This window comes from Choloepus didactylus, chromosome 12 (assembly GCF_015220235.1).
Source record: "Choloepus didactylus isolate mChoDid1 chromosome 12, mChoDid1.pri, whole genome shotgun sequence".
Classification (NCBI taxonomy): domain Eukaryota; kingdom Metazoa; phylum Chordata; class Mammalia; order Pilosa; family Megalonychidae; genus Choloepus; species Choloepus didactylus.
Genome location: NC_051318.1, coordinates 21,341,565 through 21,553,856, shown reverse-complemented (window position 1 = coordinate 21,553,856; position 212,292 = coordinate 21,341,565). Strand labels below are relative to the sequence as shown.

Sequence of the window (212,292 nt, the reverse complement as noted above, 5' to 3'; positions counted from 1 at the left end):
CCTAACACTATGTCCTGAAGATGTTTCCCTATTTTCTTCTGGGAGTTTTATTCTTTGGGTTTTTATATTTAGGTCTTTGCTCCATTTTAAATTAATATTTATATATGCTGTGAGGTAGGATTCCACCTTCATTCTTTTGCACATAGATTTCCAATTCCTAGCATCATTTGTTGAAGAGACTTTTCTTTCCCCATTGAGTGAACTGGACACTGTGTAAAAACTCAAATGGCCATAGATATGAGGATTTATTTTGCACTCTCAATTAGATGCCATTGGTCTATATGTCTGTTCTTGTGCTAGTATCATCGCTATTTTGATTACTATAGCTTTGTAATGATAAATCAGGAATTGTGAGTCCTCCAACTTTGTTCATTTTCAAGATGGTTTTGGCTATTTTGGCCCCTTCCCCTTCCATATAAATCTGATGATTGGCTTTTCCATTTATGCAAAGAAGGCTGTTGGAATTTTTATTGGGATTGTATTGACTCTGTAAATTACTTTAGGTAGAATAGACATCTTAATAATATTTAGCCATCCAACCCATAAACACAGAATGTCCTGCCATTCAGTTAGGTCTTCTTTAATTTCCTTTTTTTTTTTTTCCCCCTTTTTAAGCAATGTTTTGTAGTCATCCAAAACATCCAAAACAACCTTAGTTAAATTTATCCTTAGATATTTCTTTTAGCTGCTATAAAGGGATTTTTTCTTGATTTCCTCCTCAGACAGTTCATTGTTAGTGTATGGAAACACTACTGATTTTTGCATTTTGATCTTTTTCCCTACCACCTTTATTAGTTCTAGTAGCTTTGTTGTAGATTTTTCAGGATTTTCTATATGAAGGATCATGTCATCCGCAAATAGGGAAAGCTTTACTTCTTTCTTTTCAGTTTGGATGCTTTTTATTTCTTTTTCATACCTAACTGTTCTGGCTAGAATGTTCAGTGCAATGTTGAATAGCAATGGTGACAGTGGGCATCCTTGTGTTGTTCCCGGCCTTGGGGGGAAAGCTTTCAGTCTTTAACCATTGAGAATGAAGTTAGCAGTGGTTTTTTTCATATGCGCTCTTTATCATATTGAGGAATGTTCCTTCTATTCCTGGTTTTCTAAGTGTTTTTATCAAGAAGGGGTGCCAGTTTTTGTAAAATGCCTTTTCTATGTCAATTGAGATGATCGTGTGGCATTTTCGTTTTATTATTGTGTTGTATTACGTTAATTAATTTTCTTACATTGAATGACACTTGCATACCGGGAATAATCCCACCTGATCATGGTGTATAACTCTATTGATGTGCTGTTGGATTTGGTTTGCTCATATTTTGTTGAGGATTTTTGCATCTGTATTCATGAAGGATGTTGGTCTGTAATTTTCTTTTATTGTGTTATCTTTATCTGACTTAGGTATGAGGATGATGGTCTCACAGAATGAGTTAGGAAGTGTTCCTTCCTCTTCTATTTTTTGGAAAAGTTTGAGCAAGATTCATGTTAATTATTTTTTTTAACATTTTTTTATTGTGAAATATAACGTATATACAGAAAAGTGATAACTTTCAAAGTACAATTTAACAAGCAGTTCTAGAGCAAATTTCAAAAAATGTTATGGGTTACATTTCCACCATTGGATTTATTTCCTTCTAGCTGTTCTAATACCTTAGAAACTAAAATACATATTTATATAAAGATTCAGCATTCATAATCCTTTATGAAATCCTATCATGTCTGTTGCTAACCTTCTCCCTCTCATTTGATCACTGTCTCAGTCTTCAGGGATATCTGGACAGTGATCACCCTAACTTGTTCATATTGAAAAGGGGTGTTGACATTATGGGGAAAGGGGATGCATCTGGCTGATGTTCTTGAGGAGGCTGTTGCCTCTGGGTTTGGGGACTTATCTGGCATAGGAACACTCTGGAGAAGTTAAGTTTCTGAGAAATGAACTTAGTGAAACTTTTACAGAGTCTCTGATAGGCACCTTGGTATTCTTCAGGATTTTAAGGACTACTGCTGATTTGGGCTTGGCATGCTGTGGCCATTTGGAATATCTAGCTGAAGCTTGCCTAAGAGTAACCTCCAGTATGGCCTCTTAACTGTATTTGAAATCTCTTAGCCATGAAATTTATTTTGTTACCTTTCTTTTCCCCCTTTTGGTCAAGAAGGCACTCTGAATCCCTCAATGCCAGAGTCAGGCTCATTCCTGGGAGTCATATACTACATCACCAGGAAAACTCATTCATCTGGGGGGTCAAGATCAAGGCCTGACTTTTAAGTAGGGGGTTCCCAATTTCACATAGCATATATTCTGTCTAAGATAAACAATGTTTCACCCCATCTTCACTTAGTTGTACAATCATCACTCTTAATTTTAAACAACTATCATAACCCAAAACACCCCAAAGCTCTTTTCACCCCCTAATTATTTATCCCTAATGTTAGTGTGGTACTAATAAGGTATTCCTCTTAAGTGTAGTTCATAGTATGAGATAGGTATTTTTTTTCCATATGCCACTCTGTTGTTAACTCTTTGTACCAGTGTTATACCTTAGAAGTAGATCATGCAAGCTATGCTAACTCTTGCAGTATTTGGTAAAATTCACCAGTAAAGCCATCTGATCCTGAGCTTTTCTTTGTTGGGAGGTTTTTGATGACAGATTCAATCTCTACTTGTTTCCTGGTTTGTTGAGATAGTCTATTCCTTCTTTTTTTAATTTAAAATTTATTTTTTCCTGTAATTTTATTAAGATATAGTCACATACCATACAGTCATCCAAAGTGTGCAATCAATTGTTCACAGTCTATTTCTTCTTGAGTCAATGTAGGTAGTTTGTGTGTTTCTGGGAATTTGTCCATTTCGTCTGGCTTATCTACTCCACTGGCATACATTACTCATAGCATCCTCCTATAATCCTTTGTATTTCTGTGGGGCTGGTAGTAATATCTTCCCTTTCATTTCTGATTTTACTTATTTGCATCCTCTTTCTTTTTTTCTTTGTCAGTCTAGCTAAGTGTTGATTTTATTGACCTTTTCAAAGAACCAACTTTTGGTTTTGTTAGTTCTCTCTATTGTTTTTTTACTCTCTGTTTCATTTATCTCCATTCTAAATTTTGTTATTTCCTTCCTACTGCTTGTCTGGGTTGAGTTTGCTCTTCTTTTCCAAGATCTTCCAGTTGTGAGATAAGAACTCTGATTTGAGATGTTTCTTCTTTTTTAGTGTAGGCATTTAGAGCTATACATTTCCTCTCAGCTAGTCCTTTGCTGCATCTCATAGATTTTGGTATGTTGTGTTTTCATTTTCATTTTCCTGAGGATATTTCCCAAATTCCCTTATGATTTCTTCTTTAACTCAGTGATTCTTTGAAAGTGCATTATTTATCTCCCACATTTTCATGAATTTTCCAGTTCTCCCTTTGTTATTGATTTCTACCTTCATTCCACTGTGGTTGGAGAAGATACACTGTATGATTTCAATATTTTTTAATTTTTTGAGACTTGTGTTGTGACCTAACATATTGTCCATCCTGGAGATTGATCCATGTACCCTCAAGAAGAATGTGTATACTGCTGCTGTTGAATGAAGTGTTTTATATATGTCTGTTAGGGCTAGTTGATTTATATTATTGTACAAATCATCTATGTCCTTATTGGTCTGCTGTCTAGATGCTCCCTCCATTATTGAAAGTGGTGTATTGAAGTCTACTATTAATATAGAACCACCTACTCCTCCCTTCAATTCTGTCAATATTTGTTTCATATATTTTGAGGCTCTGCCATTAAAGTGCATATATATTTATAACTGTTATGTCTTCTTGCTGAATTGACCCCTTTATCAGTATATAGTGACCTTTTTTTGTCCCTCATAACAGTTTTGACTTCAAGTCTATTTTATTTGATATTGCTATAGCTACCCCAGCTCTCTTTTGTTTACTATCTGCATGGTATATATATTTTTCCATCATTTTACTTTCAATCTACTTGTGTCTTTGAATTAAAGGTGAGTTTCTTCTAAGCAGCATATACTTGAGTCATGATTTTTTATCCATTCTCCCAATCCTTGCCCTTTGACTGGAAAGTTTAAACCATTTACATTTAAAGTAACTACTGATAATGCAGGACTTTCTTCTGCTAGTTTGCTATTTGGTCTTTGCAAATCTTATAGCTTTTTTGTCCCTCAATTATTTGATTAATGCCTACTTTCATATTTATCTGATTTTTTATTGTATTGTTTTGAGTTCCCTCTCATTTCTTTCTGTATATATTTTTTATCTATTTCCTTTATGGTCACCATGAAGCTTAAATTTAGCATCCTAAATCTATAACAATCTTACTTGACTTGATACCAACTAAACTTCAACAGCATATGCATACATTGTTCTTATATCCTCCATCCTGCACACCTTTTTGTTGTTCTCCTTACAAATTATATCTTTATACATTGTATGTCAAAAGCCATAGATTAATCATTAATTTTTATGCATTTGCATTTTAGAACCTGTAAGAAGTAAAAATTGGAGTAACGTAACAAAAATACAATGCAATGATTCTTGGCATTCCTACTTACCTGTATGGTTACCCTACCATTGGTTTTTATTTCTTTATGCCACTTTGATCCACTGTCTGGTGCGCTTTCCTTTTAATCTGAAGAACTCCTTTTAGCACTGCTTGTAGGACAGGTCCAGTGGCAATGAACAACCTTAGCCTTTGTTTATCTGGGAATATCTTAACCTCTCTCTCATTTGTGACAGATAGCCTCACCAAATATAAAATTCTTGGTTGGCAATTGCTTTCTTTCAGAACTTTAAATATTTTGTCCCATTACCTTCTTGCTTCCATGGTTTCTAATGAGAAATTGGCACCTAATCCTATTGAGACTTCCTTAGAGATGGCACAATGCTTTTCTCTTGCAGTTTTTAGTGCTCTCTCCTTGTCCTTGGCATTTGACAGTTTGACTACTATGTGTCTGGGCATGGTTCTCTTCAAGTATACCCTGTTTGTGGTTCATTGAGTTTCTCAAATGTGCATATTCATGTCTTTTGTTAAATTTGGGAAGTTTTCTGCCATTATCTCTTTGAATATTCCTTTTGCCCCTTTCTCTCTTCTCATTCTGGGACTCTCATAATGCATATATTGCTACACTTGATGGTGTCTCATGAGTCTGTTAGGATTTTCACAGGAAAAGAACCAAACAGAAATGAGCCTCCATAGATTCTGCAAAGACCATTAGTGTTATGCAAATGTCCGTGGGCTCCTCCATATGTCCAGCCTCCCTGGCAGTAGGGTTGAGTCCATGTGGGAGAACCAATAGGATGTGGGTTTCAGATGTAAGCCTTAAAAAGCTTCCCATGCAGTCCAGCCTTCTCTTCTGCTGCAGCAACCTTGGCAGCCTCACGTCAGAGAAAGACTTTGCATAAGTGAGACATACACCTTTATTCTGTCAAGCCACTGAGATTTCAGGGGTTATTTGTGCCCTCCACCTAGTCTAGCCTACCTAATACAGTTTGTGATGCAAAATCATCAGTCCAGGAGAAGTGATGTCTATGTTTCCCACACATCTGCCTCCACTTCCCTGAATTAGCCATGCAGCCTGAGGAAAGCCTTATCCAGCAGCCACTCCTTGCAAAGGGCAATGCAGAAAGAAGAAAGCACCTCTCAACTTCAGGCTTATTTGTTCTGTGGTCAACAGATAACAGGGGACTTCCAGAAGAGAAGTTATCTCCTGGCAGGCTAAGGAGTTATTCCTCCCAGAGTTATGTGTAGGAAGCCTGCTGTTCAGGTAACCAGGTAGATGCAAGAGATTCACAAGACACAGGCTCTGCCTCCCAAGAGCTTCTAATATTTTGGGGAGTGGAAGAGGGAGGAGGGGTACAAGGCTAAAGACAGGAGAAGCACAGATAACAGAACATTCTGGGATGGAGCCCCCTCTGTGGAGCCCTGTGTGGCCACGTACACCCAGGTATTAAGTGATATCACCTGGGTGATGAGGTCCCCTGAGAGAAAGGACCATTTCAGACTGAGGAACAAACATTAGTGTTTGCAGTGAAAAGACTTGGATTCAAATCCCACATCCACCACAGACAGCCTTGGGCTAATGTTTAACCCTCTCTTTAAACGTCAATTTGTGTTCTGGAAAAAGAAAAAAGATGAGAAAAGTCATACTTGCCTTTTATCATTGTTGTAAGTGTTAAATAAGAGTTAGACATAAACATGTCTGAAAACTATAAAATGAGCATAAAGCAATGCTTTTACCCCTTTTTAGGACAAAAAGTACCCATGCCCACAGCAAGCCCTCACGCTGTATGCTGACTGATGAAGACAAGGGTGCCATGCACCATTCTCTGGGGTTACCAGATTCTGAAACAGGACGGCAAAGGCGAGTGCTGGCCAAAATGACTGTAATCGGAGCCAAGCTGCCTGATCTCACCAAGAGGCCCCACGCTCCAATCGGGAGGCTGGATAAGCAGAAGGACAACAAAGCCACCCTGGGAAGCCCAGAGTGAGCTGAACCTTGCCCCGGGCGGCCTGTCACAGAGGGGGACAGGAGAAGGTGCTCCTCAACCAGACACCATGGCAGGCAGGCTGCACCTCGTCCTGCTCGGCGCCTGGGTGGCTGGCCTGCTGCAGCCCGGGAGAAGTGGTAAGCACCCCGCCCTTCAGGCTTGGCCCGTGTGACTGAGATGTGTCCCCCGACTGGAGGAGTGAAGTGGGGGAGGGGTGGGTGGTGGGTGCCCCCTTTCTCCTGTCAAAAGCTGGGGTGAGACAGCTGGGCTTCCTGTTTTCAAGCCTCGAGTATGCTTTAGAACTAGCTGCTTCCTCCTCTGGGTGAGAGAGTCAGATGAGCAGATCAAAGGACACAAAGAGACAGAAACCGATAGAGACAGAGGAAGAGAGAAAGTGAACAAGAGAGGCAGAGAGAGGGAGAGCCAGAGAGAAGCTCCCCCTTTGACTGCCCGAGAAGCTGAGGAGAAGCAGCAGCCGGGTGGGGATGAGGGGGGCTCAACAGGCAGGGAAGAGAAAAAGTCCAAGAAAGGCGATGCCAGCAGCCTCAGGCCCGCCCAGGCCTGGAGAAGGAGCTGCAAAATGCAGGGCCTCTGAGCCATCCAGGATACCGGGCATCCAAAAAACAAGAGGCCTCAGAAAGGGGAGCAAATGCAAAGCCCAGGGAAGGGATAGAGAGCGAGGTGGCAGGCAGCCCCTCCCTGGGATAGAAAACACTGGGACTTGTTTGTTTGTGGGATAAACTGGAAGCTACAGAGTCCTGAGGAGCAAACAAAGAACATATGCCTCACAGAAGGGGCCCCAAAGCGGTAAGAGGTAAAAGTGAAAAGAAAGAAAAAAAAAACACAAAAACACAGAGTAGGGAAAGGATGAGCAGCAGAAACCCAAAAGAGGCTGGTTACACTTAGACTAATCTGGTAGCAAGGATGCAGGCTAAATGGAAGGGATGAGGGATGAGGGCAGTTGCCAACCTGTGTGCAGTGAGAAGATCTGGGGAGTGTGTTAAAATCTCGATTTCCAGGTCCCATCCTGGAACGCAGGTGGTCTATGGGTCACAATCTGAAAAACACTGGACTGAGGTTCAGAGACCAGGCCTGGGGGTTATTGTGAATATTCCAAGATGAGAGCCAGGAAAAGGGAAGTGCCAAGAAGAACAGGCATGCAGGATAAATAAGCTTTTTGCATTTCAAAGGAAAAACTTACAGAACAAGGCTTGGTAGTAGGTAGATTGAGTACAAAGAGTAATCAGGAGGGGTTAACACCCAACATGTTTGAGTTTTGTATGGTTGGGATAACGTAGGTGTCACTGAAAGAATGGGGCATTTGGAAGGGAGAGTAATTTGAAGAAGGAATGAAGCTAACTTTTATTCAGTGCCAGTGTATACCAAACTCAACACTAGGAGTTTTATGCACTTTTTTAAAAACTCTGAGAAGTAGGGCATTATAATTCTGACTTTCCAATAATAAGTAGTAGGTGACAAAGATGTATTTGAAACTCAAGACTGTGTGATTCTGAAATCCTGTTTTTGAGCTTTGGATACGGGGAGCTCTGAGATGGGGGAGACACTCATCATGATGAGACAGTTGAAAATAAGGAGCTCAGGACGAAGTCTGTACCAGAAATGTCAACTTGGAGGGTTGTCTTTATTATGGTGAGACTCTCTGAATTCTTCAGTGGAAAAAAGGTGGGTTGTGATCAGCATTTAAAAAAAAAATGAACTAGAACAGACCAAATAGACAAAATCAGAGTGATACATGTAGTAAGTGCTGTTTCTTGAAACTTTTATTTTAGTTGAGTCTGTGTGTGTGTATCCTGGGACTTGATATAAAGTACATGGTTTATAGTAGGTTGTGACTTAAAAAAGTATCATAGCCTACCACCGCCAGCTTTACTTCTCCAGAGAAGGGCTGTGGGGTCTAGAACAGGTGCTTTATAATTTAACTCTTGGAGAAGTCATGAGGAAAGATAGCATTCCCCTCCCAGCTTCCTTAATGCAAGAGGAAGGTGCATATTCACCCTTCTGCAGCGTGGGTGGTAGTGGAGGCGGACGTGGACGTGGACGTGAGACTGCAGGTGGTGGGGAAGAGTGGGTAAGCCAAGGAGGCTCCTTTCAACTTTGTGTCCTTCACTGGCTTCTAGTATTCATTAACCGGGAACGTGCCAACAATGTCTTGGAGAGAGTCAGGAGGGCAAATTCATTTTTTGAAGAGATGAAGAAAGGAAATCTTGAAAGAGAGTGTTTGGAAGAGACGTGCTCATTCGAAGAGGCCCGAGAAGTCTTTGAAGACAACGAACAAACGGTAAGGGTTAAGGAGACAGGGATGCCAGCTCCACACCACGCTTGGTCCATTCCTAATGCCCCAAAGGGAGGCCGATCACTTGGCCCTTTGTTTTGCCCATCTAATTAAAATATATCTATTCGAGACTGACAGAATATTCCATGTTGGGCTTCCGACTGAATTGCTCATTCTATTTTATGGTCTCTGCAGGGGGGAGAGAGAAGCTGAGTATAATGGATTCTCTAGGTGGAGAGCTGGTGGAAGAGGTTTAAAGAATAAGAGTTACCTTGATTAGAATTTCTTTTACTATTTGCAAAGGCATTCACACTCTCTCCTCACAAACATGGTGATCCCAAAAGCTCGTTTTATGGATGTGAAAACTGAGGGGAAAATATCAGTAAGGTTTATAAGAACTTTTCAAAGTATTTTAAAATCAATTTTAAAGCATAAAATAAAATGTTTATTTTTAAAATTATTCATAATTTTGGTATTTTTTTAAATTTTTAATGAAATTGTATGTGCATATAATTATATATGTATATATACATATACAATTTTTTAAAAAAATTTACACAGTCTCTTCCCAAAAAACAGAAAAGGAGGAATACTTCTCTACTTTTTTTCATAGGTCAGTATTACCCTGATATCAAAACCAAAAAAAGACAGTTTAAAAAAGAAAAATACAGGGCACTATCTCTATGAACCTAAACATAAAAATTCTCAACAAAATATTAGCAAATCTAATCCAGCAATATATTAAAAAGAACAATATACTACAATCAAGTAGGGTTTATCCCAGGCATGCAGGCTGCTTGAATATTTGAAAAGCAATCAATGTAACACACCATATAAACAGTTTAAAGAAGAAAATCCACATGACCATATCAACTGATCAGAAAAAGCATTTGACAAAATTCAATATCCATTCATGATTAAAAAAAACCATCAGCAGACTATAAATAGAAAGGAACTTCACCAACCTGATAAAGAACATCTACAAGGAACCTACAGCTAACATCATATTTAATGGTGAAAACTGAATGTTTGCCCCCTACTATTGTGAACAAGGCAAGGATGTCCGTTCTCAATACTCTGATTCAACATCATACTGGAAGTTCTAGCCATAAGGAAGGCCTACCAATAAGTCAAGGGGTTAAAAAAAAAAAAAGGCATACAGATTGGAAAGGAAGAAATAAAGCTATCCCTACTACAGGTGGCATGATAATCTACACAAAAAATCCCAAGAAATCTACAAAAACAAAAAAACAAAAAAACATAACTTTAGCAAGGTAATAATACAAGGTCAGCAAATAAAAATGTAATCATATTTCTATGGATAAGCAATTTTTAAAATACCACTTACAATTGTTCCAAAGAAAATGAAGTACTTAGGTATAAATCCAATAAAACATGTATAGGATATATGTGCTAAAATATACAAAATGCTTATGAGAGAAATCAAAGAAGACCAAAAAAGAATTGAGTATTTATGGGTTGAAACACTCAACATAGTAAAGATGTCAAGTCTCCCCAGTCTGATCTATAAATTTAATGCAATGTCAATCAAAATTCCAGCAGGGTTGTTTTTGTTACTATAGACAAGCTGATTCTAAAAGTCACATGGAAAGGCATAGGAACTAGACTAGGAAGGAACCAAAAAATTTTTGAAAAAGGAGAATAAAGTTGAAGAAAGCACATTACCCAATTTTAAGACTTACTATAAAGCTACATTAATCACTGTGGTATGAATGTGTGCTATTGATGAAGGAATAGACACATAGATCAATGCAGCAGAATAGAAAGTCCAGAGATGGACATACACAAATATGGCCAACTGATTTTGGACAAAAGTGGAAAAGCAATTTAACAGGGAAATGGTATTGGAAAAATTGTATATCTGTATGCAAAAAAGGTGACTCTTGACCTAAACTGTACAACTTATACAAAAATTAACTCAAAATGGGTTCAGATCTAAAACATAAAACCCTAAAACTTTTAAGCAAAAAGTTCTTAGACATGACACCAAAGGCACAATCCATAAAAGAAAAATGGATAAACTGGATGTCAGCAAAATTTAAAACTTTTGCTCTTTGAAAAATAAAACAAGAGGATGAAAAGAAAAAGTATCATCTGAAAAAAAATAGCTGACAAAGATTTGTATTCAGAATGTATAAAAGATTCTCACGACTCAACAGAAGAAAATAACTGAATTAAATTTAATGAGTAGAAGACTTGAACAGACACTTCCCCAAAGAGGATATGTGGGATGACAAATAAGCACATGAAGAAATATTTAACATCATTAGTCATTACAGAAATGCAAATTAAAACTATGATGAGATGCCTCTACATACCTATAGAATAAAAAATACTGACAAATACCACGAAGAAGCAAAAGAACTGGAACCCTCATACATTGCTTGTAGGAACAGAAAATGGTACAGCCACCCTGTGAAACAGTGTGACAGTTTCCTATCAAATCACATAAAGTTATCATATGACTCAGCAATCCCATTCCTGTATATTTTCCCTAGACAAGTGAAAAGAAATGTTCACACAAAAATTTGTACATAAATGTTTATAGCAATTCTATTTATGTTCACCAGAAATTGGAAATAACACAATGTCTTTTGCTGGATGAATAGATAAACTGTGGTACATCCATGCAATGGAAGACTACTCAGCAATAAAAGAAACAAACTATTAATATACATATAACTTGGATGAATTTCAAAGGCATTATGCTGAAAGAAAGAAGTCAATCTCACAAGGTTACGTAATGCATGATTCCATTTTTATGACATTCTCGAAGAGTCATATAGAAACAGAGAGCAGATTGTTGGTGACAGGGGTTAAGAGTGGCTGTTACAAGGAACAGGCAGGGTTGGTGGGATAGCAAGAGAAAGTTTTGGGGAGTGATGGAACTATTCTGTTTCCTGATTGTTGTGGTGGTCACATGAGTCTTTATGTGTATAGAAATTCATGGAGTTGCATGCAAAAGGAGTCAATTTACTAAGGACAGTTTTTCAATACAGTTTTATTGAGATATATTCACATACCCTACAATCATCCACAGTATACAATCAATTATTCACATCATATAGTTGTGCTTTCATCACCAGAATCAATTTTTGAACATTTTCCTTACTCCAAAAACAAAAAAATAAAAGTACACGTAAAAAAGAATACCTAAAACATTCCATCCCTCCCATTCCACCACATTTTTCATTTAATTTTTGTCCCCATTTTTCTACTCATCTGTCCATATGCTGGATAAAGGGAGTGTGAGCCATAAGGTTTTCACAATCACATGGTCACACCGTGTAAGCTACATAGTTATACAATCGTCTTCAAGAATCAAGGCCACTGGTTTGCAGTTCTACAGCTTCAGGTATTTCCCTTTAGCCATTATGGACAATTTTTTAATAACAATTTCAAAAGACAGGAAAATATTTTTTGAAAAGCTATGATGAATATAAACTCTCAATGACCTGCTTTAAGCTGATCATTAGTTGATGTTTTTCCAGCTAACATAATAATTATTCACCTAGCATCTGATCCTTCATTGACTCTTTGACTCAGGCATCTTTACTAAAAGTGATTCACTGATAAGAGCAAACAACTTTTGGTCCAATCCATTTTTTGGCAATTACCTTGAAAATGGATTTTCAATATTCAACAAAGGTGGTACATTTAAGATAATGGAAGTCACATCTTTCCAGATGCAGATGATCTGAATAGTTTTTCCTTTTAGATTTAATAGTTCCAGATTAATTTGTTCCAGAAAGTCAGCTCAGTTTGGGAAAATATCCTATTCAGGTTGAGTTACTGGGTTATAATTTTTATTGATGTAAAATGTCTGTTTCCCCTAACATATTTTTAAACCTTTTTTCCCCCTTTTAGAATGAATTCTGGAATAAATACAAAGGTGAGATATGCTTTCTATTTTAATCTGAAGAGAAAAGGGTTCATTAGGATATTTAAATTGGAGTAGATTGTATTTGAATTTTGAAAATATTTCCTGTATATCCTTCCTGCTCTTGTTTAAACCTTAGTCACTTAAGACTTTTCCCCTCTGGGCATTTCCATAATGGTTATTATAAAATAATCTTTTTTATAGTAATTTTACATTAATTCTAGTTTTGTAGTTTACTTAAATATATAAAAATTTAAATCAGTTCATTCTCATTTGATGATATAAAACCCGAGATAAAATTTGAATCCAAGTGTTTTAGATAGGAACAAAATACAGAGTCTGGGAAAATACTGGGTCCCAAAATTAGGTAACCACTTTGATTTAATGCTTATAGCAGCTTAAATGGTTATTCATCTTGACTAGCTTTCATTTCAGTAACAGTATTCAAATTTCTCAAAAGACAACCTGACCTATCTCTAAATTAGATTGTATAATTTCTCCAAGAAATGTGAAGTCTCATGTTCATAATGGACATTAATGCTTGCATTCTCATTTTACCCCAAAATCATGTGGAAAGAGAAATTGAACATCCCCTCTTTCCAAAGCCCAGGCCAGAAATGAGCATAAAGCTCCCACCTATCATTTGTCCTTCCAGCTGGTCTCATGTGGTCACCAACCCAGATTTCCTCAATCTGGCTACAACCACACTTTAAAACATCTCAGCAAAATTTGAAACGCTCAGTCAATGATCCAGTTAGATAAGCAGAATATCGCCAAATACCCAAATAAAGAGCATCACATACACACAGGCACAAAAGGTGGTGATAAAAATGAAGTCCAGATAGGAGAGATTGTTTCCAGGGAAAACAGGAAGCAATTTCAAGTTCTTTCAAGTTATCTGAAAAGTGTGTGCCAAGATCAACCCGGCAAAATAGTTTCCATTATGATGAAAATTGTCTGCAAACTTTGGTTTCCAAATCTTTTCTTTGCAGACGGTGATCAGTGTGAAAGCAATCCTTGTCATAATCAGGGCAAGTGTAAAGATGGGCTTGGGGAGTACACCTGCACCTGCTTGGAGGAATTTGAAGGCAAAAACTGTGAATTATGTAAGTTCTTTTTCTTGTACCTTAAGATGAGAATTACCTAAAGAGTTAAAGGTGGGAAAGAGGGAAGAAACTAAAACCCTAATGAAACAACCTTATATTGTGTTATTTCTAGTTTATAAAGTAAGGCCTCTGCTCTAGTATATTGTGCTGTTATAGCTATAGCAAAAAATAAATAAATAACGGCTCAAAATATGTCCTCCAAATCAGTCAGTTCGGAGGTAAAATGAGAGACACACACTCACTTTGCTATTCCTCTGGAAGTGACTGCAGAACATTCACAAAGTATATGATCCTTTAATAGATGAACAAAAAATTAACTATTTTCCTTGGAGTAAAATGTATTCCTCATTACTGTTTTCATATTCCTTGTGATCATTTGCAGTGAATCCAAAGCACCTTCTTTTAGTTGACTTTGTCAATACAAATGGCAACAATAGTTGGCATTATCCAATTATAAAAATTTGATACATTTAGGTAATTCTATGTGGGAAAAATCACTGTTTTCTCTAATCGTGGTGATTAATTCTTTTCATAAAAATTAAGTTAGTATTGGACTAGTATCCTCTAAGGAGAAAGATTGGCATTTCTTTTAAATTACTTAATTTTATCATCTTTACAACATGTTTTAATTGATTACTTTTCAATTTTCCCCAATGGGAATACCAATTATGTATCATTCCATTAAAAGTCGAAAGTTACCTCTCCTGCACACCATTTGGCTAACTTAAACATAATGTTGACAGATTCCCAGGGCTATTATGAATGTTTTCTAAAATTCCTTTAATATTTGATTTTTGCACTGTAATTATTTTTTAATAAAAACCTAAAGAGAGGAATATAAAGTAAATTGCCATAGGCTTGCATCATTAATATGAGCTTGAAGTTCAATATTCTATATATATATATATATGTATATATGTATATATATGTGTGTGTATATATATATATAGAAAGCATATTGGACGGTTCTGGCTTCCCTCTTTTTGTTGCTACTGAACTGCCAGAAAGAAGCATTTAGCTCGGCCTTGAGGTCCAATCAGTCAGATCCCCCAGAAACCTGGCATTTGTCGAGGGAGCCACAGCTCCATGTCAAGGCACTGAATGAAGAGCTTTATGAAGGTTGTCTTATTTATTCCAACCTTTTGAGGTGGCTTTATTGCCACCATTTTACAAATGAGGAAACTGCGGCCAGAGTCAACACAGCTAGCAAAGGGAAAGGCAGGATTCGAACCTGGGTCAGCCCAACTCTGGGATGCGTGCTGTTAACCACCTCACTGCAGCCCAGTTCTCAGTCTCCATGTTCCACATCTCAGTACCTCCAGGCATTATCCCTTCCCTCCGACTGGATGGGGCTCTCTGCAGTATCCCAGGGCATGTCCCTAGACCCCCCTAAGTTCTGCTTCTTGAGGGAAGGACCCGGGTCTTGTTCATCGGTGCTAATGTGATATCTGGCACATGGTGGGTGCTCATTAATTTTTTTTCTTTTTTTTTTCTTTGGTTGGAAAAATGAGTAAAAAGAGCTGGACTTCAAAGAAAACCCCACCTAATTGCAGGGCACCCAGAGCTAAAGCATGATTTACTTTGCAGAGAATAAGCAAGGCCCCTTTTGGGGCTGTGTGCTGTTGGGCTTGTATGAATTCCAGTGGCCACATAGCTGTTGGGATTTAATTAAAGAAGATAACTTCTCTGAAACAGACTTTTCTGAAGGAAAACATCCTTAAGTATTAGTTCTGTGAATAAGTGTTTGGCAGGATTCACATCCTAGCCGAGGTTTCATGCAAAGGTGAGCGAGCATAGTCTGAAACCAACCACAGAAGAAGCTGAAGATTAAGAAAAGGTTAGTTTAGTCTCCATCCCACCTGCCTGCCGAGAGGAACACTACACCTTGTGTGTCCTGAGTGCCTTTATTCCAAAGAGATTCAAGGAGCCTTGGGATTGGGAGGGGCCTCTGAGGCCACCCTGACCTCACTGTCCGCTCGACCACATTGTCCCCAGAGGACTCTCTTCCCCCGGGCAGGCTGTCCCACAGCTGGACAGCTCTCTGAAGAGAGCCATTGTGACCTTCTTCAAGATACACGCCCTCCCTTCCTTGGCACTTTCTCCTTAGCACATTATTTGCAAGCCTCCTGGCCTTGTGAACCCCCTGACTAAGAATGCCCAGGTTCCTTCAGTCCTTCCCACAGTTCAGTAGCCAGCACAACACTTTGGCCAATACAGAGCTTGGCAGGGCTCTTTCTCCCCTTACGTGCACACCACGTTTCTCTTGTTGCAGTCTGGGGATGCAGTAAGAGTTTTGAAAGCGCTCACTTTGAAGCTGTAGTTACCTCAGCCTCTCAGGTCTGCTCTTGACTGACCTGTCCCATTTGTGCTGGAACACATGATATGGGACCTAGCCCTGCTGAAGTTTCTCCTGTGGTTCCTTACCCTCTGTCCTAGGCCGGTGGCCGGCCTGTGTGGCTGAGGGGCGGGATGGGACACAGGTGCTGTCGGCCTGTCTCCCGCTTCCACTGGTGCTGCTTTCCTTCCTTCTGAGGAAGCCTGCATATCCCCGGCCGGCCTCAGCCTCGGTTTGCCTGGTCAGGGGCTGAAGGCCAATGTGCATCTCTCTTGTGCAGCCACACGGAAACTCTGCAGCGTGGACAACGGGGACTGCGACCAGTTCTGCAGAGAAGAGCAGAACTCCGTGGTGTGTTCCTGTGCCAGTGGGTATACCCTGAGTGACAATGGCAAGTCCTGCGTCTCCACAGGTAGGCAGAGTATCTGAGGCCACAGCACAGACCTGGGGTCAGCTATAAATTTTTTTAGAAATTATTATACAGTGCTACATCATAGTGCCCTTTCTTACGCTTCAGGTTGTTTGCACATACTGTTCCTTCTGTCTAGAACACTCTTTTTATTTTCTCAATGTGCCGTTAGGAAGTTTTTCCAAAATAACAGCAAATATGAATTTTACGCAAGTACCCATATTCCCACTACCTAGATTTGATCATTAACATTCTACTAAACTTGCTTTACCAAGCATTTATCCTCTATTTGTCCCCCATGCACTCATCAAGCCATCTTTTTTTTTTTTTTGATGCATTTCAAAGTAAAATGCTGACATCTGTGCATTTCTCCTTCAATACTTCAGCATATTTATCATGAACTAGAGTTCAATATTTGTTTACAGTGTTTTCATCTGAGGTAATATTCACATACAATGGAATATACAAATCTGAGATGTCTAGTAACTGAGTTTTGACAATTGCATTCATCTGTTGTAACCCAACTCCCAGTACTCCAGAAAGTTCCGTTGTGCCCCTTCCCAGTTACCTATAATACTCTTATCATCATTCTTCATCATCTTCACTTTTCAGATGAGAAAACTGAGGTTCAGCACTATGAAATGTGTTGCTCAAAATTGCACTTCTATTCATAAGGCAAGGCTGGACTTTCTCCCAGGTGCCTTGGACTCCAAAACTCATACCCATTCCACTACACCGCAAATTATTTATGTGGTTTCAGGATATTTTTGTTTTGCTTAAAGACCCAGAGATATTCTTTTTCTTTTAGACTCTTACCCCTGTGGAAAACTTACTCTGGGACGAAGTAGGAGGTCACTGACACAGGCTGATAAAATCAGTGGAAACCTTCCAGAAGTCATCAAGCTGGAGGCCTATGACTCCTTTGACTTGGCTCCTACAGAGTCTGATAACAGCAGTGGAAACCTTCCAGAAGTCATCAAGCTGGAGGCCTATGACTCCTTTGACCTGGCTCCTACAGAGGATCCTTTCATCCTGCTTAACTTCAATCAGACCTATCCAGAGGAGGATGACAGCAGCGTCATCCGGATAGTGGGTGGAAGGGATTGCAAAGATGGGGAGTGTCCTTGGCAGGTAACGACAGCCAAGTCACCTCTGTGACTTAACATCTCCAAGTCAGCCCTTAACTGAATCGCCTGCACCAAAAAACATATATTTAGCATATTAAGTGGCTATAGTACAGATCCTGGCTTAACAAAGGTGAGATATCAGTTGCCAACCCTCTGGGAATCGGCAATGTCAGGCCTGGGCTGCGCTAGGGCAGGGGTGACCTCAGGCACACGTGGGTGTCCCCTCTCTCCCATGCTAATGGAGTCGCAGGAGACTTTCAATTCCAGATTGTGAAGGAGCTTGGAGAGACAGGTCTAGGGGGAGAAAAAGAAGGGACTGGGGGCCTCAGCAACTTCCCCCTCCCCACCACCTCCCCACCCCTTTCCAGTCACAGATTTTTAATTGATTGCCTTCTGTGTGCCCAAGGTTATGCTATGTTCTGTGAAGGACAGAAAAGAAAGACAAGGCTGAGGTAACGCTGCCCCTGCTCTCGAGTATCTTAACACCTCTACTTCAGCATAAGGTGATAGGATGGAAAACCAGTTGATCAGATGCCAGCTCCAGCTGCAGATTCTGGCCAGCAGGGTAGCAAGGATTGATGGGGGTTAAGGGCCTCTGTTTCCTCTCCTATTTCAATTTGGTAAATTGCTTTACCCAGATCTCTAAATCCTAAGGAAGCAGATAGTACCTTAGAGAGAAGCATATTCATTTGTTTTCAAAGGTAAAAATTACTCTATTGATTATCAATTGGGACTAGGGTTGCCAGATTTAGCAAATAAACATACAGGACACACAGTTCAATTAGAATTTGAAATAAACAATGAATTTTTTTAGGACAATCATGCCCCAAATATTGCCTAGAATATTCCTGTACTAAAAATTATTTGTTGTTTATCTGAAATTCAAATTTAACTGGGCATCCTGTATTTTATCTGGCAATCCTAACTTGGTCTTGAATTTTTTAGTGTCCAAAGCCAAAATGGCCTTTCCTATAAGCAAAATTTCCATAGCTGCCAACAACCTTCAGAAATTACTTCAATTCTCCCCCCACCTCCAGGCTATACCAGAGGTGGGCATTTGTCAAAACTATAAAGAGCCCAAGGAAAGGAACTATCAAAATGTACCTGTCATTCATTCATTCAACACATTTATTGAGAACTTATTTAATGTCAGGTATTGACATTAGGGAGCTATATTTAAGATATAAAAATCATTAAAGCTAGCTCTCTGACATAGAAATTTAAAATCTAGGAAGGGAGGTAAAACCTACCCAAATAATCACAATTCAAATTAGTGTGTGACAAGGATCACAAAAGTGGTACCAGTGAAAACATTATTGAAATTCAAATAGGATGAATGGAAAAAATTCCTGTAGAGTTGAGGTGTTGGGTTTGGGTTGTGTTCAGAGTTCCACAGGTGAAGATGATGGGGAAGGGCGCTCCAGTGAGAAGGAAGCATGCACAAAGGCACTGAGGTTGGGTTTTCATCAAGGAACATTCTCATCAAGTCAGTTGTGATTTATGATTCTTGTTTTCCTGGTTAAGACTTGGCAAATTATCTTATCTCCATCTTTAGGAAGAAGAGGTGATGTCCAACTCTTAGAAAGCTTGATATTCCCCTCACTAACAATCCAAGTTGGATTATGAGTTAATAAATTATACCTGTATATGTATATATTTTAAAAGTACTACTTCATTCTGGTCATGAAAGTCCTTAAGAGTTCTTTCAGAACTTGATAGTATAAGTTTTTTCATTGACCTACAAATACCCCCAGCCAATGAATATTACTTAGAGGATGCCAAGTTCCCTAGAGAAAGGAGAATAAAATATACTCTGTCTCCTAATTTGTAAGCCCAGCTCTACGGGGAAAGAAAATGGAAAATAAGAGAATTGTCTCTCTTGCTCTGTCAATGCCCCTTCCCCTGTGGAATATTAATATTTCTCACTCCCATGTCCTTTCAGGTAAGGCCTGCCAGGAAGAAAATCACTTACAAGAGTCTGTACAAGGATTCCAAAGAAATTAACTTTTAATGGCAGCATTTTGCACACTATGGGAGATAGGTTTGCAAAGTTGAACCATTCTAGAGACCACAGAGTCACACCAGTTTAGGCAAATGTTTTTTCTCCAAAGACTGTCATCTGCTGAGTCTGGGCTATAAATCATAGGTGACATCAACAACAAGTTATCATCATAGTGATTTTTTCTTCAAAAGCATTTGAAATATAGCACATCACCTTATAGAGTGTTGTGACATATTCAAAAGAAATAATAGGCAAATTGCTGGCAAAGTAAGTTTATAGTCCAAGTGGAGAAAGTCTATGTAAAACAAGAGAGAACCATTCTCAAGAGACTAGTGCTTGGGACTTTGTTGGACCTTCAGAAATGTTTGCTGAATAACTGAATAAGCCAATCAATGGGATGATCCATGAAGCAAAGGCAAGACAGTATGATGGAGATTCCTAAACTCATGCTATGGAAATTCAAAGAGTTAGGGTGTAGGAGTTGGGGAAGTTTCCATGGAGGTAAATCATAAACTGGTTCTTGGAGAAAGTGTAGAATTTAGATTAGCCAGAGAGTACCAGGTGGGAGCAGCCAATGGGCTACACAGGAAAGGCAAGGTGGTTAAAAGGTCAGGAAGAGGACTGCTGGACTAGAACTATGTTGGGGAGCAGTGAGAGAAGAGTTTGATGGACAATGTGGAATGAATTAGTTTGTGTCTTGCATTCCAAACTAAAGAGCTAAGGTTTGATTCCAGAGGTAAGAGGGAGACAACATGTGTTCTCAAGTAGGGAAAAGGGCAGCAGAGGACAGGATGGAAGGGAGGGAGAAGCTCACTGGTAGCAGACCAGTTGAGGGGCATGGGGGAAGTCCTAACCCAGGCAGGAAGTGAGGAGACCATTGTGAAGGCAGGAGAAAGGGAAAGGAAGGCTTGAGCTGAGAAGACAACGAGGAGTACTACTTGCAAAGGACTGTGGATACAAAGGTTCTCTTTTAAATTCCTCCCCTCAGAAAGTCAAATAAAACCTGGTCTATTGGCTAAACTGTACCCAAACTTTGCCTTGGCTTTGCAAATACAAGCTTGGAACCAACAACTTTCTCATTGCAGGCTCTACTCATAAATGAGGAAAATGAGGGGTTTTGTGGAGGCACTATTCTGAGTGAGTACTACGTCCTCACCGCAGCTCACTGTCTCCACCAAGCCAAAAAATTCAAGGTGAGGGTAGGTAAGTGACTACTCCCCAACACTCTCCTCAGGTACCATGGAAAGAGGTGCCCCTTTGCCACTTTCTTATTAGAAACTTATAAAATGTGTTGGCAACACTAGTTAAAATACTAAAATCCTGTGTGTGCGGTGGAGGTGGGGATGAGGGGCAGGGGCATGAGGTTCATGGAGGAGAGGAAGGTGAGGAGGAGGAAGACTAGGATGGCGGGAAGACGGCGGCTTTCCCTGAGTCGGCTGCTACCTTCTCCCTGTTCAGTTCCTCTCTCGCTGGGCTCCAGGTCTCTGTGGGCAGCATGAGACTCCTTCCATTCTCTGTTAGTTGTCCTTTCCTTGGGGAGCCTTCCAGACCTTCTTGTCTCAGACATCCGTCTCTCTAGCACTCGCTTTCACTTATCTTTGTGGGATTATTTCATTAATGTCTTGTCTTTCTCTACTACACTCCAGAGCCATGCTGTTCAATAAATATATAATGCAAACCACAAATGTGAGCCATATATATAATTTTAAATTTTTTAGTAGCCACATTTAAAAAGATGAAACAGATGAAATTCAGTTTAATAATATATCTTGTTTAACCCAATCATCATCAAACTATTATCATTTCAACAGGTAGTCAGTTTAAAAAAATTAATGAGATATTTTGCATTCTCTTTTCATGCTAAGTCTTTTGAAATTTTACACTTACAGCACTTCTCAATTCAGACTCCTCACACTTCCAGTGCTCAATTGACACACGGGGCTGGTACGACCAGCATATTGGACAGCATAGGTCTAGAATAAAAGATTTTTAGCTGGCCCACAATACATATTCAGGAATATCTGTCAAAAGAATGAATGAACTGAAAGTATCTGAAGTACTAAATAAACAAGCATACAAAAATCATCACGAATAGAAACCCCCAGGCAGTGAAATTGAAGATCATTTTCATTTGCTTCTTTATGCTTTTCTATATTTTCAAATATTCTAAAGTGACCATATTCCACTTTTTAATCAGGAAGAAAAACACTTCTTTTAAAAAGTAACAAGGGCAGAAAGGCAAGTGTGTTAATGGAAAGAACATAGTTTTTTAATCAAGCAATCTTGGGTGTGAATCATGGCTTAACCAGGCTTCTTTCCTATGATCTGGTTTTATCTCCCCCACAAAATAGGGAAGATGAGCCATGCCTCCTGAGATTGTAAATATTAGAAATTTTGATATAAAGCCCTAACCCTGTGCCTGACGAGCACTCAATAAATGCCACATGCACACACACACACGTGCACACACAGGCACACGTTCACCCGTGCATGCACACACGTGCACGTATATGTGTGCACCTGTATGTACATACACACCAAGAAGGTAGTCAGAAGGGGAGAGGATATGGTCAGACCCTACCCTAGTGAAATGGTTCTTTTGGTTCCTTTTCAGAGCTTATGAGCCAGTGGACACAGGCTGGCAAAAAAAAAAAAAAAAAAAGTGCAATATAATTGCTCTCCTAGACCTAAGTACAAGGGAAAAAAAACATATTGTATGTACCATGGTACAAATTGAATACCCTTGTGTTCTTAATCATATCCCAGGTGATCGGAACACTGAAAAGGAAGAGGGCAATGAAATGGCACATGAAGTGGATATTATAATAAAGCACAACAAATTTGTTAGAGAAACCTATGACTTTGACATCGCTGTCATAAAACTGAAGACACCTATCATCTACCGGATGAACGTGGCTCCTGCCTGCTTACCGGAGAAGGACTGGGCCGAGTCAACGCTGATGACTCAGAAAACAGGCATCGTCAGCGGGTTTGGGCGCACCCATGAGAAGGGCCGCCCATCCACCACCCTCAAGATGCTGGAAGTGCCCTACGTGGACCGGAACACATGCAAGCTGTCCAGCAGTTTTACAATCACCCAGAACATGTTCTGTGCAGGCTATGACTCGAATCCTGAAGATGCCTGTCAAGGAGATAGTGGGGGTCCCCACGTCACTAGATTCAAGGACACCTATTTTGTCACTGGGATTGTCAGCTGGGGAGAAGGATGTGCAAGGAAAGGAAAATATGGCATCTATACCAAAGTCACCTCCTTCCTCAAGTGGATCGACAGGTCCATGAAAGCCAGGGGATCCCAGCCGCCACCGCAGCGCCACCCAGCTGAATGAATCATAGCGGTCTTGGACATGGACTCTGCTTGTTTATTCCAGTCACTGCACGGCATTCCCATTAAAGTGATTCCACTCAAAAGAGCTGCTGGAAGCTGGTTGGTGTTTTGCTTTGTTTTGTTTTGTTTTTAATACATACCATCTTTGAATGAGTTTTCCTATCTGCAACGATCAGATCTGGTAAATTCCTTATCCTGATTTTTTTATTTTTTTATTTTTTTTGCTCTATTAAAGTGGAAAAATGAGGACATTTTCATTTGGAACACCAAATTCTGCCTTTCTCTAGCCAGGTTGGGAAATTTTATTCTTTAATAGGATAGGCAGCTGGGCTTTCCCTGGCGATGACTCTGCTCAAAACTGTGATCAAATAATTTCCTGTTCATATAGCATTTTTCTCTTTTTGATTGACCTAAAAAGCCCAGCCTTTGCTAGTTATACTCAGACCTTGAGAATCAATGACCAAGGTTTTAATGAACACAGATGTAAGGACCAATCCCATGATCTGGTGGCATCTGCCCTGTGTAGTATCACTGTTGGGGCCTGGATAGGGAGTTCCCTGTGTGTACCAGCACAGCTTCTCCATAACCTGGGTGCCCCTCATTCACCTCTCCTGTGAATTAGCCCAGTGGAAACTCTTCTTCGGGTGACCTCTTATAAATTGCAAGTGCCCTGGTAAGAAAAGGTCCAGAAAACTTCTCACTGGCATCAATAGTTTCAAATGGCTTTAACTGGTTCTCCATTCTGGTTCAGCATTAGAATCACCTGAGATGCTTTTAAAAGAAAATACCAATGTGCAGACCACATCCCCCAGAAATTCAGGCTTAATTGGCATTTCTTAAAAGCTGCTGAGGGAAGTCTATTGTGCACATCCGAGACACTGGCATTGTCTCCTGGTTAAAATGCTCTTCAGCTGGCAACTGCAACCCTCTAGCACAGTGTTTCTCAAACCTGACTCTACCCTGGAATCATCTGGAAGCTTTAAAAGTCCTGGTGCCCAGGCCACAGGCTAGATCACTTAAATCAGAATCTGTGGGATGGGTCCCAGGCATCAGAAGTTTTTAAAGCTCTCAGGTGATTCCAATGTGCAGCCAGAGCTGAAGATAGAAAACGAGGGCGGTGTGTGCTGCAAGAGAGATGGGATAGAGACTGTTCTCATTTCCCCTATGAGGAAACCTGAACAGATTACTTCCAAAATATCAAGTCCTTGCTCCATCATGGATTTAAAAGATGGCTATAGATTCTAAAGTTAAATGGTAGTGAATACCAAATGTACTTTTAGAAAATAGAAAAGGCTCTGACAAAACAGAATCTATCAATGTTTTCCAAATGTCCCTACACAAGTTTGCATTTTACGCAACTTTGCTAGGCAAAGTTTAAAAGTTCTATTACAAAAACTCCCAAAAAAATCACTACGTAGACAAAGCTTTTTGTAAACAAGGAGAAATTGCAAGATTAAAAGAAATCAATGTGAACATGTATTCAATTTCCCAGAAATGATATGAAGAAATCATTTACTCTCAGTATTCACTGGCTCCAACTCATCTTCAGAAAAAGCTGGTTAGCATTTTAAAACATGGTAACATTCCTTGTCTTGTTTGCTTTGAGTTAGCAGATGGTTGGTTTAAGACCTTAGGAGGCTGCCATGTTTTGTGAGGTTGAGGATTTTTCTGTAATACCAAGTGGCCTCTTCGGCCATCATCCTGGCACCGGAGACTGGACATGGAGTCATGTTTCTGGAGAGCAAAGGTTGTTTTGCAGTCCAGAGAGAACTCTGGAAAAATATATACAAACAAAAAACTACCTTCACTGTTACTACTTTCATCTCTCGTTCTTGGCTACTATTATTGGATGGCCAAATGTTGATCCATGTCTTAGAGATGCAAGAGAAACTGAGGCACAGCAGAGCGTAGAGCAAGAGGAGTCTTCATCATTTTGATGGGTAACTACCAAGAGTCTGCTTGTCATCCCTGTACAGAAAATAGAATCCAATTCAATGGGGCTCTAGAGAAAATGAGGGAAAACAAGAATTAGCAGTCACCAATTCTGCAGTTTGAGGCAATGGGAAGGGCAGTAGCCTTAGACTCAGATAGCTCTGCTAATAACTGTGGCCTTGAACAATTTACCTCCCTCTCTGAGCATCAGTTTCTTCATCTGTAAAACACAGATGATTAAACCCACTTCATATATATGTTAATTTTTTAAATGGGCTAAGTTTTGTACAACAAGGGGACCATTCTATTATCCTACCATCAGAATTTCTTTTGGGGAGGGAACTGTCTTTTGCAGAAAAATAATCTATGGGGCTGCTTGAAGTGCAAGGTGAGAACCTGTGGCCACAGAGGTCAGCAGGAACCCAAAGATGAGGGAAAGACTGTGAGAAAGTAAGAATTTTTTTTCTCCTGAGAGCGGAGAGACTACAATACTACAATAAAAACTCCTATCCTATATCCTCTCCCAACCACTGCTTTTCCCCTGACACAGAAGTATTTTCAATAAAGTCTACTGGCTCCCTTGAGTGGGGGGAGAGAAGGGTATTGAGGGAGGAGTTGGGTGTCACCTCCTGAGGATGAAGGTGAGGAATCCTCTAACGATCAAGAGCCTGGCAGCACAGTTGACCTTAAACATGGAATGAGGGTCAAGACCGTTATGAAGCTTTCAAGGAGCAGGGAAGCCCCACCTGAATCTGAATTAGTATGCAAAGAACAGTGCTGCAAAATCCCAGCCTAAGTGATGGCAGGAACAGCACTGTTAATTTAAAGTTGAAGCAGGCGGGTGATGGGTTAACGAGAATGTGAATCCTGAGACACCGAAGCAATCTTCTATATTCAAATCTTCTCGGGACTTACTGGGGCATTTGTCTAGTCCTTAAGCCCCTGCCTGCAGAAGGATGAGCAGACCCTTAAAGGATTAAAGGTGATTAAAGTTTTGGAGCATAAGGGCTATGAAAAAAGAAAAATAATATATGAAACAATTTAGCCACAATAAATGGAGATGGATGGCAGGCAACAACTATTTATCGGAATTGCATGGTGATAGGGAATAGCTGTCTTCCATCTCCATTGTGGATGGAATGAGCCTTAAAGGGAATTAGAGATGTTTGAATTTTCATGTTAAAAGGACCACTGTTATTACAGCCACCATAGTAATAACCGATTCAGACCAGAATTATCAATCAATACTAAAATCTTTGGTTTAAAAGTTGTTGAGAAACAAGATAGTCACATGGTCTCAGAGTATCACTCCAGAAATGACTTATTAATTACAAAGGGAAAAAAGCACATTTACAATGGTGAAATCTGGTGGATAAAAACTTAAGCAAATGAATTAATATAATATCACCAATAATGGGACAAACTGTCATCATGGGTCTCCTGATGTGATGCACCAGGAAAGATACAATATCACCTATATAGTATTCCTGTCGAAAATGTTTAACCTGAGTCTAATTATGTGGGAACAATCAGACCAGTTCAAATTTAGGAATGCTCTGCAAACTGGCCTAACTCTTCAAGAGTCTCTTGACTCTTCTTGTCAATGTCAAGACAGGCTGAAATAGCTGGCAAATCTAGATTAAATGAGATGATGACAAGAAATCAACAGGATGCAGTGATGCAGAGTAACAGTTGTTTGGGGTGGGGTGGGTGTCCAATCAGATGCTCCCCTAACAGGAGTGAATTCATTTATAAATGGGGGCTCCTGTATGGGAGAGGTATGGGAAGAGGAAGAAAGGGAGAAGAGAGAGAGAATATAAATCCTGGAGGCATTCCTCATGCTGGTCCACTAAATGTGTGTGATCAGTAACATGTCTAGGGTGGGAAGTGTGAATCTGCTGTACCCTCAGACAGGCTCAGGTCCCAGATAGCATAAGTATTTATCTCATGGTGCTGAGCATGATTCTGGGGTTAAAAGATACACTTCTTTCTTATGAAATGGCCCCCAAATGTAAATCAACCACTTTCTGTGGTGCTCAGTGCTGTAGGAAAACCCACATTTGTTGGTCGTCCTGAGAGGCAGTCTGAGGTCTCTGGGGGTGCTTTTAACTGACTGATTTAGAATTGACTCTACCACATTTAGATAGGGAGATCGGGGGGATCTTTCTGATGAGGAGGGATGAGCCATGGGAAGAACATAGGCATGAACTGGGATTAGGGTGTTCCAGACAGATGGAACAGCATGGCAAAGACCCTGAGGTGGGCAAGAGCTTGGCCTGCTTCAGAGATTGAAAAGAGGCCAGTGGCTGGAGCATGGTAGGAAGGGAGGTGGCATAAGATAAAACTGGAGGCATACTTACTCTTTAGATCATTGTCCCATACTAATATGACCCATGCTTGTACGGTAGATTGTCAGAGTTTTCACATCAACCTTCACTCTGCCACAACCTCCCCACACCCTCCTTGCTCATTTTGTTCACTTTTGTATTTCCACTGCCTAGAACAGGGCTTGGCACAGAACAAGTGCTCAGTAATTACTTGTTGAATGAATGAATAAACAATGACCTAGAATACAGAGATGAGAATCAGAGAGGTGATCACTTATAATCATAGCCAGTTAATGACAGAAACTGCACTAGAACTCAGGTCTCTTGACACCCAGGCCAGGGAAAATTCCACTAGCCTTTGCTGACAGGTCAGAAACAGATTATGGTCTCTGGTATTCTTCCTGGCTAGATTTTGTGGCTGTACTGACACCAAGTGGTGTCTCTAATAATAGAGTTTCCTGTCTTCAGCTGATCCAAGAACAAGGTCAGTTGCCTGCACAGGTTCCAAGTTCCAGAAGAAAAATAAACAATATGAATCAAATATTTGTTTGAGCAGGAGCAGCCTATGTATAATCAGAAAATTAACTTGAAAAAAGATAACTAAATCCCAAATGTCAAGTTCTAAAGAGAAGAACTGCATATACCATTGCAGAGTTTCCACACCAGTGGTGGACAGGATGGAGGGTGATTCCAAACCTTCCTTCTGGAGAAATTTCCCTCAGAGCAGATGGCAGCTGTTTATAAGACTGGCCCTCCAGCCTTGATGGATGCAGTGAAGAAGGAAAAGCTCTTGAATAGCTCTCCTACTTGAGAAATCTTCCTGATACGGAAATGAAATCTAGAAGCATGCCAGAAAAGGAGAAAAGTTGTTGTCTGGGTTGTGGCTTCCACATGAAGGCACTGATACTCTCTCAAGCTCTGAAGGAACCCTATTGAGTTCTATAATTTTTCACATGTACACTTGCCCCTGGGTTAGAGGTTCAGAAGCAAGTTTATGGGTTATGTTGTTGCTTCTCTCTCTTGTTTTATTTCTTCTCAGATCTTGGGGAAATTGAGCTCTAGCTCGATCAAAGGGTTATCAATCAATCCTTTATATGGACATCAGAAGAAGCACTGTATTTCATCAAATCTTAGATGTTCCATTTTATGAGGTCTTAAGAAAGAAAAATGTCCAGGATGGGGAGTCTACTAGGAGATCACTGCATAAAGCCGGGACATCAAAGTTTACTCTCTCAATGTGAGAGTTACAACAAACAAACATGCCATAAAAGACGGACACTAAGAAAATGTGTGTCTCAATGTGAGCCTTCAGTATAGGAAGGGGGGAATCTCCTCTTAGAATCTGGACCAGAGGAGGGTCAAGGACTCACCAAGATTATGGTGAATTCACACTACTCATGTGGATCCTAGAACCTCACACAAAGAATTTCACTGAAAGTGATCCCCGTTGGCAATGCACCCAGGGTGACTAGCAAAAAAGACCCACACTTTCAGGAAGAACTTGACCCTATCTAGGCTGACATTAGAATGCGACTGATTGTAAGGAACATCGTAATTACACCGATGTGAAAATGTGAAAAATGTCTTAGAATTAATCAAACATGGTGATTATAAAGGTAATGCAGTAACAGCAAAGTACTTAAATGACTAGATTATACCTAGGTTTAATTGTTTATGACTATTTCTGGACTAAGATGTGGGATCAGTAGAATTAGTTGGGGACACCTCCACAGACAAAAGGACACAACAAAGAAGAGGAGGTCTTGAAGACCTTTTGGAAGGAAGAGAGTATTTGCACAGGTATATAGAATGAGAGAAATAATATTTCATGAGAAAAGAAATCCTTGATATTAGTTGGTTTCTCTTTCTAGAATAGAACCAGGTCCCATGGACTTAACAACCTATATGCTGCTAATACAATAATTTTATCTGTTATCAACCTCAATCTCTATTGTGAACCCCAGAATTTTATATCTAAACTGCTGCATCTCCATTTGGATTTCTAATAGACATCTCAAATTCAACATCTCCAAAACTTTGATTTCCTCTGCTCTTCCTGAAAGCCTGCCCAGCTTAGTAAATGCACTGCTATCCACCCAACTCTTGGGCCAAAACCTTGAAGGCATAATTTACTCCACACAACCAGTTCACAATTCCTATCAATTTTACCTTCACTATCTCTCTAGAATAAAGTCTCTTCTTACCATCTTAGCTATCACCATCATCTCTTACCTGGACTGCTGCAAGAGCTCCCCAATGATTTCCCTGCATCTTAGTTTCCTCTAGAATGTTCTCCACATACCAGCCACAGTGATTCTTTAAGAATACAAATTTTACCATGTCATTCTCCTGCTCAAAAACCTCTAGTACACTTGAAATAAAATTCAAGGGCCCACATCATGGGTCAGCAAACAAAGGCCTGTGTGCTAAATCCCACCACTGCCTGTTTTTATAAATAAAGTTTTATTGAAACACAGCCAGGCCATTCATTTACTGTCTATGGCTGCTTTCAGACTACAACAGCAGAATTGAGTAGTTCAATAGATGATTTGGCCTGCAAAGTCCAAAATATTTACTCTCTGGCCTATTACAGAATAAGTTTGCTGACCTCCGACCTACATGACCTAAATCCTGGTTCTGGCTCTCTGATCTCATAGCCTTCTGCTGCCCTCCTTGTGGATGCCCCACCTGCCACACTGTTTTTCAGACAACCACACTCACTTCCCCCTTAGGGTCCTGAACTTATTGTGCCTCTACCTGGAATGCGCTTCCTGCAGATATGCCTGAGGCTCTCTCTCGCTCTCCCTCTCGCTCTCTCTCTCTATCTCTCTCTCTCTCTCTCAAATGCAATTTTATTGAGATATACTCATACACCATATAATCCATCCAAAGTATACAATCAATGGCACACAGTATCATCTATAGTTGTGCATTCATCACCACAATCAATTTTTGAGCATTTTCATTACTCCAAAAACAAAGAAAAAATATTTAAAAATATAAAAAAGAAAAAAGATAAAAAATACCCAAACCATTCCATATCCCTTTTCCCATTATTGTATTTTTTTGCCATTATTTTATTACTCATCTGCCCATACACTGATTAAAGAGAGTGTCAGTCAACAGGTTTTCACTATTGCATGGTCATATGATAAAAGCTATACAGTTATACAATTATCATCAAGAATCAAGTCTACTGGATTACCATTCAACAGATTCAGGGATTTCCTCCTAGCTATTCTAATTCACTAGAAACCAAAAAGGGATGACTATATAATGCACAAGAATAACCTCCAGAATGACCTCTCAACTCTATTTGAGATCTCTCAGCCACTGAAATTTATTTTGTTTCATTTCTCTCCCCCCTTTTGGTCAAGGTTTTCTCAATCCCATGATGCCAGGGCCAGGCTCATCCCAGGAATCCTGTCCCTCATTGCCAGGGAGACTTACACCCCTGGATGTCAGGTCCCATTTAGTGGGGAGGGTAGTGAGTTTACCTGCAGAGTTGGCTGAAAGAAAGAGGCCACAATTGAGCAACAAAAGAGTTTCTCTGGGAGTGACTCTTAGGCATAATTTTAAGTAGGCTTAGCTTCTCTGCAAGAATAAGTTTCATCAGGGCAAGCCCCAAGATGAAGGGCTTGACTTATTAAATTGGGATTCCCTAATACTTGGGGGAATAACAAGAATTCCCCAGGTAAGGAAGTTTAATATTTCCACATTTTTGATATTCAAGGTTTCCGCTCCTAAAGGGAGCCTTCCTTGACCTTCTTATCTAAAATAGCAACCCATCACTCTGTATTCTCTTACCTGCTCTTCTGTTTAGCGCTCAAGTTGACATTTTCTCTCTCCCTCTCTCGATTCTTTCTTTCTTTCTATCCTCCCCCACCTCATACCACCCTCCCCCCAACCCCACCTCTGCCCAGAATGTAAGCTTCCCATGACTTTATCTGCCTCATCCACTACTGTATGCCCCAAAGAATGCCTGGCACAGTGTGGATGCTTACTTCAGCTTTGTTCAAGCAGGGAATGCATGAATGAATGAATAAATGAATGGGTCTTCTCCCTCTCTCATCCTATAACCTCATTTCACTGTCATTTCCTTGGAATGGATCTCCTTCAACCACTTTTGTAACTAAGAAGTTAGGATTTAGGGGATGATTATGATTACTGAATCATTATATAGATTTTTTTTAAACTTTCTGATATATTAGAACAGACAGGGAAATACCTAAAAATCTCTGAACTGTAAGGCTGCCACCTTGATCTCTGATAATGATTGTATAACCATATAGCCTTTACCTGTGATTGTAAAAACCTTGTGACCTACCCTCACTTGTATCCCCTTATCCAGTTTTTCAACTTTAGAGTCCTAAGGTCACTAAAGACAGCCCCTAATGTTTATTAATAAAAGGCTTTGAGTCAGACTAGAACTAACCCACCCCAATTCCAAAACTATCTTACAAGACCGAACTGGACTTAACCAAAATTGGCCTGCTTGACATGCACAGTAGCTTTAACTTTAACCTATAAGTGACCTATACTTCATTATAATACTAAAAATCATGCCCATCATCCACCATTTTCTTACATACGTTCTGTGACTAAGCACGTAATCAATCTGCGCATGCTCAATAAATAGATTATCTCTCTGACCTCATCATCTCGAGCCATTGTGCACATTATCCTAAGACTTGCCTATCTTTTCTTACTATAAAACTGTCCAAGTTACTGGAATTCGGGGAGACAGATTTTTAGGCTGATAGGTTGTCTGATCTCCTGCTTGGCACTTAGCAATAAGTTCTGTCTCTTTGAAACCCTAGTGTCTCATGAGTTGGCCATCTGAAAGTGTCAGGCAGAGAACCCACTACTTTTGATCACTAACACTTTTTTTTTTTTTTTGCATAAGTGAAAAGAGAATCAGGGGTATTAATGATAGTGACTCAGTGTTGATCAATAGTATTTTTTGTTTGTTTGTTTTTTAATTCATTTTATTGAGATATATTCACATACCATGCAGTCATACAAAACAAATTGTACATTTGATTGTTCACAGTACCTTTACATAGTTGTGCATTCATCACCAAAATCAATCCCTGACACCTTCATTACCACACACACAAAAATAACAAGAATAATAATTAAAGTGAAAAAGAGCAATTAAAGTAAAAAAGAACACTGGGTGCCTTTGTTTGTTTGTTTGTTTCCTTCCCCCATTTTTCTACTCATCCATCCATAAACTAGACAAAGGGGAGTGTGGTCCTTATGGCTTTCCCAATCCCATTGTCACCCCTCATAAGCTACATGTTTATACAATCGTCAAGATTCATGGGTTCTGGGTTGTAGTTTGATAGTTTCAGGTATCTACCGCCAGCTACCCCAATTCATTAGAACCTAGAAAGGGTTGCCTATATTGTGCATAAGAGTGCCCACCAGAGTGACCTCTCGGCTCCTTTTGGAATCTCTCTGCCACTGAAGCTTATTTCATTTCCTTTCATTTCCCCCTTTTGGTCAAGATGATGTTCTCCATCCCACAATGCCGGGTTTACATTCCTCCCTGGAAGTCATATTCCACTTTTCCAGGGAGAGTCACTCCCCTGGGTGTCTGATCCCATGTAGAGGGGAGGGCTGATCACTATCACTTTTATCTTCACTCTCAAGTACTCTATGCACCTCTCTTTCTCCCCAAAATATGTTACCAAGGCCTTTTTTACCTTGAATTTTCCTTTCTCTGCCTTATCTTCCCTTCCTCTGTCTTAAACAGAAAAGTATGGGACTGAAGTATATGGTTTAGAACAATGAATTCATCAAGTTAATTTTTTCATGTTAAAATTGTGTCCTCCCTGCAAAAAGCAGGGTTTTGTTTTCCCTGTGAGGTCATTTTTGCTTCTCCTAATTTCTTCCCACTGATGTTCTTGGATTAGCTCATTTTTTAGAGCATTCACTTGTGCTCACGGAGAGACTGATAACAGACTGTGAGAACAGCTCTGCTCTTCATAGGCGAGCAACGATCCGCTGAGCTTTGAACTTTGACTTGCCCTGTTTGCAGACCTTGCCTGGCACAGTCCTGCTGAGCTGGTGGCAGTGGTGGCAGGGGAACTGCCCAGTGAATTAGAATGGAAGGCTGCTTTCTGGGGCTCCGGGGTCTTTTCTTTGTCCTCTTATTTCATCAGACTGAGCAGTCAGGTAGGTGTCTAACTTTTCATTGCATCAAGTTGTTTTTCTACCCTTTTTGCAATGGTCCACAAGTGGATTTTGTAGATGATGCTTTTTCTAAGAGATGGAATTGGGCACGCGACAGATTTATTGGGGGAAATGTCTGTGAAGGGTAAAGGGGGAGGGAGCAGGATTTGGTAGAGAGAGCCTGCAGATCATGATACAAGTCCAGAGTCTGTGAAAGGAGAAAAGAAGAGAAGGTGGACTGGGCGGAAGAGACTCAAACTGCAGGGTACCTCTGACAAAGTCTTGGGCAAGATGATTAGGAGTCTCCAAGCAAAGATAGCCTGTCAGAGTCCTACCCCACGCAGAAACGGCCTGGCTCAGTACCCCTGCCTGGCCTAGCCATTGACTGGGAGAAGCTCTGGAGGGAATGGCCTCAATGTGACCAAACGCTGAGACAACTCTGAAAGTGGGGCAGCTGGAGGCTGCCTGCCAGTCCACCCTCCTAGCAGTAACTCTTGAAGGGAGACATAACTTCTTCCACAATCATCCATTAAAGCTGCAAATCAAAACACCCATGGTTCAGCATTGGCTCCATAAATGGCAGGAGAGAGATTTTTGTGGTTTGCTTGTCTCCTGGACCTGACAAGTTTGACCTGAGTCTTGCTGTCACTGAACTTTCAGCCAAGACCCAGACCATGGTGAGAAGGTTCTTTCACACTCCTTCAACACATTAACACCTAAAAGACAGTGATGGAGAAGGGCATGTGAAAGAGAAAGAAAAAATGGGAAGAATCTGAAAACTGTGAAAATCAGATAGAGGAAGTGAAAGGGTATCAATTGCTTTAAGATGTGAAACTAGTATTAACAGCTACTTCAAATGAGTCAAGTGGTTTTGTTTGACTTTCTCTTTGTGAGTGAATTATGACCCCTGTTCACGTTTTTAAATTTCTACATCCCATTTTTATCAAGAAGTAAATCTTGTAAATGGATGTGGCATAGAAATTGAGTGCTCTTGGTGCCCAAGCTTGAAAACCATGTTGGCTCCCAGTTACCTTCCTCCTCAAGGCAGCTTGCCTTCCCGTTCTGACCTGAAAGCTGAATCCATGACCTTTTCTCTTCTACTTTCCCCAGCTTCGGAAAGGGGAACACCAACTACCCAGTAGTTTAAGTCAGATACCTGTAATCTTCCTTGACTCCTCCCTCTTTCCCACCCTTCATCCAGTTAATCACTTTTCTCCATCTCCACTGCTGCCACCTGAGTCCCAGCTGCAGCCCCCTTTCTCCTAGGCTGCATTGCCCAGTAGGGTAGACACTGGCCACGTGCAGCTACTGAGCACTTTAAATGTGGCTAGTTCAAACTGAGATGTGCTGTAAATATAAAATACATACCAGATTACAAAGACTTAGTACCAAAATAAGAATGTAACCACTCATTAATATTTGAAATACTGATAAACAAGTTCACTTAATATTTGGGGTCTATTGGGTTAAATAAATTTTACTACAATTAATTTCTATTGAAATTGATATTTATGTTGATGTTTTAAATGCATCTGCTAGAAAATTTAAAATTACATATGGGCTTGCACTGCATTTCTATTTGATAGCTCTCTCCCAATTGCCTTATCTCCCAATTGGTCTACCTGAATCCACTTTTATCTCCATTCTCTACACAATAAATAGAATGGTTTTTAAAAACTAAGATGTCATATCACTCCTTAATACAAAATCCAAGCCCCTAACATATATCAACCAAGATTGTTTGGCTGTGATTAAAAGAGACCCAAAATAACAGTAGTTGAAACAAAACAGGGATTTGTAGAATTTCATTTCTGGAAGTACTCAGACATTCAGAAAAACACTCCCAATAAAACCTGAAAACGTTAATTTAATTCTCAATAAATGAATCACTGAGCTGGCACAAAGGTAAGAATCAAAAGAAACCAAAAAAATAAAGGTAAAGAAAGGATGTAAGCATGAAAGCCAACCTTCATCCTTAGGGTTTCTACTGAAACCTGAAAACCTGAGCTCCCGTTTTGAGGAAAATACAGGGCACAAGATGCAGGAGATGCAATCTAGGGTCTAGCAGGAGACCCCTACATAAAGCCTCAGTGGAAAGGAGATGGGTAAATCAGTCCACACAGAGGAACAATAAATAAATTTCCCCATCTTGATTTTGACTCTGGAAGAAGGAAAAAAGATCTCCCCCAAGAATTAATAGCTACGTTTTGTCCCTCAAGAAAATGGCCACTCAAATTCACACTACCTGGTAGTCTGGGAAAACTTAAGGAAATAATTTTGCTTCACATCCTGGATTGGAATTGCCCAAGCCCCTGAGAGAGAGAAATGCAAATCCATGTAGCAGTTCATGGTGGAAAAAACCACCTCCACCACCACCACCACCACCCACAGAAACAAAACGATCATGAGAGCCCACAGAAAAAATAAAAAAGCAGAATGAGACTCACAAAAACCTCACATATTCAGATACAGAATAAAAAAGGAATATTTACTAGGTCTCAAGAAACATGATAAAAATATGAGAAGGAAAAAGAGCCATTAAAATGATCAAATGTGAAAAAAATAAAACAGAATGACTGGGATGGAAAATACATTATTCACAATTTAAAATAAGTTAAATAACTAAACAAAAAAAAGGGGGGAGAAAGGAAAGTTCTCCTTTACAATAGAATGCCAATTAATAAATGCTCAAGGAATAAGAGTTATAAGTTGGAAAATATTACTATTTTGCAATAATAATAATTGGTTCAGGCACAAAATAGGATGCTAAAACTACTGGAATAAAGATTGTTAGGGAACAAGACATTCACAGTCCCAAATTATCCCCCTAACTGTGAAGAAATTGGTAGACACCATCTTAACCAAGAATCAGAGTTAACATCACCAATAACAGGACAAACTGATATCATAAGCCTCCTGATGTGATACGGTAAGAATCATTTTCTATTCTGTGGCACCACCACCACCACCACCACCACCCCCCACAGAAACAAAACGATATACGAAAAATGCACAGCCTGAAGAAACAATCAGACATAACCAAATTAAGGGGCTTTCTATGAAACAATTGTCTTGTACTATTCCAAAGTGCTAATGTCATGAAAATGAAAGAAAAACTGTTCCACATTAAAAGAGACTAAAGAGACATGACAACTAAATGCAACAGAATCCTTTGATTGGATCCTGGGTTGGAAAAAAATTGTTTTAAAGAAAATTATTGGGACTATTGCTGAAATTTAGCTATAGACTGTATATTAGATAATAGTGTTATGTCAATGTTATATTTTTTGAATTTGGTACTTGTCTTGAAGTTACATAAGAGAATGTCTTTGTTCCTAGGAGAGACATATTGAAATGTATAGGGGTGGAAGGGTTATGATATCTGCTACTTAGTCTCAACTGGTTTTATAAATAAAAAAAAAGAATATATACACATGAAAGAAATAATGTGTCTTCATGTCTCAGCCTAAAAGCCACTCCCTGACCCTGAAGACCAGTGAGTGTTTCCTCTGATAAAGGTTCTCTTAAGTATATATTGTCTTTCATGCTTTGGCTTTTCATACTTCCACACCCTTCACTTTTCATAATCGTAATTATTTGTGTAATTACTTGCTTAACTTCTATCTTCCCTGTTATATTATATCTACATAAGGACTGGGACTTGGTCTTGTCTTGTTTTCTGCTAATTCCTAGCACTTAGCTCAGAATCTGGTGTATATAAGGTGCTCCATAAATACTTGTTGGATAAGTTGAACCTCTTTTCCATCTCCATCTCCCACCACTCTTCTCCTTTTCTCTCCCGATGCACCCAAGATTTTAGCCAAACTTGGATATTCACTACTTCCTCACATCCCTTTGTGGCATAGACCAAAGTATCCTTCCAAATCCAGTCTCAATTCCATAGTAATCAAAAGTTGGGAAGCACCTGTCCAGCTGCAGCTACATTTCTAAACTCCATGTAACTGCATCCCTAGCATCAGTGGCGTGTTAGTGAAAGTCCTGTGTGCCATTTTCAGGCCAAGATTTTAAGATGGGGGTGTGAGTCCTCCCTAGGGGTGGAAAGCCGTAAGATGGAAAGAACCTGGGACCTTGAATCTCATCATGTAGCCCTCCAGGACTGCTCATGAGCAAGAAATAAAATTCTATGTTTGAGTCACTACATTTTGGGATCAGTCATAACACTTCAGACCACCTTAACATATACACTTTGTGTGCTTTTTACATTTTCCTGCCTTTGTATAGTAATTATTATTCTGCTCAGTGAGCCCTTCCTGTTGAAAATATGTTCAATTTGCAATACTCATGTCAAATGTTAACAGCTCTATGGAGCCTTTCTCAATCCTTCTTCCTCCATGTTCTAGGCAGAATTAATCACTTTGCTTTAGTTCTACTAAAGCATTTAATATGTGATACTGTACTTAGTCGTCTGTCTGTCTGTTCTGGATGAAATCATGAAATACATGAGGGCAGAGACTGAGGCTTGCATATTTGTAATAATGCCTAACACCAAGCCTGGTACATACTAGGTGCTAAATAAATTTTAAGCGAATAAATGAATGACCTGATTTCAAATTAATTCTGACACTATACTAACTATGGACACTTGGTTAAGTCACAACCCTTCTGAGCCTTGAGTTATTTATTCACAAAATATTATTGAATATGCCCCACCTAATTCATAAGAACTGTTTGTTCATTCAACAAAACTGAACTGCATACCCGCCATGCATCAATCACTAGGCTTGGCACTAAAGATATAAATGGTGAGAAAAGATACTGCCCTGCTCTCATGGTGTGTAAAGCCTGATGGGGAGAGAAAAACTGGTATCAGGTCAAAGACAAAAAAGCAGGTAGTTAAAGCACTTCATTTTATCCTAGATTCTTTTGGAAAACAGATACCTCACTACTTGGGTAAGTCCAGCAATATTACTAAATCGACATTCTTATCTTACTCTATAGTATTCCTTTCGGCTTCAAAAGCAAATGAAGTTATGGTAAGATGGAAGCGTGCTGGTTCCTATCTTTTGGAAGAGATGTTTGAGGGAAATTTGGAAAAGGAATGTTATGAGGAAATCTGTGTTTATGAAGAAGCAAGAGAAGTATTTGAAAACGACATATTAACTGTATGTACTCCTCATCCCCATCCCATCCTGATGACTTCATGCACTTTTCTACTTATATAAACTTCTGCTGCCTTAGAGAATAGAGTTGTTCTCCAAGAGAACAACTGAGAGACTACGCTACATTATCCTATTTATGTACCTCATGAGACTGACATTCATAATCCTGATTTTACAGATGAGAAAATGGAGATGTAGAGATGTTAAATAATTTAGCCTGGTTCACACATGTAGTAAGTGGTGGACCCGGTATGCTAACTCAATATGTTTCTTCATAGTAAGCAAATTCAGCACATCAATTAGACTTACCCATCACACACATCAATATGCTTGTCATTATTCTGACAGAACTTGAAATTTTTAATTGAGACTTGTTTCAATATACCAGACAATTTTTGAAAGCACAAAAATCCCTCTTGGCATTAGATGCCTAGGCAGTAGTAAGAAACTTACCCATAATCTATAATTTGGATTAAGTATGGAATTTTTTCACCCATGTAGTTACATGTGTACTGTAAATAATATAGGTAGGATTTTTTCATTTTTAATTACCCATCAGCTTATTAGATGAAGGCTAGAGAGAGGTTAGTTAGAACCTGAGGAGTTGAATATTTGCATGTAAATATTTCTAAATAGTAGAATATTTAATAAATATTTTCCAGTTTTATATATAAATGTAGCAATAAAGTTGATTCTGAATAAGTTTGATCTGTTTCTCTGGTATATATTTTAAATGTTTAAAAAATTGTTTCTAAAATGCCCATATATAAAGAACTCTTCTGAAATAGACAATCCTTAATAAGACTAAGAAAAATTCTTAGGTCATGTGAAAGGATTAAAAATTTGAAAAATATTTTGCCTTTAATTTCAGTTTTCAAACTTCCTGATAAAGAGAATTTTGTAATCTTAATTAACTACTTGTGACATCATTCAAATCTTTAGAGGTCTGAGTACATTATGATTTGGGGTGGGGTGGGGGATACAATTTCTTATGTTTTCTTTGTAATTCTAATTTTAGATACCTCCACCCCAAACTGCCCCCCACCCCTTCACACACACATACACACTTTTAAATTTTTAATTGTTTAGTTAGCCTACAAAAAAGAGAAATTGATGTGAATTTTTAATATACACATCATACACTTTTGTAGAGAGTGAGGATATGAATGGAATAATAGTATAGGTTCTGGGTTTTCTTGACCACTTAATATCTGTTCAGCTAAAATGAATAGCTGCCCTAACACCTATGGCAATGAGCCAGTGCTCTTAAGGCCAATCCACTCATGAAAAGGATGAGTGCAGTTCTGACTTCCTTAGAAAAAATTTGAGACATGCATATGTTGATCTGGAGGCAGTTGTGTGAGGCTATTAAATAACAGAGTATGAACTTGATCCTCTTTTTGTATTCCAGAAATTTTGTTTTGGGAGAACTTGAAGTGTCTGCCTGTTGTTCTTTTTCCTTGCCCACGGCCCTGGGACCGCCAGAAAATTAACAAACAAGGCTCAATTGCATCATAGTTAACCCAGGATCTGGGAATCAGAAGCGTAGAAATCACACATTGGGGCAGGATGGAGATTTAATGTTTGCTTATTTTTATTCTGGAATCAAAGAGCTTTTCCAGCTTAGGGTGTGCACTCAGCTCCGGTTTTTACACATCTCTTCAGAGGATGTGGCCCACTGTTTTCCTGGGGTCTTTTCCAGATGGGTGTAGATAAAAATGACGAGGGGAGTGTGCCAAGTTGTTGGGTTGTTTTTGACTCTTAGGCTCTTTTCCTGACTCAATCTCAACTCTTTTGCATGAAGTAGAGGCAGTTAGAAGAGCAGTGACCTGTAGGTGTCTTCTGCCCAGCCCCTTACCTCTCAGCCTCCAGGGAACTGACTAAGAAGGGGCTCATTTCTAAAGACAAGCATTCTGCTACTGTAAAAGGAAGAAAGCCTCAAGCCCCTCAGGTCCTGTTCTAGATGCTAACTCATTACTACATCATTATCACAGTCTTCAAATCTCCTTCAGCAGCTTGGGAAGTGCACAGACTTCACTGCCCCTTGTGGTTTCATCTAAAGCTACCAGTGGTCTCTTCACAACAGAGGCTTTTAACTACATAAAAGTCAGTGAGGTCAGCACCTTCCCCTACTCCTCTGGAACCAATGGTTATTCCTCCTGGGGAATTAAAGGATGACATTTAGGAAGCTGAAGTAGAGCTGTTGGTGCCGATTGCCATAGACTGCTTGCCCTTCATTACAAAAGATAAATACATGATTGAGAGAAGTGAGAAGTATCTAGTTGATAAGATTATGGATAGTTTTTATTTTGTGTTTTTTTCGTGTCTTTAAAAAAATTCTTTAGAAAAATGAACAAAAATTGCTTAGTCAAAGTATAAATATTTTTCCAATCCTGGAGTGCAATTTCCCTCATCTGGGTCAAAAGCCACTCCTGCGACCCATTCGACCCATTCGTTTCCTCTCATTGTGTGGAGTGCCAGGGAGCTCCACCTTGGCCCACCCTGAGGGGCTGGGAGGGGGGTCACTGGCTGCTTCCCTGCTCCTGACCCCACCCCCAGAGTCCCAGGGAGCGTTCTTGGTGAAGCAGGAATCTGCCCAGGCTGCTCGGGGCCTTTAGGAGAAGGTGCAGCCGAGAAGCTTATAAAATACTGCGCTGACATTCTGACACACAGCAAAGAGCTCATGTTTCTTATGCCTGACTCTTTGAGGTGTGGAAGGAGTTGGAGTTGAGGCAACCAGCGTGGAGGAGCCCGGGATAAAGTGGCTGTAAAGGAGCATCTTTCCCTCCCATTCTTAGTTTGGTCTGAGAAATGAAGAGAGAGAGGGTGTAGAGGCAGGAGCTCATGCTGCCCAGTCCGTGAGGCCTCGGCCTAGACCTTTCCCGGCTGCCTTGCTCAGGATCTGGGAAGCTGTAAAAGTGACTTACCTTCTCAGCACGTGGTCACAGTGGGAAATTGGAGTTCTTTTTAGGCTTGACAATATATAGATGAAAAGACAAACACAAGTTGTGTTCATCATGCCCAAACACATGGGTAAATCATGAAAAATTCACCCAACCTCCCTGAAGATTGAATATTCCCTTTGAAGAGCAAAAGGATGCAAAAGAGTACAAGATGACATTTAGGTTATGGTAATGGTGTTTGTGCCCACTGTCACAGACTATTTTTCTTCTTTAAATAGTTTATATTAAATAGGATATAATACACATATACATATATTACCTAATATAGTGCATACATTACATGTATTATAATGAGATTAAATATATATTATGTATATTTCAAAACTTTTCATTCTTTGTTAAGACCAATATTTTTCTACTAGGTGTATAAGATTAGCATTTTCTTATCTTCAAGGCCTTCTAGGGGGGAGAAGATAGAAAAACAAATGCTCCATTTGTAACATTAAAAAAATTTTTTTCTTTTTGTTTCTATTTGTAACATTTTTATGTTTTAAATTTGCAGAATAAATTTTGGAAATGGTATATGGGTAAGTAATTTTCTTTCATTTCTCCTTTGAGATGAAGTAAGGAAGTCAGATTAGGAAATGTTAATAACTTAAGGGCAGTGGATTTCAAATTCTTTAAACTTTTGATGGCTCCTGAAACCACCAGGGCACTGGAACTAATCTGCTTGAGGACGTGAGTGACAAAGCTCCCGCTAGTCCTACACTCCCCCAGGATCTGGGAGGTCCCTCAAATACATACTGACAAAACATTTGGGGCAATAAGTTTTCCAAGCACGCCCCCAGAATCTTAGAAGTTCCTTGGAGCCTCTAGGGCTGCAACAAGAAGACTAATAGGGGTACATGGATTGGGGATGGGGGAGGGAGGGACACCAGAGCTAAGCAACACCCCCCTCCTTGAAATTAGTTACAGGATAGTTTAAGTAATTATCGAACAGTTACAGTGTTAATTAAGCAAAGAAGAAGAAAGATTAAAGAAAGGGGGAAAATTAAAAGGGAGCCTCATAGAGAACAAATCTGCTAAAGAAAGACATTTAGGGGTAATGGCATCTAGACACACAGAAAATAACATCCAGCCAGGCCAGGAGAGAACCTGATAACCTGTGGTCTCCAGTTCAGCTGTGCCCTACAATTTCCTGTCTCCTGGACACCTCAAAATCCCGAAGCACTGCAAACCCCAGGGCAGACTGTCTGTAAGGTCAAGGGATGCGTTAGTGCACCTATTTGTTGGCAGAGGTAAAAATTAATGAGCATTCTGGAGACCATCTCACCTCCATCCCATCACCTGCCATAAGGTTTTCATCTCCCACCTGCTGCTCTTTTGATAGGTGGCAACCAGTGCATCTCCCAGCCATGCTTGAACAACGGGTCATGCCATGACAACATCCGCAGCTACACCTGCAACTGTTCCTATGGCTATGAGGGAAGGAACTGTGCATTCGGTGAGTCCTGGTGCTAGGCAAGTTCACCCCAAACCACCCCGGTCACCTCTGCTTTAGGCCACAGGTTTCCTGGTACCCATGGACCTCATGCTCCCCTTCAACCAGTGCTTTCTCTTCAATCGCGAGGGCCCTTCTGGTGATTTAAGCTCAAGCCCCAGTGTAACCCATGTGAACCATCTTTGATTTTACTCCAAGTGAAATTCTCTTGTTCACAATTAGATTCTCCACTGAAAAAACACGTGCTAGCAGTCATCCTTTGAAATGCCCTCTAACCCCACAAATACTGCCTCTCTGGTATTTTCCATGTCTTAGGGCTCTTTTCTCTTCCTCCCAGATCCATTCCCACCTACTCCATTCATAATCTATTCGTGTGAATTCCTGGAACACATTTTTTCATAAGCTGGAGTGATACCGATTGTGGAGAGTAAATTTATAAGGGGGTGGGAGTGGGGCCACAAGCAGGCACTCTCAGAGCCAAGCCATGACAATGTGAGACTCCACACAGATAAAATGTAAAGCTTCATAAAATTAATATTCTTTATCTCTGCAACATTTGTTTAGTGAGGTTGGGGAGAAACCAATTTCCTATTAATCATCAGATACAGAAATAAATTTACTTAATTGTTTCAATACCTCTGGTCAAAGAAGAGTCAATTTTCTGGGGAGAAAAAGATTATTTCCAGCCCAGACTGCTCCTATGAAGTCCAGATTTCTATTTCCATGCCTTCATGAGAGGTCCAGTTGGATGTGTCACAAACATCTCAAATTTAACATGTGCCAAAGTGATATTTGATTCTCATTCCCATAAAGGTTTGTTTCTTAATCTTCTCCATCTCAGTAGAAAGTAACCCCATTCCCAGCTGCTCCAGCCCTCTACATGGGAGTCCTGCTAGACTCCTCCTTCTCCCGCAGACCCACCCCCTCAGACCCAATTGAAAAGTCCTGTGGTTTTTACTTCCAAGCTATATGTTGAACTCATGACATCATTCTCTACTGGCACCACCCAAACCACGCCACCAGCCCCTCTCACCTGGACTACTTTAATGGCCTGTGTCCTCCCTTCTGCTCCCAGGGTTTCCTCCCCTGTTCACATAAAAGCAGAGTAATCTTTTTAGTACATAAATTAGACCATGTTAACTCCCTTGCTCCAAAGTCTTCTATGGCTTCTCATTACAATGTGCAAAATATCCAAACTGTGAAGAAGGTAGGGGCCCAATCTGACCTCTATCTCCAGTATTATCTCTAGCCCTCTCCCTTGCTGGCCTCCAGCCCAATCGGAAGGGAAGTCTTCCTCTCAGCCACACCTTAGGGCCTTCACAACTCTGCTCCTTCTGCCCAGGACCCTTGGCTCACTCTCTTCATGGACGGCTCCATGCACATTCCCGAAATACGGAAGTACAGGAAAGGCTTATAGGAAGAGCTAACAATCTCAAAAGAAGGAGAACATTTGGACTGAAAAAGCAGAGCCCCAATGCACAAGGAGATTATAAAAACAACTATTTTCATGATAACATTTCTGTAATTTTTTAAATGTTTCCAGCTAAAAATGAATGTCACCCAGAGAGAACAGATGGCTGTCAACACTTCTGCCATCCAGGACAGGACTCCTTTATGTGCAGTTGTGCTAAGGGGTATAAACTTGGTGAGGATCACAAATCGTGCATTCCAAATGGTAAGTTCTCAAATCGAAAAAGTAGTATCATTCTTACAATTGTGGACTCTCATTCCACATCGTACTTCCCTCTTATGCAATAAAATTTAAAAGACCATTTCTTCTTTCTGTAATGAAAAATAGCTATAATTCAACCAGCGATCCCTGTGTCCATGTTGGAGCAACAAAAATGCCAAGAAAAAGGTGCTATTTAAATTACAAGGCTTGCCCAGACTATTATATTATCTGAGTTAAACCGTAAAGACCTAGAGTAGGTCATTTAATTTCACTATGCTCTACATATGTATGAATTATCACAAAATAATAAGCATTAAGAAATAATATTTTAATAGTTACATCATGAATAAAATCTGATGTTTGACTTGGAAGGCACTGACTTTTCTTCTCATTTTGTCATCACAAATGAAGAGAAGTGTGCATGTGGAATCCTGAGTTCTGATTGCATCATAATACTAAGGGAAAGCAAACAGAGTCTTCAGAATTTTCCATGGCAGGTAACAGAAAAAATTTTTTAAATGTGTTTTAATTTTATGTTACAAATTTCACCTTGTTTGTCATTTCTACCCTCTTTGCCAAACAGAAATGCAATGACTAAGTGAAACAGGCATCATGATTTAGGTAAACTAATTACTAACACTCTATATCACATTTTCAAAGTGCTTTCTAATGCTAAATTCACAACGTCAGAAGTCTTCACTATTTGCTATACACAAGAATTTAAAGCATTATTTACGGCCTTCACCCAGGGCCATTCGTAGGTACTTCAAAAAGCTGTTACCAATATCATTTTTCTTAGAATATAAGCATCTTTAAGTCATAGCTTATATTAGCACTTCAGTTTATAAACCACTCTGACACAGTGTGACACGCTTGGCATCACTGCCATGCCACTGCTGGAAGGCAGAAGATCCCAATGGTTTAGGGCACAGGCTCTCCACTCTAACCACTTAGTTTGAATTTCCACTCCATTATTTTGTTCACTTAATTTCTCTTCTTTGGCATTAGGTTTTGTTATTTTCCTTTTCCCCCTTAACTGGCATAGAAAGTAAATACTCTATTACTGTTTATTTAATGGTTACTCTTGACATTTTAGCATGCACATTTAACTTAGCAATATATAGCATTTTTAGCCTCCTCCCAAATAATTTCAAGCACCTCACTCTAAGCTCACCTGCTATTTTGACCAGTATTTTATTCTTTTCTTTTTAAAACTCTCCCAAATAGGTATTATTATTATAATTATGGTTTATACCACAAATATGGGTTTAGATTTACCCATGTTCTCTATTTTCTTTGCTTCTCGGGCCTCTAGCAAATCATTTCCTTCTGCCTGAAATACATCCTTTTAAGGATGGACATCCAATAGAAATATAATGTGAGTCACATATGTACTTCAAAACTTTCCAGTAGTCACATTAATACAAATAAGAGATGAAATTAGCTTTGGTAATACATCTTATTTAACCCAAAATATCCAAATATTCCAACATGCAATGAATATAAAGAATTGTTGAGATTTTATATATATATATATTTTTCATACTAAATCTTCAAATCTGCTGTGCATTTTACACTTATAGTACATCTCAATTTGGTCCAGTCACATTTCAAATGCTCATTAACATGCAGCTAATGACTACCATATTGGGCAGCACAGGTTAGGAAGTTTTTTTAATAAGGGTCTGTAGCTAATAAATTCTCTAAGTTTTTGATTTTGTGAAAATGTCTTTATTTTACTCTGATTTTGCTAAGCATATAGCTCTCATGTGATCTATTTCCTGTTAACCCTTAAAGATATTTCAATGTCTTAGGACTTCCATTCACAAGAAGTTGGTTGTCAAATTACCCTTTCTTTCTAGGTACAGTCTTTTCCGGATGCTTTTAAGATCTTCTCTTTGTCCTCAATTTTGCTATGCAATATGACCAGGTGGCAATTTCCTTTTATCTATAGTGGATTTTGTTCTGCTTCTCAAATCTGTGAATTCCTGTCTCTTCACGAAAAATGTTCTCACATGATAACGTAGTGGCTCACAGCAGTGCTCTGGAGTAAGACTACCTGGATTCGAACCCCAGCTCTATCGTTTGTTAGCTGTGGGACCTTGGACCCTTGGAAAATCATGTAATCTCTCTGTCTTGTTTTCTTCATATGTAAAATAAAGAAAATAATAGTATTAAATAGTCAGGATAAAGGCTACATGTTAAATAGTCAGGATAAAGTCTACATGTATGAAACAAAAAGATTCTCAGTTGACTGGTCCAGTCTTACAGGGCAGCTCGACTTTACATAGTTATTTTGGGACCCAGGTACCTTCCATTTTGCTGCTCTCCCAGCACCTAAGGGTTTATCTTCATCAGCATGACTGAAGCTGGGTCACTGCCATGCCCGTGTTCTAGTTTACGGAAAGAGGGAAAGAAGTCCAAGGTAACCAATTTTGTCCATGCAAATGACAGGGGAGTTGCACGTACCACCGGTGATCACATTCCATTGCTAAGAACTTATTCACATGAACTAACTTGGCTGCAAGGAAGGCTGGGATAGTTTCTAGGTAGGCATTCATATGTCCAGTTAAAAAAACCCTATTACAGTGGAAGAAAAGGGGTTCTCAGCAGTCTGCCACAGTTTCTATGTCATAAGATTGTTAAGAGTGTAAATGAGAAAAAAAGAAGACTATTAAAGCACTTCAAACACTGCCTCCACTGAAAGCTTTTAATAATTCTGGCAACAGTGTGCAGGACTGGCTAGAGAACAGACTATAGCTCAAAGACAGGAAATGAAAAGAGACTGAAGTAAGGCAGAGTAGACAGAATGATGGACAGGAAGGGACAAAGGCCAGAATGCTAATTATTAGCTTAATTAGTTAAAATTTTCTTTTATTGCTTTTCCTCAAGCTTTCCAAGACCCATTATTCATATTACTATTCTTATTGTCTGACCAATCATGGGCTCAGGCAAGCCTTATCATATGTTGGGATAAATGGATAACTGGCTTAACGTACACAATCAATCCTTTAACAAATGATGATGATGGTCCAACTCTTAACAATTACATCCTATTATCAGTTGCCCTATCTACTTGAAGGAGTATTAGTTATCATTTTAATCTACAGAAGAAGCATTAGTATCAGTAAGCTGAGGGCTATAACCTATGAGATGAGCATTCTTTAAAAAAAAAAGCCAAGTGTATTTGGAGAAACACTGACCTAGGCAAGCTAAATATTATCAGATTTTTACTCAAGCACTATAAATAGTTCTGAAGTTAGTTAACTGAATTAATATCTGGTATTTTCAAAGAAACCTTTGAAGAAGAGAATAATTGACTTAGTAGGATACAGAGTTGAAAATTATCTTTAGAAGTTATTTGTTTCTTATATTCTAGGTAAGAAATTGGTCACCAAGTTCCATTACATTTTACCAAAAGTCTAGCAGACTAATGCTAATGTTATAAATGCTATTATTTCTCAAATTTGGTTTAATCTACTTATAAAATGAGGATAATACCATCCACATTGTAGTGAGGGTAAAAGATAATGTATATAGATTAAAGACAATGAACCTAATATATGGTAGGTATTCAATAAATGGTAACTATTACTAACAAACACAAGATTTCTAAAAATGAGGCTGCATTAAATTTGTAAACCTTAAAAAATTTTTTTTTCTCAGCAATTTCCATTTTGTCAGATGATGTGAAATTAGAATATTAACATTTCTTGAGCCAGTACATGTGCCATATGGGTAATGCTTTATTTCATTTTTTCATTTTATTATCCCTGGTATTTATCCTCTACTCTGAAATCTGCTTTGACTGGTATTAATATAGACACTTCAGGCTTCTTTTGGTTAGCATTTGCATGGTATAACTTTTTCCTGTATTATACTTTTAAATTATTTGTGTTTTCACATTTTTTGTTTACTAAAAAAGATTTGGTCTTTTATTTTCATCCAACCTGAAATATCACTTCCTTTTTTTTTTAGAAATTAGAACTTTATTATAAACATTTCCAGAATATAAACAGATTCTGTATTAGGACTCTTTAATAACCTTTAAAACTATATGTAATCTAAGCTTAATATTATAATGTATCTCATTTTCCACTTTCTAATCTAAAATATGTACCACAAGTTAGATCTAACAAAGAGAAAAAAATAACCTACATTGCTTCATAGAGAAAACCAACAAACATAAAAATACCCCACCCAAACTAAAACAAACCCAATCAAGAAACAGATTCTGCAAAGCCTATTAATCCTCTAATTTATAATAAATGACCTCCCAAGGGAAAACAATTCCACTGTCATAGCAATTTGATGAATAAAAGTGGAGCCACTCTCATTAAGGGAAATTACATTATATGTAAAAAAAAATAATAATAAAGCTTTTAGAAAATAAGGAAAGTAATTTCTGTGTTGGGGAGCACATACACTAAATACTTTCCATTCACCTGGCCTTTGTTAGAGGTTAAAGTACCTGGTCACATAAGAAAAAAGTGACATGAACACAAACTTCATGAAACCAACTCCCTGAACTACTTTTTTTTTTTTTTAATTCAATTTTACTGAGATATATTCACATACCATACAATCATCCATAGTGTACAACAATTCACAGTACCATCATATAGTTGTGCATTTATCACCCCAATCTATTTTTGAACATTTTCCTTATACTAGAAAGAATCAGAACAAGAATAAAAAATAAAAGTAAAAAAGAACACTCACATCATCCCCCCCACCCCACCCTAGTTTTCATTTAGTTTTTGTCCCCATTTTTCTACTCATCCATCCATATACTGGATAAAGGGAGTGTGACCAACAAGGTTTTCACAATCACACTGTCACCCCTTGTAAGCTACATTGTTATACAATCATCTTCAAGAGTCAAGGCTACTGGGTTGGAGTTTGGTAGTTTCAGGTATTTACTTCTAGCTTTTCCAATATATTAAAACCTAAAAAGTGTTATCTATATAATGTGTAAGAATGTCCACCAGAGTGACCTCTCAACTCCATTTGAAATCTCTCAGCCACTGAAGCTTTATCTCATTTCATTTCGCATCCCCCTTTTGTTCAAGATGTTCTCAATCCCACAATGCCGGGTCCAGATTCATCCCCAGGAGTCATATCCTGCATTATCAGGGAGATTTACACCCCTGGGAGTCAGGTCCCAAGTAGCAGGGCAGGCAGTGAGTTCACCTGCTGAGGTGGCTTAGTTAGAGAGAGAGGGCCACATCTGAGCAACAAAAAGGCACTCAGGGGGAGACTCTTAGGCACAATTATAAGCAGGTTTAGCCTCTCCTTTGCAGTAACAAGCCTCATGGGGCAGGCCCCAAGACAGAGGGCTCGGCATACCAAACTGTCAGTCCCCAATGTTTGTGAGAACATCAGCAACAATCCAGGTGAGGAAGTACAACACCTCCGCATCCTCCCCCAGCTCCTCAGGGGGGCCCCGAATATATCTTTTTATTCTCTGCCCAAATTACTTTGGGATATCCTCAACTACTTTTTCAATTGAACTTTGGGAGAACCAAATAAATAGCTTCAAAATCTGAAGATAGTCTGGTCCCAAAGCATTTCCTTCTGTCTTTCTTGACCTGTTCCTTTTCTCTTTTCTACATTTTTGTTCCTCTTTCTTAGAGGTTACATCTTGGATTTTTGTCTTCTTTCGATTCTTAAGCTTTTCTGTACTGACACTGTTTCCATCTCTGCTTTCTTTCTTTGGATGCTCTTGTGTTTGTCTAGATCTGTTTCCTCATAACTATTTTTCCTCTTATGCTTGGGGCTGCTTCTCCTCTGGTTCTTCTCTGTCTTCCTCTTGGTGCCTTTTTCTCTTCTGATGTGTCTGTTTATGACTAGCTTGATGGGAACTGGTACTGTTTTCTAAGGAGAGGTGCTTGTAAACTCCAGATTTTACACTGTAGAAGCCACAATTATATTCTTGCTGGCTAACGTTCAGGGGTACTGGTTTTTCTCAGTAGTCCCTGGGGAGTTGACAGTAGCTCAGAGTGTCTGGTCTCATTCTGCTGTCATGAGGTACCTGGTTTTCCACTGTTTGTGAAATATTGTATGACTGACAGTCAGTAAGTTTGGACAGTTCATTCAGATGGGACTCTCTGCTCAAAAATTCTATATCTGGTCTGGAGTTAACCTCTTCTTTGTACACATAGGTTTCTAAACAGTCCTTTGTCATCTTTCAGAAACAAGTCTTTGGCTCTAAGCCTCTGGCTTTCTGCACTTTGATATAACCTTCAAGTTCATCTTGAAAAGAGTCTTGTTTTCTTTAAATGCTCCATTAGATTGATAACAAGGAATTCTCAAGTGTTGGTGAGGATGTGGAGCAACTGGAACTGTCACACACTGATGTGGTAGTGTAGAATGGTACGATCACTTGGAAAACAGTTGGGCTGATTCCTTATTAGGCTGAGAACTTGGTGAAGAAATATAATCATATTTGCCCATTAAGTGCTTCAATTTTTTAGCATGAACTTCTCCACATAGCAAGACTGTGCCACAAATAGGGAGCCAAAAATCATGATGCAGAGATTACAAAATCTATTACTGTCTAATACTCCACACCCATTCACCTCATAATGTGAAATCCTTTGTGATTCAAACTGTAGCACTAGTTTACATACGTTACAAAAGCATCTATAAAAAGTTCAATCTTGGTTCAGTCAACGTGGATCTTCTCCAAGGCAAGGGAGGGCATCTACAAACTACTGTCCTCCTCCCCACCAACACCACTGGCTGGACAGCAAGCCGGGATGGAGGTGGCTGAGAGGCAGGGACAACCACTGCCACTGCTGCCACCTCTGCTGCCGAGCAGGCAGAGCAGGACCATCCCTGCCTTTTAATCGGTCTTTAGACCATACACATTTATTGTGACTATCGGTACGCTTAGATTTAAATCTATCACCTTGCTAGTTGTCTTCTATTTTTCTCATCTGTTCTTTTTCCACCTTCTGAATTAATTGAATCTTTTATTCTATTTTATTTTGTTGGCTTATTAGCTGTAATTGTTTTGTTTAGTGGTTTCTTTAGGGTTTATAGCACACTTCTTTAATTTATCATGTTCTATGCTACCTTAAACTGCTATTACACTCCCCCACTCTAGCATAGGAACCTTAAAACAGTACACTCCTATTTTTCCCCTCCTGACTTGTGTGCTTTTATTGTCATTCATTTTACTTCTATATGTTATAAATCCTATATTACATTTTTATTACATTTGTTTAAGCAGTAAATTATCCTGTAAAAAAGCTAATATACTGGAGTGTAGTTATATATTTAAAGGAATGTATTTACCATTTTTACTCCTCTTGCTTTTCATTCCTTTTTGTAGATTCATAGTTCTGTTATCTGTTATCACTATGTTATCACCATCTGTTATCACTTTCCTTCTGCCTGAAGGACTTCCTTTAATATTTCTTGTAGTGCAAGATTACTGGTGATGAATTCTTTCAGATCTTGTATGTCTGAAAAAGTCTCTATTTCATCTTCATCTTTGAAAGATATCTTATAAGGGTACAGAATTCTAGGTTTACAGTTTTTCCTTTCAATACTTTATAGTATTTCACTGTCTTCTGAATTTATTTCCAAAGAGAAATCTGTCATCCTTATCTTTGTTCTCCTATGCATGTACTTTTTTCTCTGGTTGCTTTTAAGGTTTTTCTCTTATGATGTGCCCTACCATAGTTTTCTTTGTGTTTTTTTGTACTGAAGGTTTGGTGAGATTCTTGGATTTGTGGGTTTAGTTTTCAACAAACTTGGGAACATTTTCACTACTAGTTTTTTCAAATATTTTTTTCTGTCCCCCCTCTTCTTCTCTAGGAATACAAATTACATGTACATTAAGCTGCTTGAAGTCCCACAGTTCAGTAATGGTCTGTTCATTTTTTTTTTTAATTTCTCCTTCATTTTGGATAGTTTCTATTGCTTGTCTTAAGGACACTGATCTTTTCTTTTCAAATAACTAATCAGCCATTAATTCCATACAGTACATTTTTAATGTCACACATCATAGTTTTCATCTCTAGAAGTTTAATATGGTTCTTTTTTAAACTGTATCTTCTTTTAACTTTTTCAATATTTGTAATTCAGATATAACTGTTGCATTGTCTTTTCTACTAATTCTAACATCTTTATCAGTTTTAGTCAATTTGAAAGATTTTTTTCCTCATCAAGGTCATGTTTTCCTGCTTCTTTACATGTCTAGTGATCTTTAATTGGTTGCCAGACATTGCAAATTCTGTCTTTTTTTTGGTTGCTGGATATTTTTGTTTTCTATAAATATTCTTGAGTTTTGTTCTGGGATACAATTAAGATACTTGGCAATAGACTGATCATTTGGGATACTGAGCTAAAAATTTGGGGGTAGAACCAGAGCAGGGCTTAGTCTAGGGCTAGATATTCTCCACTCCTGATGTAAGACCCTTCTGTGTGCTCTACTCAAGGCCCATGAAGCATAACATTTTCCAACACAGTTGGCAGGAACAGGCACTATTCTCAGCCCCGTGTGAGTGCTGAGCATTGTTTCCTCTAATCTTCAGGTGGCTCTTCCCCTGACCTTAAGTAGTTTCCTCACATGCATGTGTGAATCACTACTCAGCTGAAAACTGAAGGAGGTCTTCTGCAGATCTACAGAGTTTCTGTCAAGTTCACTCCTCTCCATTAACTTTGTCCTACAAACTCAGTCCCCTTTGGTCTTCCTGGGCTCTCAGCTCTATTCCCTCAATTCAGGGAGTGAACTGAGCTCCACCTGGTTAACCCCTTCCTGCCCTGTGTCATGGGCAATGTCTGATGTCCAGTGTCCTGAAAACTGTGGTTTCATATATTTTGTCCATTTTTTAAAATTGTTTCAGGAGGGAAGGCAAATCTAATCCTTGTTATTCCACCTTGGCAAGAAGGGGAAGTTTAGGCTTCATTTGATAACAGAGCACACAAAAGCTTAGATTGTCAGGGACTTGTTAAATAACTTGTAGCCTTTAAATGGTAGGGTGGGAGGTAAACATCAGCCCTATGTCTTTGGAGAGCATACTCTTTAATCACTATACTATACTGCTCCCTAAAATCTTGCAAATTGTCACTAGTTTCTGTCTGTTTTGCTTTTTAAAGGTAAAATTAACAAATTCTGAAGAAGAAGACTTCTGTGGTGGTGTTATAATTAAGGAAAATTTTGTACTGACAACAGCAAAATGTTCACTAATACACAGAAATATTAGTGTGAAAACAAGTAAGTATTTTAGCACTAATTTGTGTAAGATCATATTGAAAATAAGAACTATCTTGTGTAGGAATGAAAATATGAAACCTGAAATTTCATGTCTAATGCAAGACAGAACTGAATTGTGATACTATAAAATCAGAAAGCATTTGCAAAATATGTAACAGAATGTCTCAGCACTGTGAACAGGCAAATGTTAATTAATATTTATTATAAGGAAGAAAACACAATCCATAAAAATATAACTTCATTTAAGATTGAAATAGAGCAGTTGTGGTATGAGATACACAACTACCTGAAAATCAAAAGAGCTGGGTTCAAATTCCCCCACTATCATGTGAACTTGGGCCTTTTATCTGACTCAACTCTGCCTATTTTCTCATCTATTAAAAATGGGCAATAATATCTATCCCATAGGGACACTGTAAATATTAAATAATAAATTGTGAAAGTAATCTACAAAATACAAATCATTATGAATGCTAGCTTACAAATCTAAAGCTCCTATAAATAAATTTATATCTACTCACCCCTCCTAAATTTTAAATCAACAAAATGTCAGCCTAAAAACTATTTCTGAATAGCTAAATCCTGGTAAGCTTGGAATTAGGACAAATTCTTCATAATTTCTTCCTACTTTTTGACCGTTTCACCAAACACCACTGTATTCACACACAGCCCACCCCACCCCCCAAAAAAGACTCTACAGAACTTATTTTCATATTATTTAAAGGACACGTGAGAAGAGGTCATGGACATTAGTTGAAATGCTTCACTCTTGTTTTAAATCCACAGAAGAATACTAAAGAGATCAGTGCAGTTAGCCACGGCATGTTCACTCATGCCTCACATCATGACTTGCTGAGAAACTAGTTTCTGATTATTTCACCCTTGAAAATCAGATATTAAAAAGACTTGTGATTGTTCTTTATTTCAGACTTTAACAGACCGAGTAATGACCCACTGACAATCAAGATAAAGAAAATTTATGTGCACATGAGGTACAATGAAGAAACTGGGGAAAATAATATTTCGCTGTTGGAGCTGGAAGAGCCCATTCAGTGCCTCAGCACTGGGCTCCCCATCTGCATGCCTGAAAAGGACTTTGCAGAACACATTCTGATTCCAGGGAAGGTGGGCCTTGTCAGTGGCTGGACAGTCAATGGGACTGAATTAGGCAACACACTAATAGAGTTGCCAGTTACACATTTTGATGGTGAGGAATGTGGAAAAGTACTTAATGTGACGGTCACAACGAGGATGTACTGTGAGAAGAGCACATCGGTGGCTGGACAGTGGTTGGAGGGAAGCACTGTTGCAAGAGAACACAGAGGCACTTGGTTTTTAACAGGGATTATGCACTCATCACCAACAGGAGAGTATGGGCAAGTATTTCTTTTCACAAAGATTTCAAGATACTCACTCTGGTTTACACAAATAATGAAATAATTACAACTCAGCAAATCAGAAAGAATAAAATATATAGTGAAATTCCAAATTGTAACTGCAACCACGGGGATAAACTGAAATTATTACAACAAAATATCTGTAAAGCTATTACAGCTTCAGAAAAGCCTGGTCAGCATACAAACTATGAGTTATTGCTTGCTAGATCATTACTAAATGCTGTGATAGTTCTTTCTTTAGAACTTTGCATCTGAACAGGGACTTTAAAGGAGGAATGGATATATTAAATAATAAAATATGTCCGTAATAAAACTGTTTTCTAAAATTGTCTACTTTTTCACATCTAATGCCTTTCTGAAGACAACTGGTTAATGAACATTGTGCCAGTTTGAGTGTATTGTGTTCCCCAAATGCCATTATCTTTGTGGTCTTGTGTGGGGCAGAAGTTTTGGTGCTGGCTGGATTTGCTTGGAGTGTGCCACACCCAGCTGTGGGAGATGATTCTGATGAGATGTTACCACGGAGGCGTGGCCCCGCCCATTCAGGGTGGGCCTTGATTAGTGGGGCTATATAAATGAGCTGACTCAGAGAGAGGGAAGGGAGTGCCGCTGGGAGTGATGTTTTGAAGAGGAGCAAGCTTGCTAGAGAGGAACGTCCTGGGAGAAAGCCGTTTTGAGGCCAGAGCTTTGGAGCAGACGCCAGCTGCCTTCCTAGCTAGCAGAGGTTTTCCGGACGCCATTGGCCATCCTCTGGTGAAGGTACCCAATTGCTGGGGTGTTACCTTGGACGCTTTGTGGCCTTAAGACTGTAACTGTGTAGCGAAATAAACCCCCGTTTTATAAAAGCCTATCCATCTCTGGTGTTTTGCATTCTGCAGCATTAGCAAACTAGAACATAGCTTAGTCTAATAATAAACATCCTACACATAAGAATATGTCTTTTGTATGGAAGCTTATAATAATTGATAGTCAGATAACTTCCTAATTCTCTTAGGTTTACCTGCTAACAATATGAGTGAAATGGTTGCTAAATGTTGGAAGGGGCAACTAGAAGAGGATTAGCAATACCAAAATAATAGTAAAATAAACTAATACTAAAGGAGAATAGTGTATAGAAAGTTCTAGAAAAAAGGATCAGGAAGTGTAAGAGATTGAGAAGAAACACAGAAAACTTTGGGCCTTTCAACCAGGGTTGAGCACCAGAAAAGGTACTTACTAAGGGAGTGCAATGCCATAGACAAATTCCAAAGAAACCCCTGATTCAGGATTTGAATGCCTGAATCTCTCAACTCTGCTACAGAACTAGTTATGTAACCGTTGGACAATTACTTAACCTCTCTTGCCTCAGTTCCCTCATCTCTAAATGGGAATAATAACAGCATCTACCAAGCAGGGTTCAGTTAAAGCTAGACCAGTATTTTTAGCATTTTTGTTGAATAATAACGAAAATCTATTGTCATCATGAAATGAAGGTTGCAGTTTCAACCAAGAAGAGAAAAGATAGATACAGAGTCCAGAACAAAAAAATTGTGCTTCCTTGGAGACTAGAAGAACTACAAGTGGGGGTTCTGATTTGTACTGAAATGAAAAGATGAAAGCAAATGGATAGAAATGATGTAAAGGTTTAGTTTTTAAGTTAATCAAAAGGAGTACCAAAACTGCTCCTCAACTGAATGTACATAATTTCCAGTCTAAGAGTTTCCTTAAGGGCAGGCAACAAAAGAGCTTTTAAAGGTTAACTGGCTCTTTGTGTTCTATGGCAAAAGACAAGTGGAGAAAGGACAAGTGAGAGAAATGCTGTAAGTCCAAAAACAGTGCTTGGGTGAGGATGGTCCGCCTGGGGCCTCATGCTGCAAGAGAGCTGCTGAAAAGAGAGGAATTTTTTTTTAAGGGACTAAAATGTAAGCTGATTTAAATATTCATTTGAGTTAAAAAACAGGGAGTTGAAACATAAGTCAAATATTTAAAGTCTTACTTTTTTAAATACACCAAGCATCTTTCAATTTTTTATATTACATATATACATTTTTTTTGAGGGGGCACTCTGCAGATGAATTGGTCTATTTCTCAGAAAGGACCTTGGCAAAATTAAATATGCTATTTTAACTCAGACTAAGGTGGGGAGACCATGGGGGAACTAGGTTGAATTTGAAAGTCTAAACAAAATTTGGTTGTATTATTTTCAAACTACCGTAAGTAAATAGGTCACTGGGTTAAATGCCTACTGACGATTTTAAAAACCTAATGTAAACTATGGACTGTGGTTAATGGTATAATTATAGTGATGCTGTGTCATCAGTTGTAACAGGAGTGCCACACTGGTATGACATGTTGGTGATGGGGAGAACAGTCTATGTGTTTATGGAGCTCTGTATTTTCTGCATGAATTTTCTATAAACCTACAACTTCTCTAATAAAAAATTAAATTAAAAAATAATAAAGAATCTTCTTTTAGAGATATAAATTGAAACATTTATGGCTAAAATGTTGTGATATCTGGGTTTTGTTTCAAAATAATACAAGAGGGAGAAATGGATAGGGATCTAGGTCTAGATAAAACAAGATTGGCAATGAGCTGATAATTGTTGAAACTGGGTGATGGGTATATGGGGGTTCATAATACTATCTTGTTTAATTTTGTATAAGTATGAAAGAATAACAATAAAGTAAAACAATAATAAAAGTTTAAAAATATATATCATAAAAATAAAATATTCTCATGTCAAACAATACTGAAATTAAATTAAATCAAATAAAAAGAAAACAAACAATCACTGCAATTTTAAGTAAATAATGCTGCAGAAATACCTGTCATCTTGGGTTTTTTGTTTTTTTTTTGCCACCAAAAACCCCTTTATTCTGCAGGTAGTGCTTGTGTGTGTGAGACAGTGGGAAGTGGGTTTAGTTTTAAGTTCAGTCCATTAGAGGCCTTTCTAAAGGAACATATCTCTGATCGTAAAATGTAAGTCATTGAGGAAATAAGGATTCTATATACAAAATCTCAGCTTACATTCAACTTTAATTTTCACAGTTTTTTCTCTTTTTTTAAATGGCAAGAAAGCTATGTTTTAACCAAATCTAAAAGGTTAACTACTGCAATTTCAGTACTTTCTAATAATCTTTAGGTCAAAAAACTAATCACAGAAGCGTTTTAAGCTATATTATGTTTTCAGAAACAGCCAAAAGACTCCTGATCCTTGAGCATTTCAGCTTCTTCTTTATCAAGAATGCCTTTCTCCATATAAGCATCAGCTTGTCGGTTGATGAAGTCCCTCATCTTTGAAAGGTCATAATCTTTCCCTTTTTTATCATGTTTCTTCAACCATTCAATATTTTTTCTGATGGCTTTCAAATAGGCTTCTGTTTTCTCTTTTGGCTCATCTGTCTTTCATCCTGGGTTGGCATTATCATCTTTTGTGGAATCCTTCAAGGTTCCACACTCCTTTTCCATTTTAGCTGCTTCTTCCTTCGTACTTTCTGTTTCTTCATGACTGGTGCTGATAAAACAAGCTTTTATTGTCAGTAGCATTTTTTTTTCTAGCGTGTTCATGGTCTGAAAAGCAATCATCTCATCCAAGTTTTCAAGATAGGAAACACCTTCTTCTTGAGAAAATTGTGCCATATTTTACCATCATCTTCACAACGTCAGTCAACATTTCCATGATGGTAATCAGTGTTTCTTTCTCTTTTGCCTCTTTCTGAATCAATACTTTTCAATAGTGCATAGAAGTTTGGGAAATATTGGAGTTCCTCAAAGTTGTCTTCACTGTAGGTTTGAGTTCTCCTTTCCAAGCCATCTGTCAAGGTTAAGGTGTTAGATACTGTTTCATCATTTTCTCCATTAGTAAAACCATCTGAATTGCTGTCATTGGAGTCACTTTCTCTGGAATTTTCCCGCCTGGCTCTCAGTCCTGCTTGTGGGTTTATTTAGCTTCTACTCATAATTGTTAGCTTCCTTTGAGATTAATTTTTGTAAAACCTCTGCTACTTCATCTTCCAGTGCATATGCCTGGCTTTCTGTTATTAGGCCAAGATTCAGCAGTTTAGAAACAATCTTGTCAAACACTCCCCTGTCATTTTCCTCATAAATTCTGGTAGCAATTTTCTGGACACTATCTTAAGCAGTAAAAGAAGTTCCATCTAGTTGATGAAGACCATTTGGATCATCTTGAAATTTATGATCCAGCCCACTCTTAGCAGAATCATAATCATCAATCAGTCTTTGATTCTTGGTTGAATCAATATCTTCCACATTCAATTTATAATCATATGGGGAGCTTCTTATAGATTGTCTGTCTTTCTCAACTTCTCCATTTTCTGTTATTCTGCAATCTTGTTTTATGGTATTAATTTACACTACAAGTTAGGATTTGTGAAACTAGAGTAGAAGCCCTATTTGAAAATTATTACAACATAGCATAAGCAGAAGTAAAGCTAATGAAGAATTTTGTTTCAGTAATTATGGGCTGTATTAAACCAAAAGCTATTACAGAGAAAGCTAAATGAACTGCCAACCAAGATATTAAGAGCCATTCAAAATGGAAAGAATTGTTCTACTGGCAAAAAAAAAATTAATAAAAAGTTAGAAACTATGTGAAATAAACAAATCAAAAGAGGAACTCAAGATAAGGGAACTTAGTTCTGATGACATTTTAGAAGGCCAAACCAATTTACACTTGGACAGAGATTAACTGATTATTTTGTCAATGACAAACAACCACAATTGATAATTATCTTTGTGTATGTCTCTGCACTTGAACTAGGCCACTCTGTACACAGATACCAAGAATGTATAGACAAAGGCACTTATACAGGGGGGTTCTGTTTCCTTCACTGGCAAGTATAACCTTAAACTGCCAGTCACTGATAACAGTTGTGAATATTTACTGCTGAATAAATTACCTGAAAAGGTTGACGAATTTTAGCTTTCTACTTCTATTAAACCCAGAATCATGAAATGCAGGTATACTTACCAAAATTTGAACATTCAAACTACTGTGAAAACATTTTATTGGAAGTTGAAAGATGTCTAAGGCCCCCTTTTGTGTAGTAGAAAGATTAGATTTCCTCAAGCAAAGCTGTAAGCGAACAGTGCCCACTGGAGATAAGCATGGTAAAGAAAACATAGAGAGTAAGTATACAAAGCCCAATAACTTTTCTTGCCAGTGTGAAGTCCCTCTGTGCCTGCCCCAGTGGCCATACTTTTCTGCTAATGGGAAGTGAATACTCAGTTTATCTTGTTATTGGATAGGGAGAGTGACAGCCCTACAGTTCAAGAACCTGCTGGCATGAAATCTACTTGCCTATACTCCATTCTGCATTTTGCTTGAATCTGGATGTGACCCAGGCAGAAGAGACACTATGTGACTTGTAAGACTAGATCATAAAAGATGATATAACTTCCATCTGGTTCTTCTGGGACACTCACTCTTGGAACCCAGCTACCATGCCATGAAAAAGTCCAAGCGGCATTTGGAGAGGCCTGTATGAAGAGGCCCATAGTAACAGCTCAGCACCAACGTGCCTGCCACATGAGTGAGCCATTTTGAAAGTGGATCATTGGTGCCCCCATCAAAGCCACCCCAACTGATACTATTTGGAGCAGAGGCAAACTGTCTTCACTGAGCCTCTGAGCAAATCAAAGATTTATGAGCAAAATAAATGAGTGCTGTTATTTTAAGCCACCAAGTTTTGGTAGGGTTTCTTGGGGAGTAAGAGGAGTCTGATACAGGAACCATACACAAAAAGGAAAGTTTAGAGCTATGTACCCCTACAGAATAAAAGAGTATTCAAACTTTCTAGAATGACTTTTCTTTGTACAAAAGGGATAAGAAGCCTTCAAATTTGGTAACTTTGCCAAGATGATCTAAAATAGTTTCTTATCACAATTTCTTCTTTAGTAATTTTTTTCATAAATAAAGGAAATGTGCATACTCTGAAAGAGCTGAAAATAGCAGGCTATAAATTTTGGAAATTTTAAATCAAGTTAAATTTGGGTTTTAAAAAAAGCTTTAAGCTAACCAACCATTTTGATCACCTAAAATGTTCAAATTTAATATTGAAAAACAGATATATCACAGAGACTATAATAAAGAATGTCATTTGTCTAAATTCAGAATGCCTTTTTTATAGAAACAGTTACAAAAAGTTACAAAGATAGCCTTTATGAACATTTATGAAAAGTAAATTGTGTAGCTGCCTTCAAGACAAGCATTCTTTGTGTAATTTCACAAATACTTCAGAGCCAACTGAGGTTTCTTTTTCATCCCCTGAAAAAGAAATTTAGAATCTTCACGAAGATAACATTAGTTCATAATGATAAAGGAACATTTCAAGTTATCTGTATAAGCTGGCAAACTCACAGTCTCAGGATCCCTGAGAAAGGTGCCTTGAAGAGTTTTCCTGCTTCAGAGAATAATGTAACAATATCAACTGATGTCATCATGACTGAAAGCAAAAGTACAAATTGTTGTTCTATCCACAGGATTATATATTCAACACACTGTAGATAATGGAGGGAATGGGTTTTGCTTGCTAACAACCAACTTCTGATGCTGATGTGATATGTAGCCTTTAATATGACCCTGTAGGAGAAAAAAAAAGTGGAATTGGCTTTTTGTTTCTGAGTCACATCAAAGATGCTGGGTGATTTAATTAATTCATCCCTTAGCATAAGCATTCTTTCCCAATAATTCACTGGGATGATAATGAAAAATATATATGGTGGAGAATATAGAATTATATATTATAGCCACCCATCCACCCACATTTCCTATACAGTCCTTTGAATATTATGCTATTTCCTGAAGTAAAATTAGTCCTATTAAAAAGAATCTTCACAAAAGCAAAGGACTTTTAACAATTTAAATACTACTACAATAAAGCTCCAAATTCTAGATGAAATTCTATTGTGAATAGCCGTTTAAGTTAAAACAAAGAGATCACATACCATGTATATTAGATTAGCCAAAATACACTGGACTTCATCAATATCCACATCCTCCACTTGCATGAATTTTAAGGCAATTAGAAAAGCATCAAGAGACAACTGATGTGTTTTGAGTAACAAATACCTGAAAGAAGAAAACAGAAGTCTACCTTAGTTAACAATAGGATACAGCACTTCAAAGGTCAGGAAAAGGTACCTTGCTTAAGTCAATGGAAAAAAAAAATATCTTTTAACAAATCGTTCAGTAAGAATGAAATAAAATTTCCAACACATTAGATAAACTCTAAAACACACTCTGAAAATAAGAGCTATTAAATATTATTTTGACTTTTCAATTTAAGGAAGCCACCAGCACAAATACAATGTTTTATATTTACTGAGTATTTCATTGAGTCAAAGATGAATATTTTTTATATTTTAACATCTCAGAAAGAGAGATGCATCTTACAATGGATATATTGTCTTGTAAAACACTATTCAATGAAATATGGTCATTACTATTTTTGATTTACTACACATAGCTATATAAAAAGCCTGATTTTGTTGGAAGCTTAATTAACTTATATCCTATTGGAACTAAGTTTCAGAGAAGAGTCGACTCCCTATATAATATGTAGGAAAAGGAACAATTATATAAAGATTTAACTTTCTGAAAAATAGGGATGGTAAGAGGAGGTTTAGTTGATTATACATAAAGTAAATGAGCAATTAGTCCCAAACACTCTGGAAAATAGGAAGTATTTGATTCTTAGGGCCAACATTAAAAAACATTTGCTAATTTAAGTTCTCGAGTCCAGAGCTTAGTGAGTGGACAAATGTTGGAGAGATGAGAAGAAATGCAAATTTCTCTAGATAAGAAGTAATGAAAAACTACATTAAGGTAGAAAGGAAGAAAGAAGTAATAGATGTTAAAATCTTGACACATTTAGGTTGTTTTTCTTATTCCTTTGTTTTGGTTTTGTTTGAAATGGTTTTTTATCATTTGTTTTTTAATTAAAAATTTTAAAAAAATAAAAAATAAAATCTTGAAAAAAAACAAAAACAAAAACAAAAAACATTTGCTACAAAATTCGCTTACCCCATATAATCTTGTGTTATATCTAATAAGCGTAAACTCCCTTTCCCAAAAGTGTAGACAGAGCACTTTCTTAGTCCTGTCTCAGTACCAAGGCTATTAAGAGGCAATAGGCAGGCTTGGATATTTTATTTTATTCCACACAATTTAAGGAAAATTTATGGGACATCAGCCCACACAGATAATCATCTCTACCTCTGAAGAACACATATCTCCTCTAATTGTAACATTTTCCATAATTTGACAACTCTATTCTATGAGTCATACTATGAGTTAAGAGAGAAACATTTTACTTACACTTTCTTAAAAAGATTCCTGTAGGTGATGATCTTCAGTTTTTCAAGGATAAGGAAAATACCACAGCGAATAAAAAATGTTTCATGCTTTGTTAGAGCCTCATTCAGTAGTAAGAGATTGCCTTCACTAGAGTTGAAAAAAATAATAATTGAGTTGAGAATAATAATAATTGCAAGAATAATTATAAAACATATTCCCAGGAAAAGACAACATCAAAAAGCTATTATTTTTTACCCAAGATGAGTGAAATTTTAATTAAGTTCATATTTTAAAAACTCCCAAATGGTAAAAGATAAATACTCTACCTTACAGCTTTGGTTACTTCAGCAAACTGCATAAGATGATACTTTTTCAAAAGCTCAATAGTTGGCATATGACCCTAAGACAAAGAGTTAATTTTCCAGAATAAAAATGCTTTCGTTTTTTAACAGAATTTCCTTTGACAAAATTCGTATCAGGGAATTAGGTTTTAAAAAATTGTAACCTGTGTTTTCTTAGAATTTCTTAAAAAACACAGGTCTAGAAATCAGAAAACCTAGGTGCAAGTCCAGTTTTATCATTCAAATGACATGTGACCTTGACCTTACTTACTCTGGGCCTCAAGAAAATAGAGGCATAGCCTTTCTAAAAGGAGCTGAAAGTATTAATCACGGAGATATGGTTCAAGCTACATGCCCAAGTTTATTCTCTCTTTTTGGGGTAAGCTGACATACATTTCAGATTGTGACCAACTACACACCACCTGCTACATTCTTAAAAAGTCTATCAACTTCTTGAAAGCAACATAATCTATAAACACTGAATAACAGTCACTTACCAATAGCATTTTCACTGGGAGTAGATATATCAGAATCATTCTTTTGTTCTTCTGACTTGAGCGGTGACAATGCTCAAATGCAAATGACAGATATTCCTCAGCTGCAGAAACACAGTCCAGTGTCCCCCAATCAAATGTTATATCAAAATCATGTAAGTAGTCATCAATACTCTATAATAGTAAAACCACATTTCCCTTCCTGTTCCTCATTTTCATTTTATCCTTACAAAAAAAGCAAAAGCTGAAGCTTCCCTTTATCATTACAAAAAGTAGCAGCCTAATTTTATTTTGGTGATCAGTGATTTTGCTTAGGCAAAATCTACAGCATCCAATTAGAAAAGAAGTGCCTGGGAAGTCCTATTTAATAGAGGAAAACACTAAAAAAAAATTAACTTCCTTTGAGAATCTGATTTGCCTAAGGTCATCTGCCAAGCCATTATGATTAGCATCTAAGCCTACTCAAATGATATCCACATTCATGGAAAAAATAAAGACACAGAAATGAAGCTCTGAAACATGCGTTAAAGCATATATCATAAAGTATAAAAATAACCAAGAAAAATACTTACCATCCTCCAGCTCAGCATATAATTCAATGGATCATGTATCTTCCACTTAATATAAAATGACTACATACTCACAAAATCATCTTATTAACCTGTAATATATTAATCCTGTCCTCAAAAAAGAGATTCCATTTAATATAAAATAGGTTTGAATGTAATATATTTCCAAAGACAAAATAGAGGCAATTTATCATGCTCAAATTTATAAGCTGCATAGCATAGATCTGTGAAGAGATTAACATGTGCTAATTATGAACTTAATTAGAACAAGATTGATAGGAAGTCTTTTTCCATGATGCTGGACAGATGTTCTCTCAGAAAGAAGACAGTTTAGAAGCACAGGCAACAATTTTCAGTGTAGTTCCCTTGGCCACAAATCCCAGGAAGAGGAGTGTTGCTCCTGATGATACTGTCTGCATAAGACAGGGTCTCGGTAGTTCTGAAAATCTCAATTCTTGCTTTCCAACATCCTTTTTATATTTTTGACTTAATATCACTATTCAGGAAGAACTTACATAAATACCTAACATCAATATCAAGAAATCATTTCTGGCCACGTTAGGTATTCAAAAACATCACTCAGTGAATCCTCAGAGGAAAAATGTATCAATATCTTAATAGAATTCCACAAAATGCAATTTAAAATCTTCTATTCCTAAGCTTCATATTTTAAGGAAAAAAAAAACAAAAAACTAAGGGAGGAATAACCACAGAAAGCCCCTCTTGAAAAACCCTAAGTCTACTAAAAATTTTAAGAAAATAGAAAGTTGGGTCTATAAGCCCCTATAATAAAAAACTAGAGCAAAAAACTCTTATTTCAAAAAGAGCTGTTATTTTTATGTCATTAGAGAATTCATGACTATGACAGCACAGGGAGAAAAGTTATTTTATTTAAAGTTATGTAGAGCTTCAGGTATTTGGGAGAGTGTGCTCAACAAATATTTGTTGAATGAGTGAGTTTTTAAAAGTCTGATTTGAATACTATAAAATAGATGACAAAGAACAATCTTATGCTTGCTAATCAAAAAATCTGAAAAGAAAAAAACTGAGTTTGATGTTCTTGAGAAAGTTAATGATATAAACTAATTTAATGAAATTAATTAATGAAATTGCAGCAATGATACAATAATGATGACTTCATACATAACTATTGTTTAAAACCATTAAAAAATATGATAGTAGGTCCAATGAAATATCCTCACTGTTTGGTAACTCATTTCCAAGCATGATTTTTAGGTAGTAAATCAACAGCTGAAGCTAAGTGTTGCCCTTGATCTCCATTTCCTAGGTCAATATAGCAAAAGTACTGAGGTCAAAAGGCAAAGACAGAAAATCATTACTTATATTCAATTCAAAGAACAGTAATATTTAATCACCTCAGCAAGAAAAGGACATCCATGATAGACTGTAAGACTCTGACATGTAATTCAGAAACCCAGCATGGATTATTTAATCAGTAATTGTGTTCTTTGAAACTATCTATATCACCTAAGTTGTTCAGAATGCAATGTCTTGTTGAAAATACTAGAAAAAAAGATTAACATACCTTGCTTAAAGTCACTATCAAACATAGCCTTGCGTCCAACATAGTATTTGTATGTAACTCTCTGTGCAGTGCTGTAATCATCTTTCAGATTTGAGCTGTCAATTGCTCTAATTAGGGGTTTACACAAATGGAGTTTGTTGATCTATAATGAATAACAATCCATTTAAAATTTTCATTAAAGGAAAAAACCCAGGCAGGTGGCAGAATAAATATAAACTTCTATTTTACTAAGCATGTCTCCTTAAAATGGGGGTTATAAGACTTATTACATCCATCAAAATTAATAATTTAATAATAAAAATTAAAACTACATGGCATATAATTACATTCACTTTGGAAGGCCCTAAGCAGCACTCCAAAGAGAGACTTGCCCTTCAAGGCAGCTAAACTGGTGTTCAATGACGACCCTATGGGACTGTCAGCCAAGACATGCCGTATAGGTTAAAGCAAGATGGTCACAGAAAACACGTCAAATATGTGGTGTGAATTTAAAGTTCCAAGGTTCCAAATCCCAGATGTTGACCTGTGATGAACCTGCTCATCACCTGGTCAACTTTATGTAGCAAAGGATAATTTATTTCTCCCTCCATCCATCCATACACCCATCTATTTTCAAATAGTTAATTACTACAATACGTGGTAGAAGGCTCTAAAGTGAAACCACCTGCATTTAAAGGCCAGTCCCACCACAAGGGGAAAGTTACTTATTTATTGGTGCATTAATTTCCCCTGAAGATAATATTAACGCAGTCCAGAGTTGAGATTTAAATAAGAACATATATGTAAAGCATTTAGAATAGTGTCTTGTACTTAGTAAGCACTCAATACATGTTAGTTATCATTATTATGAATATGATTATGATAATTTCCCAAGCAATGTCAGGGAGACTAGCAAATACTTAATAGAAATGGTATTAGGAAAGGTAAGGAGAAAGAAAATTTATAAAGCTATATTAGAAAATACTCAAACAAAGCATACCTTAAAGTAGATTTTAAATAATTGATTCACCAGAAACAGCATCCCCCACTTCTTAGAATCCTCTATACCAGCACGACTATGGGAAAATAATTTTTAAAAAATTACATAGGAAATAAATTTTTATTTATAAATCACAAAATAAACTTCCCAAGCAAACTAGCATCTTGAAAAAAAAATCTCACAGCTCAAGACATACTCATCAAAAAAAAAAAAATAACATTATGAAAGAAGATATATAATAGGTAAAATTAAAAAGAGAGCAAACCAGGAATTCTAATCCCCATTAAATATTTAGGTAATATCTTTCCTTCGCTGTACAAGTTGTTTCATCAGCTGAAAACTGCTTAGCTTGCAGCAGTATTATGTAAAAGCCAATTACTATAAAGCATTTTTTTAAAAAGGAAAAAGTATTTTATCATTACAATAAAATAAAGTACTGAAATATACAACAACATGGATGAATCGCAAAAAGAGCAAAATACGAAAATATATGAATCCATTTATATTAAGTTACAGAACTGGCAAAACTAATCTATGGTAGAAAAAAATCAGAAGAGAGGTCGTTTCTGGGTGGGGATGAGGGAACTTTCCAGGGTGAGAATAATGTTCTATACCTCAGTAGAGGTCTGGATAATACAGGCATTTGTCAAAATCAGCAAATACACAGTTAAGATTTGCGTTCATTATATGTAAATTTTACCTCAAAAGACAAAGAAGAAATTGAAGCAAGTACAGGAAAGTTTACTGATACAAGCAGTAGTATTTAGGGGAAAGTGTACTAATGACTGTAATTTACTTAGAAATGCATTAAAAAAAAAAAGATAAACTGATGGTTGGCATTGAGGATTGAATCATATCCCCCATAAAGAAATACTCAAGTCCTAACCCCTGGTCCTGTGGGAATGAGCTCATTTGTAAATAGACTCTTTGGAGATCCTTTTAAGATGAGACCAAACTGAATCAGGGTGGGCCTTAATCCTACATGACCGGAGTCCTTATAAGCAAAGGAAATTTGGATACAGAAGAAGTCATAGAAAGAGCTCACCATGTGACAGAGACAGCTACCATCAGAACACTACAGACTTTGGAGAAAGCAAGGCCTGCAGGTATCTTGATTTTGGAATTCTAGCCTCCAAAACTGTGAGACAATAAATTCCTGTTTTATGAGCCAACCAGTTTGTGGTATTTGTCACAGCAGCCCTGGCAATCTAAGGTAGTTGGATAGAGGGAAAGATGAATGAATAGGTATGATAAAGCCAGTATAGTAAAATGTTAATGGTAGAAATGGTGGGTATATAGGTATTTACTGTAAATTCTTTCAACTTTGCTGAATGTTTGAAAGTTTTCATTATAAAATGTTGATTGAAAAAAAAACAAAAACCAGGTTGGTTGATTCTGCCATGTATTTTTATTCTGCAAATGGTTGTTCTTCCAAAAAGCATGCAGACTTTCACAGAAGTTAGTGCCAAAAAAAAGAGAAGGCCCAATGGCAGGTTGCCTGGAAACACTAAATCCAAGAGCAGGAAGCCAATGCACATAAAAATAAAAGTGCCCAGTATGGAAAACAATCAGACTTTTCACAAGCCATGGAAAATTAAATTGTTCCTCAAGACCAAAATGTGCCTGTATAGAAACATTTAAAATAGAGTAAAATGCAATTCAGTTTTAAAGTATCAAAGTCTCTTTTATGATAATTGCTTCATTAGCTTCTATAATCAGCTCTTTTATATGATTTTTATCACTAGCTAGTTGTATTATCTTGAGCAAGACACACTCTCTCTTTCTATGCTTCATTTTCCTCATCCATAAAATCTACACAAATAATACTGTTCTACCTTGAAGGGTTATGGTAAAAAAAGAATGTATAGCCAAGTACATTGTAATTTATACAAAATACTACATTATGTTTATGGTAATATTCTTGCCAGTTTGGCACCCTTTTTAAGTGTAAAATTCAGCGGTTTTTAATATATTCTCAAATTTGTGGAAGCATCACCACCATCTAATCCCCAAATATTTCATCACTGCAGAAAGAACCCCTGTACCCATCAGCAGATATTCCTCATTCCCTCTTCCTTCCAGCTGCTGGCAACCACTAACCTATTTGCTCTCTATGGATTTGTCTATTCTGGACATTTATATAAATGGTATCATACAAATGTGGCCTATTGTGTCCAGATTCTTTCATGTTTTCAAGGTTGGACTGGGTTGTATAAATGTATATCAGTACATCACTCCTTTTCTTGGCTTAGTATTCCATTGGACAAATATATCAAATTGGTTTAACCATTTAACAGCTGATGAACATTTGAGTCGTTTCCACTTTTTGGTTATTATGTATAATGCTGCTATGAAAATTCCTGTAAAGATTTTTGTGTGGACATACTTTTTCAATTCTCTTGGGTATATACCTATGAATGGAACTTTTGGGTCATATGATAACCCTGTGTTTAACTTCTTGAGTAACTGTCAACCTTTTTTCCAAAGCAGCTGCAACATTTTACATTCCCACCAATGCACAGGATTCCAATTTCTCCACATCCTTGTCAATACTTTTTATCACCAGTCTTTTTTTATTATAGTCATCCTAGAGCATATGAAATGGTATCTCACTGAAGTTTTGATTAGCATTTCCCTATTAACTAATCCTGTTAAGCATCTGATCATGTGCTTACTGGCCATTAGTATATTTTCTTTCAAGAAATGTCCACTCAAATCCTTTGCCCATTTTTAAATTGGATTGTCTTTTTATTGTTGAATTGTAATAGGATTTATACTCTGGAAAATAGACCCTTATCAGATATATGGTTTGAAAGTATTTTCCCTTATTCTGTGATTGTTTTTCATGTTCTTTCTTTCTTTCCTCTTCTTTAGTCATGTAATATTTTACTTGCTAACCTCATTGAAATATTCCAAAATTCATAATGGTTAATGGAATTTTTCCATGTTAAACTGTTGTTCAACATGACAGCTTTCTAACAAAAATATTTTAATGTATAGTGCCTTCATTTTACTCTTGAGGAATCAACATGTGAAAATTACCTTTAGGTAGTAAAACTCAGGTTACAAATACAAGATAAATATCAATTAATATCATATTTCTGGCTTACTGGAAAACATAACAGTTGTGACAGTCACGCTTAATACCTTGGTTAAGAGAAAACGGGCAGGGGTGCCACAGAGGTATCCTAAGATTTAACAGTTCAAACAATCCTTGCCCTTCTGAGAAATTAGACATAAGATATATGTAGTAAATATTTCTGTAATCAGTTCATGTGTTCAAAGTAACTGCAGTTATTTTTGATCACTGAAAACTAGATTCAAATAAGTTATAGCTCAGTGAGCTAAGGATACCACAAATCCTTTACATTAAAAAACCTAGTTTAAATCTGGAAAGTTTAAGACAAAGGAATACTTGTTAATCGTAATTACTTTTAGACATAATTGAGACCACACTACTATACTTAATTAGGTGTACTACTATGCATAGTTAATCCCAGTTATCATATTATATATTCACTGGTCATCAAAAGCACAAATTTTTATGCTCCAAAAGAATTATCAATCTGGTTAAATGGCTACACTTAATTTTTTTTTAAAGACAGTTGAACCAAAATGAAGGAAGATGGGTTTCTCTTGATACCTTATTCAAATTACTGATACAAGCTTACCAAAGAAATAATTACATATTTTGCCTAACATCAAATAATCTGCAAAAAGTTTCCAAGATAAATGAATTTTTGTTCAGTTTCCAGCAATAAACAGAGGCTTTCTAACTGAAAGCATTTATATTCCTAGTTCTCTAAAGTAAACATTAAAGAACAAAGTACAGAAAATGATCTCTTGGTTTTTGTGTAGCCCATTTAGTTACATAATTTTCTATCCCAACACTTCCTCAAATTCAAGAGATATTTATCTACTTCCTAAGAACATGACAATCTTCATCTCTAAATATTCAGGCGGTTTCCATGGCAACACCGCAGGATTACTTGGCTACCATAACCCACATTAGTTGACTGTGGAATTTCTCAATCTTCTTTACATCTTGGGCTTGGTCTGTTTGATACACCAAACAAACAAAGTCATCTGTCTGTTACTTCAATACTCAAACTCCCATCAAAATGCCTATATTTGAGAACCACAGGTGCCTTCGTAGGATCCTCGAGGTAGAGCTTCTCGGCTGAACGCCTCCCAGGTTTGGTACCGAGGTACCATGAGTTAGGGATGGAAAGAGAACAGGCATCGGGATGCTGGGGTGCAGCGGGGGCAGGCAAGGCGATCCGGCCCACCTACTTACGTACGTCCTTCAGGAAGGCAGTTTTTCACTTTCTTGATAGTGTCCTTTGAAGCCCAAAAGTTTTTAATTTTGATGAAGGGCAATTTATCTTTTGTTCTTTCGTTGCTTGTGTTTTTAGTTTCATATCTAAGAAACTATTGCCTTAATTCAAAAGCATGAAAATTTACCCCTATGTTTTCTCCTAAGAGTTTTATAGTTTTAGCTCTTTAGGTCTTTGATCCACCTTTGGTTAATTTTTGTACATTCACAGAAGTAGAGGTCCGAATTCATTCTCTTGCATGTGGATATTCAGTTGTCCCAGTACTTTTCTTTCCCCACTGAATTGTCTTAAAAATGTCTAGCTTTTGATCTCATCTGTTTTTTTTCACAGTGTAATTTTTTTAATTTTTATTGTATTAAATATAATGTAAAATTTTCCATTTTAACCATTTTCAAGTGTACAATTCAGAGGCATTAATTAAATTCACAATTCTGTACAATCATCACCACTATCTAGTTCCAAAACTTTTTCATAACCCCAAACAGAAACTCTGTACCCACTGAGCAATAACTCCCCATTCTACCCTCTCCTGAACCTCTAGTAACGTCTAATATACTTTCTGTCCATATGAATTTGCCTAGCCTAGATATTTCATGTAAGTGGAATCATACAATACTTGTCTTTTTGCTTATTTCACTTAATATAGTGTTTTCAGACACATCAAACTTCATTCCTTTTTTAAAAACATTTTTATTGTGAAATTTAACATATATACATAACAGTGATAACTTTCAAAGTATGATTTAACAAGTAGTTAGAGGGCAAATTTCAAAGAATGCTATGGATTACGGTTCCACAATTTCAGTTATTTCCTTATTGTGAAATATAACATATATACAAAGAGGTGATAACCATCACAGTACAATTTAACAAGTAGTTACATAGGTAATTTCAAAGAATGTTATGGGTTACAGTTCCACAGTTCCCCTCTATGTTAATAGAAATAAGATAAAACTGTCTAATAATGTTTTTTAAAAATGTAATAACATAGAATGAACATTTTGTTATTAAATATTCTTTCACAGTGTGAGAGGAAAAATATGATACCACTTCACACCCATAGAATGGCTGTTATTTAAAAACAGAAAATTACACGTGTTGGGGAGAATACAAAGAAATAGGAATCCTTGTACATTGTTGGTGGGAATGTAAAATGGTACCAACACTATGGAAAACAGTTTGGAGTTCCTCGGGAAATTAAACATAAAACTATTTATGACCTGGCAATCCCACTTCTAGGTATTCAATTGCAAAATAAATGAAAGCAGGGACTCAAGCTGATATTTGTATACCAAAGTTCATAGCATCATTATTCACAATTGTGAGAAGATGAAATCTACCCAAGTATCCAACAACAGATGGAATGGATAAACAAAATGTAGTATATCCATACAATGGACTATTATTCAGCTGTAAAAATGAAGTTCTAGTACATGTTACAATGTGGATGACTTTAAAGATATCAGGTTGAGCAAAATAAGCTAGACACAAAAGTACAAATATTGCTTGATTTCTTTTCTATGAAATACTTAGAATAAACAATTTCATAGAGACAGAAAGTCATTACAGATTGCCAGGGACTAAGGGATGGAAAGAGGGAATTATTGCTTAATAGTACAGAGTTTCTGTTTGGAGTGATGGAAAAAATTTGGCAACTGTTGGTGTTCATGGTACCACAAAATTGTGAATAAAGTTAATACCATTGAATTGTATATTTGCAAGTGGTTAAAATGGGAAATTTTATGTTGTATGTATCTTACCACAAGTATTTTTTAAAACCCAAGAACCATACAACACAAAGAGTGAAAACTGAAGTTTACTACGTACTTTAGCTAATAATAAGATTCTAATAATATAGATCCATCAAATTTACCACATTATTGCAAAATGTTAATAATAGGGAAAAATATGAGGGAGGGGAGTATATTCAAACTGCAAACTTTCTGTGTAATTTTTCTGTAAACCTGGAATTGCTTAAAATATAAAGTCTATTAGGAAAAAGAAAAAAAGAGATAGTTGAAGAAAAAATATAAAAAATTAAAATTTTTAATCTAATAAAAACTTACAAATCCAAAAAAGCTCAATGAATCCTAGGCAACCCTATAAAAAAAACTATGATTCTGTGTACGGGGCTAGTATTGTTTTTGCAACTATTCATGTAACTTTGAATTTATTTCAAAATTAAAAAAAAAAATAACTATGAACATCAGACTCAAGTTACTAAAAGTCAAAAATAAAGGAAAAAATCAGCCAGAGGAAAAAGGACCCATTTTTTATATCAAGGAATAAGAATGAAACTGACATCACAAACAAAGGAAACCAAATGGAATGATGTTTTTAAGGTGCTAAACAACAACAACAACAAAACACAAAAAACTGTCAATCTAGAATTCTCTATCCAGCAACATAATTTTCCAAAAATGAAGACAAAATAAAGACATTTTCAGCACAATGAAAGATTGGAGAATTCATTGTCAGTAGACCTCTGCACCATTTAAACAAACAATAAACAAACAAACAAACAAAAAAGATAAAGGAAGTTCTTCAGTTTAAACGAAATGATGCCAGATTGAAACTCAAATCTACAGGAAGGAAACTCTCTAGAAATAGTAAACATGTGGGTAAATGCAAAAGACTATTTTTTCTCTTTTATTTCAAAACAGTTGACTCTTTAAGGCAAAAATAATAACAATAATTGTGGGGTTTATAAGGTATGTATAAGTAAAATACACAACCACAATAGAAAGGATGGGAAGAGGCAAATGAAGAAGAGAATACTATTGTAATACAAAGTTGATAATATCTTGTAGTTTTCCAAATCCTTACTTACGTATCACTGGCACAGACGCGGAAACAGCTCATTAATAATTCTGCTGCTTTTTCCAACATGTCGCCAACTTTGCTTTTTCCTTTCTTTACCAACTGTTGATCTGCCTAACAGAATATAAAAGCATTTATTTTTAATTTTCTCTGGATTCCCTAATTAAAAAAGAAAATCTCAGCACAGCTGAAACAAAAATGGTTACAATGAATAGTCAACAGCCCAAATGGTTCTGGAAAAATCATCTAATCTATATTATAAAATTTTTTAAAACTGAGATATCTACAGATTATCTCACAACTCTTCCACAAATCAAATCTCTCCTCAACCAAATCAAGCTAATAAGTTACTCACAATTTTTTCAAACCTACATTGTATGCTATGGCATTGTGCAACTAAGGAGCTTTTCCTTACCTAAGTTACTGAACTTTTTATCTCCTTATGAAAGGCTAGTGAAAATCCTGGAAATAAAAACTTCTCATGGATTATTAAACTCAGTACTAAATTTGAGCATTCCTTTGTTTGTAGGAGGATAGTCTTAGTTAAAGAAGAAAGAACCTCTGTTTTCTCCCACTCATATTCTCTGTTATAGTGATTCTCAGAGCACGGTCCATGAATACCTGGTTGTCTTCGAGATGCTTACAGAGGATCCACAAGGCACCAGTTGAACCAGCAGTCATTGTATCCTTAACTGCCATGGACTTCAATAAATAATACATAAATAAACAAAGCCAGTTCCACTTTTAAAATGTCCTTGGTGATGCAGTAAATATGACATTAAGTATTGAAACTTGAGTACAAATATTTTTAAATTCTTTGTGACAAAATGGGAAGTATGTATAAAGGACTTTTGCTGCATACTGAAATATGATGGTTATTTTAAGGAAAAGCACTTGGGCAACTGTTGGAGAGGCAAGCTGAACCAGCTGATGGTTTCAGGGAACAAACAACTGACACACAAACATGGTTATTCAGACTTGAACATTTTCTTAAAAATAAATGAAACAAGACTTTTGCTTCCAGGCAAATAACTGACAGTATTCATTGTCAATGGTAACATTTGAGTTTCAAGCAAAAAATTACAATTTTGTCAAACTTGTATCCTTCACCATGAGCTTGGCAACTTCCCAGTACTTCTTCAAGACTTTCAGATGAAGTCGTTGGAGATATCAATGAACGTGTGTTGGTTGTTGTGCCAATTTGAGTGTATTATGTCCCCCCAAATGCCATTATCTTTGATGTAATCTTGTGTGGGCAGACCTATCAGGGTTAATTAGATTGTAATTAATTTGAGTGTTTCCATGGAGATGAGTCCCACCCAACTGTGGGTGATGATTCTGATTGGATAATTTCCATGGAGGTGCTGGCCCGCCCATTGGGTGGATCTGAATTAAATTATGGGCGCACTATATAAGATCAGACAGAAGGAGCAAGCTTGCTACAGCCAAGAGCTATACTTTGAAGAAAGCACAGGAGCTGCATATAAGAGACATTTTGAAGACGGCTGTTGAAAGCAGACTCTTGCTCCGGAGAAGCTGAGAGAGGACAAATATCCCAAGTGCAACTAAGAGTGACGTGTTTGAGGAACTGCAGCCTAGAGAGGAACGTCCTGGGAAAAAGCCATTTTGAAACCAAACTTTGGAGCAGACACCAGCCATGTGCCCTTCCAGCTACAGAGGTTTTCCGGACACCATTGGCCATCCTCCAGTGAAGGTACCTGATTGCTGATGTGTTACCTTGGACACTTTATGGCCTTAAGACTGTAACTGTGTAACCAAATAAACCCCCTTTAATAAAAGCCAATCCATCTCTGGTGTTTTGCATTGCAGGAGCATTAGCAAACTAGAACAGTTGTTTTTTTTTTAAACATAATGAAATGTGTCAACATTTGGAAGATCTACATAACCCTGTAAACCAGTATTGTCCAAATGATCAATGTATGATATTACAAAATCATGCATGGGTAAAAGGTCCATTCAAAGCACCAGAAAGAAAACAGGTTTTAATGTAACAGAACAAAAAGTTCAATGATACACTGTTAAGAGTTCACATTTTAACTAACCTTTAACAAACCACCTCCTGGAGTTTTGGTATAGTATAAGAGAAGAATATCTGCAATTATTTGGAAAGGCTATTAAAATCCTCCTCCCTTTTCTAACTACATCTGTGTGAGGTCAGACTGTCTTCATATATACTTCAATCAAAACATATTGCAACAGAATGAATGCAGAAGCAAATATGACAATCCAAAAGGCTTTTATTAAGCTAGACATTAAAGAGTTTAAAACATAAAATATCGCCACTCTCCTTAGTATATATTGCTTTGGAAATACAGTGTTTATTAAAAATGTTCCTTATGTTAACACATAAAAGGTTTACTATTGTTATTTTAAACGAATAAGTATTTAAAAATTTTCCCAGGTAAAATTTCTAAGATGATAAATATAATAAATATATTATACATAAATATATAAATATAAGTAAATATAACCCATATAAACAAAAGCTTTTTGGGGTCCTCAATTTTTATTTTGGTTATCATATTTTTCATTTAGTTCTTTATCTCTTCTGCTGAGACTTTTTATATTTTCATTTATTTCAAGTGTGTAATTGCTAACTGAAGCATTTATATGATGGCTGTTTTAAAACTGCTGTCAGATAATTCCAACATCTGTGTCATTTCAGCATTGACATCTATTGATTGTCTTTTCTCACTCAAAATCTCAAACACTTGAGATTTTCCTGGTCCTTGGTGAGATGACTGACTTTTCTTGCATCCCAGACATTTTGGGTATTATGAGACTCTGGATCTTTTTTATCTTCTGCTGTGACAGGCCTCTGCTGACACCACACTAGTGGGGAAGGGGGGAGCACCACTTCTTTGCCACTGGATGAGGGTGGAGACCAGGCTCCCCACTCAGTCTTTGCTCACACCATTCCAGAGAAGGAGGGAAGGGTCTCCTCTTTACTGCTGGATGGGAATGGAAGTTCAAGCTCCCCACTCAGCCTTCTCTGACCCCAAGCCAGCAGGGAGTGGGAAGGACTCCTCATTACCACCAGGGGAGGCTGGAAATCTAGGCTCTCCACTTGACTCTGCTGACGGGAGTGGGGGTGGGGGAACCTGTACTTTTTCCTGTGATGTTTGTCTAGAGTAGGATAGTTATTGTCAGAAAGATAACTGTCTTGATAGGCTGCCTTGCCCCTTTCCTGGTCCTTTAATAAGAGAGAATAGACTTCTAGTGGGGCTTTTAGTGTGTGTGCCTGCTGGCGTTTTCAGGTTCAGGCTTCTTCAGTCACCAGACCAGAACATAAAGAAGGCCAAAAGGAAATGCAGGGAAGTCACTGCCATGTCATTCCTTGAGTCTGAGACCACTTTCTTCTCTGCATTCTTCAGAGTCGTGTTTGTTTTAAAACTTCCAGAGTTTTTACTGCATTTAATGTGAGGGAAATGAAGAACTGTGTCTAGTCCATCTTGCCCAGAATAAAAAATTACGAATTTTTTTAAAAACTGTAAAGGGGTCCTAAAACCAACATGTTGAGAACTGCTGTTCTATAACTGGCTTATGCTGACTCCCAAGGAAAAAGAAACGCTACAAAATCCAGGATCATTATCTCATCATACCAGAGAAACCCTTAGCTACTGCGTGAATCTACACATTAAGCTGGAATTCTATAATAAAGGGTCAGGTCACATCTTTAAGAGAAAAGAGAATGAAGACTAATTCATCTGTTATTGCTCCACCTCTTTTTTTAAAATTACATGCCATAAAAGGTTAATCATATACAGAAACATCTTCCTTTACACATACAGTTGAAAACCTGAGCAAGTGTTTGTTTATATTTATTCACAACAACCCAAAAAGAATTAGCTAAGCCATCCCTTATTCTTTTGCTCTCTACATCCCAACCCCACTCATTCCTCAAAACTTTTGGAAATAAATTAATTAATAAAATTAATCATTAATAAATACTCATAGAATTTTAGTTTCAAAATAATAGTGATAGGAAATTATACTTACATTATTGGCAAATATTCGAAGGTCAAGTGCTACTGCATACATAATAGGCAAAGCCCTGTAGGGTCAAAAAAAAGCAAATATTTTTGAAAAGGTTATGAAGTCAGAAAGTTCATCGCCCGGGGAAACCATCCCAGAATGGGAGTTCCCTACCTCCTCCAAAAATCCGATAGCTGCTGTTTCCTTCCTTACTTTCCATTCAAGGCAGGTTGCAGCTCCTGGGCTTCTTAATAACACTGAGACCAAGCACTGAAGTGCTCCACTCCCAAATCCCCAAATGATCCTCCTATGAGAGCACTGACCCTCCTCAAAGGCCTAGACCTGGTCCATCTAGGAGTCCTAAACTTGAGATAGTATTACCTTATGCTGTTTTCAGTACATCCTCCCTCCCCTCCAACCCACCATTATCCAAATATCTCTTTTTTTAAAAAATTGGTTTAATAAGATTTCCTAATAAGAAACAGAGTGTGCAATACATAAAATGTCACAAAACAATTTTTTCTTAAAAAATCCAGCTGGCATATTGGTGCAACATGACTTAAAAGGGGGAAAAGTTTTGTTTTTTTTTAATAGTAAAAGGTATAACAAGCCTTCATTTATATTGGTATAAACTATAGTTTGTTATTAAAACATAAATTATAAAATTAAGAATTAATTTGGCAAGAAATTTAAAACAACCAAATAATTATGGATTTTAACACCCCAAAAGAATTGTAGTTTATCTATGTCTTTTATTCCAAATTTAAAGCCAAAACTAAGCTCAAAAGTGATACTTAAAGAGAGGATTGTAGGAAGATGGCAGAGTAGGAAGCTCCAGGAATCAGCTGCCACACCAAAACAACTAATGAAGTGGCAAGAACTGTCTGAAACAACTATACTGAAACTCGGAAGTCTAGTGGAACACTGTGCTGCATCTAAGCACAAGAGGCTGATAAATTGCAAAAAAAAATACTGATGAATTTCATGCGGCACTGACCATCCTCTATCCCACAGCCATAGGGCAGCCAACAGTGGGGTCTGCTGCCCTGATTCTTGGTACACTTGCAGGTGCCAGGATGGGATATAGAGGCAAAGACCTCCAAAATCCAAGGGTGTGCGGTATGACCACAGACTGCTGCTTTTAATCAGCTACTTCAGATGGCTAGGGGCCAGCTTTGAGGACAGCCAGTGTTCTTAATCACCGCCCCCACTCCATGAAAAGGTGGCAGAAGAGTATTAAAGACAGTTCCCTTACTCAAATCTATGGAAAACCATTAAAGGAGTGCAGTGCTAAATTTTGAAAACACAGCTTTAAAGGTCTTAGGAGAAGTTCCTGGCACCCTTGCTGGCCTGCCCCCAACCCCCTCCCTGGAGGGGTATATGCCATCCTATACTCCCATTGTGGGAAACCTATGTCATAATATGAACTGGATACAAACTCAAAGAACAGACAGCCTAGGGTCTAAATCCCAAAGTTAAGACTTAAAATATTATACTATACAGTATGCAACAAGAATTACAAGACAAACAAAGAAACAGGATAAAAATCCAGAAACATCAATGAAGACCAGACTATACTGAACAAAGACACTTAAAAAAAATTGATCCTCAATATGCTCAAGGGATAAAGAAAAATACAGAAAAAGAATTAAAGGATATCAAGAAAATAATGAATGAACAATACGATAACCTCAATTAAAAAAAAAAAAAATTTTAAAAAGGAACCAAACAGAAATAAAGGAATTGAAGACCACAATAACTGAAATGAAAAATTCCCAGGAGGTTTTCAAAAGCAGAGTGGAGATGGCAGAAGAATAAGTGAATTCTACAACAATATATTCAAAGTGAGTCATGCTGACAACAGAAAGAAAAATGTAAAAAAAAGCAAAAACACCCTAAGAGACCTGTGGGACACCATCAAGTGTACCAATATATGCATCCCAGAATGATAAGAGAAAAGGGGCAAGAGGAATATTCCAAGAAATAATGGTAAAAAAACTTCCCAAACATATCAAAAGAAATGAACATGCACATTCAAGAATCCCAAAGAACCCCAACAGGATAAACTCGAAGAGTAACATAACAAACACAAAGAAGTCAAAATGTTGAAGGGAGAGATATAATATAGAAATGTTTCTACATTAATAGTGGGAGAGACTCTAATACACAACTTTCAACAACAGAACATATGGACAGAAGATCAATAAGGAAATAGAAAACTTGAATGATATTCTAAACCAACCAGACCTAACAGATATATGTAGAAGAGAACACTTCACCTAACAACAACAGAATACACATTCTTCTCGAGTGCACATTGATCATTCTCCAAGATAGACTACATGTTAGGTCACAAAAAAGTCTCAATAAACTACTGAAAGCATACTGATAATTCACTGATCACAACAGATTGAAGGTAGAAATCAATAACAAAGGGAGAATGGAAAATTCACAAATATGTGAAAATGAAACAATGCACTCTCAAGCGACCAATGGTCAAAAAAGAAATTACAAAGGAAATAACAAAGTATCTTGCGGCAAATGAAAACAAAAAGCACAACATACCAAAACTAATGGGATGGAGCAATGGCAGTGCTGAGAGGAAATCTGCAGCTCTAAATGCTTATATTAGAAAAGAAGAAAGATCTCAAATTAGAGACCTAACCACACAACTGAAGGATCTAGAAAAATAAGAGCAAACTAAACTCAAAGTGAGCAGAAGAAATGAAATAATAGAGGTTACAGCTGAGTTAAATGAAAGAATTTTTAAAAAATAGAGAATTGATGAAATCAAAAGTTGGTTATTTGAAAAAAAAAAATCAATAAAATTGACAAACCCTTAGCTAGACCAATAAAGAAAGAAAGGAAGAAAACCAAAAATAACTGAAATAAAAAGGACCATAACAGGATATTATGAACAACTGTATGCCAACAAATATAGAACCTAGATGAAGTGGAGAAATTCTTAAAAACACTCCAACTACCTACACTGACTCAAGAAGAAATAGAGCATCTCAACAATCTAGTAACAAGTAGAGAGATTGAATCAGTCATCAAAAACCTGTCAACACTCCTGGGGATGAATCTGGACCCAACATTGTGGGATTGAAAATATCTTGTTGACCAAAAGGGGGATGCAAAATGAAAGGAAATAAAGTTTCAGTGGCTGAGAGATTTCAAATGGAGTCGAGAGGTCACTCTGGTGGACATTCTTATGCACTATACTGATAACACCTCTTAGGTTTTGATGCATTGGAATGGCTAGAAGTAAATACCTGAAAATATCAAACTCCAACCCAGTGGTCTGGACTCCTGAGGACAACTGTATAACAATGTAGATTACAAGGACCTTGTGGACCATGCTCCCTTTGTCTAGTGTGTGGATGGATGAGTGGAGGGATTGGGACAGAAACTGAATGAAAAATAAGGTGGGATGGGGGGGATGATTTGGGTGTTCTTTTTTACTTTTATTTTTAATTCTTATTCTGATTCTTTCTGATGTAAGGAAGGTATTCAGAGATGGATTGGGGTGATGGGTGCATAGCTGTATGATGGTGCTGTAGGCAGTTGATTGTGCACCATGGAAGATTGTATGGTATGTGAATATATTTCAATAAAATTGAAATTAAAAAAAACAAACAAACCTGTCAACAAAGAAAAGCTCAGGACAAGATGGCTCAATGGTGAAGAATTAACATTAAACCTGCTAAACTTCTCCAAGAAAATGAAGAGAAGGGAACATTTCTAAATTTATTTTATAAGGCCAATATAACCTTCATACCAAAGCCAGATAGATATAGATACCGCAAGAAAAGAAAATTACAGGCCAATATCACTTACGAATACACATGCAAAAATCCTCAAATAAATACTAGCAAACCGAACCCAAAAGCACATTAAAAGAATTATACACCATGATCAAGTGAGATATAGCCCAGGTAAGCAGGGGTGGTTTAACATAAGAAAATCAATTAATGTAAAACACCACAATAACAGAACAAAGGAAAAAAATCATTTGATATCTCAATTGACAAAGAAAAGATATTTGTCAAAATCCAGCACTCCTTCCTGATAAAAACACTTAGAAAACTAGGAATAGAAGGAAAGTTCCTCAACATGATAAAAGACATAAATGAAAACCCCACAGCTAACATCATATTCAATGGTAAAAGACTGAAAGCTCTCCCTTTAAGATCAGGAACAAACAAGGATGTCCACTGTCACCACTGTTTTTCATCATTGAACTGGAAGTTCTGACCAGAGTAGCTACACATGGAAAAGAAAAGAGATCCCAATTGGAAAGGAAGAAGTAAAAACTTTCCCTATTTGTAGATGACATGATCCTATATATAGAAAATCCTGAAAAAGCCATAACAAAGCTACTAAATCTAGTGAACAAATTCTCAAAGTGGTAGGGTACAAGATCAACAGCAAAAATCAGTATACCAGTGATGACAATCTGAAGAAGAAATCAAGAAAAAAAAATCCCTGTACAATAGCAACTAAAAGAATCAAATATCTAGGAATAAATTTAACTAAGGATGCAAATTTATACATGGAAAACTACAAAACACCACTAAAAGAAATCAAAGAAGATCTAAATAAATGGAAGGACATACACGCTCATGGATTGGGAGACTTAAGTATTGTCAAGATGTCAATTCTACTGAAAGCAATTTCGAGATTCAACACAATCCCAATCAAAATTCAAAAAGCCTTCTTTGCAGAAATGGAAAAGCCAATCATCAAATTTTTATGGACGGGTAAGGGATCCCACAGCAAAAGTCATCTTTAAAAAGAACAAAGTTGGAGGACTCACAGTTTCTTTTTAAAACTTATTACAAAGCTACAGTAATCAGAACAGCATGATATGGCACAAAGACAACCATAGAGACCAATGGAACTGAAATGAGCATTCAGAAATAGACCCTCATATCTATGGCCAGTTTATTTTTGACAAGGGTGCCAAGTTTACTCAACGGGGAGAGAAGAGTTTCTTGAACAAATGTGCTGGGAAAACTGGATATTTGTATGCAAAAGAATGCAGAGTGAACCCTATCTCACACCATATACAAAAATTAACTCAAAGTGGATCAAAAACCTAAATAAGGAACCATGACTATAAAACTCCTAGAATAAAACATAGGGAAGCATCTTCAGGACCTTGTGTTAGGCAATGGTTTCTTAGACTTTACACCAAAAGCACAAGCAAAAAAAGAGAAAATAGATAAATGGGATTCCATCAAAATTAAAAACTTTTGTGCATCAAAAGACTTCATCATGAAAGTAAAAAGAAAACCTGCAGTTCCTATTGCAAACTATGGACTATAGTTAACCGACGATAGTTAATATTCCCAGTAGAATATTTTAATACTCTTTCATCAATAGCAACAAATGTGCCACACCAATACTATGGGTCAATAATGGGGGGGCGGATAAAGGGTATGGGAGGATTTGGGTTTTTTTTATTTTTATTTCTTTTCTGAAGGAATGAAAATGTAATAAAATTGATCATGGGAATGTATGCACAACTATGTGATGATACTGTGAGCCAGTGATTGTATACTTCGGATGGTTCGTATGGTATGTGAACATATCTCAATTAAAAATTGCATTAAAGACTGCATTAAAAAATAAAAGACAAACTGCAAAATGGATGAAAATATTTAGAAACGATGTATCTGATAAGGGTTTAATATCCAGAATTCATAAAGAAATCCTACAACTCAACAACCAAAAGACAATCTACTTTAACAATGGACAAAAGACTTGAATACATTTCTCCAAAGAAGATATATAAATGGCCAAAACTCACATGAAAAGATGCTGCACATCATTAGCCATTAGGAAATGCAAATGAAAGCCATAATGAGATATTATTTCAAATCTACTATTAAAAAAAAATACAGATGTTAGAGAGGATGTGGAGAAAAAAGCAAGTCTCATTCATTATTAGTGAGAATGTAAAATGGTACAGCTGCTGTGGAAAACAGCTTGGCAGTTTCTCAGAAAATTAAGTATAGAATTACCATATGACTTGGCAATCTCACTTCTAAATATTTACCCAAAAGAACTGAAACTAGGTACTTGAACAGATATTTGTACACCGATGTTCATAGCAGCATTATTCACATACCAAAAGATGGAAGCAACCCAAGTGTCCATCAACAGACGAATGGATAAATGTGGTATGTGCATACAATGCAATATTATTCAGCTGTGAAAGGGAATGAAGTTCCGACACATGCCACAACATGGGAACCTTGAATACATCACAATGAATGAAAGAAGCCAGACACAAAAAGACAAATAGTGTATGATCTCACTGATATAAAAGAATTAGGATAAATAAATTCATACAGTCAAAAAACCAGACTATCAGGGGCCAGGGTCGGGGTAGAGAATGGGGAGTTAATGCTTAATTGGTACAGAATTTCTATCTGGGGTTGCAGAGAAGTTTTGATTAATGGATGGGATGATGGTAGCACAACATTGTGAATATAATTAACACCACTGAATTATACATTTTAGGTTGTACATGTGTTACTAGAATTTTTTTTAATTGATAAAGGAAAAAATTGTACTCAATAAATATTTGGGGTCATGGAAGGGCTGAAGTAGAAATCATACCTTATATTTATAAAAACACACTACAAATAATCTTACTGATCTTATATTTAAGTTTGCATTGACTATTTTAACTCCATTATCCATGTTGATATTATCATATGTCAACATATTGATATTAAATATCCACATAGAAAAATCAATAGGTATTTAAAACAGTTTTTTAAAAGCTTCTGCTAAAAATAAATTGCCATTTGTTAGTTTCTAGCTATTTCTGTTCATACTTACCAGTTTTCTTCTTTGTGGGCCTGAAATGCTCGCAAGAATGATGTACTATATTAAGGAAGATACGACATAAAAATTCATTAATGCTACACATGATTAAAATAAAGAATAAGAAGGATTTAAAATTTTAAAGGGTATAGCTCATCCTTTAGAAGACTATGTGTCCAGCATTAATAATTTCTTTTAGAAAAAAATGCATAAGCCTACATTACAATTATCTGAGTATCATTAGGTACAAGGATAAGGATACTGAAAATAATTAATTCATAAATACTTAGTAAGAAAAAAGTAAGAAAGAAAAAAATACCTCATAAGGTTTTCAAACATCAGCAACTTCAGACGTTTTACTTCTTTCTCTAATCACAAGTTATACATAATGCAAGTGCTTTAGAAGTCCATAATATAAAATTTATTTAATCAATACAGAATTCTTGAATTCAAAGGAGATTTCGCTATCTAGTGGCCCACTGTTTTCTGTGTATATTTAAACAGCTTAGTTAAAAAAATAAACTGAAGTCTAGCAATATATATAAATACTTAGAACACTCATTGATTAGAATCTTGGCTATATCTTAAATGATTTCAGTAAGAAATTGGCTTGATTAAGGTGTTCAGCAAACATCTTTAAATGACAATGTAAGTCTGATTTCATTCTTGCATATCTATACCTGAATTTCAGAGTTCTGATATTTCACCAATGGGACTTAACTGGTCCATATAACTATAGTTGATGCCTTAAAAGATACAAAACATTATTCTCCACAGTATAATTAAATAAAGTCCTTAATCATAGTCAATGTTCTTTCTTGCTAGGTAATTAGCCTTAAGATACGTGCTAACCGTGGGATAGAGAACATCTTGAGCAAAAGGGGGATGTGAAAGGAAATGAAATAAGCTTCAGTGGCTGAGAGATTCCAAAAGGAGCCGAGAGGTCACTCTGGTGGGCACTCTTACGCACAATATAGACAACCCTTTTTAGGTTCTGATGAATTGGAATTGTTAGCAGTAAATACCTGAAACTATCAAACTACAACTCAGAACCCTTGAATCCTGAAGACGATTGTATAAAAATGTAGCTTATGAGGGGTGACAATGGGATTGGGAAAGCCATAAGGACCACACTCCACTTTGTTGAGCGTATGGATGGATGAGTAGAAAAATGGGGGCAAAAAAAAAAAAAAAGGGCACCAAGTGTTCTTTTTTACTTTAATTGTTCTTTTTCACTTTAATCTTTATGCTTATTATTTTTGTGCATGTGGTAATGAAAATGTTCAAAAATTAATTTTGGTGATGAACGCACAACTATATAATGGTACTGTGAACAACTGAATGTATGCTTTGTATGACTGCATGGTATGTGAATATATCTCAATAAAATGAATATTTAAAAAAAAAAAAGATACGTGCTAAATTTGAGTACCCAGATGAAATAGCCAAAACATTTTCTCTTCAATAGATTTAATTCCTTAGTCATGAAAAACTGGCCTAATGGTTCAAGATTTTAAAACCCAAATAATGCACTGTATCTTTTATAAATTAAACAGCTAAAACAAACAAAAAAAGATATTGGACTATCACAGTCTGGCATTTGTATGCCTCTATGAAATCATGGTTTCCTACTGCATAAGTACACCTGCAAAAGAAATGCCAGAGAATTAGGTACAGTTATGTCAGAAAGTACATTCATATAACAAAAATGTAGAACTAGTTAAACCATATAGCTTACTTCTGTCACAAAATACCCTAGTACTCCAACTGATCATGGAGTAAAAATCGAATTCCCTGCTTGACATGTAACAAAAGGTTGAAAGAGGATAAGAAACACACAAATGAATATTTAAACTAAAATGAGTTGATGTAAGACAAAATCCCACACAAAGTTTTGAAACCTTTCAAGTCTCAAAAGGGAAAACCTGGTTGCAAGAAGTTTTATTAATAATATATATTGATAATGCACTATGGGCCTTCTACTACATAAATAGGTTGGCAATGAAGCTTTAACTAGATTCATGGCGGGGCTAAGCCCTATTAGTCAATTTCTTCATCAAACCCACAAACCCACCAAACACTGAGCAGTGCTAGAAAAATCACTGGTTGCCTTCTTGCTGGAATGAATATAGTGGTGTCCCAACTCTTCCAAAGATCTTAAAGGCTTTAGGGCTTCCCTGCTTACAAATTCTACCTTGTACCATCCTCACCCCAAACTGCTCTGAAATACTATAGGCATTTAGGAAGGGGGCTAATCAAATTTCACACTGCTTTGGAACAAAGTTTTGGGTGAATTAATGCTTTAGAGATGAAAATAGTAAAAAAGATATATAAAAAGCAGTATTTTGTTCATTTAGCTCAGCTCATATTTCCATGAAATAAAGCAAGTCAAGGGTTGGGCTCCACATCCCACTAAATAAAAGACTACTATGATAACTATTAAGTGATATTTTTATAATACTAAACAATAGATATATAAAGATACACAATCATAATTAAAAAAAAAAAACTTTAAACACATGCATGGTCCTTGTAATGAAAATAAAATGTTTAATAAAATTTTAAAGCATTTATAACTCTGCAAAATTTTCACAGGCTTTACCAAAGTGAAATTATAAATGTACTCTTCTACTTTGTCAAAGTAAGTAATTCACGTCTACAATTATAAGATGATATAAGATAAAATCCCTAGACAATCAGCAATTTCCAGTTTTTCTTCCTCACCAACATATTACCTTAAATGAGCTGCAAACATTTCATCATAAGGAGGTTCTAAAACTTGTTGACACTTCTCTTCTGGAGAGGGCAACTAATTTAAAAGAAGAAAAATAGCAAAAACAAAATTAATAAGCCAAGAATGAAAGCAATGTGTAGAAAGAGGTTTAGATAAACCTGTCTCAAAAAACTTCATACTTTTCAGTTAAAAGTAACAGTTTAAACTTTAGCATCTCTAAATAAATGCTTCATTACTTCAACACATATTTATCAAGCACTACTTACGCATAAGGCACTAAAAACCCATGAACACAATTCAGTTTTGCCTACCAAAAGCCAAGTAATATTCTAGGCACTTATTAAATATATATAGTCAGTTAGTGAAGAAATATTTATTAAATAACTACTGTGTGCCATGCTAGATATAAATAAAATGAGTTAGAGACAAAACCACTTTTAAGAGTCATTTCTTCAAAGCTACCTTCTCAGTTTTCTGAAATTTATTTCTAACTCTCCCTTTCCTCCCAGTGGCCAAATTTTAGATAACCTGGGCATCACAATGGATTACAGTACATTGAATTTTAAAAAGAAATCCCTGAATCCATACTGATACAATAAATAAATGCAGATATACATATATAAATGTGAAAGGGAAAAGGACAGTATCGGGAAAATCAACACTCTACAATGCCAATGAAAGAATTGATTCAGACAATGGTCATCAATGGATGAAACCATGAGAGCAAAGGCCAATGGGGAATTGTTCAATGAAGGGATCAATCTTAAGATTAAAATTGGGACAAAAAGACACGCGTGTTTCTGATGTGACGCTATATGAAGCACACAGCACCATCTCTAAAGTATTCTGGCCAAATGAGTTGAACCTGAATCTACTCAAGTGTCTGGCACTAACTTCTATTTAGAGCAGTGGTTTTCAATTTGGCTGCACATTAAAAATTAAAAAATATATTAAAAAAAAAGGCCCCTTTCCACCTCGAGAATTGATCCCAGGAGCAGCCTATACATCAAATATAATCAACAATATATAACCCCCCCCAAAAAAATTTTACTCCCCAAAAGGAACACACTCCAATATTATGAGAAACAATGAGGGAATAGAACTTTACAAAATTTCAACATTTTCTATAGAAAATATTGCTTGCATATCATTCATCCTCTAAATCAAGGGTACTCATATTCTAGAGCAGGGGTCAGCAAATGTTTTCCAGAAAAGGCCAGGTAGAAAATATTTTAGGCTTTGTGGGCCATAAGATCTCTGTTGCACTACTCAACTATGCTATTGCAGCACAATAACAGCCATAAACAATACATAAACAAATGAGCATGGCTATGTTCCGATAAAACTTTATTTAAAACAACAGGCTGGGGTTTAGTTTGCTGGCCTGTTTCAGAGAGTAACTGTTGTACAGTGGAGATAGCATGGCCTTTAGGGACAGACAAGCCTGGATTACAGTCTAAGCTCAACCACTTCTTAGCTGTATGACCTTAGATATGTTAATCTACTTGATACATTCACCTACTTGAAGCCGTGGGTTTGCAACATGAGGATGCTTAAAAGACACCAACTCTGCACAAGATGTTCCGTCTCTGGTGTCAATTGCTTCATATACCTAAAACATTAGGGAAAAGAAAACCTAAATAGAAAAATAAAACATTCTATTCTAATCTAACTTATACAATTCATTGTATACCATTAGAATTCATTCTATCTTTCTTTGATAACAGTAATAATAATCAAAATATAGGAAGTCAGTACTCTCTTAGGCAGTAAACAATAACTACATTTAAAAATGGGATCTTCTGGAGGAAAGAAAACAGGTTATTTACTGTCAAAATCAATGAAAAAGTAGAATCAGCCAGTGGTTTATTATTTGGTTAGTAATGGAGGTGAATTACTCTAGTTTTAAACTAGAATAGTTATTTTCTAGTTTTTTTACTTGCACAGACCAACAGATATTTGACAATTCACTTGCCCTAAATATGAAATAAAAGGGAAATGGAAAATGCTAAATAAATTATGTCACATTCATACAATGGGATACTTGGCTGCTGTTAGAATGAATAAGGTAAAAAGCTGATCCTCATTTTCATATGGAACTGCAAAAGGCCCCAAACAGCCAAAATAATTATGAAAAAGAAAAGCAAATTTGGAGGACTCACACTTCCCAATTTCAAATTGTACTACCTAGCTACAGTAATCAAAACAGTGTGGTACTGGCATAAAGACAGACAATAGAATGGAATTGAAAGTCGAGAAATAGACCCACGCATCTATGACCAATTAATTTTGAAAAGGTTGCTAAGTACATACAAAAAGAAAAGTATAGTCTCTTCAACAAACAGTTTGGGAAAACTGGATAAGCATAAGCAAAATAATAAAATTAGGTCCCTTCCTTATATTATATACAAAAATAACTCCAAATGGATCAAGGACTTAAACATAAGAGCTGAAACTATTAAATTCTTTGAAGGTAACATAGGTGCAAATCTTCATAACATGCAATTTGGTAATGGATTCTTAGATATGACACCAAAAGCAGAAGCAACAAAAGAAACAAATTCCGTTTCTTCAAAATTAAAAAACTTTTGTTCAAAAAAGTAAAAAGACAGCTTTCAGAATAGGAGAAAATAGTTGCAAACCATAAATCATATAAGGGCTTAATATTAAGGATGTATATGAACTTTTACAACACAATAACAAAAAGACAAGCATTCCAATTTAAAAACGAGTAAAGGACTTAGACATTTTTCCAAAGAAGATATACAAAGGGCCAATAAACATATAAAAAGATGTTAAACATCATTAGACATAAGGGAAATACAAATCAAAACCACAATTAGAGACCACTTCACACCCACAAGGATGGTTATTATTGAAAAAGCAGGAAATAACAAGTGTTGGAGAGGATGAGAGGAAATTGGAACTCTAGAACCTTTTGGTGGGAATATAAAATTTTGCAGCCACTGTGGAAGGCAATATGCTGGTTCCTCAAAAAGTTAAATAGAGACTTACCATATGACACAGCAATTCTAGGTTAATGTACAATTAACTTCAATAAAATTAGACATATAATTTTTATGCACACACAAAAAACTGCAATTAGGGATTTTATAAAGAGGATATCCAAATGGCCAAAAACATATATACATAAAGTCCTCAATGTCATCACCTTTCAGGGAAATGATATGAGACACCTCTACACACCCACCAGAATAGCTAAAATTAGAACACATACATTCCTAGTGGTAGTATAAATTGATAAAGACACTTTTGAAAATTGTTTGGCATTACTACTAAAACTAGCATATGCCTAGTCTATAAGCCAGTAATCCTACTCCTAGCTATACACATCCAAAAGAATTAGTTGCATATACCCAGCAAACACATGTACAAGAACCCAATTCATCACCTGTTATTAGATCTTAGGGTATGTACTGATTTAGAAAGTTTACATCATCTTATCTAAGACTAATTTATATAATAAAGAATTTGCCACTTGTTTATTCAATAAGCCCATGTTTACATTTACATTTTGCATCAGCAATCTCACTTCTGGGGATGCACCTTCAAGATACACACCTAGACTAAGATGGTGGCATAGAGAGGAGAGGAAGCTAGTTAGTCCCCCTGGAACAACTAATAAACAACCAGGAACAACTAGTAAATAATCCAGAATAACCACAGGGGGACAAACGTGACCATCCACTCATCATACACCAATCTGAATTGGGAGGAATGCCTGAGATCACAGCATAAAATCTGTTAAGAAAAAACTGCAAAAAAAAAAAAAGAAAAAAAAAGAAAAAAAAAAAAAAAGAAAAAACTGCACATCCAAGCTGGGAGCCCCCTCCCCCCACGATCCAAGCTGCAAAGCCTCAAAGTGCCAGAGAGCAGCTCTCTCCAAGCAAGTGAATACAGCTCAGCTGAGCTCCAACTAAGGTTTTACACGGACTGCTTGATACAAGCTACGAATCCCCAACAAGTAGACAGAGGCTTTGGGTGACAACTGACTTTGGAGAGCTGGAGGGTGGCCGCGGACTGGCCCTGAAGGAGGCTTTCTGCCCCCGTTTCATCTCAGTGGAGAATGCCTCAGCCATTTTCAGTTCCCAGCGCTCTGACCCAGGCAAGGGTGGAGATAGCACAGGCAGAGAGAGACCATTCAAATGCTAATGACCTCTCCCTAAGGGGTTTATCTTTCCTAAGAGGAAAGAGGTGGGGCCCAGCTCTACTACCCGCCTTCCATTCAGAACCAGACCCCAGAGCCTGGGGGGGAAACAGCCACAGGCCACACCTGCTTACACCAGTCTGGAGTTACAGGCTGACAGGCACCGCCTGCTGGGCAGAAAAGCACAGTGACTTGCGGCCTCACATGGTGTACCAATTTTCTAACACACCCTCAGGGAAACTGGATACTGAATATTTCTTCCTTCTGAGACCTGAGCCTGTTTTGGTCTGGGGAAACTTGATTGGGGTAACCAAGGAAACCATGCCTAGACAACAGAAAACTACAACATACACAAAGAAAAACAAAGTTATGGCCCAGTCAAAGGAACAACCTTACACTTCAACTGAGATACAGGAATTGAAACAACTAATACTAAACTGATTCAAAAAGTTTAGGGAGGCGGGGCAAGATGGCGGAGTGGTGAGGAGCAGAAATTCGTCTCTCCCCTAGAGCAGCTGGCAATTACCCAAGAACTATATGAAACAGTGTTTTCGGGGTCTCCAGTAACCAGTCACACATTGGACACAAGTTTGGAATTGGAGGAAAAGCTGAGATCGCAGCGAACATTGTAAGCTCCCCGGACCAGGGGTCTGGCGCCCCTCCCCACCCAGACCTCACAGACTGTCTTGCTGCCAGCTCCCTGAAAGGGGGGGAAAAAAAAACCCAAAAAACAGCAATCTGCTGAGGGAAAGAAGGGAGGCTCAACCCAGCCTCAACTGAAGAATTAATTAACAAATTAATTAACTAACTTTGGGAGCTGGGGTGCTAAAGAAGGGCTGGGCTCCAAGAAGTGGGGGCACGTAAAAGCGGGCACCCATTCCCAGACTCCAAAAAAGCCATTTTTTTTTTCCCTTACATTTTGTCCCTTCTGGCTTCTCACGGATCCCTTATCTTTTTGCATTTCAATAGCCCCCAGCAAGGGTGGAACTGAAGCGGTTGGAGAGTAATTATCAGACAATAGCCCAAAGCGGTTGGAGAGTAATTATCAGACAATAGCCCAAAGCATATCTTTAAAAGCTCTATTCTGACACTGACAAAACTTCCAGGCTGGGGAAAGACGTTTAAAATATACTCTTTTTTTTTTTTTTTTTTCCTTTCCTTTTTTCTTTTTCTTGATTTCTTTTCTACTTTTTTTTTTTTTTTTTTTTTTTTAAATCTAAAAGTAATATATGTGGTTATTTTCTATCGGAAAGCCCAGGTTGAGGGACTAGGCTGGGCTTGAGGGGAGACAGAGTACCCACAGTGTCTTTGAATTCCGTATTCACTACTGAAGGCCTCCACCCCCGTCTTTAATTGGCAACTCAGGCTGACCAAGGAATCTACCTGAAGAAGCCCCAAAGAGAAGAGAGGAGAAGGGAATAGTGCCCCTGAGAGACAACTGGAGGTCTGAGGATTGGGAGAGTGGAGGGAGGCCCAGCTCAACTGGCAGTCCTCCTTCTGGGAATTCAGACCCCAGGGGCTGGAATTCAGATTCCAGCTTCAGTCAACCATGCCCCTGACAGGATCAGAGTCACCAGGAGAACTAAAGGCTCCATACCTCCTTACACTGGTGGGGGAGCTGCGGGCTGGCCAGCGCCACCTGCTGGACAGGAGAGGAAAAGCACCAATTCTAAAGGCCTCATAGGAGGGTCTCATTCTCAGGAAAACTCCATACCCTCCCAATGAGACCTGGGCCTCACTAGACTGGGAAAATCTGACCAGGGTCGACCATATGTGAGGAGACCCACTCACAAAAAGGTTACATAGAGGCAGAGCAAGAAACAGAAAAAACAAGAGGGGAAAAATTCTGATCAACTAAATAGAACCTAAGTTAGAGGTCTAGAATAAGTTGAACTGAATAACAGAGGCCAGAAAACAAAGCCAACCAACAAGAAAACCACTAGGTAAAAGACAGAAAACAAGCTCCAAAATAAACTAATCAAGAGAATCAGATGCCTAGACAACTTAAGATAACAAGCCATACCAGGAAACACGAAAACATGGACCAGCCAAAGGAACAAACTAATAGCTCAGCTGAGACACAGGAGTGGAGGCAACTAATGCTAAATAAATTTGATGAAATGAAGGAAGATATAGCAAAAGAGCTGAAGGATATAAAGAAGACACTGGCTGACCATAAAGAAGAATTCATAAACTTAAAAAAACAAATGGCAGAACTCATGGGAATGAAGGCCACAATGGAGGAGATGAAAAACACAATGGAGGGACACAACAGTAGATTTGAACAGGCAGAAGAAAGGATCAGTGAACTGGAAGACAGGTCATTCAAATTCACACACACAAAAGAACAGATGGTGAAAAAAATGGAAAAATATGAGCAGGGTCTTAGGGAGCTGAGTGACAACATGAAACGTACAAATATACGTGTTATGGGTATCCCAGAAGGACAAGAGAGGGGAAAGGGGGCAGAAAGAGTAATAGAAGACATATTTACTGAAAATTTCCCAACTCTTATAAAAGACAGAAAATTAGAGATTCAAGAAGTACAATGTACCCCAAATAGAATAGATCCCAATAGACCTACTCCAAGACACTTACTGGTCAGATTGTCCAATGTCAAAGACAAAGAGAGGATTCTGAAAGCAGCAAGAGAAAAGCAATCCATCACGTACAAGGGAAAGTCAATAAGGCTATGTACAGATTTCTCTGCAGAAACCATGGAGGCAAGAAGACAGTGGCATGATATATTTAAGATACTGAAAGAGAAAAACTGCCAACCAAGAATTCTATATCCAGCAAAACTTACCTTCAAAAATGAGGGAGAGATTAAAACATTTTCAGACAAACAGACACTGAGAGAGTTTGTGAATAAGAGACCGGCACTACAAGAAATACTAAAGGGAGTGCTACAGGCTGATAGGAAAAGTTTAGGGAAGATATGGCAAAAGAGATGAACCGTATAATGAAAACAATGGGCATACATAAGGTAGAAATTGAAAGTTCAAAAAACCAGCTGGCAGAATCTTTGGAAATGAAAGGGACAACACAAGAGATGAAAGACACAATGGAAACATACAACAGTAGATCTCAAGAGGCACAAGAAAACACTCAGGAACTGGAGAACAAGGTACCTGAAAGCCTACACACAAAAGAACAAATAGAGAAAAGAATGGAAAAATAGGAGCAACATCTCTGGGAACTTAAGGACAAAATGAAAAGCAGGAACGTACATGTCAAAGGTGTCCCAGAAGAAGAAAAGGGAAAAGGGGCAGAAGCAGTATATAGAGGAAATGATCAATGAAAACTTCCCATCTCTTATGAAAGACATAAAATTGCAGATCCAAGAAGCACAGCATACCCCAAACAGAAGCAATCTGAATAGGCCTATGCCAAGAAACTTAATAATCAGACTATCAAACTTCAAAGATAAAGAGAGAATCCTGAAAGCAGCAAGAGAAAAGCGATCCACCACAGACAAAGGAAGCTTGATAAGACTATGTGTGGATTTCTCAATAGAAACCATGGATGCAAGAAGGAAGTGGGGTGATATATTTAAGATACTGAAAGAGAAAAACCACCAACCAAGAATCCTATATCCGGCAAAACTGTCCTTCAAATATGAGGGAGAGCTTAAAATACTCTCAAATAGACAATGACAGAGTTTGTGAACATGATACCTGCTCTACAGGAAACACTAAAGGGAGCACTACAGACAGAAAGGAAAAGGCAGGAGTGAGAGGTTTGGAAAACAATTTTGGGAGATAGTAGCACAGCAATGTAAGTACACTGAACAAAGAAGACTGTGAATATGGTTGAAAGAGGAAGGTTATGACCACGTGGGACACCAGAACAAAAGAAGAAAGATAAAGACTGGGACTGTATATCTCAGGGAAACCTAGGGTGCTCAATGATTGCAATAAAAGGTACAAATATGTTTTTACATGAGGTAGAACAAATGAATGTCAACATTTCAAGGTGTTAAAAATAGGGTGGGAATGGGGGGAAAATACAATCAATGCAAACTAGAGACTATAATTAACAGAAACATTGTATTATGCTTCCTTTAGTATAACAAAGGCAATATACCAAATGCATATGGGGTGGCGGTGGGGGGGGTTAGGGGAAGGGTATGGGACTCTCGGCATCGGTAATGTTGTTTGACTATTTTACTTTAGGTTAACGCTCTTTCCTTTTGTTGCTTTCTAGCTGCCATTTTTTTCTCTCTCTTTTTTCTATTTCTTTTGTGTCTGTCTTCTTTGACTCTTCCTCCTTCTTTGTGGAACAAATGGAGATGTCCTTATATAGATAGTGGCGATGGTGTTGAATACATAAATACATGACTATACAGAGAACACTTAGGACTGAACATATGGTATGTGAATAAAACCGTCTTAAAAAATGGGTTGATGAAGAAACCTTGAGAGCACTATATTGAGTGAAATAAGACAGACATGTAAAGACAAATATTGCAGGGTCTCACTGATATGAATTAATTATAATATATAAACTCATAGACATGAAATATAAGTTACCAGGATATAGAATGAGGCTAAAGAAGGGGGAGCGGTTGCTTATTATGAGCAGAATGTTCAACCAGGGTGAACTTAAACATTTGGAAATGGACAGAGGTGATGGTAGCATGTTGTGAGAATTACTAACAGTGCTGAAAGGTGTGTGAAGATGGTGGAAAGGGTAAGCTCAGGGTCAAATATGTCTCCAGAAGGAAAGTTGGAGGTTAAAAGGTGGGAATGTATAAAACAGTGAATCTTGTGGTAGATCATGTCCATGATTAACTGTGCAGATATTAGAAATCTCTCTCATGAACTAGAACAAATGTATGACACTATAACTAGAAGTTAATAATACAGAGGCACATAGAGAAAAAATATATACCTATTGCAAACTATATACTACAGTTAGTAGTATTTTAACATTCTTTCATCAACAGTAACAAATGTACTATACTAAAACTATGAATCAATAATGGGGAGGGGTGGTTAGGGGATTTGAGTTTTCTTTTTTTTTTTGGTCTTTATTTCTTTTCTGGAGTAATGAAGATGTTCTAAAATTGAAAAAAAAATTAATTGTGGTGTATGTTGATACCATGGGCAACTGACTGTATACTTTGGATCTTTGGATAATTGTATGTTATGTGAACAATCTCAATAAAATATATATATATATATATATATATATATATATATATATATAAATAAAGATACACACCTATAAACATGAAACATTTGTACAGGGATATTGATTGAGGGGTTACTTGTAGTCACAAAATATTAAAACAATCTAAATGTCTACCCACAGAAGATTGGTTGAATAAACTGTGAAACATTTACTGAAAGGCACCTTTGCAAAAATTTTTTAAAAAAAGAGGAAGATTTCTATAAACTGATATGGAAGAATTATCAGGATATATAGTTAAGTAAAAAAACTCAAGTTTTAAAAGTGTATTTATAGAATGCTACCTCCTGCATAAGAATGAAGGAGAAATAAGAAAAAAAAATGTGTGTGTCACATCCTCAGTCTCTCAAAAAAAAAAAAAAAAATGCAGTAAGGAGAAACCAGAATCTAATGAAAATGGTTATCTACAGAGGGTGGGTGGGAAAAGGGTGCAAGGGATAGGGATGGAAGAGAAGATTCTAAGTATATTTTTTATGATAATATTTACGAAAATATTATAAGACACACAGTAAAAAAAGGAAAAGTAAACCCTAAAATTAAATGCAAGCAGAAGTGTATGTACCAAAATAGATATCAATTGATAACTGTACAGAAAAAGGATGAATAAAATAACTTTTCAACACAGTACTTTGTGGGATTTATTCTAAAAAAAAAAAAAGAACTGCAAAAAACTTGAACTTTAGCAGATTTGTTGTTCATAGTAGTATTGGCATAGTAATTTTGAAACTATTTTGTGAGTACTCTAGGATACAGCAAAATAAGTAAATATATTGATATAGTTGGAAACCATGGTTCACAGTGTGGGGGAAAAGGACATAAACAAAATAGAATGGGGGGCCTCCCACCCTGATCAAATTGGCAGAGTAAAATACTTCAGCGCTCCATCCCCCCCACAGAAGCTTTGAACAACCAGCAAGAACTAACCAAAACATTTCCCTCAAAGCTCCAGAAAACAGTTAAAGTTTTGCTGTAGCAGGGCAAGTGCCAAATCAAGAAAAAGGCCACTTAAAAGTGGTAGGATCTTGTGGCACCCTGGCTGGTCCCTCCCTCATCACCTCACCAGCTCCATGCAGAGCTGGCCTGGGCTCACCCTCCTACTTAGGATCCCTGGTCCATTTCCAGAGAAAGCAGAGGAACCCTATGCACATACTGGGAGCATGTATGTTTGGCCAAACTGTCTGGTGGTGGCCTGAGGGACTGCTATCCCAGACCTTGCCCTGCGTATAGAAGGTGGCTCACCAAGCTCTCCTACAGACTGCTGTGGGGGAGTAGTCATGAAATGCTGCCTGGGACAAGGCATTGCTGGCTGTAGGACATCCATGCTGTGCCCAGGATGGTGAAGAAACCATTTCCTAGGAGATATTTGTATCCACGTAAACAGGGGAATTCCTGGGGCCACACATGCATGTCCAAGATAAGAAGCATGCACAGAAAGATCAGGGAAGCCTCTATGCTTTGGCCCAGAGCTATTCTCCAAACTATTTGTATGGAAAAGCTCTGAAGTAGAGCACTCACTCAGGTTAATCTGCAAGGCTGGGAAAGATGTTTTCTTTTTTGTTGTTGGCTTCTGGCATTCAAGGAAAGCTGTCATAACACTAGCTGTATACAAGTTTAGGAACAGATACCTCAGAGTCTAAATTCCAATATTAACACACTAAAATATCAAAATGGTTCCGACAAAAGATTTCAAAACATACAAAGAAACAGGAAGTGATGGCCCATGCAAATTAAAGCATTACAAACTCTCCATGAGTAGGATCAGATCTGGGACACTTCAAACAAAGACATAAAAAATGGTCCTAAATATGCTCAAGGAGCTAAAGGAACACATGGACAAAGAACTAAAGGAAATCAGGAAAAATAACAGATAAACACAAACAGAATATCAAGAGAGAAATGGGAATTATGATAAAAAGAAACAAAACAGACCTAAAAATCTACAGAATATTACAGAAACTGAAAATTCCCTAAAACAGTTCAACAGCAGATGGAGCTGGCAGAATAAAGAACCAGCAAACTTGAAGATAAGACAACTGAAGTCATCCAGTCTGCAGAGTGGAAAGGAATGAAGAAACATGAACAGAGTCTAAGGAACCCATGAGGCACCATGAAGTGTACCAATATATGCATTGTGGGAGTCCCAGAAGAAGAAGAAAGAGTAGAGAGAATACTCAAAGAAACAATGGCTGTAGACTTCTCAATTTTAATGAAAGATACAAATAAACACATTCAGGAAGCTCAGTGAACTCCAAGCAGTATAAACCCAAATACATGATACAATCAAACACCTTATAATGAAATGACATCATAATTAAACTGCCACATGCCAAAGATAAAGGGAGAATTTTGAAAGCCGCAGGAGAAGCAACGTGTCACATGCAAGGGAGCCTCAATAAGTTTAAGTTCTGATTTCTCATCAAAAATCATGAAGGCAAGAAGACAGTGGGAAGACATATTTAAAGTGCTGAAAGCAAAAAATTGCCATCCAAGAATTCTGTATCCAGCAAAACTGTCTTTCAAAATTGAGGGAGGAATTAAGACATTCTCAGATAGACAAAAGCTGAGGACTTTATTAAAAGATTGGCCCTATAAGAAACGCTAAAGGGAACTGTGCAGGTTGAAAGAAAAGGACACTAGACAACTGACTGAACCACATAAAAAAAGGGAATTGTGCAGGTTGAAAGAAAAGGACACTAGACAACTGACTGAACCACATAAAAAATAAAGATCTCCGTTTGATGGGTTGAGCCCTCTACCATAAGTTTTACCCTTGGGAAGACGGTTGCTGCAAAGGAGAGGCTAGGCCTCCCTATAATTGTGCCTAAGAGCCTCCTCCCGAATGCCTCTCTGTTGCTCAGATGTGGCCCTCTCTCTCTAGCTAAGCCAACTTGAAAAGTGAAATCACTGCCCTCCCCACTACGTGGGATCAGACACCCAGGGGAGTGAATCTCCCTGGCAACGTGGAATATGACTCCCAGGGAGGAATGTAGATCTGGCATTGTGGGACGGAGAACATCTTCTTGACCAAAAGGGGGATGTGAAAGGAAATGAAATAAGCTTCAGTGGCAGAGAGATTCCAAAAGGAGCCAAGAGGTCACTCTGGTGGGCACTCTTACGCACAATTTAGACAACCCTTTTTAGGTTCTAAAGAATTAGGGTAGCTGGTGGTGGATACCTGAAACTATCAACTACAACCCAGAACCCATGAATCTTGAAGACAATTGTATAAAAATGTAGCTTATGAGGGGTGACAATGGGATTGGGACAGCCATAAGGACCACACTCTACTTTGTCTAGTTTATGGATGGATGAGTAGAAAAATAGGGGAAGGAAACAAACAAACAAACAGACAAAGGCACCCAGTGTTCTTTTTTACTTTAATTGCTCTTTTTCACTTTAATTATTATTCTTGTTATTTTTGTGTGTGTGCTAATGAAGGTGTCAGGGATTGATTTAGGTGATGAATGTACAAATATGTAATGGTACTGTGAACAATCGAATGTGTGATTTGTTTTGTATGACTGCGTGGTATGTGAATATATCTCAATAAAATGAAGATTAAAAAAAATAAATAAATAAAAATAAAGATCTCCAGTAAAGACAATGACATGGTAAATAAAAATACCAGTACTACTGTAGTTTTTGGAGTTACTATTTGTAACTCCACTTTTTATTTCCTACAGGCTCTAAAAGGCAAATGCATAAAATGTAATGATAATCAATGGTTTTGGACTCATCATGTATATATATATATATATATATATATATATATATATATGCAATTTGTGACAGAAATTACACAAAGGTGGGGGGCACATAGGAAGAGAGTTTATGTATGCTATTCAAATTGTTAGGGTGGTATCAAAGCAAATGTAATTGTTATAGATTTAGGATGCTAAATTTAAACCCCATGGTAACCACAAAGAAAATATCAGAGAATAAGCAAACTCACCGAAACAGAAAGTAGAGTACAGATTACCAGAGTAGGAGGCAGGGGCAGTGGGGAGTTAATGCAAAATGAGCATAGGGTTTCTATTTGGAGTGAAGAGAAAGTTATAGTAATGGGTGGTGGTGAGGGTATTGCAACATAGTGAATGTGATTAATTCCACTGAATGGCATGCTTGGGAGGTGATAGGATAAGAAGATTTATGTTTTATGTATGTTTCCAAAATTTAAAAAGCAAAGAAAGAGAAAGTAAAGAGATAATGACAATTAAATGCATGCAAACATTCAAAGAATTACAATCTAATCAACACTGATACATCTGCCCACACAAGATTATATCCAAGATAATGGCATTCTGGGGACATAATGCATAATACATTCAAACTGGCACAAATGGCTTCCTCCTTCTTAATTTAATGAGGGGTAGGAGATGGAAAATGGGCAAAGTGATGAAGAAATCTGGCCTTGGGGAGAAGATATATTCAAACTGACCGTTTTCTAAGTAGAAAATCAATTTTCAAAAGTACAAAATATGGAAAAATGTAAATTAATTCAGCCTGTCCTCTCTGAATAAAAAACTAAATTAGATGCCCACTGCAGCAGACTGAATCATGACTCCCACAAAGACATGTTCAAGTTCTAATCACCTTCTCTCCACCCCCTCACCCTCCCTTCCTGTGGATGTGAACTCATTTGTAAATAAGATCTTGGAAGTTCCTATTAAGATAAGGCCAAACTGAATCAGAATAGGCCATAATCCTGTAAGACTATAGTCCTTAAAAGCAAAGGAAGTTTGGACATGGAAGTAAAGCCACAGGGGAGACTGGAGGAGATAGGTCGCCATGTGACACAGGCAGAAGTTGATTGCCAGCAAGCCACAAGCAGAAAGCTATACACTATGGAGAAGGCATGGCCTGTAAATACCTTAATTTTGGACTACTAGCCTCCAAGCAGTGAGCCAATAAATTCCTGTTTATTATAGCAGCCCTGGAAAACTAATACAACTGTTCATGGATTGGCTTTTATAAAAGGGGGTTTATTTGATTACACAGTTACAGTCTTAAGGCCATATAGTGTCCAAGGTAACACATCAGCAATGGAGTACCTTCACTGGAGGATGGCCAATGGTGTCTGGAAAACCTCTGTTAGCTGGGAAGGCATGTGGCTGGTGTCTGCTCCAAAGTTTTGGTTTCAAAATGGCTTTCTCCCAGGATGTTCCTCTCTAGGCTGCAGTTCCTCAAAATGTCACTCTTAGTTGCTCTTGGGGCATACGTCCTCTCTTAGCTTCTCCAGAGCGAAAGTCTGCTTTCAAGGGCTGTCTCCAAAATGTCTCTGTAAGCTGCAGCTCCTCTCTCAGCTCCTGTGCATTCTTCAAAGTGTCCCTCTTGGCTGTAGCAAGCTCACTCCTTCTGTCTGAGCTTATATTGTGCTCTGATAAACTAACGAAGGCCCAGGCTGAATGGGCAGGGTCACACCTGCATGGAAATTATCTAATCAGAGTTATCACCTACAGTTAGGTGTGTCGCATCTCCATGGAAACACTCAATCAAAGAATCACAATCTAATCAACACTAATACATCTGCCCACACAAGACTGCATCAAAGATAATGGCATTTTGGGGGACATAATACATTCAAACCGGCACAACATGCTATAACATGGATGAATATGAAGTAAATATGAAACAATATGGATGAACCTTCAAAACATTATGCTAAGTAAAAGAAGCCAGACACAAATGGCCACAAATTGTAGATTCCATTTATTAGAAATATCCAGAAGAGGCAGATCCATAGAGACAGAAGCAGATGAGTGATTGCCAAGGGATGGAGTGAGGAAGGAAGGCGGAGTGACTGCTTAATGGGTACAAGATTTCCATTTGGAGTAACAGAAGGTTCTGGAACTAGTTAGTGATGATGGCTGTACAACACTGTGAATGTACTTAATGCCTCTCAACTGGTAAATTATAAGTTATGTGTATTGAAGGAAGGAAGGAAGGATAGAGGGAAGAAGGGGAAAAGACAAGACAAGACTGACAGTGGTATATTTCACAAGGATCAAGTAAATCTTTATGGTTACAGTATCAAATAGATGAAGCAGTATTAAAAGATAAAGCTAAACAACTAAGTACAGACCAGATAATATGCTAAGATATTTGCAACTTTTCCTATAGGAAATAGAGAGCCAATGAAGTTTTAAGTAATAGAGGCAGATGCTCAAATCTTCTAACAAAATAACAAAACTGTCATTTACTGACTACATATGGTATTCTAAGCCCTGTACATTTCTGGCCTCATTTAATTCTCACAACTCATATGAATTCTATTTATATACGGAGATTCAGATGAGTTAGATAACTTGTCGAAAGTCTCAGAATTAGTAAAAATAGTTTAGCCAGATTTGAGCTGAAGTCTAAGCCTTTAAAGCCTATCCTTTCCTCTTTGCTCTGCTTCACTGAGACGACCAGTGTAGCAGAATCAGATAAGAACCAGGGAAATTAGATAAAAAGCTACAATAGTCTAGACAAGCAAAGAAGGGATGGGTACAAGAGAGACTTAGGAGCTACACCTAAGAAGACTAGGTAAAGAACTATTTGCAGGTCTGAAGATTAGAAGATAGAAGGTTTCTTCGTTTAGGTTTTTAAATATAAATTCTCTGTGCCTTTGTTTCCTACCCTAAAAAACAGACAGAGTAAAATGAGCTTATGCATATATCTGAAAGAAAAAAAAAGAACTATTTGCAGGGTGCTCGTAGGAAGATGACAGAGTAGGAAGCTCTGGAATTCAGTCCTTCCACCAGAACAACTATTATACAGGCAGGACAAAGGCAGCAGAGGAGAAGACTTAAAGACACTTAAGGATACTGTGGGAGTCAGTTAGTGGAAGGCTACATTTGCTGGGCAAGCCAAAAAAGCTCAGCATTGAGGAGCCAGGGAAGAAGTTGCTGGTGCTCTTCCTGATCCCGTCCCCAAGGCACTTTAGAGAAGGTCTCTGCCCCCTTCGTGGGTCCCTGGCTCTCCTTTGGCTGGGACAGACTGACTTGGGAAACTGCTGTCCAGCATGCCTTCACCCTCTCCTAGAATATGCCCTCCGGGCAAAGTAGCTTGAGACAATGAAAGGCGTATAAGAAACTATAGAGGCAGGCAGTCTGGAGCAAAGGGCCTACCTGCTTTAAACATCCAGGAGAGGGAGGTCTGTCTTCTGGGAAACACAGGGGCATTCAAACTCATATAAATAAGAAAACTCAAAAAAAACTGTTCTAGTTAGCTAATACTGCAGAATGCAAAACACCAGAGATGGATTGGCTTTTATAAAAAGGGGGTTTATTTGGCTACACAGTTACAGTCTTAAGGCCATAAAGTGTCCAAGGTAACACATCAGTAATCGGGTACCTTCACTGGAGGATGGCCAATGGCATCCAGAAAACCTCTGTTAGCTGGGAAGGCACGTGGCTGGCGTCTGCTCCAAAGTTCTGGTTTCAAAATGGCTTTCTCCCAGGACGTTCCTCTCTAGCAAGCTTGCTCCCCTTCAAAACGTCACTCACAGCTGCACTTGGGATATCTGTCCTCTCTTAGCTTCTCTGGAGCAAGAGTCTGCTTTCAACGGCCATCTTCAAACTGTCTCTCATCTGCAGCTCCTGTGCTTTCTTCAAAGTGTCCCTCTTGGCTGTAGCTCCTATTCAAAACATCACTCACAGCTGCACTGAGTTCCCTTTCTTTGAGTCAGCTCATTTATATGGCTCCACTGATCAAGTCCCACCCTGAATGGGTGGGGCCATGCCTCCATGGGAATATCTCATCAGAGTCATCACCCACAGCTGGGTGGGGCACATTCCAAGCAAATCTAATCAGCACCAAAACGTTTGTCCCACAAGACTACATCAAAGATAATGGCATTTGGGGGACACAATACATTCCAACCGGCACAATAACTAACAAGCACAAAGCCCAGAACAAGTCACAGGCCCAAAAAGACAGGGAGGACTGACCCTACACACTGCATTTGCCTTGGGCAGACCTTCCTGAAAGCAGAGTTGAAACACAAGATAACTCTGTCTTATCACCAGCTGGTTACAAAATCAAGAAACAGACATCTCAGGGAATAAATCCCAGAATTAACATTTTAAAATATTAAAATGAACAGTGTACAAAATATTACAAGACAAATAAACAAGAAATGATGGCCTATCCAAAAGAAGGGGATAAAAATCCAGAACACACCAACAAGGAAGATCAAAATGTGGACATATCAAAGACTTTAAAAAATGATCATAAAACCACTAAAGGAGAGAAGGAAAACACAGAGAAAGAACTAAAGGATATCAAGAAAACAATGATTGAGCAATATGAGAATTTTAGTAAAGAGATTGAAATTTTAAAAAAGAACCAAACAGAATAACTGAAGCTGAAGACTACAACAACTGAAATGAAAAATTCTGGAAGGTTTTCAACAGTAGATTGGGGCTGGTAAAACAAAGAATCACCAAACTCGAACACAAGACAATTGAAATGAGTCAGGCTGAGGAACAGAAAAAAAAAAGGATTATAAAAAGCAAAAATACCCTAAGAAATGATGACAGAGAACTCTCTAAACTTATCAAAAGGCATGAACATACACATCCAAGAAGCCTAGAGAACACCAAACAGGATAAACATGAAGAAAATATACTCTGTCATATATTGATCACATTATTGAATGCAAAGGACAAGGAGAGAGTTCTGAAAGCTGCAAGAGGAAAAGCAATATGTTATGTACAAGGGAGTCCAACAGATTGAGCAATGATTTCTCATCAGAAACCCTGGAGGCAAGAAGGCAGTGGGTTGAAATATTTAAAGAACAGAAAAATAAACAACTGCCAACCAAGAATTTTATATCCAGCAAGACTTTTTTTCAGAAATGAGTGTGATATTAAGACATTCCCAGATAAGCAAAAGCTGGAGGAGTATATCACCACTAGACCTACCCTACAAGAAATGCTGAGGGAGTTCATCAGACTGAAAGAAAAGGACACTAGACAGTGGTTAAAAGCTGCAAACAATTAAAGACCTCCAGTAAAAGGAACCATGCAGGTAACTATAAATGCCAGTAATATTGTATTATATTCTTTAGTGTTTAACTCCACCTCTAACTTCCTACAGGTGCTTTAAGACAAATTCATAAAGAATAATGATAAATAAATGTTGTTGTTGGACACATAATGTACAAAGACATAAGGGGTAACAAATATAAAAAAAAAGTGGGGGGATTGAGAGGGTTTCGATTTGCTAAGCTGCAAGAATGCAATATACCAGAAATGGGTTGGCTTTTTCAATGGGGATTTATTAGGTTGTAAATTTACAGTTTTAAGGCCATGAAAATGTCCAAATTAAGGCATCAAGAGATAGATACCTTCTCTGAGGAAAGGCTGATGGCATCCAGGGTTCCTGTCACATGGGGAGGCACATGGCAATGTCTGTTGGTCCTTCTTCTCCTGGGTTCTAGTTTCAAGATGCCTTTCTCCAAAATGCCTCTGAGCTTCTGTCAGTGTTTTTCTCTCTCTTAGCTTCTCTGAGCTCACTCTCCAAAATGTCTCTGTCTTTTATCCTCTCATAGAGGACTGGAGCAAGGGGATTAAGACCCATCTTGAATGGGCAGAATCACATCGAAACAACCTAATCAAAAGGTCCCACCTACAATAGGTCTGCACCCACAAAACTGGATTAAGAGGACATAGGGTTTTCTGGGGTACATAACAGATTCAAACCAGCACAGAAGGGTATATGAAAAGTATATGTGCATGCTATTGAAGTTAAGTTGGCATCAAACCACATATGACTGTAATATATTTAGGATGTTAAATTTTAAACATACGGCAACCACAAGGAAAACAGATGAAAAATATATCCAGATTGAAAAGAAAAAGCACTCAAAATGGTACAACACAAAAAATCAAATATATATAAAAGTAGGCATTAACAGAAGAATTGCGGGACAAAAAACATACAACACTTATAAAGGCTAAATAGCAAAATGGCAAAGAAGCCCTGTATCATCAATAGTGACTTTAAATGTAAATGGATTAAAAACTTCAGTCAAAAGGCAGAGATTGGCAGAATGGATAAAAAAGCATGACCCTACCTATATGTTGTCTGTAAGAGATTCACCTTAAATTCAAAGATACAAGTAGGTTCAAAGTGAAAGAATGAAAAAAAATATATTCCATACAAGTAGTAAACAAAAAGAGAGATAAAATAGCCATAATAATATCAGATAAAATAAACTTAAACTCAAAAACAGTTACAAGGGACAAGGTCGGTAATTATATACTGATAAAGGGGTCAATTCGATAAGAAGAGGTAACAATTATAAATATATATGCACCAAAATATATGAAGCAGTTACTGACAGATTTGAAGGAAGAAACTGATGGTTCTACATTAATAGTAGGAGACTTTAATACATCACTTTCCACAATGGATAGACATTGAGTCAGAAGATCAATAAGGAAATACAAGCCTTCAATAATACTCTAAACCAACTAGACCTAACAGACATATATAGAACACTTCACCCAACAATAGAATACACATTATTCTTAAGTGCATATGGATCATTCACCAGGATAGACCATATCTTACATCATGAAACAAGTCTCAATAAATTAAAAAATACTGAAATTATGCAATGTATATTCTCCAACCACAATGGAATGAAGCTGGAAATCAATAACAGAGGGAGAAAAGGGAAATTCACAAACATGTGAAAATTAAACAACATACTATAAAACACCTATGGTTTAAAGAGTAAATCACAGGAGAAAACAGGAAATATCTTGAGGTTAATGAAAATGAAAGTAAACATACCAAAACGTATGGGATGCTGCAAAGGCAGTCTGAGAGAGAAATTTATAACTCTAAATTCTTACATTATAAAAGAAGAAAGACTTCACACATCAGAGACCTAACCTAAAAATTGGAAGAACTAGAACAAGAAGAGAAAACTAAACCCAAAGGGAACAGAAAGAAGGAAATAGAAAGATTAGAGTGGAGATCAATGAAATTCAGAGGTTAAAAAAAAAAAAAAAAAAAAGACAATAGAGATAATCTACAAAACCAAGTCAGTTAATTGAAAAGATCAATAAAATCGAGACTCTCTTAGCTAGACTGACAAAGAAAAAAAGAGAAAGGATAGAAATAACAAAAATCAGAAATGAAAAGGGAGGTATTACTACCGCCCTGTTGAAATAAAAAAGACTATTAGATGATACATACTACAAACAACTGTACTCCAATAAATTAGATAAACTAGATGAAATAGACAAATTCTTAGAAACATACAAACTACCTAAGCTGACTCAAGAAGAAATAGAAGAAAATACAGAATATAGGTCAACCAGGATATAGAATGAGGCTAAAGAATGGGGAGCAGTTGCTTAAATACCTGCAGAATATTTAACTAGGGTGAACTTAAATGTTTGGAAACAGACAGAGGTGACGGTAGTATGTTATTGTGAGAATAATTAACAGTGCTGAATGATGTCTGGTGGAAAGAGGAAATTTAGAGTCATGTATGTCTCCAGAAGGAACGCTGAAGGTTAAAACACAAGAATGTATAACACAGGGAATCTTGTGGTAGACAATATCCACGATTAACTATACAAATATAAAAAAGTTATTTCATGAACTAGAGTAGATGTATGCCACTATTATAAGGAGTTAATAATAGAGGATATAAGGGGGGTAAGTGTACCTATTGCAAACTATGGGTTATAATTAACAATAATATTTTAATACTCTCATCAACAGCACCAAATGTACCACACCAGTATTATGGGTCAATAAATAATAAGGGGGATAAGGAATATGGGAGGATTAATGTTTTCTTTTTTATTTCTTTTCTGAAGTAATGAAAATGTTCTATATTTGATCATGGGGTTGTATGCACAACTATGTGATGATACTGTGAACCAGTAATTGTATACTTTGGATGGTGTGCCAGTCTGAATACATTGTGTCCCCCAAAATGCCATTATCTTTGATGTAGTCTTGTGTGGGCAGACATATCAGTGTTGATTAGATTGTAATTCTTTGAGGGTTTCCATAGAGATGCGACCCACCCAGCCATGGGTGATGACTCTGATTGGATAGTTCCATGGAGGTGTGGCCCCACCCATTCAGCATGGGCCTTGATTGGTTTACTAGAGCACTATATAAGCTCAGACAGAAGAGGCAAGCTTGCTACAGCCAAGAGGGACACTTTGAAGAATGCACAGGAGCTGAGAGAGGAGCTGCAGTTTGAAGATGGCCATTGAAAGCAGACTTTTGCTCCAGAGAAGCTAAGAGAGGAAAAATGCCCCAAGAGCAACTAAGAGTGACATTTTTGAGGACCTGCAGCCTAGAGAGGAATGTCCTGGGAGAAAGTCATTTTGAAACCAGAACTCTGGAGCAGTTGCCAACCACATGCCTTCCCAGCTAACAGAGGTTTTCTGGACACCATTGGCCATCCTTCAATGAAGGTACCCGATTGCTGATGACTTACCTTGGACACTTTATGGCCTTAAGACTATAACTTTGTAACCAAATAAACCCTCTTTATAAAAGCCAATCCATTTCTGGTGTTTTGCATTCCGGCAGCATTAGCAAACTAGAACAGATGGTTTTTTATGCTGTGTAAATATATTGCAACAAAATTGCATTTAAAAAGAAGAGGAAATAGAAGATCTCAACAAACCAATTACTAAAAAAGAGACTGAATGCATAAGCAAAACCCTCCCAACAAAGAAAAGCACCAAATGGCTTCACAGGGTAATTTTATCAAATATTATAAGAAGACTTAATTCCAATTCTGCTCAAAATCTTCCAAAAAACTGAAGGAGAGAGAACTCTCCCTAATTCATTTTATGAGGCCTACATCACCAAAGCCTGATAAAAATACCACAAGAAAAGAAAATCACAAACATCTCTGATGAATATAGATGCAAAAATCCTCAACAAAACACTAGCAAATCAAATCCAGCAACACATTAAAAGAATTATACATTATGGTCAAGTGAGATTTATCCCTGGTATGGAAGGATGGTTCAACAGAAGAAAATCAATTAATATATGTACTGGTTTGAATCTATTATGTCCCCCACAAAAGCCATGTTCTTTGGTGCACTCTTGTGGAGTCAGACTTACTAGTCATTTGATTAGGGTAGGACATTTGATTAGGTTTTGTTTCCATGGAGATGTGACCCAACTGTAGATGAGACTTTTTGATTAGATCACTTCCATGGAGGTGTGACCCCACCCACTCTGGGCAGGTCTTAATTACATCACTGGAGTCCTTTAAGAGAGCTTAAGGAGAGAAGGAGCTCAGAGAAGTTGAGAGAGACATTTTGGAAGAAGCTAAGATATGTAATCCCCCAGGAGAAGAGCCAAAACAGATCCAGATGCTTGGAGACACTGGGAGATGCAGAAAGAAGGATGTTTAGAGATGCTAAGCTAAGAGATGAAGCCCAGAGTTTGCCCTGGAGAAGTTAACAGAGAATTCCAAAATGCTTAGAGAGAAACACCCAGGAGAACCAAGCAGAGAGCTGAGAGAAACTAACAGAGACAGAAGCCCAGAGACATTTTGGAGAAAGCCATTTTAAAACACACTCCGGGGACAAAGGACCAGAAGACACTAGCTACATGCCTTCCCAGCTGACAGAGGTGTTCCGGACGCCATTAGCCTTTCATCAGCCAAAGTACTTTTTATTGATGCCTTAGTTTGGACAGTTTCATGGCCTTACAACTGTAAATTTGTAGCCTAATAAATCCTATTTATAAAAGCCAATCCATTTCTGATATTTTGCAAAATGGCAGCTCTAGCAAACCAAGAACAGTGTAATACACCACATTAACAGAATGAAGAGGAAAAAACCACAAGTTCAACTCAATTGATGCAGAAAAGGCATCTGACAAAATCCAGCACCTCTTCCTGATAAAAATACTTTGAATACTAGGAATAGAAGGAAATTTCCTCAAAATGATAAGGGGCACATATGAAAAGCCCACAGTGAACATCCTAATTAATGGTGAAAAACTGAAAGCTTTCTCTCTAAGATCAGGAACAAGACAAGGATGCCCAGAGTCATCACTGTTATTAAACATTGTACTGGAAGCTCTAGCCAGAGTAATTAGGCAAGAAAAAGAAATAAAAGTTACCCATACAGGAAAAGAAGAAGTAAAACTTTCCCTATTTGCACATCTGCTATCTTCTTGTCTTCTATATAGAAAATCCTAAAAATCCACAACAAAGCTCCTAGAGCAAAGAAATGAATTAGGCAAAGTGGCAGGGTACAAGGCTAACCCTCCAAAATGAGTATTTCTATAGACAAGCAAAAACCATCAGAAGAAAAAAACAAGAAAAAATTCCATTTACAATAGCAACTAAAAGAATCAAATATCTAGGAATAAATCTAATCAAGGATATAAAAGACTTGCACACAGAAAATTACAAAATATTGCTAAAAGAAATCAAAGAACTAAATAAATGGAAGGACATCCTTCATGGACATGTTCATGGATTGGAAGATTAAATATTGTTAAGATGTCAATACTACCCAAAGTGATTTATACTTTCAATACAATCCCATTTAAAACTCCAACAACCTTCTTTGCTGAACTGTAAAAGCCAATCATCAAATTGATATGGAAGGGTAAAAGGCCCCAAATAGCCAACGCCTTGTTGAAAATGGCTGTAGGACTCACACTCCTGATCTTAAAACTTATTACAAAGCCACAGTAATCAAAACAGCATGGTACTAGCACAAGGACAGACATACAGACCAATGGAATCAAAATGAGCGCTCAAAAATCAACTCTTATTTTTATGGCCCAACTGATTTTTGATAAGGGGGAAAGACCATTCAATTGGGAAAGAATAGTCTCTTCAACAAATGGGGCTGGGAAAAGTAAATTTCTATTTGTATTAAAAAAAAAGGAGGACCCCCTACCTTATACTTTATACAAAAATCAATTCAAAATGGGTCAAAGACCCAAATATAAGAACCAGGACTTTAAAACTTCTAGAAGAAGGCAATGACAACTAAATGCCAAGGACAATCCTGGATGGGATCTGAGGATGGAAGAGAAGAGGCTCAAAGGGACACCGTTGGGACATAAGAAAAAAAAAAAAAAAGGAAATATAGAATGTAAGCTTTGTATCAATGTTGAATTTCTTGAACTTCTTAGCTGCGCTTAATGGGATTGCATAAAAGAATGTTCTTGTTCATGGGAATTGTATATGTGAATTATATTGTTTGTTCAAGGATGTGTGCAGCTAGCTCTCATGTGTTCAGAAGACAGAGCAATAGATGATGGATGATAGATAGGGAGGGAGGGAAAGAAAGAAATGATGGTGTGACAGGATGTTAAAGTTGGTGGATCGGGGTATCGGGGGAGGGGGGAGGGGTATGCTGCAGTTCTGTGTATGGGTTTTGTATTGTTTTTGCAATTGTTCCTGTAAGTTTGAATTTATTTCAAAATGAAATTTAAAAAAAAACTTCTAAAAGAAAACATAGGAAAGCATCTTCAGGACCTTGTGTTAGGCAATGGCTTCTTAGACTTTACACCCAAAGCAAAGCAACAAAAGAAAAAATAGATAAAATGGGACCTCATCAAAATTAAAACTTTTGTGATCCAAAGGATTATAATGAAATGAAAAGGATTATAATGAAAGTAAAATGACAACCTACACAAAGGGAGCTTTGTGTAGCTACTATTTAAAAAATGGAAAATTACAAGTGTTGGAGAGGATACAGAGAAATAGGAATAGTCATCCATTGCTGGTGTAGATGTAAAATGGTATAGCTGCTATGAAAGACAGTTTGGCAGTTTCTCAGAAAGTTAAGCATAAAATTATCATATGGCCAGGCAATCCCACTACTAGATATATACCCAAAAGACCTGAAAGCAGGGACTCAGATCGATATTTGACCACCAATGTTCATAGCGGCATTATTCACAATTGCCAAAAAATGGAAGCAACCCAAGTGTCCATCAACAGATAAATGGATAAACAAAGTATGGTATGTGTGTGTGTGTGTGTATGTGTGTGTATAATGGAATACTCTTCAGCCATAAAATGGGATGAAGTTCTGATACATGTGACAACATGGATGAACCTTGAAGACATCTTGTTGACTGAAATAAGCCAGACACAAAAGGACAAACATTGTATGAGCTCATGAATATGAAATCATTCAAATAAGCAAACTCATAGAGTCATATTCTAGAATACAGTTGCCAAGGGATGGGGTGGAGATAGGGAATGGAAAGTTAAGGCTTAAAATGTACCTGATTCCTATTTGTAACAATGGAAATGTTTTGGTAATAGATGGTGGTAATGGTAGCACAACATTGTGAATGTAATTAACAGCACTGAAACATATATGTGAGTACTGTTAAAAAAGAAATATTAGGTTGTATATATGTTAAAAAATATTTTTTTTAAATATCCATGGGACTGTACTACACATAGTGAACCCTAAATTAAACCACGGCCTACAGTTAACAGTACAATTATAAAAATATGCTTTCACCAATTTTAACAAATGTTCCATACAAATGAAAGGTGTTCCATACAAATAGCCCAGTGTGGTGGTATGAAGCTGTATATACCCCAGAAAAACATGTTCTTAAATTTAATCCATTCCTGTGGATATAAACCCATTGTAAGTAAGACCTTTTGATGAGGTTACTTCAGTTAAAAAGGTGTTGCCCGGAGAAGGATCTAAAATGGTGGCATAGAAAGGAGTGGAAGCCAAGTAGTCCCCCTGGAACAACTAGTAAATAAGCCAGAATAACTGCAGGGGGACAAACGTGACCATCCACTCATCATACACCAACCTGAATTGGGAGGAATGCCCAAGATCACAGCATAAAATCTGTAAGTAAAAACTGTGGATCCGGACCTCCGGAAGATGGAAGTTAGGAGAGACAGGGCAAGGGAACACCTCTGTGAGGGATACTAGATAAAAGCCAGAGGGTCACCCAGAGCACCAGATCCAGCGATGCACCAGCTGGACGGGGTCTGCTGGATCCACAGGGGCAGTGCACTTGGTGAAACCAGGAGTCTGCGTTCTGAAGCAAGTAGGTGGGCCTGCTGAGTATCCGGTGGCCATGCTGCAGTGTGGGGAAACCATGGGTTGGCGTTTGGAGTCGGACTAGTTCTTTCTAAAAACCCAAAAGCAGCTGCGGATACGGCAGCGAGAACCGCACAGGGAAGTGAGGCAGGAAGGGCGTCTCCACAACCGGTGAGTACGCCTCAGTATCTGGCATGGACAATAGCCTTTCATGCACCTGCTGCTAACTGTCTCGGAGCAAGGCACGCAGAGGTTAGCCAAAAGGGGAAAAAAACCACGCCCCTTATAGCCATCTTCCCAGTGGGCTGGGAACGCTCCTGCCTGTGCTGGTGCCGCAGCCCAGAGCTGTGCCAAAAAACCCTAGTGCGACGAGAAGTGTTTCCAAAAACACATGCACATGCTACAGTGTCTGGCATGGACGGCAGCCTTTTGTGCACCCACAGCTGGTTGTCCAAGAGCTGGGAAGGCAGAGCGGTGTGAGGAGGGGAAAATTAACACACACCATTCAGCCATCCTTCAGCAGGCTGGGAGCGCCCCTACATGGCCCGGCAGACCAGAACTTCCCTTGAGGGTCGGCGCTCACTTGTGACGTAACACAGCCTTCCCTCATCAGAGGCCCTAGAAAGGCACGGCTTGGAAGAGAGAGCCACTTGGAAATCCCAGGGACCATACGCCAATACCAAGGACTCGCGGGTCAGCAACAGAGACAAACTGTGGCGAGGCTGAACTGAAGGTCTGGATTCTTGGGAAGGCCTTGGATCTCTGGGAATACCTGGGAGGTTTGACTGTTGGAGTCGCCCTCGCTCCCTAGCTGCTCAGACACACACCCCACATTCAGGGCGGACAGCACCAACAACATATGCAAAACTGGTGCACCAATTAGACCCCACAAGAATCAGACCCCCACACACCACAAAGACAAAGTTGGGGAGAACCAGATTGAGGGGAATAGGTGGCTCGCAGACACTACCTGCTGGTTAGTTAGAGAAAGTGTACGTCACCAAGCTGTAGATCTGACAAATTAAAGAGAAGTCTTTGAATTAGCATACATATCCTAAAAGAACCCTATCAAGTTAAGCAAATGCCAAGAGGCCAAAAACAACAGAAAATTTTAAAGCACGTGAAAAAAACAGATGATATGGATAACCCAAACACAAACACCCAAATCAAAAGATCAGAGGAGATGCAGTACTTGGAGCAATTAATCAAAGAACTAAAGACAAACAATGAGACCATGGCACAGGGTATAATGGACATGAAGAAGAGCATGGCACAGAATATAAAAGACATGAAGAAGAGCAAAAAAAAAGAAATTGCAAGAGTATATTAAAAAATAGAAGATCTTATGGAAATAAAAGAAACTGTTGACCAAATTAAAAAGAGTCTGGATACTCAAAGTACAAGACTAGAGGAAGCTGAACAATGAATCAGTGACCTGGAGTACGACAAAACGGAAAACGAAAAAGCAAAAGAAAGAATGGGGAAAAAAATCAAAAAAATCAAAATGGACCTCAGGGATATGATAGATAAAATTAAACATCCAAATATAAGACTCATTGATGTCCCAGAAGGGGAAGAGAAGGGTAAAGGTCTAGAAAGAGTTTTCAAAGACACTGTTGGGGAAAATTTCCCAAACCTTCTATACAATATAAATACACAAAGCATAAATACCCAGTGAGCTCCAAATAGAATAAATCCAAATAAACCCACTCCAAGACATATTCTGATCAGACTCTCAAATACTGAAGAGAAGGAGCAAGTTCTGAAAGCAGCAAGAGAAAAGCAGTTCACCACATACAAAGGAAACAACATAAGACTAAGTAGTAACTACTCAGTGGCCACCATGGAGGTGAGAAGGCAGTGGCATGACATATTTAAAATTCTGAGAGAGAAAAATTTCCAACCAAGAATACTTTATCCAGCAAAACTCTCCTTCAAATTTGAGGGAGAGCTTAAATTTTTCACAGACAAACAAACGCTGAGAGATTTTGCCAATAAAAGACCTGCCCTACTTGAGATACTAAAGGGAGCCCTACTGACAGAGAAACAAAGAAAGGAGAGAGAGATATGGAGAAAGATTCCATAATATTAGATGAAGATGCATTTTTTAAGCCATATAGTGACCACTGAATATGAGTTTGGTTTTATTATCATCATAGTCATCATAAGACACAACCCTATACTAAATTATTTTTAATTCCATATTTCAGAGAGGAATAAACAGACATTGCAGAATGGTGACACTATGAAGGAGAAAACATACTTGGTATCACATCCTATTCCATGCTACCATTTCTTTCACTCTATTTCAAATGGATAACTCAGGTTTATGGCATGGCATTCTTTCTGAAACACTAGAAGTCAGAAGATAAAGATACTTGCCTCACTTTTCTGACTTGCTGATTGTAAATGTGGTCACCTCACTTAACTTGTAAGATGACTCTTAATTTCCTAATTGATAAAACAGGAATTAGACTAAGAATAAATAAAAACTATTAAATTAAAGTCTGAAAATAAAGACTTCTTTTGAAAATCCAAAGGAATACTCTTATACTTTTTGAGACCATTGAAAAATGTGTATTGTCAATTGTTTTATTGGTTGGTGTAGATTAGATGCCATTGTCTGGAAATAGGCATGGGATATATAGAGCAAAGGCACATAGGGAGCAGTGTTGGTGAAAATGTCTATTTATATATGGGGAGACATCTGTTTTTGTAGTCATTGAACCACTAAATTTAAGTGGCAATTATTAACTTCTATTTCATACACTGAAACAAAAGAACATTAATTGTGGACCCAAGATTGGCTATTTATTGCATAGTTAATGGAAAATACTGAACCAGTTTAGCTTCTGGGTTCAGATAGAGGGTTTGGCAAAAAACAAAAAAAAAAACAAAAAAAAAACTATTTACTCTCTTGTATAGTTTACATTGAGAATTCCTCTAAATAAAACAAAATTGTCTCAATGCATTTAGTTCCTTGGTTCAGATAAAAATAATTTCAATAGCAAGGGTTACGTGTAGGCATGTTTGGAAACATGCAAAGGAGGAAGAAGGGGAAGTATTGATCTGTATTCAGATTTATTCTGCACCCTAGATATGGTGAAAACAGTGCAACAATATCCTCATCTGTAAAACTTATAACAGCCACTATTTTGTGATATCAAATAAGATGACTATAAATACCTGAAAATTAAATAATATTCTGAAACTTTAAAAAAAATAATAGAGGGGCATATAGGGAAAAAATATACCTATTGCAAACTAATTACAGTTAGTAGTATTTTAACATTCTTTCATCAACAGTAACAAATGTACTATACCAATACTATAAGTCAACAATGGAGGGGGGTAATTAGGAGTATGGGAGGATTTGAGTTTCCTTTTTTTTGTCTGTATTTCTTTTCTGAAGTAATGAAAATGTTCTAAACATTGAAAAAAAAATTGTGGAGATGGATGCACAGCTGTATGATGATACCAGGGGCAAATGATTGATTGAGTGTACACTTTGGATTTTTGGATAATTGTATGGTATGTGAACAGTCTCAATAAATAAAAAACTTTAAAATTAAAAAAAAAAGAGAAAAAAAGGTGTTGCCCACCTCAATCTGGATGGTCTTAATCCTATCACTGGAGTCCCTTACAAATGGAGCAAAATTCAGACAAAGAAAGAGAAAGCACAGGAAGCAAGAGGCTGGACATCAATGGAACCCAGAAGAGAAGGGAGGGACCAGGAGATGCCACTATGTGCCTTGCCATGTGACAGAGAAGCCAAGAATTGCCAGCCCCAGAACAAAACAGTCTTCAGGGAGAAAAGCACTGCCTTGATGATGCCTGATTTTCACTAGCCTCAAAACCATAAGCTAATAAAATCACATTGTTTACACCAACCATTTTATTATTTTCTTGAGTGGCCTAGGGAACTAAAACAGGTAGCAAACCTGTATTTCATGTATGATTGTTCTGCAAACCCACAACTTCTCTAATAAGGGGAGAAAAAAAAGACCACTGATTATAACTATATAAATTAAAGTACTACTTGCAGTGAGTAAAGAAGGAGTTAATGGTTTCCCCCAAATTCCTGGCTTGGATGAATGGTTAAAAGATAGTGTGATTTATGTATAGATACAGTTCCACTGGCACCTATGTTTCTAAACAACAAATCAAACATATACTGTTACAATGTATGGGTACAAGAGTTTGCCACTCTGTTTCACAGTTAACTGATACTGATCAAAGCATGGGTACACTGCCCAATGCACACAATGACCAATCCTGTGACACCAGGGTTTCAAAGGGAGAAAGAACTCTATTGCCAAGCACAGAGCAAGGAGAACAGGAAGCTTATGGGCCCCAGATCTGTCTCTCTGAACTGCAGTAACTCGTAGTTGTACAGTATTCAAAAACAGGAAGGCTCAGCATAATGAGTATAATGGCTCAAGATAACCAAGATAGAGATAGCCTCATTATTGGGCATGCACAGATTGATTGCATGCTTAGTCACAGAACATTTGTAAGAAAATGGTCGCCTTAACATGATGATTGGTGTAATTTTTAGTATTATAATGAGGAATAGGTCTCCTATAGGTTAAGGTTTAAGCTACTACACATGTCAGGTGGGCCAATTCTGGTTAGAACTAACTTTGTCTAGTAAGATGGCCTAGGAATTGGGGTGGGTTAGTTCTCAGCCGACTCAAGTTCATTAATAAACATTAAGGGACTGTCTATGTGATCACAAGACTTCAAAGTTATAAAATAAGGGGTACAAGCGGGGCCAGTTATGAGTTATGATGAGGTTTTACAGTTACAAGTTAAAGACTATATAGCTACATGATAAAGCATTGTCATCAAAGATCAAGGCATCTGGCTTACAGTTCAGTGAGTTTCAGTTGTTTCAGGTACTTACTTTTGGCTATTCTACAATATACTAAAAAGTGAGAAAGCATTTATATAACAATTCAGTAACTACAATCATTTCTTAACTCTCGATTACAAAATGGTACCTATTTTTTTTAAATATGGAAGAATATGTTAACACATATACTTTAAGTAACAGGCCAGTTCAACCAAAAATACTTTTCTCCATCAAAATTAGGAGGAAGAGGATTTTTCAAGGTCTCACACTGGTAGCTACTCTGCCTTTGGTAAACCAATTAGGGCATGAGCATCTTCATTGAATTCTATCCTGGACCCATTTCCCTATCCACATTCCACTTTTTTCCTGGGTCATCCCATTCTTTCTCACAGTTTTTCTACCAATTGTACATCAAGAATTTTCTGATTTATATCTTTAACCCAAACTTGCCTATTGAACTCTAGACTCCAATACAGTAGAATCTCTCTTACCAGCTTCACCTTAACTGACTTACTGGAATAAGCGACTTTCTCCAAACCCTCTGTAAAATACATTGGCTGATGCCCAGAGCAAGATAAAGGCTTATACCTAGGAGGCTTCACTCTAATAAACACCCAAACTTTTGCCAGGTAATATGCATGCATATCCATATCCAGATGTGTTTATCCTCAAATCTTTTTTGCTACTTGTGTTACTGTAAATCATGTATTTTAATGACACCAATGAAATATGAATGCAAAATGGGAGTTTCTCACAAACTATGCTGCATGCTTTAAAAAGGCTCTTTAAAGGTGATCTTTAAAAAAAAGGAATTAGGTGTAGGCAAGAAAACTGAAAAAGATATAGAAATACATAAAATTCTAGAGTGATTCTATATTCAAATTTCTTTGCAATAGCCTATGTCCTCCTTGCTCATCTTTAAATAAACTGACATTGAAAAATGTTAACTTTGCAAAGACAAGACAAATGTAGACCTATCCTTAAAGTAAAGGTCATAAACCTATATCAAAAGATTGGCAAATGAATGCACAATTGTAGGTTTTAAATTCAGATGAAATTATGTATCTGTTTTTTTCATGATTCCCATTTTTAGCCAACTTTTTCAATTAACTAAGTAACTATTGGTCCCAATCATGTCAGACTGTATTCAACTGCCAGCTAGATATTTTTATCTGCTTGTTAACAGACACATCAAACTCAACACATCCAAAACTAAATTTATTTTTCCCTCCAAATCTGTTCTCATCCATTCCCCAAGCTAGAAACCTCCCTGTCCCTCAATCTACACATTCTTAATCCCAAGTCTTGGTGACGTTTCCTTCAAATATTTCTTCAATCCTTTACCTCTCTTCTCCATCCTTATTACAACTATTATAGTTCTGGCAATTAGTATAGTTTAGCGGAAAGAATTCAATGTGCTTCTGCCACTCTACAGGCTGTAAGGACAAAACTCCTGTGAGATACATTTACCAAACGATATAAAGTATGCAAAGTGCTAACACAGAGAAGGAGCATACTAAAGGACAGGTATGACTAAATAGTGGCTCGCATCAGAACTACAGTAATAGTGCAGTACTTGTTAGCTCCATCTCCTATTTGAGTTGCCTAAAATTCATCCTTCAAACTTCCACCAGTATTCATCAGAAACAAAAATCTGATTAAATCAAGTCCTTGGTTAAAACCCCTCAATGGCTAACTTTGAAGTTCTTAGTGTAGCTTACAGACCCATCATGTCCACTAGAACCGATCCACTCATACACAGGCCCTCTACACACACACACACACACACGTCCCTAAACTGAAGGCAACGAGAATCAGTAAATACAATAAGCGTATTTGCTTAAGTCATTAATTTCCATTTGCAAAGAAGAACTCAGGAATATTCACCAAACTAATTGACTTGCCTACGGTGACAGCGTAGCAGGATGTCCTGACCCCCAGTCCCGTCCTTTTCACGCTAAAGCTTGAAAGACTCTATAATGTCAAGACTTGCTTCAAATCCTCTTACCGTTCAGAAGACCCAATCAGTGGAAGGAGCAACAGACAAAGGAAGAAATAACAGACCTCAAGAGCAGAGAAAAAGATGGCACATAACGGTGACACCAGCCGAGGGACCAACGATCAAAGCAGTATCCTGTATTCTCTCCCAGCCAGGAAGTTACCTGCTGCAAGTACTGGTTAATGGTGATGTGCGCCATAGAAGCGGACCGCGGGGTCAACAGCAAGAGCGAGCTACGATCACCGTCCCTTGCTGGGTCTCCAGAAACACAAGTCGAGCTCCCACTTCCGCTGGCGCGCTGGCGCCACTTCCGGCCTGTGATCCAACCCCCATCCCAAGCGCTCCCAGGTGGTTTGGTCATTCCTTCCCCTAGCTGTTCGCTCCTAAGGGAGAATTCCCGCCGGAGCCGGAGCCGGAGCCAGAGCTGGCTTGTCAATGCGTAGAAGTTTTCGAGCCCTAGCCGGGTAGGACAGCGGGAAAAACGGGCTGAGGAAGACTGAGACGTCTCCTTGGGTCCTCATTTCTCATTTGGTCCCACCGGGACAAATTGGATCAGAGATGAAGGGATAGGTAATGGAGTGTCATGGGAAGTCCCCTGGGAGCTGAGAGGGTTTGGAATTTCGTGGCGGAGGACAACCTCACATGGCGTAGATGCCTTTCGACTCCGCTCTACTCCACGATTGTTTACATGTTGAAAAAGAAAAAAAAAAATCCGCTGTGTTAAACCCTCGGATTTCCCTGTCCACTCCCAGGCCCCGGTGCCTGGAGTCCCCCGGCGCGCAAGCGCGGAGTGAGCGGCAGTTGGCCCTCACGCCGGTAAGCCCGCAACGCGGGGGCTCAGGAGGTCACGGGTGTTTGACCTCCCCAGAACCCGCCATCCTCTCACGGCATCAAAGCTTCCGCGTGCAAAATGCAAACCAATTACACAGATCAAGATGGAGACTGATTAAAAGTCGGCCCCGAGTTGAGGGCACCTGAGCCATGGAGACGGGGGACAGGAGAGAAGGGACTTGAGAACAATGGCAAGGGCATGGGAGGTTTGGCGGTTGGGAGGAAGCTCGTGGAAGACCGGGCTGAGCCACGGAGGGCGGCAGTCACTGCGGCTCGCGCGGCCACGCGCGGGACCGGCCCCTTTTAGTCGCGGACTCTCCCTTCCCGAGGCGGAGTCCCGAGGAGCCGGGCCGAGGGGAGGGGGCGGGCCTAGGAAAGTTGAGGCCGCCGGTGGGGGCGGAGAGGAGGCCGGGTTCCGGCTCCGGCCGGCGGCAGTGTTTACACCACAGGGGCGCAGGTTTCCAGCCAAGCCAGCCGTGTGGGCGCTGAGATTACTTTTATCTGGGGAAGAAGGAAGGGCTGACGAGGGCCGAGAGGAGCTGCTCCCCTCCGTCACAGCATAGACTCCTCCGGAGCGCGCTCCCGGAGGAGACTCCGCGTAGCTTCCTCCGTTCCTCACCCAGCCGGCGGGGCCTAGCTCTCACCTCCGGAGGGGGCCGGGGCACCGGGCGGGGGCGGAGAAGGAGGCGGGGAGACCAAGCCGCGGGGGAAAGAGGAGGAGGAAGCGCGGCCCGGGCCGCGACTGGAGGAGGGGACAGGCCAAGGGTGGGGGCGGGGCGGAGCGGCCGCCACCGGTTTGTTTTCTCGGCAGTAGACATGGCAGACGAGACCCCCAAGAAGGGGAACTTCTCGGCTCTCGTTGGACACACCAATGGCCTCACGAAACCTGCTTCCCTCGCGGCAGCCGCCGCAGTCTCCACGAAACCTGGGGGCGGCAGCGGCTCAAAGAAATTAGTGATCAAAAATTTCCGAGGTAGGTACAGGAGGGCGATCGCGCCTCGTCGTGGGGGGAGGGGAAGCGAAGCCGAAACGGTCTCCGGCCAGACCGGCCCCGCGCGGCATCCCGAGACCCTGGGGAACCCCACAGCCAGGCCGGTGCGCCCCACTGAGGCTGCCAGGGGCGCTCGTCCGGGGAGGAAGGGGCGGCGAGAGTGGCTTCCTGCGCCCCCCGCGGGCGAGGCCGGCGTGTTCGACCGCGCGGCGGAGACGTCGGGGCGGGGACGGCCAATGGGGAAGGGGCGCGGGCTGCGCGCCCCGCGCACGCGCCGGGCTGACCTGCGCCGACCTCGCCTGCTCTGGGCAGCGCGGGGCTCTGCGGTGAAGGGCTGGGGGGAATGCCGTCGCGGTGCTTCGGGGTCTGCCCCGGGCCACCCTCTACCTCCTGGTGTGCTTGCAGGCCAATCCCTCAGCTTTCCGTCGCTTACTCGCTAGGATTCTGTGCAAGCTCTCTGTGGCTGTTCATCGAGTCGCTTTCAAACTTGAACATCACTTTTGTCCAGCCACTAGGCGGTTTTGGACCCTGGACACCTTTCAGGGTACGAAATGAAGGAAGGTTTTAAATCTTATGCAACGATTATAGGACAATACATATTTTCTTCTAAGGTAGTAAAAGGCCCAATGAGTCGGCATTTTAACCTCCTAATCCTGCAGGCCACATATCCACAATTCTGCCGTAGTTCCCAGCATTATTGTCCGCCTCAGGACTAAACACCCTTCCGAGAAAAGGATTATCCTTCTTAAAATGTGTAAAACACGGGCTTTTAAAACTTTACCTTCTTGCTCTACATATGATTTTTGTGATTTATTCTGTAATTTACAGTGTCAAGTTTTATTTGTACCAGTTTTTCTCACTACTCTGTAGTTGATAGAAAATCGTAAATTAGACTGAACCAAAATAAATAGCAACTACTGAAACTCTTCCCTCTACTTTTTGTTACTTCCACTTTTTACCAGCTCTGTCTAGGATATGTCAAAGTAAGCGTTTTTGATCAGATATATACAATTATAAGCTTATTCTTCACCTTCCTCCCAGCATTGAATGATTTAAATCTATGTAAAGTATTGTGTAGAGCATAAGTCGTCCGTTTTTACGTTTCTAAAGTCAACTTAAGTAAAAAAAACCTAAGATTTATAAATTGTCTTTTGTATATTTATCCTAAGTGTCAATACTAAATATATTTAGCAAAACAAAAATATTGGTTGCTTAGTTCGAAACCCAAGAAATTTATAAATGCAATATTTTGTGTTTAGAAATTTCGATTCCTGTGTTCCTACCTATGTGTCTTTTAAACACTTGGCTTGTAGACCATTTTAAGAGACCATTAGCATGGAGATCTTTCTCCACTGACTCTGTATTTGGATTTACAGACAGACCTAAATTGCCTGATAATTACACTCAAGATACATGGCAGAAGCTTCATGAGGCAGTGAAAGCCATACAAAGTAGTACTTCCATTAAATACAACCTGGAAGAGCTCTACCAGGTAAGGGTTCAAATATGGTAAAAAGTAGAATTTGCTAGAATTTTCATTGAGACATAAATGCAGAATTTTCTTAGACATGGAAAACTTCAAAACTTGATTTAGGGTGGTATTTAATCTCTCCAATTACTTCATTGTTTTTATAGTTTAAGTAAGTTATCCAATTCCTATGAAGTATGATACAGATATAGATTATGTAGTTCACTCAGTATTGTTTTCAGAGAGTCGATAATGAAGGAAATAATATAAATCCAAATATCTCATCATGTTTGCCTCAAACAATAACAACAGGAGTCCTATAAAAGTGTATCCCAGTGTCAACAGGTATTTATGTTTATTGGTTGTTGGATTTTAATTTTGTTTTCAGGCTCAAATTACCTAGAAAGATATTTAAGTTATCCAGTTTCCTAGGAAACAGGATGGATATTTCTAAAAGCTGCTTAACTCTTAACATTTTCCAATTATGTAGCAAAATTATAGTTCCATGTTATAAAATTCTTACTACTGTTTAACTTGCTGGTGAGGTATTTTTTCCTCTTTGTAGTTTTGTGATTATCACGTTAAGTTATGCAAACAAAGTTTGTTACATTTAATTTGAAGTAATGATATTCCATTTGTAAAGTAAGAAAAAAATGGTTAAAGTAACAGTTTGCTGTTTGTATATTTCATTTACAAGCAGACTAGTTTTTCTGGTGTCTTATGTTTGAAGACTAATGTTCATTAACCAGACTAATATTGTCTACATTTCAGGTAACAATGTCATATCACACAATTATTTCCATAAAAAGGGCTTGAATTTTTTGAGATTCTTTGGTTGTATAAATGATTACATTATTACAATTGCAGAAAATACAAGAGTACAAAGAAAAGAATTTAAATCACCTGTGCTCCCTTTACCCAGAGGAATGTACTGTTGACATATTGATGTACAAATGTCCATTTTTTTTTTCAAAAATCAGCTGTCCCTATATGTATGAGTCTTAAAAAGTTGTGAAATCAGATAGTGTTGCTTGTCCAACTGTATTCATTTTCTAAGTTGTTTTGGCAATCCATGTGAAATTTAGAATCTGTCTACAAATAAGCCTGCTGGGATTTTGCTAGATCTATAGATCATTGTGGAGAGCATTCATGTCTTAATATTGAGTTTTCCAATCTGTGAACAAGGTTTATCTCTCCATTTATTTAGGCCTTCATTAATTTCTGTCAGCAGTGTTTTCTAGTTTCAATGTGCAGATTTTATACATCTTTTTGTGAAGTTTATTCCTAAGTAATATTTTTGGCGGTATTATAACTTTAACTTCTGATTGTTTGTTGTTAGTATATAGAAATACAGTTGATTTTTGTGTATCAGATTTTCTGCATAGATGATCATGTTGTCTGTGAATAAATATAGTGTTATTTCTCTTTTCCAATGTGGATATCTTTTATTTCCTTTTCTTGCCTTATTGCACTGTCTAGAATCTCCAGTGCAGTGTTGAATAGAAATGATAGAATGAGAATCCTTGTCTTATTTCTGATCTTAAGTGGGAAGCATTCAGATTTTTCCATTAAGTATTAGGTTAGCTGCAGTTTTGGTCAGTGGTTTTTATTGAGTTGAGGAAGTTTCCTACTATTCTTAATTAACTGAGAAGTGTTTTCTGTTTGTTTGTTTGTTTGTTTTGGCTTTTATAAAGGGGATTTATTTGGTTACAAAGTTTCAGTCCTAAAGCCATAAAAGTGTCCAAACTAAGGCATAAACAACAGGGTACCTTCACTGAAGGATGGCCGATGGCATCCGGAAAACCTCTGTCAGCTGGGAAGGCACGTGGCTGGCATCTGCTCCAGGGTTCTGGTTTCAAAATGGCTTTTTCCCAGGACGTTTCTCTCTAAGTGTCTGGGGGTATTCTCTTAGTTTATCCCGGGGCAAACTCTGGACTTCAACTCTTAGCTAAACATCCTTCTATCTGTATCTCCAGGCGTGTAACTATGTAACTGAGAGTTTTTAACAGAAATAGATGTTAGATTTTGTCAGGTGCTTTTTCTATATCTATTGAGGTGATCATGTAATTTTGTTTTTTATTTTAAGAAGGTAAAATTGATTTTTCACCATTCTTGCATCCCTAGAATAAATCCTACTTGATCATTATGTATTTTTTTTATAGTTGAATGTATTTTGCTAAAAATTTTGTTCATTTTGTATTTATGATCATGAGGGATGTTCTATAATTTTATTCTCTTGTAATATCTTTGGTTTTGGTATCAGAGTAAAATAAGTTGGAAAGTATTTTCTCCTCTTAGTTTTCTAGAAGAGTTCGTATAGGATTAGTATTATTTCTTCCTTAAATGTTTGGTAGAATTTACCAGTAAAACCATGTTGGCTTTCTTAGTGGGAAGGTTTTAAAACTGAATTAAAATTTTTTTTTTAGCATCTGGAGGGCTATTCAGGTTATCTGTTTCTTCAAGTTTGCTAATCTGCCATGTCAAATCTGCCATTAATGTCATCTGGTGTAATTATTATCTCAAAGTGTTTTCCTCCCTAGGTGTTTAATCTAAGTCTTTTCTGTATTTGCCCTATCTCTACTTAAGCTTTTTTTGGGGATAGTTTTTCCTGGAAAGCTTTTTTTCCCCCCTTTTTATGAGAGAAGTTATAGGTTTACAGCAAAATCATGCATAAAATACAATTCCCATATGCCACCCTACTACTAATACTTTGCATTAGTGTGGTACATGCATTATAATTGATGAAAGAACATTTTTATAATTATGCAATTAACTATAGTCCATGGTTTACATTGGGGTTCACTGTGTTGTACAGACCTATGGTTTTTTAAAAATTTTTATTCTAGTAACATATACAACCTAAAATTTCCCCTTTAAACCACATTCAAATACATAATTCAGTGCTATTAATTATGTTCATTGTTGTGCTACTATCACCATCATCCATTACCAAAACTTTTCCATCAACCCATATAGAAACTGTACAGTTGAAGCATTAATTGGTTCTAACTGTGCCAATTCAGGCTCTGTTTTGACTGATTGATTTTTTTTCATTGTGGCTGTATTATCCTATTTATTTGCCTGTCTGATAATCTTTGATTGAATACGAGGTGTGAATTTTGCCTTTTTATGTGCTGAATATTTTGGTGTTCCTATCAATATTCTTGAGCTCTTTTCTAGACATGGTCAAGTTATTTGGAAACAGTTTGATCCTTTTGAGTTTTGCTTTTAAGATTTATTAAGTAGGACTAGGGCAGTGTTTTGTCCAGGGCTAATGATCTCCTACTACTGAGGCAAAACTTTCCTGAATACTCTACCCAGTCTGGCTGGTGGTAAGATGCTGTTATCTCAAAACTTTTTGAAAGGTTATTTCCCCGGCCTTGGGTAATTTCCTCAAACAAATGCACTGCTCATTACTCTGTTGAGTACTCAACGGGGATCCCTGGGATTCTGCCCTCGTCTCTCCTCTCTGGGCCTTTGTCTTGTAGGTTCTAACCACCTTCATCTCCTCTGGAAACTCAGTGCAGTAAGCTGGAGTAATCAGAGGAATTAGTGAGCTAAAGCAATCATAGTAATTGTTTGTTTCTCATCTCTCATATTTTATTGCCAAATATGCAGTGCCTTGAAGACTGCTTCATATATATTGCTTGTGTTTTTGGTTATTTCAGGGAGAAAGGTAAATCCAGACCCTTTACTTCATCTCACCCAAAAGCAGAAGTCCCACTAAGAACCTGAACTCTCATAGGTTTTTAATTTAAGAAAATATTACATCTGTATCTTATAACTAGGGTTTATTTATTTTTTATGTCTCATATTTCTTTTTCCCTGGAGATTTGGCTATTCAGTATTAGTTGTCCTTTTTTTTTTTTTCCTTAAAATAAAATTACTTTGTCATGCCTTCTTTTTTTTACCCAGTGATATATCTCATAAGATAGCTACAGATTAGTGTTATTTTAAACAACATTTGCAAATGCTCTAGGGTGTCTGTGTGCATATATTGTAATCCTGAGGTCCATGGATGCTTACACCAAAAATGGCAGTCACTGGATTCCTCAGTGATGAGACAGCACATTTCCAGTAGACATTGCAGGAGACCCTACTCCACAAGGTTAAATTTGGGAATAAATGACTGTTACTCATCTCTTCTTGTACAAGCAGATTGCTGACCCATTTATAGAGCAGTACTAGTGAATCTAAATAGGCAGTTAAAGAATAAGCTGCTTCACATAGTTAGGGAGCAAATGGGGTAGAAATAATAAAGTAATTGTGAAATTTCTGACCTCTTGCCTTATCATGATCACTGATGAAGTAGTGAGGCAGTGCATTTATTTGACTTGGTGTTTCAAAATAAACTTTTTTTCTGAGGTGGTATGGTATATGCTTTGTCAAAGAATCTTATGTGAAAGTACCAATTCCTCACCAAACTTTATAACGGTATTTTTGTTGTTCTGAGAAAGCTTTCATGATGATTTAAGGGAGAACCTCTTATGTTTTGGTGTTGCTCAGATTCCCCAAAGAGAGGTCTCGTATCTTCCTAGGAAGCCTTTTTCCACCCCATATATGCATTTTAGGAGGCCTGTATGGAAGAAATTAATTATAGCATGTCTGCCTTCAGGCTACATATTACTTTTTGTTTGTAACTGTTTTTATTTGGTCAATAGGGATATTTGGGGTATGATAATGAAAACATCTTCATGCACACACACCACCCAAAGTTAAATTTCTTCCTATCGCAAGGAAGAGAATATTTTGAATGCATGGATCTTTTTCTGTTTGTTTTTCAAGACCTGAGTTTATATGTATAATAACTAATTGCTGATGAAATTGTATCTAGTGTGCCTTATGTCTATGTTTTAGTACTACTTGTCAGCTTAATATGACAACAAAAAACTGAAGACTACGTTTTCTAGAAGGGTTTCAGAGAAAGGCTAAGGGTTGATTTCAGGTTGATTTTGATGCGCAAAAACAAACCTATCAGAGATCTTTGAGTTCTAAGAAAAACCATGCTATTTTTCTTGAGTCACATAGTAATGGCTCTGCAAAGTCCTTGTACCAATTGGTAAGTTTTAGTGAAGGAGAATAATAAGAGTTGAGTGTTGAATGTATTGAAGGGCTGTTAAAATTCATTAGAAAAAGTGAAAAAGAGGAACAGAAAATGGTAGACAAATAGACATGTTTTTTGGAGAAATTTGAGCAAGTTATAAATTAATCAAGAGTGAATTCAATACATAAGTTAATTGGAAAAGAGAGGGGAAAATATCCAATCCATAATAGGAAGGATTTCATAGTTCAATGACTTTTATCACTAATAAAATTAGTCATTTGTATTAGATGGTTTGCTTTTAACATCTGGATCCGGACATCAATTTTGCAGTCAATGTTTTTTAAATAGTATCACTGGTTTATATAAAGCTGTTGTCTCTAGAAAACTTCCCTCTCATTTTTCCTTTCACCCAGATTTAGGGTCCTGATTTAATTTTACATTGTTATTTATGTATTTCTTGTAGGTAGGAACTAGAATGTAAGAGTACTGTTAGTATCTCTCACTGAATGTGAGTTGATTACAGTTTAAATATGCCTACATTAAATAAAGGTTCATGGGTTACAAAGACATGTATATTTGCATGACAGATTATGACTGATGAAGGAAATTTAATCAATCCCACACTAATATCAACAATAAGAACACTGTGCTGGCCTTTTAACATGTACTGTAAAATGATAATAGCCTGTTTAAAAACCAAATGGATTGGAATTTTGCTTGCCTTATACTCACAGCTTTTACAACAGCTCAACCATGCCCTGTGTTTAATGCAGCTTTGTTTGCTTTGTTATTCCGAAATTTTCTTTTCTTTTTCGGTCTTCATTTTTCCTCCTTCGTCTATGTAGATAACTCCTAGTGCTTGCATGCATTTTTCCTTTATGATTTTTTACTCTATGATGTGTGTTTTTTCTTTTTCTATCTAATCTCAGTTTCAGACCTAAGGATCTTTCCATGAAATAGATAATTTTCCAGAATAGGTATACTCTAATTTAATATATACTATATAGTTCTTTTTATCCCACAACTTGCTTTTTAATTTCTTATTTTGATATTCCATGCATGAGAGGAATGATTACCCTTGTCCAGAGGAAATATTTTGTTTAAATAGCAATGAATACACTCTGGGGGGTGATGGGATAGTTATCTGACACGAATATGCTTGTCTATTTTATTTTTAAATGCATGTCTATGTTAATACATACAACCTGAAAGGCAAGAGCAGATAGTTAAGAAAACCAGAACTTCGTGATACAGTGGAGTGTGAAATCCACTGATTAAAAAGCAGCAGTGATATACTGAGAGACTACATTGGGGAAAAATACAAACAAATAATACTTTTCTGTTTGGCTAAGCTTACGCAAGGGAAAAAGCCTGTATCATAACACAAGTAGAATTCAAATGCTGCTGCTTCTCCACCTCCAAATATTGGGTTAGATAAATTCCTTTTCTCTGGGATGATTCTGAAAAATGTTAGTGGCCATGGCACCCTGACACCTAGTATTGGCACAGCACATTGTACCGGTAATAAGCTAATTAGTACTTTCTACATCTGGAGAACGTGTTTCTCAATCTCAAAAGGGGATGAATCCACAAATTTCTAAATCTCAGAAATTAACCAGGAGGGGGGAGTCCTATGATGTGCTACTTCCATAATAATATGTAAAAGTTTGTCAGGGTCCCTGCCCATAAGGAACTAACAGAATGAGTAGAGAAACAAAGATGTTTGGTCTTGTAAGGTACAGCTGGCTGTAACATGAAGAAACAAATGGTGACTCAGCAAAAGACACTAGGAAAATGATTTAACCTGTGTGTTATCCCAGGGTTTGGCTGATCATTTTGAAATGTCCACAGATTCTCAATTTTGAAACAAAAGAAATCTTACTGTGTTTCTTATAAGTGGTAATAATATGCCACATAAAACATAAGGAGAAAGAGTTGGTTATAAAATTAAGCAATAACATGTCATACTGGGAAAAGATAGTTTTAAGGACTTAAACTCCTAATTCATGAACTAAAGCATTCAGAAAATTGTTCTAGTATGTGCTGTTTTATGAAGGACACATACCACTAAGATTATCTTGCTTTTTGCAAGGAAAATCTGTTTCTTCACATATTATGTAAAAAATTTATTTTGTAATATATTTGTTTATGAAATCATTAATGATTAACTAACTGGAGCAGAAGCCTTTATTATGAGGTTATCCTAGGTTTTTTAAGAGAGAAAAGAATGGTACATTTATTGACTAAATTATAAGGACATGAATATGAAATGTGAAGGAACTAAAGAGTTAGAGAAAGGAATTAAAGGCTGTAAGTGCAGAATACGGGTATGAATTCCTTATATCTATAGTAAGAAGATAAAATATAAGAGGAGCTCTTTTTTAATGCTGGTAATAAACTTGCTAGGAAGCAAGTTACAATTTTTAAATTATTGTCATGTTCTCTTTTGATCTTTGTAAATATGCAGGCATGTGTTTTATATGGTACTTAATCATATACCATATAATCGTTATATCTGTTTAGTTTAGGTTAATATAACATGTAACGGTTCCCCTAATTTTAAGTGTTTGGATTATTTCCCTATTTTCTTACAAGTATTGTAAGAAATATCTTTACAAAACTATCTTTACAAAAATTTAAATTACTTTTTTTTCCTAGGGGAATAGCATATTTAAGTTAAATTCAGATTCTTGAGCTAATGTGCTTCCGTTTTGTATATCCCCACATTATTTCCAATGATTCAAATGGTTTCAATGTAGGAAAATCACATTTCTGTTTATATTTTGTATTTGGCTTGGATGAGATCCTGGTTTTGTACATGAAATTTGAAAGGAAATTTTATTAGAACTGGTAAGAATGTACAAACATTTTGTTTCTTTTTCATGAATAGAAAAAATTTTAAGAAAAACATTTTCTACCTTAAAAACTTGTTTCTTCATTAATTTAAGACAGAGCTTAAATAAATTCTGCATCTAACCTGCAGAAAAAATAAAATAGGAAACAATATAACTTGGCCTGTGTTTTCTGGGCATTCATTATCTTTTTTCTTTCAGCTCATTATGGAGAGAATTATTATACTTATTAGGGTGAAGAAAACTGGAATTGCACTCATATTGCTATCCCACATTTTTGGAGGTGGCCACTGAGGGGAAAGATAGTCTTCATTCTAGAGCAGTGATATCCTACTGCAATTTCACATTATCAGGGGAAACATAAATATGCACATACACATACACACATTTGTCCAGGTCCCTACCTCATATTTAATAAGTTGGAATATCCAGAAATGGGGCTATGGGAATGAAATATGTTTCGAAGTTACCTTAGTGATTGTGATGTGTAGCCAGGTTTAAAAATTATTGTACTAGGAAAAAGAATATTTTGAGATGCTTCAAAATGATGCAGGCAAATTACATGGGATCCTAGGTATCATTGGTATGCAGTTGAAAATGTTTCAATATTAATTGTTGTTATGTGCCAATTTTGCCAAACTGTTACCAAATTTGTGTTCTAACAATAACTGCCCTGAACTTAAACATAGTAAATAATTTATCTGTAGCCTATATAAGTACTTTTTTTGGCTTTTTTACTATGATGATAGCCTCATATACCAATAGGATTTTCAAAGACCTAATTTGTTATTCATACTGAATAATTTATTCCTTTTGTTTTTAGGCTGTTGAAAATCTTTGTTCTCACAAAGTTTCCCCAACACTCTACAAACAGCTACGTCAGGTTTGTGAAGATCATGTCCAAGCACAAATCCTTCAATTTAGAGAATATCCTTTTTTTTTTTGGCTCATGAAGTTTCTATTCATTACCTAAATCTTTTGAAACTAAAACAGAAATAGTGTAAAGTACTAATGAGTATCCTGAAATTAAAACAACAGCTTCTTAAATTTCCTTTTGTTTGTAGAACAAAAAGCTTGAATTTGTTACTTTGCTGATCAGAATTAAAGTGAAGCAATGTCCATTTCTTAGATTGGATTGAAGTACTTAGGAAAAGTTCTGGAAAACATCCTAACATTTGAGTTCTGCTGTCCTTTATTATTCTTTTTTTTAAGCCATCTCCGTTAATTTTCTATGGTGTTTGACAAATTACCACAAATTTAGAGGCTTAAAACAACACACATTTATTCCTACCTCACAGTTCTGTAGGCGAGAGGTCTAGGCATAGCTCATCTGGGTGATCTGCTCAGGGTCTCATGAGGCAAAAATTAGATTGTCAGCCAGGTTTGTGATCTCATCTGATGCTCAAAGTTCTCTTCCAAGCTCATTCAGGTGTTAGCAGAATTCAGTTCCTTATGGTTGTGAGACTGAGGTCCTGTTTTCTTTCTGCCTGTAACTTAAAGGTCACTCAGCTCCTAGATGCCACCCTTAGATTTTTGCCATGCAACCACTCTCACATGGCTATTTGCTTTCTTCTGGGCCAGTAGGAGAAATCTCCCTCTGGTCTGCTAATTTGGAGTATTATATAAATAAACCTAATCAAGTAAATAACTCTTCTATCATTTATAGCCCCATCTACACTCAAGGGGAGGGAATTATTGTATAAAATGTGTATGGGGGTGGATCTTGGGGGTCATCTTAGAACTTTTTCCTACCACACCACCTATTGGCTCACATGACTACAAGGGAAAAGCTATGCTCCCTAGCATCCTGTACAAAATCCTTTATAGTCTGGCCTCTGTCTTTCTCCAGCCTCCTCCCATTTCTATAGCTACCCACACATCTCACTGTGTAGGAATTATAAAGTGGATTTTATCATTGCAGAAGATCTATTTGTGACTGAACTGTTTTGGGCCTTAGTTTCTTCATTTACAATTAGGTGATTGAGAACTGCTCATTTCTAAGGAATCTTTTTCCACCATCTCTTTCACTTTCAGAAACTTGAACATTCAAACTTCATGGAAATGAAACATTGCAACTGACACGGCAGTTCATACTGCCTAGCACTGAGGTTCTTGATTAGTCACATGACAACGAAGCCCAAGTGGTCCAGAGTAAGATGTCTCAGTTTAGCACAGTATTTGCAAAATTCCTCATAAATGGATGAAAGAAGACAGTTCTAGTTTTGTTATGTTGGTATCAGTAAATACACCTCTACAGTATTTTCTGGCAAACCTCTGTGCTAAAGATTATGAGGTGATTCAAGATGACAGTAACCACACTTGGCATTTTTAGAAACTGGTAAATGTGCAGTATGTCTCAAGGAGGCACCTTGTAAAAGGCACACAGAAGCTTCCACTAATAACTTCAGTGAAACAGCACAGTAATCCCCTGGGAAGGAACTGTGTTACAATTCCAGGATTCCACGTCCAAGGTGTTCGTATCTTAAAAGTAGCCTGTTAGGCTTATAGGAAGTTATCAACAGATTCCCAAACCTTCTCTCCAAGATTTAAGAGCTTGTAAGAGTGAACTGGTGTTATTTTATCCTAACCTAGATTCCCCAGTTTTCTATTTATAGTACACAAACACTGGAAAATAGAAAAATAGTTAAGACATGCATGATTTCTACCCTCCATGAAGTCACCAGTCTGTGATAGAGACAAAGAATTTATCGTATCTCTTTGATGCTATGAAGAAACCATGATTATAAAAATTACCATTTATTTAATAAAAGAGAAAAAAAGAAACACTACCATATTAAACATCCTTAGGAGTTGTGAGGCTTTTGAGTTCAAATTTTTTTTTTAATATTAAAGTAAAGAAACCGAAACTGCAATATATAAAATATTTGGGACAAAGTTTCACAGAGAAAGTGAAATTTGAATTGTGTCTTGAAGGATGAGCAGGCTATAGCCAGATAAAAACAATGAATGGGGATGTTTGGGGATATCAGAAAGCAAAGTGTGCAAGAAGTGTTTGTGAAAGCATTGAGTAGTTTGACATGACTAGAACTTGGGAGGACTGATGTAATACGAGGCTGTAATTCTAAATTAAGGTTTGAATTTGAATCTTGTGTACACTATTAAGGAATTGGACTTAAATATTGGGAGTATCTGAGAGTTTGTAGATTTTTAAAGCAAGAACACAATATAATTAGATTTGTATTTTAGTAAGATAACTTTGGCAGAATGGTGAGATAAGTTATCAAGTGCAGAGACTAAAGATAGCTCGACCTGTTCATTTAATTGACACACATTTATTAAGTAGTGACAGTGTCCCAAGTGTAATGCTAGGCCCTAGGAAAAATAAACATGAAAAAAAGTGGATTCTGGCCCTTTAGAGCTTAAAGTCTAATGGGAATGATGGAAACAAGGATAGACATTTTTTAAACAATATAGTAAGAATTTTAAAAGATTCAAATAAGCTACTTTGATGTAAAAGAAAGTGCAGCCAACTCTGCCTAGGCAAGTAAGTGTGTTCCACCGAAGAAGTGATGTTTGAACTATGTAGTCAAGGATAAATTGAGATGGCCTGGTGCTATAGGAGACAGAAGTGTTACAGGCAAAGGAAACAGCATGTGCAAAATCATGACAATGACCAAGGGGAGAGTGAGAAGTTTATTGGGCAGAAAAATAAGGTATGTTCTTGTGAGTGAGGAGGGTTTGCCACTGATAGGCACCTCTAAAGGGGAAACTACAAAAGTTTGATGAGGAAGTGTGAAGAGGCCTTCCTTAAACTAAAATTTTGGGATTTTTTCTAACAATGGAAAGTCAGATGAGGTGTTTAGGTAGCAGAACACCTGAGTTTTGTTTTTTAGCAAAACAGCATTGCATGTTTGTGTGCATCGTGGCATGTGGGCTACAGTGGACAATAACTGGGCAGTGACACCAATTAGTACACTACTGAATTAGAATAAGAGCATGCTCATGACATGATGAGGGTCGAACTAGGGCACTAGAAAGGGAGGTGGAGAAAATGGACAAACTAAAAAGAGTATTCAGAGTTTAGAGGAAGAGGATTTGATTGTGGTGTATGTTAGCGAAAGTGGATGAAGGTGTAGGCATAAAGTCATGGTAAATGGTTATGATTACTATCCAGATAAGGAAAGAACAAAAACAAAAGGATTGGAGAAAGGGGAAGAAAAAGTTAGTTTAGTTTTGATCAGGTCAAGTTAGAAGTGGATGAGGAAACATGTTTTGCAATTGAAGCTCGAAATACAGATCAAATGGTCATAGACCTGGTTGAAATTTCCCAGGAAAAAATGAGTAAGGCAGTAAGACAAGATGGCAGAGGACACTGAGTCCTGGTGACTTTAAGATGTAAGGGACAGGAAAGAGAGAGGGACAGATGTCAGAGAGGTAGAATGAGAAATGAGAATAAAATGTGGAAATTGAGGGGAAGAGTTTAAAGAAGGAAGTTTAAGATGGAAAATGGATTTATAACTAGTAAGTAATGTATAAATGGGATAATAAGATTGGGGAAAGGATAAATTGATTGTGACTAAGGCATTTTTGGTGTATTTATACATTCATTCAGTAAATACTGAATGAATGTTTGTGTCAGGCTTTGTGCTGTGCACTGGGGATATAAGATGAATGATGAATGACACAGTTCCTATCCTCAAAGAGTTTGTTTTTGCTGATGAAGAGAGTTGTAATCTAGCCCAGTTTTATAATGGCAGTGTTAATGCTTTTGCAGATGCCCAAATACTCAGTTGGCAGGGGATGTTCCAGGGCAAGCATATTCAGATTTCTTTTGCCTCTGAGATATTCCAGTACTTCACATAACTCTACTTTCTAAGATTCGAGGAATGCTGTCTACTGTATTTTGATAGTATCCTGATGTTTAGGCCAATAGATGAAGAGCTCAAGACGACTTCAGGAAGTCTTTTGTAGATTAAACAGAGCTGGTATCCAAGTAGAAAAAGGACTTATGTGAAATTGACTAATCTACTGTCATCTTCTTAGATTACCATATCCATTCACGTGTCCATTTATTCAATAAACTCTGCATTCATCTGACCTTTTCAAAATAAGTTACCTATATTGATAGGCTTTTTTTGAAAATTAAGGAGATTCCTATACATACGCACACATATAATCCCAGGCAAAAGGAGCCATTGCTAAACCAGTCATCGCATCCTAAAGAAACAAAATATGCTATGTAGCTAGATTCAGTTGCTTGAGTTTTTCTAAAATTTCAAACCAAATTAATCTTCAGAATCTAAACCTATAAATATAGCAGTAGGCAAAACTCACTCTTTCACCTGATTCAGCTTTTTGGTATTGAAGCTTTATTTACCCACAGAAATGCTAGGAAGTATTGAGGCATCAGTTAATCACACATAAAAATAATACAGTCTACAGAATGGCATTATGCATAAGTAAACAAGTCTTTGTTATTATGGAAATCATGAAGTTCCATAGTTACCACAGTGAACTTACCTTTATATTTTGTACTGTTGACAGCACACTTAGGGCTTCTTTATTAAGAACCTGTACCATTAATCTGGGACCAAATGTGCAATAAGCAGGTACAGAACCCTTGTCTGTGAAGTAGGCTAAGCTTTGTACTTTCATTAATTCATTATCTTCTCACAACACTGTGAATTATGGGTACCTATATTAGCCATATTTTCTACAAGAAGAAACTAAAGCCCAAGACAGCACAGTAACTGCCCTGTACTAGTGCTAGGGATTCAGTGGTAAGCAAATGGATATAGTTTCTGCCTTCATGGATTTTGTAGATTGAGAAAGATAGTAATAAAAGAGTCACCAGAAGAAATATGTAAATTTTGGTTAGTGTTATGAAAGAAAATGCTATTAGTGACTATAAAGAGGGTACATGCCCTGATTTAGTTTGGGGGTGTCAGATGTTAAGTGACATGTGGAATGAACAATACATAATTATTATCTCATGGTCTGTTCACAACTGTAGGGTCCAGCTTATATTGCACTATCTTCACTAGAATTACAAAAAACAAGATAACCCAATTTAGAAAGTAGGCAAAAGTATTGCCTATCACTTTTCTATCCCAGTATTAGCACTTTTCTTTTTTGATTCCCACCCCCCGCCTCTGCCCCTTTCTTAATCCTTTGTATCTGATTCTTAAATCACTACAATCACAGATATAGTAGGCAATTTTTTTTATGTTATAAGCATTTTTAACTTTGGGGTTTTTTGTTGTTATTTGGAGACCTAATTAACTGACCTTGCTAGACTGCTTCAGTACTTTTAACTAGGATTGACCGTTCTCTGAAATTAAGAAAAGGATTGTCATTTGGAAATCTGAAATTAGGAAAGGATGGCTGTTGGAGAACATATCTGAAGAGTAAGCTATTGGCAAGCTTTCAGTATATCCTGAAGGCAGCATATACCATGTCTTACATCCTGTAACTACTTGTGTGCAACACTGGCTACACATTGTATCTTACGATCTGGGAGTGGTTTTGATATTTGTAAGACTGGAGCTTATTGAGTGCCAAACTATTTAGTATTAGTTTGCCATTTCCTGCTTTTTTAATGAGAAATAGCAAAAATGATTGGTTGAATATTATATTGCTTTTACAGAGCTATTTAAGGAGAAACATTTATTTTATGAATTCTTCAAATTGGGCATCTCCATCTTAATGAAACACTGCATCACATAGAGCTCTGCATTGTTTATTTGCGACATCCAGATTACCCACAGATGTCATATTTATTGGTGTTAGTTTGACCCAGTTAGTTTAAAGGACTTGTACAGCCTTACCTTCAAATGAAGCTTGGTCTTAAAAGCTGCTGTGGTCTCCTTAATTGAAACTTGTCAGGATTTTCATCACATGGTGTATATAGTTCTTATTCAACATTAGAGACAGAACCTTTACTATTATGGTGACTTCTCAAGATTAAACATTAGATGTAGCTTTGTCTAAATCTGTTCTAAACTGATTTGTTTTGTTTTGTTTTGTTTTCCAGAATGTTCATTCGAAGTTCCTAATATAGTTTGCCATTATAATTTTGAACAATTATAGAAAAAGTTCTTCTAGAATAACCATTGAATTATTAGGTCTTTCCTATAACTGATTATCTAGTTTTAATTTACTGGCAGTGCTTCCTGAGGATTCAACAAAGTATCAAAGATAAAATGTTTTGGCCAGGAGAACTGTAGTTATGGTGATTTACACTTATTAGTATGATAAAGGATACAAATTTGCCCTTTATTCACTCAACTAGTCTCCTAAATTTCTTTTGTTCCCTTCTTAAAATCCTTCTCTCTGGTTTCCTGCTGTCTCTTATCTGCTGCCTCTGTCAGATGACTTTTTTTTTTTTTTAATTAAATTCAGTTTTATTGAAATACATTCACACACCATACAATCATCCATGGTATACAATCCACTGTCCACAGTATGATAACATAGTTATGCGTTCATCACCACAATCTATCTCTGAACATTTTCCTTACATCAGAAAGAACCAGAACAAGAATAAAAAATAAAAGTGAAAAAAAGAACACCCAAATCATCCCCCCATCCCACCCCATTTGTCCTTTAGTTTTTATCCCCATTTTTCTACTCATCCGTACACTAGATAAAGGGGGTGTGATCCATAAGGTCTTCACAATCACACTGTCACCCCTTGTAATCTACATTATTATATAATTGTCTTCAGGAGTCCAGACTGCTGGGTTGGAGTTTGGTAGTTTCAGGTATTTGCTTCTAGCTATTCCAATACATTAAAACCTAAGAGGTGTTATCTATATGGTGCATAAGAATGTCCACCAGAATGACCTCTCAACTCTATTTGAAATCTCTCAGCCACTGAAACCATTTCGTCTCATTTTGCATCCCCCTTTTGGTCAAGAAGATACTCTCAGTTCCACGATGCCGGGTCCGCATTCATCCCTGGGAGTCATATTCTGCATTGCCAGGGAGATTTACACCCCTGGGAGTCGGGTCCCACGTAGGGGGGAGAGCAGCGAGTTCACCTGTCGAGACGGCTCAGTTAGAGAGAGAGAGGGCCACATCTGAGCAACAAAGAGGTACTCAGGGGGAGACTCTTAGGCACCATTTCATGCAACTTTAGACTCTGCTTTGTGGTAATGAGCTTCATAAGGGCAAGTCCCATGATTGAGGGCTCAGCACATCAAACCACCAGTCCCAATGTTTGTGACAACATCAACACCAGTCCAGGTGAGGATGTCCAACACATCCGCACCTTCCCCCAGATCCTCGGGGCTGAGGAGGGGGAGGCTGTAAATATATTTTTTATTATCTGCCCAAATTTCTCTGGGATGTGTCGCTATTTCACTCCAGCCTATACTAACCTACTGTATCTCACTTCCTATTCAAAGTTCCATGCAATTGCGGTGTTTGAACAAATCAACTGTAGAGTTGTACCGTTCAGAAAATTTAGATCCTGTACCAAATAGATATCTCTTCCCTTGGTCTCATATGGAAGCTGAAGTTTTAAAACACAATCAGTTTCAACCTTTACCCTTTGGCCTGACTTGCCCTGGTATTAACCAGACCTGCTTCATTCATATCACTAATTGAAGTCTGGGCTTTTTTTCAGCTTTTTTTTTTTTTTTTTTTGACAGTGGCTGTATGCGCTAATACTGACATTCATATCTGCTGAGCTCTATCTCTGAGTTTCAGGTGTCTCAGAGATATGCATTGTTCCAGAGACCAATCAGGTTATACGCTAGGGGATCAGCATCTCAAAGTTTAGAGATAGGCATTACAATTCAGGGATAGAGTTAACTGCTGTAAGAGCTTACAATCTAGGGACTATTACAATTATTATATCCACGTTAGGCTATGTTCTAAGATTCAATTTTGAGTTTACACATTGTAGTTAGTCCGTATTGGTGAGGCATCACCCCTCTCACCATGTTTTCTCTAACACTTTATCCACAGTGTCCAATCAGTTGTTCATGGTATCATCATAAAGTTGTACATTTATCACCACAATCAGCACTTGAACATATTGATTACTACAAGAAAAATTGTTTTGTTTTTTTTTTTAGCAATAAGAAAAAGATGATAAAAAGAAAAATAACATGTCATAGAATACAATATACTAGTAAGGACAGCAAATAACACCACTACCAAGAATCCCATATTCCTCCCCTATATCCCCCTCTCATATACATTTAGCATTGGCATATTGCCTTTGTTACATTTATTGGAGGTATATTACAATGTTACTGTTGACCATAGACTCCAGTTTGCTTTGATTATGTTTTTTCCTGAATACCATCCCCTTTTCAACTCTCTGCATGGTTGACATTCATTTGCTTTCCCACATGCAAAAACATTTTTATATTTGTATATTTAGTAACAGTCATTGGCCACTCCAGTTTTTGCCACGTTATACAGTCCCAGTCTTTATCATCTATCTTTACCTCTGATGTCATACATTCTCCTGTCCCACCTCTTTCAGCTTTACTCACAGACATCTTTGTTCAGTGTACTTACAATACCGTGCTACCATCACACAGTATTATGCTGTCTATTTCTGGATCTATGCAATCAATCCTAAACATTCTGTAGTTCTTCAGCATCAAATGGCTGGTCTCTGCCCTCTTTCTGTCTCCTGGTCGCCTGTGTTGTCAGCTTTTAACTCCCAAAGTTTGTTCATTAATGTCTGTTCACATTAGTGAGACCATACAGAATCTGTCCTTTTATTTCTGGCTAACTTCACTCAGCATAATGTCCTCAAGGTTCATCCACATTATTACATGATCCATGTCTTTGTTCTGTCTTACAGCTGCATAATATTCCATCATGTGTATATACCACAGTTTGTTTATCCACTTATTCTTTGATGGACATTTGGGCTGTTTCCATCTCTTGGCAATTGTGAATAATGCCGCAGTAAACATCGGTTTACAAATGTCTGTCTGTGTCTTAAGTTTCAGTTCCTCTGAGTATATACCTAGCAATGGAATAGCTGGGTCATATGGCAAATCTATATTTAGCTTCCTGAGGAACCTCCATACTGTCTTCCAGAGTGGTTGCACCATTTTACATTCCCACCAACAATGAATAAGTGTGCCTCTTTCTCCACATCCTCTCCAGCACTTGTCATTTTCTGTTTTTTGGATAATGGCCATTCTGGTAGGTGTGAAATGATACCTCATTGTGGTTTTGATTTGCATTTCCTTAATAGCCAGTGAAGTTGAGCATTTTTTCATAATGTTTTTGAGCCATTTGTATTTCCTCTTCAGAAAAATGTCTTTTCATGTCTTTTTCCCATTTTTTAATTCGATTGTTTGTGTCGGACTTCTTTTTGCCAGTCAAAAACTATAGCATTTGTACAGATTTGTACACGTAAGACGCTTGACACTTTTTATCCTCTCCCAGCGCAAAGAATTTTTCATATAACCCCACAACAGCTCTGAGGTGTAGTGACATTCTGCAACAACAGGAAAAAACTGTTGCCTGGGAAAGTGAATTAACTTGTCCAGTGTCACATAGCTAAGCAGTGACAGAACCAGGATTTACAGAACTTAAACCTAGGAAATCCCATGTTCTTTCTACTTCAACAAACTGTTTCTTCTATAAAAAGGGAATGATGTCTACTCCATGAGGTTGGGAAGATTAAATGAGAATGAATGTGAAAAGTACTTTGTAAACCATAAAGCAGCTTATAGAAATTCATGATGATTCAACTTTTTATAAACATGATGGGATATAGTACTCAAGGCACTGTGCCTCATTTTGCTGTAGGAGTCCAAATTCTGGTTTCTTTCCTATAAACTACATCTAGAGACTTTCTGTAAAACTATATTCTAATAGTCAACCTTAAGAGCCCCCTTGAGGAGCTGGTGGAGAATGCAGGGGTGTTGGGCTTCCCCACCTCGATGGTTGCTGGTGTGCTCACAGACACAGGGGACTGGTGGTTTGATGGGCTGAGCCCTCTACCACGGGACTTGCCCTTGGGAAGACTGTTGCTGCAAAGGAGAGGCTAGGCCTCCCTGTAATTGTGCCTAAGAGCCTCCTCCCAAATGCCTTTTGTTGTTCAGATGTGGTCCTCTCTCTCCAGCTAAGCCAACTTGGCAGGTGAAATCACTGCCCTCCCCCCTACATGGGATCTGACACCCAGGGGAGTGACTCTCCCTGGCAATGTGGAATATAACTCCCGGGGAGGAATGTAGACGCGGCATCGTCAGATGCAGAACATCTTCTTGACCAAAAGGGGGATGTGAACGGAAGTGAAATAAGCTTCAGTGGCAGAGAGATTCCAAAAGGAGCCGAGAGGTCACTCTGGTGGACACTCTTACGCACAATATAGACAACTCTTTTTAGGTTCTAATGAATTGGAATAGCCAGCAGTAAATACTTGAAGCTATCAAACTAAAGCCCAGAACCCATGAATCTTGAAGACGATTATATAAAAATGTGGCTTATGATGGGTGACGGTATGATTGGGAAAGCCATATGGACCACATTCCCCTTTGTCCAGTGTATGGATGGATGAGTAGAAAAATGGGGGAAGGAAAAAAAAAAGGCACCCAGTGTTCTTTTTTACTTTAATTGTTCTTTTTCACTTTAATTTTTATTCTTGTTATTTTGTGTGTGTGGTAATGAAAATGTCAAAAATTAATTTTGGTGATGAATGCACAACTATATAATGGTACTGTAAACAATTGAGTGTATGCTTTGTTTTGTATGACTGCATGGTATGTGAATATATCTCAATAAAAATGAATTATAAAAAAATAGTCAAGCTTAGAGTCTTCGTAATTTGGTATATGAATGAAATTTTACCTCCTTTCTGTAGAACCTCAGTTTTCATCTGGGCTACAACTTACAGTTAAATCTCAGCCATTTTTCCCTCTGTAACCTAGCCTTCTGCTGCCAGTCCCCCAGTACTATTAATAGTCAATCTGCTTACTGACCACTGAGACAAGCGCTAGGCTATTTACAGTTGCTGGGGACTCAGATATGGGATTATGTTGAGTATCTACTCTTTGTGGAGTAGGGCCTATGGTCCAGCTACCCAGCTGCACAGAGCTTAGTGACCAGGTTGTTAGTTTCAGCTGGCGGGGATCTGAAAGTAATCTGACAGTGAAGTAAATAATAAGAAAGGGTAACCAGAAAGGGAGTGATAAGAAATGTAAGACAATTACAGTTGAAAGAATAAACAATGAGTACAGGTAGGGCTAATTATAATTCAGTAATGAGATGTGGAGATTAAATCATATTTATGGCTTTTGAGCTCCTTGTCTTTGAATATCCTGATTACTAAATGATTTCTAGTATTCTATGGCACAAAGAGAGCTGAAATTAAGGGTTTAAAATTGCAATAATTAAATTGGCCAGTGTTTTTAAAGTTTCCTTAGCAGGTTCTGCACAGACTCACTAGATAGTGTTTTATTTTTAAAGAAGATTAACACATGCTGGCAAGATCATTGCAGACAAATGGTAAGCTGATCAGCTTTTTCTTTAATATTGATTTTGTATATGTGCACTCTCCTTGAATTTTAATCAATACTGCTTTTATTTCTGTTCTCATTTACATACTTCTTTTATCTTATTAAGCCTCTAGTTTAGCTAGACACAAGATTTAAGAAATTGGAAGTATTTGCCTCTTTTAATCCAGCCTTTCTTTTTTCTTTTTTTTTTTTTTTTTTAAATTAAAACAATGCATCTACCTTCCTTTACCCACCTAAGAAAGGTGTGAGCCAGATTAAGCAGATAGTCAGGGAGTTAATATATGGTGACACTCAAGCACGGTCTTTACTTAATAGTATTCCTGAATGAGTCTCTCTAAATTTTTCCATAATTCTAGTTTACTCCTGTTAATCAAGCCTGAATTCCAAGACTTTTTTGCAACTAGATAACCAATGTCTTAAACTTTGTTAGATGTATTGAATCTAATTTGATTGTATGCGTATGAATTTTTAGTGTGGTCCAGCTGTTAATTATTTAAGTGAGAGAAAAGATGTTATTGATAACTTTCTTAAGTAGCTTGAGTATGCTGAGTTATTCTTTTTTTACAAGTGAGGTAAATAGGAGACAATGAATGTGTCTCTGTTCTGATCAGGCCCCTTGGTAGATGCTGGAAATACATACATGTATGCCTGTGATCCAGTTGTTGAAAGTCTTGTTGAAAATGTTTTAGTTAATATGTATAAGAAAATTTACTCAATAAGATATAGCAAGTTTGACGATAGAAGTATTACAGAGTTATAGGGTGCTATGGTAGCATAGTAAAGGGAGCAGCTAATTATCTTGCATCCTCCTCACTTTTTAATACAAATAAAAACAACCTTGCAAAGTAAATTTTTATATATACAAGTGGTTGAGAATCTCATGGTAATGTAATGAGCTAATTTTTAATTTTAGAGCATACCCCCCAATTTAGTAAGATTACCATATCAGTCAGGAAATAACCAAATATACTTTAGGCTAAGAACTTTTAAATCCCTACTGTCAGATTTACTGGCTAAAAGACATGAAAATTAAATTTTAAAAAGATTCCAAGATGAGGGCCTTGGTAGGCAACATCTTTCCATCAAGATGCAAGTATTGTTAGGTTTGAGATACTAGCATAGTTATAGTCAAAAAGTTCTGATCTTTTAAATAAACTTTTTTCTCCTCTAATTTGCAGATCATGATTAGAAGTATTTTCTTGTTTTTGGATCGTACTTATGTACTTCAAAATTCCATGCTTCCTTCTATATGGTGAGTCTAGTATAGCCGCCTCTGATACTGCAACTAAAAGTGTAAATCTGATCTGTATTTTCAGCTGGTTAATTTGGTCAAGTGTATATAATCATTTGTCTTATTTTTCGTTGGATTTTATGTCAGCCAAAATCATTAACGAAGATGTTCAGGTCTGAGATGATTCTCTTAGACATGAAGCGCCCATGTTTCCAATCAGCCAATGCAGGATAAAGGGATGGAGTGGGGGGGGGCAGGCAGAGTGCACAGGAAATAGCAAGTCTTTTACTTTCTCCGGTTTAAATTGACTTTCGCAGCTCAGGTATCAGGGGAAGGGGATCGTGAGGAGTCCCAAACTGTGGAAGCTGTCAGAATCCACATTTCTACAGCTAGGGTCTAGACTTCAGGAAAATGTGGAACTAATGACATACTGCTTATGTCTATTGTTAGGGACTAATTTAATCCTTCTGACTACTTGAGTTTGAACCTGAAACATCTCTTTTCAGTGTTTCTGTTTGAAACTCTGAGAAAAACTGACAGCTGCTCGTGAAGTCACAGACTCATGAGGTCACAGAAGCCCTAACACAACCTGCAGTCACAGGTGCTTAGCCTCCACACCTCAGTCAGGCCCCCTTGGCCAGCAGTAGACACGGGGCCTTGGCTCCTGGGTACAGAAACTAATTTGTGTCTCATCATTTGTCATCTCTTAAGGGCTTTATAAATTGTAAACCCCTTCAGTCCATAAATCCTCTTTAGGCCATTCCTCCCCACATTACTCTGTGTCTCCCACTATGAACTTTGGAGTCTTTAGTTACCTACTTCTTCAATCCTTTGCTGAGCCACCTGCATGTCTTTGCTGTGACTAAGAGCTAACTTCCCCCAGGAGACTCCACCATTCTTGCCTTTTGTCCTACATGTGTAGGTGCTTGTTGGTCTGCTCAGGCTTAGAAGACTTGATGTTCCCTTCCCCATCAGTCTTCCCTCTGTGCCTACTAAAAGCCTGTTTGTTTTGAAACAAAATCTTATATCTTACGTCTTCCTCTCTAGTTATTCTTGGACCCTGTTTATGTAGAAGTTTATTCTCCATTTAAACATAAAAGTGATTGTGCTCTCTAATTACCTTTAAACCTAAGTTCATTACCTTTAAACCAAAGTTCTTAAAAAGTCATTGCCTTTTTTTTTTCATTCAGTCTAACCCTACGAAATATGATTTCTGCTGCTTTTAGTACATGGAAACTGCTCTTGCCTAGATAATAAAACTGCCCTTTATTCGGTTATGACACTCCTTTTTGAAACTCCTTGCTAATACCATTTTCCCCTTTTGTTCCTTTTACTTCTCTCAGTGCTTCTTCTAACTCCTAGACATTTCATACTAGATACCACAAATGTTTACAGTACAGCAGGCACTGTACAGAAAAGATAACACACCTCTATTCAGAGAAACAATAAGAGTGATACAAATAGTGATAATAGCAGATTGTATAGAGTTTACTCTTCATGCAGCTCTCAGTCCTTTAACATCTGCTAACTTATTGAATCCTTAGAATAGCTCTATAAGGGAGGATCATTAAAGATGACAAAAATTATGATTCAAGTGTACATGAGTAATGCACTGTGAAAAAGCCCTTAACTCATCTTTGGGACAAGGGTGAGAACTGAGAGAGGAAGAAGGGGTGAGGGTGAAACTTGACGTAAGTTTTGAATAAACAGGAATACTTAAGTAGTGAAAAAGAAAGAGATATATAAAGAAAAGGAAGCAATATCTTCAGAGGCAAAGCATCATCTGCTACGGAAAATGCAGGGACCACAGTATGACTACAGTGTGCCCTGTTTGTGGGAGAGCCGAAAGAAATGAAGCTGATGAGATAATCCTGAATGTTGTTGCTGGGTAACCACTGAAAGATTTTAAACTGAAAGTGCCATGATGAGATTTATATTTTAGGAAGATCATTCTGTTGGCAATGTAGAGAGTAGAGTAGCACAGGACTGCTGGCAGAGAACCAAATTTAAAAGTTATTGCAATTGTCTAGGCAAAAATTAAAGAGATTTTCAGTAAGGATAAAGAAAAGAATATTTAAAACAATAATTAGAAGTAAGGAGTCTTGGTGTGTAATTGAATGTAAAACTTGGGAGTAGGAGCCTACTCCTAAGATTTTTAATTTGACATCTGGTTGGACAGTGGTGGTATTCATAGACACAGAATGCATAGGAGGATGTGGGGTATATTTTGGGGGTGAAGATAATAAATTGAGTTTGAACTTGATGAAATTGAAATATTTCAGAAAAGAGATCTGGCCCACAGGGACGGTTGTGGGCATCATTAGTGATGTGTTCCTGGGTGTAGAAGGAGTCACTTAGAAGAGTACACATAGCCATGATTTTCAACTTGCCGGTACTGCCCCCAGGGGCATTTAGAAGTTAATAGGGCAGTTTTGGGGTTGCCACAATGATTGAAGTAAAACAATTAGTATTTAGAATTTAGAACCAGTGATGGTGAATGTACTACAATACATGCAATAGTCCTACACAGCGAAGAATTGCCTTGCCCCAAATGCCAATAACATTGAAAACAATGATGAAGAGTGAAAACGAGATGGGGGCAGGATGAAATTCTGTGGGACACCAGCACGTACAGGGCAGGCTAGGAAAGCCCGTAAGAAATACTAAAAAGGAGCAGTCAGAAAAATGGAATGGAAAAATATAGAGAAGACAAGTGTCATTAAGCAAAAAGAGAGTTTCAAGAAGGGAGCAGTCACCTATGTGAAATGAGATACATTTCACATGCAGTGCAGGCCCAAGAAGGTCCTTACAGGTTGTAGGACTAAGAGGTTATTAAGGACCTTAGTGAAAGCAATTTCAGTAACATAGTAGAAAAGAATCAGAGAAGGGAGAACAGGGGTAGAAGTTAAAGAGAGTTAAGATAGGGCATTTATGTTTGTTTTTATTTTTGAGTGAGAGACTTAATCATGTTTATGTTCAGAGAAGGAAAAGCCTCTTGGAGAAGAAGCGGTCAAAGACATCCTTGCAGTCAGATAACTGATGGAAGGAGGTTTCTGATGAGGTGAAAAAAGAGGAGGCAATCTAAATAACAAGTGGAGGAAGAATGGGAGAAATTGCAGGAAGTTAAAGGAGTTTCCATATGATGACTTCCCTATTGTCTATGAGTGAAGGAGGAAGTGGTAGAGGACATGAGGAAAGAAGTAAAAATTGGGCATGACTGGAATGGAAGGGGCACTGCCAGGCATGTGAGTGAACCTTGGCAATGGAGTTCAGCAGAGGATGGAACCTAGGCCACGCAGTTGTATGATGTTCATTTAGAACATAGAAGGGGGAAAGCAGGTGATTGGGTTAAACCATGGTTAGGCTTTGCTGGCGTAAGGATGGGAGTTTATGGCAGAAGGCCAAGGGGGCGGGGGAATTGGGGGCGTTAGTGTGAGAATGCTTGAAGTGATGGATCTTGATCTAAACTGTAAGTATGGATGGAATTGAAGCCAGGGAGACTGAGGGATTGGGGAAAACTGCAGCAGTCAGTGAACTGAAGGTCCATGGGGTAGAACGGTAACATTTACCAAACATTGATTACCTGCCTGCCAGTGTTTTAAAGTGTTTTACAGGTATGAATTAATATATTTAATCCCATTTTACACGTTTACCTTGATACCCCATTTTACACTTAAGAAACTGGAGGTACAGAGAGGTTAAGTTCCATGCACCAAGCCATGCAGCTAGCAAGTAGGAGATCCAAGATTCAAACCCAGGCTTGCCTGGCTCCGGAGCCTGCACGTTTTACCACTATAATTTTGTTCTGGTTTGCTAATGCTGCCGTTATGCAAAATACCAGAAATGGAGTGACTTTTATAAAGGGGATTTATTAGGTTACAGATTTACAGTTCTAAGGCCATAAAAGTGTTCAAACTGAGGCATCAACAAGAGGAAACCTTTGCTGAAGAAAGGCCAGTGGCTTCCAGAACACCTCTGTTAGCTGGGAAAGTAGATGGCTAGCATCTGCTTGTCCTTTGCTCCTGGGTTCTGATTTCAAAATGGCTTTCTCCAAAATGTCTCTGGGCTTCTGTCTCTCTCAGCTCCTGTGCATCCTTGCTTGTTCTCCCAGGGTGTTTCTCTCTAAGCATCTCGGGGTCCTCTCTTGGCTTCTCCAGGGCAAACTCTGGGCTTCATCTCTTAGCTTAGCATCTCCAAATGTCCTTCTTTCTGCACCTCCAAGCATCTCTAAGCATCAGTGTCTGTGTCATCTTCTCTACCAAATGTCTCTCTCAGCTTCTCTTGGGGCATTTTGTCCTCTCTGCTCTCTTTAAAGGACTCCAGTGATCTAATTAAGACCCACCCTGAAGGGGTGGGGCCACACCTCCATGGAAATAATATAATCAGTTCTCACCCACAGTTGAGTGGGTCACATTTCCATGGAAGCATTCAATCAAAATGTCACACCTTAATCAAAAAGATTAATAAGTCTGCCCCCAAAAGATTGTATTAAAGAACATGGCTTTTCTAGGGGACATAATAGATCCAAACCGGCACAACATTATCTCTGTATTATGATTTATAGATTGTATTTGAAGTACATGGAAGATCATGAATTGTGGCATGTTGAGGGAACATAAGGTTCATTGTGGTTGCAGTGTACAGTATATAGGAAATTAGCAAGTTAACATATTTTGATGATATGAAATAATGTAGCTGGAGCTTCACCTAAAACTTCTAAAAACTGAAACTAAAATATAGTTTTGTTTTTTATTGTTTATGCAGGGATACAGGATTGGAACTATTTAGAAACCATATTGTTAGTGATAAAATGGTTCAGAGTAAAACTATTGATGGAATTCTTCTATTAATTGAACGAGAGAGAAATGGTGAAGCTGTGGACAGAAGCTTATTGCGAAGTCTACTGAGTATGCTCTCTGATCTTCAGGTAAATATCTTATCATTCTAAATGGACCAACAGTTTTTTCCTATGAGGAAAATGAAAGTTGTTTGTTAGAAATGTGGGAATTTTGTTGTTGTTTTTTTAAATCTCTGAGAAGTTAACACTAAACCAGAAGCCACAAAAGAAAATTGATAAATATGACTACATGAAAATGCAGACTTTTTCATGGAAAAAAATATCATAAAAAGGAAAAATATAGATTACAATCTGGAAAAAAGTATTTGTAACACATATAAAAGAAAAAGGGCCAAATTCTTTAATACATAAAGATCCGCTACAGACATAAACCCAACACTCCATAGGAATCTGCCAGAGGACCTGAAGCAACAGTTTCACAGAAAGGGAAATACAAATGGATGGTGGGGCTGCCACATTGTTCAGCTAAATCTGGCTATAGAGGTATTACCAATTGAATGGTTGTTTCTGGCATCTTGTCTATACTGGTAACTGCAGAGACATGCCCTCAAAAAAAATGGATACCTTAGCACCTCAAAAGATATGTTTCCTTACTGTGACTGGTAAATAACTCTGCTCATTTCTTAGGTATATAAAGATTCATTTGAGCTGAAATTTTTGGAAGAGACTAATTGTTTATATGCTGCAGAAGGCCAAAGATTAATGCAAGAAAGAGAGGTAAGATTATGAAATGTTTGAATTGCCTTATTTTTCATTTCCATAGATGTGCATCTACATATTAATTTCTAAATATTTGTCTTTTCAAACACATACAGACGTTTTATTGAAAATCTTCTGAAGGCTGCATCTTCTTGAGATCCTCAATAAAGAGCTTCATTCTTATTATAAATAAGTTTATTTCTTTCCTTTAACATTGAAACTATTTTATTGTCTCCCTCATCTTATTCCATAAAAAGCCAGTAAGATAGTTTCTGAAATATGTAAAGGAATTCAAGTTCAAGAAGAGGACAAAACATAAATTCTAAATATGGAAGATAAATCCAACACATCAAATATTTTCACCTATGAAATGCATTGAAAAAACTTACCCAAAAAATGCTGTGTGAAATAATGTATGTAGTAATAATAATTTTTAAAAAAATTAATGACCAGTTTCCTTTAGCAGGAAGGAAGCCCCTATGTTTTTGTCACCCAAATGTCACTTGTTACTGCACAGGATGGGCCCCAACCATTTGTTCCTTAATCCTGATTTTGGAAGGGGAGTTTTATATCAGATACTTAGCATGGCTTTTGTCATCCAGATCAAGACCTTTAAAGTCTTGTGTCATATAAAGTTTCCTGTGTTGTCTTGTAACAGCAGGAAGTGTGAAGTGTATTTTAAGGTCTCCTGAAGTCACATTGTATAGAGACCACAAATGAACAGCCCATCTTCTGGTTAGCTTTTCTTGCTGACCCCATCTGTTGCATGGGAGAGGAATTGCCTTTAAGGTTCTATAGAGTCCAGACCAGATGCTGATTGCTCACCTGCTCTTGGAGCTTCGTTGATGAAAGGGGACTATTGGTAACAACCTACTTCCTTGTGAACATTCACAATAATGAAGTGCTAGCTTTGTATTAATTCTGGAGGTTAATTTTAATCTCTAAAATTAAATTTAAGGAAATGTTCTGTGTATTTCTCTTCCCAAATTAATCTGTGTTAATATTTGGCTTGAACATATATTCTGCTTTTTTTGTTTTGTTTTGTTTTATAAGTAAAACCTGATATTCCAGCTCTTTTTAGTAACTTCAGGAATCTTTTTTTTTAATTATGTGTTTAAATGTTTTATTTAAAAGGTTCCAGAATATCTTAACCATGTAAGTAAACGTTTAGAAGAAGAAGGAGACCGAGTAATCACCTATTTAGACCACAGTACACAGTAAGTGCTGTTTATTTAGTTTTGGAAATTTCACCATGGGTAAAATCTTTTCCTAGCTGGTTATTGAAATAAATGGTATCTTAGTAGATTCATTCTGAACTAAGAGTATTTTTGCTCCTAAAATATTTTACTTATATGGTTTGTCATTATTCGGCAATTATAAATTGTGCTTCTACTCTTACCAACAGCCATGTCATGAGTCACTTGTCCAAAGAAAGTAATTCAGGCTGAGACATTTGGATATTTGGATCTTTGGATTCTTAAACAAAAGGAATTCTATTTATATTAATGGGATATGATTGAATATTAGATGATTTTGAACTTTTTATTAGGCATACTGTAGCTAGAATTTTTATTTGTGGTACTCAATCACATTTTCTCTTATCATTTTATATTTTTTTCTCTAAATCTGGCATAGGGAAAAGAAAACAGGAGAAATTATGTGAGCATCTCTATTCTAATATATCATACTTATTCAAATAAGAGATTTTCCTATTTTATTAAATAGGAAATTAAAAAAAGAAGGGATATTTTACAGAGAGATTAAAGAGATAGCATGTGCAGAACACAGTTCATTGGTTTGGTTGGGGAAGGTAGCAGAAAGGATAGAATAACAGGAGACAAAAGTAGAGAGGACATGAGCGAAAAGATGAATTCATTTTTAAACTGTTTTGAGTTTGATCAGAAATCCAAGATTGCCAGATAAGTGAGAGTTGAGCTGAAGCCATGACAAGATTACTCAGGGATTATATGGGGAATTCTTAAATTTAACTGGGGAGTGGAAGAAGAGGGACCCACAGAAGAAACTTGGAATAAATAGCCAGAGAGATACAGGAAGAAATATAGGAGAGAATGGAGCATAAAAGCTAAGGAAGTGGTATTTTCAAGGAGGAAACAATAAGCAGTGTCAGATATTGCTAATAAGTCAATTCAAATACGGGTAAAAGCTTGCTGATTTTGTAACTATGGATAACCTTTATGAAAATGCCTACAGGTCTTGAATAACCTTTCTGAGATTTTTATCCCCATGAAAATTAACAATAAATTTGAGTGTCAACTATGCTTTTCTATAATGATATTTTCCATACATAGTTATGAAGTTCAAAAACAGGCCAAATTAGACAACGTATACATTAGGGAGGGAGGAAGGGAGGAAGGGATGGATGGATGAATAGATATAGATGGTGAACAGAGGTTCGTTGCATTACTCTTTCATGTATGTTCACATAGTCATTTGTATAAATGCTGTATTTTAAGTATCTAGCCCCCCCCCCTTTTTTTTAAATGAATGGCTTTAGAAGTGTATATAAAATTTTTTAAGCAAAGGAATAACAAAGTTTGTTTACCTCTGAGGTTAGGTATAGGTGGATGGGAGGATTGTGAGGAATATTGAGGTGGTTTCTAGGACATTGGGTGGTAAACATTCATTTTATTTCCTTTCATAATGTGTGTATGTTCTTGCATATGCTTCAATTATCACAAAATGAAAAATATTTTTAAAAAGACTGGAAAAGGAAACCAAAGTGAAATGATTATACAAATCTTAAGACACAGGCTAGGATTTGAATGCTGGACTTTTTCAATTTCAAATCCCATATGTTTCTTAATGTGTCTTAATTTAGAGCACAAAAGACGACAGTACAGTGATTGCTAATAACCACTAAAGATTAGATTTAAAACGTGCTTTAGAGCAACAGTGTATTACTATATATTGTATATATTGTGACTTCTCCCAGTTACTGAGCCAGTTTAATCTTAACATTGGAAAACACAGCAGACAGGGTTAACTTAATTCAGATGTCATTTGACAAATCCTATTCTTATGACTAGTTCCCTGTTCACCAATTTTCAAATCTCAAGTTTGGTCTTCTGAAAAGACCTATTCACCTGTTGCTTAAAATCAACAAATACTGAGGCAGGAATTCTTCTATGTACATCTGTAAACTGTCACTGTAGTCCATATATAAACTTCTGGGGATTTGGATGCTATGAACAATTCCTCAGAACTTTGTGCAACTCTTACATACAAGGAGTTTATATTTTTTTTTTCTTTTAACTCATGACCTGTCACATTAGTTAGGTTATACTACATCCCCCATGAACTGTTTAAATGAAGAAATGTGATATAGTTTCTCACCTTGGAGAATTGAAGCTAGTTATGAACTGCCAAGAAATGAATCCTATAAGCCCATGAAAAGCTGTTCAGTATCATTAGCCATTCGGGAAATGCAAATCAAAACTATGAGATACCATTTCACACCCACTAGAATGGCTGCTATTAATAGAAATGGAAAATAACAAGTGTTGGAGAATTTGGAGAATTAACAGTCATGCATTGTTGGCCAGAAGGTAAAATGGTGTAGCTGCTGTGGAAAACAATTTGGTGATTCCTCAGAAAGTTAAGTACAGAATTATTGTATGACCTAGCAATTTCACTTCTAAATATTTACCCAGAAGAATTGAACCCAGGTCCTTGAACAGATATTTATACACCAATGTTCATAGACGCGTTGTTCACAATTGCCAAAAGATGGAAGCAACCCAAGCATCCATCCACAGAGGAATGAATAAATATGATGATACATGCACACAATGGGAAGTTATTCAGCTATGAAAAGGAATGACTCTGATACATGCACCAACATGGATGAACATTGGAGATATCATGTTGAGTGAAATAAGCTAGACACAAAAGGACAAATACTGTATTGTCTTATATGAAATAATTTGAATATACAAATTCATAGTCAGAAACTAGAATACAGGTTACCAGGGTGTGGGTAGGATTGGGAAATAAGGAGTTAATGCTTAATTGGTATAAAGTTTAGGGAAAAGTTTTGGTAGGGGGTGGTGGTGATTGTGACCCAACATTGTGAATGTAATTAACACCACTGAATTGCGTAATTCAAATTGGATAAAATGGGAAATTTTAGGTTTTATAGATGTTAACAGAGTAAAAATTTTAAACAAAACATACTAAGAACTCTACAACACAAAAAAGTAGACCCTAACATAAGCTGTGACTATAGTTAGTAGTATAATTACAATAATATTGTTTCATCACTTGGAACAAAAGTACTGCATTAATGCAAAATGTTACCATAGGGAAAACTGTGTGTATGACAAGCAAGGGTATATGGGAACTCTGTACTTTCTGCATGAACTCTCTGTAAATCTACAACTGCTCTAATAAAAAAGAGAAAGGGGAAAAAAAGGAATGAAGTATTGATAAATGCTTCCACATGAATGAACCTCGAAAACATTATGCTAAGTAAAAGAAAGGCACAAAAGATCACACTTCGTATGGTTCCATTTATATGAAGTGTTCAGAACAGGCAAAAGTAGGCTAGTAGCTGCCTAGGGCCTGGTGAAGGATCGGTGGCGGGAATGTCATGTGTACAAAGTTTCTTTTGGGGGGTGATGAAAATGTTCTAAACTTAGATTGTGGTGATAGTTCTATAACTCTGAATATACTAAAACCATTGCATTGTACACTCTAAATTGGTGGATTTTATGATATGTAAATTATATCTTAAAGCTGTTGTTAAAAAAGAGATAGTGATTCCTACCCTTCTGTTCTAATTACCTCCATTAATTGTGCCCCCTTTGTATTGCTTTCTTCTATGCACTCCTTGTTCCCTTCAAGTGGCTCATTTGTTCCTTTCCTGGAGTCAAAGTGGAAAAGTTCCTGGACCTAAATTCTAGTGTCAGCTTTGCTATTCACTGTCATGCACTCAGACTCTCAGACATCTGTTTTCTCATATGTGGAATAGAGACCAAAATATCTGCCCTTTCTCCATGGTATTTGCTGTGAGATTTAAATAAGGTGATGCATTAAAAAGTTTCTTATAAACTACAAAATTAAAACTTGGGAAAAATTGTTAAAATTAATAATCCTTAGAATAAGCAGATGCTCTGCTCTTCTAAAAAAAAAAAAATAGAATTAAATGAAAGTGGAAACAAGGAAGAATAATTTGCGTGTACCCTATGAATATGGTAGTCATACCCTTCTGAATTTTCAGATTTTCAAGTGTTTTGTTCTAACACTTCTGCATCTCGGACCTCACAAAGGAGTTTCTATGATAAGTAGGATTTTGACAAATGATAATGGGAGAAAGCAATCAGAAAGAATAGCAGAAAAGTGGACGGACAGTGCTATAGAAGTATGTGAGGTGGTTTTATAGGACCCGCTACAGGGAAAATATTGGAGTGGAAAAGTATGTTGAGCCAAATCATGGAGGTCCGTAAATGCCAATTTGAATGTGACTCAGTCTACCTGTATTTTAAACAGTGACTGGTAGTGGAACATAGAATAAATTTAAAAGCCACATTAACGACAGAAAGATCTTAGGAGGTGACCAAAGTAACCAAGGCATTGAGCGCTAAGGAGACAGAGTAGTTCATAACAGAAAATCTTCAAAGTCTTTCAAACCCCTGGATCATACAGGTACTACATTGTTGTAATAAATGTACCTTAGCAATTAATATAATAATCAACACTAGAGTCAGCTTGAATTGTTTAGCGTGCTTTTTAGGGTCTCTAGAATCTGCTCTGAAGTTTATACTTGCAGTTCAGATAGCAATCTGCAAATGATAGTAGTGCTTTTTTATGGAGGGCAAATCTTAAATTCAAAAAATGAAATAGAACTTAAGTGCCAACTAATAAAACTTGAGGGTCTACTCCTATTTTAAGGTGTGCTTACCTTGTCAGCTGATGTCCCTTTTTTCCTGGATCTGTTGACCTATTTATGTTATTCAGTTTGCAAAGAGTCATTTGTTTTTAGAAGGACCTTTAGAGTCATTATCAATAATAGTTGTCATCATCCATTTGTGAGTGGAATTACTTAACCCTTTGGTTTCTGGTTGATTATGTACTATATCCATTTTAGACATTAAAATCTCCCATCTTTTATACCTAATCAAATTCTTTTCTTTAAACTTTGTTATTCCTGATGCTTATTCTTTTTGCCTATATTATAAAGGAAACCGCTGATTGCCTGTGTGGAAAAACAGCTATTAGGAGAACATTTAACAGCAATTCTGCAGAAAGGTAAATTCTCCTAGCTCTTGTGTAAACTAAACTCAATGGTAGTTCTTAGTTTATTAAGAAACTAAGTGAAATACGGTAGATAGCAATGAAAGGACATTTGTTATTTTAATAAGAGAATTACTAAAAATCTTCTAATGAACGTATTAGCTGTTGAGGGGGATAAACGTTAAGAGTTTTTAGTTTAAAAAACATAATGAAATGAGTCTGGTAGAACTATGGTTTACTCCTAAAGTCACAATAAATATTAGCTGGGCCAAAAGGTCCCAAGAGATCCTCTAGACTACAAGCAGATTTTGAAATGTAGGTGCCAAGCTAAAGGGCATAATAACACCCTTATAATGGAAGCAGCTTTCCAGCTTACATATGTATAATAATACTTATTTTCCTTTATTGTGTCATTTTCATGTAAGTTTTGGCAATACAGGTAATGATCAAAGAGCTTTCACAAGTATGAATAAACAGTTATACAAAGCGATTACATTTTTGTGAGAATTTATTCAACTGTGATAAATGGTATAATACTTTGTAAGTTTTAGTGTCGGATGAATTACAAGATATGTGGTCTGTTTTCTACCCTGAACATAGAAAAGAGAACATATAATATATTGATAATTGTACAGTTTCAATTTTCACTTTTTATTAATTGAGGGTGATGATAAAACTTATTGAAGATCAATTCAGATTGCTGCTTTGCAGCACCAGAAAGACTCCTTCCTGTATCGTATACTTTTAAAGTTAGTAGTGATATGCTCAACTCAATCTTCTATCCTTTTTTATTTCTAGCCTTCAAAGTATGCTTAATTCTCTGAAAATTATAGTCATTAATGTTACTTTTGTAACCCTTAAGTATTTAATGCTACCATTTGAAAGTCATTTTAAATATATTTGGAAACTACAGGATCTCTTTCAGGCTGCTGGAAAACTTAGTTTAATTTTGGATGGACTTAAATCATGCCTAAATGTATCCAGACTACTTTATTACAAACTACTATAATCCGTGTAAATATTTTTAAATCTTGTACCAATCATTATCCTCACATGAAAAAACTGAAGTTCAAAAAAGCTGATACCAGTGTCCCAAATCACGTAGCTTATAAGTGGCAGAGCCTTGATTCAAATAGGGATATGTTTTTCTACTGTACCATGCTGAACCTTACACAACTGGTATGTTTTCACACACATAAAGTCTTAATTTATTGTCCACCATTAAAATAGATGTGTTCAGAATTTGTAAGAAAAAAGATTTCAAGTAAATAGTAGAAGGTTGCATAAACTGCTTTCAGGCATACTTTGATAAGTAAAATTCTTTCAAAAAAAATAGTATGTAAAAGTTTATTCTAGGTTGTTTTAGAAGCATTAAAAAGTGAAAAACTATGATATTTTAATTCTTAAAGACAGTATTTAGGGTTTCAGTAAGATAAACTATAAAATAAAGTTATTTTTGTCAGTATATCAAAATGTAATTTAGAAAAAATAACCATTATTTGGAACTCTAGCTAAGAATTTGTAATTATGTTACCACTGTGTATTTATATGCATTTTAAAATCACTGTAAATGTATAAGCATTATTCCCATTTTACAGACTGAAATTCTATGAAGTAACATAACTAGCTCACAGCCTTTCTACTGTAACTCAGCTGCCTCTCCATAGTTACAATAAAGCAAATATGTAGAAAATATTCTATAAAAGCTCTCTTGATTGTGGGCTGGTTTTAGAAAATGGGTAAATTTAAATGGGTAAATTTAAAAGTTAAATACCTAAAGAGTAAAATTTTGAAAATGCTGTATGTCGATATTTATGATAAACAAATATTTTTCTCTCACAGTTTATTATATATGTGAATAAATTTAATCAGCTGAAAATAGATTGGATAGTTTTTCCTTTGACAAAGACATTTGATGGACTAAATCATGAGCTTTCCAGGCTAAATAGTTGTATGAGCATTTTTTCAGGCCATCAGTTTTTGCCTTCGTGAAAGAGCACTTTTAAGTGACTTGAAGAATTAAGTAATACATTTCCAATAGTATCTGTCTCAGGTATTGAACTACATTAACTTGCCTGTATAGAAATAAGTGAAGTATTCTATATATATATATAAATACTCCCTGCATTTCTAAATTATGTATTTACTTTTGAGGGGGACATATTTTGTTGTGATTTAGTTTTTACTAGTGTCAACTTACCAATGTAATATATTAACATTTTCTGTATAATTTTAGGGCTTGATCACTTACTCGATGAGAATAGAGTACCTGATCTCACACAGATGTACCAGTTGTTCAGTCGAGTAAAAGGCGGCCAGCAGATATTACTGCAGCACTGGAGTGAATACATCAAGGTATGTGAGATTTTTGTCTCAAAGATAGTACTACTTATCCTTTATTCAAAGTTTTTAGATGCCCCATCTTCAAAATATTTCAATAGCCTGGCAAAGTGAATTGAACTATTTTGAAGTACCTTTTGTTCTTTGATCACCGATAATACGGTGGACAATAATCTTCTGTTTCCTTCCAGATCACTTGTATAAATATTTAAGTTTTCTTTTTTTAGGGTAACACCAACAGTGTTGATCACCATCCAGTTTTAAACTTATGACTTAAAGGACAACTATTTGGCTATTCATCATTTGTGTAAATACAAGTTTAATTGTACAATCATGATTTTCAAAAACTAATGTTTTTTAATCTGCTTTTTAAATATATAATCTTCTCATGCCTTTGCTCAGTGAGAACTATTACACATTTTGATATATCAGGTTGCTCTATATACTACATTATTTCTTAGCAGTCCATATCTAAGATAGCCTATTTAAACTTATGCTTTCATGTTTCTTAAGCATTTTTTTCTGTGTACCTAGTAGCCCAGTTCGGTCTGTTATACATGTCTTCTTAGGTATTAGCTTTTACTTTTCACTGTCCTGCCCAGCAGAATTGAATGACACTTAGCACTACCACAGTGCTAATATAGGATCTTACTTGTGACCAGTAGTTCTCAACTGGAGGCAGTTTTTGTATCACCTCCACCCCAGAGGAGACATTGGGCAATGGAGGTATTTTGGGTTGTCACAGCTGAGAAGATGCTACTGGCATCTAATAGGTAGAGGCCAGGGGTGCTGTTTCAATGCCCTGGATGCCTCCACAACACAGAAATATCTGGTCCAAAATGTCAATAGTGCCAATGTTGAGAAACCCCACTGATTACCAGTTTTGCCATTTGGTGATGTTTTTCTTCAGAAGATACTGATGGAAATGGGAAGGATCAAATTTTAAATCAACACCCCTTTATAGACAGCTAGTGTTTTCGTACATCTCCAGCTATGTAGAAAGACTTTTTCATCTTAAACTATGAACATCTAACAAAAGCCTTTATGTTTCTTCTTGCTGGTGACTGTATTCATAGAGCCTAGAGTAAAAAAATAAACGAAATCTCCAGGAAATTACAGTGAGTGGAAAACACAATCCAAAAGTTTGCGTATTGGATGATTCCATTTATATAACAGTTTCAAAATGACAAAAATTAGAAATGGAGAACAGATTAATAGTTATCAGGGTTTAGGGATGGGGCTGGGGGAGAGAGAATTGGGTGAGGTTATAAAAGGGCAACACAAGGGATCTTGTTCAGTATCTTGACCTTAGAAGTGATACATGAACCTACACAAGAGATAAAATTTTTTAGAACTTAATACACACTAAAGGAGTACAAGTAAAACTGAAAAAATCTGGAAAAGATTGGTGGTTGTATTGTTGTCAGTCTTCTAGTTGTGATATATCTTGGTTTTGCAAAATGTTACCATTGGGAGAAACTGGGTAAAATGTAGAGAGGGGATCTCTATGTTGTTTCTTATAATAATCTATAATTTATCTCAATAAAAATCTCATTTAAATATAAAAAGATAAATGAAAGATTACATGCTGCTTTATGGAATAATAATAGTGAGCTGAAAAGCATAACCACATTATATTAGATCTTAAAGTAAAGCTTTACATTAAGAACAAGCTAATAAAGATTTAGAAGTTTTTTTGCCAGCAAAAGTCTTCATCGAATGTTAACAGGTCCTGAACACAAGGAGTTCACCTTTACAGTTTTCAATCTGAATAGCGAAAATCAGAGTTGGTGTGTGACCATCGCTCCTGAGTGTCAATTAACTAAAAGCGGTGATACCATGACAAAATAGAAAATTACATCCAACACAGTATGTCATTATCAAAATAAAATTGACACTTCTAGTTGAAAATAGCCTGTGAAATGGTCAGTAAACATGACATTATTCATTAAGATAAGATTTTTGCTTACTGTTTTTTCAAATAATATGGGTACATTATTTTTAAAATGTAATCAGTTCAGAGGGGTTCAGTTCAAAATGACTGCACCTTTTTACATTCCCACCAAACATGCACTAGAGTTCCAATTTCTCTATGTCCTCTCCAACACTTATTTCCTGTCTTTTTAGTTACAGCTATCCTTATGGATGTGAAGTGGTATCTCATTGTGGCTTTGATTGCATTTTCCTAATGACTAACAATGTTCAGCATCTTTTCATATGCTTATTGGCCCTTTGTAGAACTCCTTTGGAGAAATGTCTTCTAGTCCTTTGCCCATTTTTTAATTAGGTTACAAAACTTTTAATGATGTTTAATAGAGCATTTTTAAATTAAAAATAGAGGGTAAAAACTGGGCTGTTCATGATTAGAAGTGAAGGAAAAAGGAAACTATAGCCAGAAAGTCCAAATAGCTGCAAAATAGGCACTTTCTTGGTGTGTATTAGATAGGATGTATTTTTCAGGGCTAAATAAGTGTACTCTAGATCTTTGCTTACTAAAAAATATTCTACGAAACACTACTCAAGTAAGATGATCTTTCATAGTCAGATCTACTATATACCATATCTTTCTCCCAGAGGTTCACAATACATAGTCACAAATAAAGTTCTTCCTGCATTTAAGAAATCGACGTGCCTTATTTCATTCCCAAGATTTTTTGAAATGTACTTGACCACTGAACTCCTTTTTCATGGCACATTTATTAATAGGAATTAATTTCTGCTTGGGAAATCCATTAGTAAAAGTTATTTTAAATGGGAATGAATCTTTTCCCAGTAATTTATAAATTCTTTCACAAAGAACATTTTAACACTAAAGCATTAATTGTATATTAACTTAATTTTTAAAATGTGGATTGAATTTGTGACGCTTTTAAAATTATTTGGCATGTAATACCATGAATAATTAATTTATATTTAAATATAGTTGTTTGACAGCAGGAGAAAGTAATTTTTGATATCATAGATTTGTCAATGACTTGGTATTTATTTGTTTTTGTAGACTTTTGGAACAACAATAGTTATCAATCCTGAAAAAGATAAAGATATGGTGCAAGACCTACTAGATTTTAAAGATAAAGTGGACCACATCATAGAAGTGTGCTTTCAGAAAAATGAAAAATTTATCAACTTGATGAAGGAATCCTTTGAAACATTTATCAACAAGAGACCAAATAAGCCTGCAGAATTGATCGGTAGAAATAATATTTCTGTAATTTTTTTAATATGAAAAATAAGGCAAAACTCAAGCAAATTAATTCCCAAAATGTTCAAACTCCTCATGGGGAGGTAGAAGGCAGGATCAAGCCGTATTAGGACACACGTTTTCAAGGAAAACCGTACACACACAACACGTGTGCTTTTTTTTTTAATAACTATAAATGTTATTTCCAGAGGGTGAATGTTGTAGTAATCTTGTAAAATTATGAAGCTTTACTTCACACAAAAAGGAAGGTACTTATCTATACTTTATGCCTTAGCGATATGAATTTTCATTATTCAACCATCAGTATCAGAGCTATGTTATGTAACGTCAACTATAATTCTCCATTTTGGTTTACAAGCAGTAATTTTTAATCAGAAATTGGGTTTGAGAAGATTTGTTAATATATGAATGACTCTGCATATGACTATAAATGTTACCTGTCTCTGGATAATATTTAACATGAGATATACTTCATTCACATGAGATATACTTAATTACCATCTTTGTGTCTGCTAATCAGTATTAAATGAGGATAAAATTGGATGAGATCTAAAAGATGGCTTATTTTTATTGGGCAGAGAAACTAATTTTTAACTACTTGAAGGGAAACAAGTGTCCTAGAAAATTCATAGATCCATAAGAAAACAAAGTGAAAACACTTTATTCACATATTTCGTGATAGTTTTAAAATATACTTCAGCATTCATAGAGTTTTACCAGAGTACAAGGGCAAAGAGAGGTATATAAGTGTGGTACAAGATAGGCCTTATGTTGATTACTGTTGAAAATGTATTGTTGAAAATGTATGATGGAAATGTAGAGTTCATTATACAATTGTCAGCTTTTGCATAGGTTCAGAATTTCCATAATGAAAAGCTTAAAAAGGAAAAAAACTAAAAATCAACAATAAAAGAAATCCACAAGGTATTTCAGTTGGCTTTTGGATCACTTTATTGACTGTATGGTTTCTCTAAAGAAGCCTAATGTTTCGCTTTTATGAACTTGGGCTTCTGTGGGTCTTAGGTTGTATAATTATGTAGATATTTTTATTCTCCCCTCCTTAAGCCACTCCTCTTAGTTGGTTTGTGTCGACTCAGAAACAAGAATCTGTAAGTAGAATTACTGTCAATCTACATTCAGGGATAAGACATTGTCACCTTGGTTTTAACCCACTTGAAGCCCCAAGAGAAATTCTTTCTCTCTGAGAAAATCTGGTCCAATTTTATTATAACACAATTTGAAGACAGAGCATTCCAGTATCAGGAACAATAATTTGTATGATGAAAACCCAAGCATTTAATTACTTAATAAATTCTTTTAATCTAAGATTAGAAAAGATATTTAAGCTCATGTTAAAAAAAATCAGTCCCTGGCTTTGTTGAAGTTTTAGAAAGTATTTATTCTTACATGATTTGGAAGCAATTATATTTAAAAATAAGATTTTGCCTTTTTTGTCATATGATAATGTCATTTTGGAAAGATTCCAGAGTGTTTCTGGTCAGTTATCTTATAGAAATTAAAGATATTCTTTTTCTAATTTAGAAAATGTATTATATAATGAATGCTTATTTTTCAAATAATTTAAACTCTTATTCTCACAGCAAAGCATGTTGATTCAAAGTTAAGAGCGGGTAATAAAGAAGCAACTGATGAAGAACTAGAAAGAATCCTTGACCAAAATCATGATAATATTCAGGTTTATTCATGGTAAGAAATTTTTTAATTATTTTTATTAAAATTCGGCACTCAGAATAGCTAGAAGGAAATACCTGAAACTGTTGAACTGCAATCCAGTATTCTTGATCCTTGAAGACAATCATATAACTGTAGAACTTATATTGTGTGACCATGTGTTTGTGAAAACCTTGTGTCTCACACTCCTTTTATCCAGTGTGTGAACAGATGAGTAGAAAAATGGGGATAAAAAGTAAACGAATAATGGGCGGAGGTAGGGTATGGGATGTTTTGGAGTGTCCTTTTTTACTTTTATTTTTATTCTTATTTTTATTTTTTGGAGTAATGAAAATGTTCCAAAAATTGTGAATTAAGGTATGAATGTACAACTATATAATGATACTGTGAACAATTGTCTACTTGGATAATTGTATGGTATGTGAATGTATTTCAATAAAATTGCATTTTAAAAAGTTGGCACTCAGAAAATGCTATATAAAATATATTTGGGCCCTATTTTTTCATGAGGTAAGTTGACAGAAATGTTTTTCATTTTCATATCAATACAGGAAGTAGAGTGATAGCAGCCACTGATTAAATTGAAAGTATTCTTTGTGGAAGTTTAACAGCAATTTCACTATCATTAAGCTTGGTTTACATCAGCAATTAACACTAATTTGGGTTTTCTAGCAGTTGAATTGTAGCATTTTCATACTAACTATCCAATGTCTTTTGTTATTCTTATTGATTATAAATAGGTAAAGATGTTTTTGAAGCATTTTATAAAAAGACTTGGCAAAAAGACTTCTTGTTGGAAAAAGTGCCTCAGTAGATGCTGAAAAGTCTATGTTGTCAAAACTAAAACATGGTAAGCTTATGTAAACCTGGGATTTTTTCCTACCTTTAATTTTGAGAATTTATTGTAATTGTAAATGTTGCTTCTGGTGATTTATTTATTTATTTATTTTTTTAACAACTTTACTTTTGTAACAGAATGTGGTGCTGCGTTCACCAGCAAACTGGAAGGCATGTTCAAGGACATGGAACTTTCAAAAGACATCATGGTTCATTTTAAGCAGGTGAATTTTGTTTTTCAAGTAAAACAGGTTCTTTGGTTGTTTTTTAAATTATCCCACTTTAAATTATGTGACATAAAAAACTTCATTCTTAGAAATTACGTTATTAATGTTTTACATATTGAAATAACATAAATTCAAAATGAAAAAGAAAAGGAATCCCTAAAAATGCATAAGAAAAATTTCGTTTATTTGAGTATGTTATATTGGTGGTGGCATAACAAAGGAAGAAAAACCTATTTCAGGTGACTCTGGAACAAATTATTTGGCTATATATACATCTTAAGTAAAATATATTCAAAGGACTAAATTAAATGCTAACAAATATTAAACTTTAATTCAAAATTATATCTTTTTATAAATGAATTTTTGATGATTTTCTAAAATAATTATTTTATCTTGGATTTCTTCATTTGTTTTAGTATATGCAGAATCAAAGTGATCCAGGATCTATCGATCTAACAGTAAATATACTTACAATGGGATACTGGCCAACATACACACCTATGGAAGTACATTTAACTCCAGAAGTAAGTGTTGTAAAGAAAATTTTGTTCTTTATTTTTAATACTGGTGCTGCCAAAATAGTTTTAGACAGTTCCCATCTTATGTTATACCCATACCATGCACAAACATGTTATCTTTCAGGGAGTATATTTAGAGTTTTTTAAAATCACACCACTAAAAATCAATACTCCAAAATAATCTTGGCATAGTCTCTGAAAAGCAAAATTTCAGAGTATCTTCTATCACAGTCTTTCTTTGGCTCCTTTTGACTGAACTCGATTTTAGCTTGCTAACTATTAACAGGTCATCAGATTCTCAGTCATCAACACAAACATTATATTTATTTGCTTATAGGTTGAGAGTTCTGCATATGTGAGTATTGTTTCCTTCCGTTATAGACAATACTGAAGCTTGTGAATGGCATTATTTAGGGCCTTTTATTGTCAGCCATGAATATAGTTACCATGGGAGATTCACAGATATGAGATAGAATCTTGTGCTCAATGAACTTAAAAATTAAGCAGGGAAAACAGGCAATTGCACTATCAATTATACTATAGGGTAAGGTGTGAAAGGGCTTCAACAGAAGGATAAAGTGCTATAAGAGTAAAAAAGTTTGATTACAATTTGGAATCAGGGAAGGCTTCATGGAAAAAGTGACACTTCAGCCTGACGAGTGATACCTTCATAGGCAGAAAAGGATCAGAGCCTTCTAATTAGGGGAGCAGGAAGAGCAAAGAAAGGCATGTAGTTGTGAAAATGCAGAGCCTGAATCAGAAATGACAAGGCTGGGTTCTTAGAAGACCTGTCTCACACCTGACATTGGCTACTCCCTCTCATGAAATCCTGTTCTTTTAATAGCTAAGACAATGTATTGTCTTTTGTTTCCGACCCTACTGGTCAGTTGAACTGCTTGCAATTCCCAAACCCCTCCGTTTATCTAATTCTTTCATGCCTCTGTGTTTTCCCCTCTAAATGGAATTTCCTTGTCCAGGTATCCTATTCCTAGCAACTTGACTTGCTCCTACTAGTTAAGATTTAAGACTTATTAGTCACCTTTACCTGAAAACCCTTCCTATTTCCTTACCCCACTTCATTTTGGGTTAAGTGCGTAAATCTGAGTGCCCATTCCACCCTGTGCTCGACTCTGTCATAGCACTTAACGTACTGCACATTTTTTAACTTTTTCTTTTGAAATAATTCAAACTTAGCAGAAAATTTGCAAGAATAATTCTAAGAATTCACAAGTATTACCCATTTTTTAGTATTTTGCCACGTTTTTTATCATATTTTTTCTCTATATTTTTTTTTCCTGAACTATTTTGAGAAGGCTGCTTCATGCCCCTTTACCTTTAATACCTTAGTACTTCCTAAGACCATAACTAGTACAGTTGTCAAATTCAGGTTATTAATATCAATGCAATATTGTTATCCAGTATATAGTCCACATTCCAGTTTTGTTGGTTGTATTAGTAATGTCCTCTGTAGCTTTATTTTTATCGGGTTCAAGATCCAGTCCAGGATCACATAATGTATTTAGTTGAAATGTCTTTAGTCTCCTTTAATCTGGAACAGCTGCTCAGCCTTTTCTTGCATGATACTGGCATATTTTAAAAATACAGATTGCCCCTCATTTTGAATTTGTTTGATGATCCTTCATGATTAGATTCAGATTATCCATACCCAGCCATAATACTGTATGAAAGAGATGTATCCTTCTCAGGGTATCAGGTAAAGAGGGACATAATATTCATTTGTCCCTATTGATATTAAATATGATCTTTTGGTTAAGGTATTAGTTCTACTGCTGTATTGTTAGTATTTTTCCTTAACAATTAACTAATTTGTAAAGAGATTTTTTTTTTTTAGCTGTGTAAACGTTATATTCCTCCCTCATCATGCTTGACGGTTGCAAAATGGTGACTTTGTTGCTTCTGACTCCTTCATTCTTTCCGTATTTAGTGGTTGGCATTATACTCTAAGGAAGAGCTTTTCCTTCTACCCTGTTTATTTACTTATTGCTCTCTATTTTTATCATGTAAACTCAGATTCTTTATTTTTTTTCTAAATGTGGTAAAAATACACATAGCATATAGTTTACCATTTTAACCATTTTTAAGTGTACAGTTCAGTGGCATTAAGTACATTTACAAAGATCTGTAACTGTCATCACTGTTTCCAGAAGTTTTTTGTCATCCTAAGCAATGTTCATACCCATTGAACAATAATTCCCCATTCCACCACCTCCCCAGTCCCTGATAACTTCTAATCTACTTGCTATGAATTTGCTTATTCTAGACACCTCAAATATGTGGAATCATACAATATCTGTCCTTTTGTGTCTGACTTGCTTCACTGAGCATTATATTTTCAGGGTTCATCCTTATTGTAGCATGTCTCAGAACTTCATTCCTTTTTATGGCTGTATAATATTCCATGGTATGTATATACCACATTTTATTTATCAGTCATCTGTTGATGGACACTTGGGTCATTTCCACCTTTTGGCTATTGTAAATATTAATGCTGCTATGAACATTTCTGTACAGTTCTTTGTTTGAACACCTGTTTCAGTTCTTTTGGATCTGTACCTAGGAGTGGAATTGCTAGATTATATGGTAGTTCTATGTTTAACTTATTGAGGATCTGCCAGATTGTTTCCTAAAGCAGCTGCACCATTTCACATTCCCAGCAGCATGTTATGTGTTCCAATTTCTGCATATCCTCAACAATACTTTTTATTATCTACTTCTTTGGAATAGCCATCTTTGTTGGTGTGAAGTGGTATCTCACGGCTTTGATTTTCATTTCCCTGGTAACTAATGATGTTGAGCATCTTCTCATGTGTTTATTGGTTATTTGTATTTCTTCTTTGGAGAGTTGTCTGCTAAGTCCTTTGCCCATTTTTTATTTGGGTAGTCTTTTTGTTATTGAGTTGTAAGAATTCCTTTTTTATTTTAGATAACAAGTTTTATCAGGTATATGATTTGCAGCTATTTTCTCCATTCTCTGCATTGTCTTTTCACTTCCTTGATACTGTCCCCTGATGCACAAAAGTTTTAAATTTTGATGAAATCCCGTTTACCTATTTTTTTCCTTAGTTGTTTGTGCTTTTGATGTCATATGTAAGAATCCTTTGCTAAATACAAGGTCATGAAGATTTACCCCTTTATTTTCTTCTAAGAGCTTTATAGGTTTCGTTTTTACATTTAGGTCTTCTATCCATTTTGAGTTCATTTTTGCTATGGTGTGAGGTTAAGATGTAACTTCATTCTTTAGCGGTTGGCTATCCAATCATCCAGGATCATTTGTTGAAAAAACTCTGCTTTCTCCATTGAATGGTCTTGGCACCTTTGTGACAATTTTTATCAATTGACTATTGTTCCAGTTGCTAAGGCTGCTATTTGCAAAACACCACATATGAGTTGGCTTTTATAAAGGGGGTTTATTTGGTTACACAGTTACAGTCTTAAGGCCATAAAGTGTCCAAGGTAGGGCATCAACAATAGGGTACCTTCACTGGAGAAAGGCTATTGGCATCCGGAAAACCTCTGTTAGCTGGGAAGGCTCGTGGCTGGCGTCTGCTTACTCCCAGTTTGCATTTCAAAATGGCATTCTCCAAAACATCTCTGTATCAGTCTCTTGGGGCAAACTCAGGGCTAGTACCTCCAAAGCATCAGCAATACTCTGCTTTCAACAGCTGTCTTCAAAATGTCTGTAAGTTGCAACAGCAAGCTCCTTCTGTCTGAGCTCTTAAATAGGGCTCTAGTAAACTATTCAAGGCCCACTCTGAATGGATGGGGCCACACCTCCATGGAAATTATCTAATCAGTTATCACCTACATTTGGGTGGGTCCCATCTCCATGGAAACAACCTAATCCAAATGTTCCAACTTAATCAGCACTAATGCATCTGCCCCCACAAGATTGCATCAAAGAACATGGCGTTTTGGGGGACATAATACATCCAAACCGGCACAGCTATGGATGTATGGGTTTACATCTGGACTCTCAATTCTATTCCAATTTATGCCAGTACCACACCATTTTGATTACTGTAACTTCCTATTAAGTTTTACAGTCAGGAAGTATGAGTCCTCTAATTTGGTTCTTTTTTCGGGATTATTTTGGCCATTTGGGGTCCCTTGCAAATTGCATATGAATTTTAAGATAAGCTTTTTCACTTCTGCAGAGATGGTCATTGGGATTTTGATAGGGATTGTTTTGAACCTGTATATCACTTTGAGGAATATTGCCATCTTACCCATATGAAGTCTTCTAGTCCATGAACACAGAATGTCTTTCCTGCTATTCTGTATTTTAATTATATATTAAAAACCTTATGTATCTCAGTAGATTGAGAGCACCTTAAAGGCAGGGATTCAGAATATTAACACTGATTCGTTCAACAGTATCTGGGAAATTAGGTGCTCAAGTAAATGTTTCCTAAAGAATATATACTTTATTGTTTGAAACATAGGAAGATGAAGAAATATAAAGTGAGCCTAAAAAGATAGATTACTGTCTAAGGTAGTTCTTGAATGGTACATTAAGGAATTTTTACTTCTGTCTATAGGGAATGGGGAACATCAAAAGTGGGTTTTGATATGTTTTGTCCAAAACAGAATCTTCAGTCTTGTAAATAAATCTCATAGGTATCCTTCCTCTTGACTTCCTTTTCTTTTTGTTCATTATCATAACCATAATGCCCTAAAATGTAAACAATTTCTTAATAGCACAATATATCCCAGTTTCCCAAATATATACCTGCTTTACCCTAATAATCTGAGTGTAATTATTAATGGTGTCTCCTTTCACTCTCAAAAGTGTTTTGGTTTGGGTGCATTTATATGCAATAATATTCATATTTATATCCATAGTCATATGTTCCCAGTTGCCTCAAAATTACTTTTTTGAGTCTTTCAAAAGTGTTTTCTTAATAAAATGATACTGTCAGATGCTGGCTAGGGTGCAGTCAGCACACCCAAACACATGCAAAGCTGAAACAACCCTTTCAGAAAACAACTTGGAAACATAAGGTGTAAGTAGGAAAATGTTTACATCTTTTGAATCAACATCAGAGTTGTTAGGGCTATAGGAGTTAATATATATAAAAGACCTGGAATAGTAGCTAGCCCATGGTTAGCACTCAAATAATACTTGATATTTCTGTTGTTATTATTATTATTATTATTAATCCCACTCTTAGGAATTAACCCCAAGGAAATATTTCTTTGGGAACAAAAGAAAGTGATACATAAAGAGGTTGATCACATTATTGAATTAATTTTTTTAGGTGTGATAATGATGTAGTGGATATGTATTTTTAAAAGAGTTCTTATCTTTTGGAGATACATACTGAAATATTTACAAATGAAATGATATAATACCTGGGATCTGATGCTATTGAATTTAGGTGTTGGGTACATAAGAGTGACTGTGCTACTCTTTCTGCTTCTGTATGTTTGAGAAATTCCATAACTAAAAGTTGGAGAACAAAACAAGAAAGTTGCCACATTATATGTAGCTGTGGATTATCCTGATACATAGACCTAAACTTATGCAAATTGGATTATTTTGTTCAACAGAACTATGAAACAGAATAATAAGCTATCTTATGATGATTAGCTCCATGATTTAGGAAAGCAGTTATATTGAGTTTTGAAAAATGAATTGAAAATAAGAGAATACCATTTAAGAGATAATTGTAGGAATACAGTTCAGAAATAACAAATTCTAACAGCTACTTGTACAGTGTTAATTCACTCCAAATTGTTAGCAAGGTGGGTTGCTGGGTCTGGTAGTGGGAACAACATATGTAGAAACCTGAGGTGAGAATGAGAAGGTCCATTCAATAAAATGAAAGATTAGACTACAGAGAGCTGGGGTCAGAGAGGAACAGAACAGGCCAGTGAGGTCAGAAGTTCCAGAAGAAAAAGGTCCTCACTCTTTTTTTTTTTTTACTCCAAAACATCCCTCCTTCCCCTCTCCCCCAAACATCCTCTAATGACCATTAACCTATTTTCTGTCTCTACAAGTTTGCAATTTCTAGTTATCTCTTTTAAATTATATCATACAATATTTATGTGTCTTGCTTATTTCACTGAGCATGTTTTTAAGATTGCAAACTTCATTGCAGCATGTCTCAGAACTTCATTCTTTCTTATGGTCAAATAATAGTCCATTGACTGTATACACCACATTTTGTTTGTCCATTCATCTGTCAATGGATACTTGGGTTGTTTCTACCTTTTCGCTGTTGTGAATAATGCTGTTATGAACATTGGTTTACAAGTATCTGTTTGAGACCCTGTTGTCACTTTATTTGGATATATACCTATTAGTGGAATTGCCAGGTCATATGGTAATTCTACATTTAACTTTTTGAGGAAATGCCATTATTACTTTACACAGTGGCTGCACATTTTATTTTCCCACCAAAAATGCTCTAGAGTTGCAATTTTCTACATCTTCTCTAACACTTGTTATTTTCTATTTTATTTAATAATAACTATCCTTGTGAGTATAAAGTGATATCTCCTTGTGGTTTTGAGTTGCATTTCCCTAATGGCTAATGATGCTCAGCATTGCTTCATCTATTTATTGGCTATTTGTATATCTTCTTTTAAGAGATGTCTGTTCAAGTCCTTTGCCCATTTTTAAACTGGGTTTTCTTCTTGGTTTGCATTGTAAAAGTTATTGATATATCCTGGATATTAAGCCCTTATCCAAAATATGGTTTACAACTATTTTCTCCCATTTTGTAGATTGTCTTTTCCCTTTCTTGATTATTTCCTTTGATGTACAAAAGGTTTTAATTTTGAAGAAGTCAAGTTTATCCCATTTCTTTTGTTACTTGGGCTTTTGGTGTCATATCTAAGAATCTATTGCCAAATTCCAGATCATGAAGATTTGCCCATTGTCTTCCACAAGTTTTACAGTTTTAGCTCTTATATTTAGGTCCTTGAGTTGATTTTTGTATGTAGATACCCAGTTTTCTCAGCACAATGTGTTGAAGACACTGTTTTTCCCCATTGCATGTACTTGGTACTCTTGTTGAAAATCAGTTGGCCATAGATGTATGAGTCTATATGGGCACTTTCAGTTCTGTTCTATTAGTCTATTTGTCTGTCTTTATGCTAGTACCATACCATTTTGATTACTGTAACGTTGTGCTACAATTTGAAATCAAGACGCTTGAATCCTCCAGCTGTATTCTTTTTTAAATTGTTTTGTCTGTTGGGGCTCCTTGCAGTTTCATATGAATTTAAGGGTCAGTTTTCCCATTTCTGCAAAACAGGCTGCTGAATTTTTTTTAAATTTTTTATTGTAGTAACCAACTTAAAGCACGAAATTCCTTTCTTAAGAAGGCACAATTCAGTGATATTAATTATATTCACAATGTTGTGCTACCACCACCAACATCCGTTACCCTCCTTTTTCATCACCTCTACAGAATCTCCTCATCCATTATGCTAGCACTCTGTCTTCCCACCCTGCCCCCTACCCCTGGTAACCTATAAACCACCATGTGTTTCTACAAAGTTTGCTTCTTCTAGATATTTCATACAAGCTAAATCATATAACATTTGTGTTTTTATGTCTGCCTTATTTAACTCAACATGATGTCTTCTAGGTTCATCGATGTTGCAGCATGCATCAGAAATTCATTCCTTTTTACAGCTGAATAGTATTCCATTGTATGTATATACCACATTTTGTTTATCCATTCATCTGTTGATGGACACTTTGGTCTTTTCTTTTGTGAATAATGCTGCTATAAATATTTAGCTTGAATTTTGATAGGAATTTCATTCAGTCTCTAGATAGCTTTGGGTAACATTGACATCTTAACAGTATTAACTCTTCCACTCCATGAACATGGTATATCTTGCATTTATTTAGGTTTTTCTAAATGTGTTTTAGCAGTGTTTTGTAGTTTTCAGTGTACAAGTCTTTTATTTCCTTAGTCTAAATTATTCCTAGTTATTTAATTTTTTAGATGCTTTTGTTAATGGAATTGTTTTCTTAATTTCCTCTTCAGATTATTCGTTACTAGTGTCTAGAAACACAATTGATTTTCATGTATTGATTTGGTACCCTGACACTATCCTGAGCTCATTTATTAGCTCTAATAGTTTTCTTGTGGATTCCTCTGAATGTTCTGTGTATCAGATTATGCCAAGAAGTTTTACTTCTTCCTTTCCAATTTACATACCTTTTATTTCTTTTCTTACTTAATTGCTCTGGCTAGAACTTCTAGTAGACTATTGAATAGCAGTGGTGAGAGTGAACTTCCTTGTCTTGTTCCTGATCTTGGGGGAGAACCTTCATCTTTCACTAGTGAATATGATGTTAGCTATGGATTTTTCATAAGTGGTGTTTATCATGTTGAGAAAGTTCTCTTCTCTTCCTAGTTTTCTGCATGTTTTTATGAGGAAAAGGTGCTGAATTTTGTCAAATTGTGTCTATTGAAATATTGTGGGTTTTTTCCTTCATTCTGCTTGCTCTTTATTCCAAGAACTTTGGGAGGCCATCCAAAGACAACGTGGAAATGATTTTATTGCCCTGGGAGAATGTGTAGAATAAGAAAAGTACAGGGAGGAATACAGAACCCTGGGGAGTGCCAACCTATATGGATGAATGGGAAGACAAAAAAAAAAAAAAACAGACTCCAAAGGAATAGAGATTGAGAAATCCAAGAAATAAGTGTCACAGATGCCAGAAAGGAAGGTGAATACAGAAGACATTGGTGACCTCTGCAGCAGCAATTTGGGTGCAGGTAGAAACCAAATATGAATGAATTCTCAAGAGTGAAGGAAATGTTAAAAAAAAAAAAAAAAAAAGAAAAATCAATAGCAAAAGGAAATTAGAGGAAATGGTTGTAATGCAAAAGAAAAATTATACACAAGACAATGTCAGAAAGATAGGAGAAGATATTTCGTCCATAAAATTAGAGTAGGATACCAGGGGATGATAAAGGGGTAGGAACATTCATAGATAAAGAAATTAGTCTGGGAATGTAATGCTATAACAGCAATAAAAATAAATTTCAGTAGAAAATTTAGAAGGTAAAAGAAAGTCCCCTAGGAAGTAGTAATAAAACTGCTAGCACAGTACTTTCTATGGCAAGTCTGTTATTCTAAGTGCTTTATATTTAATGTTCAAAACAATGCAAATAAGTGGGTATTAATATTATTCCCATTTTAAGATTAGGAAATGGAATCCCAAAAAAGTGTTTGACCAAGGTCACAAGCTAAACAATAACAGAGTGATATTTGGACCCCGGTAGTCTGGGCTCAGAGTCCACACTATTTTTTAACTATTATACTGTCTTGCCCTAAGGGGAACACAGAGACAAGGAAAATGGGAGGGGGCGGAGAATTGATCCATTTAACCATTCCAACATTCAATGAACCAGTGTCCCGGAAGTAGAAAATAGGGGAAAAATTGAAAGGGAGGGGATTTTCAAAGAAGTAACATGAGAAAATAACCCAGTTTTCAGGATTGAATGAAAAATGCCTGAAAAGAAGGCATTCAAAACACTGAAGATAAAAAGAAGAGCCAAGAACGTTTGGAAGTGGGAATAGGTCAGTTATAAGCAGCCAACAATTAGACTAGCCTCTGATTTCTCAAAGTACACTGAAATTAGAAGAGCAATAACTTCAAAAGTTGTTTTATTTGGGGGGCAGAGTGTGAATGAAGTCAGTCCTAATGAGGATAATGCTTAAACCTGACATGCTGGGAAAATAGGCATGGTATTAAGAGATTTGCAGTTTAATACAGGAAAAACAGCTTAAAGAATTACAAGTAGTTATCGCTCAAGGACAGGACTGGGAAGCAGTGGGGAGGGCGAAGAGAAGTAGTGTTAATGATTGTTCTTTTTTGTTAGAAATTATTGTACCATTCGATTTTTAAACTCTGTACATATATTTGATAGGCTTTTTAAAATTACTGTATTTTAAAAGAAAAGAAACCTGTCATCAACCTACATTTAATAAATACATAATCTTTTTCTTTTGCAAAGAGTGAACTGGAAATGAATTGAAACTGGGATGTGCACAGTTTTTCGATGCATTTGGTATGAAAAAGCAGAGAGAGAATAATAGCTGGACTTGTGTCCAGAGTAGATGAGAAGCTTGTGTATGATGGTGATGGCCAGAAGAGAAGGGGCAGGGACAGATTTAAAAGAGATTTACCAAATTCATTGAGACCCATTTTTTTCACATTTTTACGTCTCTGATTTTAGGGTGCATTGATAACATTATTTTCTTAATGGTGCATAAAATAATGATAAGCCTTTTAGTTGATGGTGTCATTGACAAAATATTTAAATAGGTAGAATAGGAAAGACTTGATGCCTTTTTGTGGGCAGGAGAAGAAAGATGGAGAAGTCAAGCATAATTGAAAATTTCTGGCTTCACTAAATGAGATCATCCAATGAAAGCTTAAACTGACCTAAGCAGGCTATAGTTGAACCTGCAGACATGGTCTGTAACTAAGAACGGTATCTCTAATTTTGCTAGCTAACAATCTTCATTATATATGCCACTGACCATAGGGAGCCCAGGTGTGGATACTGCAGAATACAGCCTGTCTTCACTGTTAAGCAAAAATTCAAGCATTATTCCATGTGTGATGGAAAATCCCAATCCCAATGTCCTAGAATGGTGGACATTTTAAAAGGTAATAGAATCCAGAAACATAAATGTCAAATATAGAACTGATCTTTTAGTTCAGCTATGGAAAAATGTAAAAAAAAGTTTTGTAAATTGAACAGTATGTGGTCCTTTACATTAATGGTGTTTAGCATAATTAGATTTGTTTTTTGTTTTTTTGTTTTTTTTTTTTATGCTTGACAGATGATTAAACTTCAGGAGGTATTTAAAACATTTTATCTTGGAAAGCACAGTGGTCGAAAACTTCAGTGGCAAACAACCTTGGGACATGCCGTTTTAAAAGCTGAGTTTAAGGAAGTAAGATCTTTGTTTCATTTATTTTCTATAAATATAAGGTGTTAATAATAGGTTGGTATATGGGAAAAATATAATTTACGCAAACTAAGGACTATAGTTAATAGTAATATTGTAATATTTTTTCATCAGTTGTGTCAAAGGTACTATACCAAAGCTAAGCAACAATAATAGAGGGGTATAAGGGGTATGGGATTTTTTTTTTTTTTTTAGCAATGAAAATGTTCTCAAATTGATTGTGATAGTGTTCCGGTTTGATAAAGCTGCCATTATACAAAATCCCAGAAATGGACTGGCTTTTATAAAGGGGGTTTATTTGGTTATAAATTTATAGTCCTAAGGTCATAGTGTCCAAACTAAGGCATCACCAAGAGGTTACCTTCTCTGGAGAAAGGCCGATGACGTCCGGAATACCTCTGTTGGCTGGAAAGGCATGTGGCTGACATCTGCTGGTCCTTTGCTCCCGGGTTGTGTTTCAAAATGGCTTTCTCCAAAATGTCTCTGGGCTTTTGTCTTAGCTCCTCTCTCACAGCTCCTGTGCGTCCTTGCTTCTTTTTCCCAAGTTGTTTCTCTCTAAGCATCTGGGGATCCTCTCTTAGCTTCTCCAGGTCAAACCCTGGGCTTCATCTCTTAGCTTACATCTCCAAACATCCTTCTGTCTGCGTCTCCAAGCATCAGCAAGCATCTGGGTCTGTGTTGACTCTTAGCTTCTCTCTTAAATACTACAGTGAACTAATCAAGATTCACCCTGAGTGAGTAGGGCCACACTTCCAAGGAAATATCTAATCGAAAGTATCACCCACAGTTGGGTGAGTCACATCTCCATGGAAACACTCAATCAAAGGGGAATCAAAAGGTTCCACCCTAATCAAAAGATTAATAAATCTGCCCCCACAAGACTGCATTAAAAGAACATGACTTTTGGGGGGACGTGATCTATCCAAACTGGCACTGATAGGGAAAGCAAAACTCTGTGGTTATACCAAGAACCATTGATTGTACACTTTGGATGGACTGTATTGTTTACCTGAAGCAAATTTCAGGTGTGGATTGGGAATTAGAAGCTTTTTTTTGTTTGGCGGGGGAGTGGAGGGTGTACACTGTCCAGAGGTATTGGGGAAATGTGTATGAATACCTTCCCCCCCCCACTTTTTTTTTTTAATCCAAGCTCTTCAGTTTTTTTTTTTTTTTTCACTTCAGTTTTATTGAGAGATATTCACATATCCTGCAGTCATTCTCAGTGTACAATCATATAATTGTGCATTCATCACCAAAATCAATATTTGAACATTTTCATTACTCCAAAAAAAAAATAAGAACAAAAATGCAAATAAAGAAGAATACCCAAAACATCCCATCCTCCCTATTATTCATTTAATTTTTGTTCCCATTTTTATACCCATCTGTCCATAAACTGGATAAAGGGAGTATGAGCCACAGGGTTTTCACAGTCACACCATGTAAGTTATGTAATTATACAATCATTGTGCGAGTTTGGATATATCCCCCAAAATGCCATTATCTTTGATGCAGTCTTGTTGGGGCAGACATATGGGTGTTGATTAGTTTGGAACCCATTGGTTCAGTGTTTCCATGGAGATGTGATTCAATCAACTGGGCAAGACCTTTCATTGGATTCTTTCTATGGAGGTGTTGCCCCACCCATTCAGGGTAGATCTTTATTGGATCACTGGAGTACTTTAAAAAGAGCCACACAGGCCCAGACACAGCGGCTATGAGTGACATTTTGGAGAGCAACTCAGAGTGACATTTTGAAGAGGGGCTGCAGCTAAGAGAGGACAAAACACCCCAAGAGCAACATTTTGGAGAACTCCATTTTGAAACGCAACCTGGGAGCAAGCGGATGCCGGCCACATGCCTTCCAAGCTAACAGAAGTTTTCCTGACTCCAGTGGCCATCCTTCAGTGAAGGTATCCTATCGAAGACGCATCACCTTGAACACTTCATGGCCTTCAGACTGTAACTGTGTAACCAAATAAACCCCCTTTATAAAAGCCAATCCATTTCTGGTATTTTGCATTCTGGCAGCATTAGCAAATGGAACAATCATCTTCAAAAATCAAGGCTACTGAGTTGTAGTTCAACAGTTTCAAGTATTTCCTTCTAGCTTGAATATCTTCCTTTTATTGTTTTCAAAAGTAAATCAGCTCCTTAGAAATTAAACTTTGCTACTTCAATCCTAAAATTAATTAAAAGGCAAACAAGTTGGTAAAATATATTTACAGCATTCATAACAGTTAATGGTTACTATTCCAAACAATAAAAATCATTAAAAAATCAACCAATAGAAAATATTTACCTAATTGAAAAAAGAGCAAAGGATGTGAAGCAGCTCATAAAGGCAAACCTACAAACTCAGTGTCCATGAAAATGTATTCAGTTTCTGTGCTTAATCATAAGGGTGCAAATTAAACTGTAAGATGCTACTTTTTGACTACCAAATTGATAAAGGCTGAAACGTAAGAGGAACAGTAACTCTTGTTCATGCTGGAGGAATTAAATACTGGTATGAGCTTTATGAAGGACATTTTGGTGATACATCTCAAAACCCTTAAAATCCCATGCTCTGTCTCAGTAGTTCCAATTCTAGGAATTTATCTTAAAGAGACATTTTCACAGATAAATAAATAAGAATATTCATTGCAGTGCTATTAAGAGTGATAATTTGGAACCCAGAGCGGGGAAATGCATAAATGAAAGAAACATGTCACAAAACAGTATACACTTGAATCCTGTCATATTCTTATTTAACTTAAAAGTAGTAAATAAGATTCAGTTAATAAACTAAGCTAAAAATTATAAAATTCCTATTTTGCATAGATATACTTATCTATACATTGTGATTTAAATTATGCTTATTTATTTTATTGTATGTATATTATTGCACGGGATTAATTATATAAAACCACATACATTCTACCTTAAAGTATTGTGAAAGTTAATTCCAGTTTTCCTCAATTTTTGCTTTACTTTGCGACTTTAGAACTTAATCTTGGCATAGTCTGTACCACCTCCAATGATTGCAGGTCTCTCCATACACAGAGAAAGAAATATAACAAAAAAAGGGAAGCTATTACCACTGTACCATTGGATTATGAGTTAGGTTGGGATGCAGATGAAGTGATCTTACAGGGCTGCATTTATCACAGCATCTTTTCTCCATATAGTCAGTTTCCCTTTCAGAAGAAATTAGTAAATTAAAAAACAAAACTAGTTAGCATTTTCACATGTATTTAATTTGATGCATGTTTTTCTGACTATAAATGGCAAATCTCTACAATGGGGAATTTCTGAATAGAATGAGGAAATGGCATGATATATAAGGCTGAATTTGTATTAGTAGTGCATATTACTGGTACACATAAAGGGAAGTTGGGCTGAAAGATTTTACAGTTTATGTACTTTTTTGTTATTCATTCATTTAATAAAGATTTTGATAAGAATGTTTTGCCGGCTTTCACTTCCTTACATATTTTCACTGTGCCTTTTCATATTCTGTTCTTTGACTTCTCAGTGATATTTCTGTTGACACCCCAGTAGAATAAAAATAAAATTTAAGGCAGCTATTGAATATGTTTTAGCAAATGTATCTGACATCAAATAATAACACCTTTCTTATTCAGTAGTATTTACTAATTAGCTTTTTTACTATTTAAAAATATTTGGGGAGAAGAATTTTTGAGTATAATACCTATTTAATAAATAACTTTAATTTCTTCTTGTTTAGTTACTGTTAGTGATTTTTTTACTCCCCTACAAAAATTTAGAAAGCAATAGGAAGCTTCTTATAATTTTTCAAAGATCATATAAACACAGTTCCAAAAGTAATTATTAATAATTTTTTTTTTAAGGGAAAGAAGGAGTTTCAGGTGTCTCTTTTTCAAACATTAGTGCTTCTCATGTTTAACGAAGGAGATGAATTCAGTTTTGAAGAAATAAAAATGGCTACTGGTATAGGTAAGAAGAATCTTTTTTATGAATTTGTAGTTTTCAAGTGTCATTTTTAAAATATTCTTTTTAAGAGAAGACATGATCTGCTGTGTCATACTTTGTTGTGATATCATGATTGTTAAGTGTATTGTTCATTTTAATTCCTACATTAAATGCCTGCATTTTTCTCCCTATGCAGAGGATAGTGAATTGCGAAGAACATTACAATCACTGGCTTGTGGTAAAGCACGTGTGCTGATTAAAAGTCCAAAAGGAAAGGATGTTGAAGATGGAGACAAATTCATTTTTAATGGAGAGTTCAAGCACAAGTTGTTTAGAATAAAGATCAATCAAATTCAGATGAAAGAAACTGTATGTTTACATTTTATCTTTTACTTATAGGATATTTACCAAAGAATCATTAGTTTTTATAGTAATTTATTGAATATTGGTGATCTGAAGCATATTTCTGAAGGACTTAATTTGAAGGCATAATTTTATAAGAATACTCATTTCAATGTAGGTTACATTATTTATATTCACAATAGGAATGAAAATCAGAAAGAAAATCCATTTAACACTCACCATTCCTATTCACAAAAAATGGTGTACGTTCTTATATCAAATTCTGCTAGCATAGAAAGAGCATGTAATTGCCAAAACCCAGTTACTTGTCTTTTTATTTTCCAACAGTACATTTCAGCCATTTTGTGAACCTCAGGCTCAGGCAGAGGTTTTGGTGTAGAAGTTGTAAGAATCTCTGGTTAGGCCTTAGAGTGTCAGTGGACCAATTAAATTGTGTATATAATAACTTATGTACAAATAAAGTATCTATAGTTTTGTTCAGACTCTCAAAAGAGTCATTTATCCAAAATAGGTTATGATGTAAGATTTTTCCTAAATGCAGAAAACCAAACTAGGCTATCATCATCAAACTGCTGGCTAAGAGGAGATCCGGAAACAGCTGTGCTGTCCACCTAAATAATAGAGCTTCCAGTTGGCTCCAACTTGTGTATGTAAATATCATATCTAGATGGGAGTAGATGAGTAGTGACCTTGTGAAGGAGGGAGATCAGTTCAAAGTACAACACAAATACAGCTGTAATTGAACTAAAGTAATATCACAAATGTTTTCTCCATCTCCAGCAGTAGATAATGATTACTTCACTTACCCAGCTTTTACTTAGAGGTGTTAAAATGTAGTCCAGTCAGAAACATGTTCAGTTTACAGAAAAAGAAATAACAAAAGACCAATAAATATATTAAAGATGTTCACTCTTATAAATAATTTTTTAAATTGTAGTTAAAATAAAACCCATTTTTCAGCTGTCAGTTTGGAAAAGGTTTAAAAGTTTGATAATATCTAAGAGTTGGCACATATATGGGGAAACAGGCACTCTTTATTTTCTTTTTTTTTTTTAAGAACTTTGGATTGGTACAAATTTTTTACTGGGCAATTTGACATGTCTGTTAAACATTTAAACACACATATTCTTTGATCTAGCTTTTCTACTGTTAGGAATTTGTAGTATAAAATTTTCGAGTTTTAATTCCAAAATGGAAACTGTCCTTTCTTCCCCCGAAAGATAACCACTATTAACACTTTTGTTTGCTGTCATACAGCTGCTTTCTGTGGCATATACACATATAAACTTTAAAAAAAAAGAAAATAGGATCATTGAATATATGCCATTTTCATATGCAGTTTTGTAAACTATTTTTACTACTTATCATGGATCTCCGTCCATGTTAAGTCTTACAGATCTACCTCATTTATTTTGAATGGATGCAGAGTAACCCGTTATTTGACCATACCACACCTTGGGCAGTGTCCTTGTTAAAAGACATTTTAGGTTGTTTCCATTTAATCACTATTAGAAATAAGGTTACGTTAAAGATCTTGGAAGAAACATTTGTGTGTTCTTGTTAGATTGTTTCTTTGTTATAAAATCCTTGTTCCGGAATTGCTGGGCCAAAGAATGTGTTCTTTTTTTAGTTTGACCACTCTTTGTGAAATTGAAGTCTGACAGATTTTACCAGATTACAATCTCAAATTTTTCAAATGAGAGTGCCTTCCCTTCACCTCTGCCTGCCCTTTGCCCACACTATTCTGACAGGTACAAAAACAGTTCATTGCAGTTTTAATTTGAATTTCTTTGATTCCTAGTGAGACTGAGCATCTTTATGCCATTTAGTAGTTCATATAAATAATGTGATTGCTCTAATCCTCAATTCCTTATCTTTTAAAATCATATACTACTGCCACAAAGACTGTGTGAATTAAATGAATGATGCTTATAAAGCTCGTAGCCAAGCACCTATAGGCCCCCTATAAATATTGCTTGTTTTTCTGGTTAACCATTTGTATTTTTCTCTTTTTTTTTTTAAATTGCTTTTTCAAGTTATTGGTTAATTTGTTAGAATGTTCTTTCTCTTATTGATTAGTAGAGGTTCTTTTTATGTTGAAAGATATTAACCCTTTGTCGTTTGTGGCAAATAATTGTTTTCCATTTTGTTGTTTTAAGAGGGTTTTTTCCCCACATGAAAGTTTTTAAGTTATCAAATATGGTCATACTTTCTTTTATGGATTCTGGCTTTGGTGTCATGCCTAAGAAAGATCTTCCCTTAACCAAAAATTTAAAAGATAGCTGCCTATGTTATTTTCTAGTAGTTTTTACATTTGTCTTCGTTTACACAAATTAGAAATTATTTTAGTATCAGAAAACAATCTAACTCCCCTCTTCATTCCCAACATCAAATTGAAAATACCTTCTTTGACAACTTACATGAATTGTCATCTTTATTGTATATCATAATCACATATTATGGATCAGTTTCTTGATTCAGTTCTAAAAAGTTTTTTATCTGTATCATAACCAATACCCAACTTCTTTTAATTATTGTACCTATTCTGGTAAATTCTCCCAGTGAATTTCAGAATCATTTTATCATGTCTTTCTAGTCCAATAAGAACACTGGCATTTTTATCCAGATTGCATTAAATTAATTTGCAGAGTTTTGTCTTTATCATATTAAATCTTCTAATTCAGATATTTGTATGTATACATAAATGAATATATATTCAGTTCTTTTATCTTTCTCAGCGTTTTCTTTCTATAGGTCTTGCATATTTCTTATCAAATAGTTTATTCTTAGTGAGTTATGGCTTTTCATTCAACAAATATTTATTAAGTGCCAACGGTGGGAAGCACTGAGAATTCAACCATTAAAAATAAAATTTAAGTCCCCATTTTGAAGGAGCTTTCAGTCTTGTCCAGAAGAGATTCCAGATGATCATACATTTACTAAGTTGTTGCAATTGAGGTAAACGTTATGATGGAAAAGTACAGGAAAGCTTAACCTAATACTGTGGGACAGGGAAAGACTTTCCTGAAGAAAGGAGTTGAGCATTTTTCAGGAGCTAAAAGAAGGCCTGTTACTACAGCTGAGCTACATAAGGCTGAGGAGGTAGGCAGCAGCCGGATGGGACAGAGTCTGGCCAAACCTGTTAAGGAATTGGAAAAGCACTAAAGAGTTTTAAGCAAGAAGGGCCAATGAAATGCTGATACCCTATAAAGGTGGATCTTTTTTCTTTATAATTCTAGCTGGTTATTACCTGTGTGTGTGTGTGCGTGTATAAACACTATCTTATTCCAGCTGCTTTACAGAATTGATGGTTTTTAGTTGATTTTTGTGTATTTTACAGTTGATTACAGGTAGTGATGTTTTCTCCTGCTCCTTTTCAGTATGACTCTTTAGTTTGTTCTCTTATTGCACAGGTAGATCTTCTAAAATGTCTTAATTTTTTGATAAAGTAAAAAAAACTTGCATTAAAAAAATTAGCTTCAATGTAGTTATTTCAGGTTATCTGGTTTTTCTTATTCTTTTGTTTGGATATGGTTTATTAATTTTCTTGGGGTCTGGTAGGAACATGTTGGAAGCAAAGTAGTTATTTTAGGTTATTTGTTTTTCTTAATCCTTTGCTTTGTTTTGTTTGAAATGTGGGGTTTTTTTGTTGTTTGTACGTTTTATGTTTGTATGTTTTACTTATAAAGTTAAAAAGAAAGAAGGAAAGAAAGAAATAGCAGTGTTACTAGGCTTCAGTTTTTATTCCTAATTTGTCTCTAGTATAGGGAATATAAATCTTTTTTGGTTCATGGATTCCCTTGGAAATCAGATAAAAGCTATGGATCCTCTCCCTTCCTGAAATATACATACCTTATATAAATGCACAGATCCACATCCCATGGTGTCCTCCCTCAACCCCACAGGCAAAGTTCATCTGTAGACTCCCAGTAGGTTCCTGTTTAACATTAAATTGTTAATAGTATTTGATATTCGTTTCTGATAACTGCTGTTTATCATGTTCACGTTCTTCCCTGCTTTTTAAAAAATTAGTCCTGGTATGCATAAGTTTGTTTGAAAGCAAGAATAGATTTTGAATTTCATTATCTGTCAAGATGATCATATAATTTTTATTCTTGAAACTTATTGTGATCATTTCCACGCACATTATTAGATAGCCTAATGTTGAGCCAAACTTACATTTCCAGGTTAAATCCTGTTTTGTTTTGTTTTTTTTCTACAGTGCTAGATTAAATTTACTAATGTCTTTTATAGGGCTTTTGCAGGTTTTTTATAAGAGAAATATGATTTTTTAAAAATTCATTTTGCTTTGATGTTGAGATTCAGCTGTTTGAGGGAAGCTAGGTTTTTACAAGAACAAATTAAAATGCCTACCAAAACATTATTCAGCCAAAGTTTGGCCTTTCTTGGCATTAAAAGAAAGTGTTCATCAAACTCAACAAGATGAAATGATTAATATTAAAAATATGTCTTTACACTTGACTCTTTTCCTTTTTTTTTTTTTTTTTTGTACAGGTTGAGGAACAAATCAGCACCACAGAAAGAGTGTTTCAAGATAGACAATACCAGATTGATGCTGCTATAGTAAGAATAATGAAAATGAGAAAGACTCTTGGTCATAATCTTCTAGTCTCTGAATTATATAATCAGCTGAAATTTCCAGTAAAGGTAAATTTAGTATTGGCTTAATTAAATTTGTGATATAGTATTAAACAATTGAAAAAACATGTTCAATTTTCACTACCTGCGGAGTCATATCATTTGTCTTTACATTATAAGTGAGCATTTGCCATAAAAATCTACTTCTGTGTATACGCTAAGTGTAGAAAAACTGGTAAGTGATGATAATACAAGCTTTATTACAAATTGCTCTTTGTCACCCTTGTAGTAATAGCTACGATGTGATAGAAATCTAAAATTCCCACCTCTGGGGATATTGCACTTGCTTATATTTTTAAGAAGGGAAGGAAGACAGTACTACATAGAAATCTGAAAAACATTTTTTCCAGCAGTTGAAGCGGTTAAGGTTATGTCACATAAAGAAATCATATTCACTAATTTATTCACCGTTTGACAAACTAGAAAGCATTTCTACCTGTTATATTTCAGCAGTGCTGTTGTTTATGAAAGTCTAACCTAAAATCTTTCAGTCTATGCTATATTTCCAAGACTGATTTACTGTCCTGACTGTGAAATACAGGATAAGTTAGGGGAGGATTCTGAAAAGCACTTTAAAATGTGTTTATAACCCTAAAAAATACTGTACTATCATGAGATCTGGCCTTTCTGTGATTTTACCAGCTGTATATACTTTTGGATTAAAAGTTCCCTGATTTTGTTGTGGTCAAATTTGACAGAAGTATATCCATCCCATCCATTGGTGACAATGGAAGAAAGCTTAAATATACTAGATTAGTCTAACACTTAAATGAGTGATGGGATCACTATCTTACATTAGCAAATACTTAACTCATACCCTTCAAAGGTGATGTATACATAGTATTCTGCACAGCTATGAAACTTGTAATTGGTTTTTTTAACCATATCTTATAAAATGTGTGACCTGTCACTGAATAGAATATTGTGCTGTTTAGAAAATAAAGCATATCATTTATATATGGATCTTTATTCATAAATGCTAATACGGATTTGCTCCTTAATATGGCAGAGTTGGAGATGGCCTTCTTAGGCACAGACAGGCAGTTACATGTGGTGGTTATATACATACTCATCAATTCAGTCCTCTCTTTTTAACAAAGGAACACAGAATTTTTGGTTACACTACATAAATATAGTGCTTATAAATATAGTACCTATAGTAAATATATAAGTATATTCGTATAATAATAAAATATAGTCCTTAGGAAGTAGTGTTGTTACAAAGGATGAAAATGCCCCAACAACACATTATTAGATTTCCCTTTGAAACAAAAATTTGTTCCATAATAGGATCTACCAAGCTTATATACACAGTAGTGATCATAAATAATGTATTTACATTTCATAAGTTTCATGTTTCTCACAGGAAGCTATGCTCTTGACAGTGAATTCACATAGAAAACATTTTTGATCAAGAGATAATGTTAAACATTGTCTTTGAAATAGAATTTTGTTTTAATCGTTTTATAATTATTTGTATAACTAAATTCTTCCTTGTGTTGTATTCTGTTTGTAAATTTAATACTACTATAATTGGATATTTTGTTTGTTTTTTTTTTGTTTTTCTTTTTTAGCCTGGAGATTTAAAAAAGAGAATTGAATCTCTTATAGACAGAGACTATATGGAGAGAGATAAAGACAATCCGAATCAGTACCACTACGTGGCATAATGAAGTCAGCAGACTATTTTCTTTTAGTAGAACACTAGAATGTATCTTCAGAGCAATGAAACACATCTGTGCTGTTTCCAAGCTTTTTTGTGATTGAACCAGCTGCAGATACTTTTGGCTTAGAAGGAAAGAAAATGATTCTTGGATCATCCTTTACAAGGGTTAAGAATTTTCATATGGCATATGTACTTTTCTCCCCTTCAGTTCTCTTGTTCATTTAGGCATTCAAATTGTTTCTGCTGCTCTGTGCAAAATAATTTTGAGATTGGACAAAAAGATATTGGTTAAAAGAAGTTGCTTTATAAGGTTTTGTCCTTGTGACAAAAGCTGAAGGTTTGGTTTGGGGTTTTTTTTGCGTGTGATCATGAATGCACAATTTTAAAGATCCTAAATGCTGCATTCTTTAGCTGTCAAGATTACTTAGGTATTCCTGAAGACCAGGTATCTTAGTTGATGAACAGATGGATTGAAAACAAGAACCCTTAATTGGTGAACATTAGGAAGAAACAGTCAGTGTTAAAAACTGGCTAATCAATTATGCAATCCAAATACTGACATCTATCATTTCATTTATTTTCAAATAATTTTAAATTTTGATGACTGATTTTTTTATAAATCAGGTTTCTAAGTGAGACTTCTTAGATGTGCCAAGAGGACATTGTGTGTCTGATGTGTTTAATATAGTAAACCATCAGCATCTTTATTTTAGCAGAGTTATTTGTGAATTTACTGTTTAAGGGTTTTGGGGGGGGTTAGTGTGTTTGTGTTTACCATTCATTCTAAGATTGAGTCTAGCAGTCCCTGTTTTTTGCATTAGGGTAACTGCTGTTTGATTTTTTTAAATTACAGTATTTGTATTATTGCTATAATAAAGTTTGGTTTTGTTTTTACAGCCATGCACAGGGACAGTAATTGTTCTATGTGCTACACCACTGTAAAAAATTTTATAGGAGATTTAAATGTCTTGATATTGTGAAACAGAGGTTATTTTGTCAAAAGATTAAAAGAATGTTGTTGGTATCTGGTTTCATGTTGTGTGTATATATATAAAGTGAGGTTGAGCAGCAAAATGAAAATTCAGTAGTGATGTTAGTATGGTAACTATGAAAAAGATACTTTTGTTATAACATTGAAAAGTACTACTTTATATTTTACATAACAGCATGTTTCATTTGATTAAAAGTTACCAAAGGAATTTTGATCATGGTATAAGTGTTTAAAGCAATATTTTCTGGAATATACCAAGTTTATATAATTTGATTTTGTGCAAAATTATTAAAAGATTCTCCCTTTTTGAAACATGCGTGTTTAAAATAGGACAACTTATGGGTTTCCATATTAAAATCCTCACTCTTTAAGTATCATCATTATTTCTATATTTGTATATTTTCATTTGTGAGTTCTATAATATGAGGTCTAAAAAGACCAAATAGATTTCTACTTCTTATATTTTAAGTTCATTGTGTCTAGAGATTGTTAATATTGTAATTTAATGTAGACTTATTTCAAATAAAATTAGTCTAATTAGCCTTAAAATTGCATTAATAAAATTTTATGGTATGTGAAATACACATTTCTCATAACTCTTTAACAACTTTAAATTTATTACTAATACACCAGCCGAAGGCAAATCAAAGAAGGGGGGAAGCATCCATCATCCTTTCAAATGATTATTCTTTCCTGTTCATCTCTACCACAAACTACCAGTTAGGAAGAAAATCAGCAAACTGGTCTTTTTGACCTTATGATGATAAAAGGCCGGCTGTATATTTCATTCTAGTTGTTTCTGTCCACTTATTTATCAATATCATCTGATGTTTTATTATATTAAAGGTTAATACCTGGTAAAACAAATAATAGGAAATAATTGAAAAGCAGAGAAAGAGAAGCCATAAAGTTAGAAAGTGGGTGTTGGAAAGGAAAATTGGAAAAGTGTAATTATTTGCAGATTGTATTCCTGGAAAAGCAGATACACAACTGAAAAGCTATGTCTAAAAAAAGAATACCCTGTTAATTACATACAAAATAAATCAATAAGTAGCCTTACCTTTCTTATATAAACAGCAACCTATTACAAAATATAATGGAAGATCTCTTTTTCAATAGCTACAAGTACAACAAAAAAGAAAATACCTACTAACAAAAAAATGTATCTATATGAAAAGCATTTTAAAATTACTTAGGAGCCCAAAGGAGACCTGAATCAATGAAAGGTGTGTGCTATTTTTACATATATCTACACGATATCATAAGATGTCATATCTCCCTTACTTTTATAAGTTTACTGCAATGCCAGTTAAAACACAAATAAGACCAGCTGATTCTAAAGTTCAAATAGAAAAGCAGATATGCAATAGCAGCCAGAAATTGTTTTTAAAACATAATACCATGTATTGAAAATGGTGCGCTGCTGGCGCATAAATTCATCACTGGGACAAAATAGAGGCCATGCAGAGAATAAAAATATATATGCAGGGCCCCCCTGAGGAGCTAGGGGAAAATGTGAAAGTGTTGGACTTCCTCACTTGGGTTGCTGCTGGTGTCCTCATAAACATTGAGGACTGACAGTTTGGTGTGTGAAGCCCTCTGTCTCTCTGTCTTGGGGGTTGCCTTTGTGAAGCTCGTTGCTGCCAAGGAGAGGCTAAACTTGCTTTTAACTGTACCTAAGAGTCTCCCCCTGAGTGCCTCTTGGTTGCTCAATGTGGCCCTCTCTCTAGCTAGGCCAACTTGGCAGGTGAACTCACTGTCCTGCCCCCTACGTAGGAGCTGACTCGCAGAGATGTTAATCTCCCTGGCAATGCAGGATATGATGCCTGGGGATGAACCTGGAACCTGCATCGTGGGTTTGAGAACATCTTGACCAAAAGGGGGAAGCAGAATGAAACAAAATCAAGTTTCAATGGCTGAGAGATTTCAAATGGAATTGAGAAGTCACTCTGGTGGGCATTCTTATGCACTATATAGATACCCCTTTCTAGGTTTAGTGAACTGGAATAGCTAAAAGTAAATACCTGAAATTATCAAACTCCAACCCAGTGGACTTGACTCTTGATGAAGATTATATAACTATGTGGTTTGCAAGGAGTGACAGTGTGATGGTGAAAACCTTGTGGATCACATTCCCTTTATGCAGTGTTACGAGGGATAAGTAGAAAAATGGGGACAGGGACTAAATGAAGATTCGGGTGGGATGGGGGAGGGATGATTTGGGTGTTCTTTTACTTTTGTCTTTCATTCTTATTTTTATTTCTGGTGTAAAGAAAATGTTCAAAAATGGATTGGGCTGATGAAGGCACAACTATATGATGCTACTGTGAACAGTTGGTTGTACACCATGGATGATTGTATGGTGTGTAAATATACCTCAGTAAAACTGAATTTTTTTAAAAATAGAGGCCATAAATAATCCAAAAAACACAGGAATGTGGCATATTAACAGGGCATTGAGTATCAGGGAAAAGGAAGGCTTTTCAACAATCAATATTGGAAAAATTTCGATTACTACCTAGAAAAAAAACAAAGATTATACTCTTCAAGAAAAAGAGCAACAATCCATTAGATAAATGTGAATGTATATTTTTTTATTTAATTTTGGGGTTTTTTGTTTTGTTTTGTTTTTTACCATTTTTTATTGTAGAATATAACATGTATATACAATATATACATAGAAGTGATAACTTTCCAAGTGCAATTTAACAAGTAGAGAGCAAATTTCAAAGAATATTATAGGTTACAGCTCCAGTTTCAGTTATTTCCTTTTTATGAACTATAACATATATGCAAAAAGGTAATATCTTTCAAAATATGGTTTAACAAGTAGATATATAGGAAATTTCCAAAGTTGTTATGAGTTATAGTACCATAGTTTCAGTTATTTCCTTATTGTGAAATATATATATACAAAATGGTATAGCTTTCATATTACCGTTTAACAAGTAGTATAGAACAAATTTCAAATGATTTCCACCATTTCAGTTCTTTCTAGCTATTCTAGTACCATAGCAACAAAGAAAAAGAAAATTATATAAAGATTCAGAATTCATAATCCTTTGTTAAATTCCATCTTGTCTGTTGCTACCCCTTCCTCTAGTTTAATCACTTCCCCGATCTTCAGGGATGTCTAGGCAGTGACCACCCTAACCTGTTCATGTTGAAAAGGGGTGTTGATGTTCTTGAAGAGGCTGTTGTCTCTGGGTTGTGGGACTTAGTTGGCATAGCGGCACTCTGAAGGATTTAAGTTTCTGAAGAATAAACTTAGTGAAACTTATAGAGTCTCAGATAGGGATCCAGGTATTTAAGGTTTGGGGGACTACTACTGACTTGGGCTTATATTGCGATCATTTGGCATATCTAGGTGGAGCTTGCATAGGAGTAACCTTCAGGACAGCCTCTTGACTCTGAAGTCTCTTAGCCTTTAGCCTCTAAAACCTTATTTTGTTGCCTTTCTTTTCCCCCTTTTGGTCAAAAAGGCATTCTCAATCCCTCGATGCCAGGGTCAGGCTCATTCCCGGAATCCATGTCCCACGTTGCCAGGAAGACTCATTCATCTTGGAGGGTCTTCTCCCACGTCGGGGGGAGGGTGATGAATTTATTTGCAGAGTTATGCTTAGAGAGAAAAAGTCCAAATTTGAGCAAACAAAGAGGTTCTCTGGAGGTGACTCCTGGGCATAATTATAGGTGGGTTTAGCTTCCCATTTACAACCATAAGTTTCACCCGAGCAAGCCTCAATATCAAGGACTTGACTTATAAAGTAGGGGGTTCCTAAATTCACATAGCATATGTTATGTCCGTGATAATCTGTCTGTATCTCACATTATCATCACTTAGTTGTACAGTCCTCATCACTCTTCATTTTAAACAATTCTCATGACCCAAAGTATCTCATAGCTCTTGACAGCTCTTTTAATTATTTGTCCCTAGTATTTGTGTAATACTAGTATGGTATTCCTATTAATTATAGTCCCTAGTATGTAATATGTAGATTTTTCCCATATACCCTTCTGTTGTTAACTCTCTGGGCTAGGGTCATACCTTAGATTTATATCATGCAAGCTCCTATCTGTGTGGTGCTTATCTGTGGGAAACATGCCTTTAATCAACCCCTTTCAATCCTATTCACCTTCAATACAGCTCTGATACTTATAATCCCATTAATAATCGTCACCCCTATCCATTACCATACCTTCATTTATTCTTGATTTTTACGAGAGAATTGGAGAAGCAGAGGAAATACAGTGAGTGTAGGCTATGATTTCAAGGCAGAGGAAATACAGTAAGTGTAGGCTATGATTTCAAGAAACGAAAAACAGAGGAAGATTTGGCATCCAAGGAGGGTCATTTTAAGATGTCATGTTTTTTGAATATTTGCACGTGTATGGGAATTACTTTGTAAAAAAGGCTTAATATAATACAAGGGAGGGTGAATAATAACAGGAGGAAGGTCCTCTATAAGACAGGGGGTGATATAGATGGTACACGTAGAGGGCTTGGTTTGGTATTTTTTTCTTGCCACTTTCAGCTGTTTGTATGCAGGTAAGAAGTAGGCAGGAAGTTGGGAGTAGGCAAAGATTTAACCAAGGTTAAGATTCTGTGGTCAAAAGGGAAGGGGAGTTGAGTGTACATGCAACGGAGTGGTTAATTATAATGGTGTACCAGGGAATCTAAGCTAGGTATCAAGAGGTAAGTAAGGACAAGAACAAATGGAGGTAATGGACAAGGAAAAGAGGTAGGGTAAATAGGTTGAAGAATCTTGGAGTTAAGATATTAAAGGTGGAGAAACTAAGATGGCGGCTAGGTGAGACAGGGCAAAAAAACACCTCCGTGAAAAACACTAGATAAAAACCAGAAAGTGACCCAGAATACCGGTTACAATGATGCGCCAGCTGGACGAGGTCTGCTAGTTCCACAGCAGCCGTATACTTGGGGAAACCAGGAGTCTGCATTCTGAAATGAGTGAGTAGGCTGGCTGGAAGACCCGCAGTCGCATGGCAGTCTGGGGAAGCCAGGTCTTGGCGTTTGGAGACCGACTGGCTCTTTTAAAAAAAAATAAAGAGGGGGTGGAACCCAGGAGCGGCTGCAGTTGCAATTGTGGGAACATAACAAGAGGGGGCTAGGCCAGCCTCTTGGTGTCTGGCCTGGAAAATAGCCCGCTGCAGATACCCTCAGGGCTGGGGAAGTGGATGGGAGAGCCAGAAACAGAAAGAAGCCCAGCGGCTAGCAGCTGGCTCGCCAGAGGGCTGGATAAACTCCTGCCCGGGGCCATGCCCACAGCCCAGAGCCCCGCCAGTTGTCCTGGAGCTGGGAAGGAGGAACTGTGCGAGGAGGTGGGTGTAGAGATGCCCCGTTCAGCCATCTTTGCATCAGGCTGGGAGTGCCCCTGCACAGCCTGGTGGCCGGGGCTTCCCTTGAGGGACGGCGCGCATTGGTGACATAGCACGGCATTCCCTCGGCAGAGGTACTGGAGGATCACGGCTGGGCTGGGGGACCCGCTCGGAGAACCCAGGGACACTACACCAAGTCCGGTGGTTTGTGGGACAGCAAGAGAGAGGGTCTGGGGCTGAACTAAAATGAAGGCTTAGACTCTTGAGACGGCCTTGAATCTCCAGGAACCTGGGGGATTTGAGTATTAAAGCTGTCCTTCCTCCCTGGCCACTCATACACATGCCCCACATTCAGGGCGGACGGCTCCAGCAACACACCCAACTGAGTTCTCCAACTGAACCCCACAAGAATCATTTCGCCACACACCACGGTGACAAGGTGGAGAACTGACTGGAGGGGTATAAGTGACTCACAGACGCCATCTGCTGGTTAGTTAGAGAAAGTGTACACCACCAAACTGTGTTTCTGAAAAATTAGATCAGTATCTTTTTTTTACAACTTGAAAAAACCCTATCAAGCAAAGCAAATGCCAAGAGGCCAAAAACAACAGAAAATCTTAATGCATATGGCAAAACCAGACGATATGGAGAATCCAACTCCAAACACACAAATCAGGATTTTGGAAGAGACACAGTACCTGGCTCAATTAATCAAAGAACTACAATCGAGGAAAAAAAACATGGCAAAGGATTTAAAGGACATGGCCCAGGATATAAGTGACATAAAGAAGACCCTAGAAGAGCATAAAGAAGAAATTGCAAGAGTAAATAAAAAAATAGAAGATCTTATGGAAATAAAAGAAACTGTTGGCCAAACTAAAAAGACTCTGGATAGTCACAATACAAGACTAGAGGAAGCTGAACAACATCTCAGTGTCCTAGAAGTCCACAGAACAGAAAACGAAAGAACAAAAGAAAGAATGGAGAAAAAAATGGAAAAAATTGAAATGGATCTCAGGGATACGATAGATAAAATAAAAAGTCCAAACTGGAAGGCGGGGCAAGATGGCAGACTGGTGAGCTGTATGTTTTAGTTACTCCTCCAGGAAAGTAGGTAGAAAGCCAGGAACTGCGTGGACTGGACACCACAGAGCAATCTGACTTTGGGCATACTTCATACAACACTCATGAAAACGTGGAACTGCTGAGATCAGCGAAATCTGTAAGTTTTTGCGGTGAGGGGACCCGCGCCCCTCCCTGCCAGGCTCAGTCCTGGGGGAGGAGGGGCTGTCAGCTCCGGGAAGGAGAAGGGAGAACTACAGTGGCTGCTCTTATCGGAAACTCATTCTACTGATCCAGACTCCAACCACAGATAGACTGAGACCAGACACCAGAGAATCTGAGAGCTGCCAGCCCAGCAGAGAGGAGACAGGCATAGAAAAAAAACAACACGAAAAACTCCAAAATAAAAGCGGAGGATTTTTGGAGTTCTGGTGAACATAGAAAGGGGAAGGGCCCTGAGGTGCATATGCAAATCCTGAAGAAAAGCTGATCTCTCTGCCCTGTGGACCTTTCCTTAATGGCCCTGGTTGCTTTGTTTCTTAGCATTTCAATAACCCATTAGATCTCTGAGGAGGGCCCGTTTTTTTTTTGTTTTTTTTTTTTTTTAATCCTTTTTTCTTTTTCTAAAACAATTACTCTAAGAAGCCCAATACAGAAAGCTTCAAAGACTTGCTATTTGGGCAGGTCAAGTCAAGAGCAGAACTAGGAGAGCTCTGAGACAAAACGCAATAATCCAGTGGCTGAGAAAATTCACTAAACACCACAACTTCCCAAGAAAAGGGGGGTGTCCACTCACAGCCATCATCCTGGTGGACAGGAAACACTCCTGCCCATCGCCAGCCCCATAGCCCAGAACTGCCCCAGACAACCCAGTGTGACGGAAGTGCTTCAAATAACAGGCACACACCACAAAACTGGGCGTGGACATTAGCCTTCCCTGCAACCTCAGCTGATTGTCCCAGAGTTGGGAAGGTAGAGCAGTGTGAATTAACAAAGCCCCATTCAGCCATCATTTCAGCAGACTGGGAGCCTCCCTACACAGCCCAGCAGCCCAGAACTGCCCTGGGGGGACGGCACTCACCTGTGACATAGCACAGTCATCCCTCAACAGAGGACCCGGGGTGCACGGCCTGGAAGAGGGGCCCACTTGCAAGTCTCAGGAGCCATACGCCAATACCAAGGACTTGTGGGTCAGTGGCAGAGACAAACTGTGACAGGACTGAACTGTAGGATTAGACTATTGCAGCAGCTTTAAAACTCTAGGATCACCAGGGAGATTTGATTGTTAGAGCCACCCTCCCCCCTCCCTGACTGCCCAGAAACATGCCCCATATACAGGGCAGGCAACACCAACTACACACGCAAGCTTGGTACACCAATTGGACCCCACAAGACTCACTCCCCCACTCATCAAAAAGGCTAAGCAGGGGAGAACTGGCTTGTGGAGAACAGGTGGCTCGTGGACGCCACCTGCTGGTTAGTTAGAGAAAGTGTACTCCACGAAGCTGTAGATCTGATAAATTAGAGATAAGGACTTCAATTGGTCTACACATCCTAAAAGAACCCTATCAAGTTCAGCAAATGCCACGAGGCCAAAAACAACAGAAAATTATAAAGCATATGAAAAAACCAGATGATATGGATAACCCAAGCCCAAGCACCCAAATCAAAAGACCAGAAGAGACACAGCACCTAGAGCAGCTACTCAAAGAACTAAAGATGAACAATGAGACCATAGTACGGGAGATAAAGGAAATCAAGAAGACCCTAGAAGAGCATAAAGAAGACATTGCAAGACTAAATAAAAAAATGGATGATCTTATGGAAATTAAAGAAACTGTTGACCAAATTAAAAAGATTCTGGACACTCATAGTACAAGACTAGAGGAAGTTGAACAACGAATCAGTGACCTGGAAGATGACAGAATGGAAAATGAAAGCATAAAAGAAAGAATGGGGAAAAAAATTGAAAAAATCGAAATGGACCTCAGGGATATGATAGATAATATGAAACATCCGAATATAAGACTCATTGGTGTCCCAGAAGGGGAAGAAAAGGGTAAAGGTCTAGGAAGAGTATTCAAAGAAATTGTTGGGGAAAACTTCCCAAATCTTCTAAACAACATAAATACACAAATCATAAATGCTCAGCGAACTCCAAATAGAATAAATCCAAATAAACCCACTCCAAGACATATACTGATCACACTATCAAATACAGAAGAGAAGGAGCAAGTTCTGAAAGCAGCAAGAGAAAAGCAATTCACCACATACAAAGGAAACAGCATAAGACTAAGTAGTGACTACTCAGCAGCCACCATGGAGGCAAGAAGGCGGTGGCACGATATTTTTAAAATTCTGAGTGAGAAAAATTTCCAGCCAAGAATACTTTATCCAGCAAAGCTCTCCTTCAAATTTGAGGGAGAGCTTAAATTTTTCACAAACAAACAAATGCTGAGAGAATTTGCTAACAAGAGACCTGCCCTACTGGAGATACTCAAGGGAGCCCTACAGACAGAGAAACAAAGAAAGGACAGAGAGACTTGGAGAAAGGTTCAGTACTAAAGAGATTCGGTACGGGTACAATAAAGGATATTAATAGACAGAGGGGAAAAATATGACAAACATAAACCAAAGGATAAGATGGCCGATTCAAGAAATGCCTTCACGGTTTTAACGTTGAATGTAAATGGATTAAACACCCCAATTAAAAGATATAGATTCGCAGAATGGATCAAAAAAAATGAACCATCAATATGTTGCATACAAGAGACTCATCTTAGACACAGGGACACAAAGAAACTGAAAGTGAAAGGATGGAAAAAAATATTTCATGCAAACTACAGCCAAAAGAAAGCAGGTGTAGCAATATTACTCTCAGATAAAATAGACTTCAAATGCAGGGATGTTTTGAGAGACAAAGAAGGCCACTACGTACTAATAAAAGGGGTAATTCAGCAAGAAGAAATAACAATCGTAAATGTCTATGCACCCAACCAAGGTGCCACAAAATACATGAGAGAAACACTGGCAAAACTAAAGGAAGCAATTGACATTTCCACAATAATTCTGGGAGACTTCAACACATCACTCTCTCCTATAGATAGATCAACCAGACAGAAGACCAATAAGGACACTGAAAACCTAAACAATCTGATAAATGAATTAGATTTAACAGACATATACAGGACATTACATCCCAAATCACCAGGATACACATACTTTTCTAGTGCTCACGGAACTTTCTCCAGAATAGATCATATGCTGGGACATAAAACAAGCCTCAATAAATTTAAAAAGATTGAAATTATTCAAAGCACATTCTCTGACCACAATGGAATACAATTAGAAGTCAATAACCATCAGAGACTTAGAAAATTCACAAATACCTGGAGGTTAAACAACACACTCCTAAACAATCAGTGGGTTAAAGAAGAAATAGCAAGAGAAATTGCTAAATATATAGAGATGAATGAAAATGAGAACACAACATACCAAAACCTATGGGATGCAGCAAAAGCAGTGCTGAGGGGGAAATTTACAGCACTAAACGCACATATTAAAAAGGAAGAAAGAGCCAAACTCAAAGAACTAATGGATCAACTGAAGAAGCTAGAAAATGAACAGCAAACCAATCCTAAACCAAGTAGAAGAAAAGAAATAACAAGGATTAAAGCAGAAATAAATGGCATAGAGAACAAAAAAACAATAGAGAGGATAAATATCACCAAAAGTTGGTTCTTTGAGAAGATCAACAAGATTGACAAGCCCCTAGCTAGACTGACAAAATCAAAACGAGAGAAGACCCATATAAACAAAATAATGAATGAAAAAGGTGACATAACTGCAGATCCTGAAGAAATTAAAACAATTATAAGAGGATACTATGAACAACTGTATGGCAACAAACTGGATAATGTAGAAGAAATGGACAATTTCCTGGAAACATGAACAACCTAGACTGACCAGAGAAGAAATAGAAGACCTCAACCAACCCATCACAAGCAAAGAGATCCAATCAGTCATCAAAAATCTTCCCACAAATAAATGCCCAGGGCCAGATGGCTTCACAGGGGAATTCTACCAAACTTTCCAGAAAGAACTGACACCAATCTTACTCAAACTCTTTCAAAACATTGAAGAAAATGGAACACCACCTAACTCATTTTATGAAGCTAACATCAATCTAATACCAAAACCAGGCAAAGATGCTACAAAAAAGGAAAACTACCGGCCAATCTCCCTAATGAATATAGATGCAAAAATCCTCAACAAAATACTTGCAAATCGAATCCAAAGACACATTAAAAAAATCATACACCATGACCAAGTGGGGTTCATTCCAGGCATGCAAGGATGGTTCAACATAAGAAAATCAATCAATGTATTACAACACATTAACAAGTCAAAAGGGAAAAATCAATTGATCATCTCAATAGATGCTGAAAAAGCATTTGACAAAATCCAACATCCCTTTTTGATAAAAACACTTCAAAAGGTGGGAATTGAAGGAAACTTCCTCAACATGATAAAGAGCATATATGAAAAACCCACAGCCAGCATAGTACTCAATGGAGAGAGACTGAAAGCCTTCCCTCTAAGATCAGGAACAAGACAAGGATGCCCGCTATCACCACTGTTATTCAACATTGTGCTGGAAGTGCTAGCCAGGGCAATCCGGCAAGACAAAGAAATAAAAGGCATCCAAATTGGAAAAGAAGAAGTAAAACTGTCATTGTTTGCAGATGATATGATCTTATATCTAGAAAACCCTGAGAAATCGACGATACAGCTACTAGAGCTAATAAACAAATTTAGCAAAGTAGCGGGATACAAGATTAATGCACATAAGTCAGTAATGTTTCTATATGCTAGAAATGAACAAACTGAAGAGACACTCAAGAAAAAGATACCATTTTCAATAGCAACTAAAAAAATCAAGTACCTAGGAATAAACTTAACCAAAGATGTAAAAGACCTATACAAAGAAAACTACATAACTCTACTAAAAGAAATAGAAGGGGACCTTAAAAGATGGAAAAAATATTCCGTGTTCATGGATAGGAAGGCTAAATGTCATTAAGATGTCAATTCTACCCAAACTCATCTACAGATTCAATGCAATCCCAATCAAAATTCCAACAACCTACTTTGCAGACTTGGAAAAGCTAGTTATCAAATTTATTTGGAAAGGGAAGATGCCTCGAATTGCTAAAGACACTCTAAAAAAGAAAAACGAAGTGGGAGGACTTACACTCCCTGACTTTGAAGCTTATTATAAAGCCACAGTTGCCAAAACAGCATGGTACTGGCACAAAGATAGACATATAGATCAATGGAATCGAATTGAGAATTCGGGGATAGACCCTCAGATCTATGGCCGACTGATCTTTGATAAGGCCCCCAAAGTCACTGAACTGAGTCATAATGGTCTTTTCAACAAATGGGGCTGGGAGAGTTGGATATCCATGTCCAAAAGAATGAAAGAGGACCCGTACCTCACCCCCTACACAAAAATTAACTCAAAATGGACCAAAGATCTCAATATAAAAGAAAGTACCATAAAACTCCTAGAAGATAATGTAGGAAAACATCTTCAAGACCTCGTATTAGGCGGCTACTTCCTAGACTTTACACCCAAAGCACAAGCAACAAAAGAGAAAATAGATAAATGGGAACTCCTCAAGCTTAGAAGTTTCTGCACCTCAAAGGAATTTCTCAAAAAGGTAAAGAGGCAGCCAACTCAATGGGAAAAAATTTTTGGAAACCATGTATCTGACAAAAGACTGATATCTTGCATATATAAAGAAATCCTACAACTAAAGGACAATAGTACAGACAGCCCAATTATAAGATGGGCAAAAGATATGAAAAGACAGTTCTCTGAAGAGGAAATACAAATGGCCAAGAAACACATGAAAAAATGTTCAGCTTCACTAGCTATTAGAGAGATGCAAATTAAGACCACAATGAGATACCATCTAACACCGGTTAGAATGGCTGCCATTAAACAAACAGGAAACTACAAATGCTGGAGGGGATGTGGAGAAATTGGAACTCTTATTCACTGTTGGTGGGACTGTATAATGGTTCAGCCACTCTGGAAGTCAGTCTGGCAGTTCCTTAGAAAACTAGATATAGAGTTACCATTCGACCCAGCGATTGCACTTCTCGGTATATACCCGGAAGATCGGAAAGCAGTGACACGAACAGATATCTGCACGCCAATGTTCATAGCAGCATTATTCACAATTGCCAAGAGATGGAAACAACCCAAATGTCCTTCAACAGATGAGTGGATAAATAAAATGTGGTATATTCACACGATGGAATACTACGCGGCAGTAAGAAGGAACGATCTCGTGAAACATATGACAACATGGATGAACCTTGAAGACATAATGCTAAGCGAAATAAGCCAGGCACAAAAAGAGAAATATTATATGCTACCACTAATGTGAACTTTGAAAAATATAAAACAAATGGCTTATAATGTAGAATGTAGGGGAACTAGCAATAGAGAGCAATTAAGGAAGGGGGAACAATAATCCAAGAAGAACAGATAAGCTATTTAACGTTCTGGGGATGCCCAGGAATGACTATGGTCTGTTAATTTCTGATGGATATAGTAGGAGCAAGTTCACAGAAATGTTGCTATATTAGGTAACTTTCTTGGGGTAAAGTAGGAACATGTTGGAAGTTAAGCAGTTATCTTAGGTTAGTTGTCTTTTTCTTACTCCCTTGTTATGGTCTCTTTAAAATGTTCTTTTATTGTATGTTTGTTTTCTTTTTAACTTTTTTTTCATACAGTTGATTTAAAAAAGAAGGGAAAGTTAAAAAAAAAACAAAAACAAAAAAAAACAAGGAAAAAAAACAAGGAAAAAAAAAAGATGCAGTGCCCCCTTGAGGAGCCTGTGGAGAATGCAGGGGTATTCGCCTACCCCACCTCCATGGTTGCTAACATGACCACAGACATAGGGGACTGGTGGTTTGATGGGTTGAGCCCTCTACCACAGGTTTTACCCTTGGGAAGACGGTTGCTGCAAAGGAGAGGCTAGGCCTCCCTATGGTTGTGCCTAAGAGCCTCCTCCCGAATGCCTCTTTGTTGCTCAGATGTGGCCCTGTCTCTCTAGCTAAGCCAACTTGAAAGGTGAAATCACTGCCCTCCCCCCTACGTGGGATCAGACACCCAAGGGAGTGAATCTCCCTGGCAACGTGGAATATGACTCCCGGGGAGGAATGTAGACCTGGCATCGTGGGACGGAGAACATCTTCTTGACCAAAAGGGGGATGTGAAAGGAAATGAAATAAGCTTCAGTGGCAGAGAGAATCCAGAAGGAGCCGAGAGGTCACTCTGGTGGGCACTCTTACGCACACTTTAGACAACCCTTTTTAGGTTCTAAAGAATTGGGGTAGCTGGTGGTGGATACCTGAAACTATCAAACTACAACCCAGAACCCATGAATCTCGAAGACAGTTGTATAAAAATGTAGCTTATGAGGGGTGACAAGGGGATTGGGAAAGCCATAAGGACCACACTCCACTTTGTCTAGTTTATGGATGGATGAGTAGAAAAATAGGGGAAGGAAACAAACAGACAAAGGTACCCAGTGTTCTTTTTTACTTCAATTGCTCTTTTTCACTCTAATTATTATTCTTGTTATTCTTGTGTGTGTGCTAATGAAGGTGTCAGGGATTGATTTGGGTGATGAATGTACAACTATGTAATGGTACTGTGAACAATCGAAAGTACGATTTGTTTTGTATGACTGCGTGGTATATGAATATATCTCAATAAAATGAAGATTAAAAAAAAAAAAAAAAAAGAAAAAAAAAGACATAATGCTGAGCAAAATAAGCCAGGCACAAAAAGAGAGATATTGTATGTTACCACTAATGTGAATTCTGTGAAAAATGTACAATGTTTTATACTGTAGAATGTAGGGGACCTAGACATACCAATTAGTGGAGGGGGAATGATAATCTAATAAGAACAGGTAAACTATGGAGGGTAATCTCAATGTTATGGGAATGCTCAGGAAGGATTATGGTTTGTAAACTTTCTTGGATATAGTAAGATCATGTTGGAAGCAATAGAGTTATTTTAGGTTTTTTTTTTCTCTTATTCCTTTGTTTTCTTAGGGGTTGTTAATTTTCTTGGGGTATGGTAGGAACATGTTGGAAGCAATGTAGTTATTTTAGATTATTTGTTTTTCTTACTCCTCTGTTTGGACATGGTTTATTAATTTTCTTGGGGTATGGTAGGAACATATTGGAAGCAAAATAGTTATTTTAGGTTATTTGTTTTCCTTAATCCATTGCTTTGTTTGAGATATTGTGGTGTTTTTTTGGTTGTTGTTTGCCTGTTTGTTTTTAATTTTTTGATAAACAAAGTTAAAATATTGAAAAAAAATCAGTAGGAAAATGGGAGTAAAAACTAAATGACAAATAGGGTGGGATGGGGGGATGGTTTGGGTATTCTCTTTTCACTTTTATTTTTTATTCTTATTCTGATTCTTTCTGATGTAAGGAAAATGTTCAGAAATAGATTGTGGTGATGAACGCATAATTATATGATCATACTGTGAACAGTTGATTGTATACCATGGATGACTGTATGGTTTGTGAATATATTTCAATAAAACTGAATTAAAAAAAAATAGTGAATAAGCCAATGAAAGTTGTATCTAAAAAAAAAAAAAAAAATGTAGCTTATGAGGGGTGACGGTGGGATTGGGAAAGCCATAAGGACCACACTCCACTTTGTGTAGTTTATGGATGGATGAATAGAAAAATAGGGGAAGGAAACAAACAAACAGACAAAGGTACCCAGTGTTCTTTTTTACTTCAATTGCTCTTTTTCACTTTAATTATTATTCTTATTATTTTTGTGTGTGTGCTAATGAAGGTGTCAGGGATTGATTTAGGTGATGAATGTACAACTATGTAATGGTACTGTGAACAATCGAATGTACGATTTGTTTTGTATGACTGCATGGTATGTGAATATATCTCAATAAAACGAAGATAAAAAAAAAAAAAAAAAAGTCCAAACTTAAGACTCATTGGTGTCCCCGAAGGGGAAGAGAAGGGTAAAGCTCTAGAAACAGTATTCAAAGAAATTGTTGGGGAAAACTTCCCCAACCTTCTACACAATATAAATACACAAAGCATAAATGCCCAGTGAACTCCAAATAGAATAAATCCAAATAAACCCACTCCAAGACATATTCTGATCAGACTGTCAAATACTGAAGAAAAGGAGCAAGTTCTGAAAGCAGCAAGAGAAAAGCAATTCACCACATACAAAGGAAACAACATAAGACTAAGTAGTGACTACTCAGTGGCCACCATGGAGGCGAGAAGGCAGTGGCATGACATTTAAAATTCTGAGAGAGAAGAATTTCCAACCAAGAATACTTTATCCAGCAAAACTCTCCTTCAAATTTGAGGGAGAGCTTAAATTTTTCACAAACAAATGCTGAGAGAGTTTGTCAATAAAAGACCCGCCCTACTTAGATACTAAAGGGAGCCCTACCAACAGAGAAACAAAGAAAGGAGAAAGAGATATAGAGAATTTTAACAGACATATATAGTACCTTACATCCCAAATCACCAGGACACTCATTTTTCTCTACGGATCACGGATCTTTCTCCAGAAGGGACCATAAACTGGGACACAAAACAAGCCTCAAGAAATTAAAAAAAAAAAAAAAAAATTTGAATATACTCAAAGCACATTCTCCAACCACAATGGAATACAAATAGAAGTCAATAATTTTTGAACTGTAACTCCACTATTTACTTCCTACATGATATAAAATATACAAACTCTAAGGACAAATCAGTGGTTTTGAACTCAATGTAAAATATGTAATTTTAGACAACTATATAAAGGTGGGGGAATGGAGGAGTATAGGAACGTAGTTTCTGTGTCCTATTGAAGTGAAGGTGGTATCAAAGAAAAACAAGATTGTTATGGATTTAAGAAGTTAATTTTAAACTCCACAGTAAACACAAAGTAATTACCAGAGACTATAACCATAGAGATGAAAAGTAGAGTTTGGGTCAAGGGAAATGGGGGAAGGGGCAATGGGGAGTTAAGAAATGAGTGTAGGGTTGCTGTTTGAGGTGAAGGGAAATTTCTAGTAATGGATGGTGGGAAAGAGCATTATAACATTCTAAATGTGATTAATCCCACTAATGGAAGACTAGGGAGAGGGTGGAGTGGGAAGATTTAGGCTGTATATATGTTTCCACAACTGAAAAAAAAAACAGTCTAAATAGATGACAATTGAATGCTAAGGATGAACTTGAATGGGATTGGAGGATGGAGGACAGGAGGCTAAATGGGACACAGTTGAGACATAAGGAAAAAAAAATATAGAATGTAAGCTTTGTATCATTGTTGAATCTCTTGTACTTCTTAGCTGCACTTAATGGGATTGCATAAAAGAATGTTCTTGTTCATGGGAAGTGTATATGTGAATTATAGTGTATGTTCAAGGATGTGTGCAGCTAGCTCTCATATGTTCAGAAGACAGAGCAATAGATGATGGATGATAGCTAAGGAGGGAGAGAGGGAGAGAGGGAAAGAAAGCGATGTGACAGCATGTTAAAGTTGGTGGATTGGGCTATCGGGGGAGGGGGTCAGGGTATGATGGAATTCTGTGTATGGGGTTAGTATTGTTTTTGCAACTGTTCCTATAACTTTGAATTTATTTCAAAATTTAAAAAAAGATATTGAAGGTAGGGTGTAGGAAGTATAGGAGGTGGTGTACAGAAAGTAGTGCACAATTAAAATTGAATGTTTGGAAGGAATGCAATTATTGATAATTACATAGTCTAGATCATCAACATAGATATTGAAATAATCAAGAATAATGACAGGAATAGTGGTAGGAAAAACGTCAGTGACCCAGGTCCTGGAATCACCAATGAGTGATGGAGAGTGATCCTTAGGTCTGAAGGTGACTGCAACATGGAGAGAGGAGTGGTGTAATCCCTTGGAATGGGTTTCAAAGAACTTGGGGAGAGAGGCGAGTTCAGGAGTAGGGAGAAACAATGGCCTGGAAGTGGCAATGAGTAAGTAGAAAGGAAGACTCGAAACCTGTCTCCAGGTCCAGTGTAGATGGGACATGGGAGTTGGAACAGTGACCACTTCAAAGGTTGCAAGAAAAGCAGGCCCCTCAGAGGACAGGTTTTGGCTAGATTAAGGAGGTGACAGAACTATTAAGAATACTTTGCACTCCTGATGCTTCCTTCCATGTGGTGGAGCTCTGCTAGTGTAATATTACTGGCCTCTTTTTGTCCCCTCTCATTCACTCCACACCCAAGAGGAGAAGTAACTTATTCTGATTGGTGAATTTGAAAGAGAAACAGGCTATGGCCCAGCCTCATTCCCTTTTCCTATTTGAAACAGGTCTTCCAGCAGAGAGCACAGGTTCTGTTCTCTCCATGCTAAAAATTATACAGGTACTAGCCCCTGAGTAGGTAGACCTGGGATGTTTGAGCACTACCTGTGACTGACTGTTTAAGTCTATCTAATCCAGAAATAGTTTATTTCCAATTGAGGTGATGAAAGTTTAGGTAATGAATGTGGTTGATAGTAACACAATACTGTGAATGTAGTTAATACTACTGAATTGAATACTTGAAAATGATTAAAATGGGAAATGTTGAGTTGTACATATCATACCACAATAAAGTTTAATTATATCCCGCAGATATAAACTACTCTCCAATCTTAGTTTCATCAGTAATAACTGATAATTTGCTGTTTATCTTGTTCTTTTATTTCTTGTTTTTTTTAATAAGAAATTTTATTTTGAGATAAATTCAAACTTACAGGAACAGTTGCAAAAACAGTACAAACCCCATACACAGAACTCCAGCATACCCCGACCCTCCTCCCCCGATACCCTGATCCACCACCTTTAACATCCTGTCACACCACCATTTCTTTCTTTCTTTCCCTGCCTCTCTCCCTCCCTCTCTCCCTCCCTCTCTATCATCCATCATCTATTCACATATACATTTCCCATGAACAAGAACATTCTTTTATGCAATCCCATTAAACGCAGCTAAGAAGTTCAAGAAATTCAACCTTGATACAAAGCTTACATTCTATATTTCCTTTTTTTTTTTTCCTTATGTCCCATCTGTGTCCCTTTGAGCCTCCTCTCCTCCATCCTCAGATCCCATCCAGGATCATCCTTGGCATTTAATTGTCATCTATTTAGACTGTCTTTTTTTTTTTTCAGTTGTGGAAATATATATACAAGCCTAAATCTTCCCATTCCACCCCCTCCCTAGCATTCCATTAGTGGGATTAATCACATTTAGAATGTCGCAATGCTATCACCTTCCCACCATCCCTTTCTAGAAGTTTCCCTTCACCCCAAACAGAAAACCTACACTCATTTCTTAACTCCCCATTGCCCCTTCCCCCACTTCTCGGAACCCCTACTCTACTTTTCATCCCTATGGTCATATTCTCTGATAACTTTCTTTGTGTTTACTGTGGGGCTTAAATTTAACATCTTAAATTTACAACAATCTTGTTTTTCTTTGATACCAACTTAACTTCAATATGACACATAAACTATTTTCCTATACTCCTTCATTCCCCCACTTTTATGTAGTTCTTGTCAAAAATTACATATTTTACACTGAGTCCAAAACCACCAATTTATCATTACAGTTTATGTATTTTAGATCCTGTAGGAGTTACAAATCAAAAATATAGTAGTATTGGTATTTATATTTACCATGTGATCTTTAGTGGTACCCTTTATTTCTTTATGTAGTTTCAGTCAATTGTTTAGTGTCCCTTCCTTTCAGCCTGCTCAACTCCCTTTAGCATTTCTTATAGGACTGATCTACTGGTGGTGAAGTCCCTCAGCTTTTTTCTCTGTTGGTAGGGCTCCCTTTAGTATCTGAAGTAGGGCAGGTCTTTTATTAGCAAAATCTCTCAGCATTTGTTTGTGAAAAATTTAAGCTCTCCCTCAAATTTTAAGGAAAGTTTTGCTGGATAAAGTATTCTTGGTTGGAAATTTTTCTCTCTCAGAGTTTTAAATACGTCATGCCACTGCCTTCTCGCCTCCATAGTGGCCATTGAGTAGTCACTACTTAGTCTTATGTTGTTTCCTTTGTATGTGGTGAATTGCTTTTCTCTTGCTGCTTTCAGAACTTGCTCCTTCTCTTCAGTATTTGACAGTCTGATCAGAATATGTCTTGGAGTGGGTTTATTTGGATTTATTCTATTTGGAGTTCACTGGGCATTTATGCTTTGTGTATTTATATTGTGTAGAAGGTTGGGGAAGTTTTCCCCAACAATTTCTTTGAATACTGTTTCTAGAGCTTTACCCTTCTCTTCCCCTTCGGGGACACCAATGAGTCTTAAGTTTGGATGTTTTATTTTATCTATCGTATCCCTGAGATCCATTTCGATTTTTTTTATTTTTTCTCCATTTTTTCTTTTGTTCTTTCATTTTCTGTTCTGTGGTCCTTGAGGAGGCTGAGTTGTTGTTCAACTTCCTCTAATCTTGTATTATGAGTATCCAGAGTCTTTTTAATTTGGCCAACAGTTTCTTTTATTTCCATAAGATCTATTTTTTTATTTACTCTTGCAATTTCTTCTTTATGCTCTTCTAGGGTTTTCTTCATGTCCTTTATATCCTGAGCCATGCTCTTGTTGTCTGTCTGTAATTCTTTGATTAATTGTGCCAATTACTGTGTGTCTTTTGATCTTTTGATTTGGGTGTTTTGGTTTGGGTTCTCCATATCGTCTGGTTTTATCATATGCTTTAAGATTTTCTGTTGTTTTTGGCCTCTTGGCATTTGCTTTACTTGATCCCTAATTTGACAGAACTGCAGCTTGGTGGCATACACTTTCTCTAACTAACCAGCAGATGGCGTCCGTGAGTAACCTATTCCCCTCAAGTCAGTTCTCCCCCACTTTGTCTTTGTGGTGTGTGGGGGTCTGATTTTCTGGGATCCAATTGGTGTACCAAGTTTGGGTGTGTTGCTGGTGCTGTCTGCCCTGAATGTGGGGCGTGTGGGTGGTTAGGGAGGCAGGGCAGCTTTAATAATCAAACCTCCCAGGTGTTCCCGGAGATTTAAGGCTGTTGTCGGAGCCTAAGCCTTCATTTCAGTCTTTCCACCGACTGTCTCTGCCGCTGACCCACAAGTCCTTGGTATTCGAGTAGGATCCCTTGGACTTCTGAGCGGTTCCGCCTTCCCAGCTGTGCTCTTCCAGGACCTCTGCTGAGGGAAGGCTGCATCATGTCACAAGTGCGTGCTGGCCTGCCAGGGAAGCCCTGGGTCGCCGGGCCGTGCAGGGGCACTCCCAGCCCGCTTCAAAGATGGTTGAATGGGATGCATTAACTTCCCCCTTTTCGCACAGCTCCGCCCTCCCAGCTCCAGGACAATCAGCCATGGGTGTATTAAAGGCCACTGTCCACAGCTGATATTGTGGCTTGTGTGTAGTGCTGCAGGAAAGATTCCCCGTTACACTGGGTTTCTTGGCACAGCTCTGGGCTGTGGGTCTGGCCCCAGGCAGGAGCATCCCCCACCCGCTGGGGAGATGGCTGCAAGGAATGAGGTTTTTTTTTTCTCCTTTTGGCTCCCCTCTGCTCCTCTGGTCTCGAGACAATCAGCAGCAGGTGTGGAAAGGGGTATCCTCCACGCCAGACACCGAGGCGTTAGCCCAGCCCGCTTCCGCTGTGCTTCACTGTGCGGCTCTCCCCATTGTATCTGCCGCTGCTCCTGGGCTTCTTTTTTTCAAATAACTAGTCCGTCTCCAAACGCCAGTCCACCATTTCCCCACACCTCAGAGTGGCTGCGGGACTTTCAGTCGACTCACTCGTTTCAGAATGCAGGCTCCTGGTTACACCAAATGCACGTTCCCTGTGGATTTAGCAGACCTTGTCTGGCTGGTGCATCACTGGCAGTGGTTTTCTGGGTCACTTTCTGGTTTTTATCTAGTATTTTTCACGGAGGTGTTTTTTTGCCCTGTTTCACCTAGCTGCAATCTTAGGTTCTCCCTCTTGATTGTTTCAGAACTCTGGCAGGGAAGAAGATTGCTATTCATTGAGAACACTTGGCAAAACGTTTGTGAGTTGCAGAGAGGTGGATTGGGGGGTAGAAAGATAGAAAGGACTGGGAGATTGGGGAGAGGTGGGATATTGGGTCATATAGGAATGAGAGGCCTGATGATGATGGGGGACCTGGGAGTGTTGGACTTCTTGTGATGGTAAGGCTGGCAGGATGTAAAGCATAAGAGGATTAGATCTAGTGGTCTCTTATGAGAAGTGGACCTTCAGTTATAATGCAGGATGGTCTCCAGTAGATATAAAAGTATACATCAAAATTGTTTAAGATGCGCATTATGCTTTGACCCTGCAAATTCTATTTCTAGGCAATTATCCTACTATATGCTCACACTCTTTTGAAATGATTTATGTATAAAAATACTCATTTAACACTGCAAAAGAATAGATAGAAAAAAACTCCTAAGCATCCATCAATGGGGAATTGGTTAAGTGATATTATATGCATATAATGATGTTCTGTCTAGACGGCTTTAAAAAAAATGAGATCTATATATTGATATGGAGTGAATTTCAAAATATATTGTTTGTTAGGTGAGGAATGACAAGTATAGAACAGTGTTATAGTACTACCAGTTTGTGTGTTACAGAAAAGAATAGAATAATCATAGTTATCTCCACCAAAATAGGGTTCTGAAATCTGAAACGCTGGGAGTCAGTAATCAGGAAACTTCACTGTATACCCCTTTTATATTCTGAATTTTGTATCAAAAGAATGTTTCTAAATAAAATTATAATCAGTTACAAAATATGAAGAAAAACAAAATGGCTCCACCAAATCTCTACCATGAGACACAAGAAATCAGCCAACCCATACTATCCCCACTTTCCCTTTCCCCTCCTCCACCCAACCTAGTCAATTGTGTTATTTTTAGTTCTTTAAATGGGTTTCCTTTATAATTGTAAATAATACATTGAAACTTCCATTTTCTTGATCCATGAACTTACCTAGTTTTTCAAGAATACCTACTATGTAAAGTGAGGAAATTAAGGTCTATACTTTCCTTCATGACTTCCCCCCCTCTTCCTTCTCCCAGTTTCTGACAGCTCTTGCCATTACTTTTATGTTTATATCTTTGTGTTCATAATTAAAATTTCCATACTTTGTCTAAAAATTGGAAACTCATAAATGTCATTTATGATATTGTGATAATTCGTCCCAGAACCAAGTAGTGTGCCTGTACCTAAAGAGAAGGAATTGTAATTTGATACCTGTGA

The 212,292-nt window shown here is 37.1% G+C and overlaps 4 protein-coding genes and 2 pseudogenes across 10 annotated transcripts; 3 read left to right on the top strand and 3 right to left on the bottom strand.

The window, feature by feature from the left end:
* The first annotated feature begins 6,469 nt into the window (after positions 1-6,469).
* F10 (coagulation factor X) lies at positions 6,470-23,093 on the top strand. Of its 2 annotated transcripts, XM_037800128.1 has the most exons (9): positions 6,470-6,626; positions 8,628-8,788; positions 12,671-12,695; positions 13,676-13,789; positions 16,405-16,536; positions 17,342-17,442; positions 17,521-17,664; positions 20,748-20,865; positions 22,429-23,093. In XM_037800128.1, exons 1-9 carry the CDS (start codon positions 6,557-6,559, stop codon positions 23,007-23,009), a joined length of 1,446 nt encoding a protein of 481 aa, XP_037656056.1. In that variant the 5' UTR covers positions 6,470-6,556; the 3' UTR covers positions 23,010-23,093. The 2 variants fall into 2 exon arrangements, with proteins under 2 accessions (XP_037656056.1, XP_037656055.1); XM_037800127.1 differs by having other exon boundaries at positions 17,342-17,664.
* A 1,168-nt stretch (positions 23,094-24,261) lies between these two features.
* PCID2 (PCI domain containing 2) lies at positions 24,262-121,899 on the bottom strand. 6 transcript variants are annotated; one of them, XR_005211126.1, is made up of 17 exons: positions 121,640-121,899; positions 89,748-89,837; positions 88,227-88,300; positions 87,071-87,136; positions 85,507-85,548; positions 78,676-78,730; positions 74,666-74,769; positions 67,499-67,574; positions 66,520-66,661; positions 64,408-64,508; positions 63,896-63,969; positions 63,591-63,716; positions 62,219-62,342; positions 61,632-61,853; positions 44,197-47,036; positions 44,005-44,057; positions 32,771-34,163 (listed from the first exon to the last, which is right to left on the bottom strand). XR_005211126.1 is itself a non-coding variant. In XM_037800129.1 (14 exons), the coding sequence occupies exons 1-14, from the start codon at positions 121,835-121,837 to the stop codon at positions 61,764-61,766; spliced, it is 1,362 nt and encodes a 453-aa protein (XP_037656057.1). In that variant the 5' UTR covers positions 121,838-121,898; the 3' UTR covers positions 61,381-61,763. The 6 variants fall into 6 exon arrangements, 2 of the variants coding, with proteins under 2 accessions (XP_037656057.1, XP_037656059.1); XR_005211125.1 differs by having other exon boundaries at positions 44,005-47,036; XR_005211128.1 differs by lacking the exons at positions 32,771-34,163; positions 44,005-44,057; positions 44,197-47,036 and adding an exon at positions 24,262-24,976.
* Positions 33,271-55,585, top strand: PROZ (protein Z, vitamin K dependent plasma glycoprotein). The gene is made up of 8 exons (XM_037800132.1): positions 33,271-33,450; positions 38,407-38,570; positions 42,033-42,057; positions 42,861-42,974; positions 44,515-44,646; positions 45,055-45,140; positions 53,755-53,872; positions 54,801-55,585. The coding sequence occupies exons 1-8, from the start codon at positions 33,381-33,383 to the stop codon at positions 55,310-55,312; spliced, it is 1,221 nt and encodes a 406-aa protein (XP_037656060.1). The 5' UTR covers positions 33,271-33,380; the 3' UTR covers positions 55,313-55,585.
* Positions 50,019-51,481, bottom strand: LOC119507418 (annotated as a pseudogene).
* On the bottom strand, positions 56,047-59,617 carry LOC119506786 (annotated as a pseudogene).
* On the top strand, positions 121,847-189,819 carry CUL4A (cullin 4A). Its single transcript, XM_037800126.1, is given in 24 exon segments — positions 121,847-121,940; positions 123,122-123,280; positions 123,739-123,842; positions 124,675-124,790; positions 133,486-133,589; positions 145,040-145,109; positions 146,299-146,372; positions 151,116-151,278; positions 151,837-151,926; positions 153,043-153,125; positions 158,108-158,175; positions 160,397-160,515; positions 163,499-163,691; positions 165,304-165,377; positions 165,379-165,409; positions 166,135-166,158; positions 166,161-166,244; positions 166,370-166,455; positions 166,875-166,982; positions 177,822-177,935; positions 181,805-181,910; positions 182,083-182,255; positions 186,765-186,917; positions 188,483-189,819. Coding segments are annotated over 24 exon segments (2,421 nt in total). The 5' UTR covers positions 121,847-121,911; the 3' UTR covers positions 188,579-189,819.
* Positions 189,820-212,292: the final 22,473 nt, after the last annotated feature.

Excerpts from the sequence above, each read along its gene's own strand:
- F10 (XM_037800127.1), top strand. The coding sequence starts at position 6,557 with ATGGCAGGCAGGCTGCACCTCGTCCTGCTCGGCGCCTGGGTGGCTGGC. Across the intron at positions 6,627-8,627 it reads GCTGCAGCCCGGGAGAAGTG|TATTCATTAACCGGGAACGT; the intron begins GTAAGCACCCCG and ends ACTGGCTTCTAG. Across the intron at positions 17,665-20,747 it reads ATGGGGAGTGTCCTTGGCAG|GCTCTACTCATAAATGAGGA; the intron begins GTAACGACAGCC and ends TTCTCATTGCAG.
- PROZ (XM_037800132.1), top strand. The coding sequence starts at position 33,381 with ATGGAAGGCTGCTTTCTGGGGCTCCGGGGTCTTTTCTTTGTCCTCTTA. Across the intron at positions 44,647-45,054 it reads CAAATCGTGCATTCCAAATG|AGAAGTGTGCATGTGGAATC; the intron begins GTAAGTTCTCAA and ends TCACAAATGAAG. Across the intron at positions 53,873-54,800 it reads AAATATTAGTGTGAAAACAA|ACTTTAACAGACCGAGTAAT; the intron begins GTAAGTATTTTA and ends TCTTTATTTCAG.
- PCID2 (XM_037800129.1), bottom strand. The coding sequence starts at position 121,837 with ATGACCAAACCACCTGGGAGCGCTTGGGATGGGGGTTGGATCACAGGC. Across the intron at positions 78,731-85,506 it reads GCCCACAAAGAAGAAAACTG|GGCTTTGCCTATTATGTATG; the intron begins GTAAGTATGAAC and ends TTGACCCTACAG. Across the intron at positions 64,509-66,519 it reads TGATAGTGACTTTAAGCAAG|CTGAGGAATATCTGTCATTT; the intron begins GTATGTTAATCT and ends GTGTTTCTGCAG.